Source organism: Schistocerca gregaria, chromosome 8 (assembly GCF_023897955.1).
Source record: "Schistocerca gregaria isolate iqSchGreg1 chromosome 8, iqSchGreg1.2, whole genome shotgun sequence".
NCBI lineage: Eukaryota > Metazoa > Arthropoda > Insecta > Orthoptera > Acrididae > Schistocerca > Schistocerca gregaria.
Genome location: NC_064927.1, coordinates 488,786,371 through 489,000,909, shown reverse-complemented (window position 1 = coordinate 489,000,909; position 214,539 = coordinate 488,786,371). Strand labels below are relative to the sequence as shown.

Here is a 214,539-nt window from a genome sequence, read left to right as displayed (position 1 = left end):
GGGTTTATTTATTTATTTTATTTACACATCAAATTCCGTAGGACCAAATTGAGGAGCAAATCTCCAAGGTCTTGGAACATGTCAGTACATGAAAAATTACAACATAAAAGTAATAACATATAAAAATAAATGTTCATGAGCCAGAAAAGAGTCAGTCCATAAGTTTAACTAAATGCAATCAACAATACAATAAGAATCAACTTAATTTTTCTAGGAACTCCTTGACAGAATAGGAGGAGTGATCCAGTTTTGATTTGAAAGCACATGGATTACTGCTAAGATTTTTGAATTCGTGTGGTAGCTTATTGAAAATGGATGCAGCAGTATACTGCACACCTTTTTGCACAAGAGTTAAGGAAGTCCAACCCAAATGCAGGTTTGATTTCTGCCGACTATTAACCGAGTGAAAGCTGCTTATTCTTGGGAATAAGCTAATATTGTTAACAAGAAATGACAGTAAGGAATATATATATATATATATATATATATATATATATATATATATATATATATGACGATGTAAATAAAACAGAAAGAAACTTCCACATGGGAAAAATATATTAAAAACAAAGATTCCAAGACTTACCAAGCGGGAAAGCGCCGGCAGACAGGCACATGAACAAAACACACAAACACACACACAGAATTACGAGCTTTCGCAACTGGCAGTTGCTTCGTCAGGAAAGAGGGAAGGAGAGGGAAAAATGAAAGGATGTGGGTTTTAAGGGAGAGGGTAAGGAGTCATTCCAATCCCGGGAGCGGAAAGACTTCCCTTAGGGGAAAAAAAGGACAGGTGTACACTCGCGCACACACACACACACACACACACACACACATATCCATCCGCACATACACAGATACACAGACACAAGCAGACATATTTAAAGGCAAATATATATATATATATATATATATATATATATATATATATATATATATATATATATATAAAACAGAAAGAAACTTCCACATGGGAAAAATATATTAAAAATAAAGATTCCAAGACTTACCAAGCGGGAAAGCGCCGGCAGACAGGCACATGAACAAAACACACAAACACACACACAAAATTACGAGCTTTCGCAACTGGCAGTTGCTTCGTCAGGAAGGAAGGAAGGAGAGGGAAAAATGAAAGGGTGTGGGTTTTAAGGGAGAGGGTAAGGAGTCATTCCAATCCCGGGAGCGGAAAGACTTCCCTTAGGGGAAAAAAAAGGACAGGTGTACACTCGCACACACACACACATATCCATCCGCACATACACAGACACAAGCAGACATATTTAAAGGCAAAGAGTTAAGGGCAGAGATGTCAGTCGAGGCGGAAGTACAGAGGCAAAGAAGTTGTTGAAAGACAGGTGAGGTATGAGCGGCGGCAACTTGAAATCAGCGGAGGTTGAGGCCTGGCGGGTATCGAGAAGAGAGGATATACTGAAGGGCGAGTTCCCATCTCCGGAGTTCGGATAGGTTGGTGTTGGTGGGAAGTATCCAGATAACTCGGACGGTGTAACACTGTGCCAAGATGTGCTGGCCGTGCATCAAGGCATGTTTAGCCACAGGGTGATCCTCATTACCAACAAACACTGTCTGCCTGTGTCCATTCATGCGAATGGACAGTTTGTTGCTGGTCATTACAGTGAAGAACAACTCCAGAATTTCCTCTCCAACCTCAACTCCTTTGGTTCCATCAGATTCACCTGGTCCTACTCCAAATCCCATGCCACTTTCCTAGATGTTGACCTCCATCTGTCCAATGGCCAGCTGCACACATCCGTCCACATCAAACCCACCAACAAGCAACAGTACCTCCATTATGACAGCTGCCACCCATTCCATATCAAACGGTCCCTTCCCTACAGCCTAGGCCTTCGTGGCAAACGAATCTGCTCCAGTCCTGAATCCCTCGACCATTACACCAACAACCTGAAAACAGCTTTCGCATCCCGCAACTACCCTCCCAACCTGGTACAGAAGCAGATAACCAGAGCCACTTCCTCATCCCCTCAAACCCAGAACCTCTCACAGAAGAACCCCAAAAGTGCCCCACTTGTAACAGAATACTTCCCGGGACTGGATCAGACCTTGAATATGGCTCTCCAGCAGGGATACGACTTCCTAAAATCCTGCCCCGAAATGAGATCCATCCTTCATGAAATCCTCCCCACTCCACCAAGAGTGTCTTTCCGCCGTCCACCTAACCTTCGTAACCTCTTGGTTCATCCCTATGAAATCCCCAAACCACCTCCCCTACCCTCTGGCTCCTACCCTTGCAACCGCCCCCGGTGTAAAACCTGTCCTATGCACCCTCCCACCACCACCTACTCCAGTCCTGTAACCCGGAAGGTGTACACAATCAAAGGGAGAGCCACATGTGAAAGCACCCATGTGATCTACCAACTGACCTGCCTGCACTGTGATGCTTTCTATGTGGGAATGACCAGCAACAAACTGTCCATTCGCATGAATGGACACAGGCAGACAGTGTTTGTTGGTAATGAGGATCACCCTGTGGCTAAACATGCCTTGATGCACGGCCAGCACATCTTGGCACAGTGTTACACCGTCCGAGTTATCTGGATACTTCCCACCAACACCAACCTATCCGAACTCCGGAGATGGGAACTCGCCCTTCAGTGTATCCTCTCTTCTCGATATCCGCCAGGCCTCAACCTCCGCTAATTTCAAGTTGCCGCCGCTCATACCTCACCTGTCTTTCAACAACTTCTTTGCCTCTGTACTTCCGCCTCGACTGACATCTCTGCCCTTAACTCTTTGCCTATATATATATATATATATATATATATATACATATATATATATATATATATATATATATATATATATATATATATATATATATAAAAACAAAGATTCCAAGACTTACCAAGCGGGAAAGCGCCGGCAGACAGGCACATGAACAAAACACACAAACACACACACAGAATTACGAGCTTTCGCAACTGGCAGTTGCTTCGTCAGGAAAGAGGGAAGGAGAGGGAAAAATGAAAGGATGTGGGTTTTAAGGGAGAGGGTAAGGAGTCATTCCAATCCCGGGAGCGAAAAGACTTCCCTTAGGGGAAAAAAAGGACAGGTGTACACTCGCGCACACACACACACACACACACACATATCCATCCACACATACACAGACACAAGCAGACATAAAGGCCTTTAAATATGTCTGCTTGTGTCTGTGTATGTGCGGATGGATATGTGTGTGTGTGTGCGAGTGTACACCTGTCCTTTTTTTCCCCTAAGGGAAGTCTTTCCGCTCCCGGGATTGGAATGACTCCTTACCCTCTCCCTTAAAACCCACATCCTTTCATTTTTCCCTCTCCTTCCCTCTTTCCTGACGAAGCAACTGCCAGTTGCGAAAGCTCGTAATTCTGTGTGTGTGTTTGTGTGTTTTGTTCATGTGCCTGTCTGCCGGCGCTTTCCCGCTTGGTAAGTCTTGGAATCTTTGTTTTTAATATATTTTTCCCATGTGGAAGTTTCTTTGAGGCCAATGTCAAAATACCCAGACTCCTGAATAGGGGTCGACAAGATACACATACCAATAATTCTTTATTGCCTAATCTTCAGGCAGAGGGTAGTACTAAAAACATGTACAAGACTTTCTTTTGAACGACTAGCTTAGGGATGTTGCATCAGAGAAAGTGGTCACTAATTGCAAATACATTTTTAAGAGGAACAAATTTATTTAAAAAAATCTTCTGCAAAAATAATTTGTATAGCTCGAGAGTTTTAATGTAGGACTCCTCAGTGTATACCTATTCCAGTATTTATTTCAAATATCAGCTGGTATTTAACTAGTGATTAGTAATTATCTTTGATGTTCTTGAATCTGGGAAGTGCAAGCTGATTAGTGACTTGTTACTGCCATCAATATGTTAGTATAAATGATGATTTAGTGAAATTCCAAGTAAATAAAAGGTGGTAGGGCTGGCAACATCAAGGCTCCGATCCCAATTTGTCATGGATGAGTCCTTCATTATGGAAAAAATGTCATTTCGGTGTTGTTGTATACCATTAATTTGGTAGCAGAAGTCAAAGACAGGAGAAGATCCACATCATTGTGAAGTCTGATGTATGTATCGCCTGTTACTGTAGACACAGAACTTATTTAACTTGAAATCAACAGATTTCACCAGATTAATACAGTTTTTTATGGACACACCAAAACCTTTATTTGTTGAAATGTTGATTTCTGTGATCTATTGTTCTGTAGTGACACATAGTTATTATTCCTGCCGTATTTGGCAATTACTGGATATTCCAGCTACAGAACTTTAAGCGCTTATAAACAAATGTTTCCATTCTTCAAGTGAAGAACATATGTTCACTTTCATCCATTATTATCCTTATTGTGCATAGATGGCTCTCTTGACCCTCCGTGAGTGCACCATAAGTGACGCTATTGAAATGTGCAGTGTGCCTCGAATTTTCCCAGTAGTTACAGAGGTTGCTCAGATTGAGTAAACACATGGAAATGATTTGTAAATGGTTTGGATTTAAGCATACAATAATTTAATACAAAAAATACAAGCCCATTTTAACTTGGGTATGCCAAATGTTAATTTTAGTACTGCTGTACGACCCTGTGTTCATTGGTTTGTGTTAACATTGAACTTGACATGACAGTAAGAACTGTATCTTAGGTTCTGTTTGAAAAACTGTTCTTTTCCCCACATTGTAGGTGAGCACAGCAATTATATTTATCTATATGCGTGAGGGTCTAAACAACGCGACTTGATCACCTGCTACATCATCTTCCCAGCTGTGTCCTCAAGATTTCTTTACCAGGTGATAATACTGTTTACGATGCACAGTTATTGGTGGTCTTAAGGGGAATAGAGGATATCAGCCACCCTCAAGCTATAGCATTCCTCACTTAGTTAGACTTAGCAGACAAGCAAGTGAAGACCCTTCAGGATTCTGTTTTTCATCCTCAGAGCATGTATATGGAGGTGTCCTCCTGCAGGTTGCAGGTAAGTGAGGCAACTGAAGAAGCAAGTCAGAATACCTGCACAGGTTGCACTTGCAAATTGTACCATCCTCTTGAATGTTACCACCCTGCTGTCACGACAGTGAATGATTTACCAATGCTGGGCAACAAGCTGCATGACGTCAAGCCAATGGACTTGTTTTAACCACTACTCCTACGAGCCACAGATGAGCTTATGCATCTCCAGATAGAGCACTCCCCCATGACCCACAGATTCCTTTTACTTGAGAGAATACATAAGGGTTTGGTGCTGTCAGCTTGCAAGCTTCAGTATGCTATATTTTATGCGAACGTGTTTTATACTGCCAATAGATCAGAAAATGGTTTCCCAGGTGACGTGCATTCTATTTTAGGAGCCAGTGAGACCTATGTGCTACGTGCTTCTGGTTCTGTGTTGTCTGCTCCAGGTAGCTATTAGATTTAGGCAAACTTGGAAGTATTAAGTAGAAGATTTTAGTCTATTCGCGAACTGTTCATTATGTAATTGATGATGTAGTCACAGTTTCCTGACTTATTTTAATTTTTCCTCTTCATGTACATAAGCTATTACATTAATGTTTAAGTTAATGACACAAAAAAGGTCCGAACGCTGTTGCAGAGGCAACGAAAAAAGCATGCAAAGTTCAGAAGAACACGAAATCCCGAAGATGGGCTAAAATTTACAGACGCGCAAAATTTGGCACGTACTTCGATGCGAGATGCCTTTAATAGGTTCCACAACGAAACATTGTCTCGAAATTTGGTAGAAAATCCGAAGAAATTGTGGTCGTATGTAAAGGACACAAGTGGCAAGACGCAGTCAATACCTTCGCTGCGCAGTGCCGATGGTACTGTTATCGATGACTGTGCAGCTAAAGCGGAGTTATTGAACGCAGTTTTCCGAAATTCCTTCACCAGGGAAGACGAATGGAATATTCCAGAATTTGAAACACGAACAGCTGCTAGCACGAGTTTCTTAGAAGTAGATACCTTAGGGGTTGCGAAGCAACTCAAATCGCTTGATACGGGCAAGTCTTCAGGTCCAGATTGTATACCGATTAGGTTCCTTTCAGATTACACTGATACTATAGCTCCCTACTTAGCACTCATATACAACCGCTCGCTCACCGATAGATCTGTACCTACAGATTGGAAAATTGCGCAGGTTGCACCAGTGTTCAAGAAGGGTAGTAGGAGTAATCCATTTAACTACAGACCTATATCATTGACGTCGGTTTGCAGTAGGGTTTTAGAGCATATACTGTATTCAAACATTATGAATCACCTCGAAGAGAACGATCTATTGACACATAATCAACATGGCTTCAGAAAACATCACTCTTGTGCAACGCAGCTAGCTCTTTATTCGCACGAAGTAATGGCCGCTATCGACAGGGGACCTCAAGTTGATTCCGTATTTCTAGATTTCCGGAAAGCTTTTGACACCGTTCCTCACAAGCAACTTCTAATCAAGCTGCGGGCCTATGGGGTATCGTCTCAGTTGTGCGACTGGATTCGTGATTTCCTGTCAGGAAGGTCGCAGTTTGTAGTAATAGACGGCAAATCATCGAGTAAAACTGAAGTGATATCAGGTGTTCCCCAGGGAAGCGTCCTGGGACCTCTGCTGTTCCTGATCTATATATATGACCTGGGTGACAATCTGAGCAGTTCTCTTAGATTGTTCGCAGATGATGCTGTAATTTACCGTCTAGTAAGGTCATCCAAAGACCAGTATCAGTTGCAAAGTGATTTAGAAAAGATTGCTGTATGGTGTGTCAGGTGGCAGTTGACGCTAAATAACGAAAAGTGTGAGATGATCCACATGAGTTCCAAAAGAAATCCGTTGGAATTCGATTACTCGATAAATAGTACAATTCTCAAGGCTGTCAATTCAACTAAGTACCTGGGTGTTAAAATTACGAACAACTTCAGTTGGAAGGACCACATAGATAATATTGTCGGGAAGGCGAGCCAAAGGTTGCGTTTCATTGGCAGGACACTTAGAAGATGCAACAAGTCCACTAAAGAGACAGCTTACACTACACTCGTTCGTCCTCTGTTAGAATATTGCTGCGCGGTGTGATATCCTTACCAGGTGGGATTGACGGAGGACATCGAAAGGGTGCAAAAAAGAGCAGCTCGTTTTGTATTATCACGTTATAGGGGAGAGAGTGTGGCAGATATGATACACGAGTTGGGATGGAAGTCATTACAGCATAGACGTTTTTTGTTGCGGCGAGACCTTTTTACGAAATTTCAGTCACCAACTTTCTCTTCTGAATGCGAAAATATTTTGTTGAGCCCAACCTACATAGGTAGGAATGATCATCAAAATAAAATAAGAGAAATCAGAGCTCGAACAGAAAGGTTTAGGTGTTCGTTTTTCCCGCTCGCTGTTCAGGAGTGGAATAGTAGAGAGATAGTATGATTGTGGTTCGATGAACCCTCTGCCAAGCACTTAAATGTGAATTGCAGAGTAGTCATGTAGATGTAGATGTAGAATATTGAATATTGTATACTAGAAGGTTAAATGGTGCATGTGGCAAAAAGAAACAGACATCTCACTCCTAGACACATAGCGGCAGACCTTGCAACTGCTACTGGTACACGTGTGTTTGCTGTAAACATTTGTTTGTATGCTTGGGAGCCTGTTAAATGCATTCCATTTCAACCACATCATCACTGAGGAAGAGATCAATGAGGTCAGCAACAGTGGTCCAGAGTGATGCTCTCTGGTGAATCCAACTTCATTGTGCAAGTGATGCTGGTCACAAATTTGTGCAGAGAAAGAGAGGGAACATCTTATATATCACAGAATGTTCAAAGCATTACGCAGAATGGCAGCACATTACCGCGTATCTCTGCGCAAAGTACCGTTTCACTGTAGCAGTATTCTAAGAGATTATTGTCGATTGTATCCATCTGTTTATGGTTGCAGTAGGTCTTGACATTCTGTTTATGAACTACAATCTCGGTGTATACCCCTCCCCAAAGCGTGCAAGAACTGAAAACCGCCTTGGGAGAGGAGTGGAACAATATCCCTTAAGGACTCCTCAACAGTTTGATAGCCAGCATAAATATCAGGTGCATTAGCATCAGGGGAGGGTATACTACTTACTTAGAGTCCAATACTGACCTGTATGTTGGGCGTCTGACATTTGTCAAACATGAACGTTATTTATGTTTGTTATCCTGCTTTACAATGTGGTGAAATGTGAACCATGTTTCGCTGTTAATATGCCATTCCACCTCTATTACTCTGCACTGTGTTTTATGTTGTCCATCATTGACTGTGATTATTCCTGTCCAACAGTGCCTCTGTTCTTTAGTAACTGTCAGGCAGTGTGATAGCTGTGCCTTCGAGTGTCAAATAGTCACCATAGTGTCGCGTTTGTACTGATTGCTGCACTGACACCCGTGTTGCAGGATGGCCACTTGAGCCCCCATAACAGCATTGCTGTGTACCACAGTGAGTGTAGAGTCAAGAGTACTGGTTTAATAAAACATTCTTCATCATTTAAGGTTCCTCATACAGTAGGATGACAGCTGCAGCCCAGGTGCTAGCTGTGGCTAGCTGCAGCTACAGAGTTCACTGAGGCAGTGGAATACTGAGACCGCATAACAGTGGCTTGGTAGTCAGGTGATGGCACCCACTGAGAGGTCTTGCCTCAACTATAACAGTTCAAGGCCAAGAACTATCAGTGTTAGATGGCTTCTCATAAACCAGGAGCTTCACCTAGTTGATTGTGCCACTCAATGAAGCTCTAGAAGCTTGGCTACTCATCTGACATGATTGGTGCAGTGACTGCACCAGATGAATGCCCAGTGCCTGCAGAATAAAGCTATTGATTGTACTGGGGAAATATTTACTTCACTTAGCCAAGTATGTTGTGACAGGAGCTTGGTTCCTGTCATGTAGCTGTCTATGGAACACTGCTTTATGCTAAGCATGTAGCAATCTAGCCAACTGCTACAGTAGATTGCAGTATTGCAGAACTCCATTCCAGCATTATGCAGTGGCCAAATGCAAAATTATGCAGATGGCTGGCCAACAGTCACTACCTCTGTTAGCTGTGGTTTGCCTGAAATCGACGCACAACAAATCTTCATGCCTTGGAAGAATTTGGTTCTCCAAATTCCAGGTTTTTGCTGAACCTTTGAGCAACCAAAAGAACATGATTTGTGTCTACAGTCCTGCCCCCTTCCCCCCTCTCTCTCCCCCCTCCCCCTCCCCACCTATGTTGTTGCATTCTCTCTCAATGGACTATTTACATTTGATCACCCACAGCCACTTTTGTCCACACCATTCACATTTGTGGTCTATTTTTATGTAACTGAATCTCTAGGCAAAACACTGACAGTCCATGTCGCTCACAAGCACATTCGGCAGCTATGTTAAGCCATCTCGTGGGTATAGAGGTTTGAGATTCCAGGAGGTGTCCTGCATTTACACCATATTCACTTATCTAAAATTTACAGAATTATGGACTCGTTCATCAGCACAAGTTATTGTGCTTATACAGGGTGTTTAAAAAATGACCGGTATATTTGAAACGGCAATACAAACTAAATGAGCAGCGATAGAAATACATCGTTTGTTGCAATATGCTTGGGACAACAGTACATTTTCAGGCAGACAAACTTTCGAAATTACAGTAGTTACAATTGTCAACAACAGATGGCGCTGCGGTCTGGGAAACTATAGTACGATATTTTCCACATATCCACCATGCGTAGCAATAATATGGCGTAGTCTCTGAATGAAATTACCCAAAACCTTTGACAACGTGTCTGGCGGAATGGCTTCACATGCATATGAGATGTACTGCTTTAGCTGTTCAATTGTTTCTGGATTCTGGCGGTACACCTGGTCTTTCAAGTGTCACCACACAAAGAAGTCACAGGGGTTCATGTCTGGCGAATAGGGAGGCCAATCCATGCCGCCTCCTGTATGTTTCGGATAGCCCAAAGCAATCACACGATCATCAAAATATTCATTCAGGAAATTAAAGACGTCGGCCGTGCGATGTGGCCGGGCACCATCTTGCACAAACCACGAGGTGTTCGCAGTGTCGTCTAAGGCAGTTTGTACCGCCACAAATTCTCGAAGAATGTCCAGATAGTGTGATGCAGTAATCGTTTCGGATCTGAAAAATGGGCCAATGATTCCTTTGGAAGAAATGGCGGCCCAGACCAGTACTTTTTGAGGATGCAGGGACGATGGGACTGCAACATGGGGCTTTTCGATTCCCCATATACGCCAGTTCTGTTTATTGACAAAGCCGTCCAGGTAAAAATAAGCTTCGTCAGTAAACCAAATGCTGCCCACATGCATATCGCCATCATCAATCCTGTGCACTATATCGTTAGCAAATCTCCCTCGTGCAGCAATGGTAGCGGCGTTGAGGGGTTGCCGCGTTTGAATTTTGTATGGATAGAGGTGTAAACTCTGGCGCATGAGACGATACGTGGACGTTGGCGTCATTTGGACCGCAGCTCCAACACGGCGTACGGAAACCCGAGGACGCTGTTGGATCACCTGCTGCACTAGCTGTGCATTGCCCTCTGTGGTTGCCGTACGCGGTCGCCCTACCTTTCCAGCACGTTCATCCGTCACATTCCCAGTCCGTTGAAATTTTTCAAACAGATCCTTTATTGTATCGCTTTTCGGTCCTTTGGTTACATTAAACCTCCGTTGAAAACTTCGTCTTGTTGCAACAACACTGTGTTCTAGGTGGTGGAATTCCAACACCAGAAAAATCCTCTGTTCTAAGGAATAAACCATGTTGTCCACAGCACACTTGCACGTTGTGAACAGCACACGCTCACAGCATAAAGACGACGTACAGAATGGCGCACCCACAGACTGCGTTGTCTTCTATATCTTTCACATCACTTGCAGCGCCATCTGTTGTTGAAAATTGTAACTACTGTAATTTCGAAAGTTTGTCTGCCTGAAAATGTACTGTTGTCTCAAGCATATTGCAACAAACGGTGTATTTCTATCGCTGCTCGTTTAGTTTTTATTGCCGTTTCAAATATACCGGTCATTTTTGAAACGCCCTGTATCTAGCTTTGTCACCGTGTCACTCATCTTCACCAACATAATCATCTTATCACATCATCATAAAACCACACATCATACAGCCCCAAACTCACTCCAATTGACTTTTCTCTGTTCCAACTCATAAAGCATTTTCAAGCAGGAAAACATTTCCACAATGACATTGAGATGAAGACCAAATTGACTTTGTAGTTCCAGACACTGGCAGCAGACACCTGTGACGTGGGCATACAATTGATGGTGCACTGTTATGATAAATGCCTCAACAGTGGTGGTCACTATATTTAGAAGTAGTCAGTGAAACTATGTAAATACTCCAATAAATATTTTTTACTTAAAACAGAACCGTCCAAACTGACATGTTGAAACCTGGCCTGAAATTTTTTTTACAGGAAGAATACACCGATAGAAACACAATGTTTAAATTTTAGCTGCTAGGGCACACTGGAAGAACTTTTTTTATGTTAAAAATTGCTAAATTCAGAGCTTGCCAGGCAGCTGAAGAAAAGTATACCTCTGCTGGAGCTGTAGTAGACAATGCATGCTCTATATAGTGGGCACACAGCCTTGGTTGAAGGCACGTTGGCGAACAGATGACACATCACAATGCAATCATAATTTGTAGAGCGAATTTCAGGTTACATTATTAGGTTCTCAGTCACAGTTGTTCACATGTGCCATTCACTCAAATCTGCAGCTCATTTAACATTCATAACAATTAGCAGTAGTTGCTAACAGTGTCTGTCTTTGTGCAGGTCCAGATCCAATTAATATTTTCAACTTTTCAAAGTTGAAATATGAAGAACATGGTGTACACTCGACATCACCTACTTCTCCTCAAGACCTGCACATGTGTTATTTATTCAAGATGATGATTTTCCTGGAAAACCTTCGAATTCTCGGGGAATTTCAGGAATTTCATAAAATTTCAGGGAATTATGTTTTTAACCTAGCATTGAAATTGAATTTCATTGAGTTCTATAAATCACAAATTTTAAAATAATTAATATTTCAAATTGTGTTAATTGTATGAATACTATCCCATCCAAGTTATCGATGTTTAAAAACTGTGGTTAAATTACTACTTATAACTGCTGTATAGCTTAGCTGATAGGAAAGAAAAGTCACTATTGTGGTATTCCTTCCTCTCCCCTCCTCACCCACACCATTATTTATCTGGAGCTCCTTGATACTGCCTTCCATCTGCCTCCTCACACCTGGAATTCTCAGGGAATCTTTTTGCTAGTTTGAGTAGCCACCCTGTTTATTTAGTTAATTTCGTGGATGTTCATTCAAATTATGTCGACATTTCACTAGAAGCTGTGGAAATTTAAATATTAAAAGGAACAGGAAACAATTCAAATGATTCCATAAATTGTAGTTCAAAAGATGATAGTTGTGTTGATTAAAGTCCGGAACAAAAATAGCCTACCTTCCAAGCCTGAAGTGAACTTGTGCAGTACTCGCTTCCAGTGACAAAGAAAAGGCTGTAAACTTCTTGGTTAAATGAAGGGTAAGAAAATGCTTAAACTTAAGCAGTGTGCAAAGGTAGTTTCATTTTGTAAAATCTGAACATGAATAAATGAAAGAAAGATTTGCAATAAATGTGAAATATGCGCCAAAATGAAACTCATGTAATTGTGTAAGAAAAACTGTTTGAAGAATTTAGTATGCTTGTAGGACTCAGTGCACTATTACTGAGGGAGGTCTACAAGATCGGGCACTCAGAATTACAAGTTAGATGAACATTACGTATTTCCAGGCTTCTTTGACCTGTATAAACAGATTCACGAAATTATATGAAAATAAAGTTGCAAAATTTCTAAGTTTACATCAAGTAAATGTTGTTAATAGGTAATACTATAGAGAAATTTGTAGCTGACATGAAAACGAAATTTCTTGTCTTCTTGTAAGATATTGTGTGTAAAGCCAGTCAGTCATTTTTTTTCTTGTAAGTAGTGTGTGCAAACCACACTTTTGTCACTTTATCACTTTGAAGGAGAAAAAGAGTCGCTTGTTCAGTCACTGAATGCTAGGACTCATTTGTACACAGTAATGACAGTAATTAGTGGATTACTGTTTCTGCAGCTTTTTGTCTGTTTTCAGGAACATAAAGGCAAATTAGGACAAAAAATGCTGTTTACTTTCAAAAATAATATCTACACAGTACAATCTCAAAAATGGGAGAGAATAATTTTCAGTGTTACATCCAAAACATCTTCCTACCACTTGCAGAAAATAATTCAATGCTTTTGTTGGCCCCTTGGTCTGGACTAACAACACCAATATCTACAGAAGAACCATAAAATGACTGTTAATATAATTCGGATTCCACCCAGAACTAATAGGGTGTCTCGGCCTCTCAATAAAAAAGTTTTGCAATAGTGTCAAGCATTTCTCTGAAAATTGTCAGAAAATGTAATTTCCAGTTGCTCCTTGTCATTTCAGGTTCACCAACAGAACAGCATTTTTAAACTTTGGTCATTTCTGAATGTCAATTTGCATCACCACATTTTACAAATCTGACCAAGTATGCCTGGTACACAGCGCAGTACGCACAATATAGGCCACGGCCATTTCTTATTCAGTGCCAGTTCCATATAAATAAAACTAGTAATTTCTGTGAAGTGCCTGAATGTGCTAATATTTTGTCATGTGTACCTGGTGTAACAAATGTGTTTGTTTTCATCATCTGATACACACTTCACATTTTTGTGCCAATTACAAGGAACTGTTTCATTGTTAGTAAAATATACATTATTCAAAAATTAACATAAGAACTGTGCTGTAGGAATTGTTATAAAATACTTAATGTCAACAAATTAAATTCCTGTTTGATGGAAGTCATCTGTAATGTAACATCATACACTGCCTTGATTTTCTTTCCTCTGCTAGTAACTTGTGTAACAAATACAACTGCAACAGTTTAGCTGTCGATATGAACTGAAAGTTATGCAAAAAATTAATAATTTGAGACATGTTTGGCATGGTTTGTTCTTTCTTTTATTCTCTAAAAAAACCTGCATTGACCTTAACAGCTAAATTTTTGATAGAGCATCTGTATCAGTGTGTTCATCCTGTGGAAAAAGGAATTCAGGGTAGGTTTCACTATGGTGGATTGGACCATTCCCTTGTTAGTGATGTTTTTGTTTTCTTTACTGGTCATAGGAACTTACTTTCTGGAGGCACCCTGCACACAGATATATTATTATGGTTTGACATTGTAACTTTTTTTATAGACAAATTATAAAATGAAAATTTAAAATTGTCAGTTCTTAAAAGAAGCTTTTAACTGCATTACGTGTTCTCAAGTAGTTAGTACCATCTTACTGATGCCACTAATTATAATAAATCATAGAAAAATTGATGGGTTGCCATTGGCAATACGTATGTGTGTTAATTTTGTTACAAGACCTGTTTTATGTTATTCATGAAATATTAGCTTTGCTTGCAAAGAAAAGCCCATTCAAATCTGAGTAACTTTACAATTCCACAACTGATTAGCTACAAAAGAGATATCATACCCAACAGCAAAAACACAAGACAAAAGTATAGTTCAGACACTGCTACAAGAGCAGTGTGATGTTTGAAAATATGAGGATGGGAAGAAAGATGGAAAACTGGCTGTTGGAGAAGTTCTGCTGAAACTAACCTCATCAACAGAAGAATAAAGAAAGAGCAGCAACAGTTATAAGGTAAGAGGGCATGGCTAAAAAAATGTAAATGAGTAGCATCTAATGGTAACCGCCTACCAATATGAAAATCTCATTGTGAATTCACAGAATGGGCAATAGCAGTTATGCCCCTACAGCTGCTTAAGAAACTTTATCATAGGAATTTGTCCATAGCTCAATTCTGGATCCATGGAAGATATAAAAATGAACATATACATGTGCTTGCACACATAAAAGTGATACAAACATGGGACTTGATGTAAATATACCAATGATAAAAGATCAGCAAATCATTTTCTAATCACATTCAGGGCTGATTCAAAATATGTCATACTGCAAGCATATTTGAATTATTGATAAAGACTAATAAACAAAAAGTAATTCACATGAGAGAAATTACATTGATGCCATTTTTTTCTCTCCCACATAGAAGAGAGATAGCGTAATAAAAAGAGAGAACATTGATAGATTTATAGATAGAGGAATAAGATGTAACACACAAAATGAAGAAGTAAACAGTGCTACAACAGCTCAAGGCCCTTTGCATGCCAAGCACATAACATACTAAGAGAGTATGTTCCTCCATGTACATTTTTAAATAAAATTCACATACTGGAGACAAAATAATTAAAATCATGTAATACACACACATGTTACACAATAAATGAATGTGTTTTTCAATATTTATTAAATTCATAACATTCAGCTCTTTTTTTCCACCGAAGAATATTTTTCACTTAAGTTCAACTCTTATGAATCATCAGTATCCCTCTGCTTGTATGATTTCAAAGAAGTTATGTTTCTAAGCCCAAGACATTCCCTACATTACAGATACATCAATTGATATGCATTAGGATGTGGAGTTTCTAGAATTTTGAATGGACCAATGTAGGTATTAAAAAAACTTTTTCAACTCAACAGTTAAGTTTTGACTTGCCACATATTTTAACTAAGAAATAATCTCCACTTTTAAATTTTGTTGTTTCATCCTTACTACCACATTTTCTTTTTCAAGTTCCTCCCTGTTTTACATACTGTAGTTTCTTTCACAATTATGTCACATTCTTAAGCAGACATAATTCTACATGTGATTCTTGAAGTTTTGCTGTAATATTGAATACTTTAAGAGGCTTCAGGGTTGCAGGTGCATCATGTTGACTTATTGTCACAATATTTCGGCTGGCTACTGTATAGCCATTTTCAGGTGAGTGTCCAGGCACTCACCTGAAGATGACTCTGTGGTTACCAGCTGAAATATTGTGGGAAGAAGTCAACATGGTCCAACTGCAATCCTGAAACATCATAGAATAATTCTACATATTGGAAAGTCTACAAATTCATAAATAATGCGTGCAGGTTTTTTTTGTGACAAATAATTTCAGAATCTGAAAATACATTAGAATGATGTTGTAAGCTACTCATAATGTCTTCAAAATCACTTACATGTTCATACCAAGTGGGTGCATATTACTACAATATGTAAATAAAATAGAAAGAAACTTCCACATAGGAAAAATATATTAAAAACAAAGATTCCAAGACTTACCAAGCGGGAAAGCGCCGGCAGACAGGCACATGAACAAAACACACAAACACACACACAGAATTACTAGCTTTCGCAACCGATGATTGCTTCTTCAGGAAGGAGAGGGAAAGACGAAAGGAAGTGGGTTTTAAGGGAGAGGGTAATGATTCAAGGAGTCATTCCAATCCCGGGAGTGGAAAGACTTCCCTTGGGGGGGAAAAAAGGACAGGTGTACACTCGCACACTCGCACACACACACATATCCATCCGCACATACACAGACACAAGCAGACATGTGCGGATGGATATGTGTGTGTGTGCGAGTGTACACCTGTCCTTTTTTTCCCCTAAGGGAAGTCTTTCCGCTCCCGGGATTGGAATGACTCCTTACCCTCTCCCTTAAAACCCACATCCTTTCGTCTTTCCCTCTCCTTCCTGAAGAAGCAACCATCGGTTGCGAAAGCTAGTAATTCTGTGTGTGTGTTTGTGTGTTTTGTTCATGTGCCTGTCTGCCGGCGCTTTCCCGCTTCGTAAGTCTTGGAATCTTTGTTTTTAATATATTACTACAATATGTGCATCAAAAATGGCCAATTTCATGCATGTACCTCTCACTGCAGGTTTTGGTGATGGATTGTACACAGAAATTAAAATAGGTTTGATTCCAGATCTTTCTACAAATGACTGCCAACACTTAGATGAAAACTATGAGTTTGTTGGTTTTCCAATGAGATTGAAATAGTCTTTTTCAAGTTTGGAAATAATGTTTTGGCTTGCAGCTTTCATGGCTGGATACGACGTATTAAATTTAGGGAAAACATCTACCATTACAAAAAATATAACAATGTCCATATTTACTTTTTGGCAAAGCTCCATTGAAACCCAAAGAGGCTAAATTCATATGTTTCTCGGGACTAATGTTTTACATTTTACCTTGACTTGTCCTGTTATTTACCTTGATGGGCTGACACTTAACACAAGTTGACAGTTCATTTCATACCTTTTTAGTCATATTATAATCATGTTCCAGTAATTTTTGTATTCATTTGAGAATATCACAATGACCATAGTTTTCATGTATATATTAAAGTAATCTCTCTGCTTCTTCCTCTGTTCTACATAATTTTCAACTGTTAGAATCCTCATCTAATCTTCTAAGGAATGTTACCTTGAATATTTGGTAATACTTGTCTAATTTCTCACACTTCTTTTTATCTAAACAGCTTTTTGCTGATTTCCAGTTGGGCTCATGTTTCTAGCTTCTCCCAACTTTGTTGCACACATCCCTAGTAACTTTTCATCATGTGTACCTTTCATATAGCTCATTTTAAATTCTTTCTCCTCATCTTGGTCAAAAATTTCATTGATTCCTCTTAATGACATATTTTACAAATCATCTGCAACAATGTTGTCAGTGCCTCTAATGTAAAGATTTCATGGTCAAATTGTTGTAGGTACATTGCACACGTATCTAGTGAATCTACTAAAGTAAAGTCTGAAGTCTTGATGATAGCTTAAGGCTTTTTGATCTGACTATAATTTCACCTCATATCCAAGAAAATACACTGTATTCTGAATTTTGTGAACGCTCAGTGTAGTGCTAATAATTCTTCTTCTGCAACCATGTAAGATTTTTTTCATGCTTAAAAGCGTCCTACTTGCAAAAGCAATTGTACAATGTATGATTTCTCAGTCAAGTTCCTGTACCAGAAATAATTCTCCACCCAGTTGAAATTACTACTGTCAGTGCATGGACCAAAAATAAACTGAAATCAGGTTGTTAAAAAGTTGTGGTTGTTTGCTTTTCTTTATATTCTTAAAAGCCTCTTGACATTCTTTAGTCCATATCCAAATAGTGTTTCTTTTAAGAAACTTATTTACACATGACTGTTAAAAGATTTCAAATTTTTTCTGCTGTGTGGAGCTTAAAATCTGAAATAGCTATAATTTTTTCAGAGTCTGCCAAAATACAATTTTTAGTAAAAATATGGCCTTAAAATTTTATTTAGATTCAGGAAATGCACATGGGCATTTTTTAGGCTAGGCAGTAGTGCGAGGTGTCCTGATGAACACTCACCAGTCGACGTGCAGGCAGGGAAATCAGGACATGCTCAGTGTAAAGACAATTCAGCTATCAAGATATTAGCAGTAAATTTTCAGAGTGTTCGGAATAAACTTCCTGAATTTACTGCCCTCCAGGAAGCGTGTAGTGTGCAAATTATTCTTGGGACAGAGACCTGGCTGAACCATGAGATACGAAGTTCTGAAATATTTAGTGAGGGTTGGAACATGTATCGGAAAGACAGATTAGACACCGTAGGAGGTGGTGTCTTCATTGCAGTTGACAAAAATATTGTGTATACTGAGATCGAAGTAGAGTATGATTGTGAAGTTATCCGGACACTTTTAACAGGGCTAGGAGAAATAAAGTTAATTGTTGGGTGTTATTACTGGCCACCAGGTTCCACCGTGACAGTTCTAGAATCATTCAAAGGGAGTCTACACTCTGTATCGCAGAAGTACCCGGGTCATGCTATATTAGTCGGAGGCAACTTCAACCTACCTACTATAGACTGGGATGTCTATGGATTCATTACAGGTAGTACAGACAAGCAGTCATGTGAATTACTTTGAACACATTATCGGAAAACTGTCTTGAGCAGCTAAATTGACAGCCAAAGCGTAGTGGAAATATTTTAGATCTGGTAGCCATGAACAGACTAGACCTCATCGACGGTGTCAGTGTTGAGACAGGGATTAGTGATCATGATGTTGTCATTACGACTATGGTTATGAAAGTTAAAAAGTCAGTCAAGAAGGTTAGGAGAGTATTCTTACTAGAAAGAGCAGATAAGCAGTTGTTAGCATCCCACTTGGTAAATGAATCGACTTCATTTACTTCCGGTACGATGGATGTGGAAGAATTATGGGCATATTTTAAACACATTGTGAATCACGCATTGGAGAAGTATGTGCCGGAAAAGTGGGTTATGGACGGAAAAGACCCACCTTGGTTTAACAGTGCAATTCAGAGAATACTCAGGAAGCAAAGACAGTTGCACTCACGGTACAAGAAAGATCCGGAGAATGGGACAGGCAAAAGTTAGTAGAGACTCATGCTGCTGTAAAAAAAGCAATGCACAAAACATACAACCACTACCACCATCATACCTTAGCAAAAGATCTTGCTGAAAACCGAAGGAAATTCTGGTCTTACGTAAAATCGGTAAGCGGGTCGAAGGCTTCCATCCAGTCACTTACTGATCAGTCTGGCCTGGCAACAGAAGACAGCAAAACTAAAGCTGTAATTTTAAATTTAGCATTTGAGAAATCTTTCCCGCAGGAGGATTGTACAAACATACCACCATTTGAGTCTTGTACAGAGTCCCGTATGGAGGACTTAGTGATAGACATCCCTGGGGTTGTGAAGCAGCTGAATGAGTTGAAAATAAATAAATTGCCAGATCCTGATGGGATTCCAGTTCGGTTTTACAGAGAGTACTCTACTGCATTGGCTCCTTACTTAGCTTGCATTTATCACGAATCTCTTGCCCAACGTAAAGTCCCAAGTGACTGGAAAAAAGCGCAGGTGACGCCTGTATGTAAGAAGGGTAGAAGGGTAGAAGGACGGATCCTCAGACCAATATCCTTAACATTGGTTTGTTGCAGGATTCTCAAACATATTCTCAGTTCGAATATAATGAATCTCCTTGAGACAGAGAAGTTGCTGTCCATGCATCAGCGCGGCTTTAGAAAGCATCGCTTCTGCGAAACGCAACTTGCCCTTTTTTCACAGGATATCTTGCAAACCATGGATGAAGGGTATGAGACGGATGCTATATTCCTTGACTTCCGGAAAGCGTTTGACTCGGCACGCCACTGCAGACTCCTAACTAAGGCACGAGCATATGGGATTGGTTCCCAAATATGTGAGTGGCTCGAAGACTTGTTAAGTAATAGAACCCAGTACATTGTCCTCGATGCTGAGTGTTCATCGAGGGTATCATCTGGAGTCCCCAGAGAAGTGTGGTAGGTCTGCTGTTGTTTTCTATCTACATAAATGATCTTTTGGATAGGGTGGATAGCAATGTGCGGCTGTTTGCTGATGATGTTGTGGTGTATGGGAAGGTGTCGTCGTTGAGTGACTGTAGGAGGATACAAGATGACTTGGACAGGATTTGTGATTGGTGTGAAGAGTGGCAGCTAACTATAAATATAGATAAATGTAAATTAATGCAGATTAATAGGAAAAAAAATCCCATAATGTTTGAATACTCCATTAGTAGTGTAGCGCTTGACACAGTCACATCGATTAAATATTTGGGCGTAACATTGCAGAGCGATATGAAGTGGGACAAACATGTAATGGCAGTTGTGGGGAAGGCGGACTGTTGTCTTTGGTTCATTGGTAGAATTTTGAGAAGATGTGGTTCATCTGTAAAGGAGACCGCTTATAAAATGCCAATACGACCTAGTCTTGACTACTGCTCGAGTGTTTGGGATCCATATCAGGTCAGATTGAGGGAGGACATAGAAGCAATTCAGAGGCGGACTGCTAGATTTGTTACTGGTTGGTCTGATCATCACGTGAGTGTTACAGAAATGCTTCAGGTACTCAGGTGGGAGTCTGTGGAGGAAAGGAGGTGCTGTTTTCGTGAATCACTACTGAGGAAATTTAAAGAACCAGCATTTGAGGCTGACTGCAGTACAGTTTTACTGCCACCAACTTATATTTCGTGGAAAGACCACAAAGATAAGGTAAGAGAGATTAGGGCTTGTACAGAGGCATATAGGCAATCATTTTTCCCTCGTTCTGTTTGGGAGTGGAACAGGGAGAGAAGATGCTAGTTGTGCTACGAGGTACCCTCCGTCAACCACTGTATGGTGGATTGCAGGCTATGTATGTAGATGTAGATGTAGATGTAGTTTCATGCTACCTCATCTAAGTTTTTCAGATACCGGTCTGAAGCATTCAGTGTGTTTATTCCAGTTTTGTCCAGTAACCAAAACATCATTTACATAAACCGTTAAGTAAGAGACAAGTTCTTGTTCAAGTAAATCGTCTAGTGCTCTACTGAATTCTGCCACAGGTGATTTCAAACTGAAAGGTACCACACAATATTAGTAACTTTTTCCACTGTAAAGAAAAGCAGTATACTTTTTCATTTCTGGAGTCAATGGAAACTTGACTTTAAATCTGAGGATTACACAATCTGTTAGCTGCTAATTCAAGGTTTACCGAATTAAAAATAACCTAGTCTCAGTTGTACTTGCCACAGAAACCAGTGGAAGTGCTCCCAGCACAGAATTTGACCTATATCAAAGATACCTTGAAACCCAATCTGGTCCTCTCTCTAAACCAGCTCAAAGAGCACAAGAAGATCATATTTTGGCAGAACAGATGCCACAACATGTGCAGCAGTACTGAGAAAAATAATATCATTCGTTGACTGTTAAAGTATCTGGTGCCCTAATAGCTGTGACTCTGTTTTGTGCAACCTTTATCAACCTGAGACGCAGAGCTGCCCGACTAAGTAAACTTTGGCTGTAGAGATCCAAGTGGACTGGATCAGCAATCATGAATCAATAACAGCAATACGGAAGTGGAGAGCTTGAATATTATTGTGAGCATGAAAATTTTAAAAAGAGTAATATTAAGAAATGTATTGCCCAATATTTAAGATTACGCAAAGCACAATTGTGCAGGGGGGGCTGTGGCTAAGATTAAATGACAAAGAGAGATGGCCTTGTGGCATGACGAAGAGTAAGAGATAATAATAGTTGCAAGTTGTGTTATAAAGAATTCCATGAAACTGTTCATTATAAAGCTAAACTTGGGGTGATTGTGGAGTATGTGAGTGTGGAGTTGAAGAGCTAAACCAGTAGAGTAAATGGACAGCTTGTGGTTTAAGCCACCTAATACTTATGAGAAACCTTGCAAAATATTGCACATTGTGTCCATGTATGTTGAGTTCTCCCGCATACCAGCCTGAGGTAGAGTCCCCAGGGGTCAGGTCTTCCAAACGAGAGAGACAATGTAATTTTGTCACAATATTTTGGGCATTACCTCAGAAACTAGCAGTTCAGCCACAGCAGTGGAAGACAGCCCGTGGGTGCTAACTGTGAGAGTATGAGATTTTGCAGACTTTTATAGCCAAAGTTTTTGGAAATAAATCATTTCATTGATTGAGGGTGAAATCTTGTACCAGTTTTCAATGTAAATGAACTAGCTTTACTAACAGAAGATCTGCACATTCGTTTGTCCTGAAAAATTGTCTAGAAATTAAAAGTTTAATTATTACATAAGAGGATTTATTAAGGAGCAACTCTTGTTTCATATGTTTTATTATTTTTGTTTGAGATATTCCACATGAACTCCATGTCATCCTAATTACATTAAAGGTATACTTGGTATCATGCTGTGCAAAGTAATTGGAGGCAGCAAAGAGTCTTCTGCATGAACTACAGGGTCAAGGAATACCAACGACAGTAAGATCATAACAATAATGTAAATACTATCAGCGCACACTCCGCTGCAGAGTAAAAATCTCATTCTGGAATGTAAATACTGTTGTATTGATACTCTTGCTTTTTCTTTGAAAGGTTACAGTTTGTTAAAAATGAACTACATCTAGTTGCTAATCGTGTTTTGTAATTAAAGGCCTAATAAAAGCCTTCCTATAAATAAGAGGTATGAGTCCTGGTTATGGTCGAAGTTCAGTTCTTCTACACACTATCAGGGTAATAAGTCACAGCTGCAAAATACTAACGCAAATTCTTTACAGAAGAATGGAAAAACTGGTAGAAGCCGACCTCGGAGAAGATCAGTTTGGATTCCGTAGAAATGTTGGATCACGTGTGGCAATACTGACCTTACGACTTATCTTAGAAGAAAGATTAAGGAAAGGCAAACCTATGTTTCTATCGTTTGTAGACTTGGAGAAAGCTTTTGAGAATGTTGACTGGAATAATCTCTTTCAAATTCTAAAGGTGGCAGGGGTAAAATACAGGGAGCAAAAGGCTATTTACAATTTTTACAGAAACCAGATGGCAATTATAAGAGGCAAGGGACATGAAAGGGAAGCAGTGGTTGGGAAGGGAGTAAGACAGGGTTGTAGCCTCTCCCCGATGTTATTCAATCTGTATATTGAGCAAGCAGTAAAGGAAACAAAAGAAAAATTCGGAGTAGGTATTAAAATCCATGTAGAAGAAATAAAAACTTTGAGGTTCACCGATGACATTGTTATTCTGTCAGAGACAGCAAGGGACTTGGAAGAGCAGTTGAACGGAATGGACAGTGTCTTGAAAGGAGGATATAAGTTGAACATCAACAAAAGCAAAACAAGGATAATGGAATGTAGTCGAATTAAATCAGGTGATGCTGAGGGAATTAGATTAGGAAATGAGATACTTAAAGTAGTAAAGGAATTTTGCTATTTGGGGAGCAAAATAACTGATGATGGTCGAAGTAGAGAGGATATAAAATGTAGACTGGCAATGGCAAGGAAAGCGTTTCTGAAGAAGAGAAATTTGTTAACATCAAGTATAGATTTAAGTGTCAGGAAGTCGTTTCTGAAAGTGTTTGTATGGAGTGTAGCCATGTATGGAAATGAAACGTGGACGATAAATAGTTTGGACAAGAAGAGAATAGAAGCTTTCGAAATGTGGTGCTACAGAAGAATGCTGAAGATTAGATGGGTAGATCACATAACTAATGTGGAAGTATTGAATTGGATTGGGGAGAAGAGAAGTTTGTGGCACAACTTGACCAGAAGAAGGGATCGGTTGGTAGGACATGTTCTGAGGCATCAGGGGATCACCAATTTAGTATTGGAGGGCAGTGTGGAGGGTAAAAAATCTCAGAGGGAGACCAAGAGATGAATACACTAAGCAGATTGAGAAGGATGTAGGTTGCAGTAGGTACTGGGAGATGAAGAAGCTTGCACAGGATAGAGTAGCATGGAGAGCTGTATCAAACCAGTCTCTGGACTGAAGACCACAACAACAACACACACACAAGAAGAATTATCAACTAGTCAGGGGTTTGCAGACTTCCAAGAGCCACAAATTAACTGAACTCTCATATAGTGTACTGGCATGCCAATTGCAGCATTGGGGTTGTTTATATAGCATAAGTTGGACCAGGCCAAGAACTGCACATTGGGAAAATGAAGCTCTAGCAGGGCAAGGCAAGCTGTTTTCACACTTCCAGGCCACGAGAGCAGCTGGAAACAACATGTTGGCACAACAAGTGGGCCGCAAACAGGTATAAATAATCATTAATTTGATCACAGTGATCAGCAGTCCTGCCGCATCTATAGAGAGGAAGAAGGCCATGCCGGATGACCGAACATCCTGTGAAAGTGTGTCACCTCTACAAGTTTGTACTCCCACCACCACACCACCTGGTAGTGCCCAGTTCTCCTCTTTGGACGTGATCAATGTGCTGCCTTCTGGCCCACTCCAGCAGTTGCCAGACTTCTGTCCTGTATGGCATTGAAATGAGACCCATAAACTACAGCTGGTGTGGGCACCCGTTGTGACGCTGTTATGAGTTCCAGCACGGGGGGCTCATATCCAGTGCAAGTAACTCAGCAGTCTCCAGCTCTGCTGGCACTGACCACATGTGGCTGAATCCCACTGCTGAGGTCACAAATGGTGTATAAACTACTGGAGTCAGCAATGCTGGATGATAGCACAATGGCATAGTTGCCATCTGGCTGCCATTATAAGCTGCTTTCACCACATACTCGCAGGGTGCATGGCTGCTACCTTCACTGAGATACTACCATTGTAGTCAAATGAGTGTTAGTAAAATGCTTTTCCTTTTGGTGATGTGTTATTAACTGCCAATGGCCTGTTCTCATGGCCTTACCACACTGCCATTGCCCAGGCCTGCAAAGAAGTGGTCCTACACCCCTGGACCACTTCAGTTGCATTAAATGGCATTTCTGTTGAATAGAAAACCCTTGAAGAAGGAGGAACTGACCAAAGGAGGCTTCCAGTTAATAAATAGAACATTGTGTAATAGTAAATATGATCCAATAGGGCAGAAATGGTTGTTTGTCATCCCAGCTCATCTACAGTCATCCACCCTGTAGTTTTTCTACAGTGCTCCAACACCTGGTCACCTGGGTTTTGTGAAGACTCTAGACAGAATTAGCTACAGGCGTCACTGTCCAGGCCTCTACTGAATTGTTAGACATTGTGTGAGCCACTATAAGGAATGTCAACAATGAAAACATGTGCTACAATTAGTGCCAGGAAATGTGATATCAATGTTTGCCTGTGTAGCTGAGTGGTTAGTAGGACTGACTGCTATGTGGGGTACCCCAATTCAATTCCTGGGATTGCCAGGGATTTTTTTCTTGGTGGAAGTAATGGTACAAGGAGTGCTCAGCCTCCTGAGGGCAACTAAGAGCAACTTGATTGATTATTAGCGGTTCCAAGATCAAAAAACCTACCAACAATATCATGAGCTGTTTGCTGATCACATTCCGCTCATCTAGTGACACCATTGGCAGAAAATGACATGGTGGTCAATCAGATCCAGTTGGCCCATCTAGGGCCAGAAGGTGGAACTTAACTTTACTACTCTGGGGAACTGAACTCTGGGGTGAGATTCCCGAAGCCGTCAAATGGGAATTGATGGATAATAGTGTGCACTGATTACCTTACCCACTATTCTGTCACTAAATCTGTACCATCTTCCAAAGATCCAGAAATTGCAAGATACCTTAGAGAAGACATTATTTTCAAGCACAGAGCATCCCATGTCAAAATCTCTGAGCATGAAAAAGTTTTCTAATCATGTTGTCAGAATGACACATGCCTACCAGCCACAGACAAATGGCCTCATAGAGTGCTTTAATAAGACACTGGCAGATATTCTCTTGATAGACACTGGGATACAATGCCGTCCACAACGACATTTGCATACAACATAGCAAAGCAAGACACTACAGGTTTAACTCTATTCTTTATACTATACTGAAAAGACATTGTATACAACAATGGATACACTGTTTCCATTCCAACCAAATGGTACTCAAGATGACTATGTGAAACACTTTATCATCAGGACCAAAGAAGCAAGAAAGCTGGCTGACCTATGGATCCTGAGTGTTGTACTTGTAGAGCAAGTTAACTCATTAGTCCTTCTTCCTGAATCTTTTGATGACATCATCATACCATTTGTCTCAGCTTTCAAGTATTCACAATACTCGGTTTTCAACTGAAGTACAAGCAAGTGCTGATGAGTGATCTTGGGATATACTATTCCTCAAATACGACTGCACACATTTAAGACAAGAAAAACTCCTTTCAACTGAAATACCTGTGGAGGAATGGTAGAAATTAGACAAAATATTTTAAAAGCTCCTGGAAGAATTTGCTCTGTTTCATTCTCAATCATTCTTTTGATAACATCTCCCAAACTGACAGACAGAAATGTTTCTTTGTGCTGGAGAGAAAATACAGTCTGCAGTTGTACACATAACTGTGAGTGATTGGAGTATGCACTATGATGAATCTGAATCATCCACAGGGAAGTGCTGGGAATAACCAGTAACTGATTATCATTGCCTAATTTAAGGAAGAGGAGTTTATCATGATGTGAAAATCTTGGTTTCAGCTGTGTTACAATATTGTACAATACCTCGATGTGTGCTTGTTTGTACTTTGACATCAAAGGATTGACAATGCATTCAACCCTCATTTCAGTTCTATTCACGGTAGTTTCAGGTTGCAAATTAGTTGAGCATTTTGTATAGTTTAAAAATTAAATTAAATTAATCTTCATTTCTTAAGTTTTTCATATAAGCTATGTGTTCTGAGACAAGCAGTTTAGTCTTCAAAAATATACTTTGAAAAATAGAGAGAAGGAAAACAAAGTCAAAGTCTAGGGGGCAATTTTTCAAACTACAGGCTTCTCTTGTAGTTGTTGTACTAGAGTCTTAGAGTCTGCGCTGTCAATTATTTCATTTAAAACCTCAATTAGCCCCAGACAGTTTTTGTAACTGGCAGATATTATTCTTGTGTTACAGTAGCGTCTCATTTCACTATTGGAAGGAATGCATTTACCAACGATACTGTTGAGAATTGCTGAATATTTCGAAGACCAGTGGAAGGAAACAGGAATGCCATGAAACATGGGAAGAAAATCCTTACTGGTATTATGCAACAACAGCTCTGATGCATAACTTAATTTAAACCATGTGCAAAACAGTGACAAAATAGAGAGATGGGGCGGAGGGGGGGACAATTTCATAGACCTCAATTAAAGGCCATTTAATTATCCATATTCACTGCGTGTGGAACAACAAGAGGGACAGAGCCACAGCTTCTGGCCTCCCATGCCACCAAAGCTCATGTCAGCTCAGCTTAGGACAGCCCATAATCATTTTCTGTTCCTTGTAGTGATGTCAGATTACCACTGCAACTGAGCATTTGCAGGCAGCCTGTAATGGCTCTGGCCTCCTTGCCATTTGCTTCACGCCTCTGGCTGCATTATGTTAGGATTAAGCTATCACTCTTTAAGTTGTGCTCTAGTGTTGGCAGTTTAGAAGAAATGAGGAGGCCCTGCCTCGTTTGATGAGCTGTCACTGATCTATGGATCAGAATGTTGAATTTGGACAAAGAAAGATCCAAGCAGAATACAAGCAACAGAAGTGTGCTTTTTGCAGTGTATTCTGGGTAAGAAGTAGAAGTTCATTGTCTCATAACACACAATTTCAAGCCATTGGCTCGTCAAAACACAAAAACTAGTTTACAATTTTCATTATAATACCAGTAATATAATATACAGTACTGAATAATTACTTAATTAAGTAACAAACTTTTAAGATTAATGGTCCTAAGTACTTGCTCTCTCCTGCTTTAATTTTCAGGTTGTCATTTATGAATTCTTCTACTGAATAGTAACATTTTTGCACTAGTTTCTCATATAAGGATTTTTTCAGTCTTTCTAAATTTATGGTGAGCAATTCTCTTCCTTTCACTTTGTTATAAATTTTCATACCCATATAATGTGGAGTTTGAGCATTAAGTTTTAAAAAGTGGGTGGGTAGCATAAAATTATTTTGTTTTCTGGTGGTGTAATCATGTTGAAAACTATTTGCTACAAATAAATCGTGGTTACTGTGCACAAAGATAATCAGCTCCTATATGTATAGTGAGGGAACACTTAGTATGCTCAGATTTTTTAGGAGCGGGCGATATGATTTTCATCGCCCTACATTGTGCATATTCCTAATGGTGGTTTTCTGAAGTTTTAGTATTAGACACATATGATTTGAAGTACCCCAAAACACATTCCATACCTTATTACTGACTCAAAGTAGCAGTAGGAGGAGATGCTGAATGATAGACTATGGGAGAAAAGAGGAGCTTGGAAGAGGATCTGGACTATGGGAGAAAAGAGGAGCTTGGAAGAGGATCTGGACTATGGGAGAAAAGAGGAGCTTGGAAGAGGATCTGGACTATGGGAGAAAAGAGGAGCTTGGAAGAGGCAGAAACATTTCAGAGAGAGGAAAAATATCAAAAAGATAAAAGTTCAAAGACATTGTCCACATCCTCCATATGAAGCCCTACTGTAGTCCAAGAAGCTTCTATGGGAGGGGCTGGCTACCTTCAGTGCTCACCATAATGAAGAGGAGGTAACAGCACGACCAGAACGAGAGGATCTACCAGTGTGGCCACCTGCCATACAGAGGACCATTGACAAGATCTGGAGCCAATGTACTATAATGGCTCTGATGAGAATTTCTGAAACCTCACCGAAATTTCACTGTTTCTCTAGAAGAGGAAGCAATGACGTGAGCTATGGCGTGCTCACTGTACCGTAAGGAGATAGCATTTTTTTGTAGGTGTGCTGTGGGTCGTCTATTCTAAACCGACTGCCAGAAATTATTTTTTATTAGTTTTTATCGTTCCTGACATGTACTTTAAATATTTTATGTTTCTGTATTCTGGGATATAATAAGTTTGTATAAATTCCAGCATCCCAGAATATTCAATATTTCTATAAATAGCTGTACTCTCCGCCCGGAAGTTCACCTTTGTTCTGGCTGTGTGATTGTGTGATGGTGTCGGTAATAAACGTGGCTTTCATTTCTAAATGTTGTACTTCACTGACGACCCTGCCTTCGGATTTTGACTTCAACGTGATTTTCACGTGACAGTACCACTGGCCCTACACTGATCTTATTTTAATTATAAAAATAAAAGTACAAACTTGCAAGTATGTGAACACGTGTGAATGTTCCGTGGTGGTTCTAGCGGCTTGCACACACACACACACACACACACACACACACACACACACACACACACACACACACGCGCGCGCGCATATTTATTACAGTTATTCTTTGGGAAATTATTGTGTGAAATAGACGTAGCTGTCGATCAAAGACCGACCGTGGGCGCGTCGTTGGTGTCATATAAGTCAAATTTGCCGCTACCAGTCCTGTTGCACTGTGGTCGATTGCCGTTTTAGATACATCGCAATTGTCTATGCATAGAAATGATATACGTGATTGCTCTTGTCCTGTTAATTATTCACTAGGAACAACTTGGATCAGGTCCCTCCATTTACAACGACTGATTTTCAAAAACAATTCAACAGGACGAATTTTTCACATACGTGGATAAGTAATATTAGGTTGAGGGTTGGCAACAGTGTCGTGTTTATTGACAGCTTGGGATCCAGTCCTTCTGTCAAACGTGCAAACCGGTAGGGGAGGGATCTGTTGCAAGGTGCAACAACAGGTGTTCGATATGTTACCATATGGTTAGGTAATTGTTACTAAAACTGATAATAAATGCACTGCAAGTTAATTGTTGAATGGAATGTGGTAAAATCGAATGTCACGGCAAGGATTTCGAAAGTATTTGCTAGAGGTATGAACTGCTTGTACTGCTGTGTTAACTTAGTGACAGACGCTATCGTTTGTATATAAAGACTTCACGAGAACGTATGAATAACACACAAAAGAACATTTCCAGTAAGGGTTCGTAGATATTGTGGCTCTGACCATGTACTGTCATGTTTTGTTTTATAATTGCTGCAGCATATTGTTGCATTTCCATACTCTTTCATATTATGAAAAATCCCAAAGTTACCATTTTTCTGTTGTTTTGTCGGTTGTTATTCAGAAGCTCCCTAAGCACTCAGTGAAACTACTAGCAAGGCAACTAAATGCATGAAATAAACTGTTATAGTTACATGAAGTAAAATATCCCCATATTCTATTACGATCATTGGCAGAAACATCACATTAAACTGTTTCCCAGTTTCATGTTCCGTGGGATAATTTTGTGCAGCAAATTGTAATGATATGATTCATTTTACATTCACATTTTAAATTAATTTATAAATGGTACGGCTATATGCAGAATATTTTTTTTTTTTTTTTTTTTTTTTTTTTTTTTTTTTTTTTTTTAATGTAGAGATATGGGTTAGTCATTTCTATCCACCACATTTTACACAGTACAATAATAGAAATCCTTCTAAGGATAGGGGTTGATAAGGAACAACTTTTTCAGTTTGTTTTAAAATTTTAGTTTGCTGTCAGTCAGACATTCTATATCACAAGATAAAAGATTAAAAATTTTTGTTGCTGCATTGTGCACCCATTTTGATGCTATTGGCGATCTTAAAATGGAGTAATGAATGTCTTTTTACTTCTGGTGTTGTAATTATATACACCATTGTTCCGTTTGAACTTAATGGATTATTTGCAACAAATTTCATGAGTGAATAAATGTAGGCCTACTGTGAAGCAGTAATCAGCATTCCGAACTCCTTAAACAAATGTCTATAGAATGATTGTTGGGGAGCTAAAGATGAGTTACCACAGAACATTATTCCATACGACATTACTGAATGAAAATATGCAAATTATCCCAGTTTACCAATTTGTCTTTTCCCAAGATTTACGATGAGTCTATGTGCAAATGTGGCTGAACTATGAGTTCCAAAATGTACTTTCTTCCAGATTCAATTATCACCAATATGGACACCTAAGATTTTGAAGTTTCCATCCTATTTATTATTTTGTGCCCGTGTTAAAAGTATCATTTGTGTAGTGCCCCTAATTGCACATTACTGAATATCTTACGTCTTTTTAAAACTGAGGGTTAGACAATTTGCAGAAATCCAGGTAATGATGCTTTTAAGATCATTGTTTACCATTTGTTCCGTTTGTGTATGTATGCTTGGATTGATTATAGTATTAGTATCATCTGCAAAAAGGACTAATTCTGGTTGTTGTATATTAGATAGGTCATTTACATAAATGAGGAACAATAGTGGGCCTCAGATTGAGCTTTGTGGGAGAATCCCATAAGTGATTTCTCCCCAGCCAGAATTACGTCTCTGGACTATATTGATCGAATTACTAATAACAACTTTCTGCATTCTTTTGGCTAGATATGACATTATCCATTGGTTGGCTATAGCATCAGTCCCATCAAACTTAAATTTATCTTGGATAATACTGTGATTCATAAAGTCATATGTCTTAGGTAGGTCACAGAAATTACCAACTGGTGCTATTTTATTATTTAATGTGTATAAAATTTGGTGAGCGAGCATGTAAGTGGAATTGGAGCAACCCTCCTGAAACTCAGACTGTGATTTGCTGAGGATATAGTTGTTGCTTAGGTGACATACTATTTTTAGAATACATAACCTTGTCAGAGATCTTGGAAAATGATGTTAGCAGTGAAACCGGTCAGTAGTTATTGGCATCACTCTCAGCCCCTTTCTAAAAGGCAGAATTAATAATGGCATATTTCAGCTGCTCTGGAAAAATACCTCGAGTTAGTCATGCATTACATATTTATTATATCAGAACAAATCTTTAGTACTCTATTGGAAACACCATCAAAACTAGATGAGCTTTACGTGTGAGAGAATCCATAATTTTTCTTAATTTCAGAAGGAGAAGTTGGCGATAAATTCATATGATTTAATTTTATTAGTTACTTTTTCAGCATACTGCTGTGATTTTTCTTTTGAACTCTGTATACCTGTATTTTCTACTATATGTAAGAAATGATTATTAACTGTGTTTCTGTCTTGTGTGTGTTCCTTTTTTTAACAACCTCCTTTATTAATTTTGAGTAGTTTTTGTAGTGTGCAATTACTGCATTATTGCATGCTCTCTACTTGATCTTGCTAACAGATGCATTTCCTTTTCCCTAGCTAAATAAAGTTTAATCCCTCTATTGACCCATAGTTTTTTTGCATGGTTGTTTAATGTCCTACCTGATTATCTCATGTAGATAGCTATTTTCAAATAATGATGTATATAGTATTTTTTTATTTGCCTGCATTCCTTGGATTATACTATGCAACTGAAAACCATTTGCCTGTTTATTCTGCAAACAGCACGTATATAATCATTTCTTGTTTTTTTTTTTTTTTTTTTTTTTTTTTTATATCGCATATCATGAATCTGGTGGTAAGGAAAAATTCCAGAGGTGTAAAAAAAATCAAAATAACTTGATGAGGCAGCTACTTAAAACAGCATGTACTTTATAGCAACAAATTAGCATTTCTGACTTGTGTTATTAGCAATGGACTTTAGCTGCACTCTAAATATGCTTCAGTGAATAAATATTTTTACTAGCACTAAGTCGGTGCTTTGGAAAAGGAAGGTTAGGTTATTCAGCAAGTTGACTTGCCTCTGTGCATGTTACACACATTTATGCGTACCACTGTTTATTAGAGTGTGACTACATAATGGCCCTCAAACTGTAACATGTAAAGCATGCCCCATGGATTCACTGAAGCCTTCATCACTGGTTTACCTACTCACAAGCAAGCCGTCACCATTGAGTATAACCTAGACCTCAGGCTACAATACAGATTAGTTATCTCCACAACCACCATTTCATATTCACATTTATTGGTTTCACTAACTTGCAACCAAAAGTCACCCTGCAGTGTATTGTTGACTGTGTGCCACAAGAAGCTACATTCCAAAAAATATATATGGGAGGGAAGGGAAGCATTGTTGGTATCCTGCTCTCCTCCCTGCTCCTTTTCTTTTTTGCATACATGTGACATGACACACCACATCATAATAATTAGTAGCAAATATTGTATTTCTGATTTACAGTGTGTCAGGTAAAAGATATAAGTAATAACAATTTTGTATGGTATAACACTAATAATTATTACTTATGTTTAATTGTGTTTAACAGCACTGAATATGAAGATGTGTTTTTGGTTTTATTTACACCTGGTGTGGAATTCTTCTAAAGAGTACAGAGGCACATCAGGCATGTGGTTCCTTACACTTAAAGTGTTAGTCTCTCTCTTGCATTTAACATTGTTTGGTAGAGAATTGAAGATTTGAGGACTACCACACCCCCCTCCCATGCCTCTGTGTTAATAACTGATTCTATAGGTCACTGTGGAGATCATACTTTCCTGTAGTGTTATGACTATGATGTACTGGTTCACTATTTCTCTCATTGTGAATGAATTTGTTTCCAGTACAAATAGTGGAATACATACATTGTGAAATTTGTCATAATTTCAGTCCATCTGAAAAGCCCTTTACATGACACTCTTGGAAGAGCACTACAGAAGACTGACTGCTATTTCTGTTTAAATAAAGGTTTAGTATCTCTTATGCATTTAATATTGCTGGGTAGATAACTCAAGATTTACTTTGAAATTGGAATGTTTCCTCAAAAGATTGTACATGGAGTCCAAAATGTCTGGGAACACTTTCACTTATTTAATGCACAAGGACTAAACATTGCACAGATGTCATACATATTGCACTTTATGGAGGAACAAAATTGTTGTGCCAGTGGTAAATGGCCTTCTTTGTTGGTGCTTCTTACCGTACTTGGTAGTAAACATCCGTTGAACAGCCGTAGCAAACTTATTTTCGTCAAACTCCAGCACGTAGAAAGCTCACTCTGCACCTGAACTCACCATGTTTGCAACTAGCACTGACTATCAGCAAATTACCAAACTACATTGTGGCAGTATACATGAAAAAAGCTTTCAGGGTTTCTCTTCAAAATGACATACATATATATCATATCAGTACAATGTTTGGTTCTTGTGCAATAAATAATTGGAAGTGTTCCTGGACTTTATGTACACCCTGTACTACAATACATTAAGAATTGAAAACCGATTGTTTTGAGAGAGTGGTGTCTCTAAGACAGGATATGATTCTCTTGTCAGATGTTGCTGATGATTATTGTTGGGAGAATATGATTGTTCCAACTTACTTTGCTGCCTGCTTGAATATCTAAAAGATCTGCAGGAATAAGTTTGTTTTATTGGCTGGTTGTAAAGGATAATACCAGTTGCCTCTGGATTCTTGTTAAAGTATGGAATTTAATAAATTTATTTATCTCTCTATCTTTATTCATCCAAGAAACATCTTATTAAAAACAGATTCCAAGACTTACCAAGCGGGAAAGTGCCGGTAGATAGGCACAATAAATAAAACACACAAACACACACACAGAATTTCGAGCTTTTGCAACCGGCGGCTGCTTCGTCAGGAAAGAGGGAAGGAAAAGGAAAGATGAAAGGATGTGGGTTTTAAGGGAGAGGGTAAGGAGTCATTCCAATCCCGGGAGCGGAAAGACCTTAGGGGGAAAAAAGGATAGGTATATACTCGTGTGCGCGCACACCCACACCCACACACACACACCCACACACGTGTGCGTGTGTGCGCGCGCGTTCGTGTGCGTGTGTGTGCGCGCGTGTGCGTGTCTGTGTGCGTGTGTGTGCGCGCGTGTGCGTGTGTGCGCGCGTGTGCGTGCGCGTGTGCGTGTGCGCGTGCTTGTGCGCGCACGCATATATTTGATCAATAGCTAAATAGTATTTTATGGTCAACAATATCAGACACCTTTGACAAGTCTAAGGAAATTCCTGTAACACTATCGTTCCTGTCGGGAGCTTCAGGTACCACTACTGTGAACTCTGCAATGGCCGATATTGTACATCTTCCGCTCCTGATACCAAACTGTGCTTCATTAAAGAAGTCATACTCACTCAAGTCTCTGTTTCATGATTGCTTCAATTATTTTTGGAAATAAAAATATCAGTGAATCTGGCCTGTAGTTTTCAATGCTTTTGGCATTAACTTTCTTTAACTAGGCGACCACTTGCGCATGCTTTAGGTATTCTGCAAAAACACTTAAAGTAAAAGATTCATTTTATAATGCTTGTTAATGTGGCTTGTATGCTATCTATGCATGCTATCAGAACAGAGACAGGAATGTCATCTATGTACACTGATCAGCCAGCACATTATGAAAACTGACCTGCTATTTATATAAACCAGTCCAGGTGATAGCAGCATCACCTGGCGAGGAATGAGTGCTAGTCTCTCTCTCTCTCTCTCTCTCTCTCTTTCTCTCTCTTTCTTAATTCATACTTAACTGGAAGAATGCAGAAAGTTGAAATAAGTAGTTCATGTAATGTTAATACAACAGCTGATTCCTCAAACTGGGGAGCTATCAAGCACGGGGTCCCACAGGGTTTGGTCTTAGGTCCTTTACTGTTCTTGATATACATTAATGACTTACCATTCGATATTGATGAAGATGCAAAGTTAGTTCTTTTTGCTGATGATACAAGTATAGTAATAACATCCAAAAACCAAGAACTAAGTGATGTAATTGTAAATGATGTTTTTCACAAAATTAAGTGGTTCTCAGCAAACGGACACTTTAAATTTTGATAAAACACAGTATATACAGTTCCATATAGTAAATGGCACAACTCCAGTAATAAATATAGACTTTGAACAGAAGTCTGTAGCTAAGGTAGAATTTTCAAAATTTTTAGGTGTGTCCATTGATGAGAGGTTAAACTGGAAGCAACACATTGATGGTCTGCTGAAACGTCTGAGTTTGGCTACGTATGCTATTAGGGTTATTGCAAATTTTGGTGATAAGAATCTCAGTAAATTAGCTTACTATGCCTACTTTCATTCACTGCTTTCGTATGGTATCATATTCTGGGGTAATTCATCGTTGAGTAGAAAAGTATTCATTGCTCAAAAACGTGTAATCAGAATAATTGCTGGAGCCCACCCACGGTCATCTTACAGACATCTATTTAAGGATCTAGGGATCCTCAGAGTATATATATTCACTTATGAAATTTGTTGTTAATAATCCAGCCCAGTTCAAAAGTAATAGCAGTGTGCATAGCTATAACACCAGGAGAAAAGATGATCTTCACTATGCAGGGTTAAATCTGACTTTGGCACAGAAGGGGGTAAATTATGCTGCCACAAAAGTCTTTGCTCACCTACCAAACAGCATCAAAAGCCTGACAGATAGTCAACCAACATTTAAAAATAAATTAAAAGAATTTCTAGATGACAACTCCTTCTACTCATTGGCTGAGTTTTTAGATATAAATTAAGGGAGGGAAAAAACTAACTTAAGCATTAGTGTCATGCAATATTTTATGTAATGTTATATCTTGTACAGACATCTTTCATTAACCTGACACGTTCCACATCATTACGAAGTGTCATATTCATGATCTATGGAACAAGTATAAATCTAATCTAATATCTCTCTCTCTCTCTCTCTCTCTCTCTCTCTCTCTCTCTCTCTCTCTCTCTCTCTCACACACACACACACACACACACACACACACACACACACACACACACACACTCTGCATGTAGTATTAGTGAGCATGCTGTCCATTGTAGGATGGGAAAGGCACAGGTTCTGTCTGAGTTTAACTGAGGTCACATTCTGATGGCCCTGAGGCTCAGCACAAGCATTTCATAAACTGCACGACATGTCGAGTGTTCAAGGAGTGCTGTGGTGAGTGTCTTCAACATGAGGTGAAACCACGTTCAGATGTCATGGGATTGGGTGGCCACTCCTCCTTACAGATGTTTGACATTTTAGGATGGCAGACTTGCGAAACAGGACAGGGGGCAAACTTTGGTGGAACTAACATCAGTCTTCAGTGCTGGGCAGAGTAAAAGAGTCTCAGAACACACAGTGCACCCAACGCTTATAATGATGAGCCTCCACAGGCAATGACCCCTGCATGTGCCAATGTTAACACCATGATATTGGCAACAGTGACTGAAATGGGCATATGATCATCATTGCTGAGCATTGGCATAATGTTAGTGTTTCATGGTCTGATGAGTCCTGATACCTTCGTCGTCATGCTGATGGGAGGGCGCGAATATGTCATCTCCCCAGGGAACAGATCCGTAACACCTATACTGGGGGTCGGAGACAAGCTGGCCTTAGCTCTGTTATTCTCTGGGGAACATTTTTGTGGGCATTCTTGGGTCCAGTGGAGCTCGTGCAACATCGATGATGGCTAAGGAGTATTTTATACTGGTTGCAGTCCATGTACATCCCTTTATGATGGTCATGTTTCCTTATTGCAGTGGGATTTTTCAACAAGATAATGTGCAATATCACAAGGTCAGGAGTTTCATGGAATGATTGGAGGAACAGTGGCAAGTTCCAGTTGATGTGCTAGCCCCCCAAACTTTCCAGATCTGAGCCCGATCGAATGTATTTGGGATGTGATTGAACGTGTTGTCAAAGCTTATGGCCTCCCCTCCCCGGAGTTTTAAATGCTGATAACCTTGCTGTTAAGTGTCCATAAGCTTTCTGCTCTGGGTTTAGGTGTGGTGTGTGTATGTGGGGGGAAGATGGGAGGGGGGGGGGGGGGGGCATGCCCAAGTGCACATGCATGTGTGCGTTTGTGTGTACATGTGCCAACTACCTCCAGTGGCCACCAAGTGTCTCATTGCTTCAGTTCCACAACATGTCACCACTGTTATCCATGCCGGTGGACATACTGACTATTAAGTAGGTGGTCATAGTGTTCTGGCTGATCAGTGTATGTCATTGGCATTAGATTCGAAGTTACTAGTAGACGCATTATTGACTTCAGAGTTTGTTTCATCAGCAAACAATGTATAGTTGTATTCTTATTTTTTCCGTAGTCTTGCTGATGAATGTTTGTCATTAGCATATACATATAAGAAACTACAAGGGTGTGAGAGTATGTCCCTGAGGGTCTCTGTGGTGTATCATTCCTCATGCGGAGACCATTGCAACTTATATGTGTAGGGAAAGTAGTTTTTTTTAGGGTTCAAACCAGCTCCTCCTCCTAAATAACATCTCCATGTGTTTAAAAACTGCGGCAGCAGACACTTGCAAGATGGATACTGACACATGAAAGGCACTATTACTATGTCATAAGAAAAGGAACCCCCCCATGAACCATGGACCTTGCCGTTGGTGGGGAGGCTTGCGTGCCTCAGCGATACAGATGGCCGTACCGTAGGTGCAACCACAATGGAGGGGTATCTGTTGAGAGGCCAGACAAACGTGTGGTTCCTGAAGAGGGGCAGCAGCCTTTTCAGTAGTTGCAAGGGCAACAGTCTGGATGATTGACTGATCTGGCCTTGCAACATTAACCAAAACGGCCTTGCTGTGCTGGTAGTGCGAACGGCTGAAAGCAAGGGGAAACTACAGCCGTAATTTTTCCCGAGGACATGCAGCTTTACTGTATGATTAAATGATGATGGCATCCTCTTGGGTAAAATATTCCGGAGGTAAAATAGTCCCCCATTCGGATCTCCGGGCGGGGACTACTCAGGAGGATGTCGTTATCAGGAGAAAGAAAACTGGCGTTCTTCGGATCGGAGCGTGGAATGTCAGATCCCTTAATCGGGCAGGTAGGTTAGAAAATTTAAAAAGGGAAATGGATAGGTTAAAGTTAGATATAGTGGGAATTAGTGAAGTTCGGTGGCAGGAGGAACAAGACTGGTCAGGTGACTACAGGGTTATAAACACAAAATCAAATAGGGGTAATGCAGGAGTAGGTTTAATAATGAATAGGAAAATAGGAATGCGGGTAAGCTACTACAAACAACATAGTGAACGCATTATTGTGGCCAAGATAGATACAAAGCCCACACCTACTACAGTAGTACAAGTTTATATGCCAACTAGCTCTGCAGATGATGAAGAAATTGAAGAAATGTACGATGAAATAAAAGAAATTATTCAGATAGTGAAGGGAGACGAAAATTTAATAGTAATGGGTGACTGGAATTCAAGTGTAGGAAAAGGGAGAGAAGGAAACATAGTAGGTGAATATGGATTGGGGCTAAGAAATGAAAGAGGAAGCCGCCTAGTAGAATTTTGCACAGAGCACAACTTAATCATAGCTAACACTTGGTTTAAGAATCATGAAAGAAGGTTGTATACGTGGATGAACCCTGGAGATACTAAAAGATATCAGATAGATTATATAATGGTAAAACAGAGATTTAGGAACCAGGTTTTAAGTTGTAAGACGTTTCCAGGGGCAGATGTGGACTCTGACCACAATCTATTGGTTATGACCTGTAGATTAAAACTGGAGAAACTGCAAAAATGTGGGAAATTAAGGAGATGGGACCTGGATAAACTGAAAGAACCAGAGGTTGTACAGAGTTTCAGAGAGAGCATAAGGGAACAATTGACAGGAATAGGGGAAAGAAATACAGTAGAAGAAGAATGGGTAGCTCTGAGGGATGTAGTAGTGAAGGCAGCACAGGATAAAGTAGGTACAAAGACGAGGGCTGCTAGAAATCCTTGGGTAACAGAAGAAATATTGAATTTAATTGATGAAAGGAGAAAATATAAAAATGCAGTAAATGAAGCAGGCAAAAAGGAATACAAACGTCTCAAAAATGAGATCGACAGGAAGTGCAAAATGGCTAAACAGGGATGGCTAGAGGACCAAATGTAAGGATGTAGAAGCTTATCTCACTAGGGGTAAGATAGATACTGCCTACAGGAAAATTAGAGAGACCTTTGGAGAGAAGAGAACCACGTGTATGAATATCAAGAGCTCAGATGGCAGCCCAGTTCTAAGCAAAGAAGGGAAGGCAGAAAGGTGGAAGGAGTATATAGAAGGTTTATACAAGGGCGATGTACTTGAGGACAATATTATGGAAATAGAAGAGGATGTAGATGAAGACGAAATGGGAGATACGATACTGCGTGAAGAGTTTGACAGAGCACTGAAAGACCTGAGTCGAAACAAGGCCCCCGGAGTAGACAACATTCCATTAGAACTACTGACTGCCTTGGGAGAGCCAGTCATGACAAAACTCTACCAGCTGGTGAGCAAGATGTATGAGACAGGCGAAATACCCTCAGACTTCAAGAAGAATATAATAATACCAATCCCAAAGAAAGCAGGTGCTGACAGATGTGAAAATTACCTAACTATCAGTTTAATAAGCCATGGCTGCAAAATACTAACGCGAATTCTTTACAGACGAATGGAAAAACTGGTAGATGCAGACCTCTGGGAGGATCAGTTTGGATTCCGTCGAAATGTTGGAACACGTGAGGCAATACTGACCTTACGACTTATCTTAGAAGAAAGATTAAGAAAAGGCAAACCTACGTTTCTAGCATTTGTAGACTTAGAGAAAGCTTTTGACAATGTTGACTGGAATAGTCTTTTTCAAATTCTAAAGGTGGCAGGGGTAAAATACAGGGAGCGAAAGGCTATTTATAATTTGTACAGAAACCAGAAGGCAGTAATAAGAGTCGAGGGGCATGAAAGGGAAGCAGTGGTTGGGAAAGGAGTGAAACAGGGTTGTAGCCTCTCCCCGATGTTATTCAATCTGTATATTGAGCAAGCAGTAAAGGAAACAAAAGAAAAATTTGGAGTAGGTATTAAAATTCATGGAGACGAAGTAAAAACTTTGAGGTTCGCCGATGACATTGTAATTCTGTCAGAGACGGCAAAGGACTTGGAAGAGCAGTTGAATGGAATGGACAGTGTCTTGAAAGGAGGATATAAGATGAACATTAACAAAAGCAAAACGAGGATAATGGAATGTAGTCAAATTAAATCGGGTGATGCTGAGGGAATTAGATTAGGAAATGAGACACTTAAAGTAGTAAGGGAGTTTTGCTATTTAGGAAGTAAAGTAACTGATGATGGTCGAAGTAGAGAGGATATAAAATGTAGACTGGCAATGGCAAGGAAAGCGTTTCTGAAGAAGAGAAATTTTTTAACATCGAATATAGATTTATGTATCAGGAAGTCGTTTCTGAAAGTATTTGTTTGGAGTGTAGCCATGTATGGAAGTGAAACATGGATGATAACTAGTTTGGACAAGAAGAGAATAGAAGCTTTCGAAATGTGGTGCTACAGAAGAATACTGAAGATAAGGTGGATAGATCACGTAACTAATGAGGAGGTATTGAATAGGATTGGGGAGAAGAGAAGTTTGTGGCACAACTTGACTAGAAGAAGGGATCGGTTGGTAGGACATGTTTTGAGGCATCAAGGGATCACAAATTTAGCATTGGAGGGCAGCGTGGAGGGTAAAAATCGTAGAGGGAGACCGAGAGATGAGTACACTAAGCAGATTCAGAAGGATGTAGGTTGCAGTAGGTACTGGGAGATGAAGCGGCTTGCACAGGATAGAGTAGCATGGAGAGCTGCATCAAACCAGTCTCAGGACTGAAGACAACAACAACAACAACAACAACAACAAGAAAAGGAAATAATTGGCAGAAGTAACAGAGGACATTTCAGACTTAATACTCCATTATCAAAGTACACAGTCAAATGCTGGTGTAAACATAAGTGTGTGTGTGTGTGTGTGTGTGTGTGTGTGAGAGAGAGAGAGAGAGAGAGAGAGAGAGAGAGAGAGAGAGAGAGAGAGAGAATGGTGCTTGTGTGTATCTCTCTTACCGATGAAGGCTATGGCCAAAAGTTATGTGAGTGTCTTTAAATTATGACTGTCTGCAGCTCGATGTGTCTTCTTTACAGTAAGTAGCAATCTGTCTTTTCCTACATAGTAGATGCATATATGTAAATGTCTGCGTACAGGATGTCCAAGAAAGTATTCTGTCTTGTGAGAGGTGATAGTGTGGGCTCTAAAATTCATACCTTAAGAGTGTGAGCACTCGTTCATCTCAAGCTCTGCGAAACATGTCTCTTCTACTGAACAAGTGCTCATAGCTCTTGAGGTATGCATTTTAGAGCCCATGTTTACTGTACATTTTTCCTTGGTTTTATGCATGTCACCAGCTCTCAAAATACTGCAGGCAAAGAGCTTGTGTAGAAGAAATTTTCATGGTAGGGAAGATAAACAGTGATCTTAGTTCTTAAGGTGTGAACTTTAAAGGTCATATTTACTGGACACTTTTTCTTGTTTTGTAACATGCTACCACTCTCAAAATACGGAATACTTTTTTAACACACCATATCTGAATTGTTTTTTTCTTCTTAAATTATAATACCACAATCTGTCCATTATAGCTGCAAAAGTGATCTGCAAATGAATGCTGTTCCTACTACCACCACCTTTGTAAAGTCTTAATATGAGACACCCAGCAATCTCTACTAATTGCCAACTCACTTTTTAAGAAATTCCCTACTGGTTCTGTTATTCAATAGAAGATGGGCCTTCTCTGTGACTATTTTATGATCTACTCAATCAAATGACTTGGCAGGATCAGAGAAGATACCAGTCAGCAACTTCTCACTGTCCAGTTATTCCAAGACACTGTTTGTGACTGGGGAAATAGTTCATGTCCAGATATTCTTTTCGGAAAACCAATTTGTATTTTACCAATTGTGTTTGATATTGCAAGTTGTTTTATAATCTTCTATTATTTATTTTCAAGAATCTTTTAAAATGTACTTAAGAGAGAAGTAAAGCAATTGTTTGTGATATTAGATTTGTTTCCATGAAAACAATAAATAATTTTTTAATGATTATATCATACCAATTATTGATTATATTGTTTCATTTCCAGTAATGTAAAAAGGCTTGGTTATCACATATTTCATTCTCTATGGTAACACTCCTTTGTGCAGAAAAGTGTTGCATATATGAACTAGTAACTAGTAAGCAGGCTTTCAGTAGCTTGCTGAAGATACTGTAAGCACTTGCAATTTTATTGATTTCTTTAATGGTTATTGGGCTATGCTTACCTGATTAATGGTGTTGGAAAGCTGTTTTTAACATGCTTATTGCTTCACCTAAGTAACTACTGCAACATGTTTTACATGTGGTTATTAAAAAGTGTCTGTTAAATATTTTAAATTATTTCCTTGAAGATGTCAACTATTTTGTTAATGTTAAGAACAATATGTTTTATACTCCATTGTGTTAACAAATAGTGCAGTTTATGAAAGCCTTTCTTTCCAGTAGATCATTTACATAAGTCAAGAAATCTGTAAATATTTTCTCATTTCTTCACTAAACAGTATATAATCTTTGATTTCAGATTATAAAATCTTGCCAACATGTGCCCCTCTGATATGGAGTCAGCTGCAGGACCATCAAATGAAAGTCCAACAGAACGGACAGCAATACGCTCTTTTATACAAGAGCAACATGACCAGCGGACTGAGGCCACGTGAGTTTAGAGTTCTAGAGCTAATTTTTATGTAGATCACAAAGGCCACAACCATTACTTATGCTTAATATCTCAAATTGAAATGCTCAGTGGTTTCAAATCTGAGGAATGCTGTGACGTTTGTCAATCCAGTCTGTAGTGCCAGGGTCCTCAAATAGGATTATAGACTAAACCTCCTTTTGTTTCCATAATCAACTGTTAAATAATACTGAATGCTAACTTCAAGATACGATCCATAGGTAGCATATTTAGACACCGACATCACATTTCCCTGACACTTTATTACAACTATTCATATTAAAAATGATGTGTTTTGGAAAGATCTGTAATGTGGTATGTTAGGTTCACTGCATGCTTAATGTTTTCTTTAGGTTTTCAGTTCTAAAGTAGAGAAATTAAATTTTTTATGTGTGTTCAATCAGTGGCATTTATGAGTTTGCACAATGAAATTTGACATTATATAACATTCTAGGTCCTGTGCTGTGATTGGCTGACAGAAGCACACTGAGGAGTCCCATGTTCATTTAAGTGTTGGTGAAGCTAACATGCTGTATTTGTTTGTTTTCGTACTAGCTGATCATGAAAATATGCAGTTTAAATGATTCACTGCATTACAGATATCTCCTAAATGCATCATGTTTAGCACAGCGCATGATGTTGAGGAATGCAACATCGGTGACTAAACACGTTACCATACACATACATTGATCCATTGAAATTCAGTATATAACCTTGCCAGGATTTACACCGTTTTTGTTCTTGATTGATGCATTGCATTATGTGATCACACAAAACTGGAGACGAATCAGACTGTTTATACACGCAACACAAGGAATGGAAAAAAACTGCTGTGCATTACACATAGACTTAAGATTTTTGAAAAAGGACCCAAATACTCTGGCATCAAGCTAATACAAGCAATGCCAAGGGAATTAAAATACCTCAAAACTGAGAAAACGTTCCCCACAACTCTAAAAAAGTTTCTGATACAAGGAGAATTTTATAGTGCAGCTGACTGCATTAGCAAACAGTGATCAAAAGTCCATCCTGTGATTGATAAATCACACACATCACAAAAAGACCTAGCATCATAAATCAGTGTTAAGGAAATTAACTATAATTAGGAACCACTGATGTATAATATAAGCTAATTATATCTCACTGAATTATTATTTTTTTGTATGTATCATGTATCATAAGTTATTTTGTACCATGTAATAATGTGAATATACTGCAGCATAAGTCATTGTGTATGATGTAATATTATACACAGACTGTGAAAGCTCCTATGTATTTTTAATGTGTAAGCTATTTTATATACTTCTATATTTCATATTATCTAGATTGTAATCCTATTGACCTGTCCTATGTTACAAGTACACATCCGTACATAAGGTAATTTGCAGGACCAATAAAAATCACAATCACAATGTTTAGTTTTGGTGCGGTTCCATCAAGCTCTTCACTTTCACCCTAAGTTCTTGTTTTAGGTTTTTGCCTGATAGATTCCACACTGAATTTATATTGTGCTGTTTAAAGCTCATGGTGTGCTACTGTTATTACTTGAACTTGTTATTAATGCACTTTATCCCACAAAGGCTGTCAGGAAGCAAGGACATTTCTGCTACTAAAGGTAATGGGACATGTTTCAAGCACTTCTTTCCTCTAATCATTTGTGAAACTCTGGGTAGGTGTTGCCACGTTTGTTACCTTATTCTGTTGCACTCTAGATGATATTTACAAGGGTACAGTGGATAGAACTGCCAATACCAGAAACAAAAAAAAAAAACTATCTTCAGCACTATAAAACCATTAATATTAAATGCTGATTAATGATATGTCAAAGCATAGCAGAGGTATCCAGAGAAAGGGATTTGATAGTGAAGATTCAGCCATTATGTTCATTGCTTTTCTTTGTATTTATTGGTATGTAAAAATTATATTGAGGTTTGTAGGATAGTGTCAGACAGCATGCACTGAGCCTTTGAGAGGACTCTAGAGGATGTGCTTTGTAGGAACCACACGCCCAAATCACTGTTGCACTGAGGTGACCGGTATACTGAGGTAGAAACTTAATTTGATATCAACAATTCAAACAATGTTGACTGCCATTATCTGAACCTATGTGTGAAATATTCAAAATGTTTCTTGATACTTTAAGTTCTGTAATTCATTATTGAGAAGCATATTTTAATATATATTTTGGGGCAGGTCTGCGTTAGAGCAGTTGATTTCAAGCTGCAGCTCTTTTTATATCAAGTGAGCCTGTGACCCATTCCTGCACTGTGCATGTTGTAAGTCATTGTCTCATTTTCTTTTCAGTACATTCATTACCACATGCTTTCGTCTCTTTCATCTCTATCATCGTAATTGCTATTAATTCTTCATATAGTTTTAACAGACATTCATTGTTTCGTATTGTGATTCAAATTTTCTCTTCATTTCAGATGCTATTGATTCTTCCTTTGCAATTATTTCTATGATATGCATGTTCATCAGAACAGGATTAAAAAGAGTAAAACACTACAAGTCGTTACATTTTTTATGAAATAAAAATTGTTTCCTACGAATATTTCTAGGAAAATAAATTGTTCAAATTAATGATGATGTAAATAAAATAGAAAGAAACTTCCACATGGGAAAAATAAATTAAAAACAAAGATTCCAAGACTTACCAAGCGGGAAAGCGCCGGCAGACAGGCACATGAACAAAACACACAAACACACACACAGAATTACGAGCTTTCACAACTGGCAGTTGCTTCGTCAGGAAAGAGGGAAGGAGAGGGAAAAATGAAAGGATGTGGGTTTTAAGGGAGAGGGTAAGGAGTCATTCCAATCCCGGGAGCGGAAAGACTTCCCTTAGGGGAAAAAAAGGACAGGTGTACACTCGCGCGCGCGCGCGCGCGCACACACACACACACACACACACACACACACACACACACACACACACACACACATCCATTCGCACATACACAGACACAAGCAGACATATTTTAAGGCTTTATATTTAAAGCCTTTAAATATGTCTGCTTGTGTCTGTGTATGTGCGAATGGATATGTGTGTGTGTGTGTGTGTGTGTGTGTGTGTGTGTGTGTGTGTGCGCGAGTGTACACCTGTCCTTTTTTTCCCCTAAGGGAAGTCTTTCCGCTCCCGGGATTGGAATGACTCCTTACCCTCTCCCTTAAAACCCACATCCTTTCATTTTTCCCTCTCCTTCCCTCTTACCTGACGAAGCAACTGCCAGTTGCGAAAGCTCGTAATTCTGTGTGTGTGTTTGTGTGTTTTGTTCATGTGCCTGTCTGCCGGCGCTTTCCCGCTTGGTAAGTCTTGGAATCTTTGTTTTTAAAATAAATTGTTCATTCTACATGAAGTGTGGATTCTTGCAGTGTTGGTTTTTTTCTCTTTTTTTCCTCATGGCTATCTATCTAAATAGTTGTGAATATCTAAAACCACTGTAGGCAACAAAAGGCACATTCCAAAATTGACTTTGTCTTAATATATTACTATCATATTTCAATAATTACTGTCATATGTGGCTTTGCCTATCTAACTCTTTGTTTGTATGTCAAAGTATTGTGTCTAATTAAAATAGAAAGAAACTTCCACATGGGAAAAATATATTAAAAACAAAGATTCCAAGACTTACCAAGCGGGAAAGCGGCGGCAGACAGGTACAATGAACAAAACACACAAACACACACACAGAATTACTAGCTTTCGCAACCGATGGTTGCTTCTTCAGGAAAGAGGGAAGGAGAGGGAAAGACGAAAGGATGTGGGTTTTAAGGAGTCATTCCAATCCCGGGAGCGGAAAGACTTCCCTTAGGGGGAAAAAAGGACAGGTGTACACTCGCGCGCGCGCACACACACACACACACACACACACACACACACACACACACACACACACACACACACACACACATACATATCCATCCGCACATACACAGACACAAGCAGACATATTTAAGGGCAAAGAGTAAGGGCAGAGATATCAGTCAAGGTGGAAGTACAGAGGTAAAGAAGTTGTTGAAAGACAGGTGAGGTATGAGCGGCGGCAACTTGAAATTAGCGGAGGTTGAGACCTGACGGATATCGAGAAGAGAGGATACACTGAAGGGCGAGTTCCCATCTCCGGAGTTTGGATAGGTTGGTGTTGGTGGGAAGTATCCAGATTACTCGGACAGTGTAACACTGTGCCAAGATGTGCTGGCCGTGCACCAAGGCATGTTTAGCCACAGGGTGATCCTCATTACCAACAAACACTGTCTCTGCCTGTGTCCATTCATGCGATTGGACAGTTTGTTGCTGGTCATTCCCACATAGAAAGCGTCACAGTGTAGGCAGGTCAGTTGGTAAATCACGTGGGTGCTTTCACACGTGGCTCTCCCTTTGATCGTGTATACCTTCCGGGTTACAGGACTGGAGTAGGTGGTGGTGGGAGGGTGCATAGGACAGGTTTTACACCGGGGGCAGTTGCAAGGGTAGGAGCCAGAGGGTAGGGAAGGTGGTTTGGGGATTTCATAGGGATGAACCAAGAGGTTACGAAGGTTATGTGGATGGCGGAAAGACACTCTTGGTGGAGTGGGGGATGGATCTCATTTCGGGACAGGATTTTAGGAAGTCGTATCCCTGCTGGAGAGCCACATTCAGAGTCTGATCCAGTCCCGGGGAGTATTCTGTCACAAGTGGGGTACTTTTGGGGTTCTTCTGTGAGAGGTTCTGGGTTTGAGGGGATGAGGAAGTGGCTCTGGTTATCTGCTTCTGTACCAGGTCGGGAGGGTAGTTGCAGGACGCGAAAGCTGTTTTCAGGTTGTTGGTGTAATGGTCGAGGGATTCAGGATTGGAGCAGATTCGTTTGCCACAAAGGCCTAGGCTGAAGGGAAGGGACCGTTTGATATGGAATGGGTGGCAGCTGTCATAATGGAGGTACTGTTGCTTGTTGGTGGGTTTGATGTGGACGGATGTGTGAAGCTGGCCATTGGACAGATGGAGGTCAACGTCTAGGAAAGTGGCATTGGATTTGGAGTAGGACCAGGTGAATCTGATGGAACCAAAGGAGTTGAGGTTGGAGAGGAAATTCTGGAGTTGTTCTTCACTGTGAGTCCAGATCATGAAGATGTCATCAACAAATCTGTACCAAACTTTGGGTTGGCAGGCTTGGGTAACCAAGAAGGCTTCCTCTAAGCGACCCATAAATAGGTTGGCATACGAGGGGGCCATCCTGGTACCCATGGCTGTTCCCTTTAATTGTTGGTATGTCTGGCCTTCAAATGTGAAGAAGTTGTAGGTCAGGATGAAGCTGGCTAAGGTGACGAGGAAAGAGGTTTTAGGTAGGGTGGCAGGTGATCGGCGTGAAAGGAAGTGCTCCATTGCAGCGAGGCCCTGGACGTGCGGGATATTTGTGTATAGGGCAGTGGCATCAATGGTTACAAGGATGGTTTCCGAGGGTAACAGACTGGGTACGGATTCCAGGTGTTCGAGAAAGTGGTTGGTGTCTTTGATGAAGGATGGGAGACTGCATGTAATGGGTTGAAGGTGTTGATCCACGTAGGCAGAGATACGTTCTGCGGGGGGTTGGTAACCAGCTGAATGGGGCAGCCAGGATGTTTGGGTTTGTGAATTTTAGGAAGTAGGTAGAAGGTAGGAGTGCGAAGTGTCGGTGGGGTCAGGAGTTTGATGGAGTCAGGTGAAAGGTTTTGTAAGGGGCCTAAGGTTCTGAGGATTCCTTGAAGCTCCGCCTGGACATCAGGAATGGGATTACCTTGGCTAACTTTGTATGTAGAGTCATCTGAAAGCTGACGCAGTCCCTCAGCCACATACTCCCGATGATCAAGTACCACGGTCATGGAACCCTTGTCAGCCGGAAGAATGATGATGGATCGGTCAGCTTTTACATCACAGATAGCATGGGCTTCGGCTGTGGTGATGTTGGCAGTAGGATTAAGGTTTTTCAAGAAAGGTTTGAAGAGGGTGATTTTGAGGAAGAGGAGGTGGGTCCCGCTGTGATGGAGGACGGAACTGTTGCAGGCAGGGTTCAATTTGGATAGTGTCTTGGGGAGTTGGATCATTAGGAGTGGGATCAGGATTGTTTTTCTTCGTGGCAAAGTGATATTTCCAGCAGAGACTACGAGTGTAGGACAGTAAATCTTTGACAAGGGCAGTTTGGTTGAACCTGGGAGTGGGGCTGAAGGTGAGGCCTTTGGATAGGACAGAGGTTTCGGATTGGGAGATGGGTTTGGAAGAAAGGTTAACTACTGAATTGGGGTGTTGTGGTTCCAGATTGTGTTGACTAGAATTTTGAGGTGTTGTGGGGAGTGGAGCTGGAAGTGGGAGATTAAGTAGATGGGAGAGACTGGGTTTGTGTGCAATGAGGAGGAGGTTGAGGTTTGTTTGAAAGATTGTGGAGGGTGAGTGAGTTGCCTTTCCGGAGGTGGGAAACCAGGAGATTGGATACTTTTTTGAGGTGGAGGGTGGCATGCTGTTCTAATTTGCGGTTGGCCTGTAGGAGGATGCTATTTACAGCCGGTGTGGATGTGGGAGAGGAAAGATTGAGGACTTTGATTTGGGATAGGAGTTGACGGGAGTGTTCATTGTCCTAGTCGATGTATAGGTGAAGGATTAGGCGGGTGAGGGCTATGGATTGTGCTGTTTGGAACTGGTATAAGGACTGATGGAAAGAAGGATTGCAGCCAGAGATGGGAACTTTAAGTGTGAGGCCTTTGGGAGTAATGCCAAATGTCAGACAAGCCTGAGTAAATAAAATATGGGAGCGTAATCTGGCTAGGGTGAAGGCATGTTTGCGGAGGGAATGTAAATAAAATTTAATGGGGTCATTGTAGGGATGTTGTGAGGTTGACATGGTATTAGAAGGTGGAAAGGGTAATATGAGGTTAAAGTGAAAGTAAATAGAAATTTATATAGGGAGAGATAAAGGTGTGAAAAAAGTCGAAAAAGTGTTGGTTCTAATACCATATCAACCTCACAACCTCATAACATCCCTACAACGACCCCATTAAATTTCATTTACATTCCCGCCGCAAACATGCCTTCACCCTAGCCAGATTACGCTCCCATATTTTATTTACTCAGGATTGTCTGACATTTGGCATTACTCCCAAAGGCCTCACACTTAAAGTTCCCATCTCTGGCTGCAATCCTTCTTTCCATCATTCCTTATACCAGTTCCAAACAGCACAATCCATAGCCCTCACCCGCCTAATCCTTCACCTATACATCGACTCGGACAATGAACACACCCGTCAACTCCTATCCCAAATCAAAGTCCTCAATCTTTCCTCTCCCACATCCACACCGGCTGTACATAGCATCCTCCTACAGGCCAACCGCAAATTAGAACAGCATGCCACCCTCCACCTCAAAAAAGTATCCAATCTCCTGGTTTCCCACCTCCGGAAAGGCAACTCACTCACCCTCCACAACCTTTCCAACAAACCTCAACCTCCTCCTCATTGCACACAAACCCAGTCTCTCCCATCTACTTAATCTCCCACGTCCAGCTCCACTCCCCACAACACCTCAAAATTCTAGTCAACACAATCTGGAACCACAACACCCCAATTCAGTAGTTAACCTTTCCTCCAAACCCCTTTCCCAATCCGAAACCTCTGTCCTATCCAAAGGCCTCACCTTCAGCCCCACTCCCAGGTTCAACCAAACTGCCCTTGTCAAAGATTTACTGTCCTACACTCGTAGTCTCTGCTGGAAATATCACTTTGCCATGAAGAAAAACAATCCTGATCCCACTCCTAATGATCCAACTCCCCAAGACACTATCCAAATTGAACCCTGCCTGCAACAGTTCCGTCCTCCATCACAGCGGGACCCACCTCCTCTTCCTCAAAATCACCCTCTTCAAACCTTTCTTGAAAAACCTTAATCCTACTGCCAACATCACCACAGCCGAAGCCCATGCTATCTGTGATGTAAAAGCTGACCGATCCATCATCATTCTTCCGGCTGACAAGGGTTCCATGACCGTGGTACTTGATCATCAGGAGTATGTGGCTGAGGGTCTGCGTCAGCTTTCAGACGACTCTACATACAAAGTTAGCCAAGGTAATCCCATTCCTGATGTCCAGGCGGAGCTTCAAGGAATCCTCAGAACCTTAGGCCCCCTACAAAACCTTTCACCTGACTCCATCAAACTCCTGACCCCACCGACACCTCGCACTCCTACCTTCTACCTACTTCCTAAAATTCACAAACCCAAACATCCCGGCCGCCCCATTGTAGCTGGTTACCAAGCCCCCACAGAACGTATCTCTGCCTACGTAGATCAACACCTTCAACCCATTACATGCAGTCTCCCATCCTTCATCAAAGACACCAACCACTTTCTCGAACGCCTGGAATCCGTACCCAGTCTGTTACCCCCGGAAACCATCCTTGTAACCATTGATGCCACTGCCCTATACACAAATATCCCGCACGTCCAGGGCCTCGCTGCAATGGAGCACTTCCTTTCACGCTGATCACCTGCCACCCTACCTAAAACCTCTTTCCTCGTCACCTTAGCCAGCTTCACCCTGACCCACAACTTCTTCACTTTTGAAGGCCAGACATACCAACAATTAAAGGGAACAGCCATGGGTACCAGGATGGCCCCCTCGTATGCCAACCTATTTATGGGTCGCTTAGAGGAAGCCTTCTTGGTTACCCAAGCCTGCCAACCCAAAGTTTGGTACAGATTTGTTGATGACATCTTCATGATCTGGACTCACAGTGAAGAACAACTCCAGAATTTCCTCTCCAACCTCAACTCCTTTGGTTCCATCAGATTCACCTGGTCCTACTCCAAATCCAATGCCACTTTCCTAGACGTTGACCTCCATCTGTCCAATGGCCAGCTTCACACATCCGTCCACATCAAACCCACCAACAAGCAACAGTACCTCCATTATGACAGCTGCCACCCATTCCATATCAAAACGGTCCCTTCCCTTCAGCCTAGGCCTTTGTGGCAAACGAATCTGCTCCAATCCTGAATCCCTCGACCATTACACCAACAACCTGAAAACAGCTTTCGCATCCTGCAACTACCCTCCCGACCTGGTACAGAAGCAGATAACCAGAGCCACTTCCTCATCCCCTCAAACCCAGAACCTCTCACAGAAGAACCCCAAAAGTGCCCCACTTGTGACAGAATACTCCCCGGGACTGGATCAGACTCTGAATGTGGCTCTCCAGCAGGGATACGACTTCCTAAAATCCTGTCCCGAAATGAGATCCATCCCCCACTCCACCAAGAGTGTCTTTCCGCCATCCACATAACCTTCGTAACCTCTTGGTTCATCCCTATGAAATCCCCAAACCACCTTCCCTACCCTCTGGCTCCTACCCTTGCAACTGCCCCCGGTGTAAAACCTGTCCTATGCACCCTCCCACCACCACCTACTCCAGTCCTGTAACCCGGAAGGTATACACGATCAAAGGGAGAGCCACGTGTGAAAGCACCCACGTGATTTACCAACTGACCTGCCTACACTGTGACGCTTTCTATGTGGGAATGACCAGCAACAAACTGTCCAATCGCATGAATGGACACAGGCAGACAGTGTTTGTTGGTAGTGAGGATCACCCTGTGGCTAAACATGCCTTGGTGCACGGCCAGCACATCTTGGCACAGTGTTACACTGTCCGAGTAATCTGGATACTTCCCACCAACACCAACCTATCCAAACTCCGGAGATGGGAACTCGCCCTTCAGTGTATCCTCTCTTCTCGATATCCGTCAGGTCTCAACCTCCGCTAATTTCAAGTTGCCGCCGCTCATACCTCACCTGTCTTTCAACAACTTCTTTACCTCTGTACTTCCACCTTGACTGATATCTCTGCCCTTACTCTTTGCCCTTAAATATGTCTGCTTGTGTCTGTGTATGTGCGGATGGAGATATGTGTGTGTGTGTGTGTGTGTGTGTGTGTGTGTGTGTGTGTGTGTGTGTGTGTGTGTGTGTGTGTGTGCGCGCGCGCGCGCGCGCGCGCGCGAGTGTACACCTGTCCTTTTTTCCCCCTAAGGGAAGTCTTTGGGATTGGAATGACTCCTTAAAACCCACATCCTTTCGTCTTTCCCTCTCCTTCCCTCTTTCCTGAAGAAGCAACCATCGGTTGCGAAAACTAGTAATTCTGTGTGTGTGTTTGTGTGTTTTGTTCATTGTGCCTGTCTGCCGGCGCTTTCCAGCTTGGTAAGTCTTGGAATCTTTGTCTTTAAAGTATTGTGTCTTTTATATTTACTTCTGATGCTTTCACCATATTCTGTGAAACTAGAATTTTTTAAATGTTGTTAATAGGTGGCGCTGGACATATGGACTGCCTCGTAGGTACTTTGTTGCACTGATGGCTTTCCTTGGTTTCTGCAATGTTTATGCTCTCAGAGTCAACATGAGTGTAGCCATAGTGGCCATGTCTTCCAACAGAACATCTGTGGATCAGAATGGAACAATAACATATGTGAGTATTTGCAAAATTTGCACTACTTTATTTTTTAATGATCTTTACATGCAGTTTTATTTTTTACCTATCAGTAGAAAAATGTGATGTAGTTAAAATAGTAGGTTTTAGTGTGTCTTTCCAGCACCTGATAAATGAGAGAACAGTTTGGAGGTAACAAGGTTAATTAGAAATTAATTATGAGTGTCACCCATGACCTTTGATCTAAGGCATTCAGTAGAATGAAAAACAATAAAAATCTACAATCTGAAATTAAAGATTGACAGAAGGTAGTATAGTCTTTTGTTGTAGTTGGACTACCTAACACCTACTATATTATCAAAGTTGTGTCTGCAGTATGCATTGTATGGGGATCTGCTCTCGGATTTGGCTGTCTACTATGGACCAACATTAACCATTGTCAAGCAGAATTCAGCCTCCTTTTTTACATAGAATTACTTTTTTTGCCCTTACTGATTGGTCATGCTGTGTGATTTTAGGTTTTCTCGGAGTTATTGCTTAATGGTATTCTTCTGGGTGTTTTGTTGACTTATTGTTTTCATTTTATCCACAGTATAGATGTAGGTTCCATGAATAAAATTGAGAAGGAAGTGATGACTCTTCTCAGTGAGTCAGGCTTGTCATGTAACATCATTAAGGCACTAAAAACACAAACAACAGTGCCACCTTGACTGTGAGGCCTTCCTAAGGTACTCAAGGATAAAATTCCTTTAAGACCCAAAGGTAGTAATATTGGTGCATCTACATATGAAGCTGATAAAATCATTAATGTGCATTCCCACCAAATATGTGGGGAAGAGTGAACATCACTTTCATAACTTTGCTGAATTTGTGCATTGCCTCAGTCAGTTGCTGCTCTGGGATATGGTATTATGGTCAGTTTTGATGTCTCCATCAGTATGAGAGTTCATCTTTATCATTCCTCAGAACTAAGGCAAAAAAGTTTGATGATTGTTTCACAGAACTTTGTTGGTATGTTTTGACATCAACTTGGGTCATATACACCAGAAATTTTTTTTGGAACAAACCAATGGTATGATGATGTGTAGTCCATTATTACCTGTCATAGCGAGCCTGTACGTGGAACACTGAGGTAAAGGTACTAGAATCTGCCATGTTGAAACCATTGCTTGGCACCACCACATCCTGTTTATGTCCCATAGATGGGGCTTTGGGACCACCATCTGGTTTTTATTCAACAGTTCCTGTCCCATCAGTCATTCAGTTTGGGTTGGCACCATTGTCAGCTCTCCACAGACACAGGAGAATGACATTCCACCGGGGCCAATGTCTAGTGTCATGCTTTTTCTCATCACTTGTAATGGGCTTAGGGTCTGTGGAGCAACAGCTCCAGGGTGCCTTTTGGTGCACTTCTGTGCGAACACTCTTGCACAATTTCTGTTACTTTACTACTGTCCATACTGACTCAGAGCTCTACCTCAATGCCCAATGCCCAACTGTGGTTCCTCCAATCCCATTTCACGGGTCTTCTTTTTGACAACAAGCTTACTTGGTTGCACCACACATTCCCTCTGAAGTTTGGCCGTTTTTGTAAACTCGTGCTTCCTTGCCCACACCTCCTGTGGCACAGATCATTCCACTCTCCACCTTTATTGGGCGTTAGTTCTGTCTCGCCTGGACTACGTTTGTGAAGTTTATGGATCAGCAACTCCTCTTGGACCTAGATCACCGTTGTGGTACCCATTCAGTTTCTGGTGCCTTTCTCACTAGCCCTGTTGATAGTCATCTGGTTGACACTGGGATCCCCTCCGCTTTCGGTTCAGCGATCCCAGCTTCTTGTTTCCTGTTCCATCACTACCTGCTCTTCGCCTGCTCATCCTTCCTATTCTATTCTTTTTGTGGCTTTGGGAGATCGCCCACCTGCTGCCCACCCTCAGGTCGGTTTACCAGTTGAGCTCTGCCTTGCTTCCCTCCTGTTGTTTTCTGTACCAATGGCTTTAAATCCACTGATCTTGTGGGATATGTCGTAAAGTCTTCTGTTGGTGTGGAACACCTTCTCCTGGCTGCCATATGTGGGTGTTTACCATGGACCTGATGGCTGTCTATCAGATCATCTGCTTTTTTAAATAGTCCTCCCTCACCTGAGTTTTGTTATGTATAGAATCAATGAGTGGCTTTCAGGCTATCATTTGATGTTTTCCCCTGCCACCCCTTGGTTTCCGCCATCCACGACCTAATGTTGGCAATGCTGCATGCTCAGTTGGTTTCCTTTGTGTTACCGGCCATGTGGGTATCCCACCGTCCCACTGACCGACCATCTGGCGGTGGCGGGGGGTGGGGTGGGGGTGGGGGTGTGGGGATGGAGATGGAGGAGGGGACAGCCACCCTCCCCCTGTTCTCTGTGACCTCTCCAGGGATGGATTTGCAGCTTTATGTCAAATCCCTTTTTGCTCATTTGTGAGCTGACCACTCCTGCAAATTACTTGCAATCAAGGAGACTCCCACCATTGGGCATTCATCCCTTCACCTCTCCCATTGGAAATCTACCATCCTCTGCCATCTTTGCATCAGCTATATTAGGCTGATCTATGGATTTGTGCTGTGCAATGAGTCGCTCCCCTTTGTTGCTGCACAGCCTCATTATCATGATCCATATTTTGATGGACTGCCCCCACCATTTGGTCCTTTGCACAAAATGCACCCTCCCACTTTCCTTCTCCTGGTGTTTGCGGGTGACCCTTGCATGGTTACATCTGTCCTCAGTTTTCTTTATGAAAGCAGTTTGTCCTAAGTTTAAGTAACTGAACTTCCCTGTGGAACTGGAGTCCCTCAGTTAGCACTGGTGTTGGTTATAGAGAGCTTGGCCTTGCCTCCACACTGGCCATGTTTTTCTAATCTTTTTCCTGTGTTTTGTCTAGTCTTTCATGCCATATTGTTTCTCTGTTTCTTGTGTCTTCTTCCACAGATGTTTTACCTGTTGTCATGGTCATGGTATGGTGTAGGGATCAGGAAGGCTCGTTGGCAGTGCTGGTCCCTGAACGTGCATAGTATCTCTAGGACACCCCTCTCGTGCTCTTTACATTTCCTACTGTCCCAACATTCCTTTTACATCTTTGTCTGCCCATTACACCTTCTCCTTCCTCTTGACTAGACTTTTCTGTTCTAGTTCCTTCCTTGGTTTCATCAGTCTTAATCACGGAACAGAAGAGCTTGCTGTTTGGTCCCCTTCCCCAATCGACCAACCGACCATCTTCAAAATTCTTTGATGTTATCTTTCAATAATACAATGCAAAATTGCATATATCCATACTGTTCCAACCCATTTCAATACAGGAGAGTGTTTATTGCCCTAGGTAACAAGCTCCCCAGATCACTTATCCATTGAAGTCGCCGCCACCCACCAGGCACCGAGATTGATGAATTCTTGCATAAATTTGAAGCAGTTTTGAATGATGGGCCTGTTCCTATCATGAAAGCTTAGTTTGAATTGCCTGGCCATGATAAAGCCATTGTTGCTGCCAGAGGTAGCAGTTGTGTGTACTAAACTTCTCACCACATAAAAGCCCTTTACATGACACTCTTGGAAGAGCACTACAGAAGACTGACGCTCTTTCTGTTTAAATAAAGGTTTAGTATCTCTTATGCATTTAATATTGCTGGGTAGATAACTCAAGATTTACTTTGAAAGATTGTACATGGAGTCCAAAATGTCTATGAACACTTTCACTTATTTAATGCACAAGGACTAAACATTGTACAGATGTCATACATATTGCACTTTATGGAGGAACTCTGAAAGTTTTTTTACATACATTCGATATGCGAACCATGAGTGACCTGGCAGACGTCAATACGGTAATCGAATTCTTTCCATACCCGTACCAGCATGGCATCGTTGGTTGTGGCAGTCGCTTCCCGTATTCTCTCCCAGAGTTCTGCAACATCACGTGATAAAGCCATTGTTGCTGCCAGCGGTAGCAGTTGTGTGTACTAAACTTCTCACCACATAAAATAACATAGAAATTTAATAATGTATTCTAATGAAGCATTATCCTTTCCATTGTGCCAAGGTGCTGCAACAATTGGTGTTAAATTATTTCAAAATAAAAACAGTCTTGGTTGCGAAGTTATTTAATATCAACAATGCACTTCGCCCTTTTGGGGCATTACCAGATTGCTGGCCAGCCGTGTATTTAGTAAGCTTGCATTTGAAAATTCGTCAACATAGTAGAAAGGATAGTTCAACAGAAAGTGTCATTTCATTTTAAAAATGGAATCCTGGTTTCCAAAGTAGTTATGTTCTGTAAAAACTTGGTCAGCACTCTGTGTCTAGCATAATAATACTGTCTTTCAATCAGCAGCAGTTTTTTTTTAATAACAGAAGGAAGAAATAGTACTGTTTAATGTACCATCTGTGATCAGTGTCATTATAGATGGAACGCAAGCTTGGGTTTGGGAAGGACAGGGAAGAAAATTAGCCTTGCCTTTTCAATGGGACCATCCCAGCATGCATCTTAGGTGATTTAGGGAAATGATCACCATCATCCTTGCAGATATGAGTCCTGTGTCTTATCACTGCACCACTGCCACTTTGCTTCTCCTCCTGCCCACTGCCCTTGCTCTTTGCAAAAAGGAAAATATATATTGTGAAACAATGGCAAATTATTCTCCACTGCCTATACAGTTTGCTGTCAGAGGTTCTTGGACTTGGTCTAAAAGTGATTCTAATCACTCTCAGCCTGGACTGTCCTGCCGGGTTCTGCTTTACTGGGCCAGCACAACGGACTGTCGGGATGACAACTGCTCATGTATCACAGTGCAGGCTGAACTCACTGAATGACTTGCTAAGCTATAAAAGCCAGTTTCACCTATCATCTCCAAATGGACTGATCAGTAATGTGTGCATTACCTCAAAATGTTGCTGACTTAGACCAAATTAAGAAGAAATATAAATTATTGATCAACAGTGTACCACCTTTACACACACAGTGAAAAGAAGGAAGCTGGTAAGCCAGAATGCATGGTCCTGGAGTGAAAGCCACTGAACTTTTAGAATAACAATTTATTGACAAATGAAGTTACACTCAATTTGTCACTGAGCAATAGGTATTTTAAAAACTTTTCCCGATGTAAAATTTATGGGGCTACCCCACAGCAGCAATTACTTTGTTAAAATTAACATATACTGAATAATAAATAAACTTAGGGGCACTAGCCCACCAATGTTGTTATTATTTATTTTTTCTTAAAGACTAGCTGAGAACTATGGGGAATACCCCACAGCAGCAATTACTCTTTGTTAAATAACATATGCAGAATATTAAACACTTTAAAATATGAAAATATTAAGACTTTCATAAAGTTGCAATTTACATGCTCTAACCAACAGTGTTCTTAAAAAGAAGATATTGAACTTCCAACAAACTTAAATGCTACAGTTCGCTGGAACCAGTTACCTTCAGAGAATGAACTGATGTATACACCCGTGCAAACTGTCAGACCGTTAATGGTGTATGAGTGTATGACATACTTTGACAAGAATGCTATAGCTGCGGCAGTTGCTACTAAAGTAGTAACTGTTTTATACAGTGCTTATCATACGAGTTAACCACTGCTAAGAGATAGTAGCACACATTCTCTAACTAGAGACACACATTCAAATGCATTTAAGGGTGCTAACACCCGGTGATGACTATTGCCAAATAGAAACAGTTTGTGCTAGCTGTTCCAATGAAATATTCCACCATTAACATACAGTGACATGCACACTTTAACTTTAAACAGATGTTTAAAAGCATTGATGTCTGCTAACACACTGTGGGACAGTGTCTCTGAATAGACAGTTTTATACTGGCTATTCAAATTATATTTTCGGCCACTAACACACTGTGACATCCATTCTTTAACTTGCAAGAAATGTTCAAAAACATTTATGTATGCTAACACACTGTGGCAGTTACTCTCAAAACAGGTACAGGCTTATAATGCATATTCAAATGAAATTTTCATTGACTAACATACTGTGACATATATTTCTTAATTTGCAAGAAATGACACTCTGTGTCAGCTACCCTCAGACTGAGCCAGTTTTGTACTGGCTGTTCAAATAAAATTTTTGGACACCAAAGACAGTTACTAAACCAAATACAAGGAGACAAACCAATAAAACCCTCCGAACTTTGTACCCAGCTTTCAACTAGACAGTGAAAGATATGTAACTTCATACATCACCTGCTGTCCTCAGCTTGCAGCAGGTTGTGCCAGAGTCCTACTGCATCAGCTGGATTGCACTTCCTCAACTGTGATGGCCAGTGGCACTTCCTCTCTGTGACTTTGCACACCAGACTCCAATCAACAGCATGTTGTACTTCAAATTGGCAAGTCCATCAGCTTGTTGCTAGCACATGTGACTGCTTCTACTGCGCGCGAACTAATGCTCGTACCACAAGCAATGTATTGACAGACATACATCAATCTTCCCCTCCTAAGGTCAAACCCTGGGACGTGGGTGAGGAAACAGCAGGGAGTACTGGAGAATCAAAAACACACTTTTTATCGACTCTTTGACCGGCCTGCTTCAGCTGGCTCAGATGACCATGTTTATGGTTCTGAGAATGGACATGCTCTGCCAAAAAACTTACATATGTCAAGATTTTGATAACCTGATCAGGACTTGCGTATTGTGGCAGTATTTTATCTGTAATGCCATGCACCCCTTTGCTCTGTCCCAAGACATTCCTCACGAACACTCGGTCTCCTGTTGTTATTGTTGTCATGTAATCCTTGATTATGGACCTGAGCCTGCCACCTTTGAGCACATGTTGTTACACCATGCAGCTTCCCATCTGGTTGTCAAGTTATCAGGATTCACCTGTCTGGTAGAACATCACTCTATGATCACAAATTACTTAACAGCAAATTTACTTTGTAGACGAACATCAGTTGGACTGGGGTGCTCTTTTGAGCTTTGTGGCAAGCTGTGTCAAAATACAGACTCAACCACTCTAAGGAAGTATCCCATTTTCTCTGGCCTGTCAGTTTACCAGACTTGTCGCCAATTGAAAATGTGTGGGATACGGTGAAACGACGGGTGCAGCACTGTGACCCAGTGCCAACCACCATAGATGAACTTTGGAACCAGGTGAGTGCAGCATGGATGGGTATGCAACAGGACGCCATGTGCACCTTGTACACATTGATGCCCTCACACATGGAACTAGTTATCAGGGTCCATGGCGGACCCAGTGCCTACTAGGCAAGGGGCCACATGCTGAACCGAGGTGACTGAAATGCTAATCATTTCTGCAAAACATACTAATGTACATGTCCTGTGAAAATGAATGTCCTGTCTCTAGTCGTTCAAGGTGTTCTGTATTTTCTGAACATAAGTGTACTTCTGTTATTGCTGTTATCTGTTGCTGTTGAGAGCTCTGTAACTGTGTCAGTGGAAGTGAGATTGTTCCCTGTACTCAGTCAGCAACCTCTGCCAGTATATCTAAGTTCAGTTCTGTGTAATTTTATGATGGTTTGCACTAGTACTGTCAAGCAGCTCCTCTACAACACTCGAAGCAATTTATTTATTTATTAAGCAGCTTATTACATACATCTATGGAGAAAGCCCAATGTTTAGCAGAAGTGACAAAAAGCAGATTTCAGAGTACTTGATGGCTCAACACGAAAGGTTTTGTCTCAAGTATAGATAGTGTTGAGGATCAGTGGACAAAGTTCAAAACCATCATACAATATGCATTTGGTGAGTATGTGCCAAGCAACATCATAAGAGATGGAAAAGAGCCACCTTGGTACAACAACCGAGTTAGAAAACTGCTGCGGATGCAATGGGAACTTCATAGCACACATAAACATACCCAAAGCCTTGCAGACAAACAAAAATTACGCGAAGCAAAATATAGTGGGAAGAGGGCTATGCGAGAGGCGTTCAATGAATTCGAAAGTAAAGTTCTATGTACTGACTTGGCAGAAACTCGTAAGAAATTTTGGTCTCCTGTCAAAGTGGTAGGTGGATCGAAACAAAATGTTCAGACACTCTGTGACCAAAATGGTACTGAAACAGAGGATGACAGACTAAAGGCCAAAATACTAAATGTCTTTTTCCAAAGATTTTTCACAGAGGAAGACTGCACTGTAGTTCCTTCTCTAGATTGTCGCATAGATGACAAAATGGTAGATATCCAAATAGATGACAGAGGGACAGAAAAACAATTAAAATCACTCAAAAGAGGAAAGGCTGCTGGACCTGATGGGATACCAGTTCGATTTTACACAGAGTACGCGAAGGAACTTGCCCCCTTCTTGCAGCGGTGTACCGTAGGTCTCTAGAAGAATGTAGCGTTCCGAAGGATTGGAAAAGGGCACAGGTCATCCCCATTTTCAAGAAGAGACGTCGAACAGATGTGCAGAACTATAGACCTATATCTCTAATGTCGATCAGTTGTAGAATTTTGGAACACGTATTATGTTAGAGTATAATGACTTTTCTGGAGACTAGAAATCTACTCTGTAGAAATCAGAATGGGTTTAGAAAAAGATGACCGTGTGAAACCCAGCTCGCACTATTCGTCCACGAGACTCAGAGGGCCATCGACATGAATTCCCAGGTAGATGCCATGTTTCTTGACTTCCGCAAGGCATTCGAGACAGTTCCCCACAGTCGTTTAATGAACAAAGTAAGAGCATATGGACTACCAGACCAATTGTGTGATTGGATTGAAGAGTTCCTAGATAACAGAACGCGGCACGTCATTCTCAATGGAGAGAAGTCTTCCGAAGTAAGAGTGATTTCAGGTGTGCCACAGGGGAGTGTCATAGGACCGTTGCTATTCACAATATACATAAATGACCTTGTGGATAACTTTGGAAGTTCACTGAGGCTTTTTGCGGGTGATGCTGTGGTATATCGAGAGGTTGTAACAGTGGAAAATTGTACTGAAATGCAGGAGGATCTGCAACAAATTGATGCATGGTGCAGGGAATGGCAATTGAATCTCAGTGTAGACAAGTGTAATATGCTGTGAATACAAAGAAAGAAAGATCCTTTATCATTTAGCAACAATATAGCAGGTCAGCAACTGGAAGCAGTTAATTCCATAAATTATCTGGGAGTAGGCATTAGGACTGATTTAAAATGGAATGATCTTATAAAGTTGATTGTCGGTAAAACATATGACAGACTGAGATTCATTGGAAGAATCCTAAGGAAATGCAATCCGACAACAAAGGAAGTAGGTTACAGTACACTTGTTCACCCACTGCTTGAATATTGCTCACCAGTGTGGGATCCGTACCAGGTAGGGTTGATAGAAGAGATAGAAAAGGTCCAATGGAGAACAATGCACTTCATTACAGGATCATTTAGCAATCGCGAAAGCATTACGGAGATGATAGATAAAATCCAGTGGAAGATTCTGCAGGAGAGACGCTCAGTAGCTCGGTATGGGCTTTTGTTGAAATTTCAAGAACATACCTTCACCGAAGAGAGAAGCAGTATATTGCTCCCTCCTACGTATATCTCATGAAGAGACCATGAGGATAAAATCAGAGAGATTAGAGCCCACACAGAGGAATACCGATAATCTTTCTTTCCTCGAACAATAGGAGACTGGAATAGAAGGGAGAACCGATAGAGGTACTCAAAATACCCTCCGCCACACACCGTCAGGTGGCTTGCGGAGTATGGATGTAGATGTAGATATATATTTGTGAAACAAATACTAACAAAGAGATAGAGGGGCTGGCTAGTACTTACCTCAGCTCAGTACAGCCAATAGATACACAAAAAAACAACCGAAAATTTAAGTTCCTAGCTTTCGGAATAAATGTTCCTTCATCAGGGAGGAGAGAGGGGAAAGAAAAGGAAGAAAGGAAGTGGATTTAGTTACTCACAACCCAAGTTATGAAGCAACAGGGAAAGGAAAACAGGGAGGGTAGCAAGGATGGAGGCGTGGTTGTCAGAGGGAAGCCAAAGATATTCTACTGTAGGTACTGTGCCAGCTTCATACCAAAGAGGATGCATACAGAAGTAAAGAGGTATATAGTATAAAGATGTAGGATGAAAAGGTGCATGAATGGCTAAAGAGGAAGGGGAAAGAGGAGAAGACTGAAGAGTAAATGGGAGTGTAAATTACTCCGCCAGGGATATGACTTTCTCAACTCAACCCCTGAAATGAGATCATCCCTTGACAAAATTCTCCCCACACCACCCAGAGTTGCCTTTTGTCACCCCCCTAACCTCCATAACATCCTTGTTAAACCCTACAATATTCCCAGACTACCTTCTGTACCCAGCGGTTCCTACCCCTGTAACCGACCCCTCTGCAAAACCTGCCCCATGCATCCCCCCACAACCACCTACTCCAGCCCCGCTACTGGTAAAACATACACAATTCAAGGCAGGGCCACGTGTGAAACCACACATGTCATTTATCACCTGACATGCCTGCATTGCACAGCCTTTTACATTGGTATGACAACAACTAAACTGGCTGAGCGCATGAATGGACACAGACGAACTGTCCACCTAGGAGATGTCCAATACCCAGTAGCGGAGCATGCCCTCCAGCATAATTCTAGGGACCTAGGAACCTGCTACACCGTATGTGCCATTTGGCTTCTCCCACCCAACACCAGTCCCTCTGAACTGCGGAGATGGGAACTTGCACTCCAACACATCCTTTCATCCCGCCATCCCCCTGGACTGAACCTACGTTAACCAACCTCACTCCCATTTACTCTTCAGTCTTCTCCTCTTTCCCCTTCCTCTTTAGCCATTCATGCATCTTTTCATCCTACATCTTTATACTATATACCTCTTTACTTCTGTATGCATCCTCTTTGGTTTGAAGCTGGCACAGTACCTACAGTAGAATATCTTTGGCTTCCTTCTGATAACCATGCCTCCATCCTTGCTACCCTCCCTGTTTTCCTTTCCCTGTTGGTTCATAACCTGGGTTGTGAGTAACTAAATCCACTTTCCTTTCTTCCCTTTCTTTCCCCTCTCTCCTCCCTAATGAAGGAACATTTATTCCGAAAGCTAGGAACTTAAATTTTCGGTTGTTTTTTGTGTATCTATCGGCTGTACTGAGCTGAGGTAAGTACTGGCCAGCCCCTCTATCTCTTTGTTAGTATTTGTTTCACATCTTTATATAAGATTTTCCATTAATTATTAGATATATATTTGGTTTGTCAGTGTTACATTAAGAAACCTAACTTTTACTGCTACATTAAGAAACCTAACTTTTACTGATTCAGACTGCAGATTTGCTTAGAGAAGTAATTCTATACCATGGTTACATCATTTTAGATATAAGGCATAAAACTGTCATATAAGGCATACGCATTCTAACTCCAATTTTGTTCACATTAATAAATAAACCCAGTGCTGATGTTTCAGTTGCACTGCTTCTTAAATGTCAGAAAGATTGTGAAGGGGTTTTGACCCGTCTCATCATGATATAATAATTGAGGAACTTGTTATTCCACTGATCTGTAAACCAGTTGTGTCAACAGTGACTTCAGTGTTCATCTCAATTGCGGGTTGATTGCATGAGAGTGATACCTTTACCGCAGATGCAAAATTTTGATGAAGTTGATTGACCAAATATGTGAGCTTTGTCTTATCATTTGTTACACCACTATAGAAAAAATTTGTTTCCAGTTGTGCAAAAACAAAGTTGTTAAGTTCCATGGCCAAAATGATGGTAAATGGAGGACAACTTGTGAGACCAAAACTGTGTCTGATCTGCCACTTACAACAACCATCGTGGATGAAACTTCAACTGTGGTGACTTGTATTTCACTGTTTCCTCCTTCCTACCATCTCATAACTGTAAATTCTCATGTTTCATTGTCAACTGGATTTACACACATGCATTTAATTTCCATAAATTTGGTACTTTATTTGTTAAACCAGTGTCACCACTGTAGATATTGTATATCTGCTGCATTTAATGCAATTGTAAAACCCTTGAAGAATGCTAAATTGCTTTATTAGTGATTAACATTCATCACTTAGCTGAGAAACACAAATATTTCATCTACAAATTTCATTCAGAAAAATGAAAACTAAGAGTTAACCATCAGAGATGTCAGAAATACAATATACATCACTGTACTGGAACCTCTTTGCTTTCATTGCTGCCCTATTGATTCACCAACTACAATAAATATGTTAAAAAACTTTAAAATATCTTTTATTTTGTCTGTAATGCTAATCAATGTTTTTTCAAATGATCATATTCTCCTTTAGCTGTTACTGCCTTTATTTTATTGTTGCAATTTCAGCATTTGTACTATTTTCAGGCAAAGATTTGATGCTCGAAAACGGTATAATTACGGAGATTGTAATTGTGAAATAAAAACAATAACAGGTAAAAGTGAATGTGGCATCATTTAAAAACGTTATAGAAACAGTGGACATATATTACAAGGATAGATGTCGTTGATGTATTATTATACACTATAGCCATTTGTCATTCTTCTATTCATGTTGAATTTCCCTGTATTTTCCAATCCTTATGAATATTTATTTTGTTAATAGCATATTGCTTCTCCTGCATTCTGTAGCAGCACTCTCTTCACAAGGAAGCTGTAGCATTAGGATTATCTGCCTTAGCTGATGATCTGTTAAGTAACACTTAGGAAGCATTACTTAAAGATATTTGTAATCTCTCATTTGTGATTAATTTGATTATTATTAAGATTAAAGACAATATTGGAGACCCTGGTGCAAGCTTCACCAGTCTCCACTCTTGTTACATTCTACATACTTATGTTTTGTTAGCTGAATTATTAATTTTAAATTCATATCAATAAGAATTTGTATCTCATAATTTTCAAATTACAACAGAGTCAGAATGGCTACCAGTACTTACTATCAGGTGGCAAAACTCTGGTAATACCAATAGACATGTTTGAAAGTGTAAAAGCTATTCTTAGCTTTCAGGACTATTAATTCATTCCTCAAGGAGAAGAGAGAGAGAGAGAGGTTGGGGAAGGTTAGAAAGGCCGACAAGATTACTCAGATGTTCAGACCCTGGGAAGAGGTGCACCCACCTGTTGTGAGGATGAGAGGAAATGAAGATCTTTTTTCTCAATTTACAATCACTTGTTTAGAATTTTACTGTAGTTTTTGGAGAATTTCACTGTATCTGGATTATTTGAAGTTCCTTACCCGTTATAGCTTTTCCTTTTGGTATAAATTTTGATGCCTACTGTAATCCATGACTTCATTTAATTTTATGTATTTTCCATGGGCCATACCCGCAATAACTCAGTGCGATATGGAATATACCAGTAGGTTTACAAGTAAGGTATATTTTATCTGTGAAAACCATAGCTACAGGGTGGCCTCTTATGATGTTGGATATTTTTATATCAGTCTATATCAAAATTTTATAATTATAACCTAACCACATATATAATATCTGTTCAGAAATTCACCTATGAACAGATGGAGTTGTGAAATAGAAATGATTTCAACTTGTTTTTAAAATTATCTGCCAAAATTTTAATGCCTATATACTTTGCTTCTCTCTGTGCAAAAGTAAGATTGTATTGTGGATCGTGATCACCATTTATGAATGCTCCTATTAGACTGATGGGAAAAAAAATTGCAACACCAAAAAATGATTCTTGTTTGCAAATGTGAAATGCTGGTACATAAATAACCAGTGTAACTGCCAGAAAGTTGAATGAAAGCATGCAAACATGCATGCAGGTGCTGAATGTCAGTTTGTGAGATGGAGTTTTATGGATGTTGTGCTTGGTTGGTAATATAGGGACAGTTAATACTGTTTGTGGATGATGTGGGAGTTGTCCTCCAACAATGTCCCATATGTGCTTGATCAGAGGTGTATCAGGTGATGGAGCAGGGCAAGGCAACCTATTGACACTCTATAGAGCATGTCAGGTTACAACAGCAGTTTGTGGACTTGTGTTGTCCTGTTGGAAAACACTCTCTGGAATGCTGTCCGTGAATGGCAGCACAACAGGTCAAATCAACACATTGATGTACGGTTCTGCAGTCAAGGTGGACGAGATAACCACAAGAGTGCTCCTTCTGTCATACAAAATTGTGCTGCAGACCATAACTCCAGATGGAGGTCCAGTGTGTCTTGCACAAAGGTAGGTTGGGTGCTGGCTATCAACTGACCTCCATCTAACCAACACATGGCCACAGCTTTCACCAGAAGACACAACAGATCTCCACCCTACCCTCCAATTATCTCTTACTTGACACCACTGGAATTGCAAATAGCAGTGGTTTGGGGTCTGTGGAATGCACACCACAGGGCGTCTGGCTCGGTGCTCTCCTTGAAGTAACCAATTGTAACAGTTTGTTGTGTCACTGTGGTGCCAACTGCTGCTAAAATTGCTGCTGCAGATACAATATGATGTGCCAGAGTGATACACTGAACCTAATGGTCTTTCCTCTCATTAATGCCTCGTGGGCATCTGTAGTCTATTCATCTTGTTACTGTATAGTCTCATGGCGGCCACTGCCAGCAATCATGTACAGTGGCTACATTCCTGCCAAGTCTTTCTGCAGTATTGCAGAAGGAGCATCCAGCTGCTTGTAGCCCTATTAAATGGCCATATTCAAACTTAGTGACTTGCTGATAATGGTGTCTTTATCACCTTAAAGGCATTCTTGACTAACATCAACTCACTATGTCCAATCTCATGACTGTTCCAGCAAGTATTTAAAGAAAATCTGATTTGCATCCTCGCAGTGATGCTACTAGTGCTACTCTTATGCAAATGGTGCAAAATTGGAGCAGACATAATCTTTCAAATGAAGGAACATGCCTACCAACTTTTGTTTCTGTTGCGCAACCCGTCTTGGTTTTCAGTTTTTTTTTTTTTTTTTGCCCCCTCCCCCCAATCAATGTATCTGCAAATAGTGCCCAATTCTTCTCAGCTTCATATGAGAGTAACTATATTGTGTGTCTGCTGTTAGTGTGCCAAATTTTTTAAACAGATGTCTACACTATGTTTGAAAACAGCAGATATTACACTTTGTGTCAATGTGGAATTGCTCCAGAAAGCTATTCTATATGACTGCAATGAATGGAAATATGTAAATCAGTTGAATATTCCAATGCTTAATCACCAAAATCAGCAATTACACACAGAGAAAATGCTACTGAACTCAAGCTTTCGAGAAGATCGTTAATGTGTGATTTTCAATTCACGTTCTGATCAATATAACACCTAGAAGTGTTGGACAATCTGATTTACATACCTCCTGTTCCCAATTATAGATGATATGTCTTGCCTTATACAGAACGAAATGGACTGATTTTTTTTTCTGATGTAAATTATAAATCATTTACTGGGAACCAATCTATAATACTTTTGTAATCTCCTTTATTGCTCCTCCTATTATTAAAACTCTGTTGGGCTTTATTAGGATGTTTCTGTCATCAGCAAAGAGCACTATTGTTACTTTGTAGGTGTAAAATGGAAGATCCATTTCTGTATAAACATGAACTAAAGTGGTTCCAGAATTGAACCCTGTGAAACACCAGTAGTAATTTGTCCCCAGTGAGAAGAAATATTTTTATGAGAGCTGTGTGAACTATCTAACATGGCTCCTTGCTTCTTGTCAGTTTAACATTAAGTGAACTACTTGCCCATTTCTCCAAAAGCATGATTTGCTTTGCACAGTCAAACCTAAAATCATTATCCATTCAGCCTTTCTGTTGCTTGTACCCCATTAACATAGAAATAGTAGAAAGCAACACCTTAATAGTATGCTTATATTATTTGTACATCCCCTAGTCAATCTAATATCTCCTTTGGCAACACATGGATCTTTCTCTTTTTTTTTTTTCCATGGATCATCTCATAATAAGGGTTTGTCGTCATAATGTAGTGAAGCTAATAAAAAGCGTCTCATTTATACTGATACATAAAATATGCAATGACATTTTTGTGAGGATAGGACAGGTGGTTGCTCACGTCCTTTCTGAAGGAACCACCCCAGTGTTCACCTGAAATTGTTTAGAAAAACTGCAGAAAACCTAAATCAGGATGGCTGGATGGAGCAAACTGCATCCTACCCAATATAAGGCTAGTGTCAACATAAAAAATAGTTCTGCTCTGTTCCTTTGCATCTCTGTACAGTGCCGTTGCACACACTATGGATGCTGCTGGTGACTCAAGGACTGTGAACCTGCTGTTATACTCCTTGCATTCCATTCAGTCTGTCTGGAAAACTTACTTTAGGACCCTGCTCTCCCTTCAGGCCATCTGGAAAAGTGAGTTAGTGAAATTTTAAACTCGGGAGGTATTATGATCAGTAGATCTTGACCATATAAGGCCATATAATTTTCTTGTCTAAGCCAATACAGTTTTCATGTGTTGTACTGTGGGAGGGAGTTGTTATTGTCCTGCCTCTTCGTCATGGCAACAGCCATTTGCACTACAGAAGTAAAATTTATTGAACACAAGTATTGTTTCATATTAGATTTGAAACACATATTGTGTTGTAGCCAGAAGTACTGCAGGAGACAGTCAATTGTTAGAAATGAAAGAATGCGAAATTATAAATGGAAGTGTAGGTGAGACACAATAATGCACTAACAAACATGGAGTAACAACCCCAAGCCAGGAGAATACAAATGTACAAAACATTGTAACATAGGAAAATAATATATTGACAAAAATGCACAGCTGCTTATTGACCCCAAAACTGTGTTCCAACTATAGACCTCCTTGTAGAGAGAGTTACTGGAGTGCACTGTACATGGTTCCTTTGGTTGAGCTCTCTTACATTTGATTACAAATGTTGTCAAACAAACCAGCTGCTGTTCGATTAATATCTTCAGGTGTTAGTGCTGGACTAGGCAGCCAATAATGTGTAACATTTGAATGTTTTGATGTTTGTGTTACTAAAAGTGAGATCAGTCAGTCTGGAGTAATTTAAGTGTATTTCATCAAATGGTGCTCGCAACTCTACAGCTGGTTCTTATAGATAATTAAAAAAAAACTATTTGAAAGAATAGTATTGCTCACCTTCTTGCAAGTACAGTAGAGTGATGAACCTGTCCTTGACTTTCAAGAACTATGTGTATGACCATTGTGGCTATGTGTTTCACAATAGATTGCACTCATAGATTTTGATAATGTAAGCCTATAATTATTTTTTTGTTTATTTGAGGAAAGAACTTTCTCTTTTTTATAGGATGGACATCAGGTATAAATTAATATGTAATTAATGATATGAATATAATAGAGGGAAACATTCCACGTGGGAAAAATATATCTAAAAACAAAGATGATGTGACTTACCAAACGAAAGTGCTGGCAGGTTGACAGACACACAAACATACACACAAAATTCAAGCTTTTGCAACCAACGGTTGCTTCATCAGGAAAGAGGGAAGGAGAGGGAAAGACGAAAGGATGTGGGTTTTAAGGGAGAGGGTAAGGAGTCATTCCAATCCCGGGAGTGGAAAGACTTACCTTAGGGGGAAAAAGGACAGGCAAAAGCTCGCACACGCACACGCCCATCCGCACATAGCCAGACATTTGTGTGTGTGTGTGTGTGTGTGTGTGTGTGTGTGTGTGTGTGTTTGTGTGTGTGTGTCTCCTCTTTTCCCCCTAAGGTAAGTCTTTCTGCTCCTGGGATTGGAATGACTCCTTACCCTCTCCCTTAAAACCCATATGCTTTCGTCTTTCCCTCTCCTTCCCTGTTTCCTGATGAAGCAATGTTGGCTGCAAAAGCTTGAATTTTGTGTGTATGTTTGTGTTTGTTTGTGTGTCTATCAACCTGCCAGCACTTTCGATTGGTAAGTCACATCATCTTTGTTTTTAGATATGTAAATATGTAATTATGTATAAATTAATGTTGTATTACATATTAATTAATGCTGTATTATGTATAAATTAATACTGTCCTGTGACACATGTTGCTGTTGTGGACTTAAAATTGTCAGCATTTTATTGCTGTTCCATTAGGTTTTTAATAACAACAGAATGAAGTGACCCACATGATTGAATATTTGTGTTCTTGACGTAAATGTATGGAACATAAGGATGGTGTTTATCACATGGTAATAGTATGAAATGAAATGTATCGGGCAGAAGCGTCTGATCTTATTTTTTCCTCCTATAGAGCCAAGAGTTCCCCTGGGACAGTGAAATGCAAGGTCTTGTACTTGGATCTTTCTTCTATGGGTATATAGTGACCCAGCTACCAGGAGGATGGCTAGCAACACGCATCGGTGGTAAAAGACTTTTTGGGCTTGGACTTGCTGCTACTTCATTCATCACTCTCTTAACTCCTATACTTGCACGTGGAAGTGTGTACCTACTTGTCCTTGGGAGAGTTATTGAAGGTTTGTTTGAGGTAAGCATTCATGATTAAAGATATTGATGCAAGATTAAGCACTCTTGTTACTTTATTTTTTGACCTTAGGCATACTCATTCAGCAACTCACACATTAATGTTGCTGTTATAAAATTTGAAAGTAAGTCTCAAAAATTAGGACCCATTGCACACTGACAGAGCAGGAATATCCTTCTGCAGGATTCAACAATATTCATAGCCTTGTTCATTACAGTGCTATACCTGCCCTACAGTACTGCGACTCGCAGTACTTGAATGAGACTCATTCTGCTGGAAATAAGAAAATTTGTTAGACAAAGCACAATAGGCTGGATGATGTGCAACTTCCTCCCGATGGGTGAGGTCTATAGTTGCAACCACGACACCATGCAGCATGATACAGATGAGCGCAACAATATGCCGAATGGACCACTCAGGATTGGCATCACATTCTCTTCACCTGTGAGTGTCGCATATGCCTTCAACCAGACAATCATTGGGGACATGTTTGGAGGCAACCCAATCAGTCTGAACACCTTCGACACACTGTCCGCATGTGCAGCAAGGTGTAGATTTCCTGCTGTTTTGGGGTGGCATTATGTGGGGCTGACGTACACCGCTGGTGGCCATGGAAGGTGCTGTAATGGCTGTACAATAAGTAAATGCCATTCTCTGACCAGTAGTGTAACCACATCAGCAGCATATTGTCGAGGCATTCGTCTTCATGGATGACATTTCGCGCCGGCCGCCTTCAGAATTTGAAAGAGAGTATTCCAGTCAACATTGTCAAAAGCTTTCTCTAAGTCTACAAAAGCTAGAAACGTAGGTTTGAATTTCCTTAATCTAGCTCCTAAAATAAGTCGTAGGGTCAGTATTACCTCACATGTTCCAGTATTTCTACGGAATCCAAACTGATCTTCCCCGAGGTTGGCTTCTACTAGTTTTTCCATTCGTTTGTAAAGAATTGCCATTAGTATTTTGCAGCCGTGACTTATTAAACTGATAGTTTGGTAACTTTCACATCTGTCAACACCTGTTTTCTTTGGGATTGGAATTATTCTATTCTTCTTGAAGTCTGAGGGTATATCGCCTGTCTCGTACATCTTGCTCACCACATGGTAGAGTTCTGTCAGGACTGGCTCTCCCAAGGCTGTCAGTAGTTCTAATGGAATGTTGTCTACTCCCGGAGCCTTGTTTCGACTCAGATCTTTCAGTGCTCTGTCAAACTCTTGACGCAGTATCATCTCTCTCATTTCATCTTCATCTACATCCTCTTCCATTTCCATAATATTGTCCTCAAGTACATTGCCCTTGTATAGACCCTCTATATACTCCTTCCACCTTTCATACAAGAGGTTCTCTTTTCTTCAAAGGTCTCTTTAATTTTCCTGTAGGCTGTATCTATCTTACCCCTAGTGAGATAAAGCCTCTACATCCTTACATTTGTCCTCTAGCCATCCCTGCTTAGCCATTTTGCACTTCCTGTCGATCTCATTTTTGAGACATTTGTATTCCTTTTTGCCTGCTTCATTTACTGCATTTTTATATTTTCTCCTTTCATCAGTTAAGTTCAATATTTCTTCTGTTACTCAAATAGTTCTAATAGCCCTCGTCTTTTTACCTACTAGACCCTCTGCTGCCTTCACTATTTCATCCCCCAGAGCTAACCATTCTTCTTCTACTGTACTTCTTTCCCCCATTGTCCCTTTATGCTCTCTCTTAAACTCTGTACAACCTCTGTTTTAGTCACTTTATCCAGGTCCCATCTCCTTAAATTCCCACCTTTTAGCAGTTTCTTCAGTTTTAATCTACAGTTCATAACCAATAGATTGTGGTCAGAGTCCACATCTGCCCCTTGAAATGTCTTACAATTTAAAACCTGGTTCCTAAATCTCTGTCTTACCATTCTTCTAGTATCTCCAGGATTCTTCAATGTATACAACCTTCTTTCGTGATTCTTGAACCAAGTGTTACCTACGATTAAGTTGTGCTCTGTGCAAAATTCTACCAGGCGGCTACCTCTTTCATTTCTTTGCCCCAGCCCATATTCACCTACAATGTTTCCTTCTCTCCCTTTTCCTACTCTCGAATTCATCACCCATGAGTATTAAATTTTCGTCTCCCTTCATTACCTGAATAATTTATTTTGTCTCATCATACATTTCATCAATTTCTTCATCTGCAGAGCTAGTTGGCATATAAACTTGTACTACTCTAGCAGGCATGGCCTTCGTGTCTATCTTGGCCACAATAATGCGTTCACTGTGCTGTTTTTAGTAGCTTACCCTCACTCCTATTTTTTTTATTCACTCATACGCTACAGTTTCTCAAGCATGAGGTTGAAAAGCAGTAGTATGAAATTTGGTGTTTGGTGTTTGTTACAATAGTTGCACTATTAGAAAGACCTATTTTGTTTTATGCAGCAGTGACATAATAGACGTAATCAGATCGAGAAACCATACCAATTTTGGGTAAAAAAGGTCAGCCGACTGAAAGCAGGAGAGACACCACAGGACATTTTAATCTTTACTGTCCTGATTATAGTATTATGGCATCCATTAAAAAAAATACACATTTCAATTCCATAGAGCGAAATACAGTGACATGCGATAGAAGAATGCTGTGTGAAGAGGCGTGGCACTGCGTCTTACATTTCCTCGAACACATATGTTTCATGCATGAGACTTTTCAGGAAGATGTGCGCTACAAAATGAACGCATTTTTAATTTTTTTTTTTGTTCTGTCTCAAACGCTCGAGAAGGGGGCGGAAGGGGGGGGGGGGGAGCACTATCTAGTATTGCCCCGGTTTGGAAATATCGTAGATCCGGGGCTGATGCACTGAACAGTCTGAGTTGTAGTGGGGAAGTGGGTAGTCTCCATATCACCCGTGTTTACATTTAGTGGTTTCGCTGTTTTCTCTTTGTTTACAGCTCTCATGTCACATGAAAACAAAACGATTTTCTATGGCTGAGAGCTATCAAGTGAATTAAAATACATTCACATAATTATGAATTGCTAAAATATGTTATTAGTTTCAGATTTTATTTCCGCCTTTCTGACAATCAAGCATTAATTCCTCTGCAGAACAGTGAAGTTATTTTTGTTGGTTTGAAAGAAATTTTCTTTTATTAATCTTTTCCACTGAGGCGGTCAATATATTTGAAATGAAGTGTTTAATTCCACATTATTGGCTAGTTTCAACTGTTCACTGCATTTCAAGTGCATGTTTTCATCTTATAGCATGTATGGCATTATGCCTTAATAAAGATCCAAAAATGAGATAACATAGTACTGGTACTCCAAGAAAATTTACATCCCAAAAACTACATTGAAAAGCTTAATATCTGGTCAATGCCTACTGCACTGGTAATCTGGACATACGAATGTGCACTTTAAATACACACTTTAAATGTGCACATTTCATTGTGGGTCACAAAATTCCGGTGCTCTTGGAGTATCCTGTGAAAGCTTTACTTTTCTTGTGCCAACTCTATGTATATTTATTTAAACCATTAACTTTCCCTGTTTGTGTGTTTTTGCACTACATAACACTGATGATGTTATTTGCTGACTACATCATATGTCCTGAGCTCTGAATCCCTGCTGTCATCAGCTGGCAAGATCAAGTGACATGAGCTGTGATTGGCTTACACAAACATGATTTGAATGCTTTGGAAAGTAACATGCGGTGTTTGGTGGAATTTGAATTTATATCTTTTAATACAAAAATATGCTGCATGCATGTTGCTGTACATCAAAGATCTTTCCAAAACGTGTCTTTTTCTCTGAGTTTAATTTTCTAAAGTGCCAGGAAATGCTATGCCCGTGTAGAAAACCTTAAACATTCAAAGGATTGATAAATTATACAGTTCCGAGGGAAAATATACTGTGAGTTAACAGAGAAAAACTATGTTTTCACCAGGGAGAAAGTATATTTTTAATTTGGGAATCTGTAAGAAATCCGTGTTTTTGTTCTCCCCCCCCCCCCCCCTTTCCCTCCTTGTCTGCATATACACCCTGTATTCTCCTCTAACTGCTATCTCAATTATTGAACAATTGAACTATATCAGATTCTATTCTTAGTTAATGTACTGAACCATAAATAGGATAAATATCATTCTCAAGTGTCTACACTAATTACTGTTTGTTGTTGTTGTTGTTGTTGTTGTTGTTGTTGTTGTTGTCTTCAGTACTGTGACTGGTTTGATTCAGCTCTCCATGCTACTCTATCCTGTGCAAGCTTCATCATCTCCCAGTACTTACTGCAACCTACATCCTTCTGAATCTCCTTAGTGTATTCATCTGTTGGTCTCCCTCTACGATTTTTACCTTCCACGCTGCCCTCCAATGCTAAATTTGTGATCCCTTGATGCTTCCGAACATGTCCTACCAACCGATCCCTTCTTCTAGTCAAGTTGTGCCACAAATTCCTCTTCTCCCCAATTCTGTTCAATACCTGCCCATTAGTTATGTGATCTACCCATCTAATCTTCAGCATTCTTCTGTAGCACAACATTTCAAAAGCTTCTATTCTCTTCTTGTCCAAACTATTTATCGTCAATGTTTCACTTCCATACATGGCTACACTCCATACAAATACTTTCAGAAATGACTTCCTGACACTTAAATCTATACTCGATGTTAACAAGTTTCTCTTCTTCCGAACCGCTTTCCTTGCCATTGCCAGTCTACATTTTATATCCTCTCTACTTTGACCATCATCAGTTATTTTGCTCCCCAAACATCAAAACTCCTTTACTACTTCAAGTGTCTCATTTCCTAATCTAATTCCCTCAGCATCACCCGACTTAATTCGACTACATTTCATTATCCTCGTTTTGCTTTTGTTGATGTTCAACTTATATCCTCCTTTCAAGACACTGTCCATTCCGTTCAACTGCTCTTCCAAGTCCCTTGCTGTCTCTGACAGAATTACAATGTCATTGGCGAACCTCAAAGTTTTTATTTCTTTTCCATGGATTTTAATACCTACTCCGAACTTTTCTTTTGTTTCCTTTATTGCTTGCTCAATATACAGATTGAATAACATCGGGGAGAGGCTACAACCCTATCTCACTCCTTTACCAACCACTGTTTCCCTTTCATGAGTCTTATGACTGCCATCTGGTTTCTGTACAAATTGTAAATAGCCTTTCGCTCCCTGTATTTTACCCCTGCCACCTTCAGAATTTGAAAGAGAGTATTCCAGTCAACATTGTCAAAAGATTTCTCTAAGTCTACAAATGCTAGAAACGTGGGTTTGCCTTTTCTTAATCTTTCTTCTGAGATAAGTCGCACGGTCAGTATTGCCTCACGTGTTCCAATATGTCTACGGAATCCAAACTGATCATCCCCAAGGTCACCTTCTACCAGTTTTTCCATTTGTCTGTAAAGAATTCACGTTAGTATTTTGCAGCTGTGACACTAATTATTGATACAAAAATAAATTCTTTGCTACAAACATTCTTTGCCCTTCACTAGGAAATGTAATTATAGACAAGCCATTGCCATTTTGAAAATGACTGACCACTGTGAATTATTACTACTGCTGGTGAGCTCGTGCCAGTGACTGCTACACTGCTGCCTCCAACTAGCCACCGCTGCTACTGCTACTTTGACTGCCAACAGCTAACGGCTAATAATATCTTTTGGCTGCTGAACACTGCAGGTGTTATCTCGTAGCTGCCTGCTATCTTTCAATGATTCTGAAGACTGCGTGCAATAACACAAAGTTGCCTGGTGTCTTCACCAACGTACTGCCTTCTTGACTCTGTATGTGGACAGATAAACAGCACCTGAACAAATTTAAGAGTGGTGTAGAAACGAGGGACTTCTCAGTCTCCACAGTGTTTCTGGAGAGCTTGGTCTGCCCATGACAACCACTCACTCAATATTTTCCTGTCCTCTTCTCTCCTAGTGACATCCTGTACACATTGGTCACCACAATAGAGTATCCCATCCCGATACTAGCTGTGATACTGTACAACGCCAACTGAATACTCCCTCACTTCATATGATATGGATAACTGAAGTCCTTACTGTCTTCAATAATCCACAGAATCAGGCTGGCATATTCAGGATAGGATAAAGCACTACAGGGTGTACATAAAGTCCGGGATCACTTTCAATTAATTATTGAAAAAGAACTAAACATTATACAGCTGTCATACGTATTGCAATTTGAAGAGAAATTCTGAAAGTGTTTTTTTTTTTTACAAATATTAGTAATGCGAACCATGAGTGATCGAGTGACCTGGCAGATGTCAATATGGTAATATAGTTCTTGACATACTTGTCCCAACTTGTCATCATCACCAGTGGCAGTCGCTTCTTGTATTCTCTCCTGGAGCTCTGCTACATCACGTGGTAGAGTTGGTACATGCACCAGATCTTTAATGTGTCCCCACAGAAAAAGTCACACAGAGTGCGATTTGGTGGTCAGGGAGGTCATTTTATGAAACAACTGTCCTCTTATGTACCATGACCGGTCTATCGATGGGGCAGCTCCATATTCAGGTACCCATTAACTTCACAATAAAAATGGGGTGGATCCCCATCCTTCTGAAATATGAACAGAGCCATTTCAAGTTCGTGGGATGCACGACATACCGATTTCTTTGGACTCCTTATGACTGTCTTGTATGCACTCCACATTCACTTCACTCACACTTTCTTTGCCGGGCATAAGCAACCCATCGCAACGAATTTGTTGTGCCAGTGGTAAATGGAGTTCCGTGTTGGTGGCTTCTTACCGTACTTGGTTCTAAACATCCATCGAACAGCTGTAGCAAAATTGTTTTTGTCGAACTCCAACACACAGAAAGCTCGCTCCGCACTTGAGCTCTTCATGTTTGTGACTAGTGCCAAATTACCAAACTACACTGTGGCGGTATATATGAAAAAAAAACTTTCAGGTTTTTTCTTCAAAATGACATATGTATGATATCTGTACAATGTTTGGTTCTTGTGCAATAAATAATTGAAAGTGTTCCCGGTCTTTATGTACACCCTGTATATTGTTCTTCAGTTATATTATAAATTTTAATATTCTTCAAATGACTTCTTTCATTGGTATGAATGACCATGTTAATCAGCAGGACCACACCTCATATGAAAATTTCTTCATAATTATTTCATGTCTATTTTAATGGAAAGTGGATTCCAATCTCTGCTTCTATCAAGCAGGATCATTTAGCCTACCTAGTTGAGAAGGGATTGTCTTTTAAAGTTCAAATAAATTGTTATTGTCATGTAATAAATGCTTTTCTCGTTTCACTAGAACAATAACATTTCGTGTCGTTAAATTCACTCAGCCACAGATACTCTTTGAGAGCACTGCTACACAACATTGATATAATATCACTTTAAACTGTCTGCAATGAGAATGAGAGATTTGTTACTCTTTAAAATTCCTATGTCCACTTCACCATCAAACACACCTCTAATTTGAAACTGTTAGTAAGTAAAATTCACATTGTGTATAGCTGGAAGTAAAGTTCACTTACCATATTGTTCCGAGGCAATAAAATACAAGTATTTTGCTGTATCGTTCAAAGTCAGTCCTGTAAACAAATTGAGATTTCACTCTTTCTCTTAGTTCGGAATCATAATTCAAACACTTCTTCTCAATTAGATGAGGCTTCAGTACATATTTCAATGTGCATCTGACTTCCAAAACTAACTTGCTCACTAATGACTTCAAAGTAGGGTTCAATGATCACCAGATGTTAAAATCAAAGTCCTTTCCTTCATATGCATCACTCATAGGCTTTTCAGTGTTAATATGTAGTAAATAAAATTGAAATAATTTCTGTATTGCTCATTTGTGCACAGTCTACACTACTCAAGAGACATAGTAATCACACATTTAAAATAACATTAATTTTATTTACAAGATGTTGGAATAGTGTACAGTGGTCATTACAAGCTCATTACTTTTTGTGAACTGTTACCTGTAATGGAAATTCCAGTTTGGAATATCAACCGTTGTGGAAAGGAATGCTATTCACCATAAATATGACACATTGAGTTTCAGACAGGCACAACAAAAAGACTGTTGCACATTAAGCTATTGGCCAAAGCCTTCTTCAGAAATGAAGCACAAACACAGTCACACGATTAAGCACACCTCAACGCACTTGACCACTATCTCTGGCGAAAGCTTAACGTGTAACAGTCTTTTCTTTGCACCTGTCCGCAACTCACTGTCATCCTTACTATAATTTCCATGATTGTGAACTGATACAGTTGCAGAAATTCATTTCCAACATCAGTTTTATAATAATGCATGGAGAAGACGCTGACAATGATGATCTGATATTCTTGGTTTTGCAGACTGGTGATGTTTTCTGATTAGTAATTCACACTGCTGCATAGGTTAAACACTGCAGGGCCACCAGGATCTCCCACATGCAACATGAAACAAACAATGGAAAATCCAGCATGGAATAATCACAATATTATCAAAAGGATAGTTGCTATTCACCCTATAGCAGAGATGCTGAGTCACAGATAGACACAACAAATAGACTGTCAAACTAGGAAGCACTCAGCCAAAAAGGCTTTGTTATGGTGGGGGACGGTAAAGTGGTGCTTGTGGCAGCATACAGGGACAACGTGGGGATTGGGGAGGGCATCTGGGTGCAAAAGCATACCACGTACCGGGAGGGCGTGGGGTTGGGGGGGGGGGGGGGGGGGATGGTCAGTGGAAAAGGAGAGAATTACAAAGTAGGTGGAATGGGAATAGTTAAGGGATAGGTGAGTAGAGGACAATGACTAATGAATGTTGAGGTCAGTAGTGTTACAGAACATAGAATATGTTTCAGGGAGATATCCCACCCGCGCACTTCAGGAAAGCTGGTGTTGGTGGGAAGGATCCAGATGGAACAGGCTGGAAGGTAGACATTGAAATGAAGATAATGTTGGGCAGGCTGCCCAGCAATTGGATGGTCCAGCTGTTTCTTGACCACAGTCATAGGTGGCCATTCATGCGGACAGGCAGATTGTCAGTTGTCATGCCCACATAGAATGCAGCACAGTGGTTGCAGCTTACTTTGTAGATCATATGACTGGTTTCACAGGTAGCCCTGCCTTTGATGGGATAGGTGATGTTCGTGACCAGACTGGAGTAGCTGATGGTGGGAGGATGTATGGTACAGGTCTTGCATTTAGGTCTATTACAGGGACTATGACCTGTGAGGCAAGGTGTTGGGAGAAGGTGTTGCACAGGGATGGACAAGGATATCACGTAGGTTCAGTGGGCAGTGGAATATCACTGTGGGAGGGGCAGGAAGGACAGTGTGTAGAATATTTCTCTTTTCAGGGCATGATGAGAGGTATTCAAAATTCTGGCAGAGAATGCGATGCTGTTGCTCCAGTCCTGGGTGCTACTAACTCATGATGGGAATGCTTCTCTGTAGCTGGATGACAGGACTTTGGGAGGTGAGTGGTGACTGTAGAGGTAAGGCAAGGGAGATCTGTTTCTGTATGAGCTTGGGAGGGTAATTACTTTGTGAGACCTTTGGTTTATTTCGAGTGGGACTGCTCATCACTACAGATGAGACAGTCATGGCTGGCTAGGTTGTTGGAATAGATTTCTTGGTATGGAATGAGGGGCACCTGTCAGAGCGGAAGTATTGCTGATGGTTGGTAGGTTTGATATGGCCAGAGGTATTGTTAGCCATCTTTGAGGTGGAGGTAAATATCGAGGAGGGTAGCTTGTTAGGTTAATTGGGTTGAGTAGGACCAGGTGGAGGACGTAGGAGAGATGGTATTGAGGTTCTGGAAGATTGTGAGTAGGGTGTCGTGAACCTCGATCTAGATAATGAACATATCATTAATGAATCTGAACCAGGTGAAGGATTTGGGACTCCTTGTGGTTAGAAGAGATTCCCCTAATTGGCCCATGAACGGGTTGGCATGTAGGATGGTGCCATTTGGGTGCCTGTAGCTGTACCCCAGATTTGTTTGTAGGTAATGCCTTCAAAGGCGAAGAAATTCTGGGTGAGGGTATAGTTGCTCATGTTGACTAGGGAGGAAGTGGTAATTTTGGAATCCATTGGATGTTGAGAAGGGCAGTGATCAATAGTGGCAAGGCCGTGGGTATTCAGGATGTTAGCATAAAGGGAGGTGGCATCAATAGTGACAAGCAGAGCACCATGCGATAAAGAAACATGGACTGGGGAGAGTTGGGGGAGGAAACATCTCATATATTTTTTTATAGGAGGGTAAGTTGCCAGTAATAGGCTGACGGTTGTATGTATTCTACTCCTCTCTCACATAATTTGTTGATTGTCTCTGTCTTTATGGTTAACTCTGTTAATAAGCTTTGAGAGGAGTAAGATTTACAATAAACATTTTACTTATCTTCTTTTCTCATGGTTGGGTCCAGTTCCTCATGTCAAGGGATGATTCTTGAAGCTGAAATTTTTGACATTAAAAGTTCCAATTGACATAATAAGTTCTGAAAAATGACCTGAGCTGAATTTTTCATTTACATGTTAATTTTTATTGTCTCACATTTTTCTATATCACACTGTCTTTACAATTTCCACGTCACCAAAACCAAAAACTACAGTTCTATTTCCAAAAATAAAAATACATCCGATCACATCAGAGGCATGCCCACCACCACCTCACTCAGCAGTAACAATAATATTCCAAAGGGTTTACAAATTCTCTTGAGAAACAAATCTCCACCAATTTATATTATTATTTCATGACTCAATCCAGAAATAAACATAACAGATATTGTCAGATTGCATAATTAATAATATAAATTCAAGAGTGCCATATATTCTGTAATTTCAAATATTTCTAAAAGAAAAGTAATTTTAACTGTACATTCAAAGCTAGCACATATTGGTTGTTGTTGTTGTTGTTGTTGTCAGTGGTGGTGGTGGTGGTGGTGGTCTTCAGTCCTGAGACTGGTTTGATGCAGCTGTCCATGCTAATCTATCCTGTGCAAGCATCTTCATCTGCCAGTACCTACTGCAACCTACAGCCTTCTGAATCTGCTTAGTGAATTCATCTCTTGGTCTCCCTCTACGATTTTTACCCTCCAATGCTAAATTTGTGATCCCTTGATGCCTCAAAATATGTCCTACCAATTGATCCCTTCTTCTAGTGAAGTTGTGCCACAAACTCCTCTTCTCACCAATTCTGTTAAATACCTCTTCATTAGTTATGTGATCTACCCATCTAATCTTCAGCAGTCTTCTGTAGCACAACATTTCAAAAGCTTCTATTCTCTTCTTGTCCAAAGTATTTATTGTCCATGTATCAATTCCATACATGGCTACACTCCATACAAATACTTTCAGAAATGACTTCCTGACACTTAAATCTATACTCAATGTTAACAAATTTCTCTTCTTCAGAAACACCTCCCTTGCCATTGCCAGTCTACATTACATATACTCTCTACTTCGACCATCAGTTATTTTGCTCCCCAAATAGCAAAACCCATTTACTACTTTAAGCATCTCGTTTCCTAATCTAATTCCCTCAGCATCACCCGACTTAATTCGACTACATTTCATTATCCTCGTTTTGCTTTTGTTGATGTTCATCTTATATCCTCCTTTCAAGACACTGTCCATTCCATTCAACTGCTCTTCGAAGTCCTTTGCTGTCTCGGATAGAATTACAATGTCATCGGCGAACCTCAAAGTTTTTATTTCCTCTCCATGGATTTTAATACCTACTACGAATTTTGCTTTTGTTTCCTTTACTGCTTGCTCAATATACAGATTAAATAAGATTGGGGAGAGGCTACAACCCTGTCTCACTCCCTTCCCAACAACTGCTTCCCTTTCATGCCCCTCGACTCGTATAACTGCCATCTGGTTTCTGTACAAGTTGTAAATAGCCTTTTGCTCCCTGTATTTTACCCCTGCCACCTTCAGAATTTGAAAGAGAGTATTCCAGTCAACATTGTCAAAAGATTTCTCTAAGTCTACAAATGCTAGAAATGTAGGTTTGACTTTCCTCAATCTTTCTTCTTAGATACGTCGTAAGGTTAGTATTGCCTCACTTGTTCCAACATTTCTACGGAATCCAAACTGATCTTCCCCGATGCTGGCTTCTACCAGTTTTTCCATTTGTCTGTAATGAATTCATGTTAGTATTTTGCATCCGTGACTTATTAAACTGATAGTTCAGTAATTTTCACACCTGTCAACTCCTGCTTTCTTTGAGATTGGAATTATTATATTCTTCTTGATGTCTAAGGGTATTTTGCCTGTCTCATACATCTTGCTCACCAGATGGTAGAGTTTTGTCAGGACTGGCTCTCTCAAGGCCGTCAGTAGTTCTAATGGGAAATTGTCTACTCCCGGGGCCTTGTTTCGACTCGGGTCTTTCAGTGCTCTGTCAAACTCTTCACACAGTATCATATCTCCCATTTTATCTTCATCTACATCCTCTTTCATTTCCATAATATTGTCCTCAAGTACATTGCCCTTGTATAGACCCTCTATATACTCCTTCCACACTTCTGCTTTCCCTTCTTTGCTTAGAACTTGGTTTCCATCTGAGCTTTTGACATTCATACAAGTGGTTCTCTGTTCTCCAAAGGTCTCTTTAATTTTCCTGTAGGCAGTGTGTATCTTACCCGTATTGATATAAGCCCGTCCTCTAGTCTTCCCTGCTTAGCCATTTTGCACTTCCTGTCGATCTCATTTTTGAGATGTTTGTGTTTCCTTTTTGCCTGCTTCATTTACTGCATTTTTATATTTTCTCCTTTCATCAATTAAATTCAATATTTCTTCTGTTACACAAGTATTTTTACTAGCCCTCATTTTTTGACCTACTTAATCCTCTTCTGCCTTCACTACTTCATCCCTCAAAGCTACTCATTCTTCTTCTACTGTATTTCTTTCCCCATTCCTGTCAATTGTTCCCTTATGCTCTCCCTGAAACTCTGTACAACCTCTGGTTTAGTCAGTTTATCCAGGTCCCATCTCCTCAAATTCCCATCTTTTTGCAGTTTCTTCAGTTTTAATCTACAGTTCATAATTAATAGATTGTGGTCAGAGTCCACATCTGCCCCTGGAAATGTCTTACAATTTAAAACCTGGTTCCTAAATATCTGTCTTACCATTGTATAATCTGTCTGATACCTTCTAGTATCTCCAGGCTTCTTCGATGTATACAATCTTTTGTCGTGATTCTTGAACCAAGTGTTAGCTATGATTAAGTTATGCTATGTGCAAAAATCTACCAGGCAGCTCCCTCTTTCAGTTCTTACCCCCGATCCATATTCACCTACTACGTTTCCTTCTCTCCCTTTTCCTACTACCGAATTCCAGTCACCCATGACTATTAAATTTTCATCTCCCTTCACTATCTGAATAATTTCTTTTATCTCATCATACATTTCTTCAATTTCTTCATCATCTGCAGAGCTAGTTGGCATATAAACTTGTACTACTGTGACAGGCGTGGGCTTCGTGTCTATCTTGGCCACAACGTAGTTTGTAGTAGCTTACCCACACCCCTATTTTTTATTCATTATTAAACCTACTCTTGCATTACCCCTATTTGATTTTGTATTTATAACTCTGTATTCTCCTGACCAAAAGTTCTGTTCCTCCTGCCACCGAACTTCATTAATTCCCGCTATGTATAACTTTAACCTATCCATTTCCCTTGTTAAATTTTCTAACCTACCTGCCCGATTAAGGGATCTGATATTCCACGCTCCGATCCGTAGAACGCCAATTTTCTTTCTCCTGATGATGATGTCCTCTTGAGTAGTCCCCGCCCGGAGATCTGAATGTGGGACAATTTTACCTCTGTAATATTTTACCCAAGAGTATGCCATCATCATTTAACCATAAAGTAAAGCTGCATGCCCTTTGGAAAAATTACGGCAGTAGTTTCCCCTTGCTTTCAGCCGCTCGCAGTACCAGCACAGCAAGGCAGTTTTGGTTATTGTTACAAGGCCATATCGGTCAATCATCCAGACTGTTGCCTCTGCAACTACTGAAAAGGCTGCTGCCCCTCTTCAGGAATGACACATTTGTCTGACCTCTCAACAGATACCCCTCCATTGTGTTTGCACCTACGGTATGGGTATCTGTTTCCCTGAGGCACGCAAGTCTCCCCACCAACGGCAAGGTCCATGGTTCATGGGGGGGATATTGATTATAACAATGAAAATAAAGTAATGTCTTTCTACAGATTTTATCCTAAAATATAATTCATTGTGTACAAAATCATAGGAAATTCTTTTATAAAAACAGCTGATATGTTATTAACCTATCCAGAATCTGATTTTTTTTATTTTTTTATTTTTTTTATTACATCTGTTGAGGAAAAGTAACGCTATAGCAGTGTCTCCCTTTACAAGGTGTTGGTCTATGAGAACAGGGATTTTCTCGGGGGGCAGGGGGGGGGGGGGGGGCACTGTAATGGGCTACATAATGGGTCGCACTGGGTGGCTGGGTTTGTGGACTTTGGGGTGCATGTAGATGATAGGAGTGCAGGCGTGGTAGGGGTGAGCGGAGAGGTGGACTCCAGTGAGAGGTCTCGGATGGGCCTAAGGATTTGAGGACAGGCTGGAATCCTGACAGATTTCTGGAATGGGGTCATTGCGGCAGGGTTTGTAGGTGAATGAATCTGACAACTGGTGGAGTCTTTGTGCCAGGTCATCTTGGCTGTTCAAAACAACAGTGGTGGAGCCTTGTCAGCAGGTAAGATTGTAAGGTTGGTATCAGTGTTTAGGTGGTAGATTGTGGTTCTTTCTGCAAATGTAAGGTTCACTTGGATGTTAAGGATTTGGGGAATGAGGGTGAGACAAGGTTTGAGCTTAAGAAATTCTGGAAAGTTAACAGGGGGTGATTTGAGGACAGTGGGTGTGGATCACAGTTGGATGAAGGAGTGAAGTGAATCAGGCAGGATTCAACATTGGTCATTGGTTGAGTTTGATTGGTGGGTTTGGTGGCAAAGGAGGACCAAGAAGAGGAGAGTACAACTCCAGCATGGTTAAATTTGGGAGTGGGGCAAAAAGTGAAGCATTTCCAAAAGGCTGGTACTTTTGTGAGGCTAAGGCTTTTGGAGAAAGGTTCATGACTGTGTTGCAGGTCTGTTTAACTTCTGGATTCTGTATGGTGGTGGGAGGGAGTTTTCGAGGATGCGGTGAATGTAGTAGGTCTACGAGACAGGGTTTGTCAGCTGTGAGGGGGCATGGGGGAGGTCTGGGGGTTGTTGTAAAGATGATGGATAGTCATAGTCCTAGGTGGATGTAGGAAGTGAATAGGTTGGAGAGTTTTTTGAAATGGCATTGTGCGTGCTGAACTTGTCCCTGGAAGGCAAGAGTTTGTGTGTGATATAAGATCCAGGAACTTGGGGTTGCATATCAGGATAATTTTGTGGATGGATGGAAGATATTGCATGGAGGTTTGGGTCTGATTGACATGGTTTTGTAGGACTGTGTTGATAAAGGTTAAGGACTGGTGGAATCTGAGCAGATGGAGGTCATTGTGGAAGGAGGGGTTGCAGCCGGTGATGGTTAATTTGATGGTAAGACTTTGCGGGTGGGAGGATTCCATGAGCCAAGCAACAATGTAGGAACAGTATGTAGGACTGTGTTCTGACTAGAGATACGGGAACTTTTCTGTATTGCTGCAGATGGAAGGAGCATGTATCCATGGTGAATCATAAAAACACATAAAAATACATAAATAATATTGAAATACATGCAAAAAATTCATAATAATATACCAAAACTCATGGGAAGAATCACGAATAGGACAAAATAGATGAAATATGATGGAGAGGCCAATAGGGAAAGGCAAACACTAACTGAAATTGATGTGAAAACACCTTGATATCAAATAAAAAAAATTGTCGTGTGGGCTGCAGATCTGTTGGTGGATAAGTGTGAAGAAGGGGAATGGTAGATGTGAACTGATTAGCTTGAGGTACTATTTAGTGTGACACAGGAAGGTATGGAGAGACGCATGGGAGGAGTGATAAATTTGAAGGTCTAGGATTAATGATAATGGCGGGAGTAATGTGGGACGCTAGATGCTGCACAATCAATCGGAGATGCTGCATGAACAATCAATATGGTCTTGCAGCTTTCTGTTGTGCATGTCTGTGGCAGTTGAAACAGTGTGGCTTGTAAGTAGAGTGTGTGGTGCAGTTTGAAGATAACAAGAGAAACACAGGAAATAACAGAAACAAGAATGAACACTGAGCATAGTAATGTGTTGGAAAATAGTAACAAAGGAAAACAGCACTAGGTTACTGGATGGAAGAACAGCTGTTATGCAAAATGCAACAATGGAAAATCCAGGATTGATTAATGACAATATTATGAAAAGGATAGTTCTACTCACCGTATAGCAGAGATGCTGAGTTACAGATAGGGACAACAGAAGTACTGTGAAACAAGTAAGCTTTTGGCCAAAAAGGCCTTCATCAGAATTACACACACACACACACACACACACACACACACACACACACACACACACACACAGTTGACCACAGTCTCTGGCTGCTAAGGCCAAACTGTGTGCAGCAGCACATGAGGGGAGAAGCAATATGGATGGTGGGGGTAAGGAGGAGACTGGGGCAGGGAGTTGGAGGGATAGCAGGGTAGGGTGCGGGGGATGGTAAAGCGCTGCTTGTGGGAGCATACAGGGACGAGGTGGGGAGAGGGTAGTGCAACTATGTACAGTCGGGAGATTTTACAGTGGACAGGGGAGAGGGGGGTATTTTACTGCCCACAGAATCTACACTATATTCTTGTCCATCCCTACACAAACCCTGCTCCCAACTCCTTGCCTCATGGCTCATATCCCTGTAACAGACCTAGATGCAAGCCCTGTCCCATACATCCTGCTGCCACCAGCTACTCTAGTGCAGTCACAAGGATCATCTATCCCATCAACGGCAGGGCTGCCTGTGAAACCAGTCATGTGACCTACAAACTAAGCTGCAGCCACTGTGCTGCATTCTATGTGGGCATGACAACCAACAAGCTACCTGTCTGCATAAAAGGCCACCAGCAAACTGTGGCCAGGAAACAGCTAGACCGAGTGAGGTGGCACAGTGGCTATGACACTGGACTTGCATTCGGGAGGATGACGGTTCCATCCCGCATCCAGCCATCCTGATTTAGGTTTTCCGTGATTTCCCTAAATCGCTCCAGGCAAATGCCAGGATGGTTCCTCTGAAAGGGCACGGCCGACTTCCTTCCCCATCTTTGCCTAATCCGATGAGTCCGATGACCTCGCTGTCTCGTCTCCTTCCCCAAACAAGCCAAAAGCAAGAAACAGCTGGACCACCCAGTTACTAAGAATGCTAACCACCACGAAGTTCTTCATTTAAATGACTGCTTCACAGCCTGTGCCACCTGGGTCCTTCCCACAAACACTTTTTTGAATTGCATGGATGGGAACTCTTCCTGCAATATATTCTATGTTCCCGTAACCTTCCTGGCCTCAACCTTTGTTAGTCATTGTCCTTTACCCACCAATCCCTTTGCCTGTTCCCATTCCAGTGCTGCAAAGCCCTCTATTCCTCCAACACACCCACCAACATCACACTTCTCTGCTCCCTGTCATTTGTCTAACCTCCTGACTGTACCCTCTCCTAACCTCATCCTTGTACGCTTACACAAGCAGCACTTTACCATTCACCACCCCCCACCCATACCCAACCAGACTGATTTTCCCATCATGTGCTGATGCTTGCAGTCTATCCTCGGCAGCCAGAGACTCTCTGTGTGTGTGTGTGTGTGTGTGTGTGTGTGTGTGTGTGTGTGATTCTGATGCCGTTTTTCGCTGAAAGCTTACTTGTTTGACAGTCCTTTCATTGTGCCTATCTGTGACTGAGCATCTCTGCTGTATGGCGAATAGCAACTATCCTTTTCATAATACAGGAAAAAAACATTTTTAGTACACATATCACATGCAGAAATACATAATTAAATCGTATGGTTTTCTTGTGTACCTAACCTTGCTCAGGTGGAAAATAAGGACGGTGCTGCTCACTAAAACGTCCCAAATACTGGGTTGGGGCCCTTTGGAAGGACATGGCCAATTTTCTTTCACATCTTTCCCCAACATAGGCTTTGTGCTCAATATGTAATGGCCTCATCATGAATGGGACATTAAGCATTTTCCTCCTCCAGATGTGGGTGAATAAAAGCTGAAGATAAAGCAGGTGCAGAAAAATGGAAGGGCAGTCATATAGAAAATTTTGTAGAATAATTATGAATGGAGTTGTTTGTCTGATACTGAAGCATAACTAGTGTTATGCAAGTTGATCTGTGAGTGCTACAGTGTTGTCTGTCTCCATGTCTGTCTGTCTGTCTGTCTGTCTCCATGTGTGTCTGTCTGTCTCCATAGGCATGTAAAACAAGCCCAGCATCAATTTCAAATATCCAGCTCAACATAATTAAAGTATTGTCTCTGCAGTCTTTTAGTGAAAAGGATTGCAGGCAGGTCTTGATCCAGTCTGTGTGCAAGAGTCTTGTGTTCTGCCATCTTAGCAACTTGTCAATTTATATCTGTCTGCAGTCGACACAGTGTACATATACTGCTACCTTTGTTGTTATATCATCTGATTCTTTTCATCTAGCAGTACGAGATTATCCATTTGGATTATTACAATATTGCAGTACCTGTATTATTCAAAATAAGATGGAAAGTTTCTTTGAACATGCAAGCATGTCGATAGTAACTTTGCACTGTATTTGGGATATCACAGGTACTGCAATATCATATTTATTTACAAACTCCCGATGAGCGACTTTCAAGTAAAATATCTTGCCTGCATGGGAACATACATAATGGATGTGGGAGTACAGGTTGTCAACACACGATTCATGACAAATGGAAGTTTGGGTCTGGCCATGAATCGCATACAAGTAGCCAAATGGTAAGGCCACTGCCCAGAATAAGCGTGGAATCCGGGTTCGAGTCCCGGTCCAGCACAAATTTTCATTGTTGCCATTCCATTCAACAGCTGATGGTTGTCCATATTCACAATTGTGAACATATTTAATGTATTTGGACTAATTGTTAAGGTTTAAAAGTCTACCTCGAAAGGTCAAATTCCTGTCTGGTCACTGAGATGTACGTTTTCCTTTTTTCCTAGAATTGCGTAATATAGATATTGGCATGTTTCACTTAATAAGATTATGACGAGTTTCTTTCAACACACGTCTTCAACCAAGCTAGTAGGTGATCAAGCACAGATTGAAGCTTGGAGGGGTTGCAATGACTCACCCTCGCCTCCTATCCCCCAATAAAAACTATTTTATTTCAAACAGTTTACAATTCTCTGAGCTAACTCTGAGAATGTAGTAGCATGCAAACTGAGGGTCTTGAACATGGATATGAACTTTAGAAAAATACAGGTTTTGTTACCTGAGGGCTAGCCCACGCAGATGGATTTGTGACCCGACTGGCAGCAGACAACATTCTCGACAGGCAAAGGCACCCAAATCCACAGGTTGACCAACAATAAGGCCAATATGGCTCATGAGGTGGTTGGCAGAACTGGAAAATGACAGAAAGTTGGGTTAGGCAAAACAGAAATGCGAAGACTCTCTGTTACGGGAAAAAAAATGGTGTGTATATACCAGTAACTTGCTCCAGTGTAGGCAGAAATGACTGACAAAAACAGGATAGCCCCACCCCCAACCCCACAGCTTACCCTACCCCTATCCAAATTAAATAACACTACTATGTGAAATACTAATCATGCAGATGATGCACTTCAAATTTGTATTTTGTATATTTCAACAATATCAGAATTGTTTGAGCATGTAGCCGTTACAGCTCTCCAGCCAAATGCAACTGTTGCTATTGTCACCACCACCACCACCACCACCACCACCACCATCACAGTTCTTAAGTTAATTGCATGGCAGATGTACCTATCTTTCTTCTAATTTTTCTTCTAAAGAAAGATTAAGGAAAGGCAAACCTACGTTCCTGGCATTTGTAGACTTAGAGAAAGCTTGTGACAATATTGACTGGAATACTCTTTTTCAAATTCTAAAGGTGGCTGGGGTAAAATACAGGGAGCGAAAGGCTTTTTACAATTTGTACAGAAACCAGATGGCAGTTATAAGAGGCAAGGGACATGAAAGGGAAGCAGTGGTTGGGAAGGGAGTAAGACAGGGTTGTAGCCTCTCCCCGATGTTATTCAATCTGTGTATTGAGCAAGCAGTAAAGGAAACAAAAGAAAAATTCGGAGTAGGTATTAAAATCCATGGAGAAGAAATAAAAACTTTGAGGTTCACCGATGACATTGTAATTCTGTCAGAGACAGCAAAGGACTTGGAAGAGCAGTTGAATGGAATGGATAGTGCCTTGAAAGGAGGATATTAGATGAACATCAACAAAAGCAAAACAAGGATAATGGAATGTAGTCGAATTAAGTCGGGTGATGCTGAGGGAATTAGATTAGGAAATGAGACACTTAAAGTAGTAAAGGAGTTTTGCTATTTGAGGAGCAAAATAACTGATGATGGTGGTTGAAGTAGAGAGGGTATAAAATGTAGACTGGCAATGGCAAGGAAAGCGTTTCTGAAGAAGAGAAACTTGTTAACATCGAGGATAGATTTAAGCATCAGGAAGTCGTTTCTGAAAGTATTTGTATGGAGTGTAGCCATGTATGGAAGTGAATAAATAGTTTGGACAAGAAGAGAATAGAAGCTTTCGAAATGTGGTGCTACAGAAGAATGTTGAAGATTAGGTGGGTAGATCACATAACTAATGAGGAGGTATTGAATAGAATTGGGGAGAAGAGAAGTTTGTGGCACAACTTGACTAGAAGAACAGATCGGTTGGTAGGACATGTCCTGAGGCATCGAGGGATCACAAATTTAGCATTGGAGGGTAGCGTGGAGGGTAAAAATCGTAGAGGGAGACCAAGAGATGAATACACTAAGCAGATTCAGAAGGATGTAGGTTGCAGTACGTACTGGGAGAAGGAGCGTGCACAGGACAGAGTAGCATGGAGAGCTGAATCAAACCAGTCTCAGGACTGAAGACCGCAACAACAATGATTAAAATCTTAGGCAACTGTACCACACCAAAACTGAGTCTGACTGCAAGTTTTATTTGCCATTGGGGGACAGTAACAAGCCATGTCCCCTGCCCACCCACCTCTCTCTCACCACCCATTCCCTGTCCCAGTACCCCCCCCCCCCCCCTCCCCGGAACTGTATCCTGGATCCATACCTGAGTGCTTCCAAATTAATGATCTGATTGTTTTTAGAACTTAACACCTTAAACTTTGTCTTTACAATAATGTGAATGCTCACCATTGTCAGCAACCATGGTAAGGAACATAGAAGATTATCTGCTATATTATGTTGCCATATGTGGAATCTAATTCTGTGCAATGCTTGGGTGTTTTAAGTTGTGTGCTTCTGAAGTATACATATTGTTTAAAGAATTATTCCTGAATAACTGAAATTAGTGATTATTTAAATCAGTGTTGTGATAGTTGTATTGTTTGTCCATGTTCTTGTTTCTGCGCTGAATGCAAATGTCTCTGTGGTTCTGAAACAGTAAAGTGACTATCATATCCTTATAGTATAGCGTAAATTGGTTTCTGTTCCTAAGGGTGTGACTTATCCATCAATACATGCAGTATGGGCACGTTGGGCTCCCCCACTGGAACGTAGTCGCCTGGCAACTATAGCCTTCTCTGGAAGCTATTTTGGGACTGTCATTGCAATGCCAGCAGCTGGAGTCCTTGCCGATCATGTGGGATGGCCATCGATCTTCTATGTTTTTGGTGAGTTTCTTATTGATGCTGGTGGTGGTGGTGGTGATGATGATATTATTATTATTATTATTATTATTATTATTATTATTGTATTTTCACTTTGATCCCAAGAAAGTCAGTATATAAAGGGAGATGAAAAATCTAATAATCATGGGAGATTGGAATGCAATAGTGGGGGAAGGATGGACTGTTGTTATAGGAGCTTACTGGCTCAGTTGTAGGAATAAGACAGCAGAATGACTCTTGAGTTCTACAACATATTTCAGCTAGAAATAATGTAGAGAATTTTTAAAAATCACAAGAGGAGGAGATGTCAAGCATAATCCAAAAAGTAGGGTGTCCAATGTGCTGGGGCAGCAGGGAAATTGTTTGCATGGCTTTTGACCACATTGTTTTTCTCTTTGTTCCATCCACTCTCTACAGGAAGCACTGCACTTCCACTGGAGCTTTCAGTCTTGGCTTGGCAGCCAATTGTAATGGAGCTCCTATTAGCCACTACTGCCAGATGTGAAGTTCGTGCAGTTATTTGGTTTTTAAGTGCGTAAGATGTTAATCCAATTGACATTCATTCATAATTGACATAAGTGTATGGGGAGCCATGTATGGATGTCAAAAATGTCCACAAGTGGTTTAGAGAGTTTGCCGTAGGTCGTACTGAAACTCATGACAAAGAAACAAGTAGGAGAATGCCAATTGCCGAAGAGACAATCGTGAAGGTTGAACAAATTGTGCTTTCAGATTGGTGGATCATTCTCAATAAGCTCTACAGAGCTGGTGCTGGCTTTTCTCAAAGCACCATTCACTGGACTTCAAACTGAATGTTGAAATTTCAGAAGGTGTGTGCAACATGGGTCCCAAGAATGCTGATAGAAGACCACAAATGGCAACGCATTTAGCTTTCTGCCAATTTTTTAAATGCTATGCAGGTGGAAAGAATAAAATTTTGCATTCAATAGTCACAGGTGATGAAACCTGGGCTTTATGCTTCACACCAGAGACCAAACAACAATTGCTTAAGTGGCGGCTTTCCGATTAACCCAAGCTGCGAAAATTCAAAAGAACACAGACTGCTGGTAAAGTCGTGGCAGCTTTGTTTTGGAATTGAAAGAGGATATTGTTGGTTGACTTCATTGTTCCTGGGACAACAACAAATACTGACAGGTATTGACACACACTAAAAGAATTCAGACTGGTGATTCAGAACCGAAGAAGAGGAATTCTGAGCAAGCACATATTCCTTCTTCCTGACAATACTTAGCCCCATACTGCCCACCAAAATGGGGATCTTGAGTAACAGTTTGAATGGGAAAGCATCACCCATCCACTCTGTGTTCTGGACCTAGTGCCCAGTGACTACCACTTTTCCCAAATTGAAAGAATTCTTGACTGGAAGGCACTTCAGTGACAACAACAAGGTGAAAGATGAAGTCTGATATTCTTCAATAATATGACTGTGGGCTGGTATGACATGGGCCTACAAAAACTGCTACAGCATTTACAAAAATGCATCATTGAAATGATGATTATGTATCAAAATAGAAAAATGTTAAAGCTTCTAAACTATGTGCAATTTAATGTAAACAAACATTCTTTATATTTAAAAAGCTGAGACATTGCTTTTGGGATAACTCTCATTTTTGGAAAAGGCCAGGAGACAGGAAGATAAAAACTGAGTTACATCATGAGGTAGAGATCTGAAATCAGATATTTGATTTTAAGACGTACAGAGAAGCAAATGTAAAGTCTGATCATAATTTAGTAGTGATGACAAGTAGAGTTAAGAGAATCCTCAGAAAGAATCAGTGTGTATGGAAATGCGATACTTACATATGGAGGATTAATGACACTTGTTCAAAGTTCAGTGGGGCTGTTGACACTAAAATAATGCATACCACATCAGGTAACTTAGTTGAGGAAGACATCCCTGAAGAGGATAATCACAGAAGATTGGTAGAAAAATAGAGGTATGAGAAGTAACTGCAAGACATTGTGTGCACCAGAGGAAATGCTGGAACTGGCAAATAAAAGAAAGAAATCCAAGAATGGTCATGAAAAGGAAGGAATAGAGCAATAGAAGTAACTCAGAAGTGAAATCAACAGGAAGGATAAGGGAGCTGAAACACTATTGCTTCAAGAAAAATGAAAATGAATTGGTTGGGAAATTATAAATGGAAAGGAAAATTCAGCATACTGAAAAGTTTTGTAATTCCACTGTAAACAAATAGGTGAGACACTATATGTAGATGGAAAGAATACAAAGTTCTCCTCTAATGTGATTGTAGATGTAATATGTGTGTATATGGAGAACATAGGGGTCCAGTATTAGCCAGATTTTGTTGGAATAATGGGAGGTTCATGATCAAACAAAGCAGAAACCATAAATAAGATTTCTTCAACATTTCTAAAATCGTTAGAGAAAGAGGCAACAAAATAAGTAATCCAGTTAGCATAGTGAAACTACGGATAAATACCACCAGGCTTTATGAAGAATGTCATTCACACAATCCCAAAGTTAGAAAGGCAAACTAAAGTGAGAAGTACCTTACAATCAGACAGATGGTTCATACATGCAAGTTGCTGTCCAGAATAACAAACAGAACAATGGAAAAGGAAATTGAGGATCTACAAGATGATGATCAGTTTAGGTTTATGAAAGGCAAAGAAAGCTGTTCTGGCATTGTGGTTGATAAGGAAGCAAGACTTAAGAAAAACCAAGGTATAGTCATGGGATTTATTGACCTAGAAAAAATTCTGAACAACTTAAAATGGTGCAAGAAGTTTTAAATCCTCAGAAAAATAGATGTATACTACACAGCAAGACCAGACAGTACATAACATATATTGAGACCTTAGGTACTAACTTCCAGGATGCCAGAGAGAGCAGTAGTGGGCAAAAATTGTAAGAGAAGAAAAAGATCAGAGTGTATATTACAATTAATGAAGACCTTAGGGGTTTATGCAATGAGACGAGGTTAGCACAGGAGAGGAAACTGTTGCAGGTCCCATCAGACCAGTCAAGAGTGATGACAAAATAATACTAAATTAGAGAGCAGTGAAAGTGACAGTTGAGAAGGGCAGGTCAGTTCTCCCATCCCATCCCACCTCTTCCTTCCTTTTCTAATTGCCAATGAGAAGCATTTGGCCCTGCCCAGCTTGGTTCATTGCTCTAAGTTCACCCAGTAGTCACAGTGTCATTCCCACCACTGGTGTCATCCAGGTAGCATCATAAGAAGCAATGGATAGCAAATGAATACCTTAACAGGGTTTATGTGCCAATCCTGTGTACCATTTATGCTGCTGCAGACATGGCTTTGCAATTTTTTTCCTATCCACTATCCAGCATTCACTTATATGTGCATAGCAGCAGCAAAGGTGTTTGGTGTTTCACTAAAAACTGTACGGAGAATATTTGCAGAAACATTGGCAACAGAAACCTGTGATCAGGAAATGAAGTTTCAATCCCTCAGGAAAGATACTAGTGGAAGAAGAACTGTTACTGATTTGGACAATTTCTAGAAAGATATCAATCATATTGCATTGGAATTTTATGTCCATGGTGAGTATCCTAAAAGGCAAAAGGTAGCATATGTTTTAAATGACAAGATGGCTCTTACAGGAGGCCACCATTTGAGTGGAAGAATACTCAAATCTTTGGAATTTAGGTACAGAAAATGCAGTGATATAGTTCTGATGGAGAGATCTAATATTGTAGCATCTAGGGATGCTTTGCTGACAAAAATTGCACCTAATTGGGAAAGAAAATCATTATTGCTCTATTAAGTAATCAATGAGACTTGCCTTAATTAAAATCATGCCAGACAGCACACGTGCCAGTATTTAAAAGGCAGTGGGGGATTGAAAATACTGACTATCAAAGGAAAGAGACTTAATGTCTAACATGCAGGATCATCTGAAAATGGCTTAATCAAAGATGCAAAGCTCATATTTTCATCTTTCAAATCCAACGATTATCTTTAAGAAATGAGTGGTGATGTACTGAAACACTGGTTTTGAGATTTACTTCACGGTTTAGAAGAGGGTTGTGTGATCATAATGGATAATGCCAGTTATCATTAAAGAAAAAAGAACAACATTCGAAATACAAGTAATAAAAAAATAATAAAAAAAACGGAGTTGTATAGGAACTAGAATAGACAAATGTTTTGACTTCAGTCCACAGTAGAAAAATGGAGGTGTAGGTGGAAGTCAGGCACCCAAAGCACCTTTATAATCAATGTGAACTTAACAGCTTAGCAGCAGAAATGGGCCACGATGCTATGAGGCTGCCCCTTATTTCACTGCCAATACAACTCAACAGAAAATTTAAGGGCTGTAGTGAAAGAGAAGATCACATTCAGAAATTGCACATTCAGAATGAAATATGTGCACAATTTATTTGTAGGAGCAAATGTTGTCACGGCAGAAGACTGCATTAAATGCATACACTACACTGAAAATCTGCAAGAAAATTACTTTCTGAAGGGAGAAATCTGAGAAAAGTTAATTGAAAGCATTGTCTTTGCTTGAATGACTCTCAGATAGTGAGTCTTCAGAACAGGACAATTAAACAGCAATAAAATGCACTAAATGTTATATTTCTTCTCCTCCCCGAAGCTATGAACTGTGTTCCCTCTCTCTCTGCTCCATTTCTTGTTGTCTTTCCTTTCCTCTCTTCTCTCAAAAGTTTATCGATATGAAGCAAGTCAGCCCCTGGGTATACACTGCCTGTGCTGGCATGTTTGTCAATGTTATTTGTGAGGAACAGAAGATCCATGTTCTCTGCTTTGTACCAAGGTTAACGAACTTGCAAAGGTAAGTAATTTTTAACTGTTGATGGAATCAAAATGAAATAGCTTAACATATTAACAGATGAGCAGTAATAACATGTCTGGCTCTAACATGCTTTCTAAAACATATGAGAATACAATAAAATATAGAGGCTACTGTTTTACTAAGTATTGTCTATACATATTCTTGACATGGTTTTGCAATCATAAAAATTGTTTGAAATAAGTCATTGTCTACTTCTGATTATAAAATCTTTATTGTAGTCCACCAGTTGCTAGTTTCAGCTATCATACCATTTCCAAGGTATCAGATAGATTATAGAAGGATGGATTATAGATTATAGACAGTTATAGCTTATAGACGGTATCAGATACATTATATAATGGTAAGACAGAGATTTAGGAACCAGGTTTTAAATTGTAAGGCATTTCCAGGGGCAGATGTGGACTCTGACCACAATCTATTGGTTATGAACTGTAGATTAAAACTGAAGAAACTGCAAAAAGGTGGGAATTTAAGGAGATGGGACCTGGATAAACTGAAAGACCCAGTGGTTGTACAGAGTTTCAGGGAGAGCATAAGGGAACAATTGACAGGAATGGGGGAAAGAAATACAGTAGAAGAAGAATGGATAGCTTTGAGGAATGAAATAGTGAAGGTAGCAGAGGCTCAAATAGGTAAAAAGACGAGGGATAGTAGAAATCCTTGGGTAACAGAAGAAATATTGAATTTAATTGATGAAAGGAGAAAAAATAAAAATGCAGTAAATAAAGCCAGCAAAAAGGAATACAAATGTCTCAAAAATGAGATCGACAGGAAGTGCAAAATGGCTAAGCAGGGATGGCTAGAGGACAAATGTAAGGCTGTAGAGGCTTATCTCACTAGGGGTAAGATAGATACTGCCTACAGGAAAAAGAGAGACTTTTGGAGAGAAGAGAACCACTTGCATGAATATCAATAGCTCAGATGGAAACCCAGTTCTAAGCAAAGAAGGGAAAGCAGAAATGTGGAAGGAGTATATAGAGGGCCTATACAAGGGCGATGTACTTGAGGACAATATTATGGAAATGGAAGAGGATGTAGATGAAGATGAAATGGGAGATATGATATTGTGTGAAGAGTTTGACAGAGCACTGAAAGACCTGAGTCGAAACAAGGCCCCCGGAGTAGACAACATTCCATTAGAACCACTGACAACCTTGAGAGAGCCAGTCCTGACAAAACTCTACCATCTGGTGAGAAAGATGTATGAGAAAAGCGAAATACCCTGAGACTTAGAGAAGAATATATTAATCCCAATCCCAAAGAAAGCAGGTGTTGACAGATGTGAAAATTACCGAACAACCAGTTCAATAAGCCACAGCTGCAAAAAACTAACATGAATTCTTTACAGACGAATGGAAAAACTGATAGAAGCCGACCTCGGGGAAGATCAGTTTGGATTCCGTAGAAATGTTAGAACACGTGAGGCAATACTGACCGTACGACTCGTCTTAGAAGAAAGATTAAGGAAGGGCAAACCTACGTTTCTAGCATTTGTAGACTTAGAGAAAACTTTTGACAATGTTGATTGGAATACTCTCTTTAAAGTTCTGAAGGTGGTAGGGGTAAAATACAGAGAGCGAAAGGCTATTTACAATTTGTACAGAAACCAGATGGCAGTTATAAGAGGCGAGGGACATGAAAGAGAAGCAGTGGTTGGGAAGGGAGTAAGACAGGGTTGTAGCCTCTCCCCGATGTTATTCAATCTGTATATTGAGCAAGCAATAAAGGAAACAAAAGAAAAGTTCGGAGTAGGTATTAAAATCCATGGAGAAGAAATAAAAACTTTGAGGTTCGCCGATGACATTGTAATTCTGTCAGAGACAGCGAAGGAACTGGACAGTGTCTTGAAAGGAGGGTATTAGATGAACATCAACAAATGCAAAACGAGGATAATGGAATGTAGTCGAATTAAGTCGGGTGATGCCAAGGGAATTAGATTAGGAAATGAGACACTTAAAGGAGCAAAATAACTGATGACAGTCGAAGTAGAGAGGATATAAAATGTAGACTGGCAATGGCAAGGAAAGAGTTTCTGAAGAAGAGAAATTTGTTAACATCGAGTATTGATTTAAGTGTCAGGAAGTTGTTTCTCAAAGTGTAGCCATGTATGGAAGTGAAACGTGGACGATAAATAGTTCAGACAAGAAGAGAATAGAAGCTTTCGAAATGTGGCGCTACAGAAGAATGCTGAAGATTAGATAGGTTTATCACATAACTAATGAGGAGGTATTGAGTAGAATTGGGGAGAAGAGGAGCTTGTGGCACAACTTGACTAGAAGAAGGGATTGGTTGGTAGGACATGTTCTGAGACATGGAGGGATTGCCAATTTAGTATTGGAGGGCAGCATGGAGGGAGACCAAGAGATGAATACACTAAACAGATTGAGAAGGATGTAGGTTGCAGTAGGTACTTCGAGATGAAGAAACTTGCACAGGATAGAGTAGCATGGAGAGCTGCATCAAACCAGTCTCAGGACTGAAGACCACAACAACAACAACAACAACAACAACAACAACAACAACCATTTCCAAATGAGAGCTTTATAATGCATTTGAGCATACATGTGCCAAATAGCATTGTCTGATGGCGCAGTTTGCCAGGTTCGGCTTGACAAGTGTCAGCCCGAAGGCTTCTGACTTACGATGACTGATGGGTACTGCAAGAACCGAATGAGGGAAGCGTGCAGAAAAGGTGAAGGCTGTGCCTTCTACATTTACTCCTCCAGCTGCCACTTCCACTGCTCCACGAGATAATCCATTGTTACACTACTTTCAGTTTTAAATTGAATGGCAGTCATCAGTTTTGGTATCTTATTGTCTCTCTCATATGTAGTTCCTCATAATAAAAGCCATTTGTATTGACAGACTTTATCCATGCTCATCCCCCAACATCTTTACTGCCTCATCATTAGTTAGATACATATCAATAACTATGTAACCTACCATAGTAGTCCTCTAATGACATTGTCAAGCATTGTGCATTCATGTTGTTGTTAAAAATAAGAATATATTATTTTTTCTAACTTCAGTCCATCCAAATTCTTGATACCCATGTGTTATGTACTTTAATTCAACCAAGAAGTACAAAATTCTGAACTTTTGTCAGTTCTAATACTGTTAACATTTTAGAAATGATTTCTACAAAGAATGTCATGTCTGAAGATGCCCAGTACAGAACTGAGTAGGATGGGAACATGTAGAATGGTCACTAAATTAGGACTGCCTACCAAATACCAGGTAGGGCTTCCTTTTTCCTAATGTTAAGTGTATGACTGTATTGAAATCAGATGATATTGTGGTAAAAATACTTCTAGTATAATCAAAGATGTTGTATGCCGTACATTATGAAAATGTAGTTGGTGTTGGGGGAAAGGGGGGGGGGGGGGAGGGGGAAGCACACGCACGTGTATGCATCACCCATGTGCTGGTACATCTCTACTGCCTTACAGCTTGCACAGGTTTTGATTTAAGATTTTTTGCAGCCGTTTCATTAGTTTTCTTGGGCTGAAGAATGTCGTCATAGCTGCATTTGCTTTCCTATTTATCAGCAACTTTTACTTCTGTTTTAAGTGGCATTTCTATTGCAGTTGTAATTCTAATGTTTTTTTTATTTCTTGGATGTGAATCTATTGTATGGTTGTGGTTGTTGGTTGGAATAGTCTGTGTTTGCAGTTTCTATTAAAATCTTCTTTGCGTCTAAGATGTATTTATATTGGTGCATAATGTGTTTTAGGCATTTTAATGTATACTTTCTTTTATGTTATTTGTCTTTGGAGTTCTTCACAGTGGAATCCATATATAGTAATCTCTTGGTGTTACAACTGCACCACATCTGAGTTAAAACTTGAGCTCTTGAAATGATTCACCATTTTGTATGCCTGGAGCTGACCGTCTACCAGGACCAGTGTGGATACTAGAATCATAGTGGAGCATGGAATCGGGTGTTGGAAATGGAGGATTCAGAGAGCATCAAAATTAGAAATGTAATTCAAAATGAATTTATTCTGCTGTGGGCAATCTACCTTCTTCTTCTGTCACATAATTAAATGGTGTGTGTGTGTGGGGGGGGGGGGGGGGGGGGGTTGGCTCCACTTGTTTCGCTGTTCATTTCCCACATTTTTACATATAAATCATAAGATAATACCCCAAATGCCATTACTCCACCAGTGGTTAGCGAGGCCATTACTATTTAAGAGACACACACATTGGTCCTGACAGTCAGTCATTTCCTGCCAAAAAAGGTGATGAATGTCTTTGGGAAATTGAGTTTAAGTTCAGAAATGATGTGACTTGAACACTTTCTCATAATAATAATAATATCATCATCGTAGTATATTATACTATACTGCTATGGTTTGGTATAAGATTTTCCTTCTGTATTGTAGGTTTGGTGGGTCTATGTTGGTGCATTGCATGGGGTGCCTTTGTAACTGAGACACCACAGCAGGACAGAAGGATTACTGATGAAGAACTTGATTACATTCGGTCTTCTGTTGGCCCTCAGGCCAACCACATAAAGGTGGTAAAGTACCATTTGTTTACTAACAGGTGGAGGTTACTAATTATTTGAGAGTTTAGATGTTTCACTGAAGTGGTAAGAATACACACAATTTCATTACAGGAGTAAGAATGGAAGTAAGTTAAAATATATTACACAAAAATTAAAATTTAAAATTTGTATTTTTTATCTCTGTATATTAACTCCCCACCATGAACCATGGACTTTGCCAATGGTGAGGTGGCTTGTGTGCCTCAGTGAATGGCTGAAAGCAAGGGGAAAATACAGCTGTAATTTTTCCCCGAGAGCATGAAGCTGTCCTGTAAGGTTAAACGAGGATGGCTTCCTCTTGAGTAAAATATACCAGACCTAAAATAGTCCCCTCTTCAAATCTACAGATGGGGCTACTCAGGATGACATCATCATGAGGAGAAACAAAACTGGCATTCTACATATCTTGTAATGCTAGATCCCTTGATTGTGCACGTAGGGTAGAAAATTTAAAAATGGTGATGGATAGGTTGAAGTTAGATATAGTGGGAAGTAGTGAAGTTTGGTGGCAGTAGAAACAAGACTTCTGCTCAGATGAATACAGGATTATAAATACAAAATCAAATAGGGGTGATGCAGGAGCAGGGTTAATAATGAATAAGAAAACAGGAATGTGGGTAAGCTACTATGAACAGCATAGTGGACACATTATTGTAGCCAAGATAGACATGAAGCCCACATCCATCACAGTTTATGTGCCACGTATCTCTACATATGATTAAGAGACTGAAGAAATGTATGAAAAGATAAAATAAATTATTCAGATAGAGAAGGTAGATGAAAATATAATTGTGATGGGAGCTGGAATTTGATAGTAGGAAAAGGAAGAGAAGGAAAAGTAGTAGGTGATTATTGACTGGGGGGGGGGGGGGGGGGGGGAGAATGCAGGAGAAAATTTAAACAGGTAGCAAATGAAGCAGGTGAAAATGAATACAAACATCTAAACAACAAGATTCACAAGAAGTGAAAAATGGCTAGGCAGGGATGACTGGAGGACAAATCGAAGGTTTTAGAAGCATATTTCACTAGAGGAAAGACAGACATAGCACCAACAGAAAAATTAAATAGCTCTTGGTGAAAACAGGAAGCAGCTGTGTGAACATAAAGAGCTCAGATGGAAAACCAGTCCTAACTAAAGAAGGGGAAGGTGGAAGAAGTTTACAGTATGTCTGTACAAAGGAGATAAAATTGAAAGCTATATCATAGAAAGGGAAGAGCACATACATGAGAATGATATTGGGAGATATGATTCTGCGAGAAGACTTTGACAGAGCAGTGAAAGACCTAAGTTGAAACAAGGCTCTCTGTGTAGAGTACATTCTGTTAGAACTGCTGGTAGCCTTCAGAGAGCAAGGCATGACAACATTATTTCATCTGGTGTGCAAGAGGTATGAGATTGGCAAAATACTCTGACTTCAAGAAGAATGTAATAATCGCGATTCCAAAGAAAGAAGGTGCTGACATGTGTGAAAATGAATTAAATAAGTTATTGTTGCAAAATACTAACAGGAATTATACACAGAAGAATGGACAAATTGGTAGAAGCCGTCCTTGGGGGAAGATCAGTTTGTATTTGGGAGAAATATAGGAACACATGAAGCTATACTGATTCTATGACTTCCTTTAGAGGATGGGATAAGGAAAGGCAAATCTATGTTTGTAGCATTTTTAAACTTAGAAAAAGCTTTTGACAATGTTGACTGGAATATGCTCATTGAAATTATAAGGTGGCAGGGGTAAAATACAGAGGACAAAAGGCTATTTTCAATTTGTATAGAAACCAGATGACAGTTACAAGAGTTGAGGGGCTTGAAAGGGAAGCAGTGGTTGATAAGAGAGTGAAGCAGGATTGTAGCTTATCCCTACTGTTATTCAAGCTCTACATTGAACACACAGTAAAGGAAACCAAAGAATTTGGAGCAGGAATTAAAGTTTGGGTAGAAGAAATAATGAGGTTTGCTGATGACATTGTAATTCTGTTAGAGAAAGGAAAGGACTTGGAAGAGCAGTTGAACAAAATGAACAATGTCTTGAAAGCAGAATATAAGATGAACATTAACAGAAGAAAGACAAGTATAATGAAACATAGCTGAATTAAATCAGGTGATGCTGAGGGAATTAGATTAGGAAGAGAGGTACTTAAAGTAGATGAGTTTTGCTATTTGGACAGCAAAGTAACTGATAATGGTCATAGTAGAAAGGGTATCAAATGTAGACTGGCAATGGCAGTCAAAGTGTTTCTGGAGAAGAGAAATTTGTTAACATCGAATTTAGATTTAAGTGTGAGAAAGTATTTTCAGAAGGTGTTTGTCTGCAGTGTAGCCATATATGAAAGTGCAACATGGATGACAAACAGTTTAGACAGGAAGAGAATAGAAGGAGGTATCAGTTGACAGGCCACATTCTGAGACATCAAGGGATTATTAATTTAATATTGGAGGGAAGAGTGAGACATAAAAATCGTAGAGACCAACAGATGAATACAGTATACAGATTGAAAAGAACATAGGTTGCAGTAGTCAGTTTGAGATGAAGAGGCTTGCACAGTATAGAGTGGCATGGAGAGCTGCATCCCACCAGTTTTTGGACTGAAGACCACGACAACAACATTAACATAATGGTGCTCAGTTATTTATGTTTTCACCTTGGTATATCTTACTTTCATGTAAAATCACTGCCTGAAGTTCATTGAGTAACATTAACTTTGTACTTTCGACATAAAAATGGTTGTATTGCAAAAAATAGAAAATCTTTTTTTGATAGGCTCAGAAACAAATGGCGAACTGTGGTTTTGAAAATGGAATTTAATTTGTCAAATTCTTCTTCTTCTTCATTCTTCTTCTTCTTCTTCTTCTTCTTCTTCGGACCCGACAGAAATCATTTATGTGGTTGACCAATACTCAATCTGTTGCCCACTATTGTTTCTAGTATTTATATAAAAGACCTTTCCATCTAATATACAACAAGCACAATTAGTTCTTTTTTTGGATGGCATGGAATTGTAATCAATCCAAGCATACATACAGCAACAGAAAATAGGGTAAATGTTTTTAAGAGCATCAATTAATGATGCAGCAGAACTCCTAAAATGACTTAGTTCAGCCACTTTTGCACGTAGAAGTGCTGTAAACATTGGGGAGAAACAAATCAGTAATTTGACATATTCTGCCTATTTTCATTCAAGCTGAAGGATTGTTCACTTCGGCGTGTCTTATTTTAAACAAAAACTGGGAGCTTCAGGAGCTCAAAAAGAAAAAAAAGGAACATTCTGAGCAAAATACTCAGACCACGGAAGACTACTATGGGACTTGAAAGAAGAGGAAAAATGAAGAACTCTAAAAGTACACTGAAAATATCTTAGGTAGAATGAGGAAACCGAGGTTGAAGTTCTACCGATGCCTACTAACGATGGATGAATGCAGATTGAACAAAAGGATCCTCAGCTGCATCATGTGGTTAAAGATCAAATTGAAATGGGTGAGGTGAAGATGGCTGCAGCAGAAGTTGGAATTACGGCACACATGACCCACAGTAGAAGAGAGATCAGAAACAGAGTTAACAGAATAAAATAATCCCAAGAGACCACCAAACAGGAGGCCCAAATGGGTCATTTCTGAGGAGAAGAGAATAAGAAAGAACGAAGAGGTTCTCGGAGGAGAAGACAAGAAAAGGCAAGAAGTCTTAAGTTCTTTGCGGGCCACAATTGGCCAAATTCAGGGAGGGGGATAGGGAATAATGTTGAGGCATAACTCATCATGAAGAAAGTAAGTCTTAAAGTTTTAATTGCTCAAAAATGTGCTGTAAGAATAATATACGGTGCTCACCCACGATCACCTTAAATTATGCACGCATGCACACCAATACTCACACACACACACACACACACACACACACACACACAGTGCAGAAGTGCTGTAGCAAATAAGTATGAAAAGGCCTTGTACAGAATCACAGTTTGGGGGGTGGTTTTGGTGTTCGGTTCCTGTTTCAGGTCGGAACATCTGTCTTACTACAGCCATGTAATAGCATAGTAAGCAAAGAATGACAAACCGGTAATTGATAAATTCCTTTAAAAGAAACTTGTAATGGAGCTGAAATTAATGCTCAGTTAATAGCACCATTTGTATGTGCACTGTTCAGATTTTTTTGTGTGGAAACACTCTCTCTCTTTCAGATTTTACAGGCATAAACAGTCACCCTTAAATAATTCCAGACTGTAGCAGGAACAGATAATTCAAATTTGGTCCACCGGTGTGTCAGACCTTGTTCTTTGGATTTCACATGTGAAAACATGTATTCTGGAAGGTTTTTTAAGTTCACAAGTTGTATACTTTATGCTTGTGTGATTTGTTCAAACTTTGCACATAGAAAATGGATAATGTCAAAACAAAAATTTTTTATCCAATAATATGTATTCATTGTCATGAATTGGGTTTAAAGTTGAGCCAAATGTAACATGTAAAATTCATTCTTGCATGAATTGAAGGTTGGGAAATGGTATAAAGTGAATCATATAAATAAATAAAAAATGCATTCGAATTAATGATGATGTAAATAAAATAGAAACAAACTTCCACATGAGAAAAATATATTAAAAACAAAGATTCCAAGACTTACCAAGCGGGAAAGCGCCGGCAGACAGGCACAATGAACAAAACACACAAACACACACACACACACACACACACACACACACACACACACACACAGAATTACTAGCTTTCGCAGCCGATGGTTGCTTCTTCAGGAAAGAGGGAAGGAGAGGGAAAGATGAAAGGATGTGGGTTTTAAGGGAGAGGGTAAGGAGTCATTCCAATCCCGGGAGCGGAAAGACTTCCCTTAGGGGGAAAAAAAGGACAGGTGTACACTCGCGCGCGCGCACACACACACACACACACACACACACACACACACACACACACACATATATCCATCTGCACATACACAGACACAAGCAGACATATTTAAAGGCAAAGAGTCATTGCCTTTAAATATGTCTGCTTGTGTGTGTGTGTGTGTGTGTGTGTGTGTGTGTGTGTGTGTGTGTGTGTGTGTGTGTGTGTGTGCGCGTGTGCGCGCGCGCACCTGTCCTTTTTTTCCCCTAAGGGAAGTCTTTCCGCTCCCGGGATTGGAATGACTCCTTACCCTCTCCCTTAAAACCCACATCCTTTCGTCTTTCCCTCTCCTTCCCTCTTTCCTGAAGAAGCAACCATCGGTTGCGAAAGCTAGTAATTCTGTGTGTGTGTGTTTGTGTGTTTTGTTCATTGTGCCTGTCTGCCGGCGCTTTCCCGCTTCAATAGCCTATTATTTGTTGCATGAATCATTCAGCTTGTGATGCAGTAAGCTTTTAAGTAGTTTCATCTGTGTAAAGTGATCATATTGTAAGTTTATCTACGTAATATAACTGCTTATATAATTATTATCATGAACTTTGCACAGTGTTTAATGTTTCATTCAGTATTGTATTTATATTTGCTGTTATTGCGTGTTTTGTGACACTTTATTAAGTATTTATGCCTGTGTTTCTAATGCTTGCATGTTAAGTTCATGCATGTATGGCTAAAATGTATGTAATGATAAAACAAAAAAATTAAGAAAATAAACAAAATTAAAAAATATGAAACAAAATTACAAAAAAATGAAAATATGAAAAGAAATTAAAAAATAAAACAAAAGAGTCCTGCAGGCATGTGACCTTGATGTTGTGGACACAGTAAGTTATTCTGGACAGGTTCAGGTGTACCAGGCAGGTATCCATAGAGGAGCCAGACTATTAATGCCCAACTCAAGCAACATGGCTTGAAAGACAATATAAATCGGCCATTGCCTGAAATGTTAGAAATCTACATCGGTTCCCAAGCTATGGAGACCATAATGTCAAAATTGTAGTACATAAAAGTTGGGGACCAGAATGAAAAATACTCCTATCATAAAACAAAAAGAGGCAAATAAATTTTGGGTGCAGCCAGGGAAGTAAAAGAAAGGACCTAGCTTCTAGACTTATCTGGCAGCTTCAAATATTTAAATTTACACATTTTGACTTACTTGAACTTTTTTACGAGTTAACCCTACTTCTCCAGTGCAGTGAGCTGTCTTAGCTGCAGGGTGTTGGCACACCTGCGTCTTGCTATTTGTAGGCTAAAGTCCCCGATCATGCCCAAAATCAAGAAGATTCGCCGGCCATAGTAAACAAATACAAAATATTGTATGGCTGAAGAGCATACATGTAATAGTTAAACATTTTTCTGGGGGGTAAGATTTCTGGGGTTTGTTCCAGGATGGATGCTAACACAATGTTTTAATTTCTGGGTGTTGGGGGTAGGGGTTGATTTTTTATTTTCTCCCGAGAGACCATTCCCCCCCCCCCCCCCCTCCCCCAGGGACCATTTTTCCCCCAGACTCATCCCCTTGTTAAATGTATGGTGAGATGTGTAAGAACAAATAGACACAAATTTATTTGCTTCTAGACAGTGGGATGCATTTACAGTAGGAAGTCTCTGAGCATAGGGGTGCATCAATAAAGAAAGTATCCTGGAGTGGGAATGCGTCCATCCTAAACTTTGACACATTGTGTCATTCATATTGTACAATATGACAAATGACATGTTGGATGGCACGTGCAGGTTATATGACAAGACGACATGTATCATGTTTTCTACTTGACATGATACATTACACACCCATCAAAAAGTGTTTCGCATTACCCCAGTTTCCAGAACTCCTGAAGATAGCCATTGACTATGGACATTGTATCACAGAGACAGTCCCTTTGACTGTCCAGAGGTGTCACTAAACCCGCTCTAAGATGTAAACAACCATGCATGAGCAGCACCTATTAGATGGAGAGGGTCCAACAGCCGATCAGTTTGTCATTCCACCAGGAAGGAGATACATGGCTCATGCTGTCTGTAGTCCAACGATGCCTAGACGGTAAATACTGCGGTTCGATCGTGTCCATATTGTTACTTTGCGACAGGAAGGGCTCTCAACAAGGGAAGGGTCCAGGCATCATGGAGTGAACCAAAGTGATGTTGTTCGGACATGGAGGAGATATAGATAGACAGGAACTGTCGATGACATGCCTCGCTCAGGCCACCCAAGGGCTACTTCTGCAGTGGCTGACCAGTAACTACAGATTATGGCTCGGAGGAACCCTGACAGCAATGCAGACATGTTGAATAATGCATTTGTACAGCCACAGGATGTCGTGTTAAGACTCAAACTGTGCACAGTAGGCTGCATGATGCGCAACTTTACTCCCAACATCCATGGCGAGATCCATCTTTGCAACCATGACACCATGCAGTGAAGTTGGCAGTACTGCATCGGCGCGGACTCTTAAAGTATTTGCTGTACTAAATAATTATAAAAAGCATTGTTATTAAGCTATTTTTAATCATTTACAAGTGTTATAAATATAATATAAGTGTTGTTAAAGTAGTGGAAGTGTTAGTGAAGTATAAAATAAGATTAAACTGGGTAAGAAGCGTATTTTTCTTCTCACGCCTGTAGCACGAATCCCAGGCCTAATTTAACGCACGCGAATTGTAAGTAAGCAGTGAATTAAACTTAATAGGTAAACGTTTCCAGTTGGTATAAATATAAGTGGTGTTACATTAGTGGAAGTGTTAGTGAAGTGTTAAAGAAGATTATATGGAGTAAGAAGTTTATTTTCCTTCTCACACGTATAGCACGGATTTTAGGCTTAATTTCACGTGCACCTATCAGAAGTAAACAGTGACTTAAACTTATGTAATCACCAGTTTTTTTTATTCAGTACCCTCTCAATTTATTTATATCTGCCTGAATAGTTTCTAGGGTCCTTTGTTTACATTTTAGTCAGTACTTAAATCATTGTTTATTTTTTTTGTCAGTACTTAAATCAGTTTATACGATTTCTGTTTTTACATGAGTGAGAAGTGTGTGACATGCCGTAGGATCGTTAGTTCCGGGGTATGGTGTGATTGGTGCTGTAGTTTCTTTCATTGGGGCGAATGTAGTGGTGTGGAAAATGGGGACATAAATGAGGCTCACCAGTGGTTTTGTAGGATCTGCAGTAGAGATAGGAAAATACTGGAACAGGAAGGGAAAATTGCAGCTCTTCAAGCTGACCTAGACAAGGCAAGGGAGGATCTGGACAGGTTAAAGAGGGAGAAGGGTGAACAGAGGTGGGAAGTGGCAACAGGTAATAGGGGGAACAGGCAAAGGAGAACATCAGACAGCTTTGTCATAAATCTTGAAAATAGAGTTGACCTGTTGCCTCAATCAGAATCGGATGAGCCTCATGTAGCTGAAGCTGTAGTTCTGTTGTTAGGTAGTTCCCATGGTAGAGGTGTTGGTCAGCTACTGCAGGAAAATTTATGTCCAGAGTAACAGGTCACAAACTTTTTCGAGCCTAGTGCAGATCTGTGTCAGGTAACAGAGGATGTAGGTTCTTTATTCAAGGATTTCACAAAGGAGGATGCCGTGGTTATTGTGGGTGGTCCAGGAAATAGCATTGACAGAGACTGAATATTCCATAGAGGATGACCTGGTGAAGATAGCATCAGCAACGAAGCATACGAGTGTGAGATTTGTGTCTGTGTTGAGACGCCATGATCAGCCTCATTTGAACTCTTCTGTAGGGAGGATGAACTTGGAGTTGGAGTGGCTGCTTAGGACGGATATATATTGGTTTGATTCCTGTGGATGCTATTGATAGGTGGGACTACACTAGGCATGGCCTTCACCTCAATAGGAAGGGGAAGGGAAAACTGTCTGGGTTAATTGCAGAAATCTTAAGGGGGGGACACTGTCACAAGTGGTAAAATACCAGTAGTCACAGGTGTCAGAGGGATGCCTTTTTTTTAGGATAGGGAAGGGGGAAAGAAAGAGTTCCAAGAGAGATTGTCAGACACACTCAGTTTGAGAAAACCGATGAACAGGAGTCAGATTTTAGCATACAGCCTCCATTTAAACAAGGTTTAACAGAAAGTAACCAGAAACTGCCAGTTCATCTTCGCCAAAGCAGTTATAATCCCATTAGTATGCAGTATCAGTTATCTTTATTACACCAGAACATTCCGGGACTCAGAAATAAAGTTGATGAACTACTCATTTGTATCGATGAAATGAATTCATCTAACCAAATTGACATAATCTGCCTCTCTGAACATCAAGTGACCACTGGAATAGATATGTTAGACATTTCAGGATTTAAGCTAGCTTCCTACTTCTGCAGAGTAGATATGGATGGAGGAGGAGTTGCCACATTTATTAAAAACTGTCATAAATTCAAGAACATTGACATTAATAAATTCTGTTTAGAGCAGCATCTAGAACCATGTGCAACAGAAGTAGAGTTCCATAACAGGTCCTGTGTAATAGTAACTATTTACTGAGCACCTGTAAGAAATTATAATCTATTCATAAATGATCTAGAAGCTCTTTTGGGTTATTTAACAGGAAGAAACAAAGAAATTTTGATTGCTGGTGTCTTTAATGCAGATTTTCTAATGCAGTCTTCCAGTAAACATTTACTGCAGTTAGTAATGTTGTCTTCCAATCTAACTCACACTGTAAACTTTCCAACTAGGATCACTAAATCCTCAAGGACAGCCATTGATAACATTCTTATAGACAAATCAAAGGAACAAAATCATATCATAAAACCTGTAATAAATGCACTATCAGGTCATGACATACAGCTCCTTGTTTTAAATGTAAATTCTAAGCATATTATCAAGACTGCTAAATCTGAGTACAGGAGAGTAGTCAATCAATCAAAAATTGAGTGTTTTAGAAAACTGCTCAAAGATATGAACTGGAAAGATGTTTATAGTGCTCATGACATGAATGAAAAATATAACACATTCATGAACAATGTCAGTACCATGTTTGAAAACTGTTTTCCTCTAAAAGTTACTCAAATTAAACAGAAGTCTATTATAAAACCATGGATTACACAAGGAATGAAGATTTCCTGTAAGACAAAAAGGAAAATGTATCTGTCGACCAAGAATAGCTCCAATGCCGATGATTTAGCTAAATACAAGGAATACTATAAACTATTAAAAAAAGTAATTCAGACATCTAAACAAATGCACTATGAGAAGAAGATAGCAATGTCAGGGTACAAAATAAAAACAATATGGGATATAGTGAAAGAGGAGACTGGTAGAACCAGAAAGGAACAGGAGCAAAAAGCACTAAGGGTAGATGACACATTAGTAACTGATGGGCATAGTGTGGCAAATCTATTTAACAAGTACTTTATATCCGTCACTGATAGAATGGGATTGCCAGGATCAGTAAACAATGCCCTTGAATATCTGAAACTAGCCTTTACAAATAGCTTCAGGTACATGAATGTCACTCACTTCACCTAAAGAAATAACTTCCATAATAAAATCTTTAAAAACAAAGCGTTCCAGTGGTTACGATGAAATATCAACAAAGTTAATTAAGGCACGTTCTTGTGAGTTTAGTACAATTCTAAGTTACTTATGTAACCAACTGGAACATTTCCTGACTGGCTAAAATATGCAGATGTTAAGCCTCTATTCAAGAAAGGGGATAAAGACATACCGTCAAACTACAGACCGATTTCACTTTTGCCAGCATTCTCAAGAATTTTAGAAAAAGAAATGTACAGGCAGCTTCTCAACCATCTGACCACAAATAACTTATTATCAAGGACACGGTTTTGATTTCTGGAGGGTTCTGATATTGAGAAGGTTATTTACACCTACAGTGAAAATGTACTTAATTCATTAAGCAGCAGGTATTTTCTGTGATTTGTCAAAGGCATTTGGTTGTGTGAACCACAACATCCTTTTAAATAAATTAGAATTCTATTGTGTCATGGGCAGTGATGCCAAATGGTTAAAGTCATACCTTGATAACAGGAAACAAAGGGTGTCAGAGCAAGGGACTAGTGAATTAAGTCATCAGTCATCATCAGAATGTGGTGTCCCACAAGGATCCATCTTAGGGCCATTGCTTTTTCTTGTGTACATTAATGATCTCTCATCAGTTACACCGGCAGAAGCAGAGTTCATTTTGTTTGCAAATGACACAAGTATTGCAATAAATAGTATGTCAAATGTAGTTCTAGAAAGGTTTGCTAATGATATTTTCATGGATATTAATAAATGGTTTAAAGCCAACTCACTGACATTAAACTTCGAAAAGACTCACTATATGCAATTCAGAACCTGTAAGAGGTTTCCATCCAGCATATGCATAAAGTATGAAGAAGAGCAGATAGAAGAGGTTGACAGTCTTAAATTCCTGGGATTACAACTTGATAATAAATTCAGTTGTGAGGAGCACACCACAGAACTGCAGAAATGCCTTAACAAATCTGTATTTGCAATTCGAGTGTTAGCAGATATAGGCGACATAAAAATGAAAAAGCTTGCATACTTTGCCTACTTTCACTCCATAATGTCATATGGTATAATATTTTGGGGTAACTCTTCAAGTCAAACAAAAGCTTTCAGAATCCGAAAGCATGTAATACGTATTATTTGTGGAGTAAATTCACGGACGTCCTGTAGAAACCTCCTCAAAGAATTGGGTATACTGACTACTGCCTCTCAGTATATTTACTCTTTAATGAAATTTGTCCTAAATAATATATCTCTTTTTTTCCAACAAACAGCTCAGTTCATACATACAATACCAGGAACAAAAATGATCTGTACAGGGACTTAAAAGCACTTACTTTAGTTCAAAAAGGGGTCCACTACTCAGGAACACTCATATTCAATCATTTGCCAGCAAACATAAAAATTTAGTTACAAATAAAGATCAGTTTAAAAGGAGCTTGGAAGACTTACTAGTGGCCAACTCCTTCTACTCCATTGACGAATTTTTTAATAGAAACAAATGATGTATTGTATATATTCATACTATTAGTATTGTTATTTCAGCTTAAAAAAATGACATGTTCCACATCCATGAGGATCTCCTCAACACGGATCTATGGAACGAAAAACTAATCTAATCTAGCCCAACACCATACTGAATGGACTGTTCAGGATTGGCATCACGTTCTCTTCACCGATGAATGTCGCATATGCCTTCAACCAGACAATCATCGGAGACATGTTTGGAGGCAACCTGGTCAGGCTGAACGCCTCTGAGACAGTGTCCAGCAAGATGGAGGTTCCCTGCTGTTTTGGGATGGCTTTATGTGGGGCCAACGTACACCGCTGGTGGTAATGGAAGGTGCCGTAACGGCTGTACAATACGTAAGTGCCATCCTCTGAACAATAGTGCAACCATATCAGCAACATATTAGCGAGGCACCCGTCTTCATGGATGACAGTTCTTGCCTCCATCATGCACATCTTGTGAATGAGTTCCTTCAGGATAGTGATATCACTCGAGTCGTCAGCATATTCTCTAGATATGAACCCTATCAAACATGCCTGGGATAGATTGATAAGGGCTGTGACCCATCAACTACTATGAGAGACCTACACTGAATTTCCATTGAGGAGAGGGACAATCTGAACCAACAGTGCCTTGATGAACTTGTGGATAGTATGCCATGCCGAATACAGGCATGCATCAGTGCAAGAGGATGCGCTACTGGGTATTAGAGGTACTGTTGTGTAAAGCAATCTGGACCACCACCTCTGAAGGTCTCGCTGTATGGTGGTACAACATGCAATGTGTGGTTTTCATGAGCAATAAGAAGGGTGGAAATGAGGTTTACTTTGATCTCTACTCCAATTTTCTGTACAGGTTCCAGAACTCTCGGAACCGAGGTGATGCAAAACATTTTTTTTATGTGTGCATTACATGACATGGGTACTAACACAAACAAGTAAAAAAGCATGAATATTTCAAAATGTTTTCATTTAAATCTCTTTGAAGCTGCCATATAGCTCAAAAAACTAGTTCCACTCTTTTCCATCCCTAATTCCTGTTTTTTTGTGCTATGGTAGGAGCATTTTTCACTCTGTGTGTGTGTGTGTGTGTGTGTGTGTGTGTGTGTGTGTGTGTGTTTTCTATTAGAAAATGAACTGAGTTTGTAGTGAAATATTAAAAAAAATTCATTTCCGTGTATATGTGAAAATGCTTATGAAATTATGAAACAGTCCTACAAATAAATATGCATAATATAAAAATGTATGAGTACAGTATCCAAATTAAGAAAGCACAGCACAACTGCTTCATGTAATGCCTTTTCATAGCTTTCTAAATGACTGTCGGATTTACTTACAGCTATCTACGCTTTGCAGGAGAAAGCTGTCAAAAGAGCTGTCTGGTGTCAGGGATTTCCTCAAATTGAGTCGACTTTAGGAGTGTCTTAGTAGTAATGAATAAATGCATTAAAACTTTATGCAAGATGCGGCATTTTTTTCAAGTATCTCAGTTCTTCTGACATCTTATCAAGTAGGTAGATTCAGCAGACTATGTGGATACTGTCAGCAAATTACGTTGTGAATAGAGTTAGTTATACATTTAAATGTCATACATGATGTGGCAATTTTTCATGTGTCTTATTGTTTATGACTTCATGTCTCCTGAACTATGATAGGTAAGTGGTTCTTACCCCCACAGCGGTTGTTGACTGACGTAAGGTATATGTGTATCGAGTTCGGATGAAATTGGTCCAATGGTTTTGGAGTAGATGTGGAACATACATACATACATACATACATTTTTATAATATGTATGGATTCCATTATGAAGTTTGTAAAAATGCAATCCATTTCAAAAGGACCAAGTATGTATATAACTAAAATACCAGAAAAAAATGACATTAATTACTCCACATTAAGTTTACCTTTAGTACAAAAATTGATGAGCGATGCTGCAACAAAAATCTTTCATCAGTTATCCAGCAATATAAAAAGTCTGACAGACAGCCAAGTAAAATTTGAAAACAAATTGAAGAAGCTTCCCCTAGACAACTCCTTCTGGGGGGAGGGGGGGTAATTGTGTCGTTAATTAAATCACTGAAGACTAAGTACTCTCATGATGGAGTGCGTAGCAGAATATTAAAGTACTGTGCTGCAAATGTTAGCCCTGTATTTAGCCATATTTGTAATTTTTCCTTTAGGAATGCTCAGTTTCCTGAATGATTAAAGTACTCAGTAATGAAGCCACTTTATAAAAAGGGAGAAAAGGATAATGTAGACAATTTTAGACCTATTTCTATGCCATCAGTGTTTGCCAAAGTTATTGAAAAGGCTGTGTATGTAAGGATAATTGATCATTTTATAATACACGATTTGCTATCAAAGGTTCAGTTTGGCTTTAGAAGTCAGTTTAACAACTGAAAATGCTATGTTCTCTTTTCTCTGTGAGTTTCTGGATGGGTTAAAGAAAAACTTTTGAATGCTAGGCATATTTTTTGATTTAACTAAGGGGCTTTATTGTGTTGATCACAAAATATTGCTCCAGAAGTTGGACCGTTATGGAAGAATACAGGGCATAGCTCACAATTGTTTCACCTCTTACTTTAGCAACAGACAGCAAAAGGTCATTATTCACAATGTTGATGAGAATGGCTGTGATGTGGGGTCTGAGTGGGTATTATATTTTGAGATAACTCTTCCCATTCTAAAAGGATATTTTTGGCTCAGAAATGGGCGGCTCAGGCAATAAGTGGTGTAAGTTCACAAACCTCTTGTCGACCCTTGCTCACGAGTCTGGGTATTTTGACATTGGCCTCCCAATACATATATTCTTTAATGTCATTTCTTGTTAACTATATTAGCTTATTTCCATGAATAAGCAGCTTTCACTCAGTTATATTCAGTAAAAATCAAACCTGCATTTGGATCGGACTTTCTTAACTCTTGTGCAGAAAGGTGTCCAGTATACTACTGCATCAATTTTCAATAAGCTACAGCTCGAATTCAATAATCTTAGCAGTAATCCATGTGCTTTCAAATCGAAACTGATGAATTTCCTCATGGGTCACTCCTTCTGTTCCGTTGAGGAGTTCCTTAAAAAATTAAGCTGATTCTTGTCGTATTATTGTTTGCATTTACTTAAACTTATGGATTGACTCTTTCTCGGGTTCATAAACTTTTATTTTCATCTGTTAATACTTTTATGACCTTGGAGATTTGCTCCTCAATTTGGTCCTACGGAAGTTGACGTGTAAATAAAATTAAAAAAAATAGTCCACAGAAGAATTTCTATTATTGTGTGTGTGTGTGTGTGTGTGTGTGTGTGTGTGTGTGTGTGTGTGTGTAGTTTTGTTTCACATTACTATGATTTATCATGCAGATGCTCCACCGAACATGAAGCTGACTAATTATAATCACCCATCACTACTGCCAGTAAACTGTATATAATTTTTCAGTCTTCACATTAGTTTCATGTATGAGCCTTCAACTAAATATTAGTGATACAGTATGTTAATCCATTACACATACCTGTTGTACTGAAGACATTAAAAAGTAATGAAATTAGCATTTTTCAATATTTGTTTGAAAACTGCAGTACTTTATGTACCAAGGTCTTGTTAGGAGTGGGATATCCATACCTTGCACTCATGAGAGAAATAACTATCTCAGTCAGTTTATCGAACTCAATATTCTTCATGTACACAAAGCAGTACTGGAAAAAAGTTCCACTAGTAACCAGAAATGGTGTCATAAATCTCTGCATTTGTCACTTCATTACAGAGCCACACTGTAACTGACACAAGCCCAGTTAATGAAACAGTCATCAAAACAATTAAAAATTGGCATATTGCAAAAAAATTAAAATGGCTTTTTGATGAAACCCAGAAAGAAATGATGCACAGTGGTTTTTCAAGTTGTTGTTCTTTTTCCTCCACACAAAGGTGAGTACAAACCCATTGAAAAAATGAATTAAAGTGTTGGCTCCATCTTACCTGAGATTAGCCAACATCTTGTCTTCTTGAGCATTGAAAAAAATAAGTGTGCACTGGGAGCCACCAGTTGTTTGTCCTTTGGGATTTGAGACCCATTGCATTTGGCAACTCTGTTCGACAAATGCTACAAAACTCTTTCTATTATTTGTTCTCAACGGTTATCATACTGTAACCAGTTTACTTCTTTATTCAGTATATCATAATATCCACACATATTTCTGTCTGCCTCATTTTTTTTTCTTTTAAAAATCTAAAATCTTTTTGGCTTACCACTCCAAGTCTTGGAAACACCACCATATTTTTGTTCCTAATCGTTTATTATGTCTTAACTGAAATTGCTAAAAGAATTGATGCTGTCTTTTTTATTGTTTCTTTATTTCCTTCTTTTCACATTTGTCTTTGGTACTCAGCATTTTACTTGTTAGCAAATTCATTGGCTGTGTAGTGTTACCACTTCTTTACATTCCTGGCATCTAGTGGCAATCTGCTGCCCCAGCTGTAGTTTCCGTTTGTTGTAAAATATAGCTTTCATGACTGTGGAAAGTATTTATCCCACCTAACAATGGTGTTTTAATGGTTCTTGGGAAGCATACTTACCACTAGCTTTCCCCTTGTGCGACCGGGTGCTAGAGTAGGCCCAGGATATTCCCGCCTGTCGCAACAGGCGATTAAAAGGAGTTTCACATGTTTAGGCCTTTATGTGGTTCTCTGTAGGGTTTGACCTCCATTTTTCAATATTTTCCCAAAGAGCAAGCAAATTGCAGAAGGGCGCCTTACATGGTGCATCGTGTCCATCGTGTGCTGAGAGCTATCACATCCTTTGTCGACATGGAACTGCACTTCTGCTCATTCTCCAACCGTTGGGCGAGGTCACCCTCCTTAGGTGCGTATTTTTCCATCAACTGTGCAGTATCGTTTTCTACGCTGATGGTGTTAATGGACTTGTTTGTCCAGATATCCAGCATGGTAGCCAGTCCATTGTGGTGGGGCCACCATGTACTCTGCTGGTTGTGGTCCCCTGACCACACAGGAATCGCTCTGCTGATGCCTGCGCCGTTAACTCCCCGCATATGCTGAGGAGTAGATGCCTGTGATCCTGATGCATTGGGACTCTCGGCAATGGCAGTCCTGCCAGATGGCCTTTGCTGTGCTGGGTGGCACCCATGGAGAGGGCCCTTGGTTGGAGTGGGAGGCATTTGGGCAGAAGACACGCGATGAAGCGTAGTACATCATCTCTTGCTGGAAGTCAAACACCAGCAGTCTCTAAGTGTTCATGAGCATCAGGCTGAGGATGGCAGCGGCTTTTATTCGCCCCGGTACCTTGCATGTTAGAGAGCTGACAAGGAATCTTTAGAGGACAAGATTGGGGAGGTGGGGGGCTTGTCCAAAATGAGATCTGGGTCAGTCTTGATCAAAAAAACATCCTCTGCCCAGTCATGGGTGGTACTTGCTTGTGACAAGCTGGGGGATGATTCTGTAACCATCATGCCCCATAAGAGCTTAAATATGGTCCAGGGTATCATATTTCACAGGGACCTTCTTTTGCAGTCTGACGATGAGCTGCACGCCAATTTAAAGTGGGGAGGTGTACATTTCATTTGGCATATCCACCTGGGTCCGAGGAACAATAAGGTTGCCACCGGTGCCGTGATCTTGGCTTTTGAGGGTGATATATTACCCGAGAAGGTCAAGGTGATGGTCTACTGATGTGATGTAAAGCCCTATATCACTCCCCCAATGTGGTGCTTTAAATGTATTTCCAGTGCACATGTCGAGGTTGCGGGCGGCCTTCACATCCCAATACTCCATGTGCCCCGCTTCCATCTGTGTCAACTGCGGAGAGCACCATTCGCCTTGTTCGCCTGACTGCAGGATTCTCCAGAAAGAAAAGAAAACCGTGGAGTACAAGACCCTGGACCGACTGACCTACACTGAGGCTAAGAGGAAATTTGAACACTTACATCCTGTACATAAGACATCTTCTTACACTGCTGCTACAACAGTTCTAGCCCCATCAGTTCCCCCAACCCCAGTCAACTCTCAGAGCCGGACAACTACATTTGCTCATTGATGGTGGAGGGGGCACTTCCCTCCCTATTGCTCCTGCACCACTTCGGGAGCAACACACCTCTCCCCCCCCACCCCCCACCTTCTCCCACTCCCCCACTTCTTTACTGGAGAAGCGTAAGTCTTTTTCGGCTCTTCTCACTAGGAAGGGGTCCCTTGGGGTCACTTCCTTCCCAGGTTTCTGCTAGTGGGAAAGATGACACTCACCAGTGCTGAAGAGCCCAAAAGGAGCTGGTCGTAGGGCATCACACTCATCTTCAGTCCTGGAGACTGAATCAGTAAAATCCTCCCAGCCATGGAAACCCGAGGAGCAATGAGAGAAATACAAAAGGAAGATCCCCAAGACCAAGGGAATTGCAGTGGCACCCACACCACCACCACTACCTACAAGCTCTGTGTCTGCACATGAGGTAGAGATTCTGGCATCCACTAAGGACCTAGATCTCACCGGACCCTCAGACACAACGGATAGAGACTGCTCGGGCAATAATTCGGTGACAGCAGGTGACCCTGAGGTGTAAACTACCTCTTTGAATGTTCCATGCCTTCCCAGTCTCATGATGTTATCATCCTCCAGTGGAATTGTGGCGGTTTCTTCCTCTGCCTGGCTGAGCTATGGCAACTGTTAAGCTTTACACCTGCTCTGCATTGCCCTCCAGAAACCCTGGTTCCCAAACATGCTGAGCCCTGCCTTCCGCAGCTATAAGGGGTATTACACGAACCATAGCGACTATAATAGAGTATCAGGTGGAGTTTGCGCTTGTGTCCTAAACTCAGACTGCAGTGAAACTGCGGCCCTTCAAACCCCTCTTGAGGCTGTTGCTGTCAGAATAAGGACGACACAGAAAATAACTGCCTGCAATGTATATCTTCCTCCAATTGGTGCAGTACCCCTGAATGTATTAGCTGCACTGATTGATCAACTCCCTAAACCTCTCCTACTTTTGGGGTATTTTAACGCCCATAACCTCTTGTGGGGTGGCACCGTGCTTCCTGGCCGAGGCAGAGATGTTGAAATCTTACTGTCTCAGTTTGACCTCTGCCTCTTAAATACTGGGGCCACCACATATTTCAGTGTGGCTTATGGTAGTTACTCGGCCATTGATTTATCAATTTGCAGCCCAGGACATCTCCCATCTGTCCACTGGAGAGCACATGATGACCTTTGTGGTAGTGACCCCTCCCCCATCTTCCTGTCACTGACCTGGCATCAGGCTCACAGACGCCTGCCCAGATGGGCTTTAAACAAGGTGGACTGGGAAACTTTCACGTCTGCTGTCACCGTTGAGTCTCCCACACATGGTAACATTGATGTTATGGTTGAGCAGATGACTACAACAATCCTTTCTGTGGCAGAAAACGTGATGCCTCGCTCTTTAGGGTGCCCCCGGCGAAAGGCAGTCCCTTGGTGGTCGCCAGACGTTGCTGAAGCAATTAAGGATTGTCGGCAACCTCTACAGCGGCATAAGTGGCACCCTTTGCTGGAGCACCTCATTGCCCTTAAATGGCTCCATGCCCACATTTGCCAACTTATCAAATTACGGAAGCAGGAGTGTCGGGGGAGATAAGTCTCGGCCATTGGGTGTCGTACGTGACCTTCCCAAGTCTGGGCAAGAATCAAATGGCTACCTCCTGCACCGTGAAGACCCACCTCGGTGTCGGTGTGGGGCTCGGCTGACGGTGGCCCCTATCTGGTAGAGCTGTCTGTCTTTGTCTGCCCTGCAACAGACTCTTCAGTTACCAGACTTGTTGCCATTAATTTTAGCTGACAATGCGCCATCGGCTAATTTAGTTTTAAATTTTGTACGTGATGGTGGGCTTTATCATTGTGTGTAAGTTTTTGGGCACGGCCTTTGTCCCTTTGTGTTCTCCACTCTAATGCTTTTAGACTGAATGTTTTAATGTGTCACAGATTGACTGGCTTTTCCTCTTTATTCTTGAGGTTGGCCAGCCATGGCCATCTGCCTTCTCGTTTTTATCCCTTCTACCTGTTTCTTGCTTCTCTCTCTGGTTTTTCTCTCCTGTTTTGTCCACGGCAGTGTTGGTTGTCCTTCTGTCGTTCTTCTGGTTCTTCCATTCTCCTGTTATTGTGCTGTACGTCTCCTTTCTTTTCTTCTTTCCATTGTATAATTATTTTACCAGGAACAAGGGACCAATGATCCCGCAGTTCGGTCCCCTCCCTCCCCTCCCCCTCCTTTAAACCAACCAAACGTCAGCTAAGGGGTATCCCAAAGCTTTTGGGAATACTTCTTACCAGCGCTGTCTATACCTGTCATCTTGTGGTGTTACACTGCACGAGTGTAACTGATAAACATTCAGTTTCTGTTTGTCGTGGGATCACTGCTGGTGTTAGAACACATTGCTTCATGTCTGCAATATATATTATTCTGACCTGTATCAGCTCATACCGTTATTGCGTTTTAAAGTTTCTAGGCTTGTTTTCACATTGTGGTAAGTAAACTTTAATATCGATAAGAAATATTTTTCAAATAAAGAAAAGGAGAACAGAAAACACTGTTCATTATATTTTACGTGTAATGGTAACATGCAACAGCTCACAAAAGGTTAGTGGGAAATCCATTCACCGTCACACATTGGTAGCAAAGCACTTACATCTTTCTTTGTTTTCACCATCACAGTGTATAACACTAATGCTTACATGTGAATGAATAACCCAAATAGTTGGTTCTAAGTAAGCTGCACTTATAATGTAATAATCCTATTGTGTAATGTTAAATAGAACCACAGCCAAATGTATAACGATGCTGCTCTACAGTGATAGTGGTGCAATTATTGTTGGAATGATGCAGTACTGGAAGGTTACTATGGCTGGTGAAGTAAGGCTGCAGCAGATTGACTAACGCAGTGGTGGAATGCTGCTGTGGCTGGAAGAGTAGCCATTGGTAGAGTGAATGTTTTATAGTAAACTGACTTAATTACAGTGTTATAGGAGGTTTTGTACAAACAGGGTTTGATGTAGGATGTACCTAAGGAGCATGAAACTTGGTACAGGTGTCTGGAAGGCCAGATAGGAAGAAAAAGAGGTTTAAATTGTGAAATAAAGTATCTCCTGTAATCAGTTCTAATTCCATTAGAACTACTGATGGCCTTGGGAGAGCCAGTCCTGACAAAACTCTACCATCTGGTGAGCAAGATGTACGAGACAGGCGAAATACCCTCAGACTTCAAGAAGAATATAATAATTCCAATCCCAAAGAAAGCAGGTGTTGACAGATCTGAAAATTACCGAACTATCAGTTTAATAAGTCACAGCTGCAAAATACTAACGCGAATTATTTACAGACGAATGGAAAAACTGATAGAAGCCGACCTCGGAGAAGATCAGTTTGGATTTCGTAGAAATGTTGGAACAAGTGAGGCAATACTGACCTTACGACTTATCTTAGAAGCTAGATTAAGGAAGGGCAAACCTATGTTTCTAGCATTTGTAGACTTAGAGAAAGCTTTTGACAATGTTAACTGGAATACTCTCTTTCAAATTCTGAAGGTGGCAGGGGTAAAATACAGGGAGCGAAAGGCTATATACAATTTGTACAGAAACCAGATGGCAGTTATAAAGAGTCGTGGGGCATGAAAGGGAAGCAGTGGTTGGGAAGGGAGTGAGACAGGGCTGTAGTCTATCCCCGATGTTATTCAATCTGTATATTGAGCAAGCAGTAAAGGAAACAAAAGAAAAATTTGGAGTAGGTCTTAAACTCCATGGATTAGAAATAAAAACTTTGAGGTTCGCCGATGACATTGTAATTTTGTCAGAGACAGTAAAGGACTTGGAAGAACAGCTGAACGGAATGGACAGTGTCTTTAAAGGAGGATATAAGATGAACATCAACAAAAGCAAAACGAGGATAATGGAATGTAGTCTAATTAAGTCAGGTGATACTGAGGGAATTAGATTAGGAAATGAGACACTTAAAGTAGTAAAGGAGTTTTGCTATTTGGAGAGCAAAATAACTGATGACGGTTGAAGTAGAGAGGATATAAAATGTAGACTGGCAATGGCAAGGAAAGCGGTTCAGAAGAAGAGAAATTTGTTAACATCGAATATAGATTTAAGTGTCCGTAAGTCGTTTCTGAAAGTATTTGTATGGAGTGTAGCCATGTGTGGAAGTGAATCATGGACAATAAATAGTTTGGACAAGAAGAGAATAGAAGCTTTTGAAATGTGGTGCTACAGAAGAATGTCGAAGATTAGGTGGGTAGATCACGTAACTAATGAGAAGGTATTGAATAGAATTGGGGAGAAGAGAAGTTTGTGGCACAACTTGACTAGAAGAAGGGATCGGTTGGTAGGACATGTCCTGAGGCATTAAGGGATCACAAATTTAGCATTAGAGGACAGTGTGGAGGGTAAAAATCATAGAGGGAGACCAAGAGATGAATACACTAAGCAGATTCAGAAGGATGTAGGCTGCAGTAGGTTCTGGGAGATGAAGGAGCTTGCAAAGGATAGATTAGCATGGAGAGCTGCATCAAACCAGTCTCAGGACTAAAGACAACAACAACAACCACAACTGTGATGAGTGTAGAATAATTCAGAATGGAAGGGTCTTTTTTAGTAAGTGATCATGCACTGATGAATTTTTCCCAAAATTTTGTAATTTTAAAGATCTGTGCACAATGATGCACTTTGTAAATTATTTTATAGTTTCGTTAGTAGTTAGTTTATAATTCACTCTCCTCCTGTGAGTAAATATTAGTTGATTATGTAAACTGCACTGAAAATGTGAGAGGAGGAGACTTAGATCTTCATGTTCATAGACAAATTGCAAGTACAAGTTTGAAAATATTCATAATGTAAAATTGATTGTAAGTTATGCCCTATGCAGTATGTCTAGATTATGTAAAGTTCCCTCATTTCTTTTACACTATAGGCTTTAATAGGCTACCTTTATCAATGTCACACTAAAGTTCAACTTCTGTGTAGTCTTCCTACATTCATTTTGCCCACTGGATGGTCACTTCTTTAGGTACCTGATCATCACCCATTCGGTACAAATGGTTTTTGCCATCTTTAAGTGTGTGCATTCTAGCAGTTTCAATGTGTATGTGCTAAGTGGGAAAAAAATTTCAGTAACTTCACCCAGAAAATCTAGCTAGAGCATCCCTACAACACACAGAATTCTGTGTTACATCATTGCAGAAATTTTGCTAATTCCTGTAATTTCATAATCTACCAAACTTACAGGTTTAGTCTATTCAGGCAATTTGGCACAGAGTGATTGAACATTTGCCATATGGAATCAGTGCAGTGGATGACCATTGTGGCTGTGCAGTCAGTCTGTTAACATTATGGTTAGAAATCCTGCTGTGTTCCCATTCTCCCTCCTCCCCCCTTTCTCTCCCCCCCCCCCCCCTCTCTCTCTCATTTCTCCCATTCAGGCACAGAATTGATTAATTTATGTGCTCTCATGTCTATCTTGTCCATGTGTGACTTCATATTTTGCAGTGTATACTCTTAATCCTGTTTTGAAAATTAGGTGGAAACCTCATAAACTAATGAGTGAGTGAGAGTGAGAGTGAGAGTGAGAGAGAGAGAGAGAGAGAGAGAGAGAGAGAGAGAGATTTTTGACATCAAAGACAGTTGAGAATTAGTTACAAATTATTTCAGGACATGGTGGTACCATGGAAGCGTTTCCTGACATCATTACCAGTATGGGCAATAATGATTGCCCATTTCAGTGAAAACTGGGGTTTCTACACACTACTTACAGAACTTCCAACCTTCATGAAAGGTACGTTTGATGTGAATTATATAGTGACCACATGCGAAGTTTTGAGTACAGGGTTAGGTAAAAATAATTCTTTTATTTGAAGAAATCATTACTGGAAGTGAGATGGAAGCAGTGTATGGAGGTGGGAAACTTCTTGTTTGTAATATATGGTGCTTCCACTTTAGAAATGACAGTGTTGACATGTCTGTATATATTTTCGAAAGTATATCCACATATAACTTTATTATAATTATATTTATTACATTTTCATGTGTTTTTGTAAATAACTTTATATTGTCATAGCTGTGTTAACTGTAACTGGTTTTATATTGATATCCAGATGCTGGAGGATAAAAGCAGCTGGTTGTACATAATAAAAATAGTTCTTATTGTCCAGAGTTAAGAATGTTGTAGGTGAAATTCCCATCTCTTCCGTCACTATGAAACTGATGTACGTCAGCAGAATGAATATTCTTCATTCTGCTGATGCACAAATATGAGGTTGTATAATCAGTACAAATGTGTACTTGTTTTCTATAATAGTTATTTTATGCTGGACTTGCTGATATACTGTTGTTTTCATGTTCATTAAATATGATTCTATGATACAATATGATATGATATAATATGCATTTGGTCAAGATTCAGTGAAATGTATGCAGAAGATCTGATGATGGCAGCTTTGTTTGCTGAAACCAGTCATCACAATAAATGCTGTACATTAGTGATCTTAGCTGTTTGAGGTTTTACTTCTGTTTCTGCATAGATCTAGATTACCCACTATTTTGATAATGTCAAGCATATATTCACGTATGGGTCAAATGAGTGTTTTGTAAGCTACTTCTTTTGTTGGTGGACTGCATTTCTTGACAATTTCTCAAATCAATCAGTCTGTCTGTCACGTCTTACCTGTGACTAGTTGTATGTGATCATTTCACTTTAAATTGCTTCGTATGCATACTCTTAGATACTTGAGGAATGGGACTGCTTTCATTGATTGTCCTGCAATCGTGTAGTCACACAATAACAGCTGTTTCTGCCTATTTGTGTGTAATATGTTATATTTATTAAAAACAAAGATTCCAAGACTTACCAAGCGGGAAAGCGCCGGTAGACAGGCACAATAAATAAAACACACAAACACACACACAGAATTTCTAGCTTTCGCAACCGACGGTTGCTTCTTCAGGAAAGAGGGAAGTAGAGGGAAAGACGAAAGGATGTGGGTTTTAAGGGAGAGGGTAAGGAGTCATTCCAATCCCGGGAGTGGAAAGACTTACCTTAGGGGTAAGAAAGGACAGGTGAACACTCGCACACACGCACATATCCATCCACACATACACAGACACAAGCAGACATTTGTAAAGGCAAAGAGTTCGGGCAGAGATGTCAGTCGAGGTGGAAGTACAGAGGCAAAGAAGTTGTTGAAAGACAGGTGAGGTATGAGTGGAAGCAATTTGAAATTAGCGGAGGTTGAGGCCTGGCGGATATCGAGAAGAGAGGATATACTGAAGAGCAAGTTCCCATCTCCGGAGTTCGGAGATATGATAAGCCTCATGTAGCTTCCAGTGTTACCTAATAGGTCATTTCTATACATTGTGAAAAGTGATGATCCTGTAACTCTCTCTTGGGTTACACCCAAAGTCTCTCTTACATCTGGAGATTTCTTTCCAGTACGAATGACATGCTGTGTTCTGTTTGCTAGGAAATAGAGCCATGCCATTAAAAAAATGAGTATCCAGAAAAATCAACCTTTAAAATAAATACCTCTGCCATTTGATTTCTAAACAAAAGATGTGAAAGCAAAAATGGAAAACATGTATAGCTTACACAGAGTTACATAAAGAACTCTACAAGCAGTACAAATATAAGTACTGCAAAGAAGTCTGGAGATTAAAAGCAGAAAGAATCGACCAGCAAATATGAGAGTCAAATAATGTTTCAAAGACTTGCTGGCCAGTTGTAAATAAAATCGGAAACAATGAAACAGAAACTAAAATTAATAATGTATAATTAACTGTGAATAATGATGATACCTCTGATCCCCTAATAGTCAGCAATATTTTTAATAATTACTTCATAGATACAGTCGAAAATGATGGCTCTATGAAACGGGATATACAGCATACATTTGAGTCCAGTAGCAAACAGCACTGCAGTGCACTACCTGCAGTAAGAACGTACGACATTATGCAGCTGATTAATAGCCTCAGAAACAAAAGATCAGCAGGATTAGATGAAATTTCTCCATATGTATTGAAGAACGCAAACATGATCTAATGAAACCACTAGTTAATCTAATAACCTGTGTTCTCAAAGACGGTGTTTTCCCTGACAATTTGAAACTGGCTGTAGTTAAACCAATAACCCTGAGAGAGAAAATAACATTAAAAAATCCTGGAACATTCCAACAATGCTGACATATTAGGTGATTTCCAGCATTGTTTCAGAAGAGGTCAAATCAGCAGCAGTACAATTCGTCCATAATGTACTTGAAAAAATAAATGGAAAAATCCCAAGCAGCAGCAGGAGTAGTCCAGTATCCCTCAAGGGCTTTTGAAGGGTGCATTATGACATGCTCTTGTCAAGAGCTGCAAAGAGTGGTGTCCCTGGAAAACTCATGGAATTGCTAGAAATGTATTTAAAGGGTAGACAGCAGTGTATGGAGATTATATACTCTAATGGAGAAATACTGGAGAGGAGAAGGTCAAGTATAAGAAATACACATTTTGGTGTTCCTGAGGGCTCTATTTTAGATCAAGTCTTATTCATATGCTATTTAAATGATTTCCCAAGCTCTCTCGACAATAAGCAATTGATAACTATGTATGCAGATAGTACAGCAAGTGTTTGCTGTGCAGACAGTGAGCCCAGCCTAATTGATGAAATACATAACATTACTGAAAAAGCAAGAGCTAACTTTGAAAGGGAGGACCTAAAAGTAAACATAGTAAAAACTAATATTATTCCTTTTAAATCAAGTGGCCCAGACAGACAAAATAATGTGACTGATACAATTCTACCAAAGACCTGTGCAGGTTGTAAATTCTTGGATTTATGCATAGATGATCGACGTTCATGGAAGCAGCTAGCTGACCCTTTTTTTTTGTCTAATGGAATAGTGCTGTGGACTGCGACATGCCAAACTAATATGAAAACTGTTTTCATACTACAGAAGCGAGCCTTGAGGATCATAGTAAAAGAAAAACCAGGAACTTCTTGCATACCCGTATTCATTAGACACAATATTCTCAGAGTTAAAGCCATGTGCATATTAGAAACTGTAATGTTAGTGAAAGAAGACACTAAGATCAACAAACTTTCATATGGTTAACGGAAGATTAACAGTGAAAAGCCCCTATGTCAAAGTTTTAATTGCTTGTTACCAATATTGACAGGGGATACTTTTAAAAAGCAAGTCGAGCAATGGCTTATCAAAAAATGCTCTTATAAATTGAATTTATCATGAATTATAATGTATAAGTAATAATGTAAACTAAAAAAAATTGTAATTGTAAAAACTTTATAAGTAGCCAAAAAGGCACATACAGGCCTGTAAAATTTCATTTTACGAGTGATAAATTTAAATAGAAACTCTTCAATCCAATCACACACCCGGTCTGATATTCTGTAGCTGTTATTTCGTTCATTAGGTGGCAGTGCGAAACAAAGGATTTTTATCTTGTTGATCCAATGTTGCAATGAAGTCCTACATAATGAACCTATTATTTTATGTCAAGGTGATCATTTTTAATTAATTAAATAAATATAATTACTAACCTATGCTGTATTAAATGCAGGAGGTGTAGTTATTTGAAATTTCTCATTAATATTACCTGTACTTTTATTTGGTAGCCATACTGTTGCGTGATAGTTGATACATTTCACAGTTTGTATGTAGATTTACATGTTAGTGTCAGCTCACTGTAGAGTTTCTCTGCAAACAATTTGTTGTAGAGCAGCTGGGTTTTGATCTACAGTCTGCTGGTCTCCTGGGATCACTACCATACTTGGTCATGGGCACTGTCGTGCAAGGTGGGGGCTGCCTCGCCGATTGGCTGCGAGCAGGTGGTCAGCTGACAACCACACAAGTACGCAAGCTGCTCAACTGCGGTGCGTTCTCGTGCCAAACGCTTTTCCTGGTGGCTGCTGCACATGCCACAACTCCTGCTACTGTTGTTGCCTGCCTCACTGGTGCTGTAGGATTTGGTGGATTTGCTTGGGCTGGATTTAGGTAATTTGAAAGGCATATTTTTTTTCACTTATCAGACATGTAGTCATAGGCACTATGGATATAGAAGGTGTATCATAATTAATAGTGAAAACTGACACAGGTGAAAGTATATGAGGTGTGGCCATAAAACAACAAGACAATTCCTGTACAACATTTTAATTAAAAAACATACCTATTTACTTATTGCCACCCTCAATATATTCCTCTCCACTACACCTACAACATTCCATGCGAATTTTCCATTGATGGAAACAGTGCTGGAAGTCTTCCTCCATGAGCTTCCTGATAACATGTGCTGCTTTTTCTTTCACTGCTTCAGTGGACTGAAATCTAGTTACTTTTAATCTAGTTACTTTTAATGTGGATAAGTCACCTGGTGCTAGGTCAAATGAATAAGGTGAATCGTCTAACACTGGGATGCTGCACTTCGCCAGAAACCTCTTAACCTTCTGATAGGCACATCTTCTATTCGGACGAGGGTGGTTGTGCGTGGTTCGCAGATACCACTTATTGTTAATGAACTTTGTCTTTTTAAACATTAAATTTTTATTGTAAAAGTAATATTAGGTATTATTTATGAGATATAGAAACAAAAGCAAGGTAAAAAATTTATTTAAAAATAAAGTTACATTTCAAAACCCACAGTTTCTTCTTGCAGTTTCTCTAGGTACTGATACTTTCTTTCTGTGTATGAATGTCAAATTTGTACAAGATTATGCTTGAAATTTTGGTTTCTCAATATACTGAAGTTATTTAGAAGTTGAAATACAATCAACACAAACATTTCTTGAATGATGTAAACAAAGCATACCGTCTATATACCTCACATTTGAAATGGGTGATTATTTAGAAGCTTAAATATAATCACTGCAGACATTTTGTGAATGCTGTAAACAAGTAAACTGTCCACATATTTCATATTTGAAACTGGCAATTCTCGTTTTCTTTCTAACTAAACGTGGCCTACGTCTTTTCTTCAGACGTCTTTTCTTCAGAGGCTCCTGAGGTTGATCTTCTTCTCCTCTTCCTTGTTGCTGTTGGTGTTCATCTTTTGTGCGTGGAACATTTAAAACACTTGTATGGAGGTCTCCAGTTGCTTTAGTACTTCTCCTTTTTATATGTTTCTGCACAAGTTTGTTCGAAAGATATCTGATATATTTTCTTCTCTTGAAATTATTACTGGTGTTTCCTTTCCAGACTATAAATGAATTTGTGGCAGCAATGTTCATCATTGAAAAAAACACTACCAGAGGCCATCAGTTGTGTTTCTCGCAACACTGAAAGACCCACAGAGTTTGTCGACAGTATCGACAGCTCCTTTTGTGTGACTGTAAAAACTTATAATTTGTGGTTTCTTGAGATCACCTGTTGCTTCATCAATTTTTCCATCATTGTGAAGGCTGGATATCAACAAAACATTCTTGTACTTTTTGGCACATGTGAAACAAGTGTTGCCTCTTTCTGAAAACCAAACAGACTGGAGTGGGGCTCTTGCTTTCTGTTCGCTGTGAATTCTGGTGGAATCCGAGTCTTATTTTTTTGTAACATGCCAATGAATGAATTTTTTTTTTTTTTTTGATGCCTATTCCTTTACCAAATTGTAATCTGTAAACCAATTGTTGGTCGTGATATTTCTCCCACTATAGAAAATGGGTGCTGCTAACCTTTTCACAATTTCAGGTGGTTTATTACTTATGCTAAAAGGACAATTTAGTTGGGTTCCAGTGTTTATTTCCATATTATGTGTATAATATAGTCGAAAGACAAGTAAAGAATACATTTTTATGCCATATTTACTTGGCTTTTTGGGCATATATTGTATGAAACCTCATCTACCTCGAAAAGCCTTGAATTTTTCATCAGCGGTATCATTTTCACCAAGTAAAAAGCATTTTTGACAGTTCACAACATTCTTCAAAAATAATTCTCATAGGAGCTAGGGGGTCAGTTTTTCTTCCTTCTCCTCTTGTTTCCACAACATCAAAACAAATAGATTGCATTAAAAACTTCAGTCATGATGGTTAGGAAGTCATCCACCCACCATAAGTCATCGAGATTCAGACAGTTAGTGTGGTACACCCCAGCGAGATAAAGCAGCACTGTTTCCACTGTGTCTGTTGAGTGTCCCTTAAACGAGAATAGTTATCTTGCATTGTAAGAATAAATTTGTTTGTATTTTCTACAATACACTGAATCTTTGTGTCAGAGACGAGGCATTTCCATAAATCTAGAATATTAGTCACATTTTTCACAGGTCCAATTACTCTGGCCCTATGAAGGATAATATTTTGTGTACCTCATCTTTGCCTACTCCTTGGCTTTTTTGCCATGACCAAACCTCGATTTTAATTTTTCCTTTTAACAGCTTGAAATGCTGATTTCTCATCTTTTGTTGTCTTTTTACCTGGACTCAGCACTCAGTCCCATATCAGAATCTGCATCTCTTTCCGAAATGTGCTCTTCTTTGTCAGTGTCACTGCCCTCTATAAAACTGATGCCTTGATCATCCTCATTGTTAGTATTACGCAGAATTGCATTTATCACAACTTAAGCATCCAAAGGATTGTTTAAATTATGCATCTCCGTGTCCCTCATAGTACCCAAGAAATAAATATGAACTGAAACTGAATAAATAACTTGATGCAAGCATTGAAGATCACGCGTATCTGGCACATACAATTTCATTTCATTTCATTGTCGATTTGAGACACATGTAAATTCACCATTAACTCTACTTTAAATTACTAATAAGCATTAAACATTCAGCAATAAATAATGGAAAATGAAAAGTTAAAAACTTACACGGAGGGTCGCGCGTATTCCTCAGATATGAAACATGTTATATTAACTTGTTGTTTACAGTAGCGGGCAGCACCCAGGACTGAAGTAGGGCGGAGTCAAAAGAGGAGGCTAGAATAAATGGGGCATTTCCATCCCTCCCACTTTCCAAGAAAAGATAACGAACATTATCACTGCATTTCTGACACAGACGCACGCCTATCGGAAGGTTAACAGACAATATGGTACGAGCCTGCTGATTTTCTTCTCCATCCTTCCTTAATCTGACCTTCTGCTCGATCACTAATGAGTTTGTTGTTGACCAGACATTAAACTCTAATCTGCCTTCATTCCTTCCTTCCTTTTCTTCAAATGTATGGGCTGTGTACCATAAATTGCAGCATGTAGCGTATTGAAGCAGTAGAGTACTTCTTGTTGAGGTAGGCCATGGCTGAAATTTGAGCCTAATTAGGTGGGAAAATTCAAAAGCTTACATTTCAGATTTGTTTGTACACTATTTCACAAAGAAGTCAGCGGCGGCTGCTATTATGGTAAACCTAGTATATCATACCTTCACAAAATGAATTGTATTGTTTTGCAGTGCATTATTACAGTGTTACTATTGGTTTGTATAACATACGAGTACTTATGATCATTGACCACAAGTTATACTTCTTAACTGGAGGGCCATTTCAGAAAAAGCTATTGCTTCAGTTTGCTCTAAAATTATTCATCAGTTAGCATTTTTATTTAACTGGTTAATAAAATGAAATAGATAACAAAATAATGAAATGGAGTAGATAGTTCCTATAACATAAAGGCTGTTTTTGTCCAGTCCCAATCCTTTATTTGTGAATTAGAAATCTTGTGAACAGCTGGTATTTCAAACAGCAAATTTTTGTACCACTTAATGAGAATGGTTCATTGAAATACATTTTATATTGTTTTTTTGTATGATGACTGTACAGAAAGTATCTTACTTTACTATTTATTGTTGAAACCAACAACTGTATCGGGGTGCACATACGCTCTGTCAGTAGGCATATGTAGTGTGCATGCATGATATCTGTTTCATTCATGATTTATTTGTGGTGCTCTGTAATTCATTGTAGTTAACTTATTTAATCATGTTAAAACTGATCATGAACTCTTGTGTCCTTAATAACATACTAGACCAGTTTAAAATTTAGTTACCATCTCAAAATACTTCTGCCAGTCTTATTTTTTCTTGATGGTGCTTGTTGCATCTGCTTGTGAGTTTATTGATGAATGGGTAAATTGCACTTTTATTACAGAGCTTTTGATATTAAGTGTTTGCATGAGTGTGTCTGTGTTTGTCAGTGACCACATCTTAGCTACGTCTATCAAGTACCTGCAGAACTGTTTTCTCATTTTTACCACTATTCTCTGTCTTCAATGCTTATATCATATGGCTGAGATTAATCATTAATGGTTGACATCATTAATTCTTTTGAGGTGAATTAAATGCATTGAAATGAAATTACAGTATCAATGGGGATTAAATGACCGAAGATGCAGTGACATGAAGTGATATCAGTGCAAGTCATTCAGATATGCTGAAACTGCATTGTAGCAAACCTGTAGTGGCAACTGAAACTTTGTGCCAAACTGGAGCTCAAACCCAATTTCATGCTTATTGAGAGCATTCACCTTAACCATTAAACTCCAAACTTTATCACTGTTTTTTCTTCCTGTGATTTCTGAACACTACTACAGTGCATGCCACTTATCTTAGTAGGTAGCTGGAGATTTTGCACAACCAGCAGTTAGTTGTGTTGGGGGAGCCATCTGTTGCAATGTAGCCAGACTGTGCATTAGCTGCACTCCATTTGACAGTCGGCTACTGACTGCCAACCATTAACTACATACGCATACAAGAAATGTGACAAGCACAATGGTTCACACCTTTGTGAAGAACACCACATCATCAAACTGTCTGCCTTGGAAAATGTGTAACATAGAAAAATAACAGTGTATGCTATTAGGATGAACAGTGACCACAATAACAGACAGATTTACATTGTTTGCTGTCTCCATCAATCAATGCAAGAAAAAAATGTGATGAATAATTGGGAAGAACCATAGCATATTTACTTGCATTTCCCGCTTGAACCCTGAAAATACATTCATATTTTGATGTGTTGCAAAATAAAGTTTATAAAGAAGAAAAACAGCAAAAAAATGCACGTTTACTGACACATCCTGGACCAGCAGTGTCTTTTGACCATCTTCACACAATTTTTATAATACTCGTAACTTTTTTTGCAATACAAGTGGCTAACAGGAAAAATTGCAGCACGTTTATAAGTATTTATATCACCCTTTTGAACCTGAAGAATACATTCATCTTTTGACGGTTTGCAAAATGCAGTTACAGTTATTTATTTGGAGCTGCAGAGTAAATATTTGCATATATGAAATTTATACCTGTCATTTTTTAAGTGACTTAAGAAAAATGTCTTAGCAATCTACATGTACAGGATCTTTTCAGCAGGCATCTGAAAGAAACATATTGCAGAAATATGAAAAAGGTTCTTCATACATTAAAAATTGTTATATTAAAAAAGCAATTGCATTTTCTATTTCTAGACACCTCACTTGTATTAAATATTTTTCTGTTTCTAGACACCTCGCTTGTATCAAATAATTTATAATTGTTATTTATATCATTTATATTGCATGTAGTTGTTGCTATACATTATATACAACCAGTTTCCATTCACTGTTTGTTGGGAGTAATCTCAGGGAAAGCCAGGACAGATTTTGATAATCTTTCCAACACAAATTTTCAAAGAAGATATTAGAATATTTCATCACTGACATAAATGACATATAATGTGATATGAATGAAGAATTACTGTTTCAAAAGTGAAGGCAGCAGTCTATCATAAATACAAAATAAATTTTACATTCTTTTATGGCTAGGATTCAAACTTCAAATAGAGTTCACAACAAAATCAGTGAGTTGTTGAAGACCAAAGGCAAGCTTTAAACAAAGTCCACAAAGAAACTGCTAAGGAATAAAAAAGTCTTTTATTGGTCCATTACCAGCCAAGGAAACTCAGTCTCACATTATGTAATATGAGCTTAAGTTGTACAACATTTTTAAATGCAGTAGTAAGTGCTACTGGCACAAGTAGCCCAAAACATTATCTTCACCCTCAGAGTCAGAATAGTGAAGATTAATGATGAAAGCCTCCATCACCAACTCTTTCGATTTACTTTTTAAAATCTTCCTGCAGTGTTTCTGAATGTCTGATGCAGTTTGTCTATGCAGTGATAGTTATGTTGTTCACTGATTCGTGTGTGCATCTTTCAATGTAAGCAGTCCAGAAGATGCTATATCTTTATGCAATATGGGCCTTAAATTGCAACCATACCATCTCAATAGGATTGTCATGGCAGTGATATTGGTAAACTGATTACTCAGTGATGATGCTGTCTTGCAAGTTCATCTGTCTCGTAAGTGCTGTATTTAAGGGTGGTATGCATTTACAAGCTTGAGTAACTCTGCCCTGGTTTGTGACACAGTGTGAGGAATTGCATTACATGACATCCATGAAATAATTTCATCTCTTCTGGTATTTGATGTGGAAGCCTGATTTACTTGCACAGAGTGCATACTTACATTGTCCATGACAATAACAGGATTCTCGACCTGGTACAGAAGTAGCTGTTGTACAGACCACTGCTTGAAGACAGCATAAGTCATTTCAGAGTTGTAGTCATCGGAATGCTTTGACTTTGATGCTTTAAATATTAATATAGTTTCTGGTATTAAGTCTGCCGAACCAGCGTGAAGCACAATAGGATGTCTCCCTTTGCCCACAGGAACCTGCAGGGCTCCAACATCCTCATTTGTCTTCCAGTACATTGACCTTGAATGGTTATGATTCAAATACATCTCATCCAGCTAGAAACACGTGACTTTCCAGCTTGTTTTATCTTGTGCATCATGTGCACACAGTTCTTTCTGTTACAATGTCACTTTTCTCCAAGAGCAGTTTTCTTCTGTCATTGGTTTTCCTGTATTTAAATCCCATTTTCCTCAATATTCTGAGCTTGGTAGATTTGCTGCCATTGAAACTGTTGGCTTCTTTCATGTATGAACACAATTTATCTGCCACAGAATATTTGCCTTTACTATATATGTCAAATATTTTGTGACGTAATACGTTCATGAGTTCACTTATGACTTTCTTTTGATTTTGGCACTTACCAGGCGATTTAAAATTAAGTGATCTGTTCAGCAGATGTGTTGGCTTCATTCGCGATCCATTGAACAGTCTTTACCCCAGCATTCCACGTCTCAACTGTTAGATCTTGTTACTTGGCAACACCGAGAGGTGCTTTGTGAACAGACGTGAATGCCACTTCTGACTCCTGTCTAAAGAACTGATATACACAAAGTTGGTGGCACTTGGCAACACCGGGAGATGCTTTGTGAAGAGACGTGGATGCCACTTGTAGATTTCTGTGTAGAGAACTGACACACACAAAACACTAATTCTTGCACCTGCTTGTTTAATGCTGGGTAAGATTTGCTTTTGCCACTCATATAGATGAGACTGCCTCAAAATGACCTTCAAAAGAATACAACAGAGTAAAACCAATCATAAACTCACTCCGCACAGTACGAAATAAACTTGTCCACGCGCTATGGCTGACTGACTGCTATTACTTGGCACGTCACATGATGTATCCTTGCTTCTACGCATCCAGACCTTACCTGCCAAGTTAAGTGGCATGCAGTCTACAACAAGTTCTCCCATGGAGATATGTGGGAAGACACCACTGAGGAAATGGAGTTGGTGGAGGCCCATGGCTTACTTTGCCGTAGGGGATGTACATCCCACTAGTGACAGTGAAAGTTTGAGTCATACTCGGAGGTGTGAACAGATAGTTTAATGGTAAAGGTGACTTGTGATAAGCAGGAAAGCCAGGTTCAAGTCCCAGCCTGGCACAAATTTCCAACTGTCACAGTAGGTTCCTATAAATTCTTCTTTCATTTTATTTATTAATGTGAGATTCCATATTTTGAATTTTTCTATGCTTCTACAATTCTTAATTGTGTCACAGAGATAATTAACCATTTACACAGCAATACATTAGATTGTACAGGGTTAATTTGAACTGTTTGGCTGACTTCAGGAGATAATTTCAAGTTTGAAAATAATAATAATAATAATAATAATAATAATAATAATAATAATCTTGTAACATCAATGCAAATAATCAATTTTTTAGAATATAATGTAATTTGATATATAAAAAAAAATCTGCTCACCAAGTGGCAGCAGGCCACAAGTACGTAATTACCCCACTGGCTTAGTTCAAAAACAGATTTCTTGAGCCATCACATCTAATCCTGGTATTATTGAGCTTTCCAAAAAACAACCTAAGAATACACCACTTGTTATTCAGTCGTATCCTGGTCTTGAATATATTAATCAGCTACTATGATAAGGCTACAACTTCCTAGAATTATGCTCTGAAATGAGGTCCATTCTCTTTTTGCCCACCACACCTAGAACATCTTTTCGTTGCCCTCCCGAGCTCTGCAATATACTTGCCACATCCCATGCCCTATGGCTCCTACCCCCAGCATTGTCCCCTCTGTAAGACCTGACCTGTGCACCCTCCCACCACTGCCTATACCAGCCCTGTAACTGGCAAAACATATACTGCCAAAGGGAGAGCCACTTGTTAAATGACAACACGCATACCAGTTGTTAGGTAAAAACTGTTTGGGCTTTTACATCAGCACGACTACCACCAAGTTATCAGTTAGGATGAATGGCCATAGTCAGGGGGCATATACAGGCAACATACAATATCCTATTGCAAAGCATGCTGTGCAACATGACAGTTGTGACCTTGGTGTATGTTTCACCACATGTGCCATCTGGATTTGTCCCCCAGACACCAGTTTCTCAGAACTCCGCAGGGGGGAACTAGTGTTGCAACATGCCCTAAGTTCTCTCCACCCATCTGTCTGTAATTTACATTAATTTCTTCAGTCTCGGCACTTTTTCACAGTAACTGTTCTTTTCTTCACTTCCTTTTAGTTTTCTGTATCTTTCATTTTCTGGCTTATCTATTTTTTTCTGTCCCTCCCCTGCCCCCCGACCTCTATCACACACAGTGTATGGAGCTTTTCACTCTTTCTCATATATAATGTTTTGGCAGTAATCTCTGTGTCTTGCATATTACCCTGTCTTCAACCTACAAGCTCTCAGGTTTTCAAATCTCATCTAATGCAGTCCCCGACAATCAGTCTTTCTTCTCATCCCATCCGGTGAGTCTTCCCTGAGAGGTTCCAGGCAACTTTTACAAACTCTACCCATTTTCATAAACATCACCAGTCCTTTTCCTTCACGCCCCTTCCTTCCCCTTCAGCCCTTCTGTCAGAAGGAGGAGCCACTGGCTCTGATAGCTTGCCATCTTTAATACCTTTATTTGTGTGGTCTCTTGCTGCTGCTTGGTGAGTGTATTTTTTAACTATCCACCTACCCTAAATTGGATGGTTAAGAAATGTGCTCACCAAGTAGTGGCAGGAGGGGGTGCTCTGAAGAAAGTACATTCAGCTGTGATCTTGACTTTTTCAGTGTGTCTGTGAATTAGACTAATTAGATTTTTTTGTCAACTCGAAAGTTTTCAGTTTTTATGATGGTGTTTTTCTCACTGGTGGTTCATATGTACTACTGTATCTATTTAGATGTTGCAGCTTGGGCTAAAGACAAGTTGTTCAAATATATTGCTACCAGGAACCAGGTAAATAAATACATGACATGTGGTGGCCCTCTGAGTTAATGTAAAAGATAAGGTTCTGTAGCTGAAGTTTGCTGTAGGACCTGCTTGTCCAGTCAGCTGGCTGAGGACAATGCTGTTGAGATGCTGGCTAAAGTTATATGTAGGTGGGTAGGAGCTTCTTCATGCATCAACCGTGTGTTCTGCCATGCTGCCAGTGATTCACCACATGTCACAAAAGATAACTGCAGAAGGAAATTGTGTTTTTGTCCATCTATTTAGGCTTCATGAAAGAATAACAATCAAACTACTTGGTGGATGATAATACTAACACAAAGGTTGATGCCCAGTTATCATTGATTTGACAAGTTGGACATACCACGGGACTCACTGCAATCCATGTAAGACTTTTTGTAGGTCACTTCATCTCTGATGTTGGGAAGCAAGTAGCATCTAAATGCTGCAACTTGGATAAATCATGATGTGGTAAGAAGCTTATACAGCATATTCCTTTGTAATATGACAACATTAATACAAAAAAAGGCTGAATATTAAGTATCCACACTGTAAAATAGGAACGCATATTGGATGTTTGCAAATGTATTATGTTCGCCAAAACATTATTTAAAAAACATGAACACTGAAAATGTAATCAGGATGGATACAAACCAAAATGTAATTACTGAGCCATTAATATAAATCATTTAGTTTTTGTGGAAGGAATGATAGGTCGGAGAATTTCTTTCTCTGTGCAGTACCATTCTGTTTGAAATAGAAAGGAACTGTCTATTAATACAGTTTTTGTTCCTTTACTTTTCAGTGTGAATCACCTTGACTTGGCACCACAGTTTGCAAGCATTTTGATGGGAATGAGCAATACTGTTGCCACTTTGCCAGGGATGATCAGCCCTCTCCTCACAGGAACCCTGGTTCAGCACAAGGTATTTGTTGTCAGTTGAGCATTATAATAATCATAGCTGACTCAAGAGCTTTGTTTTCTTTAATTGAAAAGTGTTTTCTGCAGATTGCAGCATTGTTTCAAACGTCATAATTTCATAAAGGTAGAGTGCTATGGTGCTTATATAAGGAAAAATATCAGTAACATGGAAGCCATGAAGTGCTACTTGTTCACAGACAGAATATAAATTAAATATTTTCATGAATGTTATCAGTGAGGTAAAAATATTCACAATAGAAAAAGAGGAAATATACTCACAAAGTGGTGAAAGATAGAAAACTCATAGAACTATGAAAAGTGGTAAAAATATGCAGAACAGAGAACCAGTTTGGAGAAAAAGAAACCTGTACTACTCAAGGATAGGTGAAAAACATGATACTAATCATAATTCTTTGCAGAGAATTCATTTCTTTCATTACAAGTTTTCTGCAGATTGCAGCATTGTTGCAATTGTCAGAATCTAACATGCCATGAGATGATGCTTGGCTATGACAAATACCAGAAAAATAGGTAGATGATATTGATCAAGGTTAGATATATTAGACTTGATGGGAGAAAAAGAAATGAATTCCTCCAACCCTTCCTTTTCTTCTGGATGTTTTTACAGTTTTATGTAATTTTTCATATTTACATCTGCTGCCACTGAGGGAGTAATTTTTGCTTTCTGTATTACAGATATTTTCAAGAAAATGTTTTGTACTAGGAATATCGGTGTTGGATCCTCCCTGAGAATAAAATTAAGTTGAATGTTTAAAAATTGGTGAAAAAGGTAAAAGTATGCCACGTATTTCAAGAAATGACAAACCATGTTGCTTAGGAGTGAAGAAAATGTACCTTTTTATAGGAATTAATTCCTAGTATTGGTGACCCATCTCCATGCATTCTCATTTTCTCAACTATTAGTGGCTATAAGAACATTATTAACTGGGAAGGTTAAAAAAATATCCATTTATTCATAATTTTTATTTAATGATTTTAAATTTGTCTCCAAAGAGCTCTCAACTTTAAGATCTTATCTATGTCAGTTATTGAGGATGCAATAACAGTGATTCCAATTAGCGGAATTTCACCACCAAAAATCACGTTTTTACTGAAATTTCTACTTTTTGTGGCTTTAACATCTTGTGAGTACTAATAAAATGTAAAGCACATCACCCACTGTTAAAAAAAGACTTTTCCTGGGGCTAGAGGGGTTGAAATTGTATGTCCATGTCCTCATGTAGAGCTTTGTTTTAATGGGCAGGCTGGGCTATTCAATTTGTTTGGTAAATAGTCTATGTGTGTGTGTCTTCAAATTTAGATTTTTTCTTGAGATGTAGACCTAAAAATTTCACCTGGGTTTCTGCCATAATTTCCTCAATGTTACTAGTTACCTCTCATTTCCGAAAATTTAATTTTGAGCTATATCATCTGCATCTTTAGGAAATTCAGCTTTAGTTATTTTTTGATGAAACCAGGGGTGTAAAGTGCTTTGCGTGCTGTTTGGATTTTTTTTATGGATCATCATTTTATATTTCAAAAGTGAGGTCATTTGCAGATAAGACCGAATGCTTATTAGTGCTTAGTAGTAAATCATTTACATATTATAAAAACATGTAAGGGCCCAGCTTTGCACCTTGCAGGACTCCTTGGGGAATTGTTTTCCAGTCAGAATAGTAGTGGCATTCACTTGATACCACAGTTACTCTTTGTTTACTACTTATTGGATGAGGGTTAAACTCTGTAACACACTGTCCTGGTTCTATAACTCTGTATTTTGTAAAAAAAAGTAATGAGTAATTCACTGAATTTGATAATACAGATTATAGACTATTGCTGCGACATTTTTTCCTCTGATTTAATGATGAGCTTATTTTTTCTGAATATTCACTGCTGGCATATATAGTGATTTTTCTTTTCTGGAAAGCAAACCAATTTTTTAAACATCACTTCATGTGAGATTCTTTAAATTATTTTTGCCACAGCATTTTTAATTAGTATGGAAAAACTGACATCGTGAAAGCCATGGATCAGGTAGCTGCAGTGTTTCTTGACTTCTGAAAAGTGTTTGACTCAGTAACATATGACATTTATTAACAAAAGTAATATATTAATGACATGCCAGATAATAGCAAGCTCAAATGAACCCATTGAGTGCAAGGTTCTATAGAAAGGCTCATTTTGAAAGTCATGTGCATCAGGAGGGCAACAGAAAATGAGTGTCTGGGAGGTGCAGAGATGAACTTTCTAAGGGATGCATGTATCACACTTCACAAAATGGACATTGTTGACATTCAAGATATATTAAAAACAAACCACTAACTTGCACCATGAATGCCAGAAGAAAAATGGTGCGCCACAGTTATCACAAAGGTTTGCAGCATCAAAATCAAAGGCAGACTCCTTGGGAGTTGCAAACGGTGCATATTCAACTACGTATCCATTCTTAAGGAATGCATGTAGAAACATGTTGGTGTAAAGGGGTAATGAGAACAGATGGAATGTGATGGCATGCAACCAAATGCAAAACAGCCTGTCATGGATCTTACTGAGAAACTGGCTATCCTATAAGGCATAGGTGCAGACAGTGTGATAATATTTTTATAGGTACAGAAGAAACAAATGTCAAAAGGCTGAATTTTTCCAGTGGTGCTAGGTGGTATGAACTGCTATGTCACACACTTTTCAAGAGTGATAATTTGCTTCAAGGGAGCACGACATTTACACACAACCAGGAAACGAGCAAAAGCAAGTTATTTGACCAGTTATTGGTCAAAAACAGTGCTCACACCATAGTTGCAGTTCTCTTAAGTTCATTTTCCCACTCTTGCATAATGTAAATATCCCCTTGCACTTGCAAGATCATACACACCAAAAAAATTGTAGAGGACAGAGCATCTCCAACTTCTAGTAGCACAGTAAATAACTTTCCAGCCAATTTTTCATCCATGGATGTGTTAAAGCATTGACATTAGTTGATCTTGATGCAACTTTCTTGATACCTCTAATTTCGAGGGTCCCTTTCATATGCAGTTCCTCTCCAGGTGGGACCTGGTCGGAGTTGAAAACAAATTTCTTGTTTGAAGTTATGCAACCATCCACTGCTTACCTTGAAATTCCTGTAATCTATGTTTTGTGCAGTTTGATGTGATTAGCATAGTAGGTCACTATCGTGCACCATCTGTGAATTGTATCGAGCATCCTTGAAATGCACGAACACCAGTTTTTGTAACAAGTAACCTTGTCCTTCCTTGAATATCCATAGTTTTTCTTATGTACTATACCAGAATGTTGCTGCAGACTTATATGAAATCTCTTTCTTTGCTGTGCTGTGGATGATCTTCTGTGTGCATAATTATATGCACTACCCGCTCATGGGATAATGATTGTCCTTTCCTACATTTCACTGGAGACGGGATTTGTGGCTCCCTGGTCTGACAATGACTACATGACTCTACACTTGTTTCAGTATCACTTTAAGCATGTATCATCATCTTACTCCTCATGTACATTGTATACACAGTTGACACCACACATTCCACTGACACATCTTGCACAAGCACTAATATTTCACCTGCCACTACTTTCTCACTCTGCAAAATGCTGTGGGTTCCCTTCTAATGAAATGTCAACTTTGGCAGCTGTTGTAGATATAATTCAACATTTGCAGTGTTTATCGTTGCCATTGCTCTGCTTTATATCAACACACCACTACTACTGGTGTGAGTTACTAGTCGACTAAGCAGTTAAACTATGCTCCGCGTGGCCTCATGTTGTGCTCACCTTTGGATACCTCCAGTCCTGCCCCCTGTTGTCATTAGCATCCAATATTGTGGTTGCACTGTAGACAATATCCAGGGAATTGAATCCATAAACATCATTGTCCTTCTGTGACCTCATACGCAAGGGGTTCCTAGTCAGACATATCGTGGATGGTCCATTCATTTACCCTGAAGTACTATAAGAAAGGAGCTCCACAAATACTCAGTCACCTCTTGACAAGATTTCACAGTGGTGCAGATATTGATGACTTACTTTAAGTGTTCAGAAATGTAAAATTATGTACTAAACAAAATATAGTGTCTTCTGAGTACAGTACCAGTCACAATTGCAATCAGTCAACTCATACAAATACCTCAATTTGTGCTGATATAAATGGAATGATTTCGTAGGCTCAATCATAGTTAAAGCATAGGATAAATGCTTCAGTCTACAAAGGAGATTACTTACAAAACACTAGTATGACCCAACCTAAAATATTGCTAAAACGTGCAGGATAAGTACCAAATAATACTAACAAGATATAACAAATGTGTATAAAGAAAGGCAGCACAAATGGTCACATTTGATTAACTTGCGGTAGAACATTAGGGTAATGCTGAAGAACCTGAACTGGCAGATGCTGCAAGATAGATGTCAGCTACACTATGTGATCAAAAGTATCGAGACGTCTGGCTGAAAATGAATTAAAAGTTCGTGGCACCCTCTATCAGTAATTCTAGAATTCAGTATAGTGTTGGCCCACTCTTAGCCTTGATGACAGCTTCCGCTCTCGCAGGCGTACGTTCAATCAGGTGCCGGAAGGTTTCTTGGGGAACTGCAGCCCATTTTTCAAGGAGTGCTGCACTGAGGCAAGGTAGTGATGTTGGTCGATGAGGCCTGGCACGAAGTCGGTGTTCCAAAACATTCCAAGGGTGTTCTATAAGATTCAAGACACAACTCTGTGCAAGCCAGTTCATTACAGGCAGGTTATCGCCATGTAACCACTCTGCCATAGTCTGTGCATTATGAACAGGTGCTCGATCATGTTGAAAGATGCCATCACCATCCCCAAATTTGTCTTCAACAGTGGGAAGCAAGAAGTTGCTTTAAACATCAATGTAGGCCTGTGCTGTGATAGTGCCATGCAGAATAACGAGGGGTCCAAGCCCCCTCCATGAAAAACACGGCCACACCATGACACCACTGCCTCCGAATTTTACTGTTGGCACTACACACAATGACAGATGATGTTCACTGAGAATTTACCATACCCACAGTCTCCCATCAGATCGCTGCTTTTTGTACCATGATTCGTCACTCCACACAATGTTTTTCCACTGTTCAATCGTCCAACTTTTACACTCCTTATACCAAGCGAGGCCTGGCTTATGAGCAGCTGCTTGACCATGAAATCCAAGTTTTCTCACCTCCCGCCTAACTGTCATAGTATTTACAGTGGATCCTGGTGCAGTTTGGAATTCCTGTGTGAGGGTCTGAAAAGATTTCTGCCTATTATGCATTACAACCCTCTTCAGCTGTCGACGGTGTCCATCAGTCAGCAGAAGAGGTCGGCCTGTACACTTTTGAGCTGTATGTGTCCCTTCAAGTTTCCACTTAACTATCACATCAGAAAATGTGGACCTAGGGATGCTTAGGAGTTTGGAAATCTCTCATACAGACGTATGGCACAAGTGACACCCAATCACCTGCCCACGTTCTAAGTCCGTGAGTTCCGCCGAGTGCCCCATTATGTTCTTTTGCAATGTCTAATGACTACTGAGGTTGCTGATATGGAGTACCTGGCAGTAGATGGTAGCACAATGCTCCTAATATGAAAAACGTATTTTTGAGTATGTCTGGATACTTTTGATCACATAGTGTATTTAACCAAAGCCCATTTAAAAAGATGCAAGAACTGGTATTAAGTTAGTGATCTACGAATATGTTTACACTCTCCTACATATCTCTCCCAAAGAACCACAAAAGCAAGATCAGATTAATTATGGTACACAGAGGCTTTGACTTGCACAAATAGCCCACACATGTTAGTGTGCCGCTTTTGGGATTTGGGAAAGCATCCCAGGATCAAATCAAATCCAGCTGGTGTATAAATGATGAACGGGAATGTGCTGGCCAGCCAGTATGTGGTTTATAGCTGGTTTCCCACATCGAACTAAGTGGTTACTGGGCTGTTACCCACATCCAGCCTCATTGTGTTCCTCATGAACATTGTCCCCACAGTCGACACCACACAGTCCACTGACTTACCTTGCAGAAATGCTAATATTTCAACTGCCACTTCTTTCTCATAAACATTTCAAAAATGTTCTCGCATATCAGATGAAGCAGATGGAGTAGTTGTGTCATGGCTGGCTGTTGCAGTGAGATAAACAGTTGTGAGGGAATTTTGCCTGCTGCAGGGGCCCTCGGCTTAAATACAAGGGTATTTCAGAAAGTCAAGATACAACGTACGCCAGAGAAACAGAAGAGTTATGGCGAGCAAGTTGGCAACACTGGTGTTAACCTTGAACCGTTAACTTTCTTCTCGCGGTCGTTTGGCAGTTGAACGCTGCTTCTGTTTGGAGTAGGTCGTGTTTAAAATGGCTGTGCCAATTCAGTATCCCACCAAATGCAAAGTGCACTCCCTCATACATTTTCTTCATAGAAAAGGTCAGCGACCAGCGGATATTCACAAAGAAATTGTGTCTGTTTATGGGAACATTATCAATCGACAAAATGTAACGAAATGGTGTCGTCATTTCTCTGAAGGTAGGACCGATTTTCATGATGAACAAAGAACAGGTTGGCCATCTGTGATCTCTGATGCCCTTCTTCGGAGAATGGAGGAAGCAATTCGTGCGAATAGATGTCTCACATTGAAAGAATTGCTTTAGATCATACTGGACTTGTCAATGACAACTTTTTATGACATTGTGACTGTCAAGTTAGGGTACAGGAAATTGTGTGTGCGCTGGGTTCCAAAACTGTTAACGGAAGAACACAAAAAGGAAAGGATGGGCTTTGCACTCAACTTCCTCACATGCTATGCTGAAGCAGGTGATGAATTCCTTGATCACATTGTGACAGATGACGAGATGTGGGTTTATCACCATACACCTGAACCCAAGCAATAATCAATGCAATGGCGCCATTCAAATTCACCAAAAGCCAATAAATGCAAAATGTTGATTTCAGCGAAGAAAACCATGGCTTCTGTTGGAATTTATGCCTCCTGGAATGACAATTAATGCTGCTCCATATTGCCAGTCTTTGAAACGTTTTCGAAGGGCAATTCAAAACAAACACAGGGGATCCAGTTAATAAGATGTAACTGACATTTTCTAAATAAATGTTCTATTTAAGGACTGTGAGCCATTGTATCTTTACTTTTCAAAATGCCCTCGTATTTCAGTGTTCTGTCAAATTCTTCTCGCGGTATCTTATCTCCCATCTCATTCACATTCGCTACTTCTTCATTTGCATAATGTTGTCTTCAAGTTTGTGCCCATTATATAGGCCATCTATATATTCCTTCCACCCTTTGGCCTTCCCTACTAGGCTTAAATACTGGCTTGCCATCTGAGTCTTTAATATTCACAGTGGTTATTCCATTTTCTCCAAAGGTCTCTCTAATTTTCCTGTATGGAGCATCTGTGTTCCCCATAGTAATGCATGTTTTTACATCTTTGGTATTTTACACTTTCTGTTAATCTCATTTTCAGATGCCCACATGACTTTTTACATGCTTCAGTTGCTAAATGTTTATATTTTCTCATTTCATCAGTTAAGTTCAATTTCTTGTGTTATTCAATAATTTCTTCGAGGCATTGTCTTTTTGCCTATTTGATCCTATACTGCCTTCTTTATTTCATCTTGCAAAGCTGCCCATTCATCATCTAATGTATACCTTTCTCCATTTCAGTCAGTTGTTGGCTAATATTTCCTTTGAAACTCTCAGCAACCTCTGGTTTTTTCAATTTATTCATGTCCCATCTCTTTAAATTCCAACTTTTTCCATTTTTAATCTGCAGTTCATAATCAATAAATCGTGACCAGAGTCCACATCTGCCCCTGAAAATGTTTCACAGTTTAAAATCTGTTTACAAAACCCATGTTATACCATTATGTAATCAATCTGAAATCTTCCAGCTCTTTAGATCTCTTCAATGTAAAGAACCCTCATATACAATTCTTAATCTTAGTGTTAGCAGTGATTAAATGGTGCTCTGTGCAAAATTCCACTACGTGGCTACGTCCTTTATTAATTTCCTGAGGCCATGTTCTCCAACTATTTGTTATGACCCCAACCTCAGGGATTGTAATGCGCCAGATGAACGGGAGAAATGGTTTCGGAGAGAGGGCTGCATGATGTCGGGGTACACAGCCACAGGCGATTTTGGCATTGACTTGATTCTGTCAAAGAAAGTGTGTGTGTGTGTGTGCGTGTGTGTCAGCATAATCATCAGCACCAGTGTCTACTGCTCCAGCACCCAACCTCCCTGCTTCTGCCACATGACGGCTTCTGTCCTCTCCCATGGCCACGTGGCCAGTAGCATGCATTGGCTGAGCCGGAAGCCCCACGCCGACCCTCCAGAGCATAGCTAGCTATTTTATCAAGCACTATACTTGGTCTCCATGTTGAACACTGAAGGGAAGCAGCCAGTAGCCTTCGTAGTAGCAGAGTATCAGCAGCTCCAGTCGCCTGCCCAGGGTGACTCAGCCTGTGATTGAGGACAGCTGCGGACCTTGTAGGCCACAAGATCACACCCGGGCTCTGCCCTTTCAGACACCAGCTTGCAGTCAGTCAGACATCACCCAGAGAGCGGAGGCTGACCACTGCCCGTACCTCTGCAGTGCTAAGTTTTGCTTCCACCAAGGCTGCTATGTGTTGTATAGTGGAGCTTGGTAGTTGATTCAGTGGGCCAGCTGGCCACCAGAATTTGTCAGCAGATGGCCGTCATGGTCAGTCTGCAACTTAAACAATTGTCATTCTCTCAGGCTGCAGACACTGACAGAATGGTGATATGACTGCTTACCTTGACCCTCTGGACTCACTTCTCTATACTCCTTTTTGTACACTTGTAATGTTCCTCTGGAGGGGAAAAGTGGAGTGTTCGCTTATAATTATAATGTCAGCTTCAGCTGTAACTGCAACACACAGTTTGTTTGTAGCATGACAGTGTCCTGTGGAGCATCTAGTAACTTTACATCCATCTCCAGACTTGCTTATAGTGCCCGCCAGGCCGTGCTTCCTCACCTGGAAGTAGCGCTGTGAACCTGCCTTGCAGAACTGTTTGCTTAATATCAACATTGCCAGCACTCACTATCCAATGTGTCTTCCGGCACCATAACTAGTGCCTTCAGGCCATAGCTGTGCAAAATTTTCAAGAATTTCTAAATCCATGCTTATACTTAATCATGGCACAGCATACCTCCTCCATTCTGTGAAGATTCATCCCGAATCTTTAATATTGAGCTCCCACTAAACTGCTTGAATGCCTGAAACTTTCCTGGCAGATTAAAACTGTGTGCCAGACTGAGACTCGATCTCGGGACCTTTGCCTTTCATGGGCAAGTGCTCTACCTTCTGAGCTACCCAAGCACGACTCACGCCCTGTCCTCACAGCGTTACTTCTGCCAGTACCTTGTTTCCTACCTTCCAGACTTTACAGAAGCTCTCCTGCGAACCTTGCATAACTCGGTCCTGCACACAGTTTTAATCTGCCAGGAAAGTTTCATATCAGTGCACACTCCACTGCAGAGTGAAAATCTCATTCTGGCACTTTAATGCTAATAATTTATGTATTGAGGACGATCCCCCCTCCCCAATTCACTATGTAATGTTCCCACATGGAACTTCTTATCACACTTGTATTGCTCACCCCGCTTTTCACTAACTACCATGTATTGTTATTATGTACCTCTAATATACTAATTAAGTACTTAAAACTAATCACTTCACTGACCAATGCCATTCAACCATTCTGCTGGCAATTGGCAAATCTACTTCCTGAGCCTGCTTGCATTTTACCCAGAAATACAGTACATAAATGTGTGCTATAAACATGCGCCAACTGGTAGCCAACACACGCATGCTGTTATTGCTCCTGCAAATCATATACATGGTGCAACATTTGTTGTGCTGAAATTCTCCCCTGCTTGGACTCTATAAGTTTGTCAAAGGAATGAACAAGTTCTGGATTGAATGTGTTGTTTAAATAGGTTAAATTTTGAATGGGTAATACCGTCAGAGATCCTTCCAGCCAATACCACATATTCTGTGACAAGTGTTACAGCAGTTAAACCTGTGAGCATAGCGAGAAGATGAAAGTCCATCCCAAGTACCTCACAAGTCTTGCCATTAATAATCTTTCCACTTGTTTGAAGCTTGAGTTTTCTCAGCCCTACGGATCTTCCTCCTTTGTAGCAAAACAACCATACAGTTTCTGGCATGAATACTGATTACAATCAGTGTGTTCCCATTCTCTGAAAGTAAGTCCAAGTTGGCAGAAGCACCTTCCTACAAATTGTTCCACTTTCTTCCTCCAGAAACAAACTCTCTTAACATATCTGTGTAACAGTCCATACCTGCCCACCCAGACAGTTCACAACCCTCCCTCTTCTGAGAACACACTGTAAAAAAAATCTTTAGCAATAAAAATACACACTCTCTGATACACTAACGAGGTAAAACAAAAAGACAAGAACAAAATTACAATCATACGACTTACTTACGTGCCCTTAGCCTATATGGTACATCATGCACCTCACATTGCTCAAAAATTTCAGTTCCCTTTTTCTTCACCCCTTGTAGCTTTGCTGATAACTGCAGTATCCCATCTACCATTCCTTTAAATGGCTTTACACGAACTGACGTGTATAACATTTGCTTACCAAGCGGTAGCAGGAGAACACACACATAAAAAAGGTATTATGTATGCAAGCTTTTGGAGTCAGTGGCCCCTTCTTCTGGCAGAAGTGTTGAAGGTGGAGAAAGAGGAGTGAAGGAAAAGGATTGGAGAGATTTAAGAAAAGGGGTGGAGTTAAGAAAACTCATTCATAAACCTGTGTCAGAGGAAACCTACTGGACGGGATGAGAAGCAAAGAGCTCTGAAAGCTTGCATGTATAATACCTTTTTTATATGTGTGTTCTCCTGCTGCTACTTGGTGAATAGATTTTTTTAAATGTATCCCATTACATTATACTGTCAAAAATTGTTTGTTTTCATGATGTGTATAACAGTCCTTTTTGTGGGGAACTCTACCTTCATATTGTCTGGTGAGAACATTTGCATGACTGGTAAAGTCCGTGATACTAAGTTAAAAATGTATTTGTTTTCACTAGCTTGTTCAAGAATTCAACTATTTTTGGGAAGTCCCTTATGAACCATCTATAATTTTTACAAAGGCCAATTGATGACTGTACCTGCTTAGTTGTTTGTGATGTCAGAAAATTTTGAACTGCATCAGTAAGATGAGGATCAGTCTGTCTGCCATATTTACTTATCACATGCCCCATGTAGTTTACCTGAGTTTGCGCATAATGACAGTTGTACTTACTTAATGTAAAAAGTGCCAACTGTAGGCTGTTACAGACATCCTCCAAATGTCTCCCATGCTCAGGTAAAACCTTTGAATAGACAGTTATGTCACCCAGATACACCAGACAAGGTTTTGGTTTGAATCCTGTCAATACCCCATCTAACAACTGCAGAAAACTTGACAGTGAGTTATTTAGTTCAAACGGCACATGCTTGTAATGGAAATGGCCATCCAGTACGGTAAATGCTATTTTTGGCCTATTCTCAGGCACTACATCCAATTGATGGTACCTGCACCTGTCATCCTTAGTTGTAAACAACAGACATTGCTCTAGACTATCCAAAAATTTCTGTGATGTTTGGAATTGGATAAGCATCCAAAACGTTTGCGCATTTAGATATCTGTAGTCATAGCAAAATCTCTATTTTCTTGTTCCATACACCATTTTCTTTGGCATGACCTCTATATTCACTCTCTACATGCTATCACTTAGTTAAGTTTTAATTATGTCATGTTCTGTAGATCATTTTCCTGATTATTTTGTCGATATTATGTGGAACAAGTCAGATTACAAGATAAAAATACACACATGAATAGTGTTAATGTTAATATTACTGAAATTTTTAGTTTTACACACACAACTACATTTAGAGGTAAATATTTATTTATTTATTTATTCAATAAATTCTTCAACTAATGGTTACTGATGCCTTATTATACGATATAGCTTCCTATAAAATTGTGTGCTATCGTATGTCCATATATGATGATGTGTCACTGGGGTTGCTAGTAACTGTCTGTTGGTACAAGATAAATCACTAAACCTCAGCAATAAGTTTTCCATAGCCCTTCGATCACTGTCCTTTAAGTGACCCACTTTTCCTCGTAACACTTCCATGTTAATGGTTTGCTTGCAAGATTTCCAGAGTGGCTACTATGCACCTTTTGACTGAGTCACTTCCCTCTGCCAAAGTTCCAATTGCTTCCCCCAACTGGATTAAATTTCCCCTGAGTTCTACTGTTTGTTGTCAATGATCAATTTAGTATGATCTTTTCCGAGAAACTATAGCCTGAAAATCACTGAATAACCTTCGCCTACACGTGGCAATACCTCCATGCATTTGCTGAATTTAGTTCTCCCAGCTGAAAACTCCAGAGCTGCCACAGCCACTGATTCCTCACTATTATCACCAGCCCCACGTGACCTTTACTGTGATGGCCTCCGTCTCCTCTTTGCCACAAGGTCCATACTACTAAAGGATACATGTGCCCTGTGACTACCAAAAATCTTTGTTTCCTGCTACTAACCAAGCCCACTAAGCAGCATTCCAACTGTGCACTAATGTGTACAGTGTTGCGTTCTGTGAGGACTGCCTTCCAGTGGTTGAATCACTCATGTTTGCATTTAACAGCTGCTTCTCTCGCCAGTGCTTCCCAGCTTTCTTACTTCTACAATTTGATGCCCAGTGGCCCACTCTGCGTCAGTTGTAGGACTCTAGTTGTCTACATCGCTTCCCTATATGCCCCTCCCGACTACATACATAATACCAAATTTCAGAAGCGTACACCCGGTAGTCCACTCTTTGCTCTTCTGTAATATCCATCTCCTCTATATGTGTTGAGATCTGAAGAGCTGACACTAAGTCCTCCAGAGTTTCCATTCATACTCTGACACCTCTGCGGGTATACCACCAGAAAAATGTCCACTGCTTTCTTTTCTGCATCTTGCAGCAACACCGTATTAGTTTCTGCGTACTGCTTCTGCATATTTCTTTGCATTGACTTTACAGATTCTATCTGAGAATGCCTCCACATACTTGTTGTTCTGCATTGATGAAGCACTATGTTTCTCCTAAAAAAAACGTGCATTATTTTGCTTTTGGTACCACTGGCAAGTCCAGTGGCTCACTCCTGAAACGTTTGTGCTTTACTCAAGATCTCAGAATATACAACATATGCTTTGGTATTCTCTGTCAAATGCATACTAGCAACATGGAGGGTTATTTTGTATGGCCACCTATGCCCTCCCATGATGTCCCTAACAACTTATTAATAATTGCCACATCCTCCATTGCCTTGTCCAAGAGGGGATTAAGTAGTACGACCACTGCTAGGTCATATGGAAGAGAAGGAAATCTCAATCAAGACTTATTTTCATCTGATTCCAATTGTGGCTGAACTTGACTCACTGACCCAGCTTCTAACTCATGATAAAGTTTGAAATTTCTCTGCCTGTCCGGTCCAATTCCTCTCTCAACAAATGCACTGGCTGAGCTAAAGCAGCAATTCCTTCTATGTTAGTAGTTGCAGCACATTTCTACCATTTTGCCTACACTACTACTACCACCTTAATCCATCTATTAAAAAAACCACAAACTCCCATTCAATCACCACAGACACATAAATCTAACCACAAATTAATGCTTTCAGCAAATCATCACCCATCTACACTCAGTACAGCTACTAGTCAATGACCATTTCATCTACACAGAACAAGTAGCTGCTACAGCTATGGTACATGGCAAATTATGCCCAGACAAACTGCAAAATGGTCACCTCACTGGCACTAAATTATCATGTCTATCATTAACTCTAAACAAAGATAAGTCCATGGGTTGCTGTGGCTTCACAATAATTTGAAACATCACTTAACCTAACTTACACACACTCTTGACACCTAGAACAAACACCAAAAGTAACATCTGATCTGATTCCACCAAATGCACATAAAGTGCCACAGCCTCACTCACGACTCGCCAAAATGTGCTCTCTCCTCATACCATAGTGTTGGACGCTTTTTGATGCCAAATTGTTATGACCTACCAACGTCAAGGATTGTAATGTGTCACGATGACAGAGATACGGTTTGGGTGAGAGGGGTGAATCATGCCAGGGTATGCAGAGATACACAGGCACATTTGGCATTGACTTTATTCTGTCGAAGAATATGCAGTGCCTCCGCTGATCCTTGTGATAAGAGGTTGGTGTGTATACATGTGTCAGTGCAAACACCATACTGGCCCACCAGAGTTTGGCTGGCTATTCCATCAAGCGCTACTCGTGGTCTCCATGTAGAGTGCTGAAGGGAAATTGCCAGCAGCCATCGTTATTGTAGAGCCTCAGCAGCTCCTGTTGCTCACCCAGGGCAACTCGGTCTGTGAGTGAGGAGAGCCGCTGACCCAGGAGGCCGCTAGGTCACGCCCCAGCTCTGCCCTCACAGACACAGTTTTCTGTCCCTGAGATGACATCACCCAGAGAGCAGAGGCTGGTCATCCACCTGCTCAGTGGGCCTGCTGCCCACCGAAATTTGTCATCAGACTGTCATCTTGGTTGGCTTGCAACATAAACAATTGTCACTCTCTCCGGTTCCTGTAATGACAATATGGTGACTTGACAGCTTACCTTGAGCCTCTGGACTCAATCATTTGTACTCTTTTTCATATACCTCTGACATAGGTCCTCTGGAGGGGAAAAGTTGTGTGTTCCTCGATAATTATAATATCAGCTTTTTCTAGCCCACTTTGGCTGTTATTGCAACACACAGGCTTTTCAAAGCAAGTGCCCTGTGTTGCACCTGATTACTGCACACCCATCGCCACATTTGTTTATAGTGCCCACCACTCGTGCTTCCTCCCCTACGAGTGGTGTTGTAAACCTGCCTTGCAGAGCTGTTTACTTAATATCGACATTGGCAGAACCCACTACCCGATGTGTCCATCGGCCCTTTAACTTGTACCTTCTGACCACAAATGCGCAAAATTTTCAAGAATTCCTAATTCCGTGCCTATACTTACTTGTGGTACAACATATTTTACTGTCTTATCCTTTTCATACCATTGATTCCAGTCCCCTCATTACAATCAAATTTTTGTGTCCCTTAACTATCTGAATAATTTCTTTTTTCTGATCACACATTATTTAAATCTCTTCATAATCCGTTGATCTAGTAGGGATACAAACTTACATTACAGTGGCGAGTGTTGGCTTCATATATGTCTTGGCTACAATAATGCGTTCACTATGCCGTTCATAGTAGCACATCTGTATGTCTGTTTTTTCATTCATTATTAGATGTGCTCCTGCCATACCTTCATTTGATTTTGAATTAGTAACCCTGATGTAAGAGTGCTTTGGTGGCGGTGGATTTCCTGTTAAGTACTGTCAATAGAACAAGAAAGTTCTGTTGTGTTTTTGTAACGCAATAGCAGATTGTATTAAAATGTGTTCTCATTGTATTCCAGACACAACAAGAATGGCAGTCAGTATTCCACATAGCAGCTGCTGTGTATCTCCTTGGTGCTCTTTTTTATGGCTTGTTTGCCTCTGGAGAACGGCAACGGTGGGCAGAAGAGCAGGAAACAATTGCACTGTGTCCTGATGGAGATGAGCGTTCTCATGCATCGACAGAGGACTTGCCATTTGGCACAGGGTCCTGCCAATAATGGATAACATTTGTGGGATGGATACAAGCTCCTGCAGCCTGCGGTTGCACACACAGTAATCTCATATGGATTAACCACACTTTCAGTTTTTCACATCTGAAGCAAGTGAAACATGGTGTTGTTTCATAGTTGGTATTGCGTTATTATATTTTATTCGTGGCATCAGAAAGCAGCCCACTGTCTGGAATCATGAAGAAATACAGCTATTAAAAACCTAAATACTGATCAGTTCAAAATAAATAAGCTGCCTGCACATAATATAGCTTCCTGCAAAAAACAATTGAAAGATGGTGTAGTTGATCGTGACTTGCAAGTGATCAATGCTTTAAGAACTCGTGATTTTTGTCAGAAATGTTTCCTTCCAACAATCTTCCAGTCACATATTATCCCCCTTAATAACATTTAAATTATAAGTGCAAGCTGAACCATGGGAGTGACATAATGGGTCCAGATAATCATGTATTTGAAACATAAATTAATCTCACACTGTAAGTCTTTCTTCAAAATCTTTCCGATTTAATCCACCGGAAATACTTGTAGAATCTCATTTTCTTGAATCATGGCTAAAAATGAAGCAAAAGGACAGTGGAGTTGGTGTGATCATTCAGACATTGTCAGTTGCTAACATATTGTTACAATAAAAATGGTCGTAGGAAAAATAATAACCAGTTGCCTTGTAGATGTAATCTGAGGTAGGAATATTATAAAGACATAACTCATTTCCTTTCCTCTTTTGGTCCGGTCTGAGCTTGCTTTCCATCTCCAATGACCTCATGTTCTGGAGGACTGCAGTTCAAGTCCCTGTCAAAACATCCATATGCAGGTCCTCTGTGGTTTTTCTTAATTACTTAAGGCAACTGAAACAGTTAGTTTTTCTCCAATCCATCTGCAGCTCATAGTCTAGTGGCTAGCATTGCTATCTCTGTATCACGGGGTCCTGGGTTTGATTCCCAGTCAGGTTGGGGGTTTTCTCTGCCCATTGACTGGGTGTTTGTGTTGTCCTCATCATTTCATCGTCATCATCATTATCATTCATGACAATAGCTAGATTTGACTGTGTACAAATTGGACTGTGTAAAAATTGGGACTTTGTATGGGCACTGTTGGCCATGCAGTTGAGCACTCCACAAACCAAACATCATCATCATTTCTCCAATCCAAGCTTGTGATTCTCCTTTAATGACCTCAACATTGATGGTACATGAAAAACTCAAATAGTCCTTCCTTCATTCATTCATGTTCTGAAGAGAAAGTATGGTTGTGTTAAATACCTTTGACATAACAGAAACGGACATTACATGAGTAATTATGGTGAGATCCATAGGGCCAAAAAGTGACAATAAATGGCTGATTATGGTGTGATCCATTTGAATGACCATGAAAAGAAAGGAGATGTAAAGCAATCAATGGTAATGTGAATTGAAGCATGCGAAGTAATGAGAACAAACATTGTTAGAGGAATAGAACAGTGCACATGGAAAAATTACAATGGTAACAAAGTGGGAGCTGACACGTCTATTTGTTACATTTTATTCTGTAAAAGAAACAGTAAGTAGGTAATATTTTAAATCCTTGCAGACAGAGCTGAGTCTTACAATTACTGCTTCATCTCCCTCAGATTTCCCCAGTGACTGAGATCTCACTCACGAAACCATCTTAGCATTCAGGGAAAACTTGGAAAATGTAAATGAGGTGTGGCAGTCACATAAATAACAACAGATGTTCTTATTAGTGCATTTTGTGTTCCACTGTTGCAGTTCCCCACTTAACACTGGCATTGTGTTGAAAAGCAAGTATTAAGCTTTCTTTTTATTTTGAATCTACTTTCCCTGTTTCATTGGGCGGGAAATCACTAAGCATAATAAATTAAGATTTCAAAGTGACATTTCCATTTCTAAAAGGTATTTTGTAACTCAGCTTCAGTTATTTTCTGTTTGTTATTAAGGATAAATGGCTAGGAGAATGAAGTCCAGATTACAGTCTTGGTTTTGGCATAATGTGTTTTATGCTATGCTACAAGCTCACAGGACCCACTATGCTACAAGCTCACAGGACCCAATAAAATGTAAAATTCAGACATGCAACCAATCCCAAATTAATTACGTATTAACTGCTGGTAATAAATAGAGGCACATCGCCTCCAGAACATCAAAGCACTGGATCATGTTTATCATTAAAGTAAAGCTTGTGAATGCTGTATTATTACTTATTTAACTGATTTGGTTACAAACATTAACTTACTTCCCTTGCATTTGTGAACTACATGTTACAGTAAGAGACAGCTTTTTTTCAGTAAGACTGATTTTTTTAAAAAATTGTTTATTTAGTGGCCAATTAAATATGGAGACTGCAGTGTATGCAAAAATGTGACTACTATTATTTTGTATATAATATTCTTTAAAAAATTCCATGTAATTTTTCCATTTCCACAACTAAATCTTGCCATAACATTATTATTTAGTACACACATTTTGCATATAGTGTTCATTTTGAAAGTCTATTTGAAACATCAGCAATGATGGTACGCATTGTAGGCTGGACAGATATTGTGTCCACACGTATTTTGCTGTAGCTCCAGCTCCTTAGCTCCAAATTGTCTCTGCAATATTGGCAACAAATGAAGTAGAATGTTTCATTCCATTTCTTAGTTTAAGTGCCCTTTCATTGGAGGTATCTAGATCCCCATCATGGATGTCAAGGTGTTTTCCTATTCACAGAACAGAACTGATGAAATAGAGTGGCATTCTGAATGGTACCATACCACTCCATTCAGCTTGGTCATGGTGTTTATCACAGTTGCCAAAGCTTACCACAATCACCAAATTCAGATAATGAAGTCAGGGGCTGTAGACAATGTGTGTAAATAGTTCAAAATAGATTCTGCCTGTTGGGTGCATCAGGATTACTTTACACTGTGCTTTACAATTGGCAGTGTTTGAGTTGTAAAAGCAAATACTGGAAAGAAGTGCAACCACAAGTGAGAGATGAGGTGCTAAAACATAATATTTCTAGTCAGATGAATATGAAAATCACACAGTAGCACAATGTTTAATGCCGTAGAACTTCCTCTTTAGTTGTCTGCTTGGTTCTAATTTCTGGACAAACATGTTTCATAGCTTCATGTTTGATATTTTTTTCTGCCGTTGAATAAGAATAATATGGAAAGGATAGATTGTTGGTCGCCACATAAAAGGCGTTGATTTGCAGACAGGCACAATGAGGAAGGCCACCAAGATATTAACATTTTGCTGTCTGGTGACACCACAGTGGTGTCGTGTGCGAAATAGCAGTCAACAGCTGGCGACATCGCAGTGGTGTTGTGTGCATAGTATTGCTCAGTGGTCGGTGGCAGCACTTTAGTATCTTTGGCATTCTGTTGGTGTTTTGTTTAGGTAACAATAAGTTACACATGTCAACAAGTTTTTTGTTTTTATACGTACTTGTGTCCTTTCATCACGGCAGACGAAAGAGACATTACGCTTATTTACACAATGAATGCATGGACATCTTGTCTGACCTTCTGAACGACTTAGCCAATTGGGAAGAAGACAAAAAAATGAAAGTGAAGTAGAATCATCGGAAGATAGTGAATTACGTCCAAGAATAATTCTGCGAACGCCACAGTTGCCAACTGATTCGAATGAATCAGACAAAGAAGACAGTGCACAGTGGGCAGACTTTGATTTACCAAGAACCAGTAATAAATTTACTGAGGACCAATAAAGTATTTCCCAAAAATACACAGAGTGTCAAGAATATCATAGAATTATTTATTGGGAACAATCTATCTGAATATATCAGCAACAAAACCAACAAGTACTACAGTCAAAATCGCAATGAAGGAAACTGGATTTTAAAAATTGCCAATTTGTATGTTACAGGGCCAAAACTTAGAAAATTGTTTGGGCTTGCTGTCCTTATGTGAACTGTAAAAAAAGCAAGGAGCAATGATTATTGGCCAACGAGTCTGTTGATATACACACCAATATTTTGCAAAACAATGTCCTGCAACCGATTCAGACAAACACTATCATTTTTACACTTTTCCAACATCAATAAACCGGATAATACCGACTGGCTTTTCAAAGTGCAATTTGTAATTGATTTTTCCATTGTCAAAACATCTCAATTGATAAAGGAATGATACCGTGGCATGGACGATTAAATTTTGAAGTTTACTATCTGTTGAAAACTATGAAATATGGCAAACTCATTCAAGATATATTCCGGCACTGGACAGCCTTCTTATGGAAAGTGGCAACACCTCTGCATGGATAATTATTATAATAGTGTAGAACTTGCAGAAAAGTTATCTGAAAAGAAAATTCAATTTCGTGGAACCATACAGCAAAATAGAGGATTTCCGGAAAAATTAAAGCATGCAAATGTCAATGTGTTTGAAGCTTGTCATCAAAAAAAAGGTACGATCTATACAGCACATAATGCCACTTTGACTGACACTCAAAGAAAATGTAGAAAAACCAATTACACATCAAAAAAACCTGAAAGTGTACTAGACTACAACAAATATGTGAAAGGAGTGAATCAGGTAGACCAATATTTGAGTTATTACCATATATACAGAAAAACTGTAAAAATGGTCAAAAAAGTTTTGTATGTACCTCTTTAATTGTGCATTATTTAATGCATTCTGTACATGTCAAGAGTCTCCAATTTCACACATTTTTATTGAGAGTGTCTGATTCATGGATAAAAGACAATGTACCTGCTTCTGAGCAAAACTTGGAAGTTGCCACTACATCGCATATGTCTCATCATGATCCAGTTGACAGACTTTCCGGTCCTATAAAGCAACACCAACTAATACTTATTTCTGAAACGAGTAAACAAAAACGAAAAGATTGCCATGTATGCTCAAAAACAAATAAAGATCAACAAAATTAATGTGTAAGTCTTGTGGAGTTGTTACATCTTGGAGACTGTTTTGCTGCATATCATATGAAAGAGAAATACAAAGTACCAAAGACAGTGCAAATAAACAAATATATGAAACAAACAAATTTTGTATTTATTTATGTATGTATGTATATCTTTGGAATTTCATGAAAGAAGAGGAACATGGTTGAGAACTTATGAGAACTAATGATGGGATTAGTAAAACTCAACAATTTATAATCTCCCAATAATGTCAAAAACAGCTAGTGACAAGCCAAGTAATCGGAATCAGCACTACCGGCTCCAAGCGAATAGATTTGTATAAGACGTGCGGATGGCAAAGTGCTAAGCTTTCAGACAAGTTCTTCTTCCAAACTTTCCCTCAGTTACCCACATTTCCTGCCAACTGTCCAGTGTCTGAATTCTTATATGCTGCCATTGCTGCTTCAGCATCCCCATCATCTCATTCCTCCCTCTATGTCCATTTTATTCTCCCCTCTCTCAATTTTGTGTATGCTTCATAATCTTTTCTCTTTTCTGCTGTCCTTTATTTTTTCAGGTGTTTGAAAACTCTTCATGGCAACATGATCAAGTCAAGTTAATCCTTATTTGATGCATAGAAAACATATAAGTTGTGACGAGCAGACCCTATATAGAGTTGTTGATTTAGTTTTTAATGTAAAAAAAAAAAAAAATGGAAAAACCAACACAAAATGTTTTTGGGTACACGAGTGCAGAAAAGGCGAAAGGAAAATTTGCCTTTTTATATAAGTGTGATGTGGAACTTCACAGTAATCATTTCACATCGCTCACGTGGCACAACACTTTTACTCCATGATAAACATTTCTTCACATATCTTTGGATCTCCTGTCCGATTTGGATCTCATAATCGTCTTAAACTGTTGACGTAAGTTTAATAACTCATAATAATTACATAAAATGCTAAGTATTTCAAGGACTTCAGGAGTTCTGGTGCAGATATCGATAATTCAGTATTTCATAGCTTTCTATCTCCAGTAATATAGTAATTTCATGGGGTATTTTTACACTGCATCTCGTTGCCTTATTTTTTACGACACACTTGTGTTTTTATCTGCCAGATTCATTGCTTATTCTAGATTATATTTTTCTTTTGTGCATCCTCATTTTTTTTTTTTTTTAATTTCAAATTTTATTTTCAGTTGATCTCCCAATTTTTCTGGTTAGCTAGTTTCATGTACCATCCATCATTTGTGCAATGTGGAACAAGTCATTTCACATACACATCACAACTTAATTTTTAAGTATGGCTACTTACTGAACATATATAAAGATTTTTATGATACTTTAGATAAGTCAGACATGAGTAATCTCAAGAGAAGTGCTGTATGAGCTTTTCCTGATGAAGATTAAGTTAATAGTCAGGATTTTGTTCATTAGGCTTGAAAATTACTACTTCTCAATTTGTTATTAAATTGTGGTGAAAATTAAAGTTCCTTGCCTCTTAATCTGAGATATAGATTTTCATTGACTGTACATTGATCTATATCTATTGGATAGAGAGAAGTTATTATAAATACTGAACATGATTTAATGAAAGGGTACAAATTTAGCAAATGTAAATAAAAGAAACTGCACATCATCTTTCAAAATTGTCTGTACTTGTTGGGTCCAGTTTAAATACACATAGCCTAAGTAAACAATGAAGATGGCATCTAACATTGTCTTATTTAGATATCAGTGGCCACCTTAACAAAAATGAAAATTGTTTGTACCCAAATTTCTGTTAAATATATATGGGGGGGGGGGGGGGGGGACCGACCATCTGATCACTTTATACTAGGGGGAAAAAGTTCAAAAACTGTTGTGGTACTGTCATGCTTTCACTTCCAAAAATTTTCAAAAACTAAATTCTATCAGATTTGTTTAATTATATTAGTTTATCTTGGAAACACAGGAGGAACTTGTTTGTGATTTACGTGTTAGATGTAAAGTTGTAATTGTTTCTATTGACTTATCTTAGTATATTTCCTGAAGTGCAGAAGAAAATCAGATTCTGCATAGGTGTAAGAGTTTCTGCAGTATATACTGTCTGTATACACTGCAAGACCTAGACCAGAAACTATGTTGCTACATGACTTATTATGCTTTTTATCAGTTCAAGATGAAAATGTGACTAATCACTTAGTAGAAATTAAATTTGATTTAATGTTTGTTGCTTGGTGTACAAAACATTCATATGGTTCCCACAATAGGATTTATGGCTGTATGTTTATTTTACTTGGAACTGTCTGTTTTTCTGTGAATAAGAAATGTTCCATGAATGGAGAAGAATATTTCAGTTAAAGAAAATTAATATATTTTTGTTCCTAGTATAACTATGAGGCACCCCATTTAATTGCTGACAAAGGTTGTCAAGATTCCTAAGTTTACCAGACATACATGGGATACTAGTGACAATTTTTATATCGACAATTATACAAATTGGATTAGTGGTGGTGTGAAAGTATGCATACATGTGTCTTATCTTGACATGCCTGTGGATACACTACACCTCGTCTGAGATATTTAAATCTGGCTAAATATGATCTCCGAATATCTGGATTTATAGTCATAGGAACAACACACAATCACAGTGAATTTGGAGATAAAATGCTAGCCTCAAATTTCTGGACTAGTTGAAATTTCTTTCCAGTATCATAAGTGTTTGTGAATACATATCAACAGCTTGTTGAGTGGTTCCCACAATAGGAACTAGTGACTGTTCAAGTTTTTTTACATATTCATGAAAACTTGTTGTGTTTTGCTAAGGATAACTGAGAAACATTGTACACACTGAAGTCTGTTTTGATTGCTTGTGTGATGAAAGAAATGGGCCTAAACCATTTATGGAATGTTAATTCTAAGGAGAACCATTTTTCATATTCTGAAATTTAATGACTGCTAATAAGTTTCTAATGCTCTTTAGCAGCTAGCCTCATTCTAACAGCTCCTTAAAAAAATTTAATTTAACACTGTTTAACTAAAGACAAAATTATTCTGCAATCATGAACTTAAAATTGTGTAACTTTAACAAGAGGTGGTTTTTTCTTCATCTAAATTAATGAATAATTGTAATGATAAATTTAAACATTATCACCTCATACTGCAGCTCCAAATGCACTGCTTAAAAAGAAATAAGTAATTTATAATTTTTACAAAAGCAGAGTAGAAATGTTCAGAAAGTGAAAGAAATAAACATTGTCTGAACTCATTGTGTAATTTACACAGCTATTACATACACAAGAATGTGATTTTAATATGAAAATGTGTAGATAATGACTCTATGACTGATGTCATTAGCAAAGTTCTTTTGTGTTATGCTATTCATAGTTAAAGCTTCCACCTTTAAAAGGTTAGTATATATTATTCTTTTCTGTTTCATGTTGAATCTCTCTAAACAGTTGAACACTCTCTCTCTCTCTCTCTCTCTCTCTCTCTCTCTCTCTCTCTCTCTCTCTCTGTGTGTGTGTGTGTGTGTGTGTGTGTGTGTGTGTGTGTGTGTGTGTAAATTTTCAATAACAACAGTATTACCTATGTACACAATCCTCTGAAATGGACACACATTAAAATTGTAATCATAATGTGTGTTACTGTGTAATACATGAATATTTCTGTGATATATTCTGATTTCATAAATTACTGACTATGTGTGAATAATATATATCTTTTTATTACAATTTTGCCTATGAACACTACAATGAGCACAATCTGCAATTATTTTTGTCAGTGATATTTACCGTATATATTTACAACATTGTCAAATAGTTTATTCTAAAAGTATTGTCAAACATATCTCAAGTAAGTTAAACTACTGTGATGTATTACAATCCCATATATTAAACAGCATATGCCTTGCAACTGTTGCCAATGCGATTCTTTCTGCCTTATTCTTCAGAAAGTAAAGATACAAGATTTCTCATTTGAGACAGTTACTTTGTACTTGTCACTGATTCATTGTTATAAAATTTTTAAACTGTGATTTGGTTCTGTCTCTGATTAACCTTCTGATGATCGGAGGGTAAAAAAAAAAAGAGAGAGAGAGAAGAAGTTACAGTAGTATAGCAACCAAGAATCTGATTTTTGGCCCTAATAATGCGAAATTCATTCCAATGTTAACTTTAATACTCATTCTCTTCTCTCCTCTCAGACAAACCGACTGCAACATTTAAAATCTTGACATCACAAACTTTTCTGTTGTTGGCAGTTCATGATCCTTTTTCCTCCCACCTTTCTTTCCACAGCTTCCTTTACACAATATCTAAGATTCATCCATAAAGGTTTTAAAAATCTGAATTGCATTTACCACATGTGTGTCATAGGTCAAACTGTGGAATGTTACATTGCCTAATCCCAAAAGTAGGTTAGAGAACATACGAAGAAAAATATATAGGTTAAGTTAGATATAGCAGGAAATAGTAAATTGCAGTGGGTGGAAAAACAGGATTTCTAATTAAATAAGTAAATGAAACAATATTATGAAAAGGATATGCTACTCACCATATAGCGGAGATGATGAGTCACAGATAGGTGCAACAAAAAGACTGTAATGAAATAAGCTTTTTGTAAAAATAAATACATACACACACACACACTCTCTCTCTCTCTCTCTCTCTCTCTCTCTCTCTCTCTCTCTCTCTCTCTCTCTCTCTCTCTCTCTGTGGTCGCGTGTGTGTGTGTGTTTAGTCAATTTTTTACAAAGACTTTGTTGGCCAAAAGCTTTCTCTGCTATGTGGTGAGTAGCAACTATCGTTTTTATATCATCATTAAATGAGTAAATGGTTATCAAAGCAAATCAAATAAAGTTAATACAGAAGTATTTATGATAATGAACAAGAAAAAAGGAGTGTGAGTGAACAACTACAAACAGCTTAGTGTAATGGTCATCATCATCAAGATACAGGTTGTTTCAAAAATGACCAGTATATTTGAAACGGCAATACAAACTAAACGAGCAGCGATAGAAGTACACCGTTTGTTGCAATATGCTTGGGACGACAGTACATTTTCAACCAGACAAACTTTCGAAATTACAGTAGTTACAGTTGTCAACAACAGATGGCGCTGCGGTCTGGGAAACTCTATAGTACGATATTTTTCACATATGCACCATGCATAGCAATAATATGGTGTAGTCTCTGAATGAAATTACCCAAAACTTTTGACAACGTGTCTGGCTGAATGGCTTCACATGCAGATGAGATGTACTGCTTCAGCTGTTCAATTGTTTCTGGATTCTGGCAGTACACCTGGTCTTTCAAGTGTCCCCACAGAAAGAAGTCACAGGGGTTCATGTCTGGTGAATAAGGAGGCCAATCCACGCTGCCTCCTGTATGTTTTGGATAGCCCAAAGCAATCACACAATCATCGAAATATTCATTCAGGAAATTAAAGACGTCGGCCGTGCGATGTGGCCGGGCACCATCTTGCATAAACCACGAGGTGTTCGCAGTGTCGTCTAAGGCAGTTTGTACCGCCACAAATTCACGAAGAATGTCCAGATAGCGTGATGCAGTAATCGTTTCAGATCTGAAAATTGGGCCAATGATTCCTTTGGAAGAAATGGCGGCCCAGACCAGTACTTTTTGAGGATGCAGGGACGATTGGACTGCAACATGGGGCTTTTCGGTTCCCCGTATGCACCAGTTCTGTTTATTGATGAAGCCGTCCAGGTAAAAATAAGTTTCGTCAGTAAACCAAATGCTGCCCAAGTGCATATCGCCGTCATCAATCCTGTTCACTATATCGTTAGCGAATGTCTCTCGCGCAGCAATGGTAGCGGCACTGAGGGGTTGCTGCGTTTGAATTTTGTATGGATAGGGGTGTAAACTCTGGCACATGAGACGATACGTGGACGTTGGTGTCATTTGGACCGCAGCTGCAACACGGCGAACGGAAACCCGAGGCCGCTGTTGGATCACCTGCTGCACTAGCTGCGCGTTGCCCTCTGTGGTTGCCGTACGCGGTCGGCCTACCTTTCCAGCACGTTCATCCATCACATTCCCAGTCCGTTGAAATTTTTCAAACAGATCCTTTATTGTATCGCTTTTCGGTCCTTTGGTTACATTAAACCTCCGTTGAAAACTTCGTCTTGTTGCAACAACACTGTGTTCTAGGTGGTGGAATTCCAACACCAGAAAAATCCTCTGTTCTAAGGAATAAACCATGTTGTCCACAGCACACTTGCACGTTGTGAACAGCACACGCTTACAGCAGAAAGACGACGTACAGAATGGCGCACCCACAGACTGCGTTGTCTTTTATATCTTTCACATCACTTGCAGCGCCATCTGTTGTTGAAAATTGTAACTACTATAATTTCGAAAGTTTGTCTGCCTGAAAATGTACTGTTGTCCCAAGCATATTGTAACAAACGGTGTATTTCTATCGCTGCTTGTTTAGTTTTTATTGCCGTTTCAAATATACCGGTCATTTTTGAAACACACTGTATACACAAAGGCACAACTCATCACACTGTTACAAGTGCAGTGTGTTTCATGTATGACACAGGCTGCAGGCGTATTACTTTTGCCATTTTCAGTTGCTGTGGGAAGACACCACATGATAAGGATGAATTTCATATCTCCAATAAAGGCAAAAGTATTTATCTTACTGCAATTTTTATAATATAATCTGGACTATCATCAATACCGGTTGAATAATTACTGTTCAGTGAATTAATGGTATTTAGGAGCTCTGTTGGGCCTATTGGATTGAGGAATGTGGATATATTATTTATTTCAATAGATGAAAGTTCTTTCCGTGTTATATTAGGTGGATTACCAAATGTTTTCCTTCACAAATTTTCCAGCAACAGTTAATAGGAACTGAAACTGTTTGCAACTACCCTAGGGTCAGTGACATTCTTGTCATCATATGATATCACAATATTTTTGTGAGTTGTCTTCTTCCCCATAAGATCCTGCACAGCTTTCCACATGGACTTAGTTTTATTGGATGACTTCATAATATATTGGTCATTTTCCTTAATTTTTGCCTCTTTTATGACAAGTTTCAAAACTGTCTTGTATTTTTTGAAATAACTAAGAAATTCTGGACTGCTGTCAGTTTTTGACTGCAGAAAAAGTTCCTGCTTCCTTTTACAAGATACTCTAATTCCTGATGTAATCCAGTTTTTGAATCTATCTGTGCTTTTGGAAATCACTTTCCTTTGCGGAAAAGCTATGTCGAAGTTATGCTTGAAAATGTTCAAAAAATTTTCCATCTTTTCATTGGTAATAGAGGTATCATACACTTCTCTCCAAGATTGTTTGCTGATTAGATACTGGAAGTATTCAACATTTCTCCTACTATAAATCCTTTTATGGATAATATTTTGTACACTTGTCGAAATGTGATTTACAGGTATGGTTCGTAATTGCAAAAGGAGGTCACTATAGCAGGTATCAAAGTTTTATGATGTACACTTGTCCATGTTAACACATACCTGATCAAGGAGAGTGACAGTTGTTTTTGTTACATGTGTTGGAGAACTAACAGTCAGACATAGATTGTAGAATTTTATAATATTTAATAACTCTTCCCTGTGAAGACTATGGCTCAGAAAAACAATATTAAAATCTCCACATAGTACCACTGTTTTCCCAGTTGTCTTAAGTTTGCCTGAAGCAAGGTCCAGTTTTTTGGGAAAAAAAACACTTACGTTGCTGACAGGAGATCTATACACATATCAAATATTATTTTTTTCAGATATTAACTCAACAGCTGAGATTTCAAAGTCTCTTTCACAACCAAGTTTACAAACAGAGGCTATACTCTTATAATCTACATTTTTTCACATATATACAAGCTCCCCCATGGTTTGATTCCATTCTACAAAAGCAGTTTGCAAGTTTAAAATGCATTATTTTTAAGTATTTGTGACGTCGATAGGTCACATCGACCATGTGGAACAAGATCTTTGAACTCTAATTGCTCTGACGAGCTGCCATGTTAATGTTCCAGTCAGCGTTTGTACTTTGTACAGTGTACACATGTGCTGAAATATATGTATGTATAGACATTTATAGGAACAGTTTGTTGCATATACAATGATCCGTATTCCTGTTTCCCAAATTGGTCACCCCGAAGTTTCTACATCTTCTGCGACTTCCGCGCTGGCTGTTTGAATCAACAGCTTTTACGTTTGACGCCCTGGCTGCCTCACCCAATGTTTTATACGAGGATTTGGAGGCTCTGCTACTACTACCAGGCTACTCCAATACCCTGCCAATGGTTGTTTCGCCGCTAACAGACAGTGATTCGCGATCTCCAACAGAGTTAACCTCAAACTTTGCAGCTCTAAAACGGCCGAGTGTTACACCATTACCTCAAACAATGGACTCAGGTTTCGTGTTGCTGAACTGTGCACACCAGCATGTGAAAGATGAAGTGGACGATATCCAGAATCGTGTAACGATCGATCGCTCGTGTAGTGTTCAAAGGGACCCAAATTCGCACATGTGCTTTGATCCTCTATGTGCCGCAATGTCAGTTACAGTAGTGCCATGTGCAATGTCACCATTCATGAAAAACACACGCGGTCAGCTGCTATCAAGCTATGCCAGTTTTGCCTTCCTCACAATTTAATAATGGACATTTTTATAGAACAAGTTCGCCAGGCTTAACCACCAGATCGGTCACCCACTTTCTCGACCACATGGGTTTGAGCACACCAGACAGCGCTTTGCCATCCGGGAACGTTGTACCACGACAATGTGACTGCCAGCAAGTTTCACCAGTGATTTATAGTCCTACCACATGGGGTGTGTCTCCGATGCGCACAGAAAACTCTCGCTGTTGCCACACCAAGTACCAAACCACCATCCCCCTTCACTCACGGTGGGGGGGGGGGGGGCTGATCATACAGCCGCTCGTTCCTTCCGCAGTACCATCTGCACCTGCCATGCCAACCTTCCATGTCATTTCTGAGAAGATGGACAATTTAAGTACTGTGCATTTAACCTCTGATCCAGTTTACGGGCCTACCTCATATGCCACTCTCCCATTCGTTCCCACGGTACTGACCGTGTCTGCCGCGTTGTGCTTCCGTGACTCATCAGGGACGTTGCAACAGGTTGTTGTTTGGGATGTGTTTGCTAGTAACACACCGACACCGGTAGTGCCGGGTTACAGGACAGCCTATCCTACCACGGAACACCAGGCCTTCCAAGATATGCTGAAGCCACACTCGTCGCCCCCCCCCCCCCCCCTCCACCACCTGTCTGCTAAAGCTACCTCCTTCACATGAGGACAACCACGTTTCATGGTTCATGCTTGTGGAGCATCTTTTCGAGTTACATCAGGTGACTGACAACAACTCTAAATTTCTATGTCATGACCACTCAGATTTAATTTGTGGCCTCTTCTTTTCACCTTGGCTGCTGCCAAAATACAAGTTCACCAAGAAGACAATATTAGACCGACTTGCCTGCTAGCCACAGGAGTTAATAATCAAGATCGTGTACAAGGAACATCTGGGGGTCCGCACTCCGTCACAACTCTGGCACTGCCTTCGGTTACTTGTGAGTGAACGCACAATGCCGGATGTTACCCTGTGGGCGGTATGGTCTGCCAAGTTACCTACTGACCTGCAGATACACCTGCTACTGCACTCCTTCGAGTCTATCGGCTCTCACCTTTGCATCACCGATCAACTGTATGCACTACTGCGACAGACAAAAACAACCAGCACACCTCTCACTGCTGGTTGGCGCCACCTGTTTACCTGCCGTCTGCGGGCAGAGGCAGGGATTGTTCTGCCTCCACGCCATCTACACCATCAGGCAGTACTCGTTTGCTCTCTCCTCTTTCCGAGCACTCAAGAATCGTACACACACCATACGTCCCTGTTTAGATTCCGGAACAGATCAACAAGGACAAACCACCTCTGTTGTCACATTCACTGCCACCGCCACATCTGGCTCATCCATACTGTTGGTACTGCAAGATTTTCGGCGATGAGGCCAAGAAGTGCAGATTACCTTGACAGCAGCGACCACGAGATTTAAAAGACACCGAGTCCTGCGGGGAACTTAACAGGCGTCCTCAAACATTGCACTTCGTCCTCTTGGCCGAGCGGTAAGTGACTGACATTTCGTCACGGCTTGTTTTCCTAGTTGACACAGACGCTGATGTATCCATCATACCTACATTGTTGGCTCCTACCATTTTTCCACCAATGAAGTCACTTCTATGTGCTGTCAACAAATCAACATTACAAAATGTCGGCTTTGCTAAAGTTATGGTACATCTATCTCCTTCTCTACATATCCCATGGACTTTTTACATCGCCGACGTTGACAAACCAATTCTCGGTATGGATTTCATGTCCCATTACAAACTTTCCCCGAACATGTCCAAGGTTCAGTGCTACACCACCCTTCTGACTCTCAGATACCGTGCTCAGGCACTTTTGGTCGTCATTCCGGTTCCATCGTAACGTGTGATTTGGTTTGCGACTGCTCCACCGTCGCAGACAAAATTGTGACTTGCGTCACTAATCAATTGTCAAAGTACGACACTGTGGCAAAACTCTGTCAGCAAAATGACGAGTTGAAACAATGCATTGTTCACACTTTAGATGAGCTCACTGTGGCTCATACCTCGCCTGATCGACCTTCATCGGTAGATACCAGAATGGACACTCATCAGGTTAGCTCAAAAACATTTATTGTGTGTGACGATTAGTGTTCAGTGACCTCTGCACCCATCACATGCCCACTACGTGCAGTGTCATGTGTTTCAAACAGTGCTTCTAAATGACAGTCGCGTGCGCGAGGCAAACACGCCCACCACACAGGCAGCGATCCCGCATGTTGGTAAACATTCCCCCTCTCTCTCTCGTGCGAACTACGTGATTCGTCAGCCATAGACATTTCCCGCACGACACCAATGACACTCTTGCCCGCGCCAGTTACTCAAGGCAAAGCTAACAACAGAAGGTTACTGCGTGCCCTGATCCTCCCCGTGCTGCACACGCAGCCAACCTCTCCAAATAAGTGTACGCCACACTCACGTAATAGGCATGTGACTTTCATGCTGCCTTTTCCTACTTGCACTAACGGTTACGGCTCATCATGCCCCACTCGTCCCAAAACATCACGTCAGGACATTACTCAGCCTTGTGTGCAGTTCTCAGTCTCTTCCATCACTGGCAGAACGAAATACAAGATAATTACCACTGCCAGCCCTCCTATTAAGCACAAGGTTAGACACCTCAACCCCATTAACTTGCGTTCGGCCCGGCAGCAAATTAACAAACTTATGGATGCAGGTGTCCTACAGCCATCGGACAGCAATTGGTCTTCATCAATTCACCTTGTCACCAAACACAACGGTTCTTTTCGAATGTGTGGTTATTACAGACACTTAAACACTCGTGCTGTCATGGTCAATTACCCAGTGCCAAACAGAAACGATTTCACCCATATGTTATCAGGCGCCACAATCTTCAGTGTGATTGACTGTAAACATGCCTATTTCCAGATTCCTGTAGCGCTGGAAGACATTCCAAAAACTGCCATCATCACACCGCTCAGTTCGTTGCAATACAACTTAAAAAGAATGCGGCACAAACGTAGCAATGTTTCATTGACTCAATCTTACAACAGTTCGAGTTCTCTTTTGCATACCTGGATGACATCCTCATTTTCAGAAAGTCGACTGAGGACCATGAAGATCATTTATCACAGGTCCTCCAGACATTGAACTCCAACGGTATCGAGGCCAACAAAGATAAATTCCAATAGTGCCAGTCTTCTGTGACATTTTTGGGCTACACCATCTCCGCAGATGGAATACAGCGTCCCAAATCCTGCAGGCAGGTTATAACATCATTGCCACCCCCGGCTACGTAAAAAGAACTCTGTTTCCTGGGTACTATAAATTACTACCGCCAACATCTACCTTCTGCCACCGCCGTGCAGGCCCCGCTGATGGACGCGCTGTCTGGTAAATAGACCTCAGGCCTTAAGCCAGTCTGTTGGACTGAACCTATGCTAGAGGCCTTCAAGGCTCTAAAGACAGTGCTAGTTCACGCTGCCGTACTCGCCCACCCCGATCCGTCTGCCAAGTTGTTCATCACCACAGATACCAACGACATCGCGGTTGGGGCAGTATTACAGAAACGCAAAGGTGACATGGTTTCACCCCTTCATGTCTTCTCTAAAAGTCTGTCTAAAGCACAGAAGAAAAATTCCACTTTTGATAGAGAACTTCTGGAGGTCTATGAAGCCATCAAACCCTTTCACCCTGATATCAAGAGTCGTTCTTTCTTCATCCTTACTGACCACAGACCACTGGCGAACGCAACCCTCCCAAGAACCCATCCCCTCGGCATTTCCACCATTTCAACTTGGTCTCTCAATTTACTACGGACATATGCTACATCAAAGGCACAGAAAATATCCCTGCCGATTTCTTATTGCAGATCAATACTGTCTCACACATTGTCGATTTATCCAACCTCACCACTCTCCAGACCTCTGACGAGGAATCTCAAGTTCTCCTCATGGATCCTCAGACATCATTAGTGTTTACCAAAGTCAAATTCCCCAGCGTTTCGGACGAAGTGTGCGACTCTTCTACCGGCAATCTGCATCTGTTGTTCCCTCCCACATTGTGCCTTGCATAACCTCGCCCACCCTGGTGTCCACGCCACCATATGCCTCATCACTGAGCATTTTCTTTAGAAAAATGTTAAGCAGAACTGTCAAACCTGGGCACGCAGTTGCATTTCCTGCCAATGCAACAAAATCGGGCACCATCAAGAGTTTGTGCGTTCATCTCCTCGGACGGCTCGATCTGGATTAGGGGCAGGCACACTCACACACTGCACCCCTCCCCTCCCCTCCCCTCACCTCTACTCCCGGGCCGGCCGTCGCATCATCCGCCCCTGCTGGCTGTCTGATTACGGTGTGGACCTGCAGCCCATCACCGTGCCTTCGCATGCCGCCCTGACTGAGATGGAGCTTCCAGTCATGCGGTTGCCACCTCACGCTACTCACTCAGACACCCACACGACCTCCCCTCAAGCTCCACAGGTGCTGTAGTCCATACTGGGGGGGGAGGGGGGCTGTGTGGTGTCGACAGGTCACATTGACCACGTAAAGCTTGATCTTTGAACTCTAACTGCTCTGACGAGCCACCGTGTTAATGTTCCAGTCAGCCTTTGTACCTTGTACAGTGTACACATGTATCTTTCGTAGTGCTGAAATATATGTATGTGTAGACATTTATGGGAACAGTTTGTTGCATATATAGTGATCCGTATTCCCGTTTCCCATATATTGAAAATACTCGTTTTGTAACCAATGCTCACAAAACATAAAACTGACACATCTTTCCATTCACTATCGAGGAGTATATTTATTTCATCAACTTTGTTTGTTAATTACTGTACATTCTGGTGTACAATTTTCAGTGTGTATTTGCGATTTAATTCTGCATCACATTTTTTGTGATACAGTCTACTTCCCTAAAAAATGTCTTTCACTCTTTTTATAAGACATCGCATCATTCTTTATGACCCATATTATGCCTCTTGTGACTCAAATTTGCTAAATGACAGAGTTCTTCAACCAAAAATTGTTTCCCACTGTGATTTAAATGGAGGCCATGGCTGGTATGCATGGACCTGTGTAACGTGCTTACATTTATTAAGTTCACATACAGAATTTTTTTTGCATACATCATCTATCTCTTTGTTTACTCTTCCTATTAATTTATTTACACATGACCAAGGAGGTAGGTCGTATCTGTGTGGTTGATTTACAAGAGCTACATTGGTGTTGCCTAATTTGGGTAGCACACTTTCAAGAACAGTGATGAGTTCACTACCTTTATCTCTGGCAACATCATGTACACCTGCACAAAATATGATAGTCTTTTGCATTAAGGTTTTCACACGATTTTACCACTGTTTTTGTCACTTCTGCAATGTCTGCTCCTGGTTTTACAAAGGCTTGGACACTTGTGTTAGTTTGTGTATCTGCTACTTTTTCTGCTATCTGAAACCCACGGTTATTGGCAAAAATTAAGACTTTTCGTTCTGTTTTGAACACTTGTAGCCAGTCAACTGATTTTTTAATCACATTTCTTTGCTTACAATATGACAAGCACAAAAAAATTGCAGTACACGGCTGTTGTTGTTTGTAATTATTGTGTGGACTCATATGTTTCTGAGTGACATTGTTTGTAGAATCAAGTTTGTCATTATAACTATTTGATGCACTTACTTTATTATTTCCAAGTTTTGTGCTGGTTTCCACAGTCGTTCTTCCTTTGATTATATCACTGCTAGCCAATATTTCTTCCAGGTTCACTCGACACTCTGTTTGTTGAGTTTTACAACCAAGATGATGCAGCTGTTTCCCAATGAGACAAAAGTCATTGCAATGCCTTCATATGGATGTCACTGAATTTACATTTGCCACAGTTTTTTCACTAGATTTTGATCTTGTAGTAATGATTTTGTTTGCATTTTTCAAAACAATGGTTCAAATGGCTCTGAGCACTATGTGACTTAACTTCTGAGGTCATCAGTCGCCTTGAACTTAGAACTAATTAAACCTAACTAACCTAAGGACATCTCACACATCCATGCCGGCAGGATTCGAACCTGCGACCACAGCGGTCGCTCGGCTCCAGACTGTAGCGCCCAGAACCGCACGGCCACTCCGGCTGCCTGTATTTTTCACTTTAACTTCACAGCAGTAACATTTTCCAGGTCGAACCACGATACTTTTTTTTTTGCACTGAGTACACAAAGACTCATTCTTTTTTGCGTTTTTTTTGGGGAACTCAATTTTCGTGTAACTTTCTTCATTGTCATCTTACTGTGGGAAGTCATGTCAGATTTAGTGTTGTCAGAAGAGAAGTCCTGTGCACAGCCTGTCATAGGGCTGTGGTTGTCTTTCCTCAATTTTTGTTATTTATTTTCATCTTGGAATTTCCAGGAACCCAATAATATGTGTTCATTGAACACGGGAGATGTGACTGTTCTGTCAGATAGAGACAAACAGTTATACTAGTAGAATAACCAAAACTATAAAGCGCCTGGGCATTTAGTTCCATGGAGGAGCCCCACCGCAACACTGAGACAGCTTGTGAATTAAGGGGAACTATAAATATGACTAAAAAACCACACATACAAGATCAGCAATAATAAGTACGTGGTATATCACAGTATGCTAGATGATGTATTTTTATGGATAAACTTTACATTCTACAAATTATGGTAGTTGAAGGTGTTGATGCATTTTTTGGTTAGCTCGATTAACTGGTGGATATGAAAATGTCTGCTCCGTACGCTCCCTGTTCATTTATTTAAGTAAGTTTCATACATGCATATCTCTGTCATTATCCCATTCCTGTTCAACACCAACTGACATTATGTTACAGTGTGTAATAGTTACTTCTTAATATCCTTAAATATATTGTAACAATGTTATGAAAAGAATAATTGCTACTCACCATGTAGCAGAGATGGATTGTGTTTTTCACACTGTATTGGATACTCTTACAGAGTATTCTCAGTGACTTTGCTTCCTGATGTGATGTTGCTGTTTCAATTGGATATGGAATGAAATATGCTTTTTGAAAATACCTTCCATATTCTTCCTTGTAAAAAACACATTCTGGAATATAATATGAGTTATGTTATTACGATTTCCTTTTATTGTTGATAATGCATCAATCCAAGGACTACATATTTGAGTCCTCTTACGATGGTGGCTGTTGGTTTTCCCTGGAGGTATGACCAAATTGCTGGGACTTTTCTTAAATTTAAATCTGTGAGTTCCATGAGAATCTAAGAAAACATAAAGTAACTTGGGCAGAACGCTGAGTGCCTAAGTAAGCCTGGTACAATTGGAGTGTAGGTGGTGCCTCTGAGATCGTCCATTAATACATTTATTACCTCATCAGTCACCCATTCCATCAACATATAGCACACAATGAGTTTGTATAATTGTTGCAGGAAATTTCTGGTGGGAGGCAAATAAAAGCAGAAGTGTTGAGTTGTCGAAAAGACAGACACAAAAAGAAAGAAAACTTGCTAGTTTTCAGAGTAAATTCATTGTCAAGACTACAGACATACTGGAAAATATTGCCTACAATTTGATGATCAGGTTTCAAACAATGACTGAGCAAACCACAGGAAGACATCAGGTACAACTTCTTCAAATACTGTGACAGCAACTGCTAGCAAAAGTATGTAACAGACAGTGATACACAATGACACAAAATGTCATCCCAGCAATGAATTAAGTGCAGCCATGTTGGAAACTGTTGTGTATTATCCACAACTTTCTGAGAAAGTGAAAGAAATAATGTATGGATTTGGACAGTCAAACAACAGATTACATGACTTACATGAAAAATTTGTCACTTTCAATGAGTGTGAGGAGTCAGTAAAAGTAACAGGTGGCTGACATTTGTAAAGTACTGGTTTGGCATTGTATCAGAAGAATGTTTAAGACAGTCAGCTTGTACAATATGTTGTACATTCCAGCCATCATTCACAACTTTATATTAGTGTCTCAGATGACTGATAAAAGAGAGATGTTATCTTTAATAAAAGCTGAAGCCAGAATCATAAAACAAAGCAAGGAAATAATTATTAAAGCTCCAAAGAAAGGCAATGCATACTACTTTAGGGAAGAAAACTCGAGAATTTCAATGCAGGGATGTGGCTGTGTGACAAATCTTATCACTAGCCGGGAAATGGATTTATGGCACCAAAGGCTAGGCCAGGTACACATTCACAAAACTAAGAAACATGTCAAAGGTAGTGGAATAACTCTCAAAGCATCAGATCACCGAGTAAATCTGTTTATACTGTTCGCATTGGGGGTGGGGTGGGGGGGGGGGGGGGGGGGTGCAGGATGAAAGCCAAGCCTTTCTCAAATCAACGAGTTCAAATTTCATAGAGTTGGTAACATTCAAGTTACAGCACTCCTTGTGGAAACTAATGTTAACTCGGCCGCCATATTTATGGTGGCCAGAACACTGAGAGAAGCCAGCCTATTGTTTGTCTGTATGGAAAGTGAATTGCTTTATTTGGTGAATCATTTAATTTTTTATTGCAATTTGTTTAGTGAAATATGCATTAAACATGCCAATTGCATGAATCAAAGTGTCAGGAGCTACTGAGGAGATGGGTTAAAAATATGAAATGGGACAAATGGTTTCCGACTACAATGAACCACATCTGTCCACATCACTTTGAAGATACATGAGGTCAGAGGCACATTTTGTCCAGCAATCCCAAAAAAAAAAAAAAAAAAAAACAGAAACAAAAGTAAAGAAAGAAAAAATTGCTCAACCAGGGCCCAAAAACTGAACTTCTAACAACTTGGCCAATAAAACTCTTAATGAGTCATGAATAGCACATAGTAAGCATGTAATTTAATATTTACACTGCTTGTACATATTTTCATACAAACAAAGGTACAGAATTTCTGCACCAGTCACCATTTCTACTAGCTAACCACAATGCTTTTTGAATTTACTCCAAAATCTTCTAGTGGTACCTGTGCAAATTGCATTAATTTACATTCAATTTGAGAGTGGATGGACAAAAATGTTTTAAGTTATCTTGCAATTTTACCTACAGTGAAAAGTTTATTCATGTTTCGACTAAAACTTTCCCTGTTGCTGCTACTGTAGACAGAAATCACTGCTGGTTAATGTTATTTTGAGAAAAAAATAAAGCTGTTTGAAGTTAGTCAAAGTCAATTTCAAGAGATTGTGAGGCAGCAGACACCCTTGATTACAGATAAAATGGCAAATGAGAATTCAATTTGCTTCAGATATGGAGAATGTATAGCCACTCTATCAAATTCAAACTCTTTGGCCAAACAGACTGAAAACAGAAGAAATGAGCCTTTATGTTTGATACACACTGAAGTAATGTGTCTCTCTGGTCCACAAGTGAAATGTTGTTACTTTCATTGATAATTATTCAAAATAAACTAGTAGGGTTTGCTTTTTACTAGAAGTCAAAAGTGAAGTGTTCCAGTCATTCAAAGATTAAAGAGTGTATGCAGAAAATTTTCAGCAGAAAAGAATAAGAATGGAAAAGAATAAGAACACTATGTATTGACAATGGAGGCGAATGTATGAGAAAAGACTTCAAGCATCATCTGCTGTAAGAAGGAATTCAGAGGCAGTTAACTGTCTCTGGCACATCTCAGTAAAATGGTGTTGCAGAACAGTTCAACCAAACCCCTGAAATAGTGCATGATGTATGCTGTTGGAGGGGGAACATCACAAAACTTCAAGGACGAAGCATTAGCGATGATAAATTACCTGCGAAATAGATGTCTAACAGGAAAAGATAAAGTCCCTACAAATGATGGCATGGATGACACTGATTGTCTGTCTGCGATTATTTGGATGTCATGCATGGGCAAAAATGGAAAACTGATGTGGAAAATTTCAACCAAAAGGGCAACTTCATGTAATGGTTGGATATTCAAAAATCACGAAATATAATGATTGCCAGGGATGTTGTATTTGATGAAACATCTTCCCTGTAAAATTGAACAAATATGTTATTTATTTAGATCCCATAAATCCAAAACAGTGAGACATTCACATGGATGTAGGGCATGTCAGATTATTACAAATTATACAAAAGGGACATGTAAAGAACCCTCTTACAAGAGGAGATATAGATATAAGACAAAATACACATTAGTAGACATAGACAAAATTACACTTAAAGATGTTAAAATAAAAGTAGATCTTAACAGCTACGTAAAAGGCATAGAAATGTTAATAATGATTCCAACTATCGTAATGCATAAAAGTACATTAGCTTTAATTAAAAGAAAAATCAATTAGAGTTAACACATTTGGAATATTCTTCAAACGAATAAACAGAATTATCTGTTAGATAGCATTTGAGTTCTTGTTTAAATTTTGGAAGCTCATGGACAAGTGATTTCAGTGATGGTGGGAGAACATTGAACATCTTGCAGCTCATGTAATGGTCTCCTGAAACTTCCTGGCAGATTAAAAGATGTGTCGGACTGAGACTCGAACTCGGGACCTTTGCCTTTCGCGGGCAAGTGCTCTACCAACTGAGCTACCCAAGCACGACTCACGCTCCATCCTCACAGCTTTACTTCTGCCAGTATCTCGTCTCCTACCTTCCAAACTTGTCAGAAGCTCTCCTGCGAATCTTGCAGAACTAGCACTCCTGAAAGAAAGGATATTGCGGAGACATAGCTTAGCCACAGCCTGGGGGATGTTTCCAGAATGAGGTTTTCACTCTGCAGCAGAGTGTGCACTGATATGAAACTTCCTGCAGATTAAAACTGTGTGCCGGACCGAGACTTGAATTCGGAACCTTTGCCTTCTGCGGGCAAGTGCTCTACCAACTCGGCTACCCAAGCATGACTCGCACCCCGTCCTCACAGCTTTACTTCTGCCAGTATCTTTTCTCCTACCTTCCAAACTTTACAGAAGGCAAAGGTCCGGCACACAGTTTTGATCTGCCAGGTAGTTTCATATCAGTGCACACTCCACTGCAGAGTGAAAATCTCATTCTGGTAATGGTCTCCATTTTGTACAGTACTACAATTTTTTATTTTGTAAGGGAGGTCCATTTTCCTCCTCATATTGTGAGTATGGTATGAATCATTGGTTTTGCATAGTTGCTCATTTTTACCAATCAAACATAACAGGGAGTAGATATATTGACATGCAGTTATCAGGATCCCTAATTTTCTAAAAAGGTTTCTACAAGGATGTTTAGACTGGACTCCACTCATTATTCTAATAACTATCTTTTGGGCAATGAATATTTTCTTGGGGCGTGGCTGATTACCCCAGCAAACTATGCCATACAACAATAGCACTTGGAAGAAACTAAAATAAGCAGTTGTTTGGTGTCTCGGTGACGGACAGTGGAAATAAAATGAATAGTGAATGTTGCTGAGCTGAGTTTTTTGAGAAGTTGTAAAATATGTTCAGACCATTTTAGATTGCTGTGGTTACACCCAAGAACTTGGATGACTCAACTTGTAGTAACTCACTACCGTTACATTTAATACTTATTTGAGCCTCCACTTTTTAAGTTACTTGGAAATGAACAAACTGGATCTTGTTAACATTTGGCGATAACCCATTATTTTCAAACCAATAAAGTACTTCATTAAAGACAATATTGGTTGATTCCTCAAGGTGGTTGTTGGGAGTTTTGTTGATGAGGATGGAGATGTCATAAGCAAAAAGAGTAAAATGAGTCTTAAAGCTAGTACACAAGAGAAGGTCATTGGTAAAGATGAGGAAGAGGAGGAGGCCAAGTACAGAGCCCTGAAGAACACCACAGCCAGTAGAGCCCCAGCTAGATTACACAGAGTGGCCCTCAGACTCATTCAACATGACCTTCTGCTTTCTTCCAATTAGGTAGGATTTAATCCGGTTGATCCACTTATACCATAATATTCAGCCTTTGCTAAGAGGATTTCATGATTCACAGTATCAAAGGCCTTACAAGGGTCACATATGATACCAACAGGAGATAATTTATTATTAAAAGACACAAAGATTTGATGGGTAAAGGAGAAAATAGCTGTTAAAACACCCCGTTGAAATCCGAACTGGCTACTGTTTGACACCTTATAAAGAATGAGGTGGTCAATAAGTCTTTTGTGAACCAATTTTTCAAGAATTTTAGATAAAGTTGTTAAAAGGGATGTAGGCCAATAATTGGTAATGTCAGTGTTATCATCTTTTTTAAAGAGAGGTTTGACAGTAGCATACTTTAATCTCTCAGGAACAGTCCCTTGCTGGATGGATTCATTGAATATATGGCACAGCATTTTGCTCATTGGCTTATAGCATTCCTTCAATACTCTTGAAGAGATATCATCAGTACCAACAAAATTTTTGCTTTTCATCTCTCTAATTATATTCTCAATTTCATGTACTGTGACAGGAGACATTTTGATCTCGTTTTTTGTTTTTTTTTAATAGTGTTTTGAAGGGGTAACGTGGCTTCATTAAGAGAACATGTTTTTTCCTGTTTGGGCTGCTGATTCCAAAAAGTGGTCATTAAAATGTCAGTAACTATTTCAGCATTTTCATGAATGATATCATTTGATGTCTGCTTGTGTCTGTGTATGTATGGATGGATGTGTGTGTGTGTGTGTGCGCGCAAATATATACCTATCCTTTTTCCCCCTAAGGTAAGTCTTTCCGCTCCTGGGCTTGGAATGACTCCTTACCCTCTCCCTTAAAACCCACATCCTTTCATCTTTCCTTTTCCTTCCCTCTTTCCTGACGAAGCAGCCGCCGGTTGTGAAAGCTCGAAATTCTGTGTGTGTGTTTGTGTGTTTTATTCATTGTGCCTATCTACCGGCACTTTCCCGCTTGGTAAGTCTTGGAATCTTTGTTTTTAATATATTTTTCCCATGTGAAAGTTTCTTTCTATTTTATTTATATCATTTGTTTTAATTTATATGGTGTTTTCTCCATCAGGTATTTTACCTGTTTCCCTTTTTATTATGACCCATGCGGTTTTAATTATATTATTAGAGAATGTTTTTCCTTTTCTAGGCTATAACTGGATTTGAGTGAGGCACACAGATTCCTTTTCCTTCTGCAGGAGGTTTTGATGCCCAATGTTAACCAGTTTTTATCAGAATAGGTTTCACATCTGAATTTGGCAGTCCTTTTAGGAAATGCCACTTTGAATAGGCAGATAAATTCATTTAGAAAAGCATTGTACTTGTCATTAACATTGTGAAAGAGCTCAAACTGGTCGCAGTCAACTTCTTGTAGGGAATTACAGAAGATATTGATAGATTGTGTGTCAATTGCTCTGAAAGTTTTACTGCAGGAATTGTTCTTACTAAAAGGGCTAACATCTTCAGTTGAAAGTAGCTGACCATCATGGTCAGAGAGCCCATTTAATATACTCGTATGTTTTACAGGTATGTTTAGATTTCTGCTTCTGTGTAAGATGTTGTCAATTCGACTCATGCAATTAGCTGTGACTCTAGTGGGAAAATCCACCAGTGCTGTTAAATTAAAAGAGTTCATTAAATGTGATAAGCCATTTCTTCCCATGTTATCAGTAAGAAAGTCACCATTAAAATCACACAAAATTATATCATCTTTTGTTTTTGCAAAAAAATGAGTTAACAGAGATTCCAACTGTTTTAGGAAAATACAAATTTTGCTTCTAGGATCCCTGGAAAATCAGAAGTCAGTAATTTCAGTAAGTCATTACGTATTGCACCTCCACAGACTTCACAATGTTGATCAATAAAGTACTCACTCAAGTCTAAATATCTGTAATCTATGACTATAATAGAGGGAAACATTCCACGTGGGAAAATATACATAAAAAACAAAGATACTGTTAACTTACCAAACGAGAGAGCAATGTATGTTGATAGACACAATGAAAAACACACAAATACACAGACAAATTTCAAGCTTTCACAACCCAAGGTTGCTTTATCAGGAAAGAGGGAAGGAGAGGGAAAGACAAAAGGCTGTGGGTTTTAAGGGAGAGGGTAAGGAGTCATTCCAATCCTGGGAGCGGAAAGACTTACCTTAGGGGGAAAAAAGGACAGGTATATATATACACACACACACACACACACACACACACACACACACACACACACACATCCATCCACACATCTACAGACACAGGCAGACATATGTAATTGCAAAGTGGTTGGGCAGAGATGTCCGTCGAGGCGAAGTGCAGAGGCAAAGATGTTGTTGAATGACAGGTGAAGTACGAGGGGCGGAAACTTAAAATTAGCAGAGGTTGAGGCCTGAGGAGTAACGGGAAGAGAGAAGATATTGAAGGGCAAGTTCCCATCTCTGGAGTTCTGATAGGTTGGTGTCAGTAGGTGTCTGTATATGTGCAGATGGATATGTGTGTGTGAGTGTATACCTGTCCTTTTTCCCCCTAAGGTAAATCTTTCCACTCCCGGGATTGGAATGACTCCTTACCCTCTCCCTTAAAACCCACGTCCTTTCGTCTTTACCTCTCCTTCCCTCTTTCCTGATGAAGCAACCTTGGGTTGTGAAAGCTTGAAATTTGTGTGTGTGTTTGTGTGTTTTTCATTGTGTCTATCAACATACCATTGCTCTCTCGTTTGGTAAGTTAACAGCATCTTTGTTTTATATATATATATATATATATATATATATATATATATATATATATATATATAAGCTATTTTGTCCTTAACATAAATCATCACTCCACCTTTATCTGAAGTATGTCTACAATAAAGAGCTGCTAGGTTATAGTTATTCAGCTCCAGAGTGTCAGAACCAAGCTTCATAATGTTCAGTAAAATAGATTACATCAGATTATTAATGAAGTCCTTGTATACACTCCTGGAAATGGAAAAAAGAACACATTGACACCGGTATGTCAGACCCACCATACTTGCTCCGGACACTGCGAGAGGGCTGTACAAGCAATGATCACACGCACGGCACAGCAGACACACCAGGAACCGCGGTGTTGGCCGTAGAATGGCGCTAGCTGCGCAGCATTTGTGCACCGCCGCCATCAGTGTCAGCCAGTTTTCCGTGGCATACGGAGCTCCATCGCAGTCTTTAACACTGGTAGCATGCCGCGACAGCGTGGACGTGAACCGAATGTGCAGTTGACGGACTTTGAGCGAGGGTGTATAGTGGGCATGCGGGAGGCCGGGTGGACGTACCGCCGAATTGCTCAACACGTGGGGCGTGAGGTCTCCACAGTACATCGATGTTGTCGCCAGTGGTCAGCGGAAGGTGCACGTGCCCGTCGACCTGGGACCGGACCGCAGTGACACACGGATGCACGCCAAGACCGTAGGATCCTACGCAGTGCCGTAGGGGACCGCACCGCCACTTCCCAGCAAATTAAAATTAGGGACACTGTTGCTCCTGGGGTATCGGCGAGGACCATTCGCAACCATCTCCATGAAGCTGGGCTACGGTCGCGCACACCGTTAGGCCGTCTTCCTCTCACGCCCCAACATCGTGCAGCCCGCCTCCAGTGGTGTCACGACAGGCGTGAATGGAGGGACGAATGGAGACGTGTCGTCTTCAGCGATGAGAGTCGCTTCTGCCTTGGTGCCAATGATGGTCGTATGCGTGTTTGGCGCCGTGCAGGTGAGCGCCACAATCAGGACTGCATAGGACCGAGGCACACAGGGCCAACACCCGGCATCATGGTGTGGGGAGCGATCTCCTACACTGGCCGTACACCTCTGGTGATCGTCGAGGGGACACTGAATAGTGCACGGTACATCCAAACCGTCATCGAACCCATCGTTCTACCATTCCTACACCAGCAAGGGAACTTGCTGTTCCAACAGGACAATGCACGTCTGCATGTATCCCGTGCCACCCAACGTGCTCTAGAAGGTGTAAGTCAACTACCCTGGCCAGCAAGATCTCCGGATCTGTCCCCCATTGAGCATGTTTGGGACTGGATGAAGCGTTGTCTCACGCGGTCTGCAGGTCCAGCACGAACGCTGGTCCAACTGAAGCGCCAGGTGGAAATGGCATGGCAAGCCGTTCCACAGGACTACATCCAGCATCTCTACGATCGTCTCCATGGGAGAATAGCAGCCTGCATTGCTGCGAAAGGTGGATATACACTGTGCTAGTGCCGACATTGTGCATGCTCTGTTGCCTGTGTCTATGTGCCTGTGGTTCTGTCAGTGTGATCATGTGATGTATCTGACCCCAGGAATGTGTCAATAAAGTTTCTCCTTCCTGGGACAATGAATTCACGGTGTTCTTATTTCAATTTCCAGGAGTGTAGAATGTTATGGATAGCTTATCTAGTTTACTTACTAAGCATTGAATGCTCTGATGGAAAACAGTGAATTTATTAGCACTGAGTGGAGATTTGAGATGGTTGATTCGATAGCTCTCTCAAAGTATTAACATTAGGCTTACTTCAAAATGTAGTTGTGACACCATTTTCCTTTCCTTTGAATGATACTGTGGATTTATTGGGCCTCTGGCTCCTCCTTCATGCAGGTGCCCCTTCTCCTTGGGATGGTGAAGAACTCTTGTCTGTTAGCTGCACTGATGGTTCTGCTACAGCTGCCACTGATACTCTGGGTGTTAATGGTACTTCATCTTTCGGTTCTGGAAGTATTCTTGACGAAAATATATCTTCCTGAGATGGGGCTGGGGAAGCCTCTTCTGCTTGTGGGAGTGATTATATCCCTTGATCTTCTTCTGAAATTGTTTGTAGATCTGTTTTCCAGATACTGATATAATTTCTTGAATAAGCTGCAGCAGATTTCAAAAGTGATTGATCTGAAGACAGAAACTATCACAGATGATGAAGCTTTATTAGAGAATGTAGGTATAAAGGAAATGGAAGAAAAAATGGTGAAAATGGAAGAACTATTGGACACAGAGTGCAAATTGTAGCTTTAGATAATGAGCAATGACCAGGAAGTGATGTTGACAAATTTTACAGTCAAGTTGTACCAATGAAAACTATGTGACTACTTATGGGAATGGCAATTGAATGAGAGTGATAATTCACCGGCATATTTGATGGCTGTAATAAAATATCAAGTCTACGTGGAATCCAGGCGCGGACTACTCAGGAGGACGTCGTTATCAGGAGAAAGAAAAATGGCGTTCTACGGATCGGAGCGTGGAATGTCAGACCCCTTAATCCGGCAGGTAGGTTAGAAAATTTAAAAAGGGATATGGATAGGTTAAAGTTGGATATAGTGGGAATTAGTGAAGTTCAGTGGCAGAAGGAACAAGACTTTTGGTCAGGTGAATACGAGGTTATAAATACAAAATCAAATAAGGGTAATGCAGGAGTAGGTTTAATAATGAATAAAGCAATAGGAATGCGGGTAAGCTACTATAAACAGCACAGCGAATGCATTGTTGTGGCCAAGATAGACACGAAGCCCACACCTACTACAGTAGTACAAGTTTATATGTCTACTAGCTCTGCAGATGAAGAAATGTATGATGAGATAAAAGAAATTATTCAGATAGTGAAGGGTGACGAAAATTTAATAGTCATGGGGGACTGGAATTCGATAGTAGGAAAAGGAAGAGAAGGAAACGTAGTAAGTGAATATGGATTGGGGTTAAGAAATGAAAGAGGAAGCCGCCTGGTGGAATTTTCCACAGAGCACAACTTAATCATAGCTAACACTTGGTTCAAGAATCATAAAAGAAGGTTGTATACATGGAAGAAGCCTGGAGATACTGGCAGGTTTCAGATAGATTATATAATGGTAAGACAGAGATTAAGGAACCAGGTTTTAATCTGTAAGACATTTCCAGGGGCAGATATGGACTCTGACCACAATCTATTGGTTATGAACTGCAGATTAAAACTGAAGAAACTGCAAAAAGGTGGGAATCTAAGGAGATGGGACCTGGATAAACTGAAAGAATCAGAGGTTGGACAGAGTTTCAGGGAGAGCATGAGGGAACAATTGACAAGAATGGGGGAAAGAAATACAGTAGAAGAAGAATGGGTAGCTTTGAGGGATGAAATAGTGAAGGCAGCAGAGGATCAAATAGGTAAAAAGACGAGGGCTAGTAGAAACCCTTGGGTAACAGAAGAAATATTGAATTTGACTGATGAAAGGAGAAAATATAAAAATGCAGTAAATGAAACAGGCAAAATGGAATACAAAGGTCTCAAAAATGAGATTGACAGGAAGTGCAAAATGGCTAAGCAGGGATGGCTAGAGGACAAATGTAAGGATGTAGAGGCTTATCTCACAAGGGTAAGATAGATACTGCCTACAGGAAAATTAAAGAGACTCTTGGAGAGAAGAGGACCACTTGTATGAATATCAAGAGCTCAGATGGAAACCCAGTTCTAAGTAAAGAAGGGAAAGCAGAAAGGTGGAAGGAGTATATAGAGGGTCTATACAAGGGCAATGTACTTGAGGGCAATGTTATAGAAATGGAAGAGGATGTAGATGAAGATGAAATAGGAGATATCATACTGCATGAAGAGTTTCATAGAGCACTGAAAGACCTGAGTCGAAACAAGGCCCCCGGAGTAGACAATATTCCATTAGAACTACTGACGGCCTCGGGAGAGCCAGTTCTGACAAAACTCTACCATCTAGTGAGCAAAATGTATGAGACAGTCGAAATACCCTCAGACTTTAAGAAGAATATAATAATTCCAATCCCAAAGAAGGCAGGCGTTGACAGATCTGAAAATTACCTAACTATCAGTTTAATAAGTCACGGCTGCAAAATACAAATGCGAATTCTTTACAGACGAATGGAAAAACTGGTAGAAGCCGACCTCGGCGAAGATCAGTTTGGGTTTCGTAGAAATATGGGAACATGTGAGGCAATACTGACCCTACAACTTTTTTAGAAGCTAGATTAAGAAAAGGCAAACCTATGTTTCTAACATTTGTAGACTTACAGAAAGCTTTTGACAATGTTGACTGGAATACTCTCTTTCAAATCCTGAAGGTGGCAGGTGTAAAATACAGGGAGTGAAAGGCTATTTACAATTGGTACAGGAACCAGATTGCAGTTATAAGAGTCGAGGGACATGAAAGGGAAGCAGTGGTTGGAAGGGAGTGAGACAGGGTTGTAGCCTATCCCCGACGCTATTCAATCTGTATATTGAGAAAGCAGTAAAACAATCAAAAGAAAATTCAGAGTAAGTATTAAAGTCCATGGAGAAGAAATAAAAACTTGAAGGTTCGCTGATGACTTTGTAATTCTGTCAGAGACAGCAAAGGACTTGGAAGAGCAGTTGAACAGAATGGACAGTGTCTTGTATGGAGGATATAAGATGAACACCAACAAAAGCAAAACGAGGATAATGAAATGTAGTCGAATTAAGTCGGGTGATGCTGAGGGAATTAGATTAGGAAATGAGACACTTAAAGTAGTAAAGGAGTTTTGCTATTTGGGGAGCAAAATAACTGATGATGGTCGAAGTAGAGAGGATATAAAATGTAGACTAGCAATGACAAGGAAGGCGTTTCTGAAGAAGAGAAATTTGTTAACATCAAGTATAGATTTGAGTGTCAGGAAGTCGTTTCTGAAAGTATTTGTATGGAGTGTAGCCATGTATGGAAGTGAAACATGGACGATAAATAGTTTGCACAAGAAGAGAATAGAAGCTTTCTAAATGTGGTGCTACAGAAGAATGCTGAAGATTAGATGGATAGATCACATAACTAATGAGGAGGTACTGAATAGAATTGGGGAGATGAGGAGTTTGTGGCACAACTTGACTAGAAGAAGGAATCGGTTGGTAGGACATGTTCTGAGGCATCGAGGGATCACCAATTTAGTATTGGAGGGCAGAGCGGAGGGTAAAAATCGTAGAGGGAGACCAATAGATGAATACACTAAGCAGATTCAGAAGGATGTAGGTTGCAGTACGTACTGGGAGATGAAGGAGCTTGCACAGGATAGAATAGCATGGAGAGCTGCATCAAACCAGTGTCAAACTCTTCAGCAGTATCATATCTCCCATTTCATCTTCATCTATGTCGGCTTTCATTTCCATAATATTACCCTCAAGTACATCACACATGTATAGACCCTCTATACATTCGTTCCACGTTCTGGCTTCCCTTCTTTGCTTATAACTGGTTTTTCTATCTGAGCTTTCGATATTCATACAAGCGGTTCTCTTTTCTCCAAAGGTCTCTTTAATTTTCCTCATACCCTAGTGATATATGCCTCTACATCCTTACATTTGTCCTCTAGCCATCACTGCTTAGCCATTTTGAACTTCCTGTCGATCTCATTTTTGAGACCTTTGTGTTTGTTTTTGCCTGCTTTATTTACTGCATTTTTATATTTTCTTTCATCAATTAAATTCAATATCTTTTCTGTTACACAAAGATTTCTACTAGCCCTAGTCTTTTTACCTACTTGATCCTCTGCTGCCTTCACTATTTCATCTCTCCAAGCTACCTATTCTTCTTCTGCTGTATTTTTCCCCCGTTCTTGTCAATTGTTCCCTAATGCTCTCTCTGAAACTCTCTACAATCTCTGGTTCTTTCAGTTTATCCAGGTTCCATCTCCTTAACTCTTGCTTTTTTCAGTTTCTTCAGTTTTAATCTTCATTTAATAACCAATAATTGTGTTCAGAGTCCACATCTGCCCCTGGAAATGTCTTACAGTTTAAAACCTGGTTCCTAAATATCTGTCTAATCATTATATAATCTATCTGAAACCTTCCAGCGTCTCCAGGCCTCTTCCATGTATAAAATCTTGTTTCATGATTCTTAAACCAAGTGTTAGCTATGATTAAGTTGTGCTCTGTGCAAAATTCTACCAGGCGGCTTCCTCTTTCATTTCTTAACCCCAATCCATATTCACCTACTACGTTTCCTTCTGTCCCTTTTCCTATTATCGAATTCCAGTCTCCCATGACTATTAAATTTTCGTCTCCCTTCACTATCTGAATAATTTCTTTTATCTCATCATACATTTCTTCAATCTCTTTACTGTGATCTACAGCATGAACTCGTAGCAATTGCATATGTGGACGATATATTGTTGTGTGGAGGGATGACAACAAGCTCAGTGGGCAGGGTACATCAAAACACAGAACCACAATTTGAAGTTTTCTATACTTGGCTACGGGTACAAGGCCGGATTTAGCCAATCCAACAACTTATTTAAAGCTGATATGACAGCAGTCCAAATGGTTACCGCAAGATGGATAAGAAAATTGAAATGTATATCAGTGCAGACCGGGGAGCTGATCCAAATCATCATAAATCCTTTAGTGGATATTTGACAGGTTTTGGGAATGCAGCTGTAAGTTGGAGCATCAGAAACAATGAACAGTGGCACTAAGCACAAGCACTGTCGAATCAGAATTTGTTGTTCTGAATGAATGTGCAACAGAAATGAAGTGGATGAACAGCTTTTCAGTAAGAATGGTCAAGACTGGTTTCCGTCCCATTGTATGAAGATTTTCAATGACAATCATGAAGCAAAGTAACTTGCCGTAAATCATGTTGAACTCATCAGAAGTTAATGGGGATCGAATATCAAGGGCAGCATTAGTGAGGTGGACTACCTTGCAAACTCTGGAGTACTCACTGTTGTCTTCTTGTTATTATGTATTGTAAAGGGAGAAATCTGTATATAAGTTAAAATAAATACTTACTTTCAACTGTGAAGTGCTGTGCATTTGTGCCACTCCTGCCATTTCCCTTAAGACAATTTCTGAATGGCAGCCTTCATGCTTGCTGCAGCAGATACATCTAATAAATTTACCACAAAAATTTCCAAAGGATTGAACATTTTGTTAAAAAAAATTAATTTAAATTACAGGATTGGTCACAGTCATACATGAAAGTGTCAATCACAATACTCTTTTCCCTCAACACAGAATACATCTTTGAATATTTTTTTTGCACCTTTTGAATTTAAAATCACTCATTCTAAACATTTTAATTCTAAGAATGATACAGTCAAGAACTCGTAAATTGTCTATTCATTTATCATATACTGAGGTAACATCCTGAATAAACTCAGACAATACTATCTTCCCAAGACTTTATTGCATGATAATTGTATGACAATGACTTGCAAACAACAATGGTAACAAACATAAAAGAAAATATGAAAGAAAGGGACAACCTGTCGCTAACCATAGTTGATGATTTACCCCTTCTTCATTTGACCGTGCAGCTTTCTGTAATCCTACCTTGTACTCACATTTCTGTTGATTTTACAATGTTTAGAATTAAAGGTAAATGTTTGCGAAAAAGACTGTACCACGTTGACAATAGCAAGAGAACAATATAATCATGAAAAAGATAATAAGCTTTTAAATTAATTGATGGATAAAAAAGTGGTGATTTGAAGATAAAAAAGGTAGCAAGAAGAAGACTTACTGTACTGGTTTTTTACAAATTTATTTATTTATTTAGCGTATGGCAAGTACAAATCACGTTTATAGAGAAATAAGCTACTACAATAACTTTATAACTTTGGCACTAAAAAACAAGACATAAAGAATTAAATACAGCTATGTCATGAACAACATATATATAATGACAAATTAACATTTAGGTTTTTAATATATTGAACTGCACTTTGAGTCGCATCCAGGAAGTCCGTTGTTTGACCTGAGTAGGCTCTCAGAGGGAACATGATGTGCCGGATCGTCTGCTTCTCAGCGCCGCAGTCGAACTTTGGGGATGGTGCTCTTCCCCATTTGTGTAGAGAGTCCACACATCGACCGTGGCCCGTCCTGATCTTGTTGAGGATGGTCCAGGTTTTACGTGGTAAGCCAAAGCCTGGAGGTCTGTTCGACAGTTTCAATAAGGTGTTTACCTGTGGTGGTGCTGATTCTTCCCATTCCACTTTCCAGCGTTCTTCAAGACAGAAACCATTTTCCTCCAGATCTTTGGCTCTTATAAGAGGTGGATGTCTAGAGCACAATCTATCTCTGTCAATGCCATTGCTCAAAGTGTGAATCAGAAGCTGTGGGTTGTCTTGCATTTTTTTTTAAATTCTCTGAGAAGCGCATGTTCTCTTCGTAAGTGAGGTGGCGGTATGTGGCTCAGTACAGGTAGCCAGTGAATGGGAGTTGATTTTATTGTACCTAAAATAATCCTCATAGTTTGGTTCAGTACTGTATCCACCATCTTGGTGTGAGCGCTCTTTAGCCAAACAGGGGACCAGTACTCTGTCGCAGAGCAGACAAGTCCCAAAGCAGAGCATCGCAAGGTAGTTTCTGAATGATATTGTTCCTAGTATGGATTTTTACAGCAGTGTTGACGAGGTGTTGTTTGTAGCTCAGGGTTCTATCTAATGTCACTCACAGGTATTTTGGATTATTATTATAAGGCAGAATATTGTTATCAAAATATGTCTTAAGGCGTCTGTTAGCAAATTTATTATTCAGGTGGAAACACATAGCCTCAGTTTTAGTTGGACTAGGTTGTAGCCTCCATTCACGAAAGTATGTTCCCAGCAAGGACAAGTCGCTTGTCAGGACAGTCTCAGTATGCTCCATATCTCGATGTTGTGTAGCTAAGGCCCAGTCATCTGCATATCCAAACTTTTCAGATTTAGTATTAGGCATATTGGCTATATACATGCTGAAAAGTAGCTGTGCCAGGACTGATCCTTGGGGGCAAGCCATTATTGAGCTTCATTGTTTTGCTCCTATAATTTCCAAGTATCACCTGGAACGGCCTGTTGCAGAGCATCTCGTTGGTAAGATTAGCCATTTTCAATCATGGCACGATGCGGAGTAGTTTGTAAATCAGGCCTTTACAAAAACATAAGGTTATAGGGTGCTGGGTTTTGGGTTCTGCTAAATAGGTGAGGAATCCATTACACACAGGAGATGGTTTAATAGGTAGTGGGGGTTGTGTGGCATTGACTGGGCAGTTTTTTAGGATAGAGGATCATGGGGAAACACAAAAAAAAGAGTTCAGTCTCACAGAGTGCAGGTTGAAGACAGGAAGAATGTGGATCTAGGAACCATTAGTATAACAGTTGTAAATTGTTGTAGCTGTGTTGAGAAAGTATCGGAGCTCCAAGCAGTAATAAAAAGCACTGATGCTCAAATCATTATAGGCACAGAAAGTTGGCTAAAGCTGCAGATAAGTTCAGCCAAAACAAAATTTTTACAAAGTACCTAACAATGTTAAGAAAGGAGAGTCTAAACACAGTTAGCGATGGCGCATTTGTTGTTGTGAGTAACAGTTTATCTTGTAGTGAAATTGAAGTAGATAGTTCCTGTGAGCTACTATGGGTAGAGGTCATTCTTGGCAACTGGAATGAAATAATGATTGGATACTTTTACCGATATCCCAGTGCAGATGATACAATTGCTGGAAGGTGCAAAGAAAACTTGAATCTGATTTCAAATACCTACCTGACATGCAATTTTAATCGATGGTGATTTAAATTTACCCTCAATATGCTGGCGAAAATACATATTTCAGACTGGAGGTATGTATAAAACATCATCTGAAATTGTCCTAAACGCCATCCCTAAAAATTATTTTGAGCATTTATATCACGAGCCCACTCGAATGGTAATTGGTTGTGAAAACACATTTGACCTCTTAGCAACAAATAATCCTGTGCTAATAATGAGCAACAAAATAGATGCAGGGATTAGTGAATATAGGGTTGTCACAGCGAAACTGAATACTGTAACTCCCAAATCCACCAAAAATAAATGAAAGATATATCTATTCAAAAAGCAAATAAAAATTCGCTTGATGCCTTCCTAAGAGATGATTTCCATCCTTCCAAATTAACAATGTAGGTGCATACCAGATGTGGCTTCATATCAAAGAAAAACTATTGACAGCAATTGAGAGATTTGTACCAAATAAATTAACAAACAACAGAGCTGATACACCATGGAACACGAAACAGGTCAGAACACTGTTGCAGAAACAATGCTAAAAAGCATGCCAAATTTAAATAAATGTAAAATCCCCAGGACTGGTGATCTTTTACAGAAGCTCAAAATTTAGTGCGGACTTGAATGCGTGATACTTATTATAATTTCCTCACTGAAACTTTGTCTTGAAACCTAATAGAAAATCCAAAGAAATTCTGCTTGTATGTAAAGTATGCTAGTGGCAAGATACAATCAATACCTTCTCTGTGTGATAGCAATGGAAATACTATCTATGACAATGATGCTAAGATACGGTTACTAAACACAGCCTTCTGAAATTCCTACACCAAAGACGACGAAGTAAATATTCCAGAATTCGAAACAAGAACAGCTGTCAACATGAGTAACTTAGAGTACTGAGTTTTCTCATAAGTTATTTTGCTTTTTGTTACAGTGGTATCACAAAGAATGCCTGGAAATGCACCTCCCTGCAGCACAGCAACAACAGAGTGGTTGCAAGCCTGTCTGCTTACACACTTCACACACAAGATCATGCACAATATAAACAAATAAGGTCATGCAGTATACACCATTATTGTCAACAATCTATTGCCATTTTCCCTGGAAACTTATAAATGCCATTCTTCCAAATTTTAGGGGTTTTCATGTTGATGAACTCTTCGGGGTTCAGTCTGCAGTTCTCCCAGGAGGTAAGGCATTTGCCATTCAGGAAATTATGTAGGGAACGGTATAGATGAAAGTCGGAAGGGGCAAAGTCTGGTGAATACAGGGCTTGAAGTAACATGTCCCACTCAAAAGAACACAGCTTTTGACAGGACACCATAGATGTATGTGGTCTGGCAGTGTTGTAGTGAAAGACAACATTGTGTCCCAGATCCACTCATTTCTCATCAATGGCTGCCTTGAGATGGTCCAACTGTGAACAGTATTGGGAGTGACAGTCTCAACCAGAAGAAGTTCTTAATACAAGACACATTTGCAGTCCCACCAGATGCATAGCAGAGCCCTTTCTCAGATGCAGCCCAGGTTTAAGAACCAATAGTGGTGTCTACCCTGTCTTCTGCCACAATATACTTTTCCATGCATTGTTATACATGATCCACTTCTCAGCTCTCCAGTTATCATCCATTCGGATTGTGTCTCAATAAGGAGTAACAGATGGACATTTGCTGAATCAGTTTGCTTCATTCAGTTAATGTGGAATCTATACATCACGCATATTTACATAACCCAGCTTCTTCATGTTCCAGTCTACAGTGGCACAAGTGACACAGAGCACCAAAGCCAACACCAGCACTGTCATTCGTGGTTTGTTGGCTGTCATGTCATTAAGCCATCCACATCTGTAACTGTTAGCTGTCCAGATCAAGGTTTATCTGTTAAGGCAAAATTCCCAGCTCGAAATTGACTAAACCACTTTTGACATCCTTGAGCTGTTGCTGCATTGTCCCTATATACAGCGCAAATCTTCTGCCAGCATTGTGAGGTGGTTTTCCCCTTACAATAGTAAAACAGCATAAGATGTTGTAAATGTTCTTTTTTGCTTTCCACAGCTTGTAAACACATGTTCACGCTGTTCCATCCAGCACCAAGCACAAACACACACTGAAGTATCCAATGGCACATCAGGTTGTAGACCTCTACATCAAAGGGCAGTTAGGCAACTATGTTAACCTGGAGGCCATAGTGGGTGCAGTATTTGTATGCATTATGGTTCAAATGACTCTGAGCACTATGGGACTTAACATCTGAGGTCATCAGTCCCCTAGAACTTAGAACTACTTAAACCTAAGGACATCACTCACATCCATGCCCGAGGCAGGATTCGAACCTGAGACCGTAGCAGTTGCAGTTGCGCGGCTCCGGACTGAAGCGCCTAGAACCGCTTGGCCACCGCTGCCAGCCTGTATGCATTTTAGATGGAACAAGCAAGCAAAACAAACGAACTTATGAGAGAATCCAATAGATATCCTCAGAGTAGTGAAGCAACTCAAATCACTAAATAAAAGCAAGTCTTCTAGTCCAGATTGTATACCAATTAGATTCCTCTGAGAGTATGCTGATGCAACACCTCCATACCTAACATTCATATACAATTGCTCGCTTGATGAAAGATTCATACCCGAAGACTGGAAACTTGCACAGGTCACACCATTATTCAGAAAAGACAATAAGAATAATCCACTAAATTATAGGCCTATATCATTAACGTCAATTTGCAACAGGATTTTGGAATATATATTGTATCCGAACATTATGATTTACCTCAAACAGAATGGCCTATTGATACATAGTCAACATGGATTTAGAAAACATCGTTCTTGTGAAACAACTAGCTCGTTACACAAAATGTTGGTGCTGTCAACAAGGGATTTCAAATTGATTCAGTATTTCTTGATTACCAGAAGGCTTTTGATACCGTACCTAACAAGCAGCTTGTTTCAGATTGCTTGCTTATGGAATGTCATCTCAGTTATGCGACTGGATTTGTGATTTCCTCTGTGGGGGGTCACAGCTCATAGCATTTTTTGGAAAATCATCAAGTGAAACAGAAACAATTTCTGGCATTTCCCAAGGTTGTGTTATAGATCCTCTGCTGTTCCTTATCTGGATAAATGATTTATGAGATGATCTGAGTAGCTGTCTTAGGTTGTTTACAGACGATGCTGTCGTTTGTCTAGTAAAGTAATCGGAAGATCAAAATAAATTACAAAAAGATTTAGATAGGATACATGTATGGTGCAAAAAATGGACAATTGACCCTAAATAATGAAAAGTGTGAGGTCATCCACATGAGTGCTGAAAGGAATCCATTAAACTTCAGTTATACGATAAATCAATTAAATCTAAAGGCGATAAATTCAAATAAATACCAAGGAATCACAATTACTAACAACTTGCATTGGAGAGAACACACAGAAAATGTGGGGAAGGTGAACCAAAGACGGTTTTGTTGGTAGAACACTTAGAAGATGCAACTGATCTGCTAAAGTGACCACCTCCTCTATGCTTGTCTGTTCTCTTTTGGAACACTGCTGCGTAGTGTGAGACCCTTACCATATAGCATTAATGGAGTACATTAAGAAAGTCCAAAGGAGGGCAGCATATTTTGTATTATCAAGAAATAAGGGAGAGTGTGTCACAAACATGATAGAAGATTTGGGGTGGACATCATTACAAGTAAAGCCGTTTCTCGTGGGATCTTCTCACAAAATTCCATTCACCAACTTTCTCCTCAGAATGCGAAAATATTTTGTTGACGCTGGCCTACTTATGGAGAAATGATCTTCATAATAAAATAAGGGAAATCAGACCTTGGGTTGAAAGATACAGATGTTTGCTTTTTCTGTGCACTTTTCGAGAGTGGAATAAGAGAGAATTAGTGTGAAGGTGGTTCGATGAACACTCTACCAGGCACTTCAGTGTGATTTTCAGAGTAGCCATGTAGATGAATGAAAATCTAGAACAGATAATATAAATTCTACTTTAAATGTAATGATTCAATCAGTGACATTGCAACAATGCTCCCTACAATGGTAAAAACAAGATCTATTACAATTTTTGGAAGTGCCATTCAATTACAGTACTTGAGCTGAGTGGCATATGTGTTTGTTGTTGTTGTCTTCAGTCCTGAGACTGGTTTGATGCAGCTCTCCATGCTACTCTATCCTGTGCAAGCTGCTTCATCTCCCAGTACCTACTGCAACCTACATCCTTCTGAATCTGCTTAGTGTACTCATCTCTCGGTCTCCCTCTACGATTTTTACCCTCCACGCTGCCCTCCAATGCTAAATTTGTGATCCCTTGATGCCTCAAAACATGTCCTACCAACCGATCCCTTCTTCTAGTCAAGTTGTGCCACAAACTTCTCTTCTCCCCAATCCTATTCAATACCTCCTCATTAGTTACATGATCTATCCACCTTATCTTCAGTATTCTTCTGTAGCACCACATTTCGAAAGCTTCTATTCTCTTCTTGTCCAAACTAGTTATCGTCCATGTTTCACTTCCATACATGGCTACACTCCAAACAAATACTTTCAGAAACGACTTCCTGATACATAAATCTATATTCGATGTTAACAAATTTCTCTTCTTCAGAAACGCTTTCCTTGCCATTGCCAGTCTACATTTTATATCCTCTCTACTTCGACCATCATCAGTTATTTTACTTCCTAAATAGCAAAACTCCTTTACTACTTTAAGTGTCTCATTTCCTAATCTAATTCCCTCAGCATCACCCGACTTAATTCGACTACATTTCATTATCCTCGTTTTGCTTTTGTTAATGTTCATCTTATATCCTCCTTTCAAGACACTGTCCATTCCGTTCAACTGCTCTTCCAAGTCCTTTGCCGTCTCTGACAGAATTACAATGTCATCGGCGAACCTCAAAATTTATACTTCGTCTCCATGAATTTTAATACCTACTCCAAATTTTTCTTTTGTTTCCTTTACTGCTTGCTCAATATACAGATTGAATAACATCGGGGAGAGGCTACAACCCTGTCTCACTCCTTTCCCAACCACTGCATCCCTTTCATGCCCCTCGACTCTTATTACTGCCATCTGGTTTCTGTACAAATTATAAATAGCCTTTCGCTCCCTGTATTTTACCCCTGCCACCTTTAGAATTTGAAAAAGAGTATTCCAGTCAACATTGTCAAAAGCTTTCTCTAAGTCTACAAATGCTAGAAACGTGGGTTTGCCTTTTCTTAATCTTTCTTCTAAGATAAGTCGTAAGGTCAGTATTGCCTCACGTGTTCCAACATTTCGACGGAATCCAAACTGATCCTCCCCGAGGTCTGCATCTACCAGTTTTTCCATTCGTCTGTAAAGAATTCGCGTTAGTATTTTGCAGCCGTGGCTTATTAAACTGATAGTTCGGTAATTTTCACATCTGTCAGCACCTGCTTTCTTTGGGATTGGAATTATTATATTCTTCTTGAAGTCTGAGGGTATTTCGCCTGTCTCATACATCTTGCTCACCAGCTGGTAGAGTTTTGTCATGACTGGCTCTCCCAAGGCCGTCAGTAGTTCTAATGGAATGTTGTCTACTCCGGGGGCCTTGTTTAGACTCAGGTCTTTCAGTGCTCTGTCAAACTCTTCACGCAGTATCGTATCTCCCATTTCGTCTTCATCTACATCCTCTTCTATTTCCATAATATTGTCCTCAAGTACATCGCCCTTGTATAAACCTTCTATATACTCCTTCCACCTTTCTGCCTTCCCTTCTTTGCTTAGAACTGGGCTGCCATCTAAGCTCTTGATATTCACACACGTGGTTCTCTTCTCTCCAAAGGTCTCTTTAATTTTCCTGTAGGCAGTATCTATCTTACCCCTAGTGAGATAAGCTTCTACATCCTTACATTTGTCCTCTAACCATCCCTGTTTAGCCATTTTGCACTTCCTGTCGATCTCATTTTTGAGACGATTGTATTCCTTTTTGCTTGCTTCATTTACTGCATTTTTATATTTTCTCCTTTCATCAATTAAATTCAATATTTCTTCTGTTACCCAAGGATTTCTAGCAGCCCTCGTCTTTGTACCTACTTTATCCTCTGCTGCCTTCACTACTACATCCCTCAGAGCTACCCATTCTTCTTCTACTGTATTTCTTTCCCCTATTCCTGTCAATTGTTCCCTTATGCTCTCTCTGAAACTCTGTACAACCTCTGGTTCTTTCAGTTTATCCAGGTCCCATCTCCTTAATTTCCCACATTTTTGCAGTTTCTTCAGTTTTAATCTACAGGTCATAACCAATAGATTGTGGTCAGAGTCCACATCTGCCCCTGGAAATGTCTTACAACTTAAAACCTGGTTCCTAAATCTCTGTCTTACCATTATATAATCTATCTGATACCTTTTAGTATCTCCAGGGTTCTTCCACGTATACAACCTTCTTTCATGATTCTTAAACCAAGTGTTAGCTATGATTAAGTTGTGCTCTGTGCAAAATTCTACTAGGCGGCTTCCTCTTTCATTTCTTAGCCCCAATCCATATTCACCTACTATGTTTCCTTCTCTCCCTTTTCCTGCACTCGAATTCCAGTCACCCATTACTATTAAATTTTCGTCTCCCTTCACGATCTGAATAATTTCTTTTATTTCATCGTACATTTCTTCACTTTCTTCATCATCTGCAGAGCTAGTTGGCATATAAACTTGTACTACTGTAGTAGGTGTGGGCTTCGTATCTATCTTGGCCACAATAATGCGTTCACTATGCTGTTTGTAGTAGCTTACCCGCATTCCTATTTTCCTATTCATTATTAAACCTACTCCTGCATTACCCCTATTTGATTTTGTGTTTATAACCCTGTAGTCACTTGACCAGAAGTCTTGTAGAATTGCAATATAGTGGTAGTAAGTACATACCGTATTTACTCGAATCTAAGCCACACTTTTTTCCGGTTTTTGTAATCCAAAAAACCGCCTGCGGCTTAGAATCGAGTGCAAAGCAAGCGTAAGTTCTGAAAAATTTTGGTAGGTGCCGCCACAACTAACTTCTGACGTCGAATATATTATGTAGTGCTTCACAGGCATGCTTTGTAGATAAATACTAGCGCCAAAACCTCTGCGTCACAAATAATTTTTTTAAAAAAGGTGGAAGACGAGCTTTTTTTCTCCGCCCCGAGTTTCGACCACTGCATTTTCATACATTATCCAACGAAGTAAATAAAATTCCGTATTGTTCATCTTCGAATGTAGCAGAATTTCAATGTACAACTAAAATCCGACTGGCAAGACTGTTTGGGATGTTTGTCAATATGGCCAACTCTAAGTTCTGAACTTTTTCCTACCTGTGAGAAGAGATGGTTGCTAATAGGAACCTGATGAAATGTGAATCGCATGCAGTATTCTCTTCACCATAAGAATAATACGAATATAAACATTTTGCCATGTATTCTTTCGTGTTTGCTGCTATCTCATTTAAATCCGGTCTGCCTAATAAACTACGAAACTAGAGTGAGACAACAGCAAACGTGGAAGAATATACCTATCGTGACATGTTTATATTCGTATTATTCTTATGCCTAACAGTGATACAGTCAGAAATGAAGCACGGCAATTGACTACATTTTTAAATCTAAGATGACTCTAATTTCTGTGCAGAATTATCATACGCAGTCTATTATTTGGTTCTTGTTGATAATTATCAAAGAAAGCAGAAGTATAAGTAAGAACAAATAGCAGTCCCTTGCCATTGTTTCGCTAGTGAGACGATTCCTCTCTTCTTCTTTCTTTTAATTGTAAGCGGCGGTAGCGCGTACAAAAGCAAGCCGTGCCGCGAGGGGCGACAGGCCGTAAACACGCACTATCAGAATGCGACAAACACAGTACAGTAATGCATTTTCAGCTTAGAGTGACGTAAACACCTCGGCACTTATCAGATCAAAGCAAAATAAGCAATCGATTCAAACCAGACGAAGCACGTGAAAAAAGAAGGGTACCTGTATAAATATGGACGGAGCGCCTGACGCATAGCAATGGCTACCTGGTAAAGCTTAACTGCTAAGCTTACCACTCGAACCAAACTGCTGTAGCTGTATCGTCATTCATTCGACCTAAATTGTGTCTCATATTACAATGGACCACCTTTGTTTCGATTTGGAGGTGCGTCTTAAAACTTTTCTCTCCCCTTGAATTTCGAGTCTCAAATTTCAGGTGCGGCTTAGATTCGGGGAATTTTTTTTTTCTTTATTTCGAGTCTTATTTTTCAGATGCGGGTTAGTTTCGAGTGAGGCTTAGAGTTGATTAAATACGGTAGTTACATTTAACTGAGTATAAAGTTGCTTTGCCAAACAAGTGTTTAGTTGTTGGTAAAGAAGTTTTCACAAGATGACTGACTTGGTGAGGCACAGCACCTCTTTGTTGTTTCAGTCAATGAATGTCATCTTTCCAGAACATTCTTGCTTAGCAGTACTGTTACTTTTTTGCGGATATGAAATTGAAATATGTAATTCGAGCCACTTTACACATTATGGTAAAAACAGGAAAAGCCACAAATGTGGAAACTGAAGTAGGAGATGAAATACAACTGAATTCCGGCATTAGTGATTCTGAAGCGGTCATTGAAAATGATAAAACCTCACCTTGTGAAACGGAATCAGTTCCTAAGAGCGAGGAAATTAATGAAACTATCAGCCCTATACGAGATCCAAATACTGCCTCATATCACAGTTTAGCAGATATGATGAGGACAAGTTTACAAGAAATAAAATATGAACTGCCAAAAGAAATATCTATTACACATAATGAAGTGTCATCCAGATATGATGAAATGCCTAATGAAATCTCATCCACTCAAGATGAGATATGAAACGAAATGTCTGCAATGTGTGGTGAAATGTCCACTAAACATAATGAGATGTCATTCAAAGATGAGATGTCCTCTGAGTTAACAAACTTCACATCCACTGAATCAAATTTCATGTTACAAACTGGTGCATTAACTACTGAAACCATAACATTGAAAATTGCATATCAAAGAATTCCTGACTTGATAAAACAATCAACTGACAAACAAGCACAAATAAAAGAACTTTTCTTAAAGTAGTTATAAAAGTAGAGGATTTTATTGCTTAGCAAGAGACAAAGACAAGTTTTTCTATAGATTCTTCCAGAAGGACTTCAACTAAGGAAACAAATATAAATGAATGATTAGATTAAGATCTACTGTGTGTTCTTCAGCAGACAGTTACTGATGTGTTATCGTAGGGCAGTGCTTTGAGAGAAGTAATTAACACAGAACTGGACTGAATTAAAACTGCCCAATGAAAATGTTTACTGGCATGGCAAGTTAGTCTTATGTCACATTGCAGCAGTGTACAACACAAGCTATCAAGTATAATGCGAATAATACATGACACACCACCCTTTGTTGAAATGAATATATTAGTTATGCACCACCTGGGGAAATAACCAGTAAAAAAACAAATCATGCAGGTTTGTCATCTATGCATTTATCCTATGGGGTGGGGACAGTACTTTATTTGCAGTCAATTTTGTTACATAAATATCTGTTTGAAAATGAACAAGTTCAGGTGTTCACAACCAGTAAAAATAACAACAGGATGCACCTCACTTCTTTCTGCTGCGCGTAGAATTTTACAGTTGTGGCAGATCAAAAGACTATCACGTCAATCCTGTGGTGTAGCTCTACAAGCTAAATGTAACCCACCTAGTCTTATTACCATAACGAGTGATGGTAACAGACCAAACTGGTTCCCATTGTGTTGGAGTAGGACAGCGCCAAGGACGTGACACCATCACTGGAATGTAAACAAAACACAATTGCACGAAGGTCATGTTAAAAACCATATGATCGATGGAAGTCACAGAATCCCATCATAAATATTATTGAGATGGAGGAAGAGCCATGCCCCATAATCAAAGTTTAACAAATTAAATGTAACAAGAAACTGAAGCCATTGGGTGGCCCAGGGACACTGTAACTAACTCTGTAGATCTGTTACCACACAATGATGTTAGGGAAGAATTAACAACTGACCATTGCACGTGCTGTCTCCATAGTGAAGAGATAGTTCAAATTACTGTACATGCTATCGTAAATACTGTACCGACTACAATTGTTCTGGACATATGTGCTATAGTGAATGTTGAGTTGTGCAGTTTATTCAGTAAGATTTGTGAGGTCACATAATATCCACATTTTCTCCACAGAATTGTAAGATTATTAGAGCTATTGGTGTTAAGTCATAAGATGTCCAAATGTAAATACAGGTGGAAGTTGAAATAGGAAATGGAGTTATAAAATACCTGTTCCTAATAGTAAGCAGGTTAGTCAGTGAATACATTTTTGGCATTGATTTCCTAAGGGAGAAGGGCACAGTGATCAACATGTCAGGAAAATGCTTTCTAGACACTGATGGCAGAATACAAAGTATTGTAGCTGACCTGGCAAAAACAAAGATAGAGCATGGTAAATATTGCCAAGGCTTGAAGGTCAAGTTCCTTAAGACAAGCATAGTGTGCACCGATAATACACCTTCACACAGTAATCCAGCTGAGAGCATTGGAAATGAAGAAAAGGTAAGGTTACACCATCTACAGCTATTGACTCCTTGCAACAAGCAGAATTAAAGAAATTGCGCTTTTAAAGTATGTAGATGTATATGAGAGAAAACCTGGTGCTATTAACGTGTACCAACATCAATTAAAAACTCATCCCCATGAGATATACTGTTAGAATACATATTACAGCCATGGACCAAGACAAGCACATTTGAGTAAAGCCCATCATGACAAATGCAATGATATCAGGCAGGGTGTTACCCAAAATCTTTACTTCTTCACAAAGTAATTTTAAGTGACAACTATTGTACACTGATCCTTTCAAAATACTCAGGATTTCCCAAGAAGGAAGATACCTCTTTGCCTATCCTAAAACCAGTAAAGTTAAGGAATTATATGAGCACCAAGCTCTTAAAAAATATTTGCGTGAATGTTTAATCTTATGAATGTTTGTACTTAAATTATCATTTGTGATCTAGCAACTGTCTTAACCAGAGATGTTGGCAGAAACTTTTAGATATGTAGAGCCACATGTAGGCAAAGTATGCATACGGACTGAAAGAATACTATGCGATTAGTACTAGGTCATTTATTAGAAAGAGAAAAATGTAGACTTTTAGTATCTAGATGGATCAAATTTTTCACTCACTAGTTGTATACATGTCAAATGAACTGATTGCTAGGCACTGCACTGCCTATGTTACTTAAGCACTTACTGACATTTGCGTGTAAATAGCAGTTACTACTTTCTGACGAATCCTGCACTAACCTTAGATAAATTCAGTATTCTGCTATCCATTCTTGGCACAGTGGCAAGATGATGAAGTTTTCCACATGTGAGATGGGATGATTTTTTGTACACTTTCACATGTGCTAAGGAACTTAGATGTTCGATGTGCCATAAGCACAGTGACACAATGACGTGACTAACCCTCCCGAGTGCACTCATCGGGCCTGATTGACATTCTCATCATTGATTTGAACCATATATTTACACTCAAATAAAACTGCCTAGCAGAGACACTTAAATAGTGCATGTTGTGTACATTAATTACAAAAGTGATTTCAGCTCTATGAACTTTGGTGGTTTAAATCACAATGTACTAAACCACCCTGCACCTGACGCTGAGCATTGCTTAGTAGATGAAATATATAAAAGATCCCGTACGCTAAACAAGGATCCATCTGATGTATTTAATTTATCCTTTGTGATTTCTATTTGTGTAAAAATGTTATTCTATACTGATAAAGAATATTCTTTCAGAACAAACTACGTAGGTCATATGTTATGTACTTATAATTCTGTTGCACGACTGTTTCATGTAAGCTGGTGATGACAGACACTCTGATGCTACCTTTAAGTGTATCCAGAACTATATGGACATTTCTCGCCTACAGTTCCAGTCAACAACCTTTCTGTAAGGACCTTAGCCAATAAAGTGGTGTAATCCCAACTGACATGATCGCCCACACCTTGCCCTTGGATCCATCTCACTTGGTCATCGCCTACAGGAACATCCAACCATTTCTACAAACCAGTATCTTATGAATTTTAACACTTTATTATGAGAAAAAAAGGAGGAAAACTCCAATCATTATACTACTGTTTCTGTCTTGTAGATCATACACTACTGAAGTTACATGGTCAGCGAGAAGATCTGAAATGAGGAATGTTTGCCTTAAAAGTGCATAAAGCTATTATCATAAAAAAGACTTAATTACTAGAACTTGAACTACAAGAGCAGAAAATTGACAATTTTGGTAAATCTTTTAAAGAATATTATGAGAAGGAAAGTTACTACTCACCACATAGCGATGTTGAGTTGCAGATAGGCACAACAAAAAGACACACAATTATAGCTTCGTCAGCAATATCCCCCCCACACACACACAAACCCAACTCACACAAACCCGACTCACACAACTGCAGTCTCAGTCAACTGAAACCACACTGTAAGCAGCTTGGTGGGAGTGGCAACTGGGTGTGCGGAAGGAGGAGGCTGGGGCAGGGAGGTGGAGGGGTAGTATGGTGGGGTTGACAGGCAGTGAAGTGCTGCGGGTTATACGGTAGGCAGGGGAGCGGGTGGGGGAAGTGGTGGAAAAGGAGAGAAATAAGAAGACTGGGTGTGGTGGTGGAATAACGGCTGTATACTGCTGGAATGGGAACAGGGAAGGGGCTGGATGGGTGAGGAAGTGACTGACAAAGGTTGAAGCCAGGAGAGTTACAGGAATGTAGGATGTATTGCAGGGAAAGTTCCCACCTGCGCAAATCCGAAAAGCTCATGTTGGTGGGAAGGATCCATTACCTCTCGTTGTGCTCTGAAATGAGAAATGTCCTGCACACTATCCTTCCCACAGTGGTATTCTGCTGTCCACCGAACCTACACAACCCTTGCTCCCAATCCCTTACCTTATGGCTAATACCCATGTAACAGACCTAGGTGCAAGACCTGTCCCATACATCCTCCCACTACCACCTATCCCATCAAAGGCAGGGGTACCTGTGAAACCAGTCATGTGGTCTACAGGCTAAGCTGCAACCAGTGTGCTGCATTCTATGTAGGCACGACAATCAACAAGCTCTCTGTCCACATGAATGGCCACCGACAAACTGTGGCCAAGAAACAAGTGGATCACCCTATTGATGATCACGCTGCCAAACAGTCATTTCAATGACTGCTTCACAGCCTGTGCCATATGGATCCTTCACACCTTCTGAATTGCGCTGGTGGAGACTTTCCCTGCAATACATCCTACATTCCAGTAACCCTCCTGGCCTCAACCTTTGTTAGTCACTGTCCTCACCCATCCAGCCCCTTTCCTGTTCCCATTCCAGCACTACACAGCCGTCATTCCACCACGACACCCAGTCTTTTTATTTCTCTCCTTTTCTACCACCTCCCCCCCCCCCTCCCCACCTCTCCCCTGCCTTCCGTCTAACCTGCAGCACTTCAATGTCTGTCACCCCCATTGTGAGAGTCTTTTTGTTGTGCCTATCTGCGACTCAGTATCTCCGCTATATGGTGAGTAGCAAGTTTCCTTCACATAATACTGTCACATTCCATCCTGGATTTTTTATTGTTAGATTATCTTTTAAAGAACTGTACTTAACAATCTTACTATCTGCAAATCATGTTATGCTTTTTCAGTGAAAAATAACATGTCACTTGTAAAGTGTTAATGTCTAAAGATCCTGTCACAGTTTTGTCAGGTTTCCTGCCACTAAGCCCAAATGAGGAAGGGGGTGCAAATAGTTCCTTATTTTGTCCTGAGCATAGCTAAAATTCCAGACTTGAACACTAAGTCATGACATTTAATATTTTATTACAAAAGTAATAAGCAATCTGTTACAATCAGCGTCTTACTTGAACTTCATGGTAAGTAAAACACTTGTGTTGTATTAATTATCTGAAACCATTTACAGAAAGATAAAGCTGCAACAAGACAACCATAAGAGAAAGAAAATGACCTAAGAAATGAAACGTAAAAATCATTGAAAAATGCGAACGTGGTGTGAGTGTTGCTGATTTAGCATGCACATACAGTTGTTCTAGATCAACTATTTGCGCTATCCTCAAGAACAAAGACAAGCTTAAGAAGACAGATGCTTCAAAGGGAGTGACAAGAGTGTGTGTCTAAACAACAGTTGCGTATTTTGTATGATGTTGAAAGGTTGCTCCTTATATGAATAAATGAAAAGCAATTGAAAGGTGACACTATTAATGAGAATGTCATTTGTGAGAGGGAGAGAATGATTTTCGCCAACCTCCTTAAGAAGACGCCAGGATCACCAGTGGCTAAGGGAAGTTGTGGGTGGTTCAAGAAGTTTACAAGAAGAACTGGGATCGAAGCAGCCAGCTCCGACAGAAAGGCAGCAGAGAACTTCTTCAGCAACTTGTGACGAGACAGGTCTATTCTGGCAAAAGATGCCAAAGCGTCCACTTGTAACAGCATTGCCCTGTCGCAAGCCAATGAAAGACCATCTCACACTACTATTCTCTGCTGATGCAAGCAGAGATTTGAAAATTAAATCAGAACTTGATTACCATTTAGAAACTCCACAAGATTTCGAGAAGTGTAAAGTCCAGGAGACCATCTTAAATGTGATGTGGAGGTAAAACAATACTTGGGTGACAAGTGATCTTTTTTTTCTTTATTTTGATTGGATGAATGAAGTGTTTGGTCCTTCAGTGAAAAAATATTTGTTTGAGATGAATCTGTCACTCCATATCTTGCTCGTTATGGACAACGCTCCTGCTTGTACTCCAGGCCCACAAGACAACCTCCCTGAAGAATTTAAATTTGTCAAGATCCAATTTCTGCCTCCCAACACCAATCCGTTACTCCTGCAGATTATTTCTTCAAGCTCTACACTATAGCACTCTTGGAGCACTGCTTGATGTTCAACTGAAGCTACGAATCTAAATCTCAGAGAGTTTTGGAAACATCACTTCAACATTGTTGCCTGCATCAAAATGATTGCAAAAGACTTGGGAAGGGGTTACCAAGAGAATTCTCAATTCTGCTTGTAAGCAGCTTTGGCTGGAGTGCGTTGTCAAATGTGACTCTCAGGCATTTGAGTCAGTACCTTTGGAGCCTGTAGTCAACAACATTGCGTCTTTGGCCAAGAGATGGGACTAGAAGTGGATAACAAAATATTGATGAACTTGTAGAAGATCGCAGCAATGAAACGACCACCAAAGAGCTTATGGAGTTGCAGTGTGTTTCAGAACAGAAAGTTGTGGAGAGGAGTTCTTCAGAGGAGGAGGTGGTAACAGCACAGCAGCAACCTTCTGGTGCAATGAGAGAAATGCTGAAAGCATGGGCATCAGTGGCAGTGTACATTGAAAATCGTCATCACAATAAAGCAGTACAATGCATGTTACAAATTTATTTGACGATATTGCTGTGTTGCATTTTTGCCAAGTGTTGACAGAAACAAATGACTATAGATAGCTTCCTAGTAAAAAAAAGAAGTTATGTATTGTGAATAATAAATTACATAATACTGTATGAATAATTCTCTTTGAATAATTGGCATGAATGAGACAATGCGTTTAGTACTTTTTCTGCATGGGACACATTACCGTAGTTTACATTAATTTATACGGGATAAATTGTTTCGTTTATAGAGTATTTTGCACTACGAGTTTCTGGAGAGAATTATGTTCACCCTGTGAGATTGCACTGTAGCTATGTATTTACTACTATTCATGCCAATGCTATATCTAATGTTCAGCCCAGTGATGTAACTCAATGGTGCTTCCAAAATCTAACAGATACTGTCTTTCCCATTAAAGGGGCATTGCACCAGATCCCTGTTTTTCACAATTTTGGCAATTGAATCTTTATTTTCAAAGTAGAGCTTATATCTGTGAGCCTTTGCAAGGATTGCTGGGGGAGCAAGTGCCGCAATTACCTCTGCGGCATCTGATACTAATACTGCTTGTAGCAGCACTATTCCACCATATTGGAATCAAATGCTTTGGAAGGTTCCCAAAACCGACAAAGAGGAATCAATGGATAATAGTTTGCACAGAATGCCTCACTTGCTGCACTGTCACCAAAGATGTAACTGCTGGAGCTCTGGAAGTTCGAAGCTTGGAGCACCCTAAGTGACCTTTGACAATGGAAATGATTTCCAGTCAAGACTATTACAGGAGGTAATTTCGTATCAGCTGGACCAAAGAAGCAAGACAGCTGGCTCACATTTGGTCCAATGCACAATGATGCCCAGAACCAGCCAGTAAGACACAGCTTGGGAACTTGGTGTGGATTTTTACACCTATGGAGAATGTGGGATTATTGGGAAAGTTAGTAAAACACTATATTTGGGCCATATGATACCTTTTGCTGCTTGTCCAACGTCACATACTAAGTCGAGGATTATGACTTTCAACCAGATGACAGAAGTGCAGAGATGTCATCCATGTCCTCGAGTGAAGCCCTAACAGTCCTGAGGCTCAGATTGACGATTAGGGCTTCTCATTCAATGAAGCTGAAGGTCCACTTGATGGCTGCGAAGCTGTGACAGTGGGCTATCTTTGGTGCTCATCCTAGCAAAGAGGATGCAACAAGATCCAAACACCATACAGCCAATCAGTGAGAGGATCTAGAATTAGGTGGTTGTAATCAGCTGCAATGAGAACTTCAGAAACAGCCAGTCACTGTTTCTCCAGGTGACTGAGCAATGGCGTGCTGTGCTATATGCATTGTGAAGTAGCTCTTAGTGTCACTGGTTGGTGTGTTGTGGGTCACCATTTCAAATCTAGTCACCAGGAGATACTTGTTATTTAGCCTTTATCTTTCTAGAAGATTCTCGAAACTACCTATGTTTGCAAATTCTGAAATATGTTTTGTTTGTATAAATAGCTGCGGATTGCGTCCCTGAGGTAATTCTGTTGTGCTTTTACATGGATGCATATAATAGATGTGCTTTCAGGATAAGTGTTGTATTTCATTGATGACCCCGTTTTCAGATTTAGTCTTAACTGTGGTTACAATGTGACAATATATGGAAAGACTTACTCTTGTAATGTTTTAATACTGTTGTTATGTGACACATACCAACATTTAGTGCATTATTTATCCTAACTGCTCCTTTTGTACATATCTGAAATTTACGGAATTCTTTAACGGAGTTGTGCAGTTTATACACTGTGGTGATAGATCAAAGTAGGTGTGATGTTTATAATTCACAAATGTTCAGTTTTTGAAGAGGAAAAAGGAGTTCCCTGGGAAAACAATCCAACAAAATGGTTCAAAATACTTCAATGTCAACTCATTGCTCTTATTTGTGTACAGATCCTCATTAGAGTGTAATAAGTGAGCAGCAACATTTTATTATGTGGTGGTTTTGTTTGTTTGGAGTGTGATAAAATTCTTTACTGGTATTTCATTTTGGCAGGGGATAGTCCCCTCTGGCATTTCAAGTCCCTTCTTTTCACACTGTTATTTCTAAATAGGAGAGAAATATAAATTAACTACTTTCGACTATGATGTGAGGCAGAAACGGTTTTATGTTGCACTAAATAGTATCAAAATTATCTTGAGAGAGAGCTATAGCAAGTATATCTTGAAACATTTCCAGTAACTAAGGTTTGATTTTCTCTCTATCAAGTTCTTGATGAGAACAGTGATCCTAAGCTGTTTAGGGAGTACATCTTGCTCCTCAGTACCAGTCTGTCCCAGAACAGTTTCTTACTGAACCGGTTTTGTTCCTGATGATGCATTTGAATTTTGTCCCAATTGTAAGACAAAAATGTATGAAACTGTGAAACTTCATCTATGCCTACATCCTGTACTCTGCCAGCCACCTTCCTGCAATGTGCAGCACAGGGTACGTTGTCTGCCACTATTCCTGTTCCTTCTGTGAATGGAGCTGGGGGACAATAACTGTCTTGATGTTTCTAAGCACATGCATTCTATAAATTTTGTCAATATACTATCATCTATGCAACTGCCCTTTTTGTGGTGTCTGCCCCCAGGATTTTGCCCATTGTCTCCATGACACTCTTACAATGACTGAACAAATCCAATGAGTGTGCAAAGAGCTCTTCTTTAAATCACATTTATTAATACTGTGCAGTTAGAGCCTCAGACCATCAAGCAACTCGCTAACTGGCTGCACAAGGGATTTCTAAGCTGCTGCTGCTTTTACGGATAAATTAAATTTTCTTGCAATTTTTTCAATGAATCTTAGCCAGGCATCTTCCATTCATACAAGTAGTTTCATTTGGCAGTTCCATCTGAAACTTTTCTAGGTATATGGTTGTGACTATTTCCTGTGACTGATTGCTAATGGTTATCAAACAATGTATCTTACCACCCAATTGTGCATCCCATTTGTTTGTGTTAAGGATCAACTGCCAGTCCCTGTGCAAACTGCTGATCCACTGTGTACCTCCATGAATTTTTCTATACTTTTGTGGTATTGTAAGTTTCCTGTACTGAATACAACATCACTTCATCTATGCAGTCAGCACAATGTGGCTTCCGACATTAATCCTCAGTCCTATGACACTCCTTTAGTGCATATAAAAAGGTCTTTCACATTTGAAGGTTCCTTAAACTTGTATGTTGTTCATTAGGCAACCACATGGGACCTTTGAGGAGTTCAAGAAACAAGCAACACCTTGGTTACCACTGTGTACATATACTGTTGCTTGGATCCCATATGTAAACAGAGCAGCCTGATGTTTTTCCATAAAATTTTTCTGGACAGACCGTGTCATCTTCTAAAATGACCATCGTCTATCATTACTGCAAATGACCTACATCAATGTTTGTAATAGTGTATGAAACAGTTTATCTTTTTATAACAGGTCATGTTCTACAACCTGGAAGAATTTTTTGGAAATTGAGTCAGGTAGCAGAATCCTATGAACAAATGATAGCATGTCTAAGTTTCACAGAACCACTGGTTTTCAAATCCATGCTGACCGCTAGATCCATTTTTTAATCTTCAAATAAA

General features: G+C 39.8%; 1 protein-coding gene across 4 annotated transcripts; it reads left to right on the top strand.

Moving 5' to 3' along the window:
• The first annotated feature begins 29,795 nt into the window (after nucleotides 1–29,795).
• Nucleotides 29,796–166,507, top strand: LOC126285382 (vesicular glutamate transporter 1-like). 4 transcript variants are annotated; one of them, XM_049984720.1, is made up of 10 exons: nucleotides 29,796–30,143; nucleotides 43,548–43,679; nucleotides 53,997–54,156; nucleotides 72,257–72,490; nucleotides 94,069–94,243; nucleotides 103,453–103,586; nucleotides 127,163–127,286; nucleotides 131,223–131,499; nucleotides 141,869–141,989; nucleotides 157,531–166,507. In XM_049984720.1, the coding sequence occupies exons 2-10, from the start codon at nucleotides 43,567–43,569 to the stop codon at nucleotides 157,729–157,731; spliced, it is 1,539 nt and encodes a 512-aa protein (XP_049840677.1). In that variant the 5' UTR covers nucleotides 29,796–30,143; nucleotides 43,548–43,566; the 3' UTR covers nucleotides 157,732–166,507. The 4 variants fall into 4 exon arrangements, with proteins under 4 accessions (XP_049840677.1, XP_049840676.1, XP_049840678.1 ...); XM_049984719.1 differs by having other exon boundaries at nucleotides 29,921–30,143; nucleotides 103,453–103,589; XM_049984721.1 differs by having other exon boundaries at nucleotides 29,936–30,038.
• The last annotated feature ends 48,032 nt before the right edge of the window (nucleotides 166,508–214,539 follow it).

Excerpts from the sequence above, each read along its gene's own strand:
- LOC126285382 (XM_049984719.1), top strand. The coding sequence starts at position 43,567 with ATGTGCCCCTCTGATATGGAGTCAGCTGCAGGACCATCAAATGAAAGT. Across the intron at positions 94,244-103,452 it reads ATCGATCTTCTATGTTTTTG|GTTTGGTGGGTCTATGTTGG; the intron begins GTGAGTTTCTTA and ends TCTGTATTGTAG. Across the intron at positions 127,287-131,222 it reads ACTTCCAACCTTCATGAAAG|AGCAGCTGGGTTTTGATCTA; the intron begins GTACGTTTGATG and ends AATTTGTTGTAG.